This window comes from Hippoglossus hippoglossus, chromosome 13 (genome assembly GCF_009819705.1).
Source record: "Hippoglossus hippoglossus isolate fHipHip1 chromosome 13, fHipHip1.pri, whole genome shotgun sequence".
NCBI lineage: Eukaryota > Metazoa > Chordata > Actinopteri > Pleuronectiformes > Pleuronectidae > Hippoglossus > Hippoglossus hippoglossus.
Genome location: NC_047163.1, coordinates 6,227,772 through 6,433,802, shown reverse-complemented (window position 1 = coordinate 6,433,802; position 206,031 = coordinate 6,227,772). Strand labels below are relative to the sequence as shown.

General features: G+C 40.9%; 19 protein-coding genes and 1 pseudogene across 27 annotated transcripts; 13 read left to right on the top strand and 7 right to left on the bottom strand.

Annotated features, from left to right (window-relative positions):
- Positions 1–5,349: 5,349 nt before the first annotated feature.
- LOC117773378 (protein sel-1 homolog 3) lies at positions 5,350–13,005 on the bottom strand. Its single transcript, XM_034605243.1, has 23 exons — positions 12,840–13,005; positions 12,276–12,753; positions 11,483–11,609; positions 11,277–11,398; positions 10,491–10,606; positions 10,341–10,402; positions 10,133–10,265; positions 9,923–10,055; positions 9,690–9,827; positions 8,902–9,107; positions 8,614–8,793; positions 7,969–8,088; positions 7,734–7,874; positions 7,567–7,629; positions 7,301–7,474; positions 7,083–7,210; positions 6,908–6,991; positions 6,734–6,824; positions 6,557–6,644; positions 6,363–6,472; positions 6,142–6,269; positions 5,942–6,044; positions 5,350–5,680 (listed from the first exon to the last, which is right to left on the bottom strand). The coding sequence occupies exons 1-23, from the start codon at positions 12,894–12,896 to the stop codon at positions 5,585–5,587; spliced, it is 3,078 nt and encodes a 1,025-aa protein (XP_034461134.1). The 5' UTR covers positions 12,897–13,005; the 3' UTR covers positions 5,350–5,584.
- A 1,656-nt stretch (positions 13,006–14,661) lies between these two features.
- On the bottom strand, positions 14,662–39,028 carry stim1a (stromal interaction molecule 1a). Of its 4 annotated transcripts, none has more exons than XM_034605247.1 (13): positions 38,802–39,028; positions 37,962–38,094; positions 32,578–32,708; positions 30,359–30,473; positions 28,944–29,055; positions 28,358–28,473; positions 25,358–25,535; positions 19,998–20,175; positions 19,106–19,273; positions 18,802–18,902; positions 18,416–18,645; positions 17,004–17,067; positions 14,662–16,219 (listed from the first exon to the last, which is right to left on the bottom strand). In XM_034605247.1, exons 2-13 carry the CDS (start codon positions 38,077–38,079, stop codon positions 15,709–15,711), a joined length of 2,022 nt encoding a protein of 673 aa, XP_034461138.1. In that variant the 5' UTR covers positions 38,080–38,094; positions 38,802–39,028; the 3' UTR covers positions 14,662–15,708. The 4 variants fall into 4 exon arrangements, with proteins under 4 accessions (XP_034461138.1, XP_034461135.1, XP_034461137.1 ...); XM_034605244.1 differs by having other exon boundaries at positions 16,650–17,067; positions 38,802–39,012; XM_034605246.1 differs by lacking the exon at positions 38,802–39,028 and adding an exon at positions 38,483–38,534 and having other exon boundaries at positions 15,709–16,219; positions 16,650–17,067.
- Positions 39,029–40,261: 1,233 nt separating this feature from the next.
- Positions 40,262–42,125, bottom strand: LOC117773383 (post-GPI attachment to proteins factor 2-like). The gene is made up of 6 exons (XM_034605252.1): positions 41,988–42,125; positions 41,644–41,817; positions 41,231–41,480; positions 41,026–41,132; positions 40,821–40,929; positions 40,262–40,727 (listed from the first exon to the last, which is right to left on the bottom strand). The coding sequence occupies exons 2-6, from the start codon at positions 41,809–41,811 to the stop codon at positions 40,597–40,599; spliced, it is 765 nt and encodes a 254-aa protein (XP_034461143.1). The 5' UTR covers positions 41,812–41,817; positions 41,988–42,125; the 3' UTR covers positions 40,262–40,596.
- Positions 42,126–43,656: 1,531 nt separating this feature from the next.
- Positions 43,657–47,540, top strand: chrna10a (cholinergic receptor, nicotinic, alpha 10a). Its single transcript, XM_034605249.1, has 4 exons — positions 43,657–44,616; positions 45,071–45,225; positions 45,782–46,314; positions 46,382–47,540. Exons 1-4 carry the CDS (start codon positions 44,170–44,172, stop codon positions 47,071–47,073), a joined length of 1,827 nt encoding a protein of 608 aa, XP_034461140.1. The 5' UTR covers positions 43,657–44,169; the 3' UTR covers positions 47,074–47,540.
- A 157-nt stretch (positions 47,541–47,697) lies between these two features.
- Positions 47,698–48,453, bottom strand: LOC117773076 (olfactory receptor 5B12-like). The gene has a single exon (XM_034604771.1). The coding sequence runs from the start codon at positions 48,451–48,453 to the stop codon at positions 47,698–47,700; it is 756 nt and encodes a 251-aa protein (XP_034460662.1).
- Positions 48,454–52,214: 3,761 nt separating this feature from the next.
- LOC117773381 (olfactory receptor 5B12-like) lies at positions 52,215–53,682 on the bottom strand. The gene is made up of 2 exons (XM_034605250.1): positions 53,653–53,682; positions 52,215–53,436 (listed from the first exon to the last, which is right to left on the bottom strand). Exon 2 carries the CDS (start codon positions 53,410–53,412, stop codon positions 52,477–52,479), a length of 936 nt encoding a protein of 311 aa, XP_034461141.1. The 5' UTR covers positions 53,413–53,436; positions 53,653–53,682; the 3' UTR covers positions 52,215–52,476.
- Positions 53,683–56,340: 2,658 nt separating this feature from the next.
- LOC117773382 (olfactory receptor 52B2-like) lies at positions 56,341–57,276 on the top strand. The gene has a single exon (XM_034605251.1). The coding sequence runs from the start codon at positions 56,341–56,343 to the stop codon at positions 57,274–57,276; it is 936 nt and encodes a 311-aa protein (XP_034461142.1).
- Positions 57,277–59,760: 2,484 nt separating this feature from the next.
- LOC117773075 (putative gustatory receptor clone PTE03) lies at positions 59,761–60,703 on the top strand. Its single transcript, XM_034604769.1, is given in 2 exon segments — positions 59,761–59,985; positions 59,987–60,703. Coding segments are annotated over 2 exon segments (942 nt in total).
- A 2,953-nt stretch (positions 60,704–63,656) lies between these two features.
- On the top strand, positions 63,657–64,648 carry LOC117773074 (putative gustatory receptor clone PTE03). Its single transcript, XM_034604768.1, has one exon. It carries the CDS (start codon positions 63,707–63,709, stop codon positions 64,646–64,648), a length of 942 nt encoding a protein of 313 aa, XP_034460659.1. The 5' UTR covers positions 63,657–63,706.
- A 2,886-nt stretch (positions 64,649–67,534) lies between these two features.
- On the top strand, positions 67,535–68,476 carry LOC117773073 (putative gustatory receptor clone PTE03). Its single transcript, XM_034604767.1, has one exon. The coding sequence runs from the start codon at positions 67,535–67,537 to the stop codon at positions 68,474–68,476; it is 942 nt and encodes a 313-aa protein (XP_034460658.1).
- A 2,995-nt stretch (positions 68,477–71,471) lies between these two features.
- On the top strand, positions 71,472–72,446 carry LOC117773071 (annotated as a pseudogene).
- Positions 72,447–75,578: 3,132 nt separating this feature from the next.
- On the top strand, positions 75,579–76,499 carry LOC117773070 (olfactory receptor 52E4-like). Its single transcript, XM_034604766.1, has one exon. The coding sequence runs from the start codon at positions 75,579–75,581 to the stop codon at positions 76,497–76,499; it is 921 nt and encodes a 306-aa protein (XP_034460657.1).
- Positions 76,500–85,909: 9,410 nt separating this feature from the next.
- On the top strand, positions 85,910–87,848 carry LOC117772780 (olfactory receptor 13C2-like). Its single transcript, XM_034604230.1, has 2 exons — positions 85,910–86,040; positions 86,802–87,848. The coding sequence occupies exon 2, from the start codon at positions 86,819–86,821 to the stop codon at positions 87,791–87,793; it is 975 nt and encodes a 324-aa protein (XP_034460121.1). The 5' UTR covers positions 85,910–86,040; positions 86,802–86,818; the 3' UTR covers positions 87,794–87,848.
- Positions 87,849–89,075: 1,227 nt separating this feature from the next.
- Positions 89,076–90,290, top strand: LOC117772742 (olfactory receptor 52E8-like). The gene has a single exon (XM_034604146.1). The coding sequence runs from the start codon at positions 89,264–89,266 to the stop codon at positions 90,215–90,217; it is 954 nt and encodes a 317-aa protein (XP_034460037.1). The 5' UTR covers positions 89,076–89,263; the 3' UTR covers positions 90,218–90,290.
- A 2,777-nt stretch (positions 90,291–93,067) lies between these two features.
- On the top strand, positions 93,068–94,199 carry LOC117772741 (olfactory receptor 1500-like). Its single transcript, XM_034604145.1, has one exon. The coding sequence runs from the start codon at positions 93,086–93,088 to the stop codon at positions 94,067–94,069; it is 984 nt and encodes a 327-aa protein (XP_034460036.1). The 5' UTR covers positions 93,068–93,085; the 3' UTR covers positions 94,070–94,199.
- A 917-nt stretch (positions 94,200–95,116) lies between these two features.
- Positions 95,117–108,532, bottom strand: LOC117772740 (protocadherin Fat 4). Its single transcript, XM_034604144.1, has 17 exons — positions 108,439–108,532; positions 107,960–108,252; positions 107,605–107,830; positions 107,024–107,365; positions 105,177–106,090; positions 104,915–105,089; positions 104,631–104,811; positions 104,152–104,402; positions 99,736–104,067; positions 99,550–99,651; positions 98,485–98,786; positions 98,282–98,367; positions 98,003–98,182; positions 97,757–97,884; positions 97,268–97,485; positions 96,929–97,187; positions 95,117–96,692 (listed from the first exon to the last, which is right to left on the bottom strand). Exons 2-17 carry the CDS (start codon positions 108,179–108,181, stop codon positions 95,314–95,316), a joined length of 9,297 nt encoding a protein of 3,098 aa, XP_034460035.1. The 5' UTR covers positions 108,182–108,252; positions 108,439–108,532; the 3' UTR covers positions 95,117–95,313.
- Positions 108,533–110,230: 1,698 nt separating this feature from the next.
- hmgb1b (high mobility group box 1b) lies at positions 110,231–113,040 on the bottom strand. Its single transcript, XM_034604147.1, has 5 exons — positions 112,757–113,040; positions 111,484–111,639; positions 111,192–111,337; positions 110,919–111,093; positions 110,231–110,798 (listed from the first exon to the last, which is right to left on the bottom strand). Exons 2-5 carry the CDS (start codon positions 111,628–111,630, stop codon positions 110,664–110,666), a joined length of 603 nt encoding a protein of 200 aa, XP_034460038.1. The 5' UTR covers positions 111,631–111,639; positions 112,757–113,040; the 3' UTR covers positions 110,231–110,663.
- Positions 113,041–113,612: 572 nt separating this feature from the next.
- Positions 113,613–117,045, top strand: LOC117772835 (testis-expressed protein 26-like). Its single transcript, XM_034604354.1, has 7 exons — positions 113,613–114,635; positions 115,497–115,581; positions 115,673–115,823; positions 115,930–116,089; positions 116,240–116,425; positions 116,508–116,669; positions 116,774–117,045. The coding sequence occupies exons 1-7, from the start codon at positions 114,623–114,625 to the stop codon at positions 116,905–116,907; spliced, it is 891 nt and encodes a 296-aa protein (XP_034460245.1). The 5' UTR covers positions 113,613–114,622; the 3' UTR covers positions 116,908–117,045.
- A 504-nt stretch (positions 117,046–117,549) lies between these two features.
- wdr95 (WD40 repeat domain 95) lies at positions 117,550–134,814 on the top strand. Of its 3 annotated transcripts, none has more exons than XM_034605021.1 (30): positions 117,550–117,690; positions 118,057–118,315; positions 119,535–119,588; positions 119,665–119,739; positions 119,913–119,978; positions 120,358–120,588; positions 121,269–121,354; positions 121,478–121,570; positions 121,657–121,702; positions 121,809–121,855; positions 122,657–122,774; positions 122,853–122,922; positions 123,445–123,685; positions 123,777–123,882; positions 124,688–124,839; positions 126,233–126,335; positions 126,490–126,596; positions 126,679–126,758; positions 126,861–126,915; positions 127,005–127,050; positions 127,426–127,485; positions 131,094–131,256; positions 131,349–131,435; positions 131,542–131,600; positions 132,254–132,386; positions 132,486–132,525; positions 133,017–133,105; positions 134,054–134,238; positions 134,378–134,480; positions 134,612–134,814. In XM_034605021.1, the coding sequence occupies exons 1-29, from the start codon at positions 117,629–117,631 to the stop codon at positions 134,444–134,446; spliced, it is 2,982 nt and encodes a 993-aa protein (XP_034460912.1). In that variant the 5' UTR covers positions 117,550–117,628; the 3' UTR covers positions 134,447–134,480; positions 134,612–134,814. The 3 variants fall into 3 exon arrangements, 2 of the variants coding, with proteins under 2 accessions (XP_034460912.1, XP_034460911.1); XM_034605020.1 differs by having other exon boundaries at positions 134,378–134,484; XR_004615886.1 differs by having other exon boundaries at positions 134,054–134,484.
- Positions 134,815–139,775: 4,961 nt separating this feature from the next.
- Positions 139,776–200,980, top strand: b3glcta (beta 3-glucosyltransferase a). Of its 4 annotated transcripts, XR_004615861.1 has the most exons (18): positions 139,777–140,056; positions 147,446–147,489; positions 157,864–157,903; positions 166,197–166,306; positions 171,338–171,414; positions 172,067–172,178; positions 174,200–174,336; positions 174,479–174,542; positions 175,811–175,942; positions 179,605–179,674; positions 181,617–181,730; positions 190,153–190,252; positions 190,622–190,741; positions 191,555–191,699; positions 192,411–192,634; positions 197,912–197,919; positions 198,334–198,339; positions 200,970–200,980. XR_004615861.1 is itself a non-coding variant. In XM_034604657.1 (15 exons), the coding sequence occupies exons 1-15, from the start codon at positions 139,990–139,992 to the stop codon at positions 192,576–192,578; spliced, it is 1,497 nt and encodes a 498-aa protein (XP_034460548.1). In that variant the 5' UTR covers positions 139,776–139,989; the 3' UTR covers positions 192,579–192,973. The 4 variants fall into 4 exon arrangements, 2 of the variants coding, with proteins under 2 accessions (XP_034460548.1, XP_034460547.1); XR_004615862.1 differs by lacking the exons at positions 197,912–197,919; positions 198,334–198,339; XM_034604657.1 differs by lacking the exons at positions 197,912–197,919; positions 198,334–198,339; positions 200,970–200,980 and having other exon boundaries at positions 139,776–140,056; positions 157,864–157,899; positions 166,196–166,306; positions 192,411–192,973.
- Positions 200,981–206,031: the final 5,051 nt, after the last annotated feature.

The following is a 206,031-nucleotide window of genomic DNA, read 5'->3' as shown; positions in this document are numbered from 1 at the left end:
GTGGTCTACAAACTAAGAGCTTTTTAAAATGCTTATATACTGGACCTTTGCACATCACACACCTTCATTTAACTATTATATGTATTTATGAAATGTTTATTTTAAATTCTCTCATTCTGTGTCAGACTGTTGTTGCTTCACTGGATATTCCTGTTTCACAAATCAGACACAGGCTGTAACTAAGAACATTATTTGGTCCAGTATTGACCACGTCTTATACTATGGATCTCCTGGTATTAAACCAGTCCAAACACCAGAGCAGTGAAATTTCATTATCACTTTATCTGTCTTAAAATGTCGGAAAATAGCTAAAAGTAGTCCATCATAATTCCCCATAGCCCACGGAGAAGTCTTCAGAGTTCATAGTTTGTTGGTTAAATTGTCCAAAACCAAAAATATATTCAATATACAATGATCAACAATAATAAATATGCACATTCCTGACATTTGAGAGGCTGGGACCAGCTGTGTCACTGTGGCCAAGAACAACCACAGTGGCCAAACACAGGCTCTTTGTCTCACATCAGGACAAATAGAAGAACAGTAGAAAACCTCTGAATCTTACCTTGACCCCGGGCGTCCAGCAGGAGACCGAAGAGAATCAGAAGGAGCTGGGAGGTGGAGGACGGCACACCCACTGGGACAGCTCTGCTCCCCACAGTGCTCTGGCTCCTCGCAGGCATTGCACCATTGGACACTGGGGAGAAAAAGACAGAAATATATAGTGAGGTACAAGCTATTGAGATACCGACAAGCGTTTCCATTTTACTTACACGTTTGCTGCAAAGACCCATTAAGAACATGATATGAAAAAACATGCAAGACCGCAGAGTTCATGAGGCCAGACAGAAAAGATGCATCATCCAGTGGGTATGTAATTCACCAAATGATCAGCACTAAATATTAGTCTGTGGCCAAAACACCACAGCCATTAGTAGAAATAAGAATTCACTGAACAACAATTTATCAGTGTCTAATGATTGTTGATATGCATTGCAAAAGAAAATGTTTTCTGCCATTATATTTAATGTAATGTTATTTCACTGGCTGCCAAGGACAAAGGAGTTTCTTACAGTTTTCTAAAATGACACATAATGGACAATCTCTTCAGAGAAGCAACTACTAATAATAATAATACTACTACAAGTACTAATAATAATACCTTAGATTTCTATTTCTTGGTTTTAATCAAAACAGTTTAGCAGCGAAAAAATACTGTTGTAGTCAGGAAGTAAACAACCGATGTAATTAGGACAAAGCTCCATCTTCAGTTGTTGATAAATGACGCACACAGTGTGGCAGAGTTCACTAAGTGCTATTATTCACCCTGACATTTCACAACAGGCTTTCAATGGAAGGATAGAATTAGAAGTGATACACTTATATATAATATAAACTAATATTCACATCTTTACTTGAAGAATGAAATGAAGTGTAAACAAACTAACTTGCTGCACTTTCAAAACACAAAACATTAAATCTAATCCACAGTTTCACGATAATGGTAAATAAATAAAGTACTAAAAGCTCAGAGTCACGTAGTTCAATCATCAATCAGAATCGGGATTTATTGCCAAACAGGTTTACACAGGCTTTGCTGTCATTTATGCAGAACATAAATTAAAAAAAATATATATAACAGTATACAAAAATTATAAACACTAGAAAAAGTGATGTATAATATGAACAATAGATAAGTAGTGTGTGACGGAGAATTCAAACTCCACACTCACATGTGGGTTTTTAACATATATGCAATGTAATGTCACTCGGCTCATACTATTTGCACTATTTCTAACTTTTTACACATTTATGTAATCTGCACATCACAATATGTCCTTATACTCATGTACAAATGGTTCTTCTACATTCTACTCTTACAATCATCCTGAGGCATTGAACTTTACTTTATAACATTTCTACACAAACCACCACAGTGAAAAGTGAATATAATCAGCATCTTTTATATATAATTGAATTGTTTTATTCTCTTGTCTGCCTCCTTCTGACCTGCCTGCTGCTGTAACAACTGAATTTCCCCTGTGTGGATCAATAAAGTTTTATGTTATCTTATCTTAATGAGATCGTATTTTCTGGGAATTCATTTGTATTTTTTTACAATGAAAATAATCAGGAAAGTAGTGAACAGCATCATTTTTATTAGCGGATCAAACAGGATGTGAATTCTGCTCTTGAGTTCCATGACGACTGTTGCCATGGTTTCATACAAAGAACAAAGAATGGATGAACTTTCCCACAGCTCTGACTGTAAATGTTGAATTAATAATCACAGAACATTTATCATCATCTAATCACTAGATATAGTTTTTAATTATCTCTGATATGTGTGATACAAACTACGCCCACCAGCGGAAGGTGGCGCTACACTCGGCAAGCTTGTTTGCTAATCCTGAGCAGCAACAGGTTGAAGTTTAGCTTCACCAGAATATCACGCATCACATTTTAAAACGTAACTATATTAATTTATCTATTTATTTATCCCTGAAAGCCACAACACCAGTGTAGCTTCACGTTGAACTACACTGTCTGTCTGAGACTAATTCTGAAGCCCTGAGGGAAGTTAGACAACACAACATTCACTAATATTCACATTTCAATGACACTTAAAGCAGCTTGTCAGTATCTTATATGTCAGTATCTTATACGTCAGTATCTTTTATGTCAGTATCTTATACGTCAGTATCTTTTATGTCAGTATCTTATACGTCAGTATCTTACCTTCCGGTGTCCTGCTCCGTCACGTGGATACACGTGTTTATCCATCGGTACCGAGAGGAGACAGAAAATTTAGAGTGCACGCAGGGGACAGTGCCCCCTACTGGTTATACTGGAGTACTGACCCACTAATGACAGGTCACATGATATCTGCGGCTCCAATCATTGACCAGTTACCTGCGTGATGCGGAAGTCTGTCTCACTTGTTTACCTGAAGCTCTGTTTGTGACTTTATCATTGAATTATCTCAATTAAGTAGTAAATTTGAATTTTTTGTCTGTATATGTTTTATATATTCATGCTCAGTCTGGTTTTATATACTGTTCTTGTGCTGACTAACTGAAATCTGTATTAGCTGGTCTTTATTCTAAATAAAATTTAAAAAATAAACTCTAGCATGGATGATTCAAACCATGATGTCTAATGATATAATGTAATGTCATGAAATATAATAATATATTATATAATATTATATAATACAATGGAATCCATGACCTCAAGTCCCCAGCCAAGATTTTGGCATTGTGGTCTAATAGCCTGTTCCAATGGCCCTTGTAAAATAGAAATACTACATAAAAAACAAAAAATACTACATTTGGAAGTACAACATTTCTGTGTATTGTACATAGTGAGCCATTAGTAGTAGAAGTTGAAAGATTTTACAGTTAGGTTATGTGTTCAGAGGCAGAAAAACTATTTGGCACACTTGGTTCTCAGAAATGAATTTAGCATTTGTTTTTATTTCTTTTGAATCAAATTATTTTGGATTAGTGCAGCAGCATCAGTGTGACTCATTTTCATAGGAGTGTTATTCACTCTATAATATATATAATATGTTGCTGTAGTTTTTCAGATTTCAATCTCTCATTGACCCGGTGACAGGAACAGAAAACTTGTATTTCAAAGTTCTCCCAAGTATCTCTTACCCAACGGAGCCCAAGGTTGTTGATTGTGGTCTTAGAGTTGTGAAGCTATTGACAATGTTTTTGTTTTGTTCATTTTTCAGGGGGAAATTACAGAGGAAAATAACCTTTGGCTTCATGGTTAATCAAAAACATCCAAAATATGAAGATCTTTTATTCGTCGTACACTCAGAAATGAACCAGAGCGGAAAACCATTCAGTCATTCAGCAAATAAAATGAATAGTGAAGAGGAAAAACACTAGTCACAGAACATCTTTAGCCATTAGTACATCCTTTATATAACACAACACTTGCATGAGTCAGAACAGATCATTTCTTCAGAGTTTGTTATTAACTTAAAAAAAAAATGCTGTACAAATAAAGTGGGTTTGAGTGAAAGACAATTTAAAATACACTGCAAGTCTTCAGAGCTGCAGTGAACGGCTCCTGTTTGTCTGACAGAAAATCATGAACAGCTCCTAAATTAGTGATACAATGTAAACTTTGCACCCCCATCCCAGAACACACACACACACACACACACACACACACACACACACACACACACACACACACACACAAAGTACCTGAACTTTGTCTGCACCTCCGTCTTGTGTTTGTGTCGTTTATCCCATGAACGAGTCCAGCTCCCACTGCAGCCTGAGTGACTTTCTTCTCCTTGCCTCCGCTGCACGTTCACAACTGGCACAGCTCTCCTCCCTTTCAGCGGCCAAATGGCCCATCTGCAAAGACGGAGGGAGGGAGAAGAGGGGGGGGAAAGGGGGGGAAAAAGAGAAAAGGAGAGGAAAACCAATGGATGGAAATGAGAAGAAAAAGGAGATAGATTGCTTTGATAATGCAGATAGTCAGGAGCTGCACAGAGGAGAAATCTCAGAGTTCAACTAATTTGATTTCACATTCCCTCGGTGCTGCCGTTTCCTTTTTTCCATTCATTTGTTCACATTTCAGCTTTTGAGGTCGGAATCACAAACCTGGCAGCTGCGCATTTCAAATCACAACATATGCAGGATGTTGTGCAGCGAGGACAACACACGATGCTAAACACAACAACACAAACAGGAGCAAAATAAAGTGATGGGAACAGGGATCAAAGTGGGTCAACGTGTTGGCCTCACAGATACATTATGTTGATATGTGTCGGCCAATAAGTAACAAGATACTACAGAGGATATGACATGTTTCAGATCATTTAACAACAGTGTTTCCTCTGCTTGGTTTGTCTACCGGAAATAAATATCAGAGTTTGTGTCTTCTAGAGTCCCAATGATACGGAGGTGGATTTTAGGGAGTAAAAAAATCTGATATTGATGTATTGATAGATAAGTAAAATGGGGTTAAAGCGCCTAAGACCATTCTCTGAACATTTGACTTTAACCATCTGATCACACAAAGTCAAAGTGTCCAATAAGGGAGGGTGTCACGTTGTTGTTAGCAGTTGTTAGATGAGACAAAAATATCCAGGTTTAAGTTTATAAAAGACCTAAATATAATTTTTTTAATTAAGGACTCACTTTGGAACACTTTGCTCAGATGACCTGTTTAACTCTTGTTTGAGTGGGCAGGTGAAGATCGGTGTCACTGAGGCTGCAGCTGTATATTCATTAGCTGACATTCTGTAAGTCATCCACAGACTGCCACAGGGTGAGGGAATCATTACACCGAGAGACACGAGGACGTCCAAGAACAACATCTGTGACCTACTGGCTCTTCACGAGGCTCTTTATTGTCCACTCACATCAATTTACAGTCTGTACTTTCTTTTAACAACACAAACACACATCAGACATTTCATAAAAACAAGCAGAATTCATAGAGATAATAATCACAGTTCATCTTTGTGGTGTTGCCCCAGTAAACCTACATCATGTAAACTATAAATATTGCTGCGCTGTTGGTTTGACTTTGCTGTTAAACATGATGAGAGTCACGCCTCTCGCTGAGACAGGACACGTCTCCGGAACACACCGAGGGTGATGAAGAATATCGTTGGAGCTGCAACCACGGCAACAGCAGTGGAGAACTGTGGGAGACAACATGACCACAATGTCAAATTAGTATTTTGGCCAGTGATGGGAAATTATTAAGTACATTAAGGTCAGTAATTTTACTTTTACTCAGGTAAAACTCTGAAGGCAGGAACTAAGAGTATGTTTACATTAAAGCATGAAAACCTGGGATTTTAACCCCACATCTCTCACCTCACTACAGGTTTTTAATAACTTAACTCATTTTCTAAATATCCGCAGTGGCTATAAATGTAAATTAAACACATCACACTGACCTTAATAGCAGCACTATAATCCCTTTGAAACATTTGAAGATGAACATTGTAGAGGGCGAGACTGCAAGGCAAGTAGGAATCTGTATCCTCCGAGTCTCTGCATCTTTGGGATGAATACATAGTTTTATACTTTCAAAGATTCATGTTGAAGTCGGTAAACAGCACTTTCTCAAAGCAAGTGCACTCACAATTCAACGCACCTTTTATATAAAGCACTCAGAAGCAGACTGCGATCTGCCAGGTACAGCTCTGAAAGGCCCAGCTCAGTCAATACTGACAGCGGCAGCCTGTAACCCTCCTCAGCAAGGAGGCCAAGGTTGTACCATCCCTGCAGAAGAACAGTAAGACTTACACACACATGGCTTTAAAAAAAAAAAATACATATACACACTGCAGGAGCATTGATTTGGATGAAGCAGACCTGTGGCTCGTTCCTCAGTGCTGCCCGTTTGTACATCTCCGCCGCAGAAAACATATCTTTCTGCCTGTCGAGCTGCCCCTCGTACAACAGGTCGCCCATCCTGATCAAAGCTGGAGAGACGCAGGTCAAATAAATGCCTCTATCCTTGTGCACGAGGCTACAAATGTGTAAGATTCAATAGCTGCTGGATTTACCGTAAGAGTCGGGATGTTGACTTTGGATTGTGAGGTTGTAGTATCTCCACATGCACTGCAACGCAAAGGCAGGATCCAGAAAACGTCCCTATTGACGTACGGAGCAGAAAAACAGTTTCTGTAGAGGGAATAAAACAATAACGTGGCCGTGACACTCGAGCTAAGATGATAACTCACTGCATTTTGTTCGCAGAGATAAGCCACGTTGAATTGTGCAGCCGCGTAGCCACACTCAGCAGCCATCATGTAATGTAACAGTGAGCTGAACCTGTTGAAAAGACAATATTAATTTGCTGTGACTGCGAACAAGTGGAGGAATCGCAGTACGGTGTGAAGAGAGAAACCATTTACATGTCGCCCCTGAGATACGAATCCAAGGCTTTCCTCAAGACACTGCCCAGGTGTCCGTTGTGCTCAGCTGCCCACCTCACCCACCTGCAGGAAGGTTGAAAGACACCTCATCAGTCTTCACCAAAAGAAACATCAAACATGTGAGGTGAGATGAGTAAGAGGATGAGGAGCTAACAAGACGGCGTCTGATGGACGTCTGCTGACGAAGCCGGGCAGCCCAGTGGTCCAGACGTCTGCGAGGAGAAGCGCTCCCCTGATGTGCCCTCTCTCTGCAGACTTCCGATAGTACTTATACGCCATGTACTGTGGGAGAAAGACGTAATTGTTTTGCTTTGATTATTTTCAACTTTAATGTTTCGGTATATGAGGTTTGTGTTTACAGTGGGGCCTCACCTGGTTAGCAGGTTTTCCAGGGTAAAGACCCTGAAAGTGCATAACACCCAGATTCAAAGCCGCGTCTGGACTCTCGAGGAGGTCGGCTTGTTCCCACAGCTGCACGGCTCGTGTGTAGTCCTGTTCAAACTGCTCGTGGTACCAGGCCAGAGCGTTGATCGCAGGGACAAAACCCTGTGGGACGAAGGGCAAGTCGTGAATGTTCTTTTTGCAGGAGAAAGCAGAACCGACGAGAGTAGTGATTCTGATAATTAACCAAACAGAACCTTGTCCATTGCTTTCTTGAGGAACGTGAGAGCTTTGGGAACGTCCTTTTCAACCCCCTGGCCCTGCAGAGAAACATCCACACCAGCTAATGTCAGATAATACACAAACCTAACACCAGAGGAGATGAAATACTCTGTCAGAAGGACCAGAGAGCTGTGATTCTGACCTGCAGCAGGATGATGCCATAGTCATACATTGCCTCCGGGTCCCCCCCCCGCGCAGCTCCTCTTTCGTAGTGTCTCACAGCCTGCTGGATGTCAGGAGTCACTCCCCGCTGACCCCAGAACAGCATGCGGGCAAGAGCTTGCTGCAAGAAAGGTGCTGAATTAGTTTTTGAAAAGTTGCATGATAGAACAGCCACTTCATTTGTTTTCATTTGGAACACTTCTGTCTCTGGGCACCTCGGCTTCAGACGTCCCCCTGCGTGCCTGCAGTTTCAGCCACTGGAAGATATGATGCTTTTCGTTGGTCTGGAGACTCAACGCCTCATCATTGTTCAAGTAAACAGCCTCAACAAACGTCTGAAGAAAAAGAAAGAGAGAAAAAGAGAGAAAACTTGTAAATTGAAATTTCATTTCCTCTTGTTCCTGTCCCTCATAAAACAAACAGTCCAGAAATGTTGCTCTGAGCTTTGAATGAAACAGAGCCCACGTTTGAAAACTGTAATAACACCACACTTATCTTTCTGCTATCTTTTTTTTATACGGAAAGCAAAAGTAAACTTATTCATGATAGAAATCTGCAAACTATACAATAAGGGCAGCATTACCATATCACATATTAGCTTGTATGCTGTAATAAACCCACAGGTACATAAAATGAAAAAAAATCAAATATTTGTGGATTAGGTGTATGAGCTTTTTCCCCCTGGCCTCTGCAGTACAATTACAGGTGTACGTGTCTGAAATAACAGAATATACTCCAAAGAGCTATATTTCATTCATTGCAGTGCTTATTGTGCAAGTAAAGGTTAATTCTGACTCCTATAAGGAGTATATTTGTACATTATATGCAAAATCAGTCTTGTTATAAAGGCATAACTTGACCTGCTCTGGTGTAGGATTCAGATTATCTAAAGTTGTCTGCTTGGCGATGTTGGCATAATACGCATAGGCCAGGTCGGGGTCGGTGGGGAGGCCGTGAAGCCCCCGGTGGTGCCAGTTGCCGAGATGCAGCAGTGCTAATCGATCATCCCTCTGAGCGGCCAGCAGGGCGAGAAGCCAAGCCTGCACCAAAACACAGGGGCACGAGAGAACATTGAGAAAAACACTGGACACTGTCACCACAGGCTTGGTTTTAACTTACGGCTGATCCAGAGGCACACACACACACACCTTAGGGAGCTGCTTCTCGACGCCCAGGCCGCTGCTGTAGAGCACAGACGACATGCGCAGAGCTCTGTTATCAGCCAGGCAGCCGGCTTGGAGCAGCAGTGGCAGGATTGTGCTGACCACTGCGCTGCTGCTCGCTCTGCCCAGCTTCTGAAGTGATAAGGAGTACAGCGCTCGGCCCACAGCTGCCGAGCTCACCCTCTTTCCTCCTGCGAGTCAGCAATTGAACAGATTTCAGTGGTTGCATGATAAATAGCACAAAGGATAGTGAATCAGTGAATGATGAGCAGAGTCACCCTGCACAAGCAAGTGGGTCAGTTACTACAAGCTCAGGCTGTGGAGCCAAACGTTGCTTTAATCCACAGATCTTATTTGAAATTTTACAGGAGAATGCAACGTGGCCAAAGAGTGAATATGTGAAAATGTGCATAAATTGATGCCTGAAACAATTGTTCTGTTTTAGCGGATTGACCTTTTAATTTTGAGCTGGATCAAGCTGAGAGAGAATATTGAATATGTACAGAAATATTCTTAAAGCTCATTAAGGGACAATTATGGAAAAACTGGATATTTAGGTGATGAGAAAATACATAATGAAAAATACACAAATGTCAAAGTTATAATCTTTGTATTTCAGTGTTAATGCTGATGAGGATTTATCATGTTAGTAATGTGATAACTAACTGCAGCTGTCAGATAAATGTGTTGCTGTGGCGTGTTTTGTACTCTGGTACTTCCACATCTGGATATTTGGCGGTAACCAAATTCATTTAGTGCAGTGCATCTCTTACCGCGTTTGAAAGCAAACAACTTGGACAGTTTTGCAGCTTGTCTCCTGCGAGGGACACTTTTCTCCCACGGCTCACACTGGGTATTCAGTGGCAGTTTGTCCTTTATCAGCCACTTATGGAAAGCATCAAAACAGGCCTCTGCAAAAAACCAGCACAGTCAGTTCCCTTTGTTTTCATGCAGGGTTCAGCTGCAGATATTTTAGCACCATCTAGTGGATATATAAGCCCACTACCTGATTCTATCGGTTGGGCCTTCCGAGAATAGCCACTGATTTTCACGTTCACCTCGAAACGAAACTCGTCACACTTCTGCAGCCACCCTGTGAGATCCAGGTCCTGGATAACATCTGGAACGACGGCATCCGTCTGCAGAGGAGAGAACTCATCAGACCCAGGAGCAGGGAACAGTGGGTAATACCTGTGGGGCGGCTGCAGAGCTTTACCAGGCCGTGAGGTGGGACTCGGTTCCGGTAGTAAACCAATGGTCCGAAATACCCTTCCACGCCTTTGACATGTTTCCCTCCTCCGATCACAAAATATCCCTCGGTGTCATCCAGCCTGACATCATGACTCAGCCTTTAGGACACAGGGGGAACATGTTTTATTCCTGTTGTTAACGCAGCTCAATCACTGAGTTACAAGTAGACTCACACATGTTCTGTAGATCGAACCGTTCTCTGCTCCTTCTCCACGCAAACCATGGAGAGGATCACCTGACAGACAGGGACATGACTTTATTCTTAGTCATTACCGTTATTTACACGCTGTATTAATATCATTTGTCAATTAAAGGTCACTCACTCTTCTACCCTGCAACCTCACACTGAGTTGGCACCACTCATGTAAAGGCACTTTGTATGGGGAGAGGAAGGCAGAGGACTCCTCGGACTCTCCGTTCATCTGCATGTGAAGCTGGCCTGCACATGGGAGAGACGCGTGTTAAAGGGATAGTTCACCGAAAAATGACACTTTTGGAGTCGCAGAGGTAAACAGGGTTGTAGCCGAATCCAATACAATTGAAGTAACTGGGGACCAAAGCTTTAGATGTAATAAAACAACAGTAATATGTCTCCATACTGCTCGTGTTGTGTCATCCAAGTTTCTGGAATCCCAGACATTCAAATTCGACTTGAAACGAGGTCATTTACATCATATTTTAACTTAAAAGTCCTCTGTTATCCTCAGGAGCCGCGTTCATGTTTGCACACAGCCACAACACACACAAACACAAACACTCGCCGAAGGATTCCAGTAGCCTAACTCTAACCCATTTAGGCTAACAACCTGGTGTAAACAACGCCATTTCAAGTCGAATTTGAATGTTGGGCCTTCCGGACACAGGAGCAGTATGGACGCATGCTGTGTTTTTTTTCTGTTGTTTTATTACATCTGAAGCTTCAATTGTATTGGGTTTGGCTGAAACAGCTGTTAACCTCTGAAACTCCAAAAAACACCTCCCCTCCATCGGCATAGCGGTGAGTAGATAATGAGGGAATTTTCATTTTTCTGTGAACTATCCCTTTAAGCACTGGTGGCGTTTGCACAGTGAGAAGATCTGAGAGGTGAGAGGATAGGAAAAAAATGAACCTGAATGTGTGAGGTACAGAGAAGGAGAGACGTAGTCGTTCTCAGAGTTTATGTGATGGAACACGCCGCACAGCCCTCCCTGGCAGCGTCTGCTCACAAATATCCAGACGGAGAACAAACACCTGGAAGAAAAGACATCAAATAAACGTTTTTAAAGTCTGAACATTGCCTGCAGGACCAACAGCTCATGGGCGGGACTGTCTCACCAGGGGAAGGAGACAGCTTTGACCCGGAAATGCTCCAGGACCTCGCTGCCGTACGGCTCCAGAGTCTTGGTGATACCAAAGTTTTCTCCGGTTGACGCATAAATTGAGGACAGCAAATGCACCGTTTCTGCACCGAGATGGAGAGAAGTTGATTAAGCTTTGGAAAAACTACAGGTGAAGATGATTTATTCCATAGCTAGTCTCTAAAAACAGACGAATACGGTGTTTACGTTATATAATCTTTAAGTACGTACGCAAATCCGAAGCAAATATCGTGGGTCAAAGGTCCCGAAAGTTGAACTCCAATGCGAAACCACCGGAAACGAGTGTTTTAATCACCCCCCCCCACTTGCTCACACAGATTGGAAGTGAACTGTAGGTGAAGGTTCGCCCTATATTATCTTTGCTTATCTGTGACTGGGCCTTTAATCTGCGTATTGTTGATTACCTTCCACAATGACGTCATGTTTTCGCCCCTGTACATTAGTGTTCATTTTCAGGAGGATTATCCATAAAAACTAGGGAATTGCCATGTGCCAAGAGAGAAGCCATTACATTTTGGACTGGATCCGGACAAAGGGGTATATCTGTTGTATCCAGAAATAATTTTATCACTTTCTTGAAAATGGTCAGGGTTTTTGTTTTGTTTTGGGACATTTTTACTTATTTCCCAGGGAATCATTCGTGGACCTTGAAGAAGACATTTATATATATTTTTTTTTTAAAGCTCCTTTTGAACTATTTCTTATTCAAAATGCATTCATCAATTCAGCCTGAGCAGATTCCAGCTTACCTTCCTCTTTAGGACATTGTTTATTTAAAAACTGCTTCGTCAATTTCAGTATTTCTGAGCTCCAGGGGAAACAGAGCTGATGCCGTTTGAGGGGCCGACTGAAGAAGGCCTTAGGCTGCAGCCTCGCAACATCCTGGGCTGCGACGAACTCCTCCTCGGTGTCGTCAAATCCACCGTATCTGAGCGAGGCTTGGAGGAAGCAGCTCAGCACCCACTGAGAGTCTGTAACAGTCCCATCAGCTTGGTACACCAGCCAGTCGGGCAGGTTCAGCTCCACGCTCCTTGTTCTGTGGTCACCGGGGACGCAGCGCCACTGTCTGAGCAGGAGTGTGGAAGTGATGCCGGTGTCAAAGGAGACGATACAGTCCAGCTGTACGGTGGCAGGTTCATCACAGGAGTAGAGGATGTCCAGAGCGTGGTCCGGTACAGGCTCCTCTGGAGGATTCAGGAGAGTCACCTCGTCTACAGCCCAGGCAACCTTTGGACAGAAGTCACACATGCAGTCGCACTGACACTCCCACAAAGCTGCTAATGGTGTTAAAAGAAGTGAAACCAGCTTCCTACCTGCACACTGAGGCAAAACAGATGACAGACACATGAGCACAGCTTCAGGAAATCCATGGTCCACAGAGAGATTTCATTAATCTCTCTATTAAAGATTTTCCAGCTGAAGAGGAAGAAGAAAGCTCAGGAACCGGACCTCATCCTGCTCCACCTCAGCTCTGCTGCAGCTTGGGTAAATATTTACCTGCTTATCGCTCCACCCAGTGTCTTCTTACACACAGTTAGGCTCCACACCACAAGGTAAACTGACTGAATTCACCTGTTCCACACGTACATTGTATATTTCATGTTTATAGTACATGCCATGTTGGAAAAATGTTATCCAACGAGAAAAGAAGAGAAAGAGAAGAGTCTTAAATAAATCTTTATTTAAAGGAAACAAATTATATATTCAGAGCTCCTAATTGTAATTTGTGTTACTACATGAAAAGGTTTACATGCTGTAATGTTCAGAAAACATCACTTTCCTCAAACTGTCTTTTCAGCCTTTGTCTGAAACACTTTGGATTTAGCTCAGAAAAAGTGTGGAATACACCGATAAACTTGAATTCTCCAGATTTAAAGTGTTGTGCAGGGTGTAATGTGGTGCAACATCTAAACAGAACACCTCGTATTTCATTCAAAATAGTTTATTGCTGTCATGCAGAAGTTCCATAAAAGTCGAGACCATCACAGAAGATGCAAAATGATCATTTTCTCTGTACAAATATACCGTGTATGTTTCCATAAATAGAAGCTCAAGATGAAGACAGAGAAACGGAAAGTGTGGTGGGAAGTAAAGAGCCTAAGCTGATCCACTCTTCTTACCCAATATAGGTTTAGTTATAGCAGTTGACATGCATCAACAATACGGTGCATTGTACTGGGTGCAGACGGACACACACTCACTCATTCAGATGGTATAATCCATTTACAGCTGTCGTGCAAAAGAAGTTTCAATCGACACCTTTAAAAAAAAGTACCATTAGGAAATTGATATTTTTTTTTTCACATGGTTTCTTTAAATAAAATATTTCGTCTTGTACATCCAAACCACCTGTTACATTGTGAGGCTGGGGTAGGCCGACTGTTCTCTGCAGCACTTTTTGGTAGTTTGTTGATCGGGAGCACCCTAAGTCTACTGGTGTCCGCACTACTGAAGTAACTCACCTACGACTACTGATGCATAGTTCTGTGCTCGTATACAAGAAGCTGTCGATATCAAAACTGGCACAATGTTTTCTCACGCTGCCGTAATCTGAGAAGCAGAATTATCCCTGTAACAAATGTAAACATAGCGTCCAAGGGGACACCGTTACAGACAGAATACGCTTGGACATTCAGCGTCTGACCTCAGGAGAAACAGTATACACATACATCAGGTGGTCGTGTGTTCTGTGTACAGGGGGCGCACGTGGCCCGACACACTGCGAAATACAAGGCCACTGACAGAAAGAGATTTGGCACATCGACGTGATTGATCGTCTGCACTGGAGAAGGTGGATTACAGAGAGATACCACGTGAGAATTTCTATCACATACAGAGCAAATCTTATTTTTGTGCCTTGTATTTTAGCCCTTACCAGCGCCCATCCCCCCCCTTTTTATATCTTCCACCTGAATATTCAATAAAACAGAATCAACAAAACAGAGTTACAAAAAAAATTCTAAATTCAAAGGGAAATGTTGGATTCGATTTGGATTTTAAGATTATCCTAAAAACACAAAGACATAATTGCTTTTAATGTTTTAAAAGCAATTATGTTTGCTTGTTTTTAATAGTTGTGGCAAAAAATATGCTTCAAGTATTTTGTGTTAAGGTCTTCGATAAAGATCTTTTTCATGGTCGATTTTCATTTTGGTAATTCTGTTTTATTTTTTGGTAACATTTCTGCCCAGGGACAAAAGGATACCCACATCCAAGCTCGTCATGTGAACCAGGAAATTCAAAACACTTAATATTACGTATACAAAAGTCGGAGACTCCGACTTCTGGACCAAACAATTATCAGGGGTGAACCTTGGCATTGTTTAAAAACTGGACATTTCAGCAAAGCATTTCCCAACCCTGCAACACGATCCTTTTGTAACAGCGCAGGGAGATTAACGTCTTGTCCTACTTTGTTTTGTGGACAACGATGTCCTGCTCTTGGGTGCGATCCAAGAGCTGCAAGTTATTATTATACTGATGTTAATCCAAACGACACTTAACACTTTTTCTGACAGCCAAAAGAGAAATGTGAGAATATATTCTAGTCCGAGACTTCTGTGACCAAACTCCGGCCGTAACAGAAAGCTGAATGAGCCACTTGCTCTGCAGAGAAGACAACAACAAAGGACAGGAAAAGTTGTAACCGTCAATAAGAACAAAGTACTCAGTGAAAATAAAGGAGTGCGCATTCACTTTGGATTCGTAGGCTAGGTGGTTAGGTCTTAATAAAAGAAACATCGAGTGTAGTCAAAGCGGGTTGACGACGAGAACCAAGCAAACACTAAAGAGCATTCGAGTATCAATCAAACAAAAGTGAAGACATGCAAAATGTTATAGATTGTAGAACAAGAAAGAAAAACCCACTGGGAGACCAGTTTTTCTTTGAGGCTGGCACAATTTCCTGCAGAATAAATAATACTTTACATTCCAATGTACAAATCTACCCAATCCCTGCATATCCAACATTGACCAAAGAAGCAGATAAAACTCAACAGCTGCTTGCTCCCACAGTTTCTCACAGTAGGCGGCGTACCTACACAAAGATGCAACGGCAACAAATGGTGAAGACGTTTCACCATTAATGAACCCCAAAAACTTCCAAACCCTTTATTTTTCTCCCAAGAACAGACCAGAGGAATACAGTCCGACAGCTCTGACAGCCTGCAGTTCGTGTAGCCCTTATTTCCTCTGCTTCTTGAAGATCTTGAAGGTGTGTTTCTTGCGGCTGGCAGTGGAATCTGTTTCTTCTCCTGTTGAGCCGCTGTCCTCCTCCAGGGGGCTCTTCTTGGAGGACAGCTGCGGGATGCGGCTGTTAACCTTTGGCCCTGCGGCCCCCAGTTGCCCTCCTGTAGGTGACGGTGTGTCCGGTTCAGTGGAGTTGGGGCTGAAGGAGCGGGACGACTCTGACAGACTGTTGATCTCTCCCATGCTGGGGGACTCCTCCATGCTGTACACCTTCTTCACGAGAACGGGGCTGTCGGTGACGGTCTCGCCGGGACTGCTCTCGTGTACGCGGTTCCCTCCGTTCAGGGTGTGAGCATGCAGTGAGAGGGCATCCTCCGAGCGACTGGACATGCCGTGCATGAGAGAAGTGGGCTTGATTAGGTGGCCTTTGGAGCTGTAGGCTGAGAGCCGATCACCAACTTGGGAGAGTGACAGGGAGGAGTCAGAGTCGGAACGGTTCAGGTCCCTGTGGAGGCGGAACAAAAAGGAAAGGTTAGCGGAAGTGACAAAACAGTGAAAACCAGTTAAAAGTTGAAGCCTTGCATGCTGTGGTGGATCTACGCTACGTCTGCAAAGCCATGGACACGCTGGGCACAGCCTGGACTCTGGAACTCCACACTTGTTAGTTGTGCAAACAAAGAACACCGGGAACAATGAGACCGGTCGGAAGAGAGACAATGCATAGATTATGCAATGCTTTCAGGTGCAATGATGTGAAAGCAAAATGAAAAAAGAAAAGTGAAGAAAGCATGACAACTGAACTCAAAGTTGTTTAAAAAGGAAGAAAAAGTTGCTGAATATGATGCATGTGTTAAAAAAAAAGAAATGAAAGAAATTGGTTAGAAAAAAAAACACGCACATGCGCTGTGTGTGGAAAATGGAGAAGAGATGGGTACCCGAGGCCGTCGCTGCACGAGGAGTGAGCTTTGGAGACATCTGAGAAGGTGAAATCAGGAATGGGGTCCATGGGCTGGAAAGAGGCGTGATATAAATGGGAGGAATGAGGGGCTACGCAACCACCCACAGAGCTGGGTAAACAGGAGGAAGAGAAGGAGGACAGGGACTGGGGGTTTGGGATGCTGGTACAGATGATAGAGGGATGAGACACAGCTGAGGACAGAGGGGGCAGAGGGAGGCAGTCGAGCTGCCCAAACGACTGGCTACGTGCTTGTCTGAGGGCGGCCCGAGACCGGGATGGGTATGGGGATCCCTCGCCCTGCTGCCCCGGCAACAGACAACTCTCTACCAACCTCTGGGAGCCCATGGCCAGCTGGGGGTCAATGTGGCGTTGGCGCAGGGACATCATACTGGGAGCTGTGGGAACAAAACAACAGAATTATCAACAATCACTTCACAGAAATAAGTCGGAGGGAGAAGGGGGGACTGAGCAGGAAGTGGATGATAAAATATATTTGTCTTGATTTTAAGTGGCATTTAACTATGGAAGTGTTACCAGCTAAGATAACTTGCTTACAATGATAAATATTACACAATAATTGGCTCTTTCGTTAAAGGAGGTGCTCATTTACGATATAAAACTATGGGTGAAGGAAGGGCTGCACAGGGTGGTGCCAAGATTAAGAAGAGGGAGTAAAAGCAAGCAACTGAGGAAAGGTCAGGATTGTTTTGGACAAACGCAGCACTGTCTTTTTTTCTTTTGCAGTGTTCTGCCAATTAAAAAGTTTTCCAGCTTTGTGTGAGCATTTGAAGGTCAAGGGGGAGAGACAGGGATGTCGGACTAAAAAACTGAACTGGGGCATGAATAAATGGCCAACCAGGATGTTTCCACACGGACTGAGAGTCTGAACCAACGGACCACAGGTCACTGGCTCGCCGTTCCAACAGCCGGGTGCCGTCTGTAGTTCGGCCAATGAGGCAGCAGTGGGAGGCAAATGCCAGAGAGGTGGTGGAGGGAGAGAGGGGAGTGAGATGGGAGTGCAATTAATTTTGATTGAAGACTTACTCGCTACGGCAGCTGCAAAGGGACCCTGCAGTACAACTTTCGCTCGCTGTTAGTCAAACCTGGTATGTGTCAACTTCTGCAAAACTTTATGGTCACTGGAATTGTGTTGTTTTTTCTGGATTAGATGATGTGTGTTTTGAGGAATTCTTGTGTTTTTGCACATGAGGGTTTGATGAGTAGCTTTAACATATTTTTGAGTCTTACAGTCGACCTGAATAAGAAATGAAATTGGGCACCGACTATGCTCTAACTTGTGTTTGACCCAAAGCGGTAGCACACATCAGAGGACACAACCACTACAAACAGCTCAGCACGGAAACTTGTACTCATGATGAAGTGTATTTTTCATGACAGTAAAATTTCCAGAGGAAAGTCAGAGTCTTCAGTCTCCAGGATCGAGTCCAGTTAACACTTTTATCCAAAAAAAATGTGAACAGTTAACAAATGATATTCAACTGGACAGACATGTGACTTTACATGGTACAAAATATACAAATGTAGAACAACACTCATTGATAGACACAAGTGACCCCACTACCTCCATCACCAGGAAGAACATGAGAATAAATTTGTGTAATTGTAGCATTTAAGGTCCAAATTCTCATGTGGGCTGATATTTGGATTTCGACGACGGGGTCTTGGATTGTGTTCGTTTGCTAATCCCCATTGAATGGCCGAGAGATTCGGATGAACTCTTACATTGCAGAGTTCCGGGCACCATGTCCTCGTCCATGTCGTCCATGTCGTCGGACATGATGAAGTGCAGAGGTGTGGCTCTGCCGCCCATTGAGTTGGAGTCGAGGTTGAGGGCTGAGGCCAGTGAAGGAAGGCCTGGGTTGTTGACGATGGTGAAGCCGGTGAGAATCTCTATCTGCTGCCAACGATGAAGCCTCTCCCGCAACGCAGCCGTCACCTCGCCCAGGGCTTGTCTAAGAAAGAAGAGGAGAAAGTGGTGCAAGTTAAAATAAGTGAGGAGGAGAACTAACTTTTTCGATATACCTGCATCAAGAGATGTTAAATCAAAGTGTGACAAAAGTGAGCAACTTCTAAGTCGCTCAGTCAAGTCTGTGTTTTCCCAGACTCACTTTGCTGACAGTATTTTGTGGTCCACGTCATCCAGGGAGGAGCTGTGAGCCACATGGAAAGTCCCGAAGAGAGTGTTCCTCTTTTTCTTTATCTTCTCTGCCTGTGCAAACAAGTGACCAAACATTTATCTCAGCTGTATTGACATTAAACACGTGTGTGTGTGTGCGTGTGGTTGCATCAGGGAATCGTGTTTGCAGACATACAACAGAACATAATATATATATTTTTTTAGAAAAGAAGTTAAAATCAAGAAAGCCACTATAATTAAAATGGTTTGTCAATAACTGGTTTTCACATGCGTACCCCTTCTTTGGCAATCAGGAGCTGCCGTTCAGCGTTTTGCTTCTTGATGTTGTAGTACTGTACTTCCACCTCATGGGTGAGCTGCAGCCACTTCTGGAGAGAATTCGGAGGCGACCAGCTGCTCCGTGACTCCAGCTCCTTCTCAGCTTTCTTCAATGCCATACGCACCTGCGACACATGTAAAATATTAACTGATAAATTAACACTTTGAATTATTAAATTATACAGTCTTGGCAATGATTATTTTTTCATTGTCATATATATTCTTAATATGAAAGAAGCTAAAAAACTACATTTTGCAGAAAATTTGAAATTTTAGATGAAGGAAAAGTTATGAATATCCTTTATTTAATCTCTTTGCTATTTATTAGCCAACACATAATTCTAATTTCATGATTATTTACACAAAGTACAGACATGACTTGATCTAGACATACTACAGAAGCCTAAAGGATCACATGGACCCGTGTGTATGGTGAAGGACTGGATCTCAACGCCAGTCTCCTGAATGCACTAGGGTAAGCGGTGAACAGGCCTTTCAACAGATCACTGAACACGAACGTCAAAGTGTGTTGTAACAACACAGAGTCTGAAACCTTTACACGTTTCCAGTTTATCACTGTGGGAAAAACAGTGTGTGACACACGTGTTTAAACTGGATCACAGTGATAGCGCATCAGGCAGATACTCATGTGTTTTTCTTACTTGTGTGGGCTGTGCTGTTCCTGCTAAACTCCAAATGGACTTCAGTGGGTGTGTTAATACTATAGCCAGCGCGAGACTCTGATGGACCTAAACATACTGTGTTGTTGCCACGGTAGAATTTTATAAAACCCTATCCATTCATTTATATTCCTTTCCCCCCCCCATGTTTTAATCTCTTTGCCAGTACCTGGTCCAGCTCTTCTTCTGCGTACTTCTGGCGACTCAGTTCGTTCTCTGTGCCCTCGCGCAACTCTCGCAGGCGCTGGGCCTCCTGCTTGGCTGCGTTGATCTCATCCCTCAGCTTCTGCTCCAGGGTCACCTTCTCCACCTCCACCGTGCGGTGCTCTTCCTGGGCGATCTGCAGCCTGAGGACACATAGAGGAACAAAGAGATAACCGTTATTTCTCAACTTCCGTTTCTCTTGAAGGAAAAACATTGAGTGCACGATGAGGCTTAACAAAGAAATGTAGAGTAGTAGGCGCCTGTGTCATTTTCTGTGGACACATGACGTGTAAGCATGTGAGTAGCATGTATGTGCGGAATGCAGAACTTGCATCGGTCATGCCTCACCGGAAACAATGGCTGACACATATAAAACAAAGAGATGGGGTCAGCTGCTCGGCCGCTCACAATGAACTGACATCAGAGGGAGCAGAGCCAAGAAAGGGAACAGCTGTCGTGTAACTTTAGAACAGTACAGTGTGGTACCCAATGCTCCCGCAGTAACCAGAACATACATGTGTTGGTTTAAGTGGAGGATAATTTTAGACCTGCCTCTTGAAACAGTTTACAATGATTGTCACTTATGACATAATTATTTGTGCTTAGACACACACACACCATTTGTATGTACAGTCTTTAAAACTCAGGGAAATTTGAAAATGGAAATTAAGGGCTTATCCAATCAGTCACTACAGTGTAATTTCCAAGTCCCAGTATCACAAGGAAACTCAACAAAACTCATTTCTGTTTTCAGACTGTTAATGTTTTCCTTCGATGTAAAGGGCAGGTCAGTAATACTATCTCTCAGTCATAAGGGAGCAGCACTCGCCTGCTGCCGGGCCGAACAACAGCAGAGGGAGCAGAGAAGGGCAGAGGAATGAAAGTTGATCCCGACATCTCGCTATGGAAAATGTGGCTGGTGGGCAGTCCTGCTAACGCTTTCGACCCTGACCGCTGCCGTTCTCGAGCTAAGATTCAACAGCACTGGCACAGCAACAGAGAGAGAAGACGCCAAGTGATGTTTCAGCTGACCAGTGGTTCAGGGGCTCACAGGTCGCAGACACAGTGTCTGTGTAGACTTTGTGAAGAAGGTGAAGAGGAACAGATTATTTATATTATTATATTTATCTCACTTCTTATTTTAATTTTGTAACATTTTGGAAATCAAGGATTCAAGCAAAATGTCGGCGTCCATGTCTTTTTTCAAAGTGCCTCCCTGCGCGTCACACCCCTGTCCAAATGTGGGTGACTTAGCACTTGAGCTGACAGCAGTCATGCTTAACACCAGTGAGGCAGGGGCAGGGTCAAACAGCGTTGTAAAAGGCACCCAGGAAGTACAGCTCTAGTCAAAGCCTCCTCCCACTGTCTCCCAACAGGGAAGCCATGGCTGGGCCAGGCTACTTGACACCAACACAGGATCTGCTTGAAGGTATGGAAAGAGAGCAGCTGGCAGCAGGGATCAGGAAGACATGCATGGCTAGAGACCGAGGACATACCTCTCTCCCCCTCACCTCCTAAAACACGTACTGTAACAGAGAGTCTTTTCTCGCTAGTCACACCGACCTACAATTACACAACACAATATCCCTTCCACTGCCACAATAGGGATGGCAATCAAAAACTGGTGCCAGACAGTCTGAACCATTTGGAATCACATGTCTCTGAGCTTATCAATTCCTTCGCATCGTGCGCATTGCAAATAACAATGAAGTCAAACTAATGGTCTTTGTTACTGGAAACTTGCAACAAGGAGTAATAGCGGAGAGTAAAACACTTTTCTGAAGCGTAGTTTCATTTCTCCTTATTATGTTGGTAAACTGGTTATTTCAAGTAAGTCATGTTAGTGGAAGAACCAGCAACAATTCCAGGAATGGCAGGAATCAGACACTGATGCTGAAAAACCCATAGCCTATTTTTTTTAACCACAGAAAATTGATCAGTGCATTTCTTAAGAAATGTACTGATATGCAGAAATGATATTGTTCTCAGTCAAATGTAATCAATTCCAAACCTCACATATGAGGAAGTCTAATTAGGAAAGTTTGATGCTCAACACTAACTTTACAAATGACAGATTTCTGCTCAATATCGCCCTTTTGCTTTTGACAACATCGGCTACTGCAAACAGTCAGTGTAATATGCTTAATGGTTCCACTTCATGAGGAACAACAGTTTGTTTGTTCTTCCTCTGAGTTTTTATCCATCACAGATTAGATTTAAATGTGGCTGCACAATACTATTGAACTGTTGACTGGTCCAGGTGCTGTATGTAAAGCAGCACAGTACAACCAGAAACAACCAACAACTAATAAAAGGTGTCACAAAAGTATAGTGAACAACTCTTATTGGCCTTGAACATGTATTAAAACTTCTCTGGTTTGATCTGCGGAGGAGAATTAAGTGTGAGCAATTAGCTTAGCAAGTTAGAAATGTCAGAGCCCACTTCAAAGTTGGCAGTGGCAGGTGTTTTTTCACAACCCATCAAAGTTTAAAGCCACAGAGGCGGCATGTAGTCTGACCTGCCAGTCTCTCAGAGGGACGGAGTTTGTCCCCAGCAGAGCAGTCATTGGCGTTTGTGGTCAGTATTCAACTGGCGAATGCCAGAAAAATACTTTCCATCCTCTTATTGTAATGCTCCAACAAAGAGATACACCTCGTTTGTCTATTATGATGGGATGGATGATGGGATACGGTGGACATAAAGTATCCAAGACTGACACAGACATCTGTCATTTCTGATTCGTTAAGTTTCAAAAACCTATTTTCCCATCATCTGTGTGGGTAATAACAAATCATATAACAACACAGGCTGAAAGTTGCAGCTCTTCTTTCCCCTGTTCGATGTTCCCAAGCATCAAGTCAGGAATGTTATGGAGTCATGAGGCACCGCCTGTCATTGCTCCTTCCTCTGGGCCAATAAATGGGACTGAGCCTCTCCCTGGTTATCAATCTATCTTAACATGACATAACCAGAGATTAAACACGTCCCATTTTGGCCACTCTTTTTCTCTTTTATCTTGCAGCTAGTGGCATCTTTACGTTAAACCAGTAAGCGAACTTAAGAAAAAAATCTAATAATAAAACAACTATTACAAGAATCGTCTAATGTTTCAATTCAATCATAGAAAAGCTGCAACTTCACAGAGTTCATGTTCTCCCAATAAACTACTTCCATCAGAAATACTTACAATGACACAAGAAAACCTTGTGGATTAAAACATTTAATGTCATTTCGTCATGACGTAACAATTTAAATGGCACCATCCATGCACCTCGGCAAGGCCTACTCCTTTAAATAGCTCAAAAACACTGAGCTGTAAATGAGATGAAGCTGTGAATGAGTGTCCTTTAAAGGAATAAGAGGAGACGTGCGAGCTTAAAAGCACATTCCCTGCATTCCTCGAGGTATTAAGAGGATCAATAAGTGAGATTTGACATAGAAACTTTAGTTATTAGTCATGATGCTCTTAACAGCTGTATAAGCATTCTATTTGTGGTGCTTCATTTCAAAACATTTAGTCATTGAGGCAGCAACGAGCTGATGTCTCTTAGGCCAGAATACACCAGGTTTGAGCATTAGGTATGTCGTGCCAGAACAGAACCCTTTCGATAAAAGGATTATCCAAAATCTGTATTTAAAAAGGGGCTAAACTGTAATGTTCACAGAGGTCAGATATTCACTTGTTTTTGGGAATCAGAGACCAAATATCAGAAGTTTAGTGTTTCAAGTCTACTATCATCCTAGAGTGACTTATTTGTTTATTTCCCCCAAATTCTAGTTCTCAAGCCCCAAATAATCTATCCTGAGGACCCTACTGCAGCCACTTCTGCATAATCACCAAAAGCTCTCAGGCTTTTTCCCTCCAGTGTGTCCTGAAGCCGTCTTCTAAACCCATCACCGGAAACATCAGCAAGATTTCGATACGACCACGTTGCCAGCAAATAAACCACCTCTGATGGGTTCCACACTTTACCAGGAAGACAATTGGCTGCTGTACTGAGAATTGAGATATCTCCTCACCACACAGTTTGTGTTAGTACCAAGATTACTCGGCGTTTCACAATATAAAGTGTGCATAATTAATTTAGGAAGCCTAACTCTATGCAGTGATCATATGCGTCTGTGGCCTCTCAGCACGAGAGATAACCACACTGTCCTGTGATCGTATGGTCATTTCTACACTCGACTGAACACGGACATGCTGCAGCACATTTTCTGATATGGTTTAGTAACAAGCTCTGATTTCAGCTTTGTGTTACATGCAAACTGATCACTCAGAGAGAAAGATAGCGACAGAATATCTCTCAGATTTTAGCCATGTGACCACTGGACAACGTCAAGAGAATCCAGTCCTGCCCGTTCACACACGCAGCAAACAACCAGAGATTGTATGAGATGAGCTCTGAAATGAATGATCAACATGCCCCCTGGCTGGCTGTGAATTATCTGAATAACAACCATCTCTATTCACACAGGGGCTCTACTGGACATTACACAGACAACGTAAAAGAGAAGCTGGCAGAGAAAAAGTATATTTCATGTCCGGTTTAACGAATACAGACATTTGCGTTCACACATACAGCTCCTCTGGGTAAAGATAAAAAAAAGTTCAGGGATGCAGTGAATGTGTGAAAGCAGCTTTTGTCTCTCACACAGCCCCCCCCCCCCCCCTCCCCTCCTACTCATGTAACAGAGTAGACACAGAGGTGTGTCTCACAAAGCTTCCTACTAAAATGACACCGAGTTGTGCAGAGTTGTCAGACTGGCTCGAAGAGCATTCCAGCTTTTCGAGCAGCAAACAAACTCAAATCAACAGTCATTTACCTAAAATACTTAAAATGTGCCACAAATGTTTTAATATAATCTAATGGTTAAACTTAATTTCAATAAGACTCATTTAAAGTCAATGTATTTAGACTCATTTGTCTCAAGTTGAGTGTAATGAATCACCTCTGATGACCCAACAGTCTTTCACTTCCAACTTTAAAACAGTGGTGACTCTGTGTCAGTGAAATCCAGTGATAGTTGTAACGGAGTAATGACTGTAGCAAAATACACAGGGTTGAGAACCACTATATGCAAACTCCTAACAATCCGGCACATTTTTCTTTTGCATAGTAAAACTTTGCTCTAAGTAAGTTTAAGGGAGGGCAGAGGTAGTGCGAAATAAATTGTTCATTTGTTTGATATTTAAAAGTTCTCACGTGAAGGCAAATAAATCTGTGCCATATTTGATACTACCCTTTATGGGGGGGTGGGGGGTGGGAGATGTAAAACTGTATGTGTGCACAATACTGTGACTGAGTGGTGGGAAAAACCCTCACTTCTGTTGCAGGTCATGCAGACTCTGCTCAGCTCTCTGTAGCCCCTCCAGGTCTGTCATCATCTTCTTCATGTGGTCCTTGGAGTAGCGCTTCTGGATGTAGGCAAACCAGCAACCACCCATGCCTATGACAATTGACACTACCAGCATGAAGTCCTTCAGGTGGTTATGTCTATTCACTGTGAGAAACAGAAAAATGAAGAACATTTAGTAAAGAAATATACATCAAAATCATACGGTAAATATGCAGAGGAGGACACGTTTTTTTCGGCCAGGAAATGCATCAAGGGCATGAGACAAAGCTGCTTTATGAGCACCTTCACCAGGATGTGGTGTGAAGCCTGCACACGAATGCAGCCCGTCATACCGCAAGTGTTGCGGCGCGACACAAATAGACAAGTCAGTAGCAGTATGGCTGCGGTGAGAGGGGTCTAGAGCAAAAGACCACGATAAAGCCAGCTTAACACGGCCTATTTCAGTCTGCTCACCGATGCGACTAAAGAACATGCACACAAAACCAAACAACGGCAGCTATAACGTTTTAGTACTAATGAGAAGCTAAGATCCTAATCCTAGCTGCAATTACTCTCAACAGCTAGGATTTAGGTGTGAGTACATTGCCATGTTGCCATTGCTAAGAATTCATTGCTATTGAAAGTCACAGCAGCTTAAATGCAGCAATCAAATTTGAAAGAAGCATTAGATTCGACGCAGATTACTGCTCAGGAGAGATTTATTTTTCAAAGGCCATTTTATCATTAAATCCAGTATCATAAAGTAAATTTGATAATTCAGGAGAGAATTGCCATGCAGCAACTGACACAAAGGCTGAATTTCAGCCTTCAAAGCGACAATCGTTTTTTTCTTGCAAAACCTGCAAAGGGATGTGCGGGAAAGAGATGTAGAAAACACGACTTCTACTTCCTGGAGTGAGAGATAGAGGAAGTGAAGTTCCAGTTAAAATACATTAGCAAAGACAAGTTTCCCTTCTTGCATAACATCATGATGACATGGCAGCTGAAATCGTCTTCCTGCCTCACTTCCGTCCCAAAGAGATAAGACAAATCACACATGACACATGAATCCTAATTTAACATGTCTCTCCACATGAGCCCTCTGTATGGAAGAACTGTCACATCACTGAGTCTCCAGCTTGTGGTAAATCATGTTGGTAAAGGAGGCCTGTGTATATTCCTCTAGACTTGCTGATATAGCCCAGAACAAACACAGGTTCATCAGAGCCGAGGATCTCGGACCAGCTCCTACTGCTATTGTGTCATAGCAACAAACCAGAGGTGAGGAACGGAAAAATCTAAAAGGACAGTAAAAAGGCTCCGGTTTCTACAAGTAAGAATAGTGCTCTAAAAACAGGAAACATAGTTTATGCAATTTGCAACGTTCGCTTCCTTTCAAGAATACAGAGAAAGCATGAAGTGACATTTAATTAACCATAAACAGGAAATGGCTGCACTCCAATGCGCTCGGGTTAATTATTACACAACTATCCACGGAATTAGGATCAATCCACTGTGACACGTGTCTAAAAATGCTGCTGCTACACACAGTGGGTCGGTCTGACTATTTGTGGGACTTTGAGAGGCTGTCACAAGCAGGCAGCTTTGGGTGTGATGAACAAAACCTCCACAATGACACATGTCAGACACAGACCACGACACACTGTTCGCCGGTGAGGGGTCGTTTTAAATGCAAATGACCGCTTCTATAAAAGGTTCGTTAAATTTACTCTTTCTGCTTCACAAAATACACACAATACAGCTCTTATCTGCACTCTGCATCTTAATGGGTAAGTTTAAGACGGAGCTCAAAGGCTAGGGAACCCTCTGCACACCATAATAAATATTTTGTAGGAGCAACTAACTATTATTGTCATTATTAATTCATCTACAAGGTATTTTCTCAAATAATCCAGTATCAGCCCCAGGAGACATATTGATATCTTGTTTTATGCGACTATCAGCCCAAAACCCAAAGATAGTCAGGTCACTGTCATATGACAATTAAAATAATGTAATCCTCACATTTATGAAGCTGCTTGACATCACATATTTGGTATTTCTGCTTGAAAAATGCTTTTTAAAAAATAGCAGTTATTCCAGAACACAATTTATCTAAATTCACAGAGACTGCATGAAAAAGTACTGCCGAGAGGTATGACAGCTGAGACACACCCTATCCCCAAGGTGACGTTACAAAAACAACTTAACAGAGAAAGACCTGAAAGATTTCAATGTGTGACAGAGTGATATTGGAGAAGGAGAAGGAGAGGATGATCAGGGTGTGTCTTTGTCTAAGGCCAGACACACACACAGACAGAAGGGTGTGTCTGGAGTACAGAGCTGTGTGGTCTAACACTCGTGTATAAAAACTGGGCCACCTGAAGTAAACCAGTGGGTAAATGAATACGTGAAATAAATATATTAAGCAAACGAAACCTGACCGCAACATATCACAGGGCTGGTGAGAAGTGGCAGCAGTAGGCTGACATAATAGTGACATAATACTGGGAGGTTGTTAATGTTCTTCCAATTCATGGGAATTAAGGCGAGGTGCTGAGCTAGTTGTTAGCCAGATATTTTACGCCTCTCTAATGACCACTTTTATACAAGTGGAGCAATTCATTTTGGAGATTTGGGAAAGCCATAAACTTGATAGAATGATTTTCATTTGAAACGACTAAAAAGCATTCTGGGTGCACAAAACTCAAGGCTACAAAACCTTTAAAAACATTTTTTTTTTTAAACCTAAAAGACCAGTTACCTCCAGACCAGCATAAAAATAAGTAGAAGTTGTAGGTAGCACTGACAAGCTTTTCAGATGTCCTGCCATTCACAAGGACAATAAATGGGCCTAAATTCTAAAACTTCAATAAAAGGTAATGAAACTGAATCTGTTTTATCATCTCTATTCAGGGATTTGAAGTGTCTGGAATAAATCGCTGAGGATATTGCATGGAATTAAAAAAAAGAATGATGTCACATACTCAGGGGAGCTCCAAACAGTACAGTGTCCAGGGCTTTGAGCTGCAACTTTTGCACGTGGCTGCGATCCAATATCTTGAGAATAGAGAGAGTCAGCGTGGTGTTCTTCACGGCAAGCCTGAGAGAGAACAGACACACAGTTATTCTTTAAGAACGAGGGAAGAGCAAAGGGCAAAATCTATTTGGAGCCATTTGTAACATTACCCCATTTCCTAAAAGAAACTGACTAAAAACACTAATAGAGAACTAACTATTCTATTTTTGCTCATGTAAGCAATGGATTCCTGTAATTCCAGCCAAACAAAAACAATTATAATAATATAATAAATACAATAAAAGAACACTGACTTATTTATACAAGGTAAATAATCTCAACCATATTTAATTGCCAGCACGAAAAAAGTTATCTATCGTCATAAATACACTTTGTGGCTTGAGTCTTATCACTTTCATTCAAGTATTAAATATTTATTCCTGAGCAAAAATACCAGTCACATATGAAGTAAACTTTATTAGTGGTTTTAGCTGAAGTCACATTTTTATGATAAATCTTTAAGAAACGTTGATACAAGTCATATCATCACTCACCTTGACATGGCGCTGCCATTAAAACTCATCTTGCGAAATGCTTCCACGTATTGTGGCAGCTCCACATATGTGATGAGCCACTCCACCACCTCATCCACTGTCCAATTGTACACTGAGAAACAAAGAAAAACACAAAAATGTAACAACCATTCAACAATGACAATGTGATTAAAAGCTGACTTCCATCTTAAATTGTGTGAATGGTTTTCTCTTGTATCTTTGGTCTAACAGCTCATTTAAGAAAAAACAAGGATCCTAAACAATTATAAACATTAAGAATGATTTTCTTTCCCTCTGGGTCAAGCAATAAATCCCATTGACTGTATTTCACTTGCTAAGAGTCGACTGAAGGCAAAGAGTCTCTGAAAACAATAACAATGGCTGGAAAACAGACAACACAGGAGATACTAGTGATGTTTATGTGCTCCTAGACATCAGGGAGGAAGAGATAACAAATGAAATCTGCCACCAAATATTAAATATGATGACTGTACCAAAGGTTGTGTCACTTTCCCAAATACTCTCTGGCCCCTAGTGTCGCCTTCCTACTCAGCTCATCTGAAATTGATGACAACGCCTTTGAATGGCATGACGGCTGGCTGAGTCAGGACTAACCTCAACCCAACGTATGGAGCCAAAACAACAACGTGTCACTGTCATAACAATTCCAGACCCATCATGCTCCTATATGACGTACCGCTTGATCACACTAATAAGCTGGGAAGAGAAATCTGCTCCGCAGCTTCTGTCTGAGAGTTAACAGTGTGTTTAACAAAAACCCAGTTTTCTGGCTCTAACCCACCAGAGCCCTGTGCAGAAACTGCAATGCAGGGTAAGCCAGTTCTATAAGCAGAAACAAAAAAGAAAAGGGAGAATGGTAGCCAAAGGAAAGAGGTTGAAAAAACATGAGTGCCAGATACAGCAGAGCTCATGAAAAGTGCTCTCAAGGCAAACAGATGGGCAGGAGGAGGTGAGAGCGATGTGAATTTCCTGCTGACAGACTCGATGATAACTCTGCCACTGGCTGGAGCTGATAAGTACGCAGCACTTTGCTTGACATGGCATCTGGTCAACCGCCTTGCGCCTTTGTCGGGCGAGTGAGGAGGTCAAGCGGGGGCAATGTCTGATTCACACATTCAGTCGCAGGGAAATACATAACCCTTGATTTACTGGCTGTAACTGAAATGCTGTTTTTCTTTGGGGCTGGCACTCGTCACGAGGAGTGTTTCATTCAAACACAAACAGTTATTAGTTCAGGTTCAAACAGTCACTATTGGCAGAGCGATACGGAACACGGTGTGCAGAACAGGATTCACGGTCCCACAATGCATACACATAAATTATAAATGCTGTGAAAGAAAGGCCTGTTTCTGCTTCCACTTAAGGAAAAAAAACACAAAGCCTTAAATATGTACCTTCAGAGCCCTTCCACGCATTCCACAAGTCCTCCACACTGATGAACTGGTCATCCCCATGGAAGGTGTTATGCTTGGCCTTTGGGTCATGATAGTTAAGATCTTCTCTCAGGAACTGCAGGATGACAAGGACATTTGTAGTGGTTATAAATACATTTTAAACTGATTATGTAAACTGGTCATTGTTAAAAAACTGCATTTCTACTTCCACTACTGACAATCTTAGCATACAGAACTTTAGTCTTCTTGGTTTGACCAATGTTTCAACGTAGAATTGTATTTAACCACTTACTTTTTCTCTCTATATCTTCTAATTCAGCAAACGCTCACATATTAAAATAGATTGGATCTCATTAAGGCGCATATCTCTAACAAGACCCAAAGGTCCACTTGTGAAACCACATTTAAACCCATTCAATCCAAATTGTTACATGGATCCACACCAAATTGCACACACTCGTATCAGTCTCCTCAATTTAATCAAGATAAACCAATATCCCATCAAGAAATAAGTGAAAATGTCAAAAAACTTGTTCCTGGATCTGTCCCTTTGTCCGGATCTACATCATTTGGTTCTTTCTCGGCCAATGTCCCATTCTTTCACCAAGTTTTGAGAAAATTTGTTGAGTAGTTTTTGCGTATTCCTGCCGACAAACTATCCAACCAACGAACAAACAACAAAACAGACAGAAAACATGACCTTGTTGGCTGAGGCTGAATAAAACAGATGGAGGGCAAAGACCACATTTTAAAATGTTGTTGGAAAGTTTCTGTTGAGGGTTTCACATCCATTGTGAGCACTGACCTATTTGCTACTGTGGGTTTTATGACCCCAATAACAGGAAGAAATGCAATTCTTGTGGCTTATGTGTTTATTTCTCACACACACACACACACACACACACACACACACACACACACACACACACACACACACACACACACACACACACACACACACACACACACAGCAAGAAAGAGCTTGAAAGACTTAATATCTTAACCATACATGACCTGAAAAATTACAAAAAATTTCCATCAACTATTCACTGGTCTGGAACTTCATCCTAAAAAAAAATACAGTGTAATAAAATGAATGGCCCTCTGGATTCCATTCTCGTCCCCATTGGAGTGATAGTCGTCCACTTCTACTGAGCTAAGGAGCCACACTACTTGTCTCCCACTGTATTGTAGGCTAACACAGTCACTATGTTTTAAAAAAAAGAAAAGAAAAAAAAGACCCTGCACAACATCTTGCACCCCCACAAAAGCCGACTCATGCAACATGTGTGGAAGACAGTAATAGGTCATTGTGCCATTCTTTGCTGATGGATTTGTGTGGGAGGGTTTCACCTGCAGTAGAAATACTGCAGGTGAAATACCAGGCTTCTGAAAATACTGTATACTTCAGGGGAAATTAGCAGGACCTGTATAATGGGAACAAGGCCCAAACATTATCCCTAAAAGCCAGATGGAGACTTTGATCCTGGTTATAAAGAAATCAACAACCTCTTTATTCAATCACTGAATGATAAAAGGAAGCAGGACTACTGTCGTCAAGTGCTCCTAATTGTATTTCTCGGCTCAAAGCCACTTCAGATACGAGTGCGTACTACATTGGGTTCTTTGCCTTGGGGCTATTTGCATAGCAAGTGCCTCTTTCTAAAAGCAGAAAGGGTTGCAGTCATGACTCTGCTTGCTCTGGCCTGGCCTGAACCACATGACACAGACTGAACTAAACCGAATGAAGGCTCCAGAGGAGGCCTCCTCAAGGCCGCAGCGTGTAGTTTAGACTACAGCACAGGACAAAAGCTGCATGGAGTCCACACAGCGACTTTCAAGGAACCAGTGACGTCTGAGAAGCAACAGACCCAACTTATTGACAGCAGTATACAGCTTTTTGAGATTTCTAATACATCAGCCAATATATTCATATTGTTTCTAACTGGTAATTAGTCCTAAGAAATGTAAGTCTGTTTTGCCCACATCAGAATCTACAACATGGAAGCCAGTAGCAACCAGACTTCAGGAAAAAAGGCACCGGAGACAATTTGACCATTACATGGGCAAAACCCATGGCGAGTCATACGCCACAGGCTAACAGTAAAATACCCGTTAGCCTTCTTCTTTGGACCAACTCTATGACCGTTACAACCACAATACACCCTTCATCAAAGCATCAGTCCATGATGATGCCAAATTCTTAGACTGGTACTTACGCCGTCCGTCTCCGACACGTCTACATTGCCGTTTGCGTCATCGTCCATCTGCTTGTGGATACTACGGATAGCCTCAAAGCTGAGAAGGGCGTTCTCATCCTTGCACAGTGAGTCATCGATGCGACAAAAATCTGGTGGAGAAACAGTCATACCAAGAAGGTGTTAAGGGAATTTTGAAAGTGATGGGTCAACAGCATTATCCACATTTGTTAGTGTTTGTCATAAAACGTTCTGTGTTCACCTTGATTGATAATAATGCTGCTACCAAGAATGTCTATTATTACAACTACAACAGCTTCTAAATTCTACAACAACTACTACTACAAAAAGATTAGACATTTAATCTGCATGCCGTTTTTTCAAACGCTGTTATTTGTTAATACTCTAAATTCATTTTTAGTTCCCATGAAAACTTAGAAACACACCTGTTGCACCAGGAAGTTAAAATACAAGTTCTTTTGTTTTTAATGACTCTGTAAAGAAAACACATTTAAAAAAACAAATCAAGTCATTCAAGCACTCGTGTCAGTTCAATGCTACAATAGCTCTCTATAATCCCCCTCGTCATGTGATGGCCAGACAGGTTCATGGCTTTTGACCTTTTGTGCTTTTAGCAGAAAAGTCAGGATGCAAAGTCCCCTGCTGGATTGCTCTTACTCAGCCTCTCTCTCTCTCTCCCAAAGATAACTGAACTGTAAAATTCTGTCGCTGAAGACAAAGCCTTGTTTATAACAGAGACTTTCACTCAATATGGGGATGGTATCGAGAAGCCAGATACCACGAGTAGAACAGAAAGGGGACATGTCCCAAGACCAACTGTTTTTTTAATAATTGTGGGCTTTAAAGTATTTTTCATCAACATAAATATGTCATCAGAAAACCTGTGTTTGTGAGTTTAAATTATATTCAGCATTTTTACAGGATGCCTCAGTAACATGTTAGGATATCAGTGTGTATTAAATGTATTTTGAAGCAATTATGTGATCAAGCCTTCTGTAATTTAACTAGTGCACCCTGTCTGCCCTCTGTGCTCACTCTACTTCCTGAGGGATTACAAATTCTCCGCCACAGATCAGAGATAACATCACCACTCCAACTGAGAGGAAACATGTTTAGCATGTGGTGCAGACAAACTTGCATGCTGTGTGAAAGGGCATGTCAGGAAACCTGTAATAATGACAGTAGGTTTATTGTTGTATTTTGATTTGAAGCTGTGTGGCTGAAGTAAATTCACAAGTAAAGTGCCTCTGAATCTGTCTGAAGCAAATGTTTTATTTAATTCATTTGAAGTCTGTCTTGTACAACCACTTTATTCTGTGTGTCACTGCCACATTACTGTTAAATTAAGTTTTACAAGACGTATGTCAACACAGGTTGCTTGGTTGTGCACTTCGTTGCCCACAAAAGGGGAAGGTAAGGGTTAAGGTGGAGGCTGGCTTTGCTCAACAATATGAAAGAATAGTTTTCACTTCCTAACCGGATGTAAGCTTGGTTTTTTTTTTCTCACCAACAACGAGCAGCTACAAAAGTTTTTTATTGACTATAATGTTTGGTTCTATTTTACTGTAGTCTGCTGGTAGATGGGCACTTTTTGGTTGAACACTTGAACAGGTGAAAATTATTCTCAGAGGAAAAAAAACTTCTTCTCATGTGGTTACATCTTCCTTGTAACAGTATGGTGTAGAAAACTATAACTTTCCCCTTTCCTACACGGCCAAGCTCATGTCGGTGTGTCTCAACTGATACAGCTTTGTCATTAATTATTGTCGCCCACAAATAAGTGTATAATCAGCTGTGGGCATTTGGTTTGCATTGTGCTGGCGTGCTGGCATTTACAGCGTATTTCCCCCCCTCCCACTAATCAACTCATCACATCAACCCTAGCATTCTTTACTCCACATGTTATGACAAGTTGGCTTAGCAGCAGACGAAACAAAGCAGAAAGTAAAACACGACTCGAATTAATCTCTGCACAAGTTCCTGTATCCATGAATGGTTTTATGCCTTTTGTTTCTGGACATGAAACCACTGAAGCGGAACTAGGAAGGATGGATGCACAACCTGAACTTCTGTGTAGTGAAAGGTAAATGAAGGGAGTCGCACAGTGCAAGCCTTCAGGCTTTAGAGAACCTGCGAAACCACATACCTAAAAGGTAATTGGTGTCCCACAAATTCACTCATTCACATCCCCTGTGTCTAACAAGGAACGACATTTAACCCAGAGAAAGCCTGCCCCCTGCAACACTACTACACAAAACTTGGCCCTCTTTCTCATTTGGCTTGCAAACCTCCAGAGACACAAGATAAGATATTTACATACCAGTCAGCCTGCTTTTTTTTTTTAAGAGCAAAAGTTATGCAAGTCACTCTGTGTGCCTGCATGTAGATAAAGAAAACCTCCTTAACTTTGCCAGCTCATAACTGAAGTCGCTAAGTTGTTCTGCCTTTAAAAATACCTGTTACACTTAGAAAATCTCTGTCAAGAACACATTCCTTCACACACTGTGGACTCTTGGGCCTGTTACAACATATGTTTGTAAAACTGCCCTGAGTGCAAAATGTGTACGGACAACTTTGACTATGTCTCACCTGTTTAACCGCACTGTTCAGCAGAACCAACAAAAGATCCCAGTAGTGGCAGTTTAGAGTTTTTACTAACACAGTGGATAATGTGTTTAAATATTTGAAAATGTAAACTTGAGCAGCAGTTAAGACACAAATGATAAAACTCTCTAGGAAAAATACCCTGAGTCATACAGTGCCTTGCATAAGTATTCACCCCCTTTGGACTTTTCTACATTTTGTCATGGTATAACCACAGATTATAATTTATTTCATCGTGAGTTTATGTAATGGACCAACACAAAATAGTGCATCATTTGGAAGTGGGGGGAAATATTACATGGATTTCACAATTATTTACAAATAAAAATCTGAAAAGTGTTGAGTGCATATGTATTCACCCCCTTTACTGTGAAACCCCTAACAAAGATCTGGTGCGACCAATTGCATTCACAAGTCACATTTGCAAGTCACATAATTAGTAAATAGGGTCCACCTGTCTGCAATTTAATCTCAGTATAAATACACCTGTTCTGTGACGGACTCAGAGTTTGTTGGAGATCATTACTGAACAAACAGCATCATGAAGACCAAGGAGCTCACCAAACAGGTCAGGGATAAAGTTGTGGAGAAATATGAAGCAGGGTTAGGTTATAAAAAAATATCCAGAGCTTTGAACATCTCTCTGAGCACCATAAAATCCATCATAAGAAAATGGAAAGAATATGGCACAACCGCAAACCTACCAAGAGGAGGCCGTCCACCCAAACTGAAGAGTCGGACAAGGAGAAAATTAATCAGAGAAGCAACCAGGAGGCCCATGGTTACTCTGGAGGAGTTGCAGAGATCCACAGCTGAGGTGGGAGAATCTGTCCACAGGACAACTATTAGTCGTCTACTCCACAAATCTGGCCTTTATGGAAGAGGGGCAAGAAGAAAGCCATTGTTGAAAGGGATCCATAAAAAATCCCGTTTGGAGTTTGCCAGAAGCCATGTGGGAGACACAGCAAACATGTGGAAGAAGGTGCTCTGGTCAGATGAGACCAAAATTGAACTTTTTGGCCTCAATGCAAAACGCTATGTGTGGCGAAAACCCAACACTGCCCATCACCCTGAGCACACCATCCCAACAGTGAAATATGGTGGTGGTAGCATCATGCTGTGGGGATGCTTCTCTTCAGCAGGTACAGGGAAACTGGTCAGAATAGAGGGAAAGATGGATGGAGCCAAATACAGGGAAATCCTTGAAGAAAATCTGATGCAGTCTGCAAAAGACTTGAGACTGGGGCGGAGGTTCATCTTCCAGCAGGACAATGACCCTAAACATACAGCCAGAGCTACAAAGGAATGGTTTGGATTAAAGAATGTTAATGTCTTAAAATGGCCCAGTCAAAGCCCAGACCTCAATCCAATAGAGAATCTATGGCAAGACTTGAAGATTGCGGTTCACAGACGGTCTCCATCCAATCTGACTGAGCTTCATCTTTTTTGCCAAGAAGAATGGACTAACCTTTCCATCTCTAGATGTGCAAAGCTGGTAGAGACATACCCCAAAAGACTTGCAGCTGTAATTGCAGCGAAAGGGGGTTCTACCAAGTATTGACACAGGGGGGTGAATACTTATGCACCCAACAGATGTCAACTTTTTTGTTCTCATTATTGTTTGTGTCACAATAAAATTTATTTTGCACCTCCAAAGTACTATGCATGTTTTGTTGATCAAACGGGAAAAAGTTTATTTAAGTCTATTTGAATTCCAGTTAGTAACAGTACATAATGGGAAAAAGTCCAAGGGGGGTGAATACTTATGCAAGGCACTGTATCTTGTCATTACTGGCTCATACATTTCGAGGTAAATTCAGGTTCATGGGAAGCTCAGGACCGTGCCAGATGCAACCGCCGTCACACTTTGTGTGAAATCCCTTCATGAATTTCTGCGAGAGATTATCTTTAAACTGCCATCTTTTTAATTTCACTCCAAAATGCTTGTGCCTTAAATTAAACCTTAACTTGCTGTTATGGGAACCCAACACTGGCTTTTACTCTGTAACATTAGGTTGCATAGTTGGGAGACACATGATAAGTTTAGAGGTGTAAATCCAAGTTGTAAGGGTCGACATTCCCATATTAATTAGTCCTCTACAGTACAATGATGTCTGTGGTCAAATGGTTTAGATCAGCTTTTAATTTTAGAAAATATGCAATGAAAACTACAATGTAATATTTGCACTACATAATTAGTATTACTTACATTCTCATATATTCATTCTACTCAGTAATATATTTTATAATTTATATTTAAGGTGTATATATATATATATTTTTTTTAAAAACACTTAGGTTTTATTATATATAGTTTAGTTTAGTTTCAGTAATTCAGTAATGTTATGCACATGACAAATAAAGTCTTGAAGTCATGAAGTCTTGAACAAAATCTTGAAGAATAACAATTTCTGTTGTGTGTTTTACTGCCAAAATCTAGGAGAAATGTTTATGATGCACAGTTTGACTGTTGCTCTCTGATTGTGACACTACCACTTAAGGCACACGTAAGACCATTAGCTCAATTACCTTGTGTCTGACTAGTGGGCTTGATATAAGTTGGAGGACCGGGCTTAACGGAGAATGGCAGCTGGACTATTCTCAGCATGGCTACATTTAGTGGCTGCACAGTCACAAAGATGTCGCACCAACATTAATGCTCCAACTGCCAATCTGTAGCGTGTGTGTGCGCGTGTGCGTGTGTGATCTCAACATTACAGGTGGATAAAAATTGACATGTACAATACAACAGCAGATGGATTCCCTGGCTCATCACTCACCTGGAACCCCACTTTCACCCGGACTGTCCGATGAGGGCGAGCTCGTCTTCTCACTCCAACTTTCTCCAGCGAGACACAAGCAAAATATCCACAAGGACACACATGTGTTGAACTCCATGGCTGGTGGTGCGAGCTGCGGAGAAGACGACAGACAACACGATGGTTGCAGCCTTTAACGAAATGTGCCGCTTCGTGAATAAATTAGACGTGACACACAATGCGAGTGCTTTGTCTCCTGCGAACATATGACACATCGGCGGGGAGAGGGAAGTGCATTCATCTGCTTAAAAAATACGGCTAGTTACATAAAAGATGCCCCTGCAGCAAACACATGCGATCACTCCTCTTCTTCCTGGATGAATCAGTCGTCAGCCGGCTAATACCTGGCTTTAGCTTGAGGAGCATTTAAACCACGGGTTAGCCGAAGGTTTAGGGATCTTGATAACGATCCGGGGGAGAGACATAATACGATTATAGAAAGTAACAGCAGCCTGGTTTGTTTGTTTTTGTCTGCTGCTTACCTGACAAGCCCCAGCTAGCCAGCTAGCTAGCTAACGTCTCGGCTAACTACGGATTTGAGGTGAAATATCAAAAGTAACGTCACAAAAAAAAAACATTTTACGAAAAACATTCACATGAACTCTACCTGTTTTTTTTTTTTACTGTTACTTTATGTCACCGTCGACTTCCATTCACTGCATTCGCGCTAACGTTAGCTCACCGGTGACGTTTTAGCTAATCGAAAACCATGTCAAGTGTCGTCATAAAGCACAGAGTTTTCAGCTAAGCTAACACAAAATGCTAACGTCGCAAGAAGGCGAACGGCGGAATAAAGTTCACCTGTCATGTATCGCAGGCGGCGGACGTGTGGTTTCAGCTGCGTGTCAACATCCCAGCAGCAGATGTTTGGACGATCCTCCGGAGTTGAGGCTTGTGAACTCCACCTCCTGTTTTTTGAAAAAAAAAAAAAGTGTGGGTCTCTTTTTCCTCCGCGATCGAGACTGAAGCGAGAAAAGCCGCAGAATGTGGAGCGACTGTGGGACCGTCTTCTTCTGCAGCCCACCCCCCACCTCCCCGGGCCACTGGTTCCCAGCAGCGAGTATCGCCCCCTAGCGTCCGGAGGGTAACACGGTGGATTGTCAGGGGTTGCTAAAGTGCGTCATCGAGTGGTTGGTTGAAGGCATTACACCACAACGCCAGCAGGGAGGTTCATTTTGTAATTCCAGTGATAATACATGTTATGAATTGTTGTTTTCTTTAACCTAGAATGGACCCTTTATATTTTAATATTTTATATTTACATCCTCTCTACGGAGGCCGCCATGTTTTTTTACAGTAGCCTAAACAGGACAAATTAAACACCTTTTAAGTTTTTATGAAAACAGAAGGCTTGCACAGGTTCTCTTTCATGTTTGAAGTGGAGGGTGAGGTGAGAGGTATTTAGCTGCAACATTAAACTTCACCACTAGATGTCACTACATTCTACACACTGAACCTTTAAAGAAAAAAATTACACAACCTCTCAATTCCTGCAGCAGTAAGATTGTACAACCAGCTCTTAACAAGGGTTTATTTTACTATCTTATTAAAAAGATACGGATACTGCACAGTGGTCTTGGTGTATAAAATAAAACACCACCAATATAATAATGTATATTAATTAAGTGTATTACACACATGCTTTAAGAATTATTAAAGTCACACTACAGTGAGTATGAATCTTCTCTTTGTGTAAAAGTACAGCTGGAGAAAAACCAAAAGTATCATACTCTCCATCTCCCTGACTCAGTGTCAACAAACTCTGAACATTAGAGGCTTCACAAATGGAAGATTCCACTGAGGAAATGCTGTGTGAGATTGTACAGACACATTCAAGAAACTGGTAAATCGGACTATTTGTGTTCTTATTTTTAATTACAGACTTGAATATTGAGTGAATTTAACATGATTTTATGATGTTTTCCAACAAACTTGTAATAATGTGCATAATAATGCCGGTCCTGATTTTTGCATGTGTGGAATACTTGCCTTTTTTGGAGTTTTTTTTCCAGCAGCATTAACATTTGGGTCAAAGTTAGGTAAGAGTGGGGGATTACCTGCTGTGGATTAACAGGGACTAGAGGCCACATGTAATACAAGGAGTTTACAATTTCTGTTCTTAAGTGTCCTCAATACTGTGTTTGGAGTATTACTTTAGTTTTTGGAGATTAAACACTTAAAGGACACATTTCCACTTAAAGGACACATTTTCACCCTAACCCTAGACATTCCTACCGTTTCCAAATAAAGGTCGAGCGCACTTGAAAAACACTTGTCACTTTACTTTGGCACACAAACAGTATGACCACACATATGTTGTGCATTATACAAAAGTTGAAACCTGCAAATTATAATACGTAATGTGCTGTATGTGGGTGAAGGCTTCCATGAATGATACACTGAGGCTAAAAATAGCACTTGTGCAAATCTGTTTCTGCTTGTTGACATTGGCACCTTGTTCAGGACTCGAGAGCAGTCAACACGGAAATATGTGGAAGAGGCCTTCGTCCCACTCGTCCTCTGGAGTGGGATCGGGGCTGTTATCATCAGGGAGTTGAGTGGTTGTGTGCTTAGCACTTAGTCCTTGTGTTTCTAGTCAGAAGGTTTTATCTTCAGAGGACGAAATGACCATGACCTCTCGGCTCTTAAAGTCCCACACCGCCGTGAGGTGGAAGGCCATGTTGGAGAAGACCACGAGATACTCAAACAGGGCGAAAAATGTATAACCTGTAAAAAAAAAAAAGACAAAAGAGAATGTAACAGACGTGTTTTGGGAATTTTGTGGGCATTTCCAAATTTTCCAAAGATTTAAATACTTACTCCCTGATTCACAGTACATGTTGTGTTTATAATAAAAGAATCCAGCAAAAGCACAGAAGGATACGTTGAGAAGTAAACAACGCACTTTCCAGAGGTGAGACTTTGCATCCTGTATGGGAATTTAAAAAAAGTCTGGGTTGGATTGAAATTCTGCAAATGAGGGATTTCCACTTGTAAATCTTAAAGGAGATGAACGCCACCTTACCTCAGGACTCAGAGAATACTTCTTAATAGCCTTCCACAAACGGCAGGTTATCAGCATGTGGACGAGGGAGCTGACAAGGAACAGGACGAAGCCTTCCTTATGTACAACTGAGGGAAAATATACACATAGAAATAAGATTTGATTTGAAATATCTCCTGTAGAAGATACTGGGATTGAAAATGATGTCATTACACGGATCACTCACAGTATGTCTCACTGGACGACACATACGTGAGGAGCAAGAGGCCGAGGTTTTCGGTAAGAGAGAAGGCCAGGTTCAAGCAGCTGAGTGAACTCTCAGGGAACTTGGAGGCGAAACGCGTCTTGTAAAATTTGAAGTAGGTAAACGCCACCAGTAACCTCGGGGCCGAGTGCAGTCCGATGCAGAAGCGCCATATGTGGCACTCGGGGCTTAGGCTTATTGAGGCACTGATGGATGGCAGGTAGTTAGGGACCTGGAAATTTAAAGTCAAATCTCAAACCAAGGACAAGTAAAAGAAAACAAAAACAAAAGGAGAGAACATATTTCTTGTAAATTAAATATATTATAAATTGTACGGATCTGTCTCAGTTTTGTTAACATTGAGCTAAGAAAAATACAGTTTGCAAAGACATTACCTGGCAGTGTGTGCCGGTGGAGTCCTCATAATGAAAAACCGAGGAGATGAAGACACATGTTATTAGTCCGAGCAGTGGCAGACACACAGTCGTCACCACACAGGTTGTGAATGAAATCCTGATGACCAGGGGCCGCTCGTGCCCAAAGATATTTGAGCCCTGAAGCATCTTGGTCTGAAAGTATGGACAAGTCTGATTTATAAACATCTTCAACACAATTCATGCAGTAATGAATGTGGTAATAATAAACGTCTAAATGAGGAGGCTGCTAATAAGGTGCATTTAAAATAAAACGGTCGGTATTTACGTTTGTGATTTGCATGCATTTGCAGAGATGAACCCACCTCTGATGTGTTTACTGTTCACAAATAGCCGCTGTCGCCTCTGGCAGGTGAATAACTACGCTGTAACGGGAGCGTTCATTGAATCAGGCGGCGGGATGAAAATGGATACGGTGCGGATCATCCTCCGACATGTTTCGCATCAGCTGAATTTACGTCAGATGAAAAACAGGCCTGCGGTCGCAGCATCGTCCATGTGCGACAGAAAGTGGGAGGAGAAAAAAACCCAGTTGTGTTTGTAACGGCACGAGCACCCGGAAGAGAAAGCGAGCGGAGGAGAGAGCTGAGGATGCCACGTGAGAATACGTCAAAAAATGACCACAGGCGAGAAATTAAACGTGTCTCGTGCTAATTATTCAATAGTATATACGATGTAAAACGCATAAAGCGAATATCATTGATTATTAGTTATTGATTATCAGAGGATGAGGCTGGGAGCTGTCCGCGGTGCTGAACCACAGGAATCATACACAAAGGCTTTATTGTCATATGCAGAAATAAACAAGTTATCAATGCAATGGAATTCTTAGTTGTCTTGTCTCTGCCTGGTGCCTTCATGTATTAAAATAAAAAATATAAATAAAAAAGCCAGAAAAATCCAAAGAAAAAAATGAAACATTTAAATATGTATACATAAATATAATGGAAACTAAGTTTTAATCATAAATAAAAGGGATAAGAGATAAACAGCTGAGGTAGATTAAGGTGATTTATGTATGCTAAAAAGAGTAAAAGACAGTATAAAAGTCAGTGCAGAATTATAACAGATTGTGCAAAAAGACAAAAAGGTGCATGATGTTCACTGTGTGCAAATTGTTAAAAGTGCAAAAAGTTGCATTAAGTCCTTGTTGGTTATGTGTGGGGGTGGGAGGGGGCGGGGGCAGTGGCTTGGAGATGTTAGTCAGTCTTGTGGCTTGGGGGTAGAAACTGTCCTTGAGCCTTGAAGTCCTTCATTTCACACTCCTATCCCGTCTGCCAGATGGAAGGAGTATTCATCGTTGTTACTGATGTGACCCAGGTATGTTGTGTCATCAGCAGATTTTAGGATTGTGGTGCTTTTATGTGAGGCTGCACAGGTAGCACATGTGTGTGTGTGTGTGTGGCTGGTCCTCACAAATTCAATGGGCTGTTGGAGGGTTAAGGTTAGGGTAAGGGGCTAGGGAATGCATTATGTCAATGAGTGTCCTCACAACTATAGAGAGACGTGCATGTGAGTGAGTGTGTGTGTGTGTGTGTGTGTGTGTGTGTGTGTGTGTGTGTGTGTGTGTGTGTGTGTGTGTGTGTGTGTGTGTGTGTGTGTGTGTGTGTGTGTGTGTGTGTGTGTCTAACATGTTGTATGTTGTACCAGGACTTGTTCATTCCGTCAGTCCCCGCCTCTCACTCTTCTCTGCAGCTCAGACTCTGCACTAGTGCACTAATCACAGCTGGATTCCTCATCGCTGTATTCATCATTATTTTTTATCCTTTTTTTCGTTTCAGTTTTTCATTTTCATTGAATGAAGCCTGTTTGGCGCAGAGCAGCTCAAATGGTCTTTGGATCGAGATGATTTGTTTCTGCAAGATGAAACGATGGAGACTCCGAACTTTATTTCGGTTGCTTCTGTGTATCAGTGTTTTGCCAAGTAAGTTTACATGCATTTTATTGTAAGTTTACCTGATGTGATCCAAAATGTTGCCTATTTGAAACTCTGTGTTATGAAAGACGCTCCAAACTGGAATTCGCACTGGTTGTATTTTTATTTGATTAACACCATTGTTTTTGTATTTTATGGATCATTCATCTCTTCTCATTTGTTCCTTCCTCTTCCATGAAAGCTGTTACACAGAAACTTGCAGGTGGTTGTGAAGGGATTTTGCCGTCATCATAATCCTGTAAACCTTCCTTTGTATCCAGCTCAGCGTTAACATCTGGCCTCCCCAAATCCAACGCTGAGACTGGAAAAGAAGACCCAGTTAGAAGATCTGTTATATGTTGTTTTCATTTTTAAAACCTTTCACAATATCATCTCACAAGTTTCCTGTTCATGTGAAGTTATAAAACTAGAACCTCCCTCATAAAACCTGAAGAATACATTATGTTTCTGGTTGAAACATTTCTAACATCACTCTTTTCACAGGACATGAATGTATAATCTCCCTGTTTAGACTCGTTCTGATACTCACATGTTGTGCGTCCAGTGGATTAATGGTTCAATCAACACATGCTACGCTCCACATGCACAGGCTGAAGGGAGGAAGTCGCTGCTGGTGCATAATGTCAGATTTGCCTGATCTCTTTACAGCTTTAGAGAAGGGCACTCTCACCCGACATCCCATTTGTCCCCTTCCACCATCTGTCACGCAGCCATGTTCTCTAACATGTTCTCCCTTATTTCCCACCTCAGCATCAAGTGCTCCAGACAGAAAATATAAATACATAAAATGTAAAGTAACTGGAATAAAACAGATGCTTTGTGGTGACGTGGCTGTTTCTGTCCCTGTCGTAGCCTGTTGGTGTGCAAACGGGATATATGCTCAGAAGCTCCTGAAAGATTTATTCGCCAACTATACGAGTGCGCTGAGGCCTGTGGAGGACACGAACAACATCCTGAATGTGACCCTGCAGGTTACGCTGTCGCAAATTATCGACATGGTAAAGCACCACAGTGGACACAAGAGTAACTGTTGAGACAACAACTGGTTGATTGATTGATAAGTCAGTCCACAGAATCAAAAAATCATTTCAGTCATATTTAAGCAGCATATACAAATACATTTGATTCTAACGTCTCAAACTACACAATTAGAAGATTTTTTCTTTTTTACATCTTTATGTAATCTGAGTATATTTGAGTTGTAGTCCTATGGTTGAACTAAACAAGTGATTCAAAGTCGTCTCTTTAGGCTCTGGGGAGGTTTTGGGTTTTATTTTGAAGCATTCATCCAAAAAAATAGATTAACTGATAATGACAACAATTGTTAGGCCCCATCCTAGTGCTGATACCCACACACTGGCATCAAACCAGTAATGCCACTTCACATTCTTGTTTAACTAAATACATTTCTCATTCTTTTATTTTTTCCAATTATCAATTGTTGTTTTACAGGATGAGCGAAACCAAATTTTGACTGCATATTTATGGATACGACAAGTGTGGGTTGACGCCCACCTCAAATGGAATAAAGATGATTACGATGGACTCGATACCATCCGCATACCTAGTAGTTATGTATGGAGACCTGATATAGTCCTATATAACAAGTAGGTCGGACTGGTATTGGGTTAATCATGCCAAGACTGTTCTGCTGTGACTCTTATTGGTCAGGATACATGGCACAAGCTGAGCAGTCCTTGAAGTTGTTATTCACCGGAGTGTCCAGGCCTCTGTCTGAATTCTATACACCAGTAATGCAATTAATCTTTATGTCCATGCAGCTCAAAATAAGGCGAATTCAAGCATATTCATAGTTTATTTCAGAGCCAAGAACAAGGCGAGAAGTCATTACATTGTTTATTGTGACCTAAAAACATCATGTGGGGTCAACACAGGCTTAAATATGTAAACACAAACATTTTGCATTACTGAAATGATATAAAATGCAGACACAACACTGAGGAAAGAGTCCAACTTTCCAAAAGGAGTTGATTCTTCCCTCAGTAGGCGTCCTTGTGCCTTTGTATCCTGATCAAGTTTATTTTTCTCCACCTACTCCAGGAAATTAAAATATCTTTTAAAGGTACGCCAAAAAATCTTGGTATGTGAAGATTAGTAGAAGTACAGCTGCTCTAATTTCTTAAAGTTTTCTCTGTGTTTCAGTGCAGACAATCATTTCACTGGCCCCATGGACACCAATGTGGTGATCCGACACAATGGGGAGATCATGTGGGATTCCCCCGCTATCACCAAGAGCTCTTGCAAAGTGGACGTGTCTTTCTTCCCCTTCGACGCTCAGCAGTGCAGGTTCACGTACGGCTCCTGGACCTACAATGGGAACCAGCTGGACATCCTGAACGCCATGGAGAGCGCGGACCTGGCTGACCTGGTGGACAACGTGGAATGGGAGGTGCAGGGCATGCCGGCCAAGAAGAACATTATCCAGTACGGCTGCTGCGCTGACCCCTACCCGGACGTGACCTACACACTGAAACTGAAGAGAAGAGCTGCCTTTTACGTCTTCAACTTGCTCATACCGTGCGTGATGATCTCTTTCCTGGCTCCACTGGGCTTCTACCTGCCGGCTGACTCTGGAGAGAAGGTGTCTTTGGGGGTCACCGTGATGCTGGCCCTCACTGTCTTCCAGCTGCTGGTTGCAGAGATCATGCCGCCATCTGAGAACGTACCTCTTATTGGTAAGTGCAAGGTCAAAGTCACTCAGGTAAAAGTCTGTTGATTCCCTTATCTTATTTTCTTCCACAGGAAAATATTACATCTCAACCATGACCATGATCACGGCCTCCACTGCCCTGACCATCTTCATTATGAACATCCACCACTGTGGCCCCGATGCAAAGCCCGTTCCCAAGTGGGCCAAGACAGTCATCCTGCAGTACATGGCCAGAATGTTCTTTGTTTATGAAGTCGGAGAGAACTGCATGTCGCCACAACCAGAGAAGCAGGAGCTTCCTCTGGGGACAAACACCGACTGCACCATGAACGGTCAGGCAGGAGCAGGCCGAGAGGACTGTGCCTTCAAAATGGAGCGAGCACAAGAGACAGAGAACGCAGAGGAGAGGGAGGACATCGATCAGATGATGAGTCCCATGGGCTCAATGGGGAAGAACCCAACAAACCACTACAGTGCTTGGAAAAACGGTATTTTCATGAGCATGGACTGCGGAGATGCGGCAGGTCCGAGGAGATGCAGGAAACCAGGTGTTAGCGACGGAGAGAGAAACGACAGGGAGACGTCCTGCAGCAGCCAAAGCTATGAGAGGCAGCTGCTGCGTAACATTGAGTACATAGCCAACTGCTACAGGGACCAGAGGGCCACGCAGAAAAGGACTGGGGAGTGGAAGAAGGTGGCCAAAGTTTTAGATCGCTTCTTCATGTGGATTTTTTTCATAATGGTGTTTTTCATGAGCCTGCTCATCATGGGAAAAGCCATCTAACTGCAGAACATTGGTGTGCTCATCATAAATATCCTTACAGAGTAGCAGAGGAGCTATTAGTTTCTATATTTCATCCAGAAACGTAACGAACATTCAGATTTCCAAAGCTCGTAGAAACATCTGGAGGCCGTATCACGACCTGCCCTCCTTGAAGCCTGACTATAATTAAATATTTGATAAACTTCTTATTTATTTGTTGTTGACAACTTGCATTACCTAACTTTCAACCTAATGTTGTGTCAAGTTTTAAAGCTCAGCCCTGTCAAAAACATGTTCAACCGATTCTATTTCCACAATTTTAAGCTTTTATTTGGAAAGTGTTTTTGCTTTATGATTAGTTTCTGTACAGCAACATTTATTTCTTGATATCAGAAGTAATGGGTCAAAGGATTAACACAAGCTGGTGACAAATAAATATGATATCCACTGCTGCTTCACGAGTTCTTTTATTATATTTCATTTGTTCAAGGAGCTTGTTGTGTATTATCCCCGATGGACTATGACTCTTTAATCTGAGCCCAACGGAAAAAACTGACTGAAGGCTAAATCAGCAGAACTGTGTTTTTAATCACATTTGAATATTAAAAACTATTTGGAAAATTCCACATTATTTAAATTCTACAATTAAGGGACAACTTGAACTTGCATTAAGGGACAACTGCACGTCTGCAGGGCTCTGTTGTTCAGCTCCTTGCTCTTCTTGATCCAGCAGATGAGGGCTATTCTGAAGTAGGTGACGGCGATGCCCCCGATTGAGCAGCTGAACAGCAGCACGGTGAAGAAGAGTCCGTAGATGTTGTTGATGGACACGTCCTCGCATGACAGCTTGAACAGCGACGCGTTGTCACAGTACGCGTTTTGGATCACTGACCTACAACGAGACAGCCTCACCGTCAGGCCCATCAGGACGGACACGAGCACCAGCGACGCCCCCCACGCGCTCGCCGACAGGACGATCACGGCTCGGGTCGTCATGATGGAGTGGTACCGGAGCGGGTGGCATATGGCCACGTATCTGTCAATGGCCATGATGACGAGGATCATGTGCGAGGCCGAGCCGAACGTGTGGCTATAAAAGGCCTGGACCACGCACTGGTTGTAGGTCATGAAGCGCTCGGTGGAGATGACGTGAGCCATCAGCCGGGGCAGCATCACGGTGTTACCTATCAGGTCATTGACGGGCAGGTTACAGAAGAGCAGGTACATGGGCTGGTGCAAACTCTTCTCGCTGATGATGAGCGCCAGAACGCCGATGTTGGAGAAAAGCAGGGAGGAGTAAACGAACAGCAGCAGGAAGAACACGGGGTACGTGAACTCCGGAGAAATGTCGAAGCCTTGGATTCGCAGGAGGTCGCTCGCAACTGTCGTGTTTCTTTCCATTCTGTTTAATTTGATGGGAAAAAACTGCAAGAGAAGAAAATGTTAGATGCTTTACACAAAGTTTACTGGGAGAAAAAATAAAATACACGGAAATAACAAATTTATATAAATATTTTGAGTTCCATATTCAGTTCCATTTGCTGCACATTAAATCTTTTTGTCCAAAATGAGTGAATAGTAACAGAAAATTTGTCAGAAAAACACATTCAATAAATTGCAAAATAAATAACTGCTGCATGTAAACACAATACCAACATCACATATTAGTTTTCGTCTTCTTCTGTTCTCCTGTAAAAACACAACTCATCATCAGAGCACCAAGGAAGACACAATTACAGGATAAAAATTAAATTAACCATAAAGATGAATAGTGGTGGCATTAGTGACATTAAATGGGATGAGGACCTTTATCCTATACACATATATAAACCAATAAAACCTATAACCAGACACAGTCCCGGTGTGAAATAACAAACACATACAGTAGGTGACAGTAACTTGCCTTCGAGGAGGGAATCTGGGCTCAGCAGCTACATTTTGATCTCTTTTATCCTCAGCGTGAGAAACATCAACACAATGTCTTCCCCATTAGGACGGCAGAGTTTTTATTCAGCAAGGGTTCGAACCCCCTGCACAATCGATTCCCAGGTGGAGATGTTTAGACATATCTATGTTGGAAAAAACTCCCCTGAGGTCAGAGGTCAGATGCCCCTCCAATGAAAGAGGTATCACATTGCTTTTGTGACTGAAGTCAAAATTTCTTGCAGTAAGTTATTTTAAATACACCTCATCAGTCAAAGATAGTTTTTGCAAATGTATGTTATTGTGTTGGTTTGTTCGATTTTCAGCAGCGTTACACAAAAGCGGGTTTACAGGAAATGCGGTGGCAGGATGAGACACTGGCCAAGACAGACCCCTGGAAATTTGGGGACAAATCAAAGCAGCTGGATCAGGAATCGACTGTGGACGAGAGAGCTCCACGCACTGCAAACAATTTGACAACACATGCTCTGCAAAAAGTCACAACGCATGCAAAAACGGAAACTCGCTGCAAATTGCAAGAAAAACACCGGAAATGTTTCCGGGGGACCCAAAAAAGTGATGAGCCTGACTGTAGGTCAATGCTTTGTGAAGTTCCATCACCACTGACGTGAAGCAGACTTTAATAACTTCATAAAGCAGTATGGTATTTATTTTCAGGTACATAACAACAAGGCCGTTCTCCAATGACAGATGCCTTCACAAAACCGTCTCACGACCACTTCATGGCCTGTGCACATCAACATCCATGAGAGTGAACCTTTGCACCTGATGTCATAGAGGTCACCAGTCTCTATATCTGGATTTATGTGTAGGAGTTTAAAAATCGATCAACTTTAACGTGTTGCGGTTGAGAATAAACTCATAAAATCAAGGGGCCACCGATCACAGATTTACACCATGTTGTAAGTGTACAGGGAAAAGACCACAGAAAATAATCATGTGGTCAAATCAATTAACAAACTCAAGGGTCCATTTCATCCATTTCTCTTGGGTGAGGGGATGAGTGTAATGTCCTAACGTCCTAATGTCCTAACAATGTCCTTGTTCCCAAAGGCCTGATGTGACCACTTCAGTTCCACACTGTTTCAATTAGTGTTTTTCTTCGGGGACACATGGACATAAAAAAGAAAACAAGAAAAAGCTGAAAAACACCATTTTAATGTTATATATTTTAAATTTACAGAGTTATTTCACATATTAATACAAACAAGGAGCCGCTTGTTAGAAAACAATGTACTTTAAAAGAGTAAAAAACACATTTTCAGCAAAGACTATGTCGAGCTGCTTTATGTTGAACTGTGAACTTAATATAAATGTTAACAGGATATCAACAATACTTGAGTTAAATTGAGAAATCAAATGTTGGAAAGATGTTTACTGTATTTCTAACCTCCTGTGGGTGTCATTCAACAACATCAGTCATTAGCTAATAACAAAAGACGTCATTATCACCCTGTGGTTTGCTATTTGTCCAGAGAGTAATTACATCCTGAGACAGTTAATAACACATCATTTAATCAGGTCCCAATGAGGCTCATTAATAAATTAGCTTTGACAATGTAATGAGGCATCTATCTGATGTAATCCTGTCGACCGAATCCAGTTACATGTAAAACATATGAATTAAAGGTTATTGTGTCATATCATTATTTCTGTAATTTAATGAAAAGTAATGATAATAAAATAAGTTTAGAGCCTGATTTCTACGTCTTGATGTCTCAAGAGTTCTACAGCCACAAAATGTGGAATTAAAGAGGATAGTCGGAGAGAGAAACGACAGGGAGACGTCCTGCAGCAGCCAAAGCTATGAGAGGCAGCTGCTGCGGAACATTGAGTACATAGCCAACTGCTACAGGGACCAGAGGGCCACGCAGAAAAGGACTGGGTAGTGGAAGAAGGTGGCCAAAGTTTTAGATCGCTTCTTCATGTGGATATTTTTCATTGTGGTGTTTTTCATGAGCCTGCTCATTATGGGAAAAGCCATCTAACTGCAGAACTTTGGTGTGCTCATCATAAATATCCTCACAGAGCAGCAGAGGAGCTATTAGTTTCTATATTTCATCCAGAAACGTAACCAACATTCAGATTTCCAAAGCTCGTAGAAACATCTGGAGGCCGTATCACGACCTGCCCTCCTCGAAGCCTGACTATAATTAAATATTTGATAAACTTTACCTAACTTTAAACCTGATGTTGTGTCAAGTTTTAAAGCTCAGCCCTGAAATAGCAAATTAAATCAAAAACATGTTCAACCGATTCTATTTCCACAATTTTAAGCTTTTATTTTGAAAGTGTTTTTGCTTTATGATTAGTTTCTGTAAAGCAACATTTATTTCTTGATATCAGAAGTAATGGGTCAAAATATTAACACAAGCTGGTGACAAATAAATATGATATCCACTGCTGCTTCACGAGTTCTTTTATTATATTTCATTTGTTCAAGGAGCTTCAGTGCAGATGCAGTGTAACATATGTAAAGCCAGTAAACAATTCATTACCTCTGTCACGGAGATTGTGTTTTCAAGAATTTATTTGTCTGTTGGTTTATTTGTTTGGAGGATTATGCAAAAACGACTTCATTGTTTTTCACCAAACTTGGCGGAGGATGAGGCCTGAAGAAGAATCATGTGTGGGGATGTTGGGCCTCGGCAGAGGAGTCTGCTCCACTGAATTAAACTCTAGTCATTTAATTAATGGAATTGAAAACTTAATTTTACTAATTTAATAATATGTAGGAAATAAATAGACACAGAAATAAACATTGTGAGGTAAATATGTACATGTGATTCATTCTAGAAATAAACAATCAACCTATTTTAACAGAGAATGTTGAGAAACACAACCAGGCAATGGTTGTGTGTGTGAAAACAAGTCTCAGAGTCACTGACGTGGATTATCTGTTAAATCCCCTGGATCACAACCATTTGCCTCCTTCTTGTTGTGTATTATCCCCGATGGACTATGACTCTTTAATCTGAGCCCAACGGAAAAAAACTGACTGAAGGCTAAATCAGCAGAACTGTGTTTTTAATCACATTTGAATATTAAAAACTATTTGGAAAATTCCACATTATTTAAATTCTACAATTAAGGGACAACTTGATAAGACCTTTCTCACCTTTTATAAATAGATCTTTGTGAACACATGATTGTTACAGCAAAACGTTTTGGAAAGGCAGGAACAGATTTATTTTACATTGCATTAAACGTCCCTTTAACTGAGTGAGAATAAAAACTCAAACATACTCAAATTCTATCTTCACTGATCGTCATTATTATAGCAACGATTTGAGGAAAATGTTTTATTTTATCATCCTGGTGATTTTTTTGACAAAGTGAGTATAACACAACTCAAAATAAACACAATAGGAATCATTGCATGCTATTGAAACAGGCGTCTTTGTATAAAACACATTTTAGTTTAGTCATTATGTTACATATATCTGTCTTTATGTTTTGAGCAGTGTGAAACAGCAGATGTTAGGTCGCAATCACCTTCCTGCGAATTATCTGAATAATTTTATCACGTAATAATCTCGTTTGCATTCCATAAATGATCGGATTCAAGTTAGCAGGGATCACATGGAACAGAATATATGCGATCTTCCTCAAATCCGGGTAATTGGGGAAACGATGCAATATGATGGTTAAGAATCCCGACCAGAGCATAATGAGGTAGAGGACGAGGTGGCTCGCGCACGTCTGCAGGGCTCTGTTGTTCAGCTCCTTGCTCTTCTTGATCCAGCAGATGAGGGCTATTCTGAAGTAGGTGACGGCGATGCCCCCGATTGAGCAGCTGAACAGCAGCACGGTGAAGAAGAGTCCGTAGATGTTGTTGATGGACACGTCCTCGCATGACAGCTTGAACAGCGACGCGTTGTCACAGTACGCGTTTTGGATCACTGACCTACAACGAGACAGCCTCACCGTCAGGCCCATCAGGACGGACACGAGCACCAGCGACGCCCCCCACGCGCTCGCCGACAGGACGATCACGGCTCGGGTCGTCATGATGGAGTGGTACCGGAGCGGGTGGCATATGGCCACGTATCTGTCAATGGCCATGATGACGAGGATCATGTGCGAGGCCGAGCCGAACGTGTGGCTGTGAAAGGCCTGGACCACGCACTGGTTGTAGGTGACGAAGCGCTCGGTGGAGATGACGTGAGCCATCAGCCGGGGCAGCAGCACGGTGTTACCTATCAGGTCATTGACGGGCAGGTTACAGAAGAGCAGGTACATGGGCTGGTGCAAACTCTTCTCGCTGATGATGAGCGCCAGAACGCCGATGTTGGAGAAAAGCAGGGAGGAGTAAACGAACAGCAGCAGGAAGAACACGGGGTACGTGAACTCCGGAGAAATGTCGAAGCCTTGGATTCGCAGGAGGTCGCTCGCAACTGTCGTGTTTCTTTCCATTCTGTTTAATTTGATGGGAAAAAACTGCAAGAGAAGAAAATGTTAGATAGTTTACAGGGAGAACAAATAAAATACACGGAAATAACAAATTTATATAAATATTTTTTGTTCCATATTCTATTTTTGGTCCAAAATGAAATAAAGTGAATCGTTACTGAAAATATTTACATTAACTTGTCAGAAAAACACATTCAATAAATTGCAAAATAAATAACTGCTGCATGTAAACACAATACTTACATCACATATTAGTTTTCGTCTTCTTCTGTTCTCCTGTAAAGACACAACTCATCATCAGAGCACCAAGGAAGACATGATTAGAGGATACAAATAAAATTGACCATAAAGATGCATAGTGGTGGATTTTAGTGACATTAAATGTGATGAGGACCTTTATCCTATGAATATATATATAAACCAACAACAACTATAACCAATCCCGGTGTTGTGTGAAATAACAAACACATACAGTAGGTGACAGTAACTTGCCTTCGAGGAGGGAATCTGGGCTCAGCAGCTACATTTTGATCTCTTTTATCCTCAGTGTGAGAAACATCAACACAATGTCTTCCCCATTAGGACGGCAGAGTTTTTATTCAGCAAGGGTTTGAACCCCCTGCACAATCGATTCCCAGGTGGAGATGTTTAGACATATCTATGTTGGAAAAATGTCCCTGAGGTCAGAGGTCAGATGCCCCTCTAATGAAAGAGATATCACATTGCTTTTGTGACTGAAGTCAAAATTTCTTGCAGTAATTTATTTTAAATACACCTCATCAGTCAAATACAGTTTTTGCAAATGTATGCTATTGTGTTGTGTGATGGAAATCTGGAAATACAAGTGGCTGGAAACACCAAAGTTATCCACGTCTATTTTAATAGGGGCTTTCTGCAGAAAGGATCAACACAGAGAGTCACAAGGATCTCAGAGTGAAGATGCAGGACACTCAAATGCAAGCATCTTATATAGGAGGACTAAGGCTGTCTCTCAGAACCAGTTAAGACTGGTTCTGTAGGTGCAGGAGAGAGAGGAATCTAAACACAAACACTGATTTACATGTGTTTCCTAAGGAGATAAGCAGACATACATTCCGTTCTTTGGAGGGTAAATAAGTGGCAAAAGGGTCTGGCAGTTTTCAGGTCATACACAGTTCAGACCATAAAACAGCTCAGGTCATAAAGCATTTGAACAGTTTGTTTATATATGTAGATACAGGTCATAAAAGTCTTTAGACAAGGCTGTAAAAACTTACTTCTAATTCCAAAATAGTTTGTCAACCATACCTAGTTAATTTTTTCTACTACAGTTGGTTTGTTCGATTTTCAGCAGCGTTACACAAAAGTGGATTTACAGGAAATGCGGTGGCAGGATGAGACACTGGCCAAGACAGACCCCTGGAAATTCGGGGACAAATCAAAGCAGCTGGATCAGGAATCGACTGTGGACGAGAGAGCTCCACGCACTGCAAACCATTTGACGACACATGCTCTGCAAAAAGTCAGAACACATGCAAATACAGAAACTGGCAAAAAAAAACATGGACATAAAAAAGAAAACAAGAAAAAGCTGAAAAACACCATTTTAATGTTATATATTTTAAATTTACTGATTTATTTCACATATTAATACAAACAAGGAGTTTGTATTAACAGGAGCTTGTAAGAAAACAATGTATTTTAAAAGAGAAACACATTTTCAGCAAAGACTCTGTCGTGCTGCTTCATGTTGAACTGTGAACTTAATATAAATGTTAACAGGATATCAACAATACTTGAGTTAAATTGAGAAATCAAATGTTGGAAAGATGTTTACTGTATTTCTAACCTCCTGTGGGTGTCATTCAACAACATCAGTCATTAGCTAATAACAAAAGACGTCATTATCACCCTGTGGTTTGCTAATTGTCCAGAGAGTAATTACATCCTGAGACAGTTAATAACACATCATTTAATCAGGTCCCAATGGGGCTCATTAATAAATTAGCTTTGACAATGTAATGAGGCATCTATCTGGTGTAATCCTGTCGACCGAATCCAGTTACATGTAAAACATCTGAATTAAAGGTTATTGTGTCATATCATTATTTCTGTAATTTAATGAAAAGTAATGATAATAAAATAAGTTTGGAGCCTGATTTCTACGTCTTGATGTCTCAAGAGTTCTACAGCCACAAAATGTGGAATTAAAGAAGATAGTCGGACTTTCATTTCAGTTCATAGTTCTGCTTTTGAGCATAAAAGTGTGATTGTAAAATAAATATAAAAAGTCTGGATGAGACCAAGACACATTCAATAAATTTGATAATTAAGAAAAAAACCAACTATTATAATGAAGGAGTTACAGACGTCTGAATGAAAACATTGATCAGATGCTGGTTTAGGTCCAAACACCCTCTTTAGTGAATTAAAGTACATGTTAGTAAATTATCGTTTTCCTCTTTTGTCTATTTCATATTTTAGGTTGTTCTTTAGCCACTTCCTTCACCATTAGCCTGTTTCCTTCAGAGCACCGTCTCCTCCCATCCACTTGATGGACGGATCAGTACTTTGAGCTCATTGAGACTCGATCTATAACTTCAGTTCCTTCTGCCACAGAAACTTAACTTTATTGTAATGAAGTAGTTTGAGGACACAGTTTAGGGCCTAAAATCCCTTTGGCGAACTGGAATATAAGTTCCTATTGTACCTTGTATTGTCTCTTTTTTTTTTTTACCTTCAGCATCCTGACACTCATCTTCACTGACTCTCCCAGAGGCAAACGCTGACGTAAACAAGTGATGGTGACGTTAGATAAAGGAAGGTGGGCAGGGCAGCTCTCACCTCTGTCAAAGGGACATTTCGTCTTAAACTGTGACTTCCTCAGACCTCCACTCAGTTTCCAACAATGAATTATCACGACTGTTTCTCTCTTCACTAATCGAAGCAGAGATGGACAACAGATCGTTCGGGTTCATGTCTGAGTTGACCCTGGACACCTTTCGCATTCCACATGGAGGGAAGTACCCCATATTCCTGCTGGGTATCATGATTTACTTATTTGGCATCATTTGCAACCTGGTCTTGTTGACTTTGATCGTTACGCAGAGGAACCTTCACAAACCCATGTACTTCATCCTGTTCAGTCTTCCTCTCAATGACCTGATCGGTATCTCTGCAATGCTGCCAAAAGTCCTGTCAGACATCGTCACGGAGACGAACAAGGTGTATTACCCGCTGTGTGTTTTACAAGCGTTCTTGCTCCACATGTACGGTGGAGGGATTTTGTTTATTCTCGCGGCGATGTCATTCGATCGCTACGTTGCCATCTGCATGCCGCTGCGTTACACCTCTGTCATGACCCCCGGGGTTCTTATCTGTATCATCTGTCTCGTGTGGGGTCTCGACTTTGTCTTGAACCTGTCACTGTTCTGTTTGCAGACCCGACTCCCGAGGTGCAGGTCTGTCGTCATGAACGTGTTCTGCGATAATCCGTCTCTGCTGAAGCTCACGTGCGAAAACACCACGGTCAATAACATCATCGGCCTGTTCAACACGGCTGTCATGCAAGCTGTGAGTCTGTCCGTTCAGGCCTTTTCCTACGTGAAGATTCTCATCACGTGCGTGCTCACCAGGAGGTCCGAGGCCAAGTCCAAGGCCGTCAACACGTGCGTCGCACAGATGGTCATCCTGGTCATATTCGAGATCACGGGAACTTTCACAATTTTATCTCACAGATTCAAAAACATCTCGGCCGACTTGCAAAAGATTATGGGCATGCTGATATTCCTTGTGCCCCCACTTCTGAATCCTATCGTGTACGGGCTGTACACCAGTGAAATAAGAAGCACACTCCTGAGAGTCTTAAAGAAAAGAGTTTCCATATAAAACTTCACAGATGATGATTAACAGCGATGAATTATTTCTCTTTAAGCTGCAGTTCCCATTAAACCACTGTGCTCTCCCAGGAGCTCCATCCCAGTGCAAACACTACTGTGGCAACTGTGACCACTTCAACAATAAATCAAACCTCATTCAACAGTTGTGTTTGTTGTAAAAATCATGAACATAGAAATAAAAGTATGAGACTGAAGATGTTTTGCTCTGGATCTTAATTTTATTGTCTGTTATTTTTGTTTGTATAGTTTTAATGTGTATCTTAAAATCGTTTTTCTTCAATACAACTTAACATGTTTTGTCGTCTGTGTTGAACGTATTTACCTCAATACAACTGTGTTCAAACAAATGATGATAATGAGATGAAACAAGCTGCATCTTACAATCAACAGTTTTATATTGTGGTTTTATCTTCTGTGTTTCTGTTGGTGTGTAAATGGATTTGTGTTGTTTAAGTACAACAGTGAATAATCATGATTTACAGTAGAAATTGTCTCATGATTTACACTAATGAATGAAATTTGGAATGATCTTTTAAAAACTTTTGCTTCAAATCTTGATTTTATTCTCTTCATCTATGACTGCATGATTAAATATCACTTGCTTTAAAGGGGAGTGAAACCTGTTTCCTTTATTATCATTTATTTTAATTAATTTGTTGTGTGCAAATTTCCACACTGTAGCTACTGTGTAATGTAAATAACTTGCAATAACACTGCAGTTATCGCTAAAGCAGAATGTGCTGGTGTTTGCAGGGTGGTCAACTAATAAACTCTGACAACGTATTGAAACCTATTAAAAGTTGTTAAATCATTTACTGAAACAAAATCCAACAAATTCACAATTTCATTTTACTATTACCACTCAGTGAATTCAGTCACATGAAAATTGGAAAAGCTGTATCATTATATATTATATAAGCCGAGGAGAAAAGGCCGTGGGTGCACATCAGGTTAAAAAGTGAATACAACAATTGTGTATATAATTATTTGTTCATTAATAGTTAATCAACAGGACAAAACTGAACAGCACACAGAGTTATTATATAGTTTTTTTTACGCCCATCAAGTAAAGTACAACATTATTATACCTAACAAACATGACTCTTTACTGGGGACAGGGACTGCAGGAATCATCATGTTTAGGTGTATGAGGCCTTGAAATAAACAAAATAAAGGCCCTCTGGAAACATGGAAAAGTTAAAAACTCTATCTTAGTGCATGGAAAAATGGACTCACTGATGCATGGCAAAAATAGTAAATGCACCTATGTGTTGAGAAGGTCAGTCAGTCAGTGTCTCGCCTTATTTCTTTTTTATTTCATCAAAAAGTATCACCCCTGCACCAAAGAGCACCTCATGAGGTTTCCTTACTCATTTATTTCCAAAGAGACGCAGTCCTTTTCAACAATGAGGACGGAGTATTGAATATTCATACATTTAAAAACATTTTACAAACCATTTTCATCATTTAGAATTTCTGTTTTTCATATTCATCCATTCAACTGAAAACTTGTCGCCCAAATCACCAGACAGCCCTCGTGGATAAACCTGGAAAACCACAGATCACAGCTCAGCTATGATCTCATGAGTGAAATGTGCTTATATGTTAAAAATGATCCATCACTTTTTTCACTAGTGTGTGTTTCATCTAAATTGTACGAATTGTTGTTTTCTTTACCCTCGAATGAGCCCTTCATATTTAAATACTTTATATTTACATCAGGAGCGGGTCCTCTCTACGGAGGCCGCCATGTTTTTTACAGTAGCCCAAACTGGACAAACTAAACATCTTTTGAGTTTTTATGACAACTGAAGGCTACCACAGGTTCTCTTTCATGTTTGGAAGGGGAGGGTGAGGTGAGGGGTGTTCAGCTGCAACATGCAGTTTCACCACTAGATGTCACTAAATCCTACACACTGAACCTTTAATATTCAGCAAAAATCTGAAAGAAATATTTCTGGAACTTATCAAAAATATGATCACCCTAACCCTTTTCTAAATTTTTTTACAAGTTGGCAAAAATTCATTTTGGCAACAGGGAGCTCTCAATTTGATGTTTGCTTACTTTATGGAATCCTAGTGTAAAGGAGACCACCTGAATAAATCAAGTTTAATTAAATTGAATTAAATTAGGGACAACCGGTGGAGATACAGTTTTAAATATTTCATTCTGACTCTGATATCTAAAAAAAGGCATGAAAGGGTATGAGGTCATACACATGCTGTGCGTCACTTCTCTAGGGTGAAATCCCTTTTTACCCTCGTGCTTAAATACCAATAAAGAGTTTTGGATTCCATCTGACAACACAGATCAACTGTAGATGTGCACAGGGTAATGCAGAGTTATCACAAGTACATCTTAATCTAAGATTGTTTGTTAATGGGGATGTTATTAAAACTGTTATTCTTTTCTTTCAGGGGGAAATTCCTGCATTGACAGAAGAGGCAACAGCGACGACATCCATTTCCAGTCATGCATACAAATAGGTCGTCTTCTGTTTTACTGTCACTGGCACCACTGGGTATATCTGATGCAAGCATATACCCAGCCTTTGTGTTTGGGACTATAACGTATCTGTTAATCATGTTTTTCAACTTGTTGGTGTTAGCAGCTATTGTTGTGAGTAAAAAGCTGCACAAGCCCATGTTCATCCTGCTGTTCAACCTGCCGATTACCGACATGATGGGAGCCACGGCTTTTTTTCCCTCATCTCCTTTACAGCATAGTGACTCAGGACAGACAGATTTCCCAGCCCGCGTGTATAACTCAGGCTTTCCTCATTCACTTCTACGGCGGGGGGAACTTTCTGATCTTGAGCTCCATGGCGTACGACAGGTACGTCGCCATTTGTTGTCCTCTGAGGTACAACGCTGTCATGACTCCACATAACTTAATTAAAATCATCACTTCAATATGGCTCATTACTTTCTCGACCGTCGTCGCGTTGATTTTGTTGCTCGCGCGGTTCAAAATGTGCAAGACGCACGTAGTGGATTTGTTCTGCAACAATCCGTCATTACTGAAACTGGTGTGTGACGACATCAGAGTGAACAACTCCTACGGACTGGTGATCATGTGCTTGATTCAAGGTGGAACTCTGGGAATAATAATATACACATATCTACAGATTTTACGCACGTGTGTCATGACCAATCATCCAGATGCTCGGAGGAAAGCCATCCAGACGTGTGGCTCGCATTTGGTGGTTTTCCTGTTCTTAGAGTTCAACAGTGTTATTACACTCATTGCTCATCGGATTCAGAGCGCATCGCCGTACATGAGAAGGGTCCTCGGCGTGTCGGTCGTTATATTTCCCCCCTTTTTTGACCCCATCATATATGGATTAAAAATCACAGAACTGAAGCAGAGCATAAAAAGGTTCCTCAGGAGAAGTGTAGTTTCAATCAAGGGGTGAGCAGTTTCCTCAATTTTGACTGGACACAGTTAGAGAAATCATGCCGAAGGGTTTTCACCGTCTTGATAATGGAGACGATTTCACAATCCAGTATGATTGCAGGCACGGAGAGTTTCTACAAAAAATGCACTGATTGATTTGACCTGCTTGATGCTTTCCTTGAGCGCATCATCCATGAACTGAGACTGCACCTTCTGGGGTCATCAGCAAACCACAGACAGACAGACTGACAGATTCCTCTATACATAGCTTTATATGCCACGTGTTGTTGCACAGTGGAGATGTGATCTCTGTGTTTGATGGTCACACTGTATATCTTGTGAATAAGTCGAATGTGCCTCTATCCAATGTTCATGTGTGTGTTTGTATCACCATTACTTTAAACCTCTACAGAATAAAGATCAACCAAGCATTCAAAGTAAATGAAGGGAGAAGGAAAAGTGCATCTTTTATTCTGCTCGACCAAAGTGTTGTTTCATTGATGAAGATAAGATAAGGATGCTTTTATGTTTAGAGTGAGGATTTTTCCTTCCTGTCTCGGGTATGGATATAAGATGAAACCTCACCAGATAATGACGATGCTTACATGACTTATAGTGACTGAGACTCATCATCTGTTCCCCATAAGGTATAATACTGAGATGTTTCTGTCTAATAATAAACTCATATATTCAAGTGAGAACAACCGAGACTCTTTAATTCAACCTGTGTATTCACATCTGTGAATGTGACCAATTGTCATCAAACAACCTAAAAGTTTTTTATTTGATCAGAAAACAACAACAGAAAAATGATGAGGAAAAGAGACTAATGGACAAAATGAAAGATAAACTGATGAAAACAACGTCATGTGTAAATAAAAGACAGTTAAAAATTAAAAGTACATCATTCAGTGCACTGGCACCAGATGAATGACACGAGTGATGTGTTGAAATATTCTTCTTTTTGTGCAAATTTAGTTGTGAAATAAATTTAGCTTGTCTCAAAACCAATTTGATCATTTCTAAAATGTGGATTGAGGAAAAAAACACACATGAATAATAATTAACTATTGAAAATACTTTTCGAATATGTGCAGCCCTTTTTATTTCATTAACATTGCAATATATATTGTATATATATATATATATATATATATATATATATATATACTATATATATACTACCCTATATAGTTCAAATCTAAACATCCCCTACAAAATAAACAAATACTAAGATTTAATATACGAGTAAGAAAAACATGAAACATTTGAGAAGCTAGACAAGCAGATACTTTGCATTTTGGCTTTAAAAATAATAAGAAATAATAAAAATATTCTTAAAATGTATTCTTTATTATACTTTTTTGGATAATAAACTGATATTAATAAATAATAAATTTATTGAATAATCATTGCAGCTTTCCTCTCTCCCATTTCCTACAGTGGAAATAGCAGCGTTTCTCAGATTAAATTCATGTGTTTCTCCCTCAGGAAGGTGGAAAAATAAAAGGACACATTTCTCAACTGATATAAAATTGTTAATACAATCTGATAATGATAACAGATTGATTTCAAAGCAATGCTAATTTGAGATGTGCACATATGGAACAGGAAATACAACATGATAGAAGCAAAATGATATCAAGTGTAAAGTGAACGTCACAGAACTGATTAGTAAGCAACTCTGTCTTTTCTGATGCTGCCACCGGGGGGGCCCCAAAAATTGATTTTATTTAATAGTGTAAAACCCTAAAATGAAAATGTCAAAAAGTATCACCCCTGCACCAAAGAGCACCTCATGAGATTTTCTTACTCATTTATTTCCAAAGAGACGCAGTCCTTTTCTACAATAAGGACGGAGTATTGAATATTCATACATTTAAAAACATTTTACAAAACATTTTCATCATTTAGAATTTCTGTTTTTCATATTCATCCATTCAACTAAAAACTTGTCGCCCAAATCACCAGACAGTCCTCATGGATAAACCTGGAAAACCACAGATCACAGCTCAGCTATGATCTCATGAGTTATATGTGCTTATATGTTAAAAATGATCCATCATCAAACACCAAACACTTTGATAAACCCTCATCTTATTAGAACATGACATTGATTTGGACACTTAAAGGTTCAGTGTGTAAGATTTAGGTGAAAGGGATCTATTGGCAGAAATTGAATGTAAAATAATCCCAGTGATGTTTTCACTAGTGTGTGTTTCATCTAAAATGTATGAATTGTTGTTTTATTAACCTAAAATGGATCCTTTATATTCAAATACTTTATTTTTACATCAGGAGCGGGTCCTCTCTACGGAGGCCGCCATGTTTTCTACAGTAGCCCAAACTGGACAAACTAAACATCTTTTGAGTTTTTATGACAACTGAAGGTTTCCACAGCTTCTCTGTCATGTTTGGAAGGGGAGGGTGAGGTGAGGGGTGTTCAGCTGCAATATGCAGTTTCACCACTAGATGTCACTAAATCCTACACACTGAACCTTTAATATTCAGCAAAAATCGGAAAGAAATATTTCTGGAACTTTTCTAAATTTTTTTACAAGTTGGCAAGAATTCATTTTGGCAACAGGGAGCTCTCAATTTGATGTTTGCTTACTTTATGGAATCCTAGTGTAAAGGAGACCACCTGAATAAATCAAGTTTAATTACATTGAATTAAATTAGGGACAACCGGTGGAGATACAGTTTTAAATATTTCATTCTGACTCTGATATCTAAAAAAAGGCATGAAAGGGTATGAGGTCATACACATGCTGTGCGTCACTTCTCTAGGGTGAAATCCCTTTTTACCCTCGTGCTTAAATACCAATAAAGAGTTTTGGATTCCATCTGACAACACAGATCAACTATAGATGTGCACAGGGTAATGCAGAGTTATCACGAGTACATCTTAATCTAAGACTGTTTGTTAATGGGGATGTTATTAAAACTGTTATTCTTTTCTTTCAGGGGGAAATTCCTGCATTGACAGAAGAGGCAACAGCGACGACATTCATTTCCAGTCATGTATACAAATGTGTCGTCTTCTGTTTTACTGTCACTGGCACCACTGGGTATATCTGATGCAAGCATATACCCAGCCTTTGTGTTTGGGACTATAACGTATCTGTTAATCATGTTTTTCAACTTGTTGGTGTTAGCAGCTATTGTTGTGAGTAAAAAGCTGCACAAGCCCATGTTCATCCTGCTGTTCAACCTGCCGATTACCGACATGATTGGAGCCACGGCTTTTTTCCCTCATCTCATTTACAGCATAGTGACTCAGGACAGACAGATTTCCCAGCCCGCGTGTATAACTCAGGCTTTCCTCATTCACTTCTACGGCACGGGGAACTGTCTGATCTTGAGCTCCATGGCGTACGACAGGTACGTCGCCATTTGTTGTCCTCTGAGGTACAACGCTGTCATGACTCCACATAACTTAATTAAAATCATCACTTCAATATGGCTCATTACTTTCTCAATCATCGTCACGTTGATTTTGTTGCTCGCGCGGTTCAAAATGTGCAAGACGCACGTAGTGGATTTGTTCTGCAACAATCCGTCATTAATGAAACTGGTGTGTGACGACATCAGAGTGAACAACTCCTACGGACTGGTGATCATGTGCTTGATTCAAGGTGGAACTCTGGGAATAATAATATACACATATCTACAGATTTTACGCACGTGTGTCATGACCAATCATCCAGATGCTCGGAGGAAAGCCATCCAGACGTGTGGCTCGCATTTGGTGGTTTTCCTGTTCTTAGAGTTCAACAGTGTCATTACACTCATTGCTCATCGGATTGAGAGCGCATCGCCGTACATGAGAAGGGTCCTCGGCGTGTCGGTCGTTATATTTCCCCCCTTTTTTGACCCCATCATATATGGATTAAAAATCACAGAACTGAAGCAGAGCATAAAAAGGTTCCTCAGGAGAAGTGTAGTTTCAATCAAGGGGTGAGCAGTTCCTCAATTTTGACTGGACACAGTTAGAGAAATCATGCCGAAGGGTTTTCACCGTCTTGATAATGGAGACGATTTCACAATCCAGTATGATTGCAGGCACGGAGAGTTTCTCCAAAAAATGCACTGATTGATTTGACCTGCTTGATGCTTTCCTTGAGCGCATCATCCATGAACTGAGACTGCACCTTCTGGGGTCATCAGCAAACCACAGACAGACAGACTGACAGATTCCTCTATACATAGCTTTATATGCCACGTGTTGTTGCACAGTGGAGATGTGATCTCTGTGTTTGATGGTCACACTGTATATCTTGTGAATAAGTCGAATGTGCCTCTATCCAATGTTCATGTGTGTGTTTGTATCACCATTACTTTAAACCTCTACAGAATAAAGATCAACCAAGCATTGTAAGTAAAAGAGCCCGACCAAAGTGTTGTTTCATTGATGAAGATAAGATAAGGATGCTTTATGTTTAGAGTGAGGATTTGTCTTCCTGTCTCTGGTATGGATCTGTTCCCTCATAAGGTATAATACTGAGATCTTTCTGTTTAATAATAAACTCATATATTCAAGTGAGAACAACCGAGGCTCTTTAATTCAACCTGTGTATTCACCTCTGTGAATGTGACCAATTGTCATCAAACAACCTAAAAGTTTTTTATTTGATCAGAAAACAACAACAGAAAAATGATGAGGAAAAGAGACTAACGGACAAAATGAAAGATAAACTGATGAAAACAACGTCATGTGTAAATAAAAGAAAGTTAAAAATTAAAAGTACGTCATTCAGTGCACTGGCACCAGATGAATGACACGAGTGATGTGTTGAAATATTCTTCTTTTTGTGCAAATTTAGTTGTCAAATAAATTTAGCTTGTCTCAAAACCAATTTGATCATTTCTAAAATGTGGATTGAGGAAAAAAACACACATGAATTAATAATTAACTATTGAAAATACTTTTCGAATATGTGCAGCCCTTGTTATTTCATTAACATTGCAATATATATATAGTATATATATATATATACTATATATATACTACCCTATATAGTTCAAATCTAAACATCCCCTACAAAATAAACAAATACTAAGATTTAATATATGAGTAAGAAAAACATGAAACATTTGAGAACCTAGAAAAACAGATACTTTGCATTTTGGCTTTAAAAATAATAAGAAATAATAAAAAAAATATTAAAATGTATTATTTATTATACTTTTTGGGATAATAAACTGATATTAATAAATAATAAATGAATTGAATAATCATTGCAGCTTTCCTCTCTCCCATTTCCTACAGTGGAAATAGCAGCGTTTCTCAGATTTAATTCATGTGTTTCTCCCTCAGGAAGGTGGAAAAATAAAAGGACACATTTCTCAACTGATATAAAATTGTTAATACAATCTGATAATGATAACAGATTGATTTCAAAGCAATGCTAATTTGAGATGTGCACATATGGAACAGGAAATACAACATGATAGAAGCAAAATTATATCAAGTGTAAAGTGAACGTCACAGAACTGATTAGTAAGCAACTCTGTCTTTTCTGATGCTGCCACCGGGGGGCCCCAAAAATTGATTTTATTTAATAGTGTAGAACCCTAAAATGAAAATGTCAAAAAGTATCACCCCTGCACCAAAGAGCACCTCATGAGATTTTCTTACTCATTTATTTCCAAAGAGACGCAGTCCTTTTCAACAATAAGGACTGAGTATTGAGTATTCATACATTTAAAAACATTTTACAAAACATTTTCATCATTTAGAATTTCTGTTTTTCATATTCATCCATTCAACTAAAAACTTGTCGCCCAAATCACCAGACAGCCCTCGTGGATAAACCTGGAAAACCACAGATCACAGCTCAGCTATGATCTCATGAGTTATATGTGCTTATATGTTAAAAATGATCCATCATCAAACACCAAACACTTTGATAAACCCTCATCTTAGTAGAACATGACGTTGATTTGGACACTTAAAGGTTCAGTGTGTAAGATTTAGATGAAAAGGATCTATTGGCAGAAATTGAATGTAAAATAATCCCAGTGATGTTTTCACTAGTGTGTGTTTCATCTAAAATGTATGAATTGTTGTTTTATTAACCTAAAATGGATCCTTTATATTTAAATACTTTATTTTTACATCAGGAGCGGGTCCTCTCTACGGAGGCCGCCATGTTTTCTACAGTAGCCCAAACTGGACAAACTAAACATCTTTTGAGTTTTTATGACAACTGAAGGTTTCCACAGCTTCTCTGTCATGTTTGGAAGGGGAGGGTGAGGTGAGGGGTGTTCAGCTGCAACATGCAGTTTCACCACTAGATGTCACTAAATCCTACACACTGAACCTTTAATATTCAGCAAAAATCTGAAAGAAATATTTCTGGAACTTTTCTACATTTTTTTACAAGTTGGCAAGAATTCATTTTGGCAACAGGGAGCTCTCAATTTGATGTTTGCTTACTTTATGGAATCCTAGTGTAAAGGAGACCACCTGAATAAATCATGTTTCATTAAAGTGAATTAAATTAGGGACAACCGGTGGAGATACAGTTTTAAATATTTCATTCTGACTCTGATATCTAAAAAAAGGCATGAAAGGGTATGAGGTCATACACATGCTGTGCGTCAGTTCCCTAGGGTGAAATCCCTGTTTATCCTCGTGCTTAAATACCAATAAAGAGTTTTGGATTCCATCTGACAACACAGATCAACTGTAGATGTGCACAGGGTAATGCAGAGTTATCACAAGTACATCTTAATCTAAGATTGTTTGTTAATGCGGATGTTATTAAAACTGTTATTCTTTTCTTTCAGGGGGAAATTCCTGCATTGACAGAAGAGGCAACAGCGACGACATCCATTTCCAGTCATGTATACAAATAGGTCGTCTTCTGTTTTACTGTCACTGGCACCACTGGGTATATCTGATGCAAGCATATACCCAGCCTTTGTGTTTGGGACTATAACGTATCTGTTAATCATGTTTTTCAACTTGTTGGTGTTAGCAGCTATTGTTGTGAGTAAAAAGCTGCACAAGCCCATGTTCATCCTGCTGTTCAACCTGCCGATTACCGACATGATTGGAGCCACGGCTTTTTTCCCTCATCTCCTTTACAGCATAGTGACTCAGGACAGACAGATTTCCCAGCCCGCGTGTATAACTCAGGCTTTCCTCATTCACTTCTACGGCACGGGGAACTGTCTGATCTTGAGCTCCATGGCGTACGACAGGTACGTCGCCATTTGTTGTCCTCTGAGGTACAACGCTGTCATGACTCCACATAACTTAATTAAAATCATCACTTCAATATGGCTCATTACTTTCTCGTTCATCGTCGCGTTGATTTTGTTGCTCGCGCGGTTCAAAATGTGCAAGACGCACGTAGTGGATTTGTTCTGCAACAATCCGTCATTACTGAAACTGGTGTGTGACGACATCAGAGTGAACAACTCCTACGGACTGGTGCTCATGTGCTTGATTCAAGGTGGAACTCTGGGATTAATAATATACACATATCTACAGATTTTACGCACGTGTGTCATGACCAATCATCCAGATGCTCGGAGGAAAGCCATCCAGACGTGTGGCTCGCATTTGGTGGTTTTCCTGTTCTTACAGTTCAACACTGTCATTACACTCATTGCTCATCGGATTGAGAGCGCATCGCCGTACATGAGAAGGGTCCTCGGCATGTCGGTCATTATATTTCCCCCCTTTTTTGACCCCATCATATATGGATTAAAAATCACAGAACTGAAGCAGAGCATAAAAAGGTTCCTCAGGAGAAGTGTAGTTTCAATCAAGGGGTGAGCAGTTCCTCAATTTTGATTGGACACGGTTAGAGAAATCATGCCGAAGGTGTTTTCACCGTCTTGGCAATGGAGACGATTTCACAATCCAGTATGATTGCAGGCACGGAGAGTTTCTACAAAAAAGGCACTGATTGATTTGATCTGCTTGATGCTTTCCTTGAGCGCATCATCCATGAACTGAGACTGCACCTTCTGGGGTCATCAGCAAACCACAGACAGACAGACTGACAGATTCCTCTATACATAGCTTTATATGCCACGTGTTGTTGCACAGTGGAGATGTGATCTCTGTGTTTGATGGTCACACTGTATATCTTGTGAATAAGTCGAATGTGCCTCTATCCAATGTTCATGTGTGTGTTTGTATCACCATTACTTTAAACCTCTACAGAATAAAGATCAACCAAGCATTCAAAGTAAATGAAGCAGAAGGAAAAGTGCATCTTTTATTCTGCTCGACCAAAGTGTTGTTTCATTGATGAAGATAAGATAAGGATGCTTTATGTTTAGAGTGAGGATTTGTCTTCCTGCCTCGGGTATGGATATAAGATGAACCTCACCAAGATAATGACGATGCTTACATGACTTATAGTGACTGAGACTCATCATCTGTTCCCTCATAAGGTATAATACTGAGATGTTTCTGTCTAATAATAAACTCATATATTCAAGTGAGAACAACCGAGACTCTTTAATTCAACCTGTGTATTCACATCTGTGAATGTGACCAATTGTCATCAAACAACCTAAAAGTTTTTTATTTGATCAGAAAACAACAACAGAAAAATGATGAGGAAAAGAGACTAACGGACAAAATGAAAGATAAACTGATGAAACAACGTCATGTGTAAATAAAAGAAAGTTAAAAATTTAAAAGTACATCATTCAGTGCACTGGCACCAGATGAATGACACGGAGCGATGTGTTGAAATATTCTTCTTTTGTGCAAATTTAGGTTGTGAAATAAATTTAGCTTGTCTCAAAACCAATTTGATCATTTCTAAAATGTGGATTGAGGAAAAAAACACACATGAATAATAATTAACTATTGAAAATACTTTTCGAATATGTGCAGCCCTTGTTATTTCATTAACATTGCAATATATATGGTATATAGATATATATATATATATATATATATATACTATATATATACTACCCTATATAGTTTCAAATCTAAACATCCCCTACAAAATAAACAAATACTAAGATTTAATATACGAGTAAGAAAAACATGAAACATTTGAGAAGCTAGACAAGCAGATACTTTGCATTTTGGCTTTAAAAATAATAAGAAATAATAAAAATATTCTTAAATGTATTCTTTATTATACTTTTTGGATAATAAACTGATATTAATAATATAATTTATTGAATAATCATTGCAGCTTTCCTCTCTCCCATTTCCTACAGTGGAAATAGCAGCGTTTCTCAGATTAATTCATGTGTTTCTCCCTCAGGAAGGTGGAAAAATAAAAGGACACATTTCTCAACTGATATAAAATTGTTAATACAATCTGATAATGATAACAGATTGATTTCAAAGCAATGCTAATTTGAGATGTGCACATATGGAACAGGAAATACAACATGATAGAAGCAAAATGATATCAAGTGTAAAGTGAACGTCACAGAACTGATTAGTAAGCACTCTGTCTTTTCTGATGCTGCCACCGGGGGGGCCCCAAAAATTGATTTTATTTAATAGTGTAAAACCCTAAAATGAAATGTCAAAAAGTATCACCCCTGCACCAAAGAGCACCTCATGAGATTTTCTTACTCATTTATTTCCAAAGAGACGCAGTCCTTTTCTACAATAAGGGACGGAGTATTGAATATTCATACATTTAAAAACATTTTACAAAACATTTTCATCATTTAGAATTTCTGTTTTTCATATTCATCCATTCAACTAAAAACTTGTCGCCCAAATCACCAGACAGCCCTCGTGGATAAACCTGGAAAACCACAGATCACAGCTCAGCTATGATCTCATGAGTTATATGTGCTTATATGTTAAAAAATGATCCATCATCAAACACCAAACACTTTGATAAACCCTCATCTTATTAGAAACATGACGTTGATTTGGACACTTAAAGGTTCAGTGTGTAAGATTTAGGTGAAAGGGATCTATTGGCAGAAATTGAATGTAAAATAATCCCAGTGATGTTTTCACTAGTGTGTGTTTCATCTAAAATGTATGAATTGTTGTTTTATTAACCTAAAATGGATCCTTTATATTCAAATACTTTATTTTTACATCAGGAGCGGGTCCTCTCTACGGAGGCCGCCATGTTTTCTACAGTAGCCCAAACTGGACAAACTAAACATCTTTTGAGTTTTTATGACAACTGAAGGTTTCCACAGCTTCTCTGTCATGTTTGGAAGGGGAGGGTGAGGTGAGGGTGTTCAGCTGCAACATGCAGTTTCACCACTAGATGTCACTAAATCCTACACACTGAACCTTTAATATTCAGCAAAAATCTGAAAGAAATATTCTGGAACTTTTCTACATTTTTTTACAAGTTGACAAGAATTCATTTTGGCAACAGGGAGCTCTCAATTTGATGTTTGCTTACTTTATGGAATCCTAGTGTAAAGGAGACCACCTGAATAAATCATGTTTCATTAAAGTGAATTAAATTAGGGACAACCGGTGGAGATACAGTTTTAAATATTTCATTCTGACTCTGATATCTAAAAAAAGGCATGAAAGGGTATGAGGTCATACACATGCTGTGCGTCAGTTCTCTAGGGTGAAATCCCTGTTTACCCTCGTGCTTAAATACCAATAAAGAGTTTTGGATTCCATCTGACAACACAGATCAACTGTAGATGTGCACAGGGTAATGCAGAGTTATCACAAGTACATCTTAATCTAAGATTGTTTGTTAATGCGGATGTATTTAAAAACTGTTATTCTTTTCCTTTCAGGGGGAAAATTCCTGCATTGACAGAAGAGGCAACAGCGACGACATTCATTTCCAGTCATGTATACAAATAGGTCGTCTTCTGTTTTACTGTCACTGGCACCACTGGGTATATCTGATGCAAGCATATACCCAGCCTTTGTGTTTGGGACTATAACGTATCTGTTAATTCATGTTTTTCAACTTGTTGGTGTTAGCAGCTATTGTTGTGAGTAAAAAGGCTGCACAAGCCCATGTTCATCCTGCTGTTCAACCTGCCGATTACCGACATGATTGGAGCCACGGCTTTTTTCCCTCATCTCCTTTACAGCATAGTGACTCAGGACAGACAGATTCCCAGCCCGCGTGTATAACTCAGGCTTCCTCATTCACTTCTACGGCACGGGGAACTGTCTGTCTTGAGTCTCCATGGCGTACGACAGGTACGTCGCCATTTGTTGTCCTCTGAGGTACAACGCTGTCATGACTCCACATAACTTAATTAAAATCATCACTTCAATATGGCTCATTACTTTCTCGTTCATCGTCGCGTTGATTTTGTTGCTCGCGCGGTTCAAAATGTGCAAGACGCACGTAGTGGATTTGTTCTGCAACAATCCGTCATTACTGAAACTGGTGTGTGGACGACATCAGAGTGAACAACTCCTACGGACTGGTGCTCATGTGCTTGATTCAAGGTGGAACTCTGGATTAATAATATACACATATCTACAGATTTTACGCACGTGTGTCATGACCAATCATCCAGATGCTCGGAGGAAAGCCATCCAGACGTGTGGCTCGCATTTGGTGGTTTTCCTGTTCTTACAGTTCAACACTGTCATTACACTCATTGCTCATCGGATTGAGAGCGCATCGCCGTACATGAGAAGGGTCCCTCGCATGTCGGTCATTATATTTCCCCCCTTTTTTGACCCCATCATATATGGATTAAAAATCACAGAACTGAAGCAGAGCATAAAAAGGTTCCTCAGGAGAAGTGTAGTTTTCAATCAAGGGGTGAGCAGTTCCTCAATTTTGATTGGACACGGTTAGAGAAATCATGCCGAAGGTGTTTTCACCGTCTTGGTAATGGAGACATTTCACAATCCAGTATGATTGCAGGCACGGAGAGTTTCTACAAAAAAGGCACTGATTGATTTGACCTGCTTGATGCTTTCCTTGAGCGCATCATCCATGAACTGAGACTGCACCTTCTGGGGTCATCAGCAAACCACAGACAGACAGACTGACAGATTCCTCTATACATAGCTTTATATGCCACGTGTTGTTGCACAGTGGAGATGTGATCTCTGTGTTTGATGGTCACACTGTATATCTTGTGAATAAGTCGAATGTGCCTCTATCCAATGTTCATGTGTGTGTTTGTATCACCATTACTTTAAACCTCTACAGAATAAAGGATCAACCAAGCAATTCAAAGTAAATGAAGCAGAAGGAAAAGTGCATCTTTTATTCTGCTCGACCAAAGTGTTGTTTCATTGATGAAGATAAGATAAGGATGCTTTATGTTTAGAGTGAGGATTTGTCTTCCTGCCTCGGGTTATGGATATAAGATGAACCTCACTCAAGATAATGACGATGCTTACATGACTTATAGTGACTGAGACTCATCATCTGTTCCCTCATAAGGTATAATACTGAGATGTTTCTGTCTAATAATAACTCATATATTCAAGTGAGAACAACCGAGGCTCTTTAATTCAACCTGTGTATTCACCTCTGTGAATGAGACCAATTGTCATCAAGCACCCTAAGAGCCAAGTTTTTTATTTGATCAGAAAATAACAACTGGAAGAATGATGAGGAAAAGAGACTAATGGACCAAAACGAAAGATAAACTGGTGAAAACAACGTCATGTGTAAATAAAAGACAGTTAAAAATTAAAAGTACATCATTCAGTGCACTGCACCAGATGATTGACACGGAGCGATGTGTTGAAATATTCTTCTTTTTGTGCAAATTTAGTTGTGAAAATAAATTTAGCTTGTCTCAAAACCAATTTGATCATTTCTAAAATGTGGATTGAGGAAAAAAACACACATGAATTAATAATTAACTATTGAAAATACTTTTCGAATATGTGCAGCCCTTGTTATTTCATTAACATTGCAATATATATATATATACTACCCTATATAGTTCAAATCTAAACATCCCCTACAAAATAAACAATACTAAGATTTAATATATGAGTAAGAAAAACATCAACATTTGAGAAGCTAGAAAAACAGATACTTTGCATTTTGGCTTTAAAAATAATAAGAAATAATCAAAAAATTATTAAAAATGTATTCTTTATTATACTTTTTGGGATAATAAACTGACATTAATCAATAATAAATTAATTGAATAATCATTGCAGCTTTCCTCTCTCCCATTTCCTACAGTTGAAATAGCAACATTTCTCAGATCCAACTTCCTGTGTTTCTCCCTCAGGAAGGTGGAAAAATAACTGATCTCTGAAATCTGATAATGATAACAGATTGATTTCAAAGCAATGCTAATTTGAGATGTGCACACACGGGGACAGGAAATACAACAGCATTTGCTCATGATAGAAGCAAAATGATTTTCAAGTGTAAAGTTAACATCACAGAACTGATTATAAGCAACTCTGTATTTTCTGATGCCGCCACCGGGGGGCCCCAAAAATGTTATTTTATTGAATAGTGTAAAACCCTGAACTGAAAATGTGCTCGGGACCTTAACTGAATTTGAAAAGATGGAATTAGGAGAACACTACTTTTATTTTTTATCATTAATATTATATTTTACTTTTATAATACAGCCCCTAGTCCTACAACAGCACTGCTTCAACAGCCACAGCCTCAACATCCCTGGCTCCTTGAAATTATATTAATTGTTTTTATTTGTTTAAATTAATTGTTTGCATGACCCCTGACCCCACAAACAGCGAGCTGGATTTTGAATCCATGATGTCAGTATTACAAGATTGGATTTTTTGATGGAATGAAAATATGCTGGATATGTTAAAAAAACAACATTTCTTTCATTTAGAATTTCCTGAAAATTAGTTTGCATATAACATTTATTTGTCCTTTGTGCAGCCAATTCTGCTGCTGTAGAAACAAAGAGCAGTTTGAAATGTTTCTACACATTTAAAGGTTATTTCTTCGTCCAGCTGTCTGTTGTCTGCCATAACTGTACGATGGTACCATCAACCTGCTGTTTAAAAGTATGACCTCTATAACTTCAGCTTATTCTGCATATGTTCTGTCTTGATGTGTTTGTGTACACTTTTTTGTTTGTTAATTCCAAGCTCTTTCAATTAAAGCTCATTCACCAGAGAAGAGGGAAACTACTCCTGCATCATTTGTGTCAGTCGAGCCAATAATACATACTTTAAATTGTAAATATCCTGCTGTTCTAAATCCTTTTTGTAGTATTTAGAATATTTTTATATATTTTTCCAATTTTCATATCTATGTCTGCACAAAACACACCACAGCAAATTGTATAATGTAAACCTACTTGGCAATAAACTCTGATTCAGATTCTAAACCACTTACATTTGCTCTTTTAACAATAAAAAAGTACTTAAATTCAGTCATAAATTAATTTATTCATCTTTTTCCTATTTGACTTTCATTAATTTGCCAGACGCTGTGAGGTAATGACATTTCCAATGTCTCTCGTGAGCCAGCGACTGTCATGACAATCAATACAAACTTTATGATAACGTGGAAAACACCGGGGAGCTGCGTGTTCAACCAAAATCACGTGTATATAACTGCTGATCCCTCGCAACATCCCACCAGATGTCACTGTCACTGTCACTGTCAGTATTCTGTGTGGTTTGTTATGATATCTATTTAGCTTTATCTAACTTTCTGCTTTTCACCGTGTGTATTTTGTCCTAGCTCGAAACTGTAAATCCAACACACAGGGTTAATGTGTTAATGTGTATTGGGTGAAACGTGCATGTGAACTGCAGGTGAAGAGGAGTGGATGTCTTCAGGTTTTTAATTTGGTTAGTTCTGTCCTTCGCAGTAACACTTAACTTGCTCATTTCACTTGAATTTAACTGTTATCTTGATGCATGTCTTTTCGTAGTATGTCTTTGCTGAAGCGATGCTGTGTATAACAATAGTTTTGCACTTTATTAATGGCTTTTCCCTCTTCCAGGGACGAAGAGCGTCAGGATGGTCAACTCCTCCTTTGTCATACTGAGTGACTACAACCTCTCCCCTGAAGCCGTCGCTCCTGCCTTTCTCTTCGCAACCCTGAGCTACATGATTATACTTTTCTGCAACCTCATTCTCATCCTCACCATTGTACTGAACAAATCTCTGCACCAGCCCATGTATCTGATCCTGCTGAACCTCCCCATCAACGACCTCATTGGCTCCACAGCCTTCTTTTCACAGGTCATCAAGGAAATCCTGACAAACACCCGGACGATACATTACTCCACTTGTGTCGCCCAAGCGTTCTTTATCCACATCTATGCGGGGGGTGCAGTGTTTTTCCTGAGTGCCATGGCGTACGATAGATACATCGCCATCTGCTGCCCTTTGAAATACAACACTGTCATGACGAACGCTCACATCATGAGAATAATCACAATCGTGTGGCTGAGTTGTTTGTTTTTAATAGCCATGCTTTTCTTTCTGCTTCTGCGTTTACCCCGCTGTCGATCCGAGATCACACAAGCCTACTGTGATAATCCATCGCTGCTGTCTCTGGTCTGCGCCAAAACCACCCTCAACAACATTTATGGGCTTTTCATGGTCGCCATTTCCCAGTTGATAGCTCTTGTCATGATTGTGTACACATATCTCCAGATCCTTGTTGCGTGCTTCAGATCCAAACGCTTGGACACGAGAGCCAAAGCTCTGCAGACCTGTGCCACGCATCTCATAGTCTTTCTGCTGTTGGAGTGCCTGGGGCTCTTCACTATCATATCATACAGGATACCGAACATTTCCCCACATTTGAGGAGGTTCATTGGGGTCTCAACCTTAATTTTCCCCCCGACACTGAATCCCATCATCTATGGACTGAAAACTAAAGAAATTCGAGAAAAAGTGGTGCAATTTTTTAGGAATAAAATCTTTCCATAGAAATGCTCTGTTAATGTCTTTTATGTAGCGCATTACAACTTTTAGCAACTGTGACTTGATTTTTTTCCTCCTCCTTTTCTTGTTTTAGCTACAAACCTTTAAATAAACATACATTATACAAGATAATGCTGAAAATATGCTGCCACATTTGAGCACATAATTCATTACTGTAATATTATTATACTACTGTGTGATGCTGATCATTTTTCTTCTCCAACAGTTACAGCAAATAAAACGATATTTATGTGCTTAAGAACCTGTTTGTTGATTTGTTTTCCACAATCGCTATTTAAATTATACATTTCTCTTGTTGACCAATTCTGTGATAATATGGGATGTAAAACAGCTGAGCCTTTACTTAATTGCAGCCAAACTTGTTGATCCAGTGACTCATCAGAGTTTAATGTGCCCATGTTAATTATTACTATTGTTTGTACTTTCAAAACTGCCAAGACATGACTGGGAATGAGAAAACTTCTCACAGCCTGGATTACCTAGTAACTGAATATTGGATGTGTGAGAATAATCTATAATATTCATAAGAAAGATTAAGAAAATTCAGAAGGTTAAGAGGAATGTCATTTTGCAAAATATAGGAATGTTTATCTGTCCATTCAAGTATTATCAAAGTTTTACTGAATATATTTACATATATTATATATATATATATATATATATATCGCAGAGGGCTCCATTAGTACACAACAAACTCATTCATGCCAACAAATGCACAGAAAGCACATTAGGTTTCTTCCTATTGGTTCAACACAGTACAGAGCGGTGGCATTGTGTGTGATTTGCTGCCCTCTTGTGCTTTCTGACATCAGTAACAGACTTGGGAGGCTGGTACAGTATCAAAGGTACTAACCCCACTGGTACTGTAGGTCACAATATGCCAGTTATTTATACATATTAAAGCATATTATATTTACAGTGAAATAAAATCTGAATTTGAAGTAAATTTAAGAGGAAGAACACCACAGAAATATGGAAAACTATTACAAATAATATGTAGCTGGTGTTTTAAATATTTACTGAATTGACCCCTATTAAACCTTTTCCCTTTTTATATCTATTTACAAATCGATCCTGATTAAGAAGTAATTGCATTATCTAATATATACATCCAAAGAACCCTATTTACATTATGATTAAAAAGTACATATGAATGCCTGCTTGTCTTAGTTAAGCTGTTTTGTCCCTGTTTGTGTGCGTATACTAGTATTTTCCATTAAATTGCTGCGGTGAGATTTGATATTGCAAACCTCAATGTTATGATGTCACAAAATTACCTGCTTATATTCACGTTTCACGTTTCCGTTTGGCTTTTATTTGCACAATATTGACATTTATTCACACACAGAGAAACAAATAATACAATCTATCACTTTACCAATGAATGTGGTTGATTTAAACTAACTACTGCATTTTGTAGAGATTGCACACTGACATACTGCACTTTGTCAGTACAGCAGATAAAATTGAAACTCGAACCAGTCGCTCGTCAAAGTTTGCGGCGTCCATGTTAATATACATGAATAATTGTTATAGTTTGATTTAATGTGAAACTTTTAAAAGTGGTTTCGCTTTTTTTTTATTTGAATGAACTATGTAACATTTTTAGAATTTTAGGATAAATCATGAATTAATTTTGATCAAAACATTTCATTTAAAAAAAGCAGTAATAGTAAGTTATTACTTTACATTTTCAATGATAACTATTTTTACGGTCAATTTCTATAGAATATTTTATGATCTATCACAGTCACATAAGATTAGACATCAAACATATATTAAAAGATTTTGTACAAAAATAAAAAAGAGTCAGTCATAAGAAGATTAAACCCTATTTTTTACCCATCACAGTTAAAAAAGTGTTTACTACCAACACACACTTACTCTCAACACAACATAACAGTGCACTTGTTTGATGATAAATATGATTGATATTAAGTCTTAAAAAATCAAAGCTGACAAAGATAAATAATCACATCAATATGAATTTCAGCATATAAAAACATGTACTTGTTAGTCGAGCATTAAAGTGAATGCATCCACACTGTAACTTGTTAGAGAGGAGAAAACTGGGTGTAAAACTCAAGAGGTGTATTTAAAAATGCTGATACGTTAAAACATCACACTTTATTTGTCTTGTTTGTACTGTTTATTTTTTTTCTTGCAATCTCATGCATCCATATACATGTCGCTAAGACAGTTGTACAGAAATATAATATTTTTCTCGTTTTTTAATAATGTTTTCCAGCATCTGACTAGTTGCCTGTGAATGTCATCACCCTTCAGTTGTTCTAATCTCCAACTGAACTTTGAGGACACATCTATCCAAGCTGTCATATTTACTCAGAAACTGTTTCTCTCTCTAACTTTGCTCATTAGGTTAATGACCTCCTTGTTTACGACGTGTTGATGGGAAAGATGTGTCACCCTCAGCCCTCAGGAGTGATGTGTCCTCAGCACTCAGCTCCTGTAATGAACCTCCGAGGGTTTGGTGAACAGCGGCAGTAAACAGCTACTGTGTTGTTTTCCAACAGTGAGGTTGTGAAAAGTTAAACAGAGGTTTGCTTCTAAGTTTTCATCTATAAAGACAGACTTTAAAAACTGTGCAGCACTTTAATAACCATGTATAGAAATGATACTATAATATCTTACTTTACTTAACAATAGAAATATATCGTCAACAGCAAAACCAACAAGGACCAAAATCCACTATTACATATCCACTTAAGATGAGATAAGGTCATTGTTTAATAGTCCCACAACACAGAAATGTGCCACGTTACAACAGCAAAGGGGAAAGTAAAAATAAATAACACTCGTAAAAAGTAATAAATAAGTAAACATGCAATATAAACACAAGGAATTACAATAAAAGCAATAAAATACACCATGTGAACAGGAAATAAAAATGTTATTGTGATTGCGCATAGAAAGATATTGAGATATATATATAAATTGCACAGATAATTGCAGTGTTACTCAGTTAAAATGAAATTACACAATAGTGAAGTAGTAGTTCAGTCTATTGTCAGAAGTCTGGTTGTAAAGCAGCAGGGTGAACATTTTCAAAAATACAAATTGTAACATTGAAATTAATTTCAATAAGTCAAAATAAGTATAACATATAAAAGAAAACATAAAAAAGAAAAAGAGGGTAACATATATGTTTTGGCCAGCATACTTTTATATCCATAAATGGTGATAAGATTGTCTGAGTCATTGTGCCTTTTCATAATTAACAGCTTTAAGTAACAGTTTTAATGTCGAGTTTAAAATGATTGACTATACTATTAATAAACCAATGTGACATTCACACCCTCATTTACTTAGTGTAAGTGATCCTTATCAAAATTGAAAGTTACGTTATGTTTCTGTTGAAAAAAGCCGTGAACTCTACTCTCAGTTCTGACTCCGATAGAGTTGATCAAAATTTCTTTATGGAATCTTTTACAGCTCTTTTAAATGTCCAGGTTTTGTGTTCGACAGCACACATCTATATAACATTAGATGTCTTACCCACACTTGAGCTCTTCCACTGCTGTTTCTGCTTTTGTCTCTGACTGCTCATCTGTGAGCTCATTGTTTCATAAGCCTTGATCTACTACCTGTCCTCTCAGCTACTGCTTATGTGCACAATGCAGCAGGAATCTCTTTATGTGTCGTGTATATTATATCATATCAGTAGGAATAAATAGTTTTTTAAGGATTCTGTCTTTTTTTTACTCACCACCTAAACATTAGTATTCCAGGTCTAATAGCATGTGATCATCAGTGTTCGCTTAACATGTGGTTTTTAATCCGTAAATTACATTTACACTAATGTTGAAATGTTGTCACAGCAGCTTGTAGCACGTTGCTTCCTCTTTCTTATGATGTATTTTAATAAACTTCATTGGTTCATGCTCGTCTAAAAAGTAAAAGAAAAAAATGTGTATAAGAGTATATTCCCTCATAAACTGTTAAATACCATTAAAATAAAAATCATGTATATTTTTATATACGACTGCTTTAATATGTAGATCTGTTTTCAGGTGTGATGTATTGCAGTAGTGTGTATAATGTAAGTAATGTCATAATATAATTAAATAAAGCACATATTCATAATGAGCTTCTTTCTGATCGTGTGGAGGTTGTGAGATGATGTGCAAAGACATGATCAACCAGCAGGTGGCAGCACCGGCTCAAGTGTGACATGATATTCTAATGTCAGTTTCTTTATGAACACATTCAAAGTTTGTTTAATTCATGTCCTGTGAAAACTTTATCTCTCTGTGATTATGGATATACTGAAATGTTAAAGTTTCATTCATGGGCTGTGATTGAAGCATTGTGAAAAGGCATATTTAACAAAATAAGATAATTCAATAAAAACATCAAGATTAAACTAAAACCGGAAAAACATTTCTCTGAGCAAAAGATAATTCAACATCACGTAGAATAATAACCTGTCATTGCTATTAGATTTTTACAAAAATATATTTGGCAAAGCTCAATCAAACAGCCTCCACCACAACCAACAACAGAGTTTAACCGACAACCTCGAGGATTTAGGGTTTTAATGCTCAGCAGCACTGTAACTTTTCATTGGACAGGCCCTTGGCCCCAGATTTCAGCTGGTAGCGAGTTAGATTTGTAGTTAAGTTAGAAAAATACTAAATTTGGAAATCTGCTGAACTGGTTGATCTCTATCTGTGAATGTCAACAACAAATTGTCCTCAGATTTGAAACTTTCCTGTTAAAAATGTATCACTCAGAATTTATACATTTTCTTGTGTTTTTGAAGACACAAGGCTTTTAGTGTCTTTGTCATTCATGATAGAAAATCTGTATTTTACCCTTTACTATTCCAGTATTAATACTTTGCCCTTAGTGGGAATAGAGGACAAACTTTTGAAGCTTATTCAGCTCAAATCAAGTTCAACAGAAATATTCGATTGAAAACTCACTTTCCAAGACATCTCTGCAAATAAGAGACCGAAAGACACAATCTGAGGCTAATATTGAACAAAACCTTATTCCCAATCATATCATATCATGTGATGTATTTGTCCCCTTTTCCTACTTTCACTGCTGTAAGAAAGAAAACGGACCTGAGCTCCCCACCAAATATTTTAGATCTATTCTTGGTGGTTCTGTCTTGAACAGATTATTCACTAACATCTATAACTGAAGCCCAGAACATCAGAAATGTTAAATCAAAGTTAAGATGTGTTAGCAGGTGTCTTTTTCACGTTGAACAGAAGTAGTTGCTTCCCCATCCTCATCTTTTTGCTAAGCTAAACATGTCCTGACTGGTATATATCTTATTTTGGCGCGTGTTACTCCTCTGAAACTGCGTGACGGCCACTGTGTCGTCCAAATTCTTTATGTCAATACTGATCAAACTACCAATAGAGCTGCTTCTAAACTGACGTCTTTAAATCCCAATCTATTGTCCGCAAATCATACAATTTTTCTGCTGCACATAAGATGAAAAAATACTGTTCGTGCAAGTGATGTAACGTAGTCATACAACTGGTGTTTTCATCAAAATAAACTATAAAAAAGTTTTGTCTTGCAGGAAGTGTGACATGTTTGTTTCAACACTGATGTTACTCAGAAACAAAAACACAAGCGAGTTCCACGAGGACACTAGTTAGTGTCTCGTGCCAGTAATGGTCTCAAGTGTGTGATTAAAGTGTGAATGTGTGACTGTAGCCCCCTGGTGTCGTTGTACCTCAGTGAATTCTCATTACGACATACTTTACAGTGGTGGCATTGCTAACATGTTGTTTAACATTTTGATGAAAAGCACTAACTTGGTAAACTTAGTGTATCTAGAAGAAATCTGGATAATAGGCCAGATTGACATTCTGATAACCGTGTTTAATGGCATTGAAAAGCCCCAAACTGCTTATCTTCATATTTTTAGTGACACAAATATTATTTATATACAAGTTAAAGAGAAAAATATGTTTTGTTAAAATATAAGGGAATAATAAATAAAAGAAAATACTAGAAAATGGTGGGATTGTCTCAAGTGAAAACCACAGGAGTTGCAAATACAGTTATGATTTAACTGTACCTTGGGCCATGTGACAGTTTTCATTAAATGCATTGAAGACAATGACTTATAAGTTGTTTGAATAGACCAGACCATTCTATGAACACATGTTGATTATGTCAACTGTTCAACTTTCCAACAGATTATGGCCTGGCACTGCAATGTGTGAAAAGTGAGAAGCAGAGGGCTGTGAACTGAAGTTCGGCCTTCATGCCCCTGCAGCACGTTTACAGCCGGCCACAAACCCCAGCATGTGGCAGAATTTCAAGGTTTGTTGCAACATCATCACTTCCTTCTGTTTTCACCCACCTCCAGTTAGTTGGTGATAGCAGTGATTACAAGATGACCACGCTGATTTCCTTCCATGTCTAAAAAAGCATGTAACGCGGGAAGGGCACACAACATGGCCGTCGACCACGGGACACGATTATTTGGGGACTAGCAGGTAGCAAAACCTACTTGAAAGTGCCAAGTTGACTTGAGACGAGCAGCTCAGAGTCAACTGTGCAAATGATAATCTGCTGGTGGCCACTCTGTCCAGCGTGTGAAACATGCAGTACTACAGTGCCTTGCATAAGTATTCACCCCCTTTGGACTTTTCTACATTTTGTCATGGTATAACCACAGATTAAAATTATTTCATCGTGAGTTTTAATGTAATGGACCAACACAAAATAGTGCATCATTTGGAAGTGGGGGGGAAATATTACATGGATTTCACAATTATTTACAAATAAAAATCTGAAAAGTGTTGAGTGCATATGTATTCACCCCCTTTACTGTGAAACCCCTAACAAAGATCTGGTGCGACCAATTGCATTCACAAGTCACATTTGCAAGTCACATAATTAGTAATAGGGTCCACCTGTCTGCAATTTAATCTCAGTATAAATACACCTGTTCTGTGACGGACTCAGAGTTTGTTGAGATCATTACTGAACAAACAGCATCATGAAGACCAAGGAGCTCACCAAACAGGTCAGGGATAAAGTTGTGGAGAAATATGAAGCAGGGTTAGGTTATAAAAAAAATATCCAGAGCTTTGAACATCTCTCTGAGCACCATAAAATCCATCATAAGAAAATGGAAAGAATATGGCACAACCGCAAACCTACCAAGAGGAGGCCGTCCACCCAAACTGAAGAGTCGGACAAGGAGAAAATTAATCAGAGAAGCAACCAGGAGGCCCATGGGTTACTCTGGAGGAGTTGGCAGAGATCCACTGCTGAGGATGGAGAATCTGTCCACAGGACAACTATTAGTCGTCTACTCCACAAATCTGGCCTTTATGGAAGAGTGGCAAGAAGAAAGCCATTGTTGAAAGGGATCCATAAAAAATCCCGTTTGGAGTTTGCCAGAAGCCATGTGGGAGACACAAGCAAACATGTGGAAGAAGGTGCTCTGGTCAGATGAGACCAAAATTGAACTTTTTAGCCTCAATGCAAAACGCTATGTGTGGCGAAAACCCAACACTGCCCATCACCCTGAGCACACCATCCCAACAGTGAAAATATGGTGGTGGTAGCATCATGCTGTGGGATGCTTCCTCTTCAGCAGGTACAGGGAAACTGGTCAGAATAGAGGGAAAGATGGATGGAGCCAAATACAGGGAAATCCTTGAAGAAAATCTGATGCAGTCTGCAAAAGACTTGAACTGGGGCGGAGGTTCATCTTCCATGCAGGACAATGACCCTAAACATACAGCCAGAGCTACAAAGGAATGGTTTGGATTAAAGAATGTTAATGTCTTAAAATGGCCCAGTCAAAGCCCAGACCTCAATCCAATAGAGAATCTATGGCAAGACTTGAAGATTGCGGTTCACAGACGGTCCTCCATCCAATCTGACTGAGCTTCATCTTTTTTGCCAAGAAGAATGGACAAACATTTCCATCTCTAGATGTGCAAAGCTGGTAGAGACATACCCCAAAAGACTTGCAGCTGTAATTGCAGCGAAAGGGGGTTCTACCAAGTATTGACACAGGGGGGTGAATACTTATGCACCCAACAGATGTCAACTTTTTGTTCTCATTATTGTTTGTGTCACAATAAAATTTATTTTGCACCTCCAAAGTACTATGCATGTTTTGTTGATCAAACGGGAAAAAGTTTATTTAAGTCTGTTTGAATTCCAGTTAGTAACAGTACATAATGGGAAAAAGTCCAAGGGGGGTGAATACTTATGCAAGGCACTGTATATGACCACCAGCTTCTTCATGGCTGTATGGGGCCAAGGCGTGGAGATCCTGCCAAAAGATGTCCAAAATATCAACATCACTTTTGATTGGTGCCAGCTGCTTTAAGGTCTTTGTGAACTTTCATGAGATACATCATAAATGTACTTGTATTGATATTACTACTACTAGTAGTAGTAGTTCTAGTATTTTTACCAATAAGATGTCAACATTCCACTTGAGAATGTTTGTGTTACTTTTGGGATTCTATGCTTTACTAAATCAAAACAACTGCTCTTGTATTAAATCCACCATCTGACAAAAATAATACTATGAGAATATTTTACTGATTCATGGTTTGGCTTCTTCAATCTCAACAAATACTTGTTATAAAACTAAATAAAAAAACTGTAATTAAAGTATTTCAGGGTCGATGAAACCATATATCTCTCAACTATCTCTTTCACCACTAATCCAACTGCTGCTACAGTCAAACTTTCTATCACTACATCACCCATACAAATACTACAGATACTACTACAGTGATCATAGCAACCACAGACGGTCATTGTCCTTTTCAAGTGCCTCAATGTAACTCAAATGCCAACTGGCGTCACATTCCATGTTTCCTGGCTCGTTGCCTCGATGAACACATGCCATGTGCTGGGAGACCACCATTAAACACTGGGGACATTAACCCTCCTTCCTCAGAGTCAATTTAGGTGCACGTTGGGGTTTTTGTGGTTTTGAAGTTGTTTACCCAAGTGGGACTTATAATTCATTAGCTTTATTAAATTAATGTTTCTTCCAATTAGCCATCATGAGGGGCCTGTCATGCACAACAAGGCATCTCCCCACTGATTAAATTAATAATTACTACATGAATTGCAAGGATATTGAGTTATGATTTGAAATAAGAAAATCATGAAGTTCTTATTATTGATACATGTATGAATGTATTGTATTTTATTTCACAGTGACAAATTATAAAAGCAATCACCAACTCCAGTTGATTATCTGTGTTTTATCCTCAGATAAATACTAAGGATATCATTCTGAAATTGTTGGATAAAAGAAACTTCCAGTCGTGTGATCAGCTGATGGATCGTCTCCACTGAGAATTAAAAAAGGGATGGATATCAATCCCACATCACAAGTCATGACGTGAGAAGTCTTCTTCAGAGGGTGAGTCAGCCGGGGAGTCTGCTGCCAGTCTGTCGATAAGGTCCAGTATGTTTACACTGATCTTCAGGAGCTGACTGACTTCTACTTGCTTCAAGGATTCAAGATTTCTCATTCAAGATTCCTAAGGTTTTTTTGCTTTGTCACATTCATAACGAACATATAGAATATATTTAAAGGCTGTGCTAAAAGAAGAGAAAGAGCTGATTTAAAGGAAATTATAATTTTTTGTGTCACTGTGGTTTAGTTCAAATGTACTGGTTGGTGTCAGAAAATATGATAATATAGCTGCAGGAAGATTCATGTGGAATGAAATGTAATCCTCTATTGCAGAGTAATAACATAGTTTTTAATAGTTTGTGCTCAGTTTGTCAAAGATTATTTAGAAACTAAAGTGTTTTCAGCATCATGGCCTGTTGTATTTTGCAAAAACTTAATTTTTAATTTCTTTTTTAAATTTTAACTCAAATTTTGTGATATTTGAAAATGAATGTATTATTTGTATTAGTACACTTACATACACTTAGGTTGGATAGAATATTCAAAATATCTTATTCTTTAGTTGTTACACCACTTGACATTTTCAGGCACTTTCAGTCTTATATTTAGCAAGAAATTGTACAAATGTTATTTCAAATTACATGAAACCAACATAAATTCAAAATATAAATTTTAACATATCTGATGCATGCTTTAAAAAAGTTTTTATAAGATTTTTGAACTTCTCATGATGTTTATTTGTCAGATAAGATGAATCATTTACTGTAACATAATTTAAAGACAGCATAAAAACTGTTTATCGATAAAATAATAGAATTGCTTGAAATGTTTGATGTTAAATTGTTTAATCTGATGTGTGTGTTAATGTGGTTCTCTGTCATTGTGTTCAGGATATTTCTGCTCCATCATGCCAGAGGGAAATCACAGCACAGTGACTGAGTTCTTCCTCACTGGATTCCCGGGACTTCATCCAGAATACCAAGGTCTCGCCTCCGCAGTGTTGTTCTTGGTTTATTCCTTAACTCTGATAGGCAATGCAACGATTATCTTCCTATTTGCAACAGACAGCTGCCTTCATAAGCCGATGTATTATATCATCCTGAATCTCTGCGCTTGTGACATTCTCTTCAGCACGACCACGTTGCCTAAGATCATCAGTAAGTATTGGTTTCAATCAGGGACCATCCCGTTCACCGCTTGTTTTATCCAAATGTACTTTGTTCACTATCTGGGCACCGTGAATTCCCTTATTCTTTTCCTGATGGCGTTAGATAGGTATTTGGCGATATGTCATCCTCTCAGATATTCCCTCATCCTTAAAAAGTCCACCATCTACATCCTCAGTATTACTGCGTGGATTTTTGCCAAGGCACCCAATTTAATGATAGTTATTAGGGCGTACCCTCTTCCTTACTGTGCCTCAAACATAATCAATCACTGCTACTGCGATCACATTGGTATAACAACACTGGCATGCACGGACAGGGCCCCTTATGGCTTTCCTGCTTTGGTTTTTGCGATGGTTATGCTACTGGGGCCTCTGGCATTTATCATTTTCTCATATTGCAGCATAATTGTCGCAGTGCTTAGGATAGCAAATGTCCAAGGTCGCCTGAAGTCTCTGTCCACATGTAGCACTCAACTGATTATAATTTTACTCTATTATTTACCCAGATGTTTTGTATATCTCGCTAGTAATGTTGGCATTAAATTTAGCCCTGATGTGAGAATAGTAATTATCATGCTGTACAGCCTTGGTCCCCCGATGATTAACCCACTCATTTATTGCTTAAGAGCTAAAGACATGAGGGAGAGTTTGAGGAAACAATTCAAAAAAAGGACCCTTGCACAAAAAACACAAGTTTCTGTTGTTACTGACTGACAAACCCATTTTCAATGTTTTTCTTTTCTTCTAATATTGAAAGCCACATCTTTAAAAAAAAAGAAAATACAAATCCATTTAAGGGAGGGAAATGATTTCGTCTATCTAGTTAAATGAATTGAAAAAACAGCTATACTGTATATTTATTGCAGAATTTTAGTTGTCCAGGACAAAACCTACTAGTACAAAATGATTATCTCCATATGTCAAATAAATCTTCTTATGAAATGTCTCCTAAATAAAGCAAGTGTCTGTGTACTCTTTTGATTTTAAGACATGTTTGAAATGTCCATATGTTCTATGTTCAGAAAAGACTTTCAATAAATAAGACATAGTTGAGAGTAGTAGACGCAAATGTGCGATTATCTTGTGAATTGATGTTTAAGCAGTATTGAGTGATGCCTGGTTACAGAATAAAACTTGTTCAATAAAGGATGTAAAAACATGTTTTTTTCCCATAAACAGTCAAACAGTTTGTGTCTAAATGTACAATATTTACGGATGTTGCTGTTAGTCTTACAATGTGAGGTCGCTTTGCCCACAGCTCTCACCTGACTGGTCCTCTGGTACAGGTGGAGGGGCTCTCCAGCCACCGCCATGCCCACAATATTATTCCAACTTTAGCCACTAATGTCCAGTTAATACATTTTTGAGTCACTGAACCAATTTGCATGTAAACATGTTGTCAAACTTTGAATTATCGTACCTTTATCTTGTTCTATTATTTCATTAAAATACATTTTTGACATTTTTATCCCATGTTGTCAAACATTTAAAATATTTCTTAAAACCCAAGGTAATAAATACATAAACTCATGCAATTGGCTTTCTCTCTTCATTGAGAGCAGATTAAATGTGATTATATCATCAGATTGCCTGTTTTGTGATAACATTATTGACGCTGATCAGACTATTACTGTGTTCTATTTATATATATATAAATACAACATTGTGTTATATATTGTTCATATGTTTGTGTATTTGTCTCAATTTGATGAGTAAAATTAAGAAAAATATGATAAAATTAAGAGAATGATGTTATGGCACATTCTACAGTAATCAACTGCAACTTTATGTTTATCTGTGACTTAATGAAACTTAAAACATGTCTATTTTCCAGTAAGCCACTGATTGGAAACCAAATACAGTTTTAACAAACAAGTAATCTGTCATGTAAAACTTGTGTAACTCTTTAGGGACTGCAGCCCTTTGGGATAGACCTGTGTACATAAACTAAAGTATGGAACATGATGCTAAGCACATATTAGGTGGCATTACAGTGAGATGTTGCAGGAGGCTCGTTAACAACGTTGAATTAAATCGCTATGTTGTGGCTTATTTGCTTTTGCTTGAAAACTTGCCAGATCTGAAGGAGTTACGTTTATTGTCAACAATTTAATTTTTACGTAGTATTCTTTTTATCTCTCTTTTCTATTTGACGTGTGTTTTTTACTGCAAATTTAAGCAAATATGCTCTACACGAACGTGACGAGGATCAAGGACTTCTTCATCATTGGATTCCCCGGACTTTCACTGGACCTGTATAAACCTGTGTCCGCCCTGCTGTTCGTCCTCTACCTGGCTATAGTTGGAGGGAATATTTTCATTTTAGTGTTTGTGAAATGTGAAAGGGCTCTTCACAAACCCACATATCTGATCTTCTGCCACCTCGCACTAACTGACCTAGCATTTGGGACTGTTACTCTACCGAAGATCATATCAAAGTACTGGTTTGATGACGGCATTATTTCCTTTTACAGCTGCTTTGCACAAATGTATTTTGTTCATGCTTTAGGCGCTGCTCATTCCTTCATCCTGATGGTGATGGCTCTCGATCGCTTCATTGCAGTCTGCGCTCCACTGCGTTACACAACTCTCTTGACAAACACCAAGGTTTCTGTTCTCTGTGGGATATCATGGTTGATGCCAGTATCGTGGATGGTGGGTGTAGTTTTCGATGCTCTAACTTTGCCTTTTTGCAACTCAAACATGATAACTCAGTGCTATTGTGACCATATCGCAATAACAATACTCGGATGCGAGAATGTGCGAGAAGTGCAGCTGATTGCGTTCGGTCTTGCCATGTTCAGTTTGTTGGTGCCCCTGGGTTTTATTGTATTCACTTACTTTGTCATCATTGTCGCTGTAGCGCGTATTTCCAGCTCTGAGGGCCGCGTCCGGACTCTGTCCACGTGCACGCCACAGCTCATCATCACGCTTCTGTATTATATGCCAAGATGCTTTGTGTACCTGGCAAATAATGTGGGATTCACGTTCAGTGTTCCCGTTCGCATTGTTGTTGTAATGCTGTACAGTCTTTTACCTGCTGCTGTCAATCCAATGATATACTGTTTCAAAACCAAGGCTATAAAGGAGAACTTGAAAAGGAAATTGTTAAAGAGGAAAATAAATGTTAGCACTTGATGAAATACAATACTGTAGAGCAGTGTGCAGTAAATATTTCAAATGTTTAAATGTGCCACATCGCTATGAGTTTTTATTCATTTTCAGATTGAAGGTGCGGAATATCAAGCTTCTAATTACAGTTTTAAACAGCAAAGCACCCTGAGAACTCGAAATCGAAAGTATTTCTATACCGCAAACATCTGTACACCAGACAATTTTAACTGTACCTTGTATTTTGTACCGTGTATTTTATTTCACTGTTTTATTCTTATTTCCTTGTCTTGTTATGTTTTATTATTCAGCACAGTTGTATTTTTTCTTTTTGAGTTACTGTGATGTTTTATTGTACACTGCTTTGCAGCTTTGTGTAAATAGTGCAAAATAAAATGTATATCAATTCTTTATTATAAATGCATTTTCTATTTGCATCTCGATGAGAAACTTTATTTTTCTTTAAAAGGGTCAAAAGAAAGTTTTTCTCTCACAGACACACAACTCCAGCACACAACAAAATATAAATGCTGTGTGCCTGTGTCCTGTTTTGTGCAGATAAATGCAGATTCCACAAGCATGAAATAAGCTGATGTGTTGAAAAATATATAGATGTGAGATAAATTCATTTCCAGATATGCAGTGTTATTTAATCATGTATATTTATAATCAAAATAAATACATTAATACTTTATCCTAAGATGTATTCAAATCCATGCATATTCATGTGAGCAGTATGGCAACTTTTATTTTTAAATAAGGTAAAATAAAAATAAATTACTGGCTACAAAATGAGCAGTCTAACTCTATGTTGTAGTAATTGCACATTACAGGGAGTATTTCTTTTGTTTTTTTTGTTTGAGTGCCATCCGGTTCTCCAAATAACAAGAAAGAGTTTTATTCTCAGTCGACTGAATGTGTTGGCGTGACCTACTATTTAATTGGCGTGGGGAAAAAACATGGTAGCCTTATTAATCTAAATGTAAAACGAGTAAACATAAAAAGCTACAACTTGCAGTACATTATAAATCAATTTAAACAATCGCTACACCAAACGCATTCAAATATTCTGATATGTTCACGTGTAAAGCCGACAAATTGGCCTGATGTCGTGAAATCGTCAAAGTGCTGTTTATAGATTAGACTCCGCGTTTTTGTGATCTTTAATCAAAATGCAGCCACACAGACGACTTGACGGACACGGTGTCAATTACTTAATTATTAACAATAATCACTTAAATGAATAATAACTTGTTTCTTACCAGGGTCTCTGTGTTTCGTCCTGGTGTTGATTCAAAGCCTCGAAACCCCATTAAGAGACATTAATGTCAATTTTACAAGTGGATAATTTGCCCTAGTCTTTTCTCTTGAATCTCACAGGAAGCAGAACCACATCACTAGAAGTCCACAGCACAGTGAACTGTTTGATAGTTAGCTTAGGCTCAGTGAAGTATGAAAGCACTGCATGTTTTAGCTACAGTAAGTAGCCTAGCATTATCCCTGTGTTAGGCTACCACTGCCTCTGGCTTTTAGACTCTTTCTCACGCAGAAGCTAATGCTAATGGATAATGTACAACTGGAGGCCTTAACTTAGCAAAACAACTTGAAATTATTAACAAAGCAAGCTGGTTGTTTCGGAGTCAAAAGTGCAAAAAGGTTTTTGGGACTGCATGCAAAAGCAGTTTTTTTTGTTTATCTGGTGCGCACAAGATATTTATTTTAAGAAGATGTTTGTGTTTTATTCACTCAGATGCACACAGCCACCAGATTTGCACAATAGTTGGAGAAAAGTCAGCTCACCAAGTTTTATTTTCACCTGGAAATGTCAAACAATGAAATTCTTGAGTCACAGGATTGTCAGGAATCATTTGGGGCGTGTACGTAAGGAAAACAGGCTTAGCCGACAATATTTTAATCATAATACTTCGAAATGTGTAATGAGATTTGTGAATGTGTACATGGATCTGCAAATCTGTATTTAGAATGTGTGTGTGTTTGTGTGTGTGTGTAAACAGATTTGTAAATGTGTAAAAATAAACTCTGCAAATCCGTATTCAGAATCGGATTTGAAAGTGTATTTATATTTAAATGTGTAGACAAATCTGTAAACACATACATGAAGATTAATGGCTGAAAAGAATTTTGCTTCAAGAGCTGAAAATACAGACAAGTCAAGTCAAGTGTGTGGTGTTGATCTTCTCATTCAACTCTTGGCTAAGAAACTAAGTGCATTTTCCAAAAATGCACAACATAGGCTACTAGTTGCAAGGTCTTTTGTCATTGAGTCATTCTGAACTGTGACCTCTCTGGAAAGGTTCTGCATTTTGCTGCCAGTTATTCAAGTGAATCATTTTACACTCGAAGACTCCTCAGGAGGCAAGATTCAAAAAATATATACAGTGGTGTAACAAGGTCAGGAGTCATCGGATGTCACAGTTCATGCAGTTAATTCTCTCTGCGAGAAAAGGAGGCTCGATACACAAACTAGGATAGACCTTAATTTCGAGAAATGTATAATGTAACTTTTTCTCTTTCAACTCAGATCGTTCAGTGTGTTTTCTGTAATGTAAACATTACGTCTGGAACTTGAGGGAGTTTTCTCCTCTGACTCTTCATCTCCACAACACATACATCATCAGACCTCTACTGGGAGCATTTCTATCTATTTAAATAGAGCCTCGGGTGAGAATGAAGCCAGACCTCAGCTAGTTGAAGATACATATGTGACATGCAGGGTCAGATTGTGTTAGGTTGTGTATTATTCTTAGACAAAATAGAGGTTGTGTCCTTTCTTTGATATCGCTGTTTACTAATTCACCCTTTTCTCATTTCCAGGCTTATTTGTGTTATTTAATTTATTTCTGTGTAAAAGCTACTTTTTGTGTACGGGTGACAATGAAATTTACAAACACCACAAATATAAAAGACTTCATTATTGTGGGATTCCCTGGACTTCCACCTGAGTATCACGGACTGGTGTCTGTTCTTCTCCTCCTCCTCTTCCTCGCTATTGTGGTTGGCAACACCTTCATCTTAACAGTTATCATGTACGAGCGGACTCTTCACAAGCCAACATACTTGATTTTCTTTCACCTTGCAATGACAGACATCGCATTTGGCGCTGTGACGCTGCCAAAAATCATTGCCAGGTATTGGTGGAATGACATGATATCGTCATTTGGAACCTGCTTCACACAGATGTTCTTTGTTCATTCTTTGGGGGCCATTCATTCCTTCCTTCTGCTGATCATGGCTTTGGATCGTTTTGTTGCCATATGGTTTCCTTTCCGATATCCTGTTGTGGTGACAAACACAACCATTTGTATTGCCTGTGTCCTGTGCTGGGTTTTAACATTCATACGTATGTTGGGGATCGTGCTCCACGCCTTAACTCTGCCGTACTGCAACCTGAACGTCATCATGCAGTGCTACTGTGACCACATATCAATAACTCGGCTGGGATGTGGCGGAGGCGTTGCCTATGTTAAGGAAGTTTCCATCGCAAATGCCTTGGTCACTCTCCTGGTTCCTTTAGCGTTCATAATTTTTTCGTACTTTTCTATCATCATCGCCGCTCTGAAAATGTCTCAGACCGAGCGGAGCCACAAGGTCATGTCCACCTGTGCTCCTCAGATCTTTACCACGTGTCTGTACTACGTGCCGAGATGCTTCGTTTATCTCTCTTACAACTTAGGATTCACGTTTAGCATTCAAGCTCGTATTGTTATCACAATGATGTACAGCCTCATACCCGCTGCGGTTAATCCAGTGATTTACTGTCTCAAGACGCAGGACATCAAAATGGCTTTGACACAGAGGTTTAGAAAAGGAAGAAGCAGCATCGCACACAGAACCGACCATAAACGCGTTCTCAAGTAAATGTGCATGTTGTGGTTGTAACATGATGTGCTGAGCAGAATCCTCTTGTTATATAATGGTTGTATAAAGAGTCAGTTGAAGATCCAATCCACTGTTTTTCTATGTAAATCCATGTTGCATCTGTATATAGTTTTTGAAATGTAAAATTGTGATTGTTTGCAAAATAAAGCTGTCAAACATGGAGAATAACTGTCTACACATTATTATGTATATTCATTATTTCCTTGTGTTTGCAACTGTATATTTTCAATATTTCCTGAGTATCATAGTATTTGATATCATTTTGACAACTGTTTGATTTAAAAAAAAATTACTCCAAAGGTTTATATCTTAGACTGAGGTTGTATGTATTGTATTTTCCCATGATTTAAAAAACGTGGTTTTGTGCTTATATAGTTTTTATTAGAACGCTTGTGAAACCTCTTCAACTCTTCTTGGGAAACATTGAACTCCTCAACTGAACATGTGCTAAAAAAACAATCTTTGTATCATCTCTGGATTTTAACAAAGCACCTGAGTGTAATCTTACATTTGTCCACTAGGTGGAGCCAAACCATCAGTTTATGAGCTGCTTCCCTACATACTTTGAATTTCAAATTAAAAGATAGAGACATGTTGGTTGTGATGGGTTTTGTAAATTATTTTAAATGTTACACAAGATTCTTTAAAACATTTTTTTTAAAACATAGTCATGACTTTAATATGCAGCCAGACACGAGGGGAACCTGATCCTCCAGTTCAAGAACCTGGTGCAGATCTCTGATGACCTCACCTGGTCAAAGAATGTCACTGGGCCCAGCAGCTGATTTGATTTGATTTTAATTTGTACAATACATAAGAATCCCCACTGACACAGATCTTAATCTTATGAGTGAATTTACTGTTTGTTTGAAAGTTTATGCTTCTTTGTCATAATTGTGAAGCATTTAAATGAACAAAGATCCAGACAGGAGCAGCAGAGTAATAATTTGACACAGTGTGAATCTCAGCTCTGTTTCCCTATCTCTGTACAACAAATACAAGATGCGGTTTCGTCATAGTAAACATTCTCTGGTTGTTATAAAGATACATTTTAATTGGACTTGTCTTGGAAACCAGCACAAATTGACCAATTAAACATGAAAAGGCTGAAAGATCAAATATTTCACTGCTTTTCCAGAGCCTGGTTACAGTCCAAACTAAAACTTCAGGTTTCTATGTTATTAAATTTTGATAAACAAAACTAACACATGTAAAATGACCAATCAAATGATTTCCTCTATGTCGCTTTGCATATCATAACTATGACTGGGTTCCAAGGGTAAACGTGCAACATCCTCAAATACAGGCACATAGCTGCTATAAGGTAGATGCATGTTTAAAACCTTTCCCCAGTGCTCAAACATACTGGAGGGAGCGTTCTCATCTTCAAGCTGACCTGCAGCAGAGGGTTTAAAGAACTTGCTCACAGGGAAAGGTTGTCTGCAGCTATGTGTTGAGAGGTTTGATTGCTCGTGTCCATATTTCCTGGTGCCGATGACAGAAACTTGTCCATACCCCGACTCTGAGAAGGTGGACGTGCTGTCTGTGTCACTGTCGGATGAGACATCTATCGTCGGGGTGCGACTTGGGAATACCTGATTTGACAGCGTCTGCTCAAGAGGAGCATTTAGTTTACTAATTTCCTCAAAAGTGAGGCACTGCACAGGTTCTGGGAGCCCGGGTTGTGGGATCCTCTTCGTGTAACAAGGAGGTGAATGTTGTGACTGCTCTGCATCAATCGTAGTGAGTAACAGTTTGTTTAGGGTGTCCATGTTTTGAGGTTTCCTTGGACTTTTGTCCCTCTCTTCACCAGAGGGTCCTCTCTTAAATCCTGCTGACAGCATCTTCAAATCGCTGCACCGTTGAGGATCAGCGCTCACACGCTTTGTGCCGTGCAGATGCTTGTGCCGGCTGAGTCTGAGCGAGGCAGAGTCTGAGTGAAACGCACTAGAGATGCAGCCGATTTCATAATACTCCGGCTCACTGTTTGGCTCTGGCTGCACACTTGAAGGACAGGCATCACAGTACAACTCCACACTCTGCTGATCAGCCCTCGCTGGGCCATTCTGCCTCTCTCTTTCGGCAGATGCAGCATTTGTGAGTGGACGGTTGTCGTCAAAACAAAAAGCAGCATTTTCTGTCCCTGGCTCTGTCTTCTGCTCCAAGCACTCACTCGAACCCTGGTGCCGCCTCACTCTACGAAAGGCAACAATCATTCCTAGAACAACCAGGATGGAGGTTAGGGGAAGAATCACAGCTATGAGCCACAGAGGCCCACTGCCCCCTGCCGCAGAGCACAGATCCTGGCTGTCTGGAGCAGAGATGCAGATATCACAGGCGTGGTCGGAGACATTATGGAAACAGATGCAGGAGCTGTTCTCCCCGGCCGGTCCACACCTCCACCGGTTCTCACACTGTCCATAGAGACAGCCCCTCCTGGCAGTGTCCTCCTCAGAGCAGGGGGAGGGGAGGCAGACACCGGGAGAGATGCAGCTGGACTGCATGAGGGTCCAGCTCGGCCAGATGTCCACCATCGCACTGCGTCCGCTGACAGGCAGAGTGTGACCGCTCACATTAAGATACTGCACACACCCAGTGAACCCTGCCCCCCCCCAAACAAGAAAAGATAGTCATTCATCTAAAAACAAATCTTAATGAAAAGTTGACCACATGTAAAGTGATCTGTTTAATAAGTGAGGAAGTTCATTACAGCCATAAAGGGAACGGACTGAAGACATTCATCAACAGTGGAAGAATTATTTCTATCATTTCTACTTTTGCTTTCATGATTATTATGATGTGGTGACACTGCTCACGCTTTAAAAAATACAATGTCACCTGACTGCTGGAGCTTTGAATGAAGCGACAGATCAGCACCAAGAACGATCTTTTCCACCCGAACAGGACTGAGATCAACACTCTGGTCGGTGATGTTCCAGACTGGTTTTCCATCCAGAGCGAGGAACGGGATCTGTCCTTTGCCGAACAAGGACACGACATGCCAGACCCCGTCGGCCACCGGGGAGTCCATGGTGAAATCTGACTGGTGTCCTGACACGGCGTCTTCAGATTGGTACACGAGCCTCCTGTCTCTAATCTGAATGAAAGAGAAAAAAACAAACAGTCACATGTCCCAAGAATAAGACGAGTATATATCTAAATGTGCTTCAGACCAACCTTCAGCACGATGTATCCCGTCTGTCCCAGAACAGACATCAACACTCCATTGTTCCTGGTCTTAAACTTGATGTTAATCCCTGTTTGGTTTTGGTCGTTTCCCTCTTTCTTATCATCCAGCAGCTGTTTGAGCAGGAAGTCTCTCTTGAATTTCTCCTTGATGACATATTCCATGTAGTCATTCCCCGTGAATCGCAATACAACTTCCTCTGATGATTCTGTTCATTAAGGGGAAAAATATTTTTACTCAAAAACAGAACAAAAGTCAGATATTATGCAAAAGAGGTGTCTGATATGTCTCAAACCCAAACCACTGCCAGAGTCATGCAGAACTATCGACTATATCCACAACTACTGTATATGGACCGAGGACCTGTCCGCTCCAGCCCCCCCGCCCCTACGTGACCCTCAAAGGATAAGTGCTGTACATAATGGATGGATGAAAAATTATAAAAACTTTTGTTGTGTATAGTAATTTTTTGTTTTTACCTTTGGCACATTTGCGTCCAATAAACGGGCTCTTGCACTCACAGAGATAGTCCGACCAGAGATCGTGGCACACCCCCCCATTTTTACATGGGTCACTGTGACATGGTGACACCGCTGCTCGAGGACATCTTGACAAAAGAAATACAAGATACAAGACGTAAACAAATAACAGATAGAGTTACTGTATTTTCTGTACAAAGATTTCTGAATAATGAGGTACTTAAGAATGTACGTGTTTTAACTTACTTATTAAGAATGTTATATGTTGCGAGGGCCATTGCAGCTCTGAGCAGGAAACCGTTAACACGAATGTTTCGAATACATCCCACAAAGTCGTGGGTTTTTATCTGAGCAGGATGTTGCAGAATAAATTCAACAGTCCTCAGTCCTCCAAATGTCACATTACTGCCGCCGACGTCCAATGTCCTGGTTTCATGTAAAGACACATAGAGGTCGTTAAATACATATAAAACACATGGCGAACAACAGAACCTGTGAATTATGGAGAAGTAGTTTCACTGCTACCTCTCTGAGCTAATGCCATCACTCTGGGAAAAACAAAACCCATTGTTGTCAACATCTGTGCAGTTGTCCACGTGTAAAGAGCCCATCTGTTCAAAAACAAACAGTGTCACATCAGTCTACAGACACGCTTCTCTAACTAATAACTTAAAAACACCTTCTCATTGACTTTGTGTGTTTAAGTGCCGGCGTGTTTTCCGACTCACATTTCCGATCCTCCTGGCTGCGACACTGTGAAAATGTCCATCTGCCACTTGCTTGTGTGTGTGCAGTCTCACAGGCCCTGAGCCCAGGTCATAGGAGAGATGAATGGTGCCGTCTACTATCTCCAGTGCAAAGAACTCCCTGCTGGAGGATCCTCCCGGGTTGTAGAGGAGCAGGGAGTCGCTCTGCACTGTCGCAAACTCTAGAGAGATTAAATTAGTCCTGCGGTCTAATGAGGGAAACTCCATGAAGGACAGATCCTCGAAGCCGTAGCTGTGCTCCTCACAGCGGATTCCACTGACTCCTAAAATAGAGATGAAGATTATTATTTTATGGAATAAATGATTTACTTTCTTACGCAAGAAGATTCAAACCACTCTCATATTCAGTCATTTACTATATTAAATTATAGTTTGCTGTTTTACAAGGGGGTTATGTGCCAGAGAATTTCTTGGCTTGGGGCTTTAAGCAGGTTCCAAGAAATAGTCTGGCACAGACTCATGTCTCCACCAAGGAGGTTATGTTTTCACCCCTGTCTGTTTGTTTGTTGGTTGGTTTGTATGTTTGTTAGCAAGATCTCGCAAAAACACTACCAGACAGATTAGCGGGAAACTTGGTGGAAGGATGTTGTTAGAGTCAGGGTCACTTTCTTTAATTTCTATCTTCCATTCTCACCATTTCCCCCCCCCCTCCAAATTCCTCATGGATCTTGACAAAGGAATTCTGCCATGTGGTTTGTGGTGGCTTGGGATTTTGGTGCAGCTTGATTGAATTTAAGGCGACTGTCGGGTCTTGGCAGGAGGTTTACGCTTGAGCCAACTATTGGCAAATTGTCAGATTAAACAAATGCACATCATTTTTTGAGCAATGAGCTTTAAAATGAGTCATATTTTATTATCTCTGGACAGTTCCCAGCCCCATTAACCGACGTCATGCTAAGCTAAACTAATTTACAGCTTTCTTTAGCCTTCCACATACGAGTGGCATCTTCTCATCTAAATGTCTGCAAGAGAGCAAAGACATAATGTTCCCAAAATGTGAAACTTCTTTTTATGCATTCTTCTTACCAAAGGGACATTGACAAGAGAACCCTGTCTGTGAATTGATGCAGTTGCCCTGAACGCAGGGGGTTGATCTACAGTGGTCTATGAACTGCTCACACATTTCTCCTGGAAAAAAGCAAATAAAGTTTAGACTTTAAAGAGATCCTGGCCAGTGGAATGATTTTTTAAATATATATATACAGCGTCTACCTTCAAATCCAGGCGCACAGTGACAGTAATATCCATCGTCATTTGGCAAACAGGTTCCTCCGTTCTGGCACTTCAGCTTCAGGCATTCATCGACATCAGTGGAGCAGACCGAGCCAGAAAAGCCGCTCTGACAGTGACAGTAGAAGCTTCCCGCCGTGTTCACACATGTGCCGTCGTTCTGACAGAACTTCACCTCACATTCGTCAATGTCATCTTCACACAGCGTCCCGGTGAAGCCGGCTGGACACGTGCAATTAAAAACCTCTTTCTGCGGCGACACGAAGATGACGCCCGGGCTCTCCAGGGCAGCGACGTCCTGGCTGATGTAAATGTTTTTGTTGCACGTGGCTCCGTTCAGACAGGGGCTGGTGAGACATGGGTCGCTGGTGATGTGAGATATCGTCACATTGCTCTGAGACTCCAGTAACTTCCTGTGTCCGGCAGAGACGCCGCTCGCCACCTCTCTGCTGAGATATTCACCGTTGTAGTTTTTGACCGCAGCCAACAGAAGGATTTCACCACCAATGTGTTTGATTCCAAATACATGGGTCTTAGAGGCCTGCAGGTTAAACAGACTGTCCAGAGCTTTCACAAACCTCAGATACTTGTTGGACAGGAACTCTTCCATCGAGGACGATGACACGTAGAATAATATGCAACTGTCTATGGAAGCATTTGTGAAACCTTTGTATGTCACATAGATGCTGTTGTTGACTGGGAAGTGAAGCTGGTCTGTGGCTTCGATTGTGATGTTAAACGTGGCCTCACCTTGAAAAGGAGACGACCACAGCTCACACGTGCCGTTAGGTATCATGAACATGTTCAGCGGCCCGCTTTTTATACCACAGATAAATGTGTCGGACTCATCCTGATCCTCGGGGTGGACGTTACCGATCATGCCTCCTTGGAAAGAGCTGCCAAAATATTTTACCTCGATGAAGATGTTCCTGGGCAGCGACGGGTTATCGTTTTCGTCCAGAATCCTGATGTGGAACATGGTCGTGGTCGACAGCGCAGGGATCCCTGCATCTCTGACAGCGAGAAGAACATGATAGGCAGGGGTTTGTTCCCGATCAGTGGGCCCCGTGGTAAATAGAACTCCATCAGGAGTCAGTGAAAAGGCATCATCAGTAGAAGGGTTTACCAGCCAGTAAGTAAAGGGTCCCTGGTTTGGTGGCAAATCAGAATCAGACGCATTTAATCTGGCTACGATGGTGCCTCCAGGCTGATTTTCCGTCACCTGAGCCTCAGTTATTGTGAGTTTGGGAGAGTTGTCGTTAACGTCACCAACGGTCACAATGACGTTACTGGTCCCAGTGGCTGGTGGAGAGCCGTTATCAGTGGCTGTGACAGTCAGGTTATAAACCGCCCACAGTTCTCTGTCAAGCGGAGAATTTACTGAAACCACCCCACTGAGCGGATCTACGACGAAAGAGAAGTTTGTGTTTCCGCCTTCGATGCTGAAGAAGAAATGGCTCCAGTCCAAGATGGAGTCCTGATCCAGAGCACTCACAGTCATCACAGACGTCCCGACCGGGCTGTCCTCCGTCACGTTTGCCAGATAATGTTCAGACGTGAACACGGGTGCATCGTTCGTGTCGATTACTCTGATGTGGACCAAGGTTTCGTCTACGTCCATGCCTGTAATGACACCAGCGTTCTTTGCCAGAACTTTTAAAACTATTTCACTGTTGCCTTGTTTCCTCAAACTGGCGGTTGTGTAAATTTCACCCGAGAGTTTGTGGATTTTAAAGCCCAGGTTTTTATTTTGGCCAAACATGAAGTAAAACACCTGACCTGCAGAGCCTTGGTCGTCATCTGTGGCCGTTACTTTTCCCATCACAGTTCCCACAGGCACATTTTTAAATACCAAAAAGTTAAACTCTTTTTTGGTAAACGTAGGCGTGAACTCATTGACGTCCAATATGTGAATGACAACATGAGCCAAAGTAAATAAATTGAGACCAGCCATGTTTGAGGCTTTGATCGTCACGTCAAAGATCTGCTCTCGCTCGTAATCAAACACGTCCAAAGTGGTGATTGTGCCATTTCTTGAGTCGATGGCAAATTTATCCACGTGACCAGCAATAAGAGAATAAGATATTAGTGCATTTGGACCTGAATCAGCATCAGTGGCCTTCGTATGTATGGCATTTGTACCAATTTCAGAGTTTTCAGGCACTGAAGTGAGATACTCAGAGGAGGAAAAGACTGGGGGATTGTCGTTCACGTCCATAACCACAACTGTAACATTCAGCCATCCTGTTTTTGTGGCCCAGCCTCCATCCATGGCTTTGATTTTAAGATGATGAATAAGTTCCTCTTCAAAGTCAAGCTCTCTGATGAGTGTTAGCAGCCCGGAGGCTTCTCCTACAGAGAATGGTAACAGTAGACTTTCTGGGTCAATGCAGTACACGATGGCAGCATTGACACCATAATCCCTATCTTCTGCTTGAACCCTTCCGATTACCGATCCAACAGGCAAGTCCTCGGGAACGGAGAAAGTGACGTCTGGCTCTGGAAAACTCGGAGAATATTGATTCCTCCCCGTGATTTCAAAAGTGATTTCAGTCTGCGACGATAAAGGTGGGGTGCCCTGGTCTTCTGCCACAACTATTAAAATCAGAAACAAATGGACGGTCTCTGTCAAACTTCTCTTCAACTTCACTTTCCCACTGTTCGCTTGGATCCAGAAGAAATCAGATGCATTACCTCCATTCAGAGCATACAGAATATAAGCACTGGTATTACTGACATCCACGTCTAGTGCTGTGAACTGGACTACCTCAGTTCCGACAGCCACGTGGTACGGGATCGCAACCTGAGGCTGATGCGGCAGGAACATCGGCGGGTGGTGGTTACAAGGCTCTAATCTTACCGTGACAGTGGCGTTACTGTGCAGGGGATCGCTGCCGCAATCAACAGCCGTCACTGTAAATTGGTAGATTTCAAAAGAAGACATCTGTAGCGCCAATGGCTGCTTGGTATAGATTTCACCGGAGGTAGCGTTAACCCAGAACTCCTCGTTTGGAGGTTCAATGACATATAAAATGTCACTATTCTCCCCGACATCTGCATCTGTGGCAAGAACCTGCGTAACAAACACCTCTTTATCTTTTGTTTCCTGGAGGACAGCGTAGTAAAAAGGATCAGAAAATACTGGTCTATTGTCGTTAGCATCTGTAACGACTATAGTGACATCCGTGCTTATGCTCCACGCGTAATCATTTGCATTTACTTTCAGGACATAATGATCCTGCGTCTCCCTGTCCAGGGGTCTCTCAACTGTGAGGCAGCCGGTGGTAAACTCAATACTAAACGGCAGATCTTCACTTTGATCCGTTATGGAGTAATTAATAACTGCATTGGGGCCCCAGTCATCATCAGTGGAGGTGATTTGTATGATTGTGTGTCCAACAGGGGCGTCCTCGGGTACCTGCGTGAGGAAAACCCGTGGAAAACGAGGTGCGTTGTCATTTCTGTCCAAAACAACGATGACAACCGTTGCTCTGTCTTTGGGGAAATGATTTTCCAGCTCGGAAGCTTCAACTGTCAAGTTAAATTCAGGGATTGTTTCTCTGTCCAAACTTGATGTTGTGCTCAATAAACCACTTTCAGGCTCAATTGTGAAAAAGTCATCAGTGTTTCCGTCGGTTATGTTGTACCGCACGGTGCCGTAACCACCAGAGTCGGCATCGATGGCCAGAACGTCACAAACCCAGGATGGCGGGGAATTCTCGAAGATCTCACACCTGTACTCTGCTTGAGTGAACTGTGGGAAGTTGTCATTGACGTCGCTGATGTTTACATGAATCTCTGCAAATGATGAGAAAGGAGGCGAGCCGGAGTCTCTGGCTTCTACCAACAAGGTAAACTCCTTTTTGTTCTCATAATCCAGAGGGTTCTCCACCGTCAGCGCTCCAGTTAATTGCTCCACATGAAACACGTCTTCAAAGTTTCCAGACGTCAGATAGAAAAAGACGGGCTCCGCTCTGACGCTCACAGCAGAGAGCAGAGCCACTACGGTTCCCACTGGCTCGTCTTCAGAGAGGGAAGAATTCAGAACATCCACATTCATCTCCGGGAACTCAGAGATGTTTTGAAACCTGATACTCACGGTTGCGGTGTCAAATTTAGGATTTTCTCCAGCGTCTTCCACGTGTATGTTGACAATAACATCTTCTGTTCTCCGGAGAGCTCTTGAAGTGAACAAGGTGCCGCTGTGGGGATCAATGGAAAACAGATCTGAACTCGGTCCATATAATGAATAATTCAGTTCCGCATTCATCTCAGTATCGTCGTCTGTTGCTTTCACTGCACAAACAACCGAGCCTGCAAGAAAGAAAACACACATCGACCCTCAGCCTTATTAAGAAAACGTGAAATTTATAAATAAGTGGTTGTCTTATCTCTCACCTGGAGCCATTTCAGTGGGCACGTGAGCCACATAGGGGCTGTTCACAAACTTGGGCCAGTGGTCGTTGATGTCTCCAACGAGCACAGTGACGAGCACGGAGCTGGACAGAGGCTGAGTGGGATGTTTATCGCTGCTAATCACTGTCAACCTGTAAATGGCGACTGTCTCTCGGTCCAGGACATCGGTTGTCAGCAGCTCTCCAGATGTTTCCTCAACGGCAAAAGGTACATCAGGGTTCTCCATGAAATACCTGAAGGAAAATACAGTATACTCTCTTTGTGTATTGCACTAAAATATAAGTAAATGCAAATAATACAGCAACATAGGTGCTACTGTACAAAAGAAACATGGCACAACCAAAAAATAAACCCAGAAGACCACGGGAAAAAAAAAAGTTTAATAATTACAACTTATTCCCAGTTTTAAATTAAAATTCTCAAAGCACCATTGATCTCATATTTGAAGTATTTTGTTTTACCTTATTTCCCCATTGGCTCCCTCATCAATGTCAGATGCCATCATCATGGCAAACACTGTGCCGGGGGGACTGTCCTCATACACTATGGTGTTGTACACTTCCTCACTGAACTCTGGGTGGTTGTCGTTGACGTCATCCACTATGACGTGTACGGTGAGAGTTCCTGTTAGCGGCGGCAGTCCTTCAAATGAAAAGGTCATATTCATTATTGAAATGACTATTCAGACAGAAAATAATAATCGCCGTACAAAATTAGCCTAAATCCCAAGTTCAACTTAAATTACCTGAATCAACAGCAATGATGGTGATGACATATAGTGATTGCGTCTCTCTGTCCAGGCTGTGTAGAATTTGAAAAGTGCCATTGAGAGTGATGGAGAACAAACCATCACTGTTTCCACTCTGTAAGAAATAGGTGAGCTGACTGTTGACCCCTAAATCTTCATCCAAAGCCGAAAGCTGCTCCAAAAAACACACAAAAGTTTAGTAATTAACATGAAAACATTCACGATATTCACTTGACTCTTCAATGAGACCCACGAGCACCTGATGTGTGAGCTGAGCGGGGTCGTCCTCATTCTCCACGACATGTAGGACCAGTGTTTCTGGAGAAAACCGGGGCGCAAAGTCATTGATGTCCAACACTGTGACACTGAGAGCAGCAGTGGCAGACCTGGGTGTGTTACCCTGATCTACAGCTGTTATGATTAAGTTGTAGTTTGAGTCCCTCTCTCTGTCCAGTTTATCCATGACTGTCACGACACCTCGGACCGCGTCCACCACAAACGGACTCGCCTGCGTCAGCGTGTACCGCACTTGTCCGTTTGGCCCGATGTCTTGATCGTGAGCCTGAACCTGAAACAAGATGGTTCCTCTGGGGATATCTTCTCTCACTGTCAGACTGTAAGAACTCTGCAAGAACTCAGGGTCGTTGTCGTTTGCGTCGTCAACGTGCACCGTGAGATTCATAGTGGTTGCCGTGCTGGGCGAGCCTCTGTCAGCAGCTGTAATGGTAATGGTCAGTGTATCTACCTGTTCTCTATCTAAGGTCTCCTCCAGGGAGATTTCCCCACTAGTGGTATTGATGCTAAACATTCCACTGGAGGTGCTGTTTAAATAATATAGAACTTCCCCGTTGGATCCAGCATCTCCATCCTCAGCATGTGCAGTCGTCACCACAGAGTGAAGAGCAGCATCCTCTGGTATACGGACACTTGTGCCTGACACAAACAGAGGAGCGTTGTCGTTGACGTCCTGAACCACCACGATCACGTGTGCTGTGCTGGTGAGCTGCAGAGACTCCGGCTGGACACTGTCACTCGCCGTCACGGTCACATTGTAGGAGGATTGTCTCTCTCGGTCCAACTCCTTGTTCAGGCATAGGCTTCCCGCTGAGTTCATGAAGAACACTGTCTCTTCAGCTCCATCCAGCACTTTCAGTGTCAACTCTCCGTTGTCACCTGGCAGAGAGGAAAAGATCATGAAGGACCTTATTACAAATTGGCTTTGGGTGCTGGCTGCACTTAAGCTTCTAACTGAATCACCAGACTGAACTTCCACCGCTATGCTGACGACACACAAGTTTATCTCAGCACCAAACCATCCACTCAACTCCTCCACAGCCTCTTGTCAACTGCCTGCATGAAATAAAAACACGTCATCAAACCTACTCAAGTTAAACAGCAATAAGACATATATAAATATATCCTATTTATATAATATATAAATCCAAGTTAATGTCATTATAATCATTAATGTCTTATTTTGACTTTCCAAGAAATGTGTGAATAATGATTCTGCATTTTTACACTCGTAACTCAGAAGGACACATTGGACATGCAGAATGAGCTTCGAGGTCAATTTAATTAACTGTGCAATTCTCTCTATTATCTCTATTATTTCTATTGCTGTGACAAATTGAAACATGTGGATGAGGCTGATGCTTTGCACAGAAATTACATCACTTTCATTTAAGGAACAATTGCTATCACACATGCCTATATGGTCTTATTAGCTTTGGCCGAACTGTGAAATGTGGATCTGACCCCCATTACTTGCATTAGACCCATGAATCCCTCTCAGGAGGATATGGGAACAAAGAATAAAGGAGAAATTCCTGTGTTTTCAGTATGTCAGCACTGGTTTAAAGTATGAATAGACTTCCTCAGGCGCTTCATATATTCTGAAAAATAAAAGGTTTATTCCTCTACATGGGGAATTGTCTCAGCACACTAAAACACACAGATGCTTGATGTACCAGATGCAAAGCCAGTGTTATGGTCATGTCCTACGGGGGCCCGTATGTTTTTGTAAATGTGATCAACTGAATATTTAAAAACCTGCAAACTAAAGACAGCCGCTTCACGTCCCACAACTCTTCCCGGTGCACTTACCATCATCTTTATCCGACACATTCAAGGACAGGAAGCATGCTCCGACCCGTGCGTCTTCCAGCAGTGACGCAGAAAAGGCATCCTGACTGAAAACAGGGGGGTTGTCGTTCACGTTCAACACATTGAAGTACACCCTGACACTGGATACCTGTGAATCCCCCTGCTGCACCACCACTGTGAGAATGTAGATACTCTGTGCCTCGAAATCCAGGCTGCGGGATAATAGGAACTCCCCTGAGAGGGGGCTGAGGAGGAACAGGTTCTCTCCGTCATCCTCCTGCACTGAATATGTGATAGGCGTGGGACTCCCAAACCCTGTTTCCAACTTTCCCACAACTCTTCCTGTCAACACATTGGATAAGGCACAATTACTGGGTGAAAACATGTAGAAACATTGTCAAACACACACACAGACCTTCACAACAGTAAAACTGAGGATAGGGCTGATCTTAAATTACAAGTCAAATAACAATATTTCAAAAGCTATAATTCAATAATCAAAATTAAGCATTGTCATCAAACATTATTATGTAGTTGTGCCTAATTTACATGATGAAGGCTTCTCTGCACAAGCGACTGACCTGGTACCGTGTCTTCTTTCACTTCAAATGAATAAACACCTCTGGAGGAAGCCGCCTGTGTTCTCCATCGGTCATGAGAGTGTGAGCTGACTGCGTCTTGCTGGGGCACAACATCAACAGATGAGAATGGAAACTGCTTTAAGACAAAATCTGCAAACTGCTTCTCACTGCTCGTGTTCACTGAGTTTCCAGACGAGGGTCCATGAGAGGAAGCAATATTAAACACCTGAGGGACCAAAGAAACAAGCAAGAAATGCACTTAATGCACTTTAATCTCACTAATGACATTAAATTAGACAGGGATTGATACAAATCCAATCCCTGCTGCAACATATGAACCAACAGAGCAACTCACCGAAAAAGGAAACAGTAAAATCAAAACTTTTCTCTGTCGTCCAGTAGATTCCATCATGAGGTTTACTTCCAAAGTGCTTTGGTCACAATCACACAGGAGAAAAATAAAATATCCCGAGCAAAGACCAAACAGACTTGGCACTGAGGAGCCAAGTCCTGGAAACTGCACAGCATTACCTCCACGCACGAGCAACAAATGGAAAACTATAAAAGCTGTATCCATAGTGACTACTCAGCCTCTTTATCTCGTAATCCTGACTGACACGCCCCCTTTGACATCACTCCATGCAAATCCTGCACCCAAAAAAAAGTTATTTTGAGAACTCCAAAATGCACCAGATGCAAAGTTGTTCTTATACGTATTATTATTATGCCCCGTAATCAATCAATTAATCATTTCAATTAAAACCGCCCTTGTTGTCTTTATAAAAATCAGCCAAATTTCTATAGGAAGTAACAAAAGAGCAAAACCTTACTTACAATGCTTTTGCTGAATCAGTTTGTTTTATATTCTCTTCATGGATTTCTCTAGTGAGGCTCCTCAGTGTCGAGACGAAACCAACTCTTTGGGCAGTCGCCTGCAGTCAGGTAGACGACAGGGAGCCTTTCTCGCTGCAGGTCAGACGGAGGATTCATTCAGAGACTGAAAGGCATTCGTTCAATGACTAAAGGGAGAGGAAAGAAAAAACTGCAGCCCTGGGTCACAGGTCTCAAAAGAGAGCCGACAGTGTTGAAACTGAATTCACATTAACAAGTTGACATGGCAGGACATAAATAAAACCTCATATAATGACACATGGCTAACATTGCAGATGTATTCTAATAGGTTTATCTTTGTTATTCACAATATAATCAATTATAGTATATGGTTAATGCTAACAGCTATGCTAGGGGAACAGACCACCATCATTACTGCTGGTTTCTTTGTGAAACGAGACCCCCACTGAAAGGAGACCACAGTGACTTCACTCATATTTACACACACTACTGAGCGGAGGACAGTTCTTTGTGTGGCAAAGGGCAACGCTGCTGAGAATAGGCTGATAAACAGACATGTAAAACCCCCTTTAAGTGACTGGGAGGCCATGAGTCTCCAATTACAGGCAAAGGGAAATCTATCCGATCTCTGCCTGCACTCACACAGAAAAGGACTTTTCTCTCCACACTTTGGTCAAATAAGTGCACAACACAGACGTTTAAGTCTCGGATGTAGTTAGTGTAACTCAGCCAAAAGCTGGCGTCTATACTCCTTAGGGTCAACTATTTCTGTTACGTTCATATTTGTCCTGCTGTGTGTTACATGCCTTGAATATACTATGTAGTAACATTGAGGGACAAACAACACTGTCTGTTTGGTACAAACTACACTGTAGAGCCTTTAATGTACCTGAAGGGGAGAATTTAAACAAAAATCAGGCAGGTAAATGATCATTCAGACACATTAACATTCAGTACAGAGGCAGACAGGTTTCCTGGTGTCCCCGACGTAAAAGACTTTGTTTTGCTGTGTGATTTGGACAGAAGGCAGAGTTCACCTCATGTTTTGCTGCTCAGCATATGACAATTTAAGGGCAACATTTTTTCAATATTATGTTTTTGTAAAATGTGAAAAGTGTCTGATCACGTCTTCGAGATTCAAGAAACTTGAGCTTAAGGGTTAGTGGCTACGGTTCTATTTGTCGAGAACGGGACAGATGACAATGCTTGTTTTTGTTTTTTTAACAATTACAATTAAAGGTTATGTTCATGCCGCCACTGTTTGGCATTGGGTGTCTTGTCAATGTGGATTTGGCCCAGTAACTATGTAGCTTTGGTTAAACTTTTGAGAACTGATTGTCATGGCGCCACCTTCTGGTTCAAGTTACTGAAACTACCATACAACAATGAACCAGGGAGCACTGATGCTGTTCAAGGTTATTTGGGTACGAACAGAACGAGTGTGGGAGGTTAACATGTGATGATAAACAGTGTTTCACAACATTCATTTCCGCAAATTCAGTAATCTTGCTGGTTAACTCTTTTCAGACCACAGCCTGTTCTTTTGTATTATAATATAAGCATATATATAGTATTTTTCTTGTTTAAGATGTGCAAATAATGAATTGTCACTGGTTATTTTAAATGTTTCCTATACTATTTAAAAATTAATCAGTCATTTCAAGTCTAAAATATAACAAGAAAATTGTCAGAACTAATGAGAACATCCTGTTATCTTGCACCTACTCATCCAGAGTTATTCGTGTGTGTAGTTGATAAAAAACATCACAGCAGCCTTCTTTAAAAAACAACCTTTATTGAGGACATTCTTGAATGTCGACAGCTGCATTTGATATTAGAGAGTGGTATTCAAAGAACAATAAAAAGACATTGGGACAGCACATACATTTTTTTTTTCCAAAATAAAAGAAATACACTACCAACTCAGAAATCTTGTTTTTGAGTTGTAACACCTATAGACTAGTTACTTTCATACCGATTTGTAGTCCTCCTAAATTGTTACAGGGATAAAGAACTACCACTAGAAAATCTCAAACTTAAGATATGTAGTGTTAACTTTACAAAAAAAAGGAGCATAACACTGTACATCTTAAAAACATTAAATATACACATGTTCGCGTTCAGTCTGACTTTGTTTCAAGATGGTGAATTGAGTATAGTAGGGTTATATGGCATAAACAAAACTCCAGGTCCCATCCCTTTACGATCTACTCGTCATCGTCGTCGTCATCATCATCTTCGTCATCATCTCCATCCTCTTCTTCGTCATCGTCATCATCATCCACTGGTGCAGCAGCTGCTGCAACTTCCACTTTGCCCTTTGTACGGTAAGCAATGATTTCCTGTGGGAAAAGCACGTCAAATGGGTTGTTAGAGAAACTTAATTAGAGAAGCCTGATTCACTCAGATAAGTGTTTATTGAATAAAAACAAAAGTCTTGCTTCAATGACATGACAATTCACCTTGTCGTATTTCTCCTTCAGCTTGGCAGCCTTCTTCTCATACGGCTGCTTCTTCTCCGCAGAGGAGCCGTTCCACATCTCTCCCAGCCTCTTCGCTGTGTCACCGATGGTGAGTCCAGGAGTATCAATTTTGACCTTGGGACGAAAGTCTGCACAGAACAGGAAGAATGCAGACCTGTGGGAAGAAAAATATGTCAGTGTTTTAACTTGGAATTTATTATCAGAAAGAAAAAGAAAAAACATTGTAATGATAGTGGAGATCGTGGCACATACGGTGGTCTCTTGGGGGCGTTGGGGTCCTTGAATCGCTTCTTCTTCGTGCCCTTGGGAGGGATGTAACTCGTCATTTCCCTCTCGTAGCGCACCTTGTCTAGTTTGGCCATATCTTCAAACTTGCCCTTCTCCTTCTGTGACATTGTCTATCAGGAAGAAACACAAGCAACGTTAAAAAAAAATCTGATGATTTGCAAGGATTGAAATTTTTTTTTTGTATATATATATATATTTAAAAAAAAAAAAAAAAAAAAAAAAAAAAAAAAAGACATTAAAAGGCCATTTATTTTACCTTCCATCTCTCAGAGCATTTCTTGGAGAAGTCTGAGAAGTTGACACTGACACCGGGATGCTTATGCTTGTGCTCCTCCCGGCAGGTTTGCACAAAGTAAGCATAGGAGGACATTTTGCCCCTCGGCTTCTTCGGGTCCTTCCCCATCTTCCCACACTAAAAACAGACAGGGAGATTTTATTAAATTATTAAAAAATGTATTTGTGTTTTAAGTCCAGACATGCATCTGCAGTGGGAATATCTAAATGTCCCTGCAGCAATCTGCGCCTCCTGCTTTGTCAGCTCCATCCATTGTTTGAATTGGGGGGGGGGGGTGGGTGACTGATGAGCCATTGTATGAAGAGGCCGACATGATGCTTCTTTAAATACAAACACTCAGCTACTCGTTGGTTTACGAGCGTTTCCTTGCCCGCATCGATCCAAACACATGACGCAGAGTCCGTGGAAAAAGCAGCAAATGTCGTCTTTAATTAATTATTTTATTATCTGTAGCTTTCTCGTTAATATAACATGCAGCTAACCGGGCTGGGGGGCTGCAGATGAATACATTAGCATTTCCTTTCATCGTCGTTGATTGTTCGCTAGCCGTTAGCCAGTATGGCCACCACTCCGCTTTGTGTCGTGGGCTAGCTAGCTAGCGGCGAGCTAGCATGCTACGGAGCTCATTTTGATGAGGCGATTATTAAAATGGCTGATTGCGCTGCTAACAATGGCTAACGGGCTTCTATGCGCACGCCCTCCGCATTTTCACACCCCGCTCTCCAGCCTAATGTTTAACCTCACGGGCCTTTTTAGAAACTGCAAATCACTGGATGTTAACTTCCAGTTAAAATAGCGTTGAACTCTGAGGGAAAGATCCCCGATCTGCGTCCCCTGGACCCGGGCTGCCTCCGCAGTTCTTCCCCTTCTAGCTAGCGTTAGCTTCAGCGGTAGCCACACGGCCGGAGCAGCAGCCATTGTCGCGCTAACGGGAATTAGCAGGGGACACAGCGCTGGATGTTACGCGGGTAAATCAGCTCGGTTCACCGGGGGGATTTACCCCATGCTTTTTAGTTTAATGTACGAGCGCAGCTAATGTACGCGTTGTGTAAGTGCGCAGCAGAGTTAGCAAGACGGTGCGGACCGAGAGCGGGAGCTTCCTTAGCATCACCCCCCAGCTCGGCCATGCTGAACTAAAACACACTCGTGTACAGTGAAAACACGGCTCCGGGTTTCTTCCATTAAAACACGCATCAGTCTCTGTGCTAAGCGGGTGAATGGTGGTGGTTCTTACCCCGGCAGCTCTGTACGACGCCAGGGCTGCGTTTGTTCGTCTCAAACAATGGACTGAGTAGCTCCGTCACTGCGCGGTCTTCAGGAGGGAGGCTGCGTCTGTGTTTATCCGTGTGTCGGGCTCCGGCTCACGGATATTGGCTGCCGCCAACTCGCTGGATCATCTCATTGGACGCAGCGGCTCCGTCCTGCTGGTTGTTTGGAGACACGAGGGGGCGACGGCGCTAAACCCGAATAACAAAGCGCCAGAGGCTGAATTTCAGTGAAGAGACGCGTGAAAGTTCAGGGTCGATTGTGTGTTGGTGTAAATAAAAACACAACTTCACTGCGGTTCATGTGATCGAGTGAAATCTGTCCTTAAAAAAACCACACAACAATAAATGGTCTGTGCATGAAGTGTTAGTCTTCTAGCTGAGGTTTAGATTATAGATTCCACTCACTGCTACGTTCAGTTTGTTTGTGAACATTGTGAATTTCAAGGTTGTGCAATGTCATTTATTTGTTTTTTATAAAGTTACGCTTGAAAGCAAAAGATTTTCAAGCATGCAATGTTTTAAAATTCAGAGCCAGAGTCGAGTTTTATTGCCAAGCAGCTGGGGTGCGTTTGTGCAAGTATAGATATACAAATATGTATTAAAAAATATTTTAAAAAAAACAAAGGAAATCAAATATATAATAGTAGCAGGGGAGGGATTGTGCAATAGGTTGTCACGATTAAATATTTTTAAGTGTCTATTTTCTTTAGCATTTTAATATTGTTTGTAGTAATTACAAATGTATCAGAATTTAGAAATACATATAATATCATGTAATCAGATATGTTCATAAAAGTATAATGAAATGACAATGCACCCTTGTAGATTATGGGTGAATGTTGTTATGACAATGGAATAAATGAAAATTAAAAAAATGAAATACAGAGAAAGGGCTGCGCTGACAAAACAAGGCAAGTGAAGCAGAAACTCACTTTATTTGTATTACTTTTCATCCAAAATATCACAGGACATCTTTTCACATATGGAGTTTAGCCTTCCAGATAGATTTGGTTGTATATGATACCCAATGATCTGGGATATCACCTCCATCACAGAACAATTCAAGTAAATGCAGTTTAGTTGTAACTCTCACAGCATTGAAAATGTACATTTTAAACGTTAAACCACAGCATCTCTTTTCAGTATTAATTAATGGCTTATTACTTACAATAGAGAAAAACCTAAAAGAGTCACTTTTATCTATAGGCTAAAAATTCACACCATCAAAAATGCATTAATGGAATGTGGAAAATGTAAAACAGTTTATGTTATTGAAATTTGCCCTCTGACATGAATGAGCTGACAGGGTGCTTACAATGTTTTTATTTAGTTTTCTTTTTTTAATCTAATCTTAGCTTTCAAATAAAGACAGAAATATTACAAATATAGTATTTCTCTTTGAAAAGTTGAATGTTATGGCATAAAATGAAATCACAGAAAGTGCCTAAAAGATGGACTTCAGTACAGTACTTACATAATGTACTTAGTTACTTTCCACCACCAGTAACAGATCTGTGGCAATGTTACATTTTTAATGCAACACCTCCCCTGCTGAGCAGCTCGCATGCAGCGGCCATTCAAATGTTGTAGGTCTCCATAACCACAGCGCCTGCAAACATCCTGCTGGGATCCACTCTGCCTCTGTGTAGATTCAAACTAATACCTGAGAGTGAAACTTTCCATCTATTAATACACACGAGCTCAAATCTAACTCCCACTGTCGTCAAATACGCTTTTCAGCAAGCCACCTATGAAGTGAACTTTCATCTGGCTTTTCATCAAAAGGTTTTTATTACACTGGAATCAACTCTAACACTTTGCAGCCGGCATTAATGGAAGCCAAAGGTAAAGTTAAACCAAGGATGTGTGATCAAGAGAAAGTAATATCTTAATTCTCAGTATAATGTGTACTGAGACTGTGATACTTTAAACTAGTTGGGATAATTCCACAGTATTATTTTGTCCCGTTGCAGTGTCATGTATATTATTACCATTCCTGTAATTGTGCTGTAATTCTCATACAGCATTGTAAATGTAATGATCAAAGTGTTACGTTTAATTCCCCTTTTCATACCTCCTTGTCTGAGGGTAATTCAGGTTCCTACCCACTGTTGTGAGTGTAATGAAGGGTATAATTCCTCAGGTATAAGTATTAACTTCCACCAGCCCGGGGGGGAAGGATGTCCCCTCACTTTCCAAAGCCTTGTTTTTGTAGTTTAAGGTTTCTCAAATCTCTCAGAAAAATGTTCTCTGAATGAAATGTTTATAATAATTTAATGTAAAGTTCATATCGTGCGAAAAACTCCACAATTGACCACTTATAATTAAAAAAATAAGATAGAAACACTCATCTTTGCAGTTCAGATGCAAACACAACAGTTCTCCAACAAACCATATTGGGAGATAAGAGAAAAGAAAACTACAAATTATTTTAAGCATATAAAGCTTTTTGAATTTGTTACACTATCATTAATAAAGAAAACACAAAACATATATTAGCAGTAATTACTTATATGCTTGATTGATTTAAGTTTATTAGCAAAAACATTTTTTGACCCTATTCTGCCCCCATCTCGTGTTTTGCCATGTTGACATTTATCTAAACAGATTCTTGGCTGAAGCGGTGCAGCCTGACCCACAGTGACAGGTGTGTGCTGCACATATTATGAATTCAGAGTTGTGATGTAACAGTGCATTATTTTGTAGAGGTGGAACAGTGGTGGGATCCGTATGAAACGTGTCACAGGAGACAGTTCGTCTTCAGGCCAAACTCAGCTGCAGAGGTGCTTCTGTGAGTATAATGAGCCTCTAGGCTTCTTGTCAAGTTTGAATTTCTCTGTGTGTGTGTGTGTGTGTTATCTTTTGTTGATGCGTTTCTATAGGTGCCCGATGTCAACATCATCTCTAGAGTCTAGTTCACGGTCTGGACCTTTTGGTTCAACCGTGTACCATAAGGAGTTTTGCTGGAAGGCACCCTGTAAACCTGAATGCATTCACACAGGACAGAGGAGAAACAACCCACATCCCAGTCAGGTTGGTATTTGTGTTCGCCTCAGTTTTATGTTTGCAGTTGAATGCCATGCTTGACCTCTCACAGTGTATCACAGTGTAACCTTCAAATCAAGCCCTTTCCCTTAAGTCTTTCATGACGTGGAGGCTGCCTAGGGACGCTACACAAAACCCAGAGTATGTCCGGTTGCCTTGGAAATGTCCCCCATCTGAGGGGGAGATCCACAAGGCCTTGACAGCACTGTACCGCTCCACCTACAGATGTGACTTCACGGGTGGGCCGTGTCAAGGTATAGGACACGTCTGTTTGTTTAGCACGTGAAAGCACACCAGGGCAGAATAACCGGAGCCATCCAAGCACAAATCAAACCATCAGTGTACTCACAATATTTCTCTCAACTGTTTATTTTCCGTTTTTTTTGTGACCTTATTTTCGACAGGATGTGATCTTGTTAATAATGCAGAGAGACGACCTGCACCTCTGCACAGCAGGCGTCACGTGCCACGCTTCCCTGACACAGAGATGAGGGACAATTATCGTCAGCCGAAGCCAAAACCCGAACTGATGGGCAACCGCTCTCGCCTCAGCTGCAACACAGACCCGAACGAGACCCGCCGTGGCATCGGTACCACAAATATTCAAACCCTGATGATGCACATACATGTATTTCTGATCATTTCTATTATTTGATCCTCTGTGTGTTGCAGTTCCAACTGTTGTGCAACGGCATGTCCACACTCAGCAGAGAGGATCAGATCTGACGGCCTACGACAGGTTTTGTGGGAAGAGAGTCACGAATGTTGCATCTGTAGTAAAGTCTCTGTTGCCCCAGGAGCTGCAGCGCTTACACAGAACTTTACCTGCAGGAGGTTAGCGTCGCTTTACGCCTCTGAGTATTGGAGCATTTAAAAAAAAGTTGCTTACTGATTTTGACAGACATCTAACTTGTGATTTGCATCTTTGGATTTCGCAGGAAAGGAAGCTGTCAAAACCGTTATGAGTAAAGATGCTTCTCCGAACAATGGAGAGAAGGAGAATAAACTTCCAGCTGTTGTGCTTGAGTCCTGCTCACCTGAGCGGATATCAAGCTGGCCAGGACCTGTCTAAATGCTCGAGTTTGTGAATCTGGGTTTTGTATTTTTGTGCAACTTATGATATTGTTAAAAAAAACAGAAAAAAGGATAATACATATATATATATGATACAAATCTCACAGAATGAATTTGCTTATTTTTTAGTGTAACTTTGTCTTATCACACCCATACCATATTCTGCAATGTGACATTATGCAGTCTATCTGCAATTTGATAATAAGACAGAATGAAACTTGCATCGATGTAATAAATTCTATCTGCATGAAACATCACCAGCAAAACATTTGTTTGATTCATTATTCTTCTGTTTTGCAGTGATATTAATTGTGTGTGAATTAAAAATAAACTCATTCTCTTGGTAGCAGCAATACAAGCATAGAAATACATAAAAGCTTCATTAAACAAATTAAATTATCATTGCCACAATAGTTGACTGATGTAACAATGTCAATGACATTAGTTTTAACCCTTATTTAACATGAAAACAAAGCTGTTTCTCCCTCTGTACACACGGGGGACTTGTTGTTTTGAGTTTTGAAGTCTCAGTTGTCACTACTGGTTTCTTAGTTACCATGGGGCCACCTGCTCTTCTCAGGTGTAATGCTGGGAGTGAGTGTCAGGTAGACTAATGTTAGATGTGTCTGATTAACGTGGGTTTGGAGCTCTGTCTGAGGAAATGTCAGGTTTTTAAAGTTTTCCACCACATCAACCTTTAAGACGCATCATCTGACTAGATGGAGAAAAGGGTTCGCTCCTCCTCAGCTTGTGGAAGATTAGAAACCCAACACGTGACCAGGTAATCTGCTGATTTGTTGATCTTCTTACAGTAAAGTTGTCAAGTGCCTTTTCAATTTAATGCTGAATATATCTGATCTGAAGTGGTAATGTCTAGAGCAGTGACAATGAGACCATATGCTGGGGCCTTCTCTTGTTGTCGTGCATTAATCTCTGTCTCGTTCAGAAAGTGTTTGCTGTTGTCATGGTGCTGGAGTTGCCTTCTGTAGCAGGACTGAGTTATACAGGAAGTCTGCTCACATGGGACTCACACACTGTTTTCACTTGTGATTATTTCTCAAAGTGTGTTCATGAGTAAATAAATAAAATATTCACTTATGGCAACATGACAATGCATTTCATCAGAATAACATCTCAAATCCTCCAGCATCCTCTCGGAGCAGGAGGATGCGGGGAAGAAGGCGAGGAACCCGTCTGGGCCCAGATGTCAGGGTGAGAAAGTTGCAGATGATTTCGTACCACATAGACGGGTAAACGAGGACGTCAGAGGGCAGCCGGAATGGTTGATCCGAGAGCTGCTGAGGCAAAACAGACGAAGACACTCTGTCACACTTGGAGATAAGGCTTCAGTCATGAGAGGACAACACCGCAGTATCAATTCGATCCGCCGAATCTGCAGCCTCAAGGTACAGTTTCCCAAAAAACATCTGGAAGTGAAATCAGTGGAATAAATGTGACCTATTTAAACTTGTCTGTGCATATCAAACCTTGCCACTTGTCTCTGCCACAGTCGTGCCATGCCTTTAGCTGCTTTCAGCCTCAAGGTGTCACTAGAGTGTCACATTGCCACCACACCAGCCTGCAGACTCAAACTCAACTTTCAGCTCATATCTCACCAGATGCAATGTGAATGTGAGGCAAGGCCAAAGATGTCATTTTAAATCAAATTCATGATCAGTTTCCGTGCAGCCTGACAGCACATCGGGCAGGACAGTGTATATCCCAGAGGCCGGGGGAGGTGGGGGAGGTGGTGGCCACGTTTCAGGCCAAAGTAAAACAAACACAGTTGCTGAGCCAGCTACTTCCTAAGGAACCCCAGCAGATTCAAATCCAAGCTTTCAAGCTGCCAGGAATGATAGAATGATGCAGGGGGGCTGCTGCAAATGCACCGTCTGACGGGAGCGGGATTCAGTCGTGCAGATGTCAGTCACCCTCTCCTGCTTAATGTAATGAATAATGTGCCATAACAGATTAGGCCAAACAGGCTCACGAGTTTCAAAGTTATGCAACTTCCCAATAAAGGAAAATTGGGAAAGCAGTCGAGTTTATGTGAATGCTTTTAGTACTTCCATCACTTTGACTGATTAAACAATTATCTCAACCGTTCAGGAGATCCCGCAGGGAAATGTCGACTCTAGTTACATCCTTGAGGAATTAGGCTGTTTATCCGCGTTATTTATTAATGATAGATCAAAGGGTGTCATGGATCACAGAGCCGTTGCCAGGAAACTGTGTCAGAATGACGAAAGGCCATTAAAGCAAAGAGTGCGGCCTGTCGTCTGGCTGGGTGCTCAGGGACTCGTCATAGTTGTTGTGGCCATTGGACATTGTCATTAATCCTCAGAGGTGGAGCCCTAATTGTGTGTGTTGATAATTACACAGTTTCCAGTTTAAACGTGCAGTATGTTAACGTCTCCTCTCTCACACGTCGGTTTGTGTTTTTAGCACTCAGACTCTGTGAACTGCCTGGTGAGTGGATTTGTGTGAACAGAAAGAAAAAAATGGAAGGAGCAGTTTTTTGCTAATTAAAATTATCATATGATTCATGCTCCTCTAATACAATGTTCAATATCAACTCGGCTTAATGCTTTAATATAAAATCTCTGTTGTTCCTGTCTCCATAAGATCGATGAGACAATATCACTCGACAACCTGCAGAGACTGAAACAAGCATTTGAGGTAGTGTATGAATTCCATCTTTAGAAACACCCTGATGGTGTTTTCACACATTCTTACTGTGTTTTTCTTCTTATAGGACTTTGGTTCGAGATGCGTCGACGCAAAGAATTTTGGACGTATAATGAAGAAGTGCTTGGGTTTGCCTAACACAGTGAGACAGCCTGACATTCTTTTTATCTCACTGCCCCCCATAATTCCCTCGTCCCTCTGTGCCCTCCCTGTCTCGCTCCTTTTGCAATTAAGGACAAGCATTTTGCAATTATATGATCAATTTACAATAAGTGTCACTGTTCTTTTTATTCTTTTGTTCTTTTTATTTCACAGAGCAACGAGCAGATTCAAGCGTTATTTAAGAAGATAGATTATTCAGGCCAAGGGAGAATTTCATGGGTGAGATGAAATTCATATTTGTCTCTCATGGAGCATGCAGCCTTTTTATTTAGTGCAAGGGGAATCGCCTTAGTTCTAACACATTTCCATGCACGCCAACACCACTAACGGAGAAAGTGTAACTGGAACTGACCTGAACACAGTTTTTTGGGCTAATCGGCTTTTCTAGTCGACTACTAACACAATTATCTTGAGTTGACTCAAGGTTGCGTTCATTAAAAAGCTGAAAAATTACGTCCAGCTTCGTACACGTGCAAATAAGATTATCAGACTGTAGATATCTGAGATTTGTTTTTTAAATATGAGTCGAAGAAGTAATGAATATGCAGGATACACAGGCCGAACACGACCATTTGTGACGCTCGGTAATGTGATGCAGGGTCAGTTCTGCGCTCACATGCTGCAGGAGAACAAGGAGAAGGAGGAAAGTGCGAGACGCAGCAAGCAGGTGGCTTTTACTCTGCCTGCCACTATGAAGGCGTTGGGGCAGGGCGCTCCCATCGTCAACATCCACTCCACCCATGAAGGCACCATCGTAACGCTGCTAGAAGACGGCACCGTTTGCTCCTGGAGCCCCGAGCTCAGACCTCAGTGGACCAGACATTTATTTGTATGTAAATTTCACTTAATATTTGTCTTACAGTCGACAAATCCCATGAAAAGACTAAAACCAACAATGTGTTGGTGAATCTCTGGATAATTGAGTCCTCTGTGGCTCTCGGCCTGAAGACACAAGTTCCTTTTAAGAATCCCATTTCCTTAGACACTGCTTTTTAGCTAATGTTACTCAAACAGGGATAAACAATACATTTGCTGGGGGCTATTTTTAGCAGCTGACATTTGCTGTCCTGTTGTGTATTTACTGCAGGACACTGTGAGCCGGATTGACTCAAAACAAACAACACTGCGTGTGTTCATTAAATGGAGGAACACGTCGCACAATGCAATGTGACTCAATGGTGTGTTTTGATGTTTTTTGGGGGGGCGACTATGCAGCTCTATGGGTGAGCAGAAGAAATATATAGTTAAAATGAATAGAGTGGTGGTTTGCTTCTTTTCATGGGATTTAAAGATAATGAGAAAAATAAAGAATATCATAAGATTTAGACTTTGATATTGTCCCTAATGTACAGGTGGTAAAAGGTTCATCTCGGCTTCTCTGACAAACTGACACCATTTAAAATGTACAAGTATTTAATGAAGGTGTCCCCCCCCCCCCCTTTGAGATTTGAACGTACAATCTTTAAAAAGGTTTGTGTTTTCTTCACATTGCTTCTTTATTCCCAACAGAACGGAGACGCTGCCAACAGCAAGTCAAAGTGGGCGAGTGATTTCACTGTGATGACCGAGTACAACAAGCTGATGATTGCAACAGGGTATTAAGAAAGGGAGCAATGAAAATAAATCCCATACAGATTGGATCCCTTATGGAGTAAATGTATTTGGTAAATGATTTTTACCAAAGTGGGTTCACTGTGCATGTCTTTGTAATCTTGCAGGGACAGAGAGATCCAGTTTTACGATCTCACCGCTCTGGAGCCGTATTGCCAGATCAACGCTCTGGACACAGTTCCTCTGACGCTAGACTACGGGTGAGTGACCAAACTACCCGTTAACACACTGTATCTTTAAAATGTCCCGTTAAGTCCCACATCACGGTTTGTGTGTTTTCTCACAGCTCCACTGGTCCTGATAAGTGTTGTATTCTGTATGGAGACACTGAGGTAAGTCATTAAAAAAAATATACAAACATTTTATTATAAGACTAAATCATTTTTTATTTGACTCAGTTGATGCTGTGCAAGGTTAAGTTTTGTCTTTATGTTTCAGGGATGTGTGACTATCATTTTAATATCCTCTGTTGGAGATACACTCAGGTAAATGGGCTTTTTCTAAAGACCTACATATTCCTTTTATAATAGTATTACTACTATATAAAGTATATTTTTTATAGTGTAATCCTATCAGATCTCTTCCAGCAATATTCTGGCAGCTACTCAATTTCGGGGGTTTAGATTCTTGGCTGAGTCCAAAGGAGACGTCCACCATCATCAGCTAATCAGATTGGTTTAGTTTCTTATTTGCCTCCTAGATCATGTTCTTGGCTGATCAAACATAATTTATTATTTTTTTCCTATAATATCATTTGATCATGTCATAAAAATATGAAACATTTAGCTTTGGCAGATATTTAGAACAGTCTAATGAAATATGATTGATGATAACATTTTCAAAGCTCCAATGAATTCATTTGTAAATAATGAATTTTTTGAATAACCGTAAAAACATTATATATACGAGTTGTACCAATGAGTCAGGACTTAGAAATTGGCTGAATTGCACTTTTAAAAAGTTGTACTAAAGGTTTTACTTGTTAAAGGTAGGTCCTTGTAGAGTCTAGTGTCCGCTGCATGTGAACAAGCTGCATGTTTTTCCCAGTAGTGTCACAGTTACTGTTACACTGCAGCAGCGTGCCTGGACCAAATGGACTCGTGAACTAACAGCAGGGTTGTGAGTGAGCGCTTCAAATATGTGTTTGAAAATTATACCTTTGCTTCCCACTATAGGTTACCTGTCAATCAAAGAAACGATTAGTGTACCAGTGTGACGCCTTGTCTCCTGGAAACGTTTCAACAGCTTCTATCCTGACTGTACACCTCATTCTTCTCCTTTCACAGGTTATGGAATAAATTACCAAAGGTGGAAAACGTTCCCAACATAGTGATTGACAACGCGGTGGTTTCTCCCAATGTGACGTTCGTCAGGTGGAAGGTTCATCAGGACTGGGTGACACAGGTGAAGTTACATCTGCACGAACCATGTAAGAATAAACCCTGAATAGACAGAACAACTGACTCTTCCCTATGAATTCAGGTCAGGTATTTTCCAGGTTTCCAAGCTGTTGTCTCCTCATCAAATGAAGAATCCTCTTCTCTTGTTATAGGTAATTTACCTTCAGTTTGTCTCTTTGTTTATTTTTCTTTATTGGCAGCACATGCAGAAGAATAGCAAATAATGCCGAGATTATAATTGCCGTAATTAAAAGACGTGTTGAAGTCTGTTCTTACACCCTTTGTGCTGAAAGAGCCACACAAAAAGAGTCTGCTGCTATGGACGGTAAATAAATATCAAGTCCTCACTATTGTACTCAGTGTTGAACAAGCGGGAGCCTGCAGGAGAGCTGTGAGGGATGACTCATTTATCACAACTTCACTAATCAATGCCAGTGTGTGTGTGTGTGTGTGTGTGTGTGTGTGTGTGTGTGTGTGTGTGTGTGTGTGTGTGTGTGTGTGTGTGTGTGTGTGTGTGTGTGGGCGTCGCCCTTGAATGTGGGCATGTCCACTTACCAGCTCGGTCATTTATTCTGATAACGACTTATCCTGCCTCCGAAAAGCACGTTTTGATTGATGCTCACACAAATGGCCTTGTAATAAAACACTTTTTTTTCTCCCCCCCCCCCTTTGAGGCTGCGTGCTGCCTTTAACAGATGCCGAGCAGCAGCTGAGTGAGATCAGAGAGGCCTGCTACGAAGGGAAGACCAAGAAGGTGCAGATGAGCTGGACCCCACAGCTCCGGGCGTCCTGCGACCAGACGGCTTTCAACATTCACAAAGGTGTCAAGACCTTTGACCTTTGCCGGAAGCACAGCCTGCTGGTCACAGGAGGCATGGACAGACTCATACGAATGTGGAACCCACATTTTTCAGGGTGAGGAGGCAGAATTCAGCGGATTCTTCAAGATCATGAACATTGACCCTAAAAATCACCTCCTCCTCCTGGTTCTGTTTTTTCTTCTCAGGAAACCAACTGGGATTTTGAAAGGCCACTCTGCTCCCATCGTCCACCTCTGCATCTCCTCAGAGGACAGTCACGTCTTCTCTGTCTCCATCGACAGCTCTGTGAAAGTGAGACTTGACTCCTTCTTCTGTTTCAGCATTTGAATTACAGTACCGGTAAAGTAAGATATATAGATATATGGAGAGATATATGTGTAAGAAGAAGTCCCACAGGGTGCTTTATGATGGAGGGGTGATATATTTAGATCCCAAAAAATAAAATAAAACAAGGCGCTCTTGCTGTGGGACACTAAAAAGCCTTTATTATTGTGGCAAAGATAAAAAATGCAACTAGGTGTTCATCATATTTACACTTCACGCTACGTTTTTACTTCCACTCGGCTGTTTCAGAGGCAGATATGGTAATTTTTACTTTACTGTATTTGTATGCAAGCGAAGGTTACTTTACATATTAAGAATCAACTTACAAACATATAAACGATATATAAAATATGAGGCATTTTGACCTCCACTAACAAGGTTATGCAAAAAACTACTGAACTTATTTCGATCTGATTTTATAGAGGGGTTTGGCATGATCCAAAGCAAACAACAATTTGGGAGAGGATCCGAATAAAATACATGGATCAAGGATCCCCCCCACTCACTTTAACAGACACGGTGTCAGCTTTGTCTGAGCATCCTTCTAGATACAGTTAAACCTAATGGTCGTGTAATAGCCCATAATTTAAAGTAACACAGTAACAAGAGCCATTGTGATAAATGATACGTTTGATATTTCAAACCATTGCTTCTGAATTTTGATTTAAGTATCAATTTAAAATGCAGTACTTCTACTTTTTACTTTTACTTACCTTTACTTTAGTAAATGATGCAACCTCATCTTTCATTGGGTGCCCCCCCTCTGTTTCAGATCTGGGATATTCAGGACCAGTGTTGCCTGTTTACGGTCGACCCGAAAGCGAGCGGGATTCACGGAGACATTTCTGCATGTTCGTATTCGCCGGCCATGAAATCTGTCTTCATCGCAGCAGACTGCCTGGCTGTGCTCTCACTCAAGTTAAGGTTGGTTGTTGTGCTTTTGTGCGTTATTCATCATAAGACCCAATGTGTTCTGAAGGTACTTTGAAAATATTCCTCCTCCTTAAGGATAATGGTGTGTGAAAGTCAACTGAGGATTTTGAAGATTAAACCTCCCACTCAAACAAAAACACAGATTTTAAAAGTCATATAAATAATGTTCGACTGTCGGGTGTCCATATTAAACATGATATCAGATTTTCCAAGATTGAGATTAAAGTATGTGAAAGTAATCCCTGCGAGAGAAGATCTCAGGCATCAGGCGGCTCCTTCTCCTTCTGTGTCGAGCTCATTTCTTTATACATTTATCTGCTCCGAGCGCAGCTGGCTCTCCCAGAATAGTCGTCTTGAATCGTACTATATGGCAGTTAATGTACTCCAGCGTACAAGTAAGCAATGGAGCAGGTTTACTAGTCATTCAGCGACTGAGCAAGAACATTTTATTCGCAACATTAGCTTTTTTTATTTCCTCACGGCGCAACGCTTTCCACTCCAGTCAGCATTTTAGCAAAACTTTTAAAATGGGCACGTAGGCTTATAGAATTTGTTTCTTTGGGCAGATTGTGTTTGAGAGTGTGAATCCAGTGTTATGTCTGTCTGTCACAATAAGCAAGAGACGTCCTGCTGTCATCTTTGTGGCTGTGAAAATTCACTCAATTCTTCGGCTCAAACATGTACACGTGGATTTCCAATCATTTATGGTTCTGATACTTATTTTCAGTATCTGCTAGAGTTGCAACAGTTTGCTTTCACAACTGCTGCAGGTGAGAGGATGAAGTGGAAGAGGTGAGAAGATAGCGAGTGAAGTGTTTGAGTCCACCAAACACTTTTGGAGTTTCAGGGGCGAACAGCGTTGCAGCCAAATCCAATACAATTGAAGTAAAATTGTGACTGATGCTTCAAACATAAAAAAAACAACATAAGAAAAACATTAAATGCCTCCATACTGTTTCTAAATGTCACCATGCAAACGTAACTCCAGAGGACAATAACAGAGGTGTGAATAACCTTGTTTCAAGTCAAATCTAAATGTCAGAATGTCTCGGATGACACCACAGGAGCAGTATGGAGGCATTTTATGTTATTTTCTGTTGTTTTATTACGTCTGAAGAAGGAGTCACCAGTCATTTGAATTGTATTGGATCTGGCTGCAACACTGTTTACCCCTGAGACTCCAGAAGTGTTTTGTGGACTCAAACTCTTCACCCACAAACATAGTTTGGGTGAACTATCCCTTAAAGGAGGCCTGAGCTAATAAAGCAACTCCTCATAAAACATAGAGCTGGAAATGAACATTTTTATATATTATCTCCTCAGAGACGACTGCATCTCCATTATATGAACCCGCATGTTATTCAGTTTCTGTTTCCTTTGTCAGGCCACAGATTTGCAGCCGTCTGACGGTTTCACACGACGAGCCCGTGATGTGCTGCGGCTACAGCGAGGAGTTCCGTCAAGTTGTCAGCTGCACTGAAGGATCTGTGAGTGATTTATTACTTTACAGCATCACAGACACAGAAGGTCGGCTTGACCAGAAGAATGAATACAGTTTGTGTCTATTGTCAAAACAGAAACGTGAACATTATATTTAATGATTCAATTTGCACAATGAAGTGACGTTTTCGCTGGTTCCAGTTGGTGAAGGTCTGGGACCTTGACAGCGGCCGCCAGGTGTTTGAGTTCGGTGGCACGCGTGATCTGTCCGCCGTCACGTGCATGACGTTTGACCTCAAAGGGAGGAGGTACAGAGTCTGGAGAACTGACATGTTTCACTTTTCAGACAATATGTTGTTCTCCCACTATGTTATGTCGCTGTGTTTACAGACTCATCACAGGTGGAAGGGACGGATGTTTAAAAATCTGGAACTTCAACAATGGTCAGTGCTTAAAGACGCTAAAGAAGGGTGCGTATTATAAATGTAACTACTAACCGAAAACAAAAAAAAGTTTGAAACACTAGATTATCCAGTTATTATGAGGTAAATACACTTTCACTCTTTGTGTAGACGGTAAATGTCGCGAGGTGTGCGACTGCATCTTTATGAAAGTTCACAGGAACGGGTGAGTCATGATGTGATCTCTGGCAGATGTTCTCGACTCGGTGGAAATTTGAATCCACGTTGAAGCTCGTGCAATTTATTTCTTTCCAGCTATGTGATGTCTGTCGGCCGGGACAGGAAGATTGACATTTACTCAGTGAGTATGAAAGAAGAGACAGAACACGAGGTGTTATTTGACAGTTGTATTTCAGAAATCACATTCCCATTATTTCCCCCAATTCCTCCACCTCTCCATCACATTGTGCCCCATTTGCATTTGTTTACCTTGTCATTTCCAGCTGAACTCCTTTCTGAACAGATTGGTAGTTCATGCCACATATCGGCGGTTTTGAATTTCATTATAAAACCAGACAATTGGGGGGAAATAGTGTGCACATTCTTTTCATATCCTGCTTGGCAAATGAATCTTCTTCTCATTGTCAGGTTGATAATAAGAGTGTGAATGTGCTAAGATGAGGTTCTATACAAGACACTGTTTTCCTTATATGGACGTCTCCTTTTATTTTGCCAGGACATACCCGAGGACCTTCGTCATGTGCAGAGGCCGCAGCCTTCGTGGCAGGACGACCTGGTGATTAACAGAAAAACTGTCTCGACAACAACTTTGTGAAAAGGAAATCACAATATGTTTTTCAACAGGCTCTGAGTTAGTATTCTCCCTGTGACGTGGATTTCAGGGACAATCGATGACAGAGACGTAAACATCGGAGGGATTCAGTCGTTATTCTACCATTTCTAAAAAGCACAAATTGTCTCTTTTTTGTTGTGAGCTGAATGCGTGATCAAAAACACATCAGGCAAATATACAGCAGCAGCTCGCTCTGCAGTTACTCAAAGACCCCCTTACTCCATTTGTCTGATCATTGCAAAAGAACGTGTGGTTTTCATTTTGGTTTTCATTATATCATTAATTCTCCCTTTCAAGAAGTTGAATCAACCTTTAACCAGGTCTTGTACATAGTGTACATAATCAGCTTATAAAATATGATCTATCTATAGCTCCAAATTGAGCCATACACCATTTTAATGCTGTCATACAACATATCTATATTATTATGATACATATAATAATCATATAGGTGATTTATTATAAACTAATATAATATAATATTTTACTAGTTGGCTGTCCTTGGCCAGTTCTGTCCATGCTTTACCTCAGTGACTGTTCCAGCTACAGGACGGTGAGGTTGAAGCCCCCCTGCTGCTTCTATTTTCACATCACAGACACACAGAGGACACAGTGGTCTCGGTCCTAAGAAATTGATTTTGCTGACTGTCTAGAAAAGCTTAGAGAGAAATGGGTAACAAAGCGTCCCTGATCTCTGCCCTGCTCTGTTCAGCATCGCCTGCAGGAAAATGTTTAACTCCAGCAGTGAGTCTCTCCTTTCATCCTTCTTCTTTCCCTGTTCCAAGTCTCCCAGTTTTTAGATTTTCCATTACGTTTTTACATTTTGAAAGGTTTATTTTCATATTTATATCATTGTATATCGTATTTACAGCACTTTATTAATCAATTGATCATATCTAGTCACGTTTTCCCTCACGCACACATTGTTGAACTTTTCCCATCACATGGACTTTGCCAGTGCAGCCAAGCTTTCACCTGTCGTCTGTGCTCTCACTGAAGTGTGAGGAGGGTTTTATCAGTTCAGTACACAGGCTGTGCACTAAAGGCCCTCAGTGCTCCCACCACAGTGTCTCAGGGTGTTACCTCGGTATTTTATCTTTATACTATTTCTTTATACTAATTTGCAGCAAAAGTTTTGTTGCATGACTTCTGTGCATTTAAAAACATGGTGAACACATTCATCACAGAGGCTGCAGGGGAAAAAAGGAGGTTGGAGATGATGAATGGGTCATTAGCCTTAACTGCATGTCTATTACTGTAGCCATTACAGTGCTTATTTTAATCCAGGCCAAGATCTTTTCCTAAACCTTAAAACTTGATCAAACTGTGATCGTTCCACGTCCATAACCACATATTTCGTATTTTTACCGTGACAATAAATGTCCAGCTTACCGCTGGTGAGCTCCTATGGGTTTTATCTGAGGGTCGGCACCTACAGTTCCAAGGTGGAGGACATGTTGACTTTGACGCTAGAATGATGTTCGGTAGATATTATATTTATGTGTCCTGCAAAGTCGGATGTGTCACGGTTGTAATATTGGTTGATAACGGTTGTTAATATAATATTATTAGTTGAACTGGTTTGTCACTGTAATAATTGTCTGCTGAAGACGTAGCGAGTGGTGTCGCAATTCCGAGGGGAAGATTTTCTAGCCCTACCCTTTGTGGCTCTGTATTAAGTGGACACTACCCAGCAAAGGGTTCTTCATATCTAGGGGTGAGGCTGAGGGAGAGGAAATGGCAAAGGCCTTTAGTGTGTGTTACTGTGCATGCTAATTAGCACAAAACATAACGTACAGTTGATGGGAACGTCGTTACTTTTGCAGATTATTTGTACATTAACGTTTAGAAAAGTCTGCAGGTCATCAAAAATAATAATCTCTGCATCATATGAATATTTCACTATATGACACAACCCATAATGCAAAGCTTAAAAGATTTAACAACCACTACAGCTCAAAATCTGGCAAAGCTTCACTGCATTATCATATAGAATCACCCCTAAGCTTCAATAATAAGAACGGGTCACTTCTCTGAAGGTGGTTCGTGATCTCGGCTTCATAATCAGTCCCCAAATAGATCACAGCCCCTTTATCTCATGGCGCCTGTGTAATGTGGCCAGGTTACCTCTCACAGGTAAAGAACTGAAAGCTGATTCTCAGTAATGTTGAGTGGTCCATTGGAAGACGTCCCCTGTCATCTCTTTCATTATGGCTGCTGGTTCCTCTCACTCTCCACCCCCCCAGGGCCCATTAAAAGAGCAGAAAGATTGCATTAGATTTGCCGTGAAGAAGAGAGACCCCTTTGATTATCCACAGAGCCCTCTCTTGAAATTGTTTTTCATTAATGGCCTGCAGAAGGAAGATCAATGGCTTGTCCCATATACTGAATATCGGCCTCCTCCTCTGATCCGCCGAAGCTCGGGTTCACTGTGAATTCCTCTGTTCCTCCAGATGGTCAGTCTTGTGTTGCATCTCATTAATATTTCAAAACGTGGCCCAGTTCAGCTTAATGTTTCTCACTGACATGGAGTATAATGGAGGCTCAAAAATCCCATCTGCTTTTGCTGGTTTGCCTCGTGCTGGCTGCGGCTTCTTGTCGGCGGCCGCGTCGCTCCGAGCGAACGTTCCCGTTGAGCTCAGTGAGAAATAAGGACATAAAGAACAAGATGAATCACGTTGTATCCGTGTGAGTTACGGCAGCAGGAGTAAGGTTTGGCTTGTCAGCTCGCTCACGCGTTTGATATCAACTCGGCTTTACCAGAATGTGTGGCACACTTGGGCACAGTGCTGCTCTGACATTAATATCATCCTTTTCCCTCGCAGCAGTTTAATGAGACTCCTTAGCTCCTCAGAATAACACATATTTGACTGGCAACCTTTCGACGTACAGTTCTCTGAGGCGTGCACCCTGATCATTTATAAACTGACAAGGCAAAAAAAACAGTACAACATCCTGTCTGTCAAACGTCTCATGTCTGTGCAATGTCTGATAAATATAAGCCTCCACCAGCAGGAAACTGAGAAAGTTGACGGCTGGCTCTGGAAAGTAACTTGTTGTTCTCACACCTTGGTTTAAGTACAGATAAAAAAAATCTGAAATTTCAGACGTAATTTGCATGTTTTATATGTCTGTCGGGATGTGTTAAAACTAGTTTAACACATTTCATTTCATGCTGAAGAGATGGAAAAAGTGTGTTCACAAGACCGAAAACCTTTTGAGTATTTTTACTAAATTTGAACTGATTACCTGGAGGTGCTCTGGAGACATCGAATTCACGATTCAAAAAATGTGTTTTATGAGGACACAGCTGACTTTTGACCACCAAAATCTATTCACTACGTCCAGCTGCATGTTTTTACAAAATATCTCAAGGCGTTCTTGAGGTATTTGGCTGTTGCCGGCATAACAAAGGCAGGAATGCTTCATAACATCGGTCATGACTCAAAGGAAAAGAATGTCACATTGTCTGATGTACTGCACATTATTTTTACTTGGCTGGAATAAACTTTTTTTGATGTTCCAGAGACTCACATTTTGTCCCTCTTCAGAAAAACGGCCATAACGATGACATCCTTTGTGTGGCGCAGTGCCCCCCGTCTCTCCTGGCCACCAGCAGCTACGACGGAGAGATTATCGTGTGGAACGTGGTTTCTGGACGGATACAGTGTCGGATCGTCCCCCCTCATGCAGCCGAATACCAAAATGCTGAAGGTGTTTTTTCAAACTGAAAGATGAATGTGCTGCATTCATTAAAAGAAAAACCCCTGTGACCAGCACATTGGGATTTTTACGTGTTTTTGCAGGACTGGACTCAAGTGTTCCAAGCATCATTTTCCTGAAGAACCTCCAGGTTTCCTCTGCCACGCTTCTCTTGTCTTCCGGGGCCGCGGGTGAGTGTTAGGAAATTAATTACTAATTATAACACATGATTTCACTTTACGACCTTCCACAATGTCTTTTAATACAGTGTAAATTATGTATTGTCTCTCGTAAAAGGTTGTATTAATGTCTGGCAAGTGCTCAGCGGAGGAAAGTTCCTGAGCTGCTTCAAAGCCGTAAGATATTTTACTCCACAATGTTCCTCAGTTTGAGTTTTGAATGTCAAGGAATGACGCTCCAGTTTCACTTTGCTTTCTCTCTTCAAATTTGCTGATTAAAGAATAATTCAGTCTCTCTGCTTTGCTCCATAAGCTTTTAAACAACTGGAAGGTACCTTTTCTTGCAGCTGCTGCAAAGCAGAGACCCTGAATAACGGGATGTTAATGAATATTGGAGCACCCTCCCCAAAGCTCAAATAAAATATGTGCTCGTGTAATTCTCCCAAATAAAGCAGAAATCGTGTTTTCAGGCTAAACAGCATAAAAGTGTTAATAATTTTCACAAGAGACACACAAAAATCTACATTTGTGTGACGCTACCCTGTCCCACTTGTGTTTTGTTAACTGGCAACAATGGCTCTTCACAATACGAGCTGCTCTCATTTCCACACATAGACTTACTTTCCTCATGATTAGTTTCTACCATGTGTTGCCTGCCTGATTATTTTATTCGGAGAGGACTATTATCCAGGGGAATGTGCTACATCTTTATTCTGTGTGAGTGAGAGAGAGAGAGAGCCGGTGCCAAACTATGACAAATAGCAGTTGGTGACATTGTGCAGGTACGTGTATATTTTGATGATTTTTCCCCAAACATTTCCATTTCGCAGTCTAGATTCCGGCAAAAAATTACAAAACTGGCTAAAGCAGATGAGGACACGTTGCTCTACGCTGCAGACAGAATTGGTTACATCTACGTTTTCAACATGAGCAAGTTTTCCCCTCAGCAAAAATCACCCAGAGGTTGGCTTCATTCTTTTATTTTATTTTCTTGCCTTTAATATCACATGCAGTCGAAATATGAAGCTGTGCTGACAACTTAATTTCTTTCTATTCATTAAGCTGAAAACTTCTGGCGTGCCCACACCAGCAGAGTGTCTGGGTAGGTGAAAAATACAGACACTTCACACACAACACTTTTTCAAGGACATAAAATCCTCTTGTCATCAGTTTAAAAAAAAAAAGGAAAATCATTGGCTGACTGCAGTCAAAGAGCAATTCGACTTTCAGTTGTGTCCTTAACCTTTAACTTGTTGAACACTTAAAACTCCCCGTGCGTGGAACCAGTCATCCTCAGTCTGGGTTTGACGGTGGCAGCACAAACAACTTAACTTCCTCCTGCTGCAGACAGACAGAGTGTAGAGTTGACTGTGTGTGTGTGTGTGTGTGTGTGTGTGTGTGTGTGTGTGTGTGTGTGTGTGTGTGTGTGTGTGTGTGTGTGTGTGGGAGGGTCTCGAGCAGACGATCATTGCAGGTGAGGTGCTGCCCGGGGCTGCGTTCGCCATCAGACCCGCCAACACCGCGGATGATTTAGAGTGCTCTGCCAGAAATGCCGTCTCCCATTTGGTCTCATGTCTCTTTATTCTGGTCCAGCCTACAGATTGTTGACAATGATCAAGTGGTGCTCACCTCATCCACAGACTACACCGTGCGTCTGTGGAGCTCCCGTGGACAATTCATAGGTGGGTGTCGTTTTTGCATCCGTCAGTCCCCCCCTCGTTCCAGACATCATCAATTTCCATGCAACATTAGCAACATTCATCTTGAGCAAGGTGCAGCGCTCAAGGTAAAAACTGTTCTTTATGCGTATGTTCATTTCAGTGTAAAGGTCCACATGGCTGGCTTAACCCACAAGGGGCCCCTGGGGTGAAAATGAGCTGTTTGGCCCCCTTAATCCTCCCACTCTCTGTGCAGTGTGTATGTGTCCCGACGACTTTAAGTACCCATCAAGTACAGTGCACTCTGAAATCTACATGGCAGTTTAATTATGTTGTGTCTAAGAGCTGGTGAATAATCAGACCTCCTACGCAAGTTTATTACCTTGCCTCGGGTTTACAGTGTATCAATTAGGTTCTGTTGATAACAACACACACACACACACACACACACACACACACACACACACACACACACACACACACACACACACACACGTAATTCTGTATGTTTACTTTTATTAATGCAATAGTTTCACTTGTGAAGTATTTTTACGTGGGCAGGGGGTTGTTTTCAAGTTAATCTGAAAAAACGTGTGTGTGTGTGTGTGTGTGTGTGTGTGTGGTCCAGGTATTACTCAGGTTGTGGCGAGCAAATTCTGTTTGCACAGTCACATATTGAGGACTTTTTTAGGGTTAGTTTAGGTAAGGGTTTGGCAAATAGTAACGATATCAATGTCAGTCAAAGTAATGTCCTCTGAAGTCATGTAGAGACGGTCGTGTGTGTGTGTGTGTGTGTGTGTGTTTGTTTGTTTGTAGGAGGGGTGTGCAGCGCAGTAGGACGTCGCCGTACAAAACTTATTCCAAATGCATCCAGACATTGTGACATTTGAAGAAGCCACAGTTTTTGGTTTGTCACACTCTCTCGCTGCCACAATCTGGTGACACATTAAAATGCAGAGTTTGGATCCACAGGGACCTTTGGGCAGTCTGAGAGCTGGAGCACCCACATCCAGTCCTCCTGGATGCACCCTGCTGTCCCTTACGAGGTTCTGATTCATCCCCTGAGTGTGCCAGCTCATGAAACCTTAACTGTAAAAACACCGCGGCCTGATGAAATCGATCCTGACATGGCCGGGGCTGACGGAGGGGAGCTACAGGTGAGCTGCGTTATTTCACAAATGATTATCTCATTATCTGAGCGACGTGAGGTACTCGCCTCTCTCTCCGTCTCTCTTCACCGCCCCAAATATTGAACTGAAATGAACTCGGCCTGCTCCTCTCGTGGCATAATTGCAGTCGGCGACGCAGAGTGAGTGGAGACTTCCGCCAACATCCATCAGTGACACCGACATCGAGGAAGATTAAAAACACATTTAACCTCAGTGGAACACAAGTCTGGGTGAGTTACACCCATTACAACTGCAAAGCACTACTGTACATATGTGCAAGTCCTATTACAGACAGATTTATATTTAGGGTGTGTGTGTGTGTGTGTGTGTGTGTGTGTGTGTGTCTTCTTTTGCATTTCAGACCCTGTCACGAAATTGCCGAGCATACTAACAAGCTATCGAGCGGCGGCGCTCTGAAAGGCTTTTATACTGTGGAGCCACCACAAGACCTGACCTCCCCCCCGCTGCCTCGTATCGACCCTCTCATAAGCAGCACTGAGGAACTGCAGTCCACTGAATGAGATGAAACTGTATTGATCACACGTGGGAAACTGCAGCATCCGATATAATATACTATACTGAAACAATGGGGAGAATTACAAGTAAAGGTAATCATGGGGGCCTTTTCAACAATAGACCATAAGAAGTAGAAAAAAAGAAATTAAATTAAGATGCTTTCAATGAAGAAATAAATTTTCTTTTCGTTGTAAACTTCAGGCTCTTTTCATTCACATTGTGAAACACACACACACACACAACTGCCCACGTTAATGTTTGCATGAAGGGAACCAGGAAAGCGCGGGGACCTCATTAGCATTAGAATGAAGCAGCAGCGACATTTATGACTTCGGGCTGTGCAGCACATTTTACTGAGACTTAAGTGAATCAATCTAGTGAGTGATTTTCTACCAAAATGCACTAATGTGTGAAGTAATGGAAATTGCTCATGTAGATATTCTCTAATATGATCGAGTCTAATACTTAAAGGTCCCGTGTGTAAGATTTAGGTGAAAGGGATCTATTGGCAGAAATTTTATATAAAATAATCCTAGCGATGTTTTCACTAGTGTGTGTTTCATCTAAATTGTACGAATTGTTGTTTTCTTTACCCTAGAATGAGCCCTTTATATTTAAATACTTTATATTTACATCAGGAGTGGGTCCTCTCTACGGAGGCCGCCATGTTTTTTACAGTAGCCCAAACTGGACAAACTAAACATCTTTGAGTTTTTATGAGAACTGAAGGCTACCACAGGTTCTCTTTCATGTTTGGAAGTGGAGAGTGAGGTGAATGAGTGTTCAGCTGCAACATGCAACTTCACCACTAGAGGTCACTTAATCCTACACACTGAACCTTTAAACTAATGCAGCCTTAATGCAGCTATATACAATAGTTTTATACTAACAATGGATTGTGTTACAACTTGCGTATGAGAGAGGTCCCTCATAGATGAAGTGGTGTGACTCTGAATCTGTTGGCTCATTGTTTTTGGTTTGGTGGCCTCAACTTTAAGCAGACAGATTTGTCTTTAGCTAAAAAGCTATAAAAACAGACTGTACTCTACCTGCTTGGCACCAAACAGACGACAGACAAATCAAGAGTCAACCTGGAGAATTTAACATTACTTTGAATTAGCCCGGTCTCACCAAATAGCGAATGAATATTACACCATGAAGCCAGGTTCCTGCAGTAATATCACATTTTATCACTCTGCATTTCTTGCTTTTCTCATATCATTCCACATCACATCATTCAACCCTTTCTGTCCCTATTCAAGACGTCTTAAATCAGATGCATGGGTGATAAATTTTACACCAAAAGCTTAAAATGCATGAATATGACATGTAATTTGCTGGTTGAGGGTAAAACAGAACTAAAAGGCTTTGGGGTTTAATATTGAACTCTTCAGTTGGAGCCAGAAAGTTTGTTATATCATTTTAAGACTAACTACTGGCTGTTGCACAGAGAATTTAATCTCACAGAGCAAACTGCCTGATGCTGAAAATATGATTATTACAATTTTAGTGATAAAGGCTCTAATTTACATAATTTATTTCTTTATCTTGGAGATATGAGGAATTATCTCTGTAATGAATGTTTCATCTGATCTTGTCGCATTCAAGATATTATCAATAGAAGCCTGCATACTTTCAATTTCCTCACACTTACATTTTAAAAACTATATCATCTGACACATCAGAGTTTAAAGGAAAGCTCTGGCTGTAGGACTTCTTCATAACCTTCATGGATTTAACAAATTGGGAGATGTAATAATGTATCATGGATTTTACCACAATATAAATTGCCTGTTGAGGCTACAATAGAGAAAACAGAGACTCTCCCTGCAGCTAATCAGCGTGAATACTAAAATGTGGCGTCAGTAACATTTTGGAACATGTGACAGTGAAGAATAGAGGGAATAGAGGTACACAGTCATGTTTGTGCAAGCAAAATAAAGTGTGACAAAACAAGATGAGGTGTATTGAACTGTGCGTTAATGCAATTTGACTCAGTCGATCAAGTATTCTCACAATGTTATTAATATTTAGTTGGGCTTCCATTCATTGAAATCATACCCAGGGAGATCTTGAAAAGCTACAATTTATCATCCTTTATACACACACACGCACACACACACAGACATTCACAGACACACACAGTGCAGTGCTCCCCTTCCTGAGGGTGTGTGAGAGCAATTTAATGTTAACAAACGATAACAGTAACCAAAGGCAGGTTCTACTCATGTTTGTTTTTTTAATCTCAGCAAATATTAGCCTCTATAAACTAATTATCCTCACAGCGGCAGAAGCTCTGAATTATTCAGAAATGTTCCTGTGAATTTAAGCACTTACGGAGGGAAAAGGGAAACTGTAATTTAGGAAGTGGAAGTCAGAAATTGTCGGGGTGGAAACTCTTAATTATAGGTCGCAGCTCTTCACAGGTCCGTGTGTTTTGGTTCCAACCAGGCTGAAGTGAAACCCACTGGGATCTTTCCCTCAGAGGATGAAATATGATCATGTTCATACAGTCCTCTGGAGATTTTCAATATTTCAGCTCATGTTAAACTCTCCAAACAAGAAAAAAAAAAACACAGAGCCGAGAATTTCATTAGACAAAAACATGCAGCTGCTTCAGTGACAGTGAACTGGAGACACGTTGCTTCCGGAAGTAAATGTGACTGTTCCTCCGTAGAATCAAATAACAGCCACTGTCCACAAACGTGCTCTTTCATTTACTGTCAGTGGAGACAAACATTCAGGGGGACGCTCTGTTGGTTTTGCTGTTTTTAGCTCTGGGAGAAAGACGTGTTCACTGTCACATATGTGCACTGATCAAAGTTCACCTGGAGGAACGCTGCCTTCACTGGATGTCGGAAATACGGTTTCTACAACTGAAGATATACGATTATGCTGCTGTGAAAGTCGAGCACCCATTCTGCCAAAAACTGTGGGCCTCATAACACAAAGGTTGTCAACAACTCAAGTTAATTATACTCTATTGGGAATATATATAAACAGAATTAGACTAATTTTCAGATATAAATGTGTTTAAAGTAGATTGGAGTAAGTAAAGCATCCAAATCCACATTGTTGCTTTTGATTATTCAGGTACAAAAATACAAAATAAAGTAAAACTGGGTAGATTTTATATATATACACTGCTTTTCACACACATTCATACAGCACTTCTATATAAAGTTTTTTCATATTAAATATGTAATTTTTCTTGCCTGAGGACACTTGGTCATGCAAATTGTAGTCGGCCTTCCACCGACCTTCTGGTCCGTGGTCGTCCCGCTCTTCCTCCTGAGCCACAGTGAAGTGCAGGACTGAACAATCCTCTTAATTTAGATGCTAAATCATGTCAGTTTCAGACAGAGCTGAGACACTTCTCTTTTCTCTGTTGGATTATTCAGCTCTTTACAACCTTCAGCAAAAAAAAAAAACATTATGATTTTCAAAACTCAGCAAATCTCTGAAAGAAACACAATCTTTCTTTTATCCTGACTCTTACTCTTCACACATCTGCAGCAAGAAAACACAAGTGGTAAATATAAATTCCCATGTCATGATGCAGTCGTGTGTGTGTGTGTGTGGTTTTGAGGTGAAAATACAACAAAAGAGAACAAACACAGTATCTCGGTAATGAAACTAGTAAATAAGCATATTTACAAGCCCGGCAAACCCACAGAGGTGATTCCAATTACTGAGGCTTATTAAACTCCCACTCAAGTTGAAGTTCTGCTGGAAGCCAATGATGTGACTAATCTCTGTGTCTAATAACAATGATAAAGGTGTCATCTCCTCAGACTGACGCCACTGAGCCACATAGTGAAGTCACTCGTCAGTGTGGGCGTACTCAAGCTTTGGTTAGAAAAAACAAAATTGACAAAGCAAGAAAAAACAAAGAAAGAGGAGACGGAAAAGAAAGGTTTTGATCAATTGCCCCTTGTTGCTTCTGCAAGTGCGACTATAGCAACCAGCTGAGCAGGAGTCGAACTGGAAGACTGTGAAGTTAAGTCATTAAAACTCGACCATGCACCGGCTCTGCACTTTGTCATGACCTTTTCCACTACAGACGTGTTAACATGACGCGTCTCAAGAAAAAACAAGTTTTCTTCATGACATTTATGACGCCTGCATGGGGGGGGGGGGGGGGGGAACTATTGATTAGCAATTATTGATTCGCACCTAATTAGATAAATAGACCAAACAGGAGGCCAAGCAGCAGGCCAAACATTTGCCGATTCCTGTGAAGATGTGTTAAGTATGTGTTGCCTTGCTCCGGTTAACATCAATATAGAATTTAAATAGGTTTGAATCTTGGACTTTCGCTGGATGAAGCAAGACATGTTCTGGATAATCTACTTCACCCACCAGTCCCTCCTATGACTCACTTCTGAACGAACTTCAAGTGATAGTTCACTAAAAAAATGAAAATTCACTCATTATCTACTCACCACTATGCCGATGGAGGGATGAAGTGTTTGAGTCCACAAAACACTTTTGGAGTTTCTTGCAAGGACATGTGAGTATTGCGAGAACTGGCGATAGCTGCAGTAACTAGGAGAAGGATATCAGAGGACATTTAGACTAAACACATGGTGTAAATGACGCCATTTCATGTCGAATTTGAATATCGGGGTATACGGACACTTGCACGACACCACAGGAGCAGTATGGAGGCATGTTATGTGTTTTTTCTGTAGTTATTTCTACGTTTGAAGAAGTCGTCACCATTTACTTCAATTGAATTGGATTTGGCTGCAATGCTGTTAACCCCTGAGACTCCAAAAGTGTTTTTGGGTGAACTATCCCTTTAACAGCTTGAATTTTTTTAATTCAAAATAAAACATTTTTGTATGTGTCATTATTTCCTTCACAGATGAACCGCTATAATTGAGATCCTATCAGAGTACGTGTGGATATGTAGGAGTTCCTCGGGGGCACGTGAAGGCAACAGTGAACCTTATTTATTTCCCACCATGCGCCGGGGCTGCCTCAGTGAACTCATCCCGCCAGCAGAGCGCGTCCCTGCGCCTCGCACAGAAAGTGGGGGAGTCCTCCTTCCACCGCACAAAACCCACTCCCCGTGAAACTGAGAGAAGGAAAAGCCCCGGTGCTGCTGCTGCTGCTCCTGCTCCTGCTGCTGTGTGTTCTCTGATTGTTACCCTGTCAGAAAGCTCATGCGCCGGGATCTTGTTCTTCCTCCTCCAGCGCGGACAGGACTCTCCCAGGATGCTGTGGAACAAACCTCGGAGCGGCTCCAAAGTGGCAGCGGGCTGCTTGGTCCTCCTCTCCGCATGTAAGTGCTCACTTTACTTTCTAATCCTCGCGTCGGGAGCCTCGGAAGCAGCTGCGAGGGACGAACACTTCAGTCCTGTCCGCGTGTGTGTGTGTTTGCACGAGACGCGCAGATTTCTCTCCCCCCTTTTTTCTCCAGAAACAGGGAAGACGAGCTTTGAGAGAGAGGAAGAGGAGGAGGAAGAAGAAGAAGTGAGGAGCCATGATCCGCCTCAACTTCCTGAGGAGTTGAAAGGCGATCGGCACGAACCATGTGGCTTAATGTCGACAAACCACTGGAAGTTTTACGCACAGGATTTAGTGACAGGGACGCGTGGGAAAGACCCAGATCTTTGCAATGGAGGCGTTTTTCTCTCCAAAATGGTTCTTTCTTTCTCTCTCTCTCTCTCTTTCTCTCTCCCTCCTTCCTCCGCTCGCGTCAAAGCAGCTGCTGCTTCCTGACACATCGACGCTGCGCCGGTGGGAGTCAAGTCGAAGCCCCGAGGATGAATGCGCCTCGGGCTGCAGCTCCTGTAAAGCTCCTCCACCGAGTCTCCCTGCTCTCTGTCGGGCTGCTCCTGCACGTTCAGCTGCACAAAGTTACGTGATCCATGAGGGATTGATTCCTCTTCTTGCTGCCATTAAGGGTGACGAGGCAAACCCACAGTCTCAGCAGCCACGTGAAAGAGTGTTCATGCACTTTTAGCAGAGATTTGCACTCAGATTTGTGGATAAATTAGATTTTTTTACATTCCAAACTTTGACTCAAAGTGAATCAACATGTCAAATATTCCAGGTGCTTTTAATTCCAGCATGTGGAAACCACCCATCCCTGCATGCAGAGATTCATCTGTCAGAATTAAGCACAAAAACGTGCACACTGTATGTCCATGCATGTGTTTCTGCAAACAGAATACAGTCAGTGCTGTGTCCTATCCATTCTGTGCCGTGCAGCTCTCAGTGCGTGGCTGCAGCTGTGCAGGAAATTGCACTGAGTGACCAATCTAGCATTGAACCATTGTACCACATGGATGCCCACCCGAACAGAATGAGATAAATGCTGAGTGCAGGAGAGCCTGCCTGCTTTGTTGGGGCTGGAAATTGTCACAGTGTAGGAGTGCAATATATATTCAGAAAAAAGAAAAATATGTGAGGATCTGCAGGAATCCCAGTGCTGCCTGAAAGTGTAATATCTGTTCGGCTAAATGAAACCGGAAGTGAATGTCAATGCTGCAAGGAATTTCTGCAAACACATTAAATTTTTGATTGGATATAACCAATCATTTCTCAACCTCCTCCTAATTTATGTTTTTTGCCTTCATCTCCTGCATGTGAATATTTTTTTAGCTTTTTCTCGAATTCACGTCTCTTATTTAACTTTCAACATGTTTAGTATCATTCAGCATCACCTGTCACTGTTAATTCTGTATTCCATTTTAAAAAACTGCATCATTTCTCTTTTTATTCCGTCTTTAATAACTAGATATGGGTGAAATGTTGCCTTTAAGCTTAAGCATAAAGTAAGAATGGCATTTCAAGATTGTGGATATGTTAGATATGTTGTTGTGTGTAGTGCACGAGGAGTTACGAGGAGCCACGGTCACTGCTGCAACCCACCATGTTTTATGTGCACAAGCCAAAGCTGTGTTTGTGTGTTTGGCACCAAGTCAAGCTCGTTTAGTCGGGCATCAGACTCTGACAAGGCTTCTTGTCCGCTCCGCCTGGATGTAATATTCATGCGCCCTAACATCAAGGCACCGCCGAGGTATGGAGAGTGTCCAGTAGTGTGGCATTAGGCTGCCACCGCTGCTGTTTTTCAATGATGTCGTCCGTGAGGCTTCAGCAGACTGTCATTTCCGATGTGCAGTGGAGCGCCGTGCACGGCTCGCTGTGGCCCAGTTGGGATGAGGGGCAGCACCTCGCAGGTTTGAGGCTGCAGCGCTCCCGTCCACACAGGCTGCATTTCAATGGTGCCACATGTGAAAGCTCCACAAGGTCTACTTTTAAAGGCGGATATGTGGTTCACAAATGTAGTTTGTCTGAAAACAGTCTGTTTGTTTGCTTTTATTATATAAAAGAGATTTGCATTTGTTGTTGTTGGGGACTGTTTGTCTATGTGCTTGAGCTCTAATACAGATAATGTCATTTCAGATTATTTAAATTACAGCATTAATGCAGTAAATTAATCTTAAGATCAACAGGACGCTGCACAGACCAAGTGTCAGTAGTGTATAAGTATAAGTTAAAAAACCTGTTGGTATCAAGAGGGAGCTCCAGCCAGACGCTCAAACTAAGTGAGGAGTTGCCGGTTTGGGATGTAAGTGGCTGCCGGCAGTGCTTGAGTGGGAATAAAAAGTTTAGATTTAATATGACACAAAGCCATATGAAGCCTGAGCCTTGTGGATGCCGAACAGTTTGCAGAGCAGCTTTCACAAATACACACAAGTGCATTATTACAACTGTATGTGCAGCAGAAACTGTGCCATCTGTGCCAGTCCTTTGAGGAGCTTCTTTTATCATAATAGCGTTTGCTGCCTGTGTTCTCACAGTGTGATATTTCTTCCCCCCCATTAAAAGACCTTTAGTTTTTCAATTTTCTAAGTTCAAAATGTTTTACGACTCTATTCCTTGAACACACGGCGGGGAATAAAACTGAGAGGGGTCTTAACAGAAAGAAGTGGAGCGCTTGATACGTTTTTCAGATCAGTCCCACTCTGAGCCGTCACATTTTCACGGGAATTGAACCCTGTCGCCAGACAAGATTGTTCAAATAGAACAATTCTGCAGAACCTCAGAACACTGTCAATGTGTGTTTTTCGTCCAATGTCTGCGTTTTTGAAGTCTTTCTTGCACAGCATTGTTAAAGTTAGATATGTGGTCAGAATAAAGATTTGTGCCTGATTGCAAATGCTCCTCTAGTGCGCTGAAGTTGGAATCAAGTGTCAACCCATCATGATGCTCATTGGTTTGCGAGCTGCCGCTTTCAGTCTTGAGTTTGGCGTCATCCAGCATCATCTTGGTTTTTCTGAGACCATAATTAACCATATTTGGTGGAGTGGGGGGGTGGAGCCTGACCGAGCGCTTAAAGGTGTGACTTGCACCCATTGGACCGTACTAGCTGCCAATCACAAGCCCCAAAGCTTAAAGCTATTGAAGACGACCTTAAACTTGTGCCCATACGTAATTCTGACCTCAGCAGTATCCTCTCTGCTGCACTACATGTAGGACGAAGTGCTTCCTGCATTGGCACTGAACACGTAAAGGTGCAGAATAATCCCATATGAACATAATACCTAGATATACTGGGCTCTTCACGCACCTACCATCAGTCAGCACTGGGTGTGTGCTGAAGTGAATGAGCACTCTCCAAAAAATAAAATCACCGCCTGTGGATTTCAGTAGAATATTCACGTACCTTTCATCTGTGGTTTTGATTTGCGCCATGTCTCGCTGTCTTCACCAGCCACTCTACGTCATTTAGTTTCACAGTTAGTGTTCTTGTGTGAACTCGAGTGCTGGGAGCGGCTGTCACTGTTTTTTTTTGAAGGGGGTTTGTTAAGAGCTGGATCCAGGTTGAAAGGCCCTCAGCTTGGGGGTGGATGTGGTCTCAGAGGTGGTTTCTGGATGGCAGCCCGGCCACGAATATCAGCGTTGAGCAGCGATCACACAATTTCATGTTTTATTGTCTTTGCCAGATTAAATAAATCGTGTTTTTCAGGAGCGCTGCCGAAGTAGTCTGGCCTTCAGCCTCTTTGGAAGCCTTCAGTTGTCACATTTTGCCTTTAATATTCCACATAGACGTGGTAATTATCAGAGCTCTTTTAAATCTCACCCTGACTGCTAATTAGCATTCAAGTTGATATAATGCACCTGCACAGCCGTCTTTGATAATGTGGTTTTGTAACTTCAAAGTACTTTAATGTAGTGTCTCCATTTCCCCTTCTCCCTCTGCAAGGTTCTATAAGAGGAGTTATTTAGAAAGAAGAACAGCTGTCGAGTATGTACTTGATATACATATATTCACTGTTGCCAGATTCTCGAGTTTCTGCAGAGATGCCCTAAAGCTGTTTTCAGACATGTCCTGAGGAGGAAATCCGGAGATTTGGGTTCGGACTTTCTCTGCAGTTTCGCACATTTGAACAATGCAGCGGGAGATTCTCTGCTCAGACACGTTCACAACAGCAACACGTAATCTGCAGGATTCAGGTGAGGGGTGGTGCAGCAGGCAGAGGCAGGAAGTAACGTATTCATTCCGCTGCAGCGCTCACGTGATATTGCTTACGGCGCATCGACACAAGCGTCAGGTCTCATCACAACAAACTCTCGGCATTTTCATCTTTTCTATTTTCATGTCTGTCGTGTGTTAGAAGCGTCATCAACCCCCTCTCTCCCACGCATGTGCGCTTACATCGACTTTATGCAGACTTTCTACTGGGGGGGGGGGGGTCAGGTGGAAAAAGTCCTCAGAAACTCTGGAGGCTGTCACACGGACATTTGCGTTCACACATACAACTCTTGTGGAGAATCTACGCAGTTCTTGCACTAAAGCAGCTTAAGATGCACTCATACCAACCTGATTCCCCTCAGCTTTTCATTCTCTCATCTAATTGCATCAGACATCTGCTTTTATGTCAATAACGTTGTGTATTGAGCGGCTTGTTGAAAAGGATTCAACCAAATCAGAGCTTTCAGCGCGGAGACCTCCAGACAAATCCAAGCCAGCAAGTTCCCGTCGCTGCCACTCGATTTGAAAACATTCTCGGAAACAACAGACTTGATTATGCAGGTTGAGGAAGCGATGCGCTGCGATGGAGCTGCTCCCATCAGCCCTCATGACATTATGTGTGTATGAGAGTCCCCGACACCCCCCCACCCCACCGCCTCTCCCTCTCCGGGGCGAGCCATGAAAACGTAGCAGAATGCATTGTGAACGTATTCCTGTAGGAAGCTTCATTTCGTGCCAAATGTTGCATTTTTAATACTGACATAAAAACCCGGGATGCTGGATAACGGTGTAGTCGCCCCGCTCGCTCCACGGAGGTCATGATTTGATGGATCGGACTTTATGTATGTGAACTTTACGTGGCCATTAGGATTCAAGGACACTCGATAATAGACCACATAATAATTCGGTTCGGCTGGATTTTTTTTTTTGTTCCTGCCTGAGGAAAAGTTGGCAGTGTCAATGCAAATTACTGTTATCTTTCCCTCATTGTACAATTTAAGTGTCTTTATTTGCTCTTTTAGCAGCAAGTACAGGTTTTTACTCTCTTTAGGAGCCATATGTTGTGGAAGACAGTTGGCTGAGAGTTGGTTTATAGAGACAGTTTATAAATCAGTGCCACCAACTTGCCATTAAAAATATGTAATAGATGTTTTAAAAAGTTTTTTTTACAGTTCTTTTTTTTAAAGGTAGTTTTAGTTAAAGGTCCCCTCACTCAGACATACAAGTTTTGCTTGACTAAGACCAACTGATTTATATGATAAGACTCTGTGTCTGTGTTTATATGTTTGCTGATATGAAAACTTTAATAATTAAAATCTTGTTCTGTCTGCATGTGTCTCGCATAACTTAAGAACCTTTCATCTTATTACCTTCGCAAGTGTCAGATGTGTTGTTAAGCACCAAAGGAAGTGAAATGCAGAACCTTGAATATCTTTTACAGTTTCAGAAAGAAAAGCTGCAACCAGCATCACCAAACAGCCGATTCCACACAGGCAGGTTTAGAAGAGATACTGCACTAGTTTCCATATTTTGTAATTTTATATGTTTGGTTCTTTATGTGTTTTCTTTTTATTCATAGTTATGGATAATAAAGTTTATGGTTAAACTGTAAAATATCAAGCCTCAATTACATGTCATTCTCAGGAAGGTTTGATAACATGAAGAATCATTGCCAAATATCTTTTAATATTGGTTGAGATATCGGTATCAGAATTTTTTTGGGGGTATCTTTCACAAACCATATCAATCAGGTCCTTTAATTATCAATAATAAGATATTTTTTCATATGAATAATATTTAAGTGTTAATGAAAAATAAAATATCTGCCTCAAATCTAGATGGGCTTACCTATTGTTGCAGAAACGTTTCTCTATGGTTTATTATTTCAAAGGGCTCAAGTCGAGGATCATCTGCAGCCCCTTCTTGTTTCCCCCCATATCGTATATTACTTTCTCTTATTGGAGGCACACTCTCAGAAATCCTCATCACAAAAACACTCTATTAACTATAAAGTGCAGTGAAGTGTGTCGGCTCGCAGCAACAAACAAAAGATGCTTTTAATGCCAGGCAACACAGAAAAAAATGGAGATCTGATCTTTCTCCCTTTTGAAAAGCCTGTGCATCGTTGAGTGAAGTTGAAGACCTGAGGTGTAATCACTGCCTTTTCATCTGGGTGTTTTTCTGCTCTTTAAAAGACTCTCTCTCTCTCTCTCTCTCTCTCTCTCTCTCTCTCTCTCTCTCTCTCTCTCTCTCTCTCTCTCTCTCTGTGAGGAACGTGCGAAAACAATGTTTTCTCCGGCTTGGCTGGAAGACTTGGACTGTTTTTGAAAACAGCGCTCGCATCCATTGTTGTTTTCTGGTGCTTTCATGACTGAAATAATTAGGTTCATTACTCTGCACTGAACTGGTGGCATTACTCCAGGCTTTACACACAGCTGTGTTTTGAACTTAACTTGGCTCTTTGAATAATTTAAGAGGAGGCTTCCTTCGCAATAGATGGAGTTAATCTCCTGACCAAATTTCTTCAGATTGGGTCATGAAAGCAAAGTCACAGAGGTTGTATCTATCTTGTGAAAAACAGTATTTACACACAACCATATTGGACTTTTTTTTTTTGCATGTTACTTGTTTATTAGATTTTGCTCGACGGCAGCACTTTCATCTTGCTTGTTCCTGGAAAACAAATCTGCTGCTTTCAGGTTTTAATGGCCGCAACAGCAAAGACAGGAGAGGGAATTTAACTCTTTCTCGGTTGTATCACCTAATTAAAGTCAGGTTTAAAGCTGACTGATGCTGCAGTGTGGGCGGCCTGATTCAATAGAAAACCTCTGTATAAATTCATTCTCAGCGACGCTGCTGTTTTGGGATGTATTGATTTGAAATCCTGGGAATCTTTCGGTGCAGATTTTCTTGCCTCGGAATCGATGGCAATGCAATTGGATGGACGCTCTCAGCGCTCTAATTACAAACTCTGCTCTCAGAGGTTCCAACTTACACTCAGCGCGAAGGAATTAAGCTCTGAGTTATTATATTTCATATTTTGTAATAAATTAGAAGATAAATCAGGTTGTTTTCTCTCCGCTGTGCACGGCAGCTTTGCAGTTATGGAGGTCACCCCGCCTGAGGTAAATAAAGAAGGTTTATGGTTTGAGTTAAAAGGATTAATTTCTGTTTCTGTTCTTGCAGTTCATTTCAACCTGGCGTCTGGCGGCTCAGAAAAAGGCCCACAGGTAAGTGATTCTTCATTTCCTGTGTGCAAATGAGTCTTAAGCCTTGTGCTTCTGCTCATCTCTCGATAATTAATGTTAATCGTTCACTTCCTGTTCCCCCGAATCAAAGCCTTAATTACCTCAACAACTCAACAGCCATGTTTTCTTATGTTGGTCGATTATCAGGCACCAGATCAGACGTTTAATTTTCTCTGCCACGCAAAATCCATTTTTTGCTCCTCTAAAAGTGCGAGACGATTTTCTCTCTCGCTGTTGCATTTTTATAAGTCTGCAGTTGCTGCTCGATAAATAATTAACATGTTGAGTTGCTCCACTTCTTATTGGTGTGAGGAGATGTTGACAGTAAGCCTCCTGGCAGAGGTGCTTAGCATCACAGAAATGGGGAAATTACTGTCTTGCTTTTTACTGATGTCAGCTGATTCCTTTCCTACAGAGAGAAGTTTCCCCGTTTTTCGCTTTGTTGCTTTTTTAATTTAGCTCAGATTTTTTAAAAACCACATTTGTCAGTAATCAACAAAGAATGAAGAAATAACATCCTTTAACAACTGGTCGTCACTTAGATTAAAATTGTGAGAAGCAAACAAAGACACCTGCTTCTAACTCTGAAAAAAAAAAAGGTTTTAAAATGGTTTTAAATTAAGCTTCTTCAGTTAATTGTGCTGCATTATCAACATGCCTTCAGAAGGATCCTCAGTCGGAGCTCTAATCGCACAAAAACACACTTTTTTTTTTTGTGTGTTGAAGAATGATAAAAGACAGCTGCCTGTCAGAATGATAAAGCAGAGATTTAAATGGCATCCATTCAGGAGAAGAAACCCATTAGTGGAGTGGGGGGGGAAAAGGAAGCATTTTCCCGAACAGAGGAAACATAATTATGAATAAAAGTCAAGTCTAATGTGGTGGAAAAGAAATCCATGAGCAACTGGTTTATGGAGTTCAGTTTGTCTACACTGTTCTAATACACAGACATGTCTGCAGGAAGCATCAGATGTTGTCATGCGGGACTGTGATGGGAGGATGTTTCTCAGCCCGAGTAGTTTTACACTGTACATCAGACACGTGTTGTTTTCAGTAATATTTGTCGTCGGATTTTTCGCTACAACTTTCCTGTAAAAGTACACACACACACACACTTTTATTTTTTTCGATCTCCTGAGCTGGAGAACAACATTAACAAATTAGAAAGGAATACAAATTTCTGGGTCAGGGAAGTGCTCCAGTTTAGTTACGGGAAAGTCACTGAATCCTTTGTAACACATGCTTATAAATGAGTGGACTCTAAAGTAAACACACGTGATTTATAATTTCTAAAATAGACCAGTGGCTGGATGATAGTAATTAATTTCTGCTCTTTCCACCGAGGGTTATTGACTTTCTAGCAAAGTTTCAGGCTGTGGGCACTTTGTCAGTGTAGCTTAAAACTGTTAAAGTGGAGAGGTTGGAATATTTATAAGCTCGTATACAAACCAATACATATCTAAGTGTCCAGATAGTGTGTGTTTGAGTTGGACATTCCATATACTATATATATATATATATATATATATATATATACGCCTCTCAAGTTCATGTAAAAAATATATTTTCCAGACAAGTTTTAATTGCACAACGGCCTTGACTCTGATCTTAAACCCCATCAAACTCGACTGATATTTATCTCAGCTATGCAGAGAAGAACAGATTGTTTGATGCCATCGCAGCAACAAATGCTTTAATTTCATGTTAAAGATCATGATATTTTTAATGGTTTTATTTACAACATACCTGTTGTCGGTCTTAAAATTTGATCGCTATCCATTTTCCAAAAGCACTGGTTTGATTTTTTTCAGTCAATATTTCATATCTTTTAGGCAAGAATGAAAATGAAAATTAAGTCGTAGGAGGAAAACTTTCTCGTCACAATTTTGCAGAACCTTTGTGTTCTGCAAAATACTACAATTTACTGTAAAATAGCAATTAATTTTAGCAGGTGCATATAAAGTGCGAATCCATTAGCATCCTAAAAATGTTCCTGATAGTTTCCCAAGGTGTTAATGGACCCAAGACATTATTGACGGCCGCTTTGGAATTGTCAACAATGTAAACTGCATTGTTCGGTGCGTGTGTTGCATTTAATGGAGCCCAACCACCCATACAGGCTTTTAAACCACTGCTCCATCAGAGCTTGGTTCATGTGAACCCAGTGGTCAGTGGAGATGATCTGACTTCTGGGCCCATCCCATCGTGATTCAAATCTGGCTAAACCTGCAGGGGCTCCTGGTGTGTGTGTGTGTGTGTGTGTGTGTGTGTGTGTGTGTGTGTGTGTGTGTGTGTGTGTGTGTGTGTGTGTGTGTGTGTGTGTGTGTGTGTGTGTGTGTGTGTGTGTGTGTGTGTGTGTGTGTGTGTGTGTGTGTGTGTGTGTGTGTGTGTGGTGACGCCAAGTGTGAAACTTACGACAACAGATTTATATGATTGATGATACATTTCACTGTGATGGTGCGAACCCCCATGGAGGGAAATATTTGAAAAGATGCATCCTCTGCTTTTATTGCACATAACCCAACTAAGAGGCATATGATTTGTAAAGTGTAACATGGCAGCAGCTGTAAACATCCCAGTCTTGTTCTCAGTAGTTGTCTTTGAACACAGCCTGTGGTTTGCATGTGGAGCGGCAGATTTACCTCCCGGCTTTGAAGAGCGCCTGGAGCCTCTGATGACTGGCATCGGTTTGAACTTGGTATGACTTGGAGATGTTGACGAGGGGCGAGCATAGGTAGCGAGATAATCTGCCGCTCCCGGGCTCCATAAACAGCTTAAACAACAAGTGTAGTACAAGTTTGCTAATGTAAGCAGACGAGCCTTGATCTTGCGCACCCAGAGGACTCCGCACAGTGAGGGGATGTATGCATGCAGTTCACAATGCGAGGAATTATTCACCGAGTTCTTCCAAGAATTCTGCACAGCCCACGAATAACTTGAACTTTTGAATGTCGGAGTCAATACGGTACTTTTCAATTCTTCTGAAAAGAGCCTGACCGGCTACCTACAGCATCGAGCTCCTTTGTCCTCTTCGTGTGTGTGAGCCTTCACCTCTTTGTGAACTGCACTCAGTCTCGAGTGCAGTTCACTCGCTGACATAACGACCAATCATGAAGGAATAAAAGCTGCTGTCTTCCCTAACACAATCGATTTACCTCCTTATGTCTGATTGGACAATTACATCTTCTCTGTTATTATTTCTAAGTTTTAATGCTCGCTGTCACACATTTTTTCTTTGCAAAGATTTGTGTTTTACATCTGTCTGTGCAGCCGAGGTGGATTTCACCACACACAAAAGGAGCTGTGCTTATTCTCCAGAATCTCAGGCCTCTGGCAGACGCTACAAGAAAACCAAACTTTAGAGGAGAAGTGTGATTCTTTTGCCTGAGATTAAAAAAGCTGAATGAACGCTGCCAACGTGCAGTTGTTTGAGCGTTCTGCAAATGGACAAAAAGTGTGATTACCAACAGCTTGCCAGGCGCAGCTGTCAGAATTATCAAACCACTTCAAGCTTGACGTTTCCTTTTGTTCAATATGTCGTGAAGAAATTGTTGTTAAGTGGATCCGTGGAAATTCAAGACGAGGTCTGGAAGATCAAGAAAAGCTTTCAGATAAAAGTGAGCATCATCGGGGGGGAAAGAAAAACAAAATGGCTGTGTTCCCCCTCCACTGTCCAACAGTCCACATGGAAGAGTCACCAGTGGAAAACCTGCCCTGTGACTTTATCACAAAACTGCAAGAAACTAGTGTTTTGTGACATATGAAGTAAAAAATGTGAGAATAACAGATTATAATGAAATATCAGCATATTCAGGAATGCAAATGTAGAAATCTGTCGGTCATAGAGTCCGATTGATGATATGGATTTTTTACTGGCTGACACTAATATATTTATGAGTGAAATATTTTCAATACCAATTAAATCGGCCAATATATACAGTATATTAAAATATTTGGCAATGATTCCTAAGATTTTGCTTTCAAACCATCATGACAAAGAAATGTAATTGATGCTTGATATTTTATAGTTTAACCATAAACTTCATTATGATCACTATAAATAAAAAGGAAACGCAAATACAAACAAAATATATTAATCATGAATTGGGAAAAAAAAAAACATGATTATTTCTTCTGCATTGTTTATTCTGTTAGATAAAAGTTTAATAAAGGCACGAATCTGCAAACATAGAAAATGATAAAGTTGTCCAACTGATAAATTGATGGGTCTCTATCGTAGGTAGATATTAATCATGCAGTTTGTGAGCAGCCTAGAAATATGGCAGGTTGGAAAGTGTTGTGCAGGAAAAGTGGAATTCAAATTCCTAAATGAACAATGGCAGTAATTTTGTTGGCTATAAAAACTGTGCTCACGCTGCCAAAAATTAACATTTGAATTTTCCACATGTGGACACGGATTGTATTAGATTCTCCTCATCAGAAATCAACAAATCCTGGCTCCGGTCCTTTTTGTCACACAGCATCCGGCTCATGCGACATTCAGAAGCCTGAGATATTATCCAGAAAGTCGAGGGCTTATTGAGCTCGAATAATCTTTTCCTCTATGACCAATCTGCCCCTTTGCAGACTTTCATGGCTGAAATCTGGTCAACATCTATCAGCCATCTCACGCAGAGGGGAGGGAGCTCGGTGTGACCCTGAATAACTCGCACAGCGGGGCCGGACTGTAACGTTTTCCCCGTTGCTCCAGGCAACCAGATTTGGAACCCCGTCAATTTTATGCGGCCGAGTTGCCTCTGTTGGCACCAATTTTTTTCCTGTGCTTAGAAAAACAAAGCTGCGAAACAGTGGAACTAAGTGAGAACATCCCCGTTGAACTGTTTCACTGTGCGAGAGGAGCTGTTCAAGTTATCAGCTGTGGAGAAGAACAGCGTGGAGTGAGACTGAGGCTGAAAGAAGTGGACAAGAGGAAAAAGAGAAGTGGACACTCCATTTGTACCTGAGAGGCAATAAATTACTGTATTTGTTGAAAGAAATGGGGGGGACAAAATAAACCACAGTATCACAAACTCTCTGCAACACAGAGGCTGCAGCCATCGGTGAAAGACAAGTTTGCTCATGGGTTCGATGAGGAAGAAAGTAATAGAACAAGTGCACCTTAACGAATTCATACTTAAGTAATAGAAGCTCAGGGAAATCAAGATCCTCGTCGCAGGAGTTAATTTACCCCGGCTAATTATATCATCTTGCAAATGTGAAATTTAAATGCAGTGACATTGGTCTCTCATTCTCGCCTTTTATTCTTGATTTTTAATGAAACTGAAACTCTTGTTCTTATTTAAATCCATTTTGTGCGTGCGTGCGTCCGTCCGTCCGTCCGTCCGCCCGCCCGCCCGCGCCCGCGTGCGTGTGTTGAACAAAGGAAGGCTAAAATGAACATTTTGTCTTTTTAAGATTGAGACGGGTCACGGTGCCTTTTCTTCAGCTACTTACTTCACTGGGTACAGGATGATGGCCGTTGCTATGGATACGATTCAGCACTGAAGCAGCTGCATCATATAGGCCCCTAGTTCATATCTCGTTAGAACGACCTTAATTGGAGGCCTATACTCTGCATGTATTGTCTGTATTCCCGTGCTTTACACTGCTCTGTCTTACATGACGTGCAGAATGAATCCAATTCAAGTGATCACTGCCTCTGTGTTCTTTACTCCAACTGTTTTCTATTTTAAAGTGTAATTATGTAGCTTGCGTCATCAATTGAAACTTTAAAGTGTTCAACTGGCAATTTTCTATATTTTTCTTAATCATAAAATCCTGTGAAACGACCAACACCAGCAATGTGCTACTTCCTGTCTGCAGCTCTCGGTTTTTCCTCCTGAAGACATAAATCTTGTGTGTTAGTTGGATAAAAATCATTGTTGGTTTTGGTCTCTTTCTTCAGCTGAAGCGATCATTTGATCAATCGACTGTCAACAGAAGGAATCCGCGTCTATTTCGATGAGCGATGCATCGTTTGGATCATTTTTCGAGCCGGTAAATAAAAATGTCGAACGTGTGGTCCCGGCATCTCAAACGTGAGATGCCGGAGCGGGACATGTGAAGATGTCCCCTTGGTCCCTGGGAACCTGTGATGTATTTTATATATTTGACTGACCTTTCATAGACTAAATGGTTAATCAGACATTTGTGTCACACTTGGCAGGTTAGTTAATAATGAAAACAATATTTTCTCTCAACCATAGAGTGGCACTCAGTAGAGCACATACCTCCGCCAAGACCCAATAAAATATTCTAATTCAACCCAGCTACACCAAATGGCACAAACTCATAAATATTAGTTCCCTTAAATGTGCCTGATTTCTTTATTTTTTTTCCATTAAAAGTCCATGAATTATTCCCTGGGAAATGGCTGAAAATGTCAAACAAAACTCTATCTCGTAATGTGATTTAAATAGTAGTTCCTGGACCAAAATGTTACGGGGTCTTTGGAGGTTTTCGTGTAATTCTGCTGAGAAACAAACCAACAAACAAAATCTCAGTTATTGGGCTAATAACACTTTCAAACTAGATGTAAAACCAATTTCTGGCAACTTTTCTTTTCTTGACGTGACTGTTGAGCACATTCTGGAACAAGTTACCAGATCAACCTGTCAGTTTAATCGTCTTAATGCCTTTGCTTTGATGGTAATCAGCAGTTATTTCCACCTAATTTTCAGTTGTCAACCAAATGAGGGGGAAAAAGTGAAAACCTGAAAAAGTAAAGCCTGCTCATGTTCACAGAAATCTGACAAGTCGGCTCATTACATCATCAAGTGTTTAACCCTTCATGTATTTAAGGTGCTCCAAGTCCGTCTTGACAGCCGGCTTCTATAAACATCACATACTTTCATCCAACATGTCAAAATTCAAAAAAAGTCCTGCAACCTTGAATTCCTGCCATCAGTGAACTGAAAGCTAATGCGACCTGACGGGTCACTCACATCAGTGGAGCGTCTCTCCCCTCTGGGACTGAGAGACGAAGCAGGGCGCCATGTATGAATGTGAAGAGCTTCCAATCAAAGGCAGAGATCAAAGGGTTGTCTTTGCTGGTGTCCTTGACTACATAACGTTCACATTAAGTAGGTTGAGGATGATTCTCGAGGAGTTTATGCATGTCCACATAAGCCGAGAACGCCTCCACCGCGGTGCCGCTGCCGTTCCGAGGTTAAGCTACACGAGGCACAATTTTTCTGTCTGTCTGCATCAGTGCGGTGCTGCCACAGATCAAAAGTGCGCAAGCGTCGGGGAATCTAAACCCTTTGGATGGACCGTGTAGACTCATAGCAATTCCTTTTTAACACCTATGGGTGTCTGATTCCTGCTGCAAATGGCTGACAGCCTGCTGTCAGATGGGATAAAGGAGAGCGTTACCTGTGCAGGGAGAAGGCCAAGTGTGAGTGATTTATCTCTCAGTAATGGTGAAAATGATGCCAGACCTGATCTTGGTTCACTCTGCCGCAGAATATTAGATAATTTATGCCACCAGGAGAAGATTTGCTATCCTTGTGTCAGTCGGCTGTGGGGATTTTATGAAATGCAACCAACGAGCAGGATTTACAATGAGGCCCAATGAGTAAATCTTTGATCATAAGCATTTGAGGTAAAGTCACCTTGTTGGAACCTTGTTTTTACATTTGAATTATAAATTGTGTGAAATAACACAAGCAACTACAGAAAGGAAATAAATCAAGGGTTTAATCTGACATTTAATTTATAAATATATCAGAATAAAAACATCAGAATGTAATAAACCCAACCAGCCAAGCCAACAAACAACAAACCAGTCCATTATATCACAAACCAAATCCAAATAAAACCATAACTTCCTTGTTGGAGGTAACTAATTCCTACACCACTTTTATTCTGCATAGTTGTTTTGAGTTGAACCTCCAGTGCTAACAAGCAAAATTCAAGACCTTCAGATCTCATTAGAGGAAAGAGGAAAAAAAATTAGAGGTAAAAAGTCAGTTGTCATCTTGAAAAACCTGATTATAGTGTAAACAGGTGTTCAGACCAAACAAGGTCAAGGTTTAGAATTGAATCCATGAGGTTAAATAAAGTAAAACAGTAAATCGGGACTCTACAGAGCCAGGAATCTGTAACAGTAAGAACGTGCACTTGCATGTACGTGATTGGCCAAAGCAACGTCTTCCTGTACAATGTGGAAAAGGTTGAACTGGGTTCAAGTTATATTTTCCAGAGACGGTCGTGTTGGAACCTCATTGGAGCCGAAATAATGGTGTGAGTGACACGAAGGAGGAGGCTGCATGTTACCCATTAGAGCAGCTCATTAAAAAACAACTCCTCAAACACACGGAACGTTACAAATCGATGTGGAACAGAGGAGGAGGTTCTCCAGTTTGCATAGATTGAGAGATCTCTGATTAAAGCCTCATTAACACCATGTCCGTCAGTCATAAGGTCTTCTTCAGGGCCATATCAAATCATGTAGTGAACACACAACCCCACGTTGGGAACACACACTCTCACAATCAGGATAATTGGTAACGTTTCACTCGTCGCTACATTCATCACTCGGGAGGTCTTGATTTATTTTGTTTGGCAGTGACGATCTAGTGATTTACTGTGAGTCGTGTTGTGCTGGAGGACGCTCGCTGAAAAACCTTGTACCTGACACTCATCAGTCACAGCTTCCTAATTAGAGCCAGACAGATTTATCAGTTGGTTGATTTTATTGGCCGATACCGGTGTCGGAGTTTGTGTTTGCCGAATAAACTAAAACTTTTTATTTTTACAGAATATAACAAACTGCTGAAAAGAGGGGCCATTAAATTTCTACAAATTTAGTTGTATTTGTGTTTTCTTTTTGTTAATAGTTATGTATAATAAAGCTTCTGGTTAAACTTTAAAATATCGAGCCTCACTTTCATTTATTTCTACCTGTTCAATCAAGAATTTGATAACATCCTAGGAATTATTGTCAATTTATATATTTAAATTGGCCATTCTATCGGTATTGGAATTTGTTTTACTGCCTAATTTGGAGTCAGTCCGTCTCTGGTCCTAATGCGGCATCATTTATTTGGGGATTATTTGGCTCATTTGCCTCCATATTAACCTGTGGTTATATAATCTATATTTACAAGTTTACCTGTCGCATCCTCCTGGTTTACAGGATGCATACGTTTCCCTTCTCTCTCCTCGGCTAAGGGAATGATTTCCGAGGAGTCTCGTGCGATAAGATTAGACAGAAACCTTGTGGGCATGACTAATGCTACTGAGTCCAATTAAGCTGATGTCTCGTACCCACTGAATTAAATCACCCTGATATGATCTTGTCTGCCTGTGCATATATTTACCTCTAACTCTGATCATCTGGGAAAAAAAAATACGAGCGGGCGGAGTGAGGCACATGCAGGAATCACCGCCGTGTGTATCAGAGCAGTTCAAACTTTCTACTGTCATTTTGAAAACGTGCCTGCTTGATGCTTGTCAAAACACTCCGTTCCGGGTTTGATAAATAGTCGAGGAAAATGACAGGAAGTGCAGAAAATATGTGCCGTAGAATAATTTAACGATCGGTTGCGCGAAGCTGTTCAAAGGGAAATTGGCCGAATTAATAGGATGTTCTCTATTATGAAAATTGGTCGTCCTCTGAATGTGCTGAGTTGGCGGGTTACACGTACGCCGGCTCGCGCAACTGCCACCAAACTACTGCGATTGTCTGTAACCACGGCACCATACCGGCTCCGGGTGAATTTATGAGTTCGTTAATCTCTCTGAAGGCTGCAACAGCTTGCCAGTGAAATGATTGTTAGTCTAGAGGAAGTCATAAATCAAAACAGGGCCCTCGGTTTGTCATTATCTATTAATACTCGTGCTCTAGAGCTCTGGAAGCCGCCGGAACCCACACGTTCTTGCCTTCTCCCAAGTCTGAGAGATTTTCCTCTGAAAGACGGAGGTAAAAGACGTCTCCTCAAAGTTTGCTCGGCTTGTGATTGATTCACTCATCCCGCCGCGGTCTGCCGCATGGGCTGACAGCTCTGGAGGTGGAACAGTGTTCAAAGCCTTAATTGAGCTCCATGCTCAAAGCCCTAAATGCTGCAGGCACAAAATCCACACAATTAGGAAGGACTAATGATGTCGGGTATCGCTCATTATTTCTCCAAATAACCCATAGAGGTTTCCATATTTAGAATCACTAAGTCTTAATTAGTGATTAGGAAAAGGAAATGGAGTGTTTAGCTGAAACTGAGCATCTTCACACAGCCCATTCTCCGCGTCTTTTGTTGGAGCAAAAAAGTGGATTTATGTAGGTCATTATTTGAAGACGTGTTTGAACAGCTCTTTTCTGATGTCGTAATTATTGAAACGTCTCTCTGTCTTTTTCAGAGCCAAGATGATGCGCATGTCATCCACAACAATCAGCTGGGTGAGTCCTGTTTCCTTTCCAATTAGTTGCAAAAGTATGAGAGTAAGACTGGAAAAGTTTACAATACATAATGCAGTGTTTTACAGCCTGCAAATTACAGTGCAAATATTCCCTACATTTGGGGCATGTGGGGCAGAAATGATTAATTCATTTGTTAACCAAGAGAAAAATAATTGGCATTTTAATAATTGATTTTGTAGCTTTTAAAGAAAAAATGCTAAATGTTTTAATGTGGATTTCTGTTCTCTAATATGATCATTTACCAAATATATACCTTTTTTTTTACTGTAGGCCTTCTTAAAATCAATTATGTGATATTTTATATTTCACGACCAAATGATTTGTTGATTAATTGAGAAAATGATAAAGAAAAATAATTGTTCTGTAGGATGCCAATGAATGACAGAAGCAGAGGGAATCAGGAGGAGCCTCAAATACAAGTTTTTTTTTAACTACACATAGTAAATAATTAGTAATTTACTATTTTACTATATATTCTCTTGTGTTTTTACATATGAACAAATGCAAACATCTTTTTAGAGTGTATAATGTTACAATTATCAGAACTCTTAAGTAAACAATACGATAACTAATGTCTTTGTATTATCAGTAAAGACTTTTCCTGGCGTATTTCCCACTGACAATATTATGGTGCTTTATACTCATTAAGTAGAAGTAAATGTATTTTATTTCTCAATATCTCACAATCACCTAATTCTTCTTATTTGAAAACCCCAGCACATATTATGTACTTTACTCAAACCCTGTATAAACTAGATAATTACCTTGTTATTTGCCGGCTGTAATGTTACCAAAGACTGTTATGTACTTTATATGATTTGATATTTGCGTTTGAACTTTTGTTCAAAGCTGCTTTTCATAGAACAGATCATGTTGTTTGTTCTTCGGATCAATGTTGTTTGACATTTGAAGAGATTATTACTGAGTATTTTTCCGTTTTAGGAGAACAGAACGCTGGAATGGTTTAAATACAACATCACTTCATATAATCATAAATCGTAGGTCGAATTAAAAGATAGAAGAGGCTGTAAAATGAACATAGTTTAGTGATGCCAGACTTTTTCATGAATAAAGTCCCTTGTCTTCATCGATTTGACAGAAACCAGGAATTTCATAAGTAGAACAAATAAAAAAAAGATCTCACGCATGCCTTTCATGCTTCAGGGGGCTCGTACAATCCGTATCTGAGAATGATTTTTTTTTTTCGGGAGCCTGCAGAGGACATTGGAGCCAGTTTTCTGGACCTCTGCCTGTTGTTCATTCAACTGGGTCACCCCCAGACGCACAAGCACACAGAAGCAACTTCGTAATGCTCTCATTTGGCACCTCGGCACAGCGAGGAAATACAAACAGACAGCTATCTGAAAAATAGAGCCGCGCTATCTGCTGCCGCCATAGTAATTCCCTTTGTCACAGAAGAAGAGCCACGCTCACCTGCAGAGAATATTGTTCGTGGGCAGGGATTCAAAACGAGGAAAATAAATGTCGGGAGTTCGATTGTTGCAACGAGGCAGCCGACATCAAACGGCACGAGTGGCTGGTTTATTTTGAAAGGAGCTGCTGACCTCTGAGTTATCACTGTGTTTCTTTATGGGGGGGGGGGCACAGGGATCCAAATCTTAAGAGGATAATGTTCTATTTACATCAGAATAAAACAGGGTGTTGTTTATACAGTCTGTGTGTTTACATTATTACACATCTGTACTACAAAGAGCAGTGTGACTCCCGTGGCCATATTGTGCTGCATATTGTTTTTAGATAAGGGAAAACCCTGGAGGACATCACCTACCCAAGAGCCTGCGGAAGAGAAAACATCCAACTCGGCTCAATGTTGTTCCCGCGCTGTTAAAATAGGACGAGAATTTATACAACCACAGACTGTATATGAAGCTGGACGACATGTCGGCTCATAAAAGTGAAGCTAAAACGTCTTGATCGCCCCCTTGTGGCTGGGTCGGTCATGAATCCTGCCTCCTCCATGTTAGCAAAGACCAAAGTAAAAAGTCAAAGTTCACTTGAAATACAGTTTTCTCAAGGATTATTAGGTGGTTCTTTCAACAGCGATGTTTTTTCGAGTGTCAATGTTTCTGTTTTGGTTTTAATTAGTTAATTAACTTTTGATGAAACCTTGATACAGCGGCTCCACTTCATGATCACTACTGGACGAGCGCTCAATCAGTTCAGTTAAGTCATATTATTCTCACCCGTGTATTCTGAATAATAAAAAGATAAAATAGATAAAATGATGGTTTATAATAACAGTGGCACAGTGGAGGAGTCACGGTAATGAATAATGATGCCTTTCCAATCAACATTCTGAAGAAAAACCTATTGAATTCATAACAAAGAGTTGAGTTGTTTTGATATTTTGAAAGTGAACTTCTTGTCTCTAAAGGAGGAAACAAAATGAAAGGGTGTCCGGTCGCTTATTGATCTCTTGGCTTGGCTGCATTATTTTTAAAGTTCAGTGGTTCTACAGTGGAGCACAAATCACTGTTTCTTGCTCTTCTGCTCTCTTTTCTTAGTCGTGGCCAGTATCCGTGTTTTTTAGTTTGATTGTTGAATATGTTTGCAAATATGGTTTCAAACTTGCTCTTTGGCTTTCACGGCAACGGAACCAGGCCAGATGTTTACTGGTGATGTTGTAGGACGATAAATGAGCTATAGGTCTTGTTCTTTAACCGTGGAAGGAATTAAAATGTTCCAGCAGATGCCAGGTACGTTGCCAAAAGCAGTTTTAAAGGTGGAGTTGTTGTTTTGAATATAAAGTGTTTGATAGTTGAGGCCAACTCTGGACCACAAACAGTAAATGTTTCTGCTACGGAGCAGAGGATGTGTGCCAGATGTGTAAATCACATTATCACTGTAACAATAATAAAGCCAAAGAAAGCAGAACTTCCTCCCCCCCCCCCCCCCCCCCCCCCCCCCCCCCCCCCCACAGTCGGCTTCTTCAGGAGTGTGTATTGTATCTTCAACGGTGTTCACAAGGTGTTGACTGAACTCTGCTTGTTTACCGTCGAACATACTCTGAGTATTTACTTTCCTGGCTGCTTGCCTGTCACCAAACTCTCTTGTCTCTGCCACTGTTTCTTTATTATAACATGGCTGAGGACTTTTATTTTGAAAATTAAAACAACTCCACGCATTCATCCTTAGGTATTGGTATATTGTTATATATAGAATGTGTATACTATGTTATGAAATCATGTGTTTTCCCATAAAGTCCATGTTCAGTAAATTGCAGAAAATCCAAACTTATTTCCAAGCGTCACGCCAGTCTTTAAATATTATAATTGGTAATTAATGGGTTTCGTAAGTAGAACCTGGGATTGGTTTAGCATTAATTATTTCATCTTCCTGAATTATTGATGCTAAGTGAGGTTTAAGGGTTAGGTTCAGCTCTCATTAGTCTTCAGCACAGTTGTCCGTGGAGTCCTGAACTCCAGAGAGCCTCTAATTAGAGTGATTATCACAGGTTGAAGAGCCTCTTTTTTCTCCCCCGACCAGAGCCTATGTTTATCTGCTCTGTGATTGTTACCTCCACCACGGAGGTTATGTTCACACCTGTCTGTTTTTTGTTGGTTGTATTTGTCAGCAGGATTAAATCACGTAGGTTGGAGCACTTTCTTTTTTCTTTCATACTTCTACTAAGAGCCAGTCAGTCGATTGATTGGTGGAGGAATGCGCTCTACTGAGTGTTATTCTAGTTTTCCACTGGTCCAAAAACGCAGACCCAGTAACTGGCTGTTGTCTGCAATGAGAATGGATTAAATCATTCTCTCCACGTCAAAGGACCCTGCAGGAGACACAGGTTTTAAGTGGCTCCAATCGGCAGTAATGGAAACGTGACATTCGGGTGATGTGCTAATTTGTCAGGACTGCAAGGTTCAGACCCCCTCAGTTGTTGGTTTGTTCTTGACGTCAAACATGATGCACCGGGTAAAAGAAACACAAAGGCCAACTCCTTTACTGACAATGGGAAATGAGTCAATCGCCTTTTTGTTGCAGGTTTACCCAGCTTTAAAAAAAACGGTATACCTGTAGCTGTGAAACTCATAGACACAATGCATTCCCTGTCCCTTTACCATCAGCAGAAGCAGAACTCGTCCACACAACCATAGAGAGACATGTACACACACACACACACACACACACACACACACACACACACACACACACACACACACACACACACACACACACACACACACACACACACACACACACACACACCCTATCTCTCTATTGGTTTCCTTCCTCATTTCCCTCCCTCCCTGTCTGCCATTTTCCTCTCTGTTTTCCTGAGATATTTATGACACTGACCTTTTCAGGAGTAAGATGAAAGTTAAATACACCGTGTTCTCTATTGATCCTGTGCAAAGCAATTATAAGTCTGTATTAATATGAGACGGAGGCTGATGGAAAATCGTTGCTTGCTGCATGACAAATAGGCCTTCATCGCGCTAGATGATTGCCTATAGGGAAGGTAAATTATATTTTATGGTCAAATCAAACTATCCACAGCCTAAAAAGTTGGCTATATTGAATTTGGGCTCCCGGATTGAATATCACCAGATGTCTGTGGATTGGCTATTAAATCCTGGAGCTGTCTAGTGTGGCGGTCATGGTTAGTTTGGTCAGGAAACTGCATCCCTATTCTCTGGGCATACGTCTCTCGGTTGCACCGCTTCGGACGTGAGGAGGGAGACAGTTGGAGGGGAATACTTCGTGAAAAGGCTGATTCTGAGCCATCTTGTCTCGGGGAGTCCAATGATGTGAGTCAGTGGAGTGTAGCAGGTTTTACACCAGTGCAATCAGCCACTGGGTGGGGAGTCAGGCCGCGCCGACTATGGAAATGAGCTATTGACATCCTCTGTCATCTCTGAATATGTGCTGGCATTGAAAGCTCTGGATCTGTCATGACGGTTTCATTGTTCCCAGCAAAGCTCCATGGCCCCAGCCGCAGAACCTCATCCCTGTAGGGTTCTGCAGATATGTGTCATTGAAATTACACTATTGATCTGCTTTCCATCGTTTTTCTCCATTTTTCTTTCTAAATTCTGAACTAGATTTAAAATTCCCTGCTCTCTAAATTCAGCCACACGTTCATTGGCTGCCTCTCAATGTATTCCTGTAACCGTGCGGATTGGAGATACTCCTGGCTGAAAAATAAACGTCCCTGCACTTCTGGTGACTACCCACACCTGCCCTGTGACACTGATGGAGATGACAGAGGTGCAGGAGAGCCTAGAGGTCAGTGTGCTCGCAGCCTTTCTGCCACTTGGCAACGTCTGCTATTCTGCTCTGAGGAAGTGTCACAGTTGATTTGTGTCAACGAGGTGCCAGCGCTGCAGGGCCCGGCCACAACGAGAGCACATGATCCACGCTCAGTGTGCACATATTTGCTACACCCTCTTCGTTCAATGCAGGCACACACCTAAGAAGGCAGAGACATTTTCAGTCTGATCCTGCTGCCTCTCATATGCAGGGATGGCGATGAAGTGAGTGCACTCGGAGCTTTCACTCGGAGTTTGCCCGGAGACCAGGTGGTGATGGCCCTTAAAGAGCGGCTCCACGCACTGAGAGAAGCATCAGATCAGAGAGAGGGAGGCAGAATTCTCCTGTGTCTCGTTTCAGCCAATATAATTCAAGGCTGATACAGTCTTTCTTTTTTTTTTATGGAGTGGCCTCCACGGAATACTAAAGGGAAGTGAGGGGAGATAAACGAGGACTAGACTCGGCCTGGCAAAACAAAGTCATCTGTATCTGTGGTGACCATGGATTTGGCTTCATCTCCCCAGGAACCTTCAGTCACTGTCGTTCCGTATTTAGCCATAAAACAAAAAGTGTTGGACAAAGTGAAATTTGCCAATAAATCTGCAGTTTCATTTCATGCAGAGGGGGTGCGTTAAGGTCTGCACCAAAATTAAAAACATTCAATGCATTTATTTTTGACAAACAACCAAGTTGAACCTGATAATGGAGGTGGGGGAAACGTCAGGGCACCTATATTATATTGACAATGAAAAAACGAAGTGACGGCTTTACCTGAAAAACCTTTCACCCTAATAACACTCTGAATCTTCTTGCAGCTTTTAAGCCATCACCCATACAATCTATTATCCTCCAACACCGGAGAAACCACACCACCCATTGTAGTGCACCGCCTCCCAGCATGCAGGCACTTTCAATGCCACTGCAATACAGATTTATCTTCTTCAGGGGAAAAAAATTGCCTTTTCTAGATCAATTTATAATCCTCCCAGCCTGGAGCGATCATCCCATAATCTCACCTATAGCCACTAAAACGTTCTGTGTGGCGTTGTTGACACCTACGACATTTTAAACCTTTGTTGTGTAATTAAACACAGGTAGATGTATTGATTGTACACGTCTGTCCATCATGAGCGCCAAGGGAGTGCACCGAGGTGGTTTTTTTTATCTGAAGGCAGAAGGACACAGGAATGATGAGTTGAGTGAAGAAGGGCACAATAACAGGATTTTTTCTTTCCCCCCCTCTTCTCCCAGTTGTTTGATGATTAATCGAAACCCATTAGTGTGGAGCCAAGGCCAGTGAATTCAGTCTTAATTAGTTTCTTCTTTTACCCCTCATTCTCCTTTGCTGTGACATAAGGGTACGCATTATCTGCACAATGAGGGATTGGCAAACTGCTTATCTGATTTTTCCCGTTCGTCACATGCAGCTGCTATTATTGCTGCACTGTGCAGTATCCGGCATCACCGAGGGCTTAGAAATGCGCTGCTTTATGTGAAAACCGAATGCGCGCACGCACACGTGCAGCAGACGCTGGTTTTGCAGACTCAGCAGAAGGACATTTAGAGGTGGTGTAGTGGTATTCAGTCACTAAACTCTGCTCGAGCTGGAGGTTAGATCTGCAGGGAGATAGACATGCCGAGGTTTAGCAAGCAAATCCACCCCCTCACCAGCGCTGCAAGATCAATGGCATCATTGTTATGAGCCGAGCTTAGCGGCGACACACCCACCAGACACTTAATTAAAAGATGTGACACCGATACTGTACCCTGACACCATGTCTGCCCCTGACCCCGGCGCTAATATCTGAACCCAGGAAGGGAATAAGTTCAAGTGGTGTAATTGAGGAGGAGGCAATTCATCTAATCCTGCCATTGTCAGCACCCGCCCTTCCCCTCTTTCCTCGTATCACCTTTGCACAACGACTCCAAAGGGAAGATTATAGACCTGTCAGCAGGGGCTGTTACTTATTTATGTTTTGAAACACTAAAATACTCTTAGTCAGCTAATTTTGCAAAGCTTCATTACAAATAAATTATGTTGTGGCATGCCCACTATTCTCTCTACAAATAGTTGGGTATCTAATTAAAATGTTTCAAGCCGAAGAGTTGTCTGGCACCGAGCCTGTTAGGTTTGTTTCAGCTCTAATTAAGAGGAGAGTGTACGAACAGGCCTGCGTATCTCATTGGGGGGGGGGCTTGTGAGCTGCCTGTTATAAGCTGCTTTTAGATATGCACTGAACTCCGAAGATCATTCTCCAGAGAGGCTGTATATGTGAACGCAAATGTCAGCGTGAGAGCCTCCGGAAATTTCTCTGCGGCTTACAGGATTCAGGAGTTTTTAACTGTAATTGTAAAAAAGGCTAAAGACAAAATGGCAGATTTTTATTTCCCTCCCCTCAGGTCCATGTGGTTGTAGTGGCCGTGAGAGCCACCGGGGTTTATGTGGTCACGTTTGTGAGCCAATGTCATTCTTCATTGAGCTGTGTCACTATTACTGCCCTGTAAATGGATTTCACATGACGATGAACTACAGCTAGCCGCCTCAATGGCAAGAGATGGTATCTAAACATGTCATCAGCATTGTGCTACAGTTCTTCAACAGACATTATTGAGCTGGCCCTTAACTTTGGCCTTTACATGCAGTAACAATGCAGAGTTCAACTGACGGTGCAGTTGTGTCGCTCAGCCAGATGTGGGCAGCTGGGCCACGTCAACCTTTCGGGTGTTCCGGCATCTCGGAGGAAGGCTCCCGTGACTGCTGATCGTTCATTAAGTAACACAATCTGCGCTGTGACATTTCCACTCTCTCCCCAAGCCAATTAAGCTCTTGATGTGCTGGTTATTATCACCAGACCAATAATGGAGATTAGCAAAAGTCACCGCGGTTATTCAGACCTTGGCTCTTATCTTGTCTTGCTCCCGGAAGGTCATCGATTGGCATGATCCCTTTTCACAGTGTGCGAGTCTCTCATCTCCGTCCTTTGTGTTCTTCCAGACCTGCGGGAGATAGTTTTCATCATCCAGAGTCAGAGCAACTACTTCCACGTGCGGCAGGCAGAGAGACGGAGAGACGATTTACTCAAGCAGGCGCACAGTCTCACAGAGGTAAGATTCACGTCACCTTTCACTCACACCAACATACACTGATGCTTTTATTTTAACACATGAAAGCTTACTCATATTTTAGTAAAAATAAATGTATGTCACGTCATCACTTCCAGCAAAACTGAGTTGTAAACTGTGTCAGAACACATTTTTTAAAACTTATTCCAATATTTGACTTCTCCTTTTTTAATGTGAAAATCCGTTTGGGAGAAAGTACGCGTGGCAAGATCTCACTACAAAGAGCTTTGCCAAGTGTTAAACTATTACAGAGTACTCATCATTTTAAATATTGAATGATGGTATGAAGAATTATTCATGGTACCCTCCAGATTGAATTTAAGGGACATTCAAGTCCTAGAAATTGAAAGCGTGGTTTAAAATATGCAGCCTTCTCAGCTCTTTGCGACATCAATTCGTGTGCTCGCTTGTAATTTTATGGATTTAGGAAATCCAGACATTTGTCCGGCTTTGATGTTTAGAGATGCATCGCTCCACTCGGCAAGTCAATCTTCCATTTCTGGCCTCTTTTCGTTCCATTTTTAATAAGAAGTGATGCTCATCCAAAGACATATGTTCATCCTAATGAATATTATAATTTCCAATATAGAAAAGAACCTGTATACTTTCTCCAAGGAAATAAAAATAAACTATAATAAACAAATGACATTGTGTGCATTTGCATCTGTTCATTAAATCTCCTCGGAGCGAGATGAAATGTGGTTTCATACATTAGTTACTGCATATTTTGCTCGGTTAAATACTGAATGCAGCATCGCTAATGACAGCATTAGAGTAAATCAGATGAAGGAGCTGCTCTGCTCTGTTCTGTTAGTCGTGACTGTAATGTAGATGTAGGTTTGTGTGTCTGCAGAGTTGTGTTGTCAGAAACGTTACATTGCACAGTTGTTGTCTCCTCCACTGCTGGACTTCAAGCACCTTGCTCTACATTATCGATTGACTGTACCAAACTGACAGAGGCAAATATATAAGTAATCAAAGTGACTGTTATTATGGTTTGAAGGTATTAGTAATTTCAAAATGTTAAATTTGGCACGACATTTAACTCTGTGAAAATAACTTGTCACTCTGTTGCTGTTTTATTTCTCGTCTGCAACGGCCCTCGAGTTCTGCTCTCAGCCTCAAGTAATATAAAGCCCCAAATGAAAAGCATCGGCGATGTAATACAGTAACTACATTGACCTGTCTGTCACAGTCAGACTGACCATCTGCAGCAAGTAAGCCCGCCCTCTTTTGTGGCCCAATAAAACATCCATAAAGTTTTTACCGTCCTGAGTAGGCAGTACTTTGTAGATATCACTGTTGCTGTGCGTGTTCACATAACAAGCATGAATACCTCAGTTTAACACCAGCCCTAGTACTGTGTATATTTGTCCTTCCATGTGTCAACTGACGCCCAGATTTTATGATTATTGCTCAAATCTGATAAGTTGAGGACACAGACTTTGATTTTCTGGTTATTCCCACCGGAAAAGATTATGTCATGTTTCATGTAATGAGTAGTGGCATCAATTTGTGCCACAAGATGAGATCTGTCATGAAAGCATTTAGTTACGCTAATGGACATCAAATTTTATAAGATGAGACAGACTTTATGAATACCACATCATGTTGTGTTTGCATTTATGATCTCGGAGATGTCTGGCGTTTTATTATCTGTTGCATGCGATTACACAAACTAACTCCGGGGAGAATTTTAATCAGCAACTTCTCAAAGAGGTGGCAGTAAAGGCTTGACAGCTTTTCAACAAGATTTAAGAGCAGACTCCTGCTCCAGATAAGTTATCTGCACAAATTTAGAGTGAAAATACCTTTACCTCAAGGTGTACCGGGAAAACAGTCAGAGAGTGTTTGCTGTACTCACACCAAGTGCTACAGAGTCCTCAAAGTTTGAGAAAATAGGAGTATAGATAGAAAAAGATTTAAATTAAATCTGGATCTGTATGGAGGATAATTTTACCCACAGCTAAAATAAGAGAACAGCGTAAAGAAAATCAGAATATGAAATGCCAAGTGTAAAAGGTCAAAACTGGAAAAAAATTAAAACTACTACTGAAAATAACTTCATATATGCAAAGGTCATCTTCTCTTTGCAATATTCTTATATGTGTGTGGGTGGTTACATTTTCTGTTGCACATTTGAATCAATGTTTTGCATGACAGCCTTCAGTTGTAGCATTTAATATTCACAGTTTTTCATTTTTAGGACTTAACTGTACTTTTCATTAGGGTCTGCTTGTTCTAAGAAACAGAATAAAGCAATGTTTCCCGTTAGTTAACTAGACTGTGGCAGCCTGCCGTTGTCTGATTTGTCCCACCGCAGTTTCATGTAAAACCAAAATATTTTACACACACACACACACACACACCTGCCTTTCATAGTAAGATTGGCCATTAGGAGATCCAGGAGAAGTACCGGTGCATCATAGCCACACATCCTCTGCAGGCAGGCGGCAGCTGCTGCTTTAGTTCATGACATCCTGTTCGTCCTGGATTTCACACAGTTAAATGCAAGAAAATAGAACGAAAGCAAAAAAAGAAACCCTGATTACTTAAGTTCCCTCAGAGTAAAGTGATAAAATTGCAACTCTCCCATTTATCTTGTGTACTACCACCCCCAGCTTCTTTATCCGCACATGAGTTACAACCAGCCATCCACCACTCCAGTCCCACCTCCAAGGCACGACGCGCAGGAGCTTATTTCTGACATTTAATAGTCTTAAAGGCTGTTCCTGGGATTCTGAAGGAAAATGATCAAAGCCACAATAACAATAGAATTTCTCCGTTTGCAGCTCTTCAGCGTGTCTGGTGTACAGTGTGTGTGTTTTTTTTAATTGAACAAAGCCATGCACAGTGCCGTGAAACGTCTTAAAAATAAAAATATCTTGATCAGGTTTGAGAACTAAAATAACCTTTTGATTTCTAGTCTTACTCACAAAAGACTATTGTCGTCATCCAGTTGTCTTACAGTTGTCTTAAGCTATTCAAAAGCATTTCAAGCAATACATATGAGGGTTTGCAACTTCTTTGAAGATTAAAGGCTGATTCAGGGGCACTACATTTAATATTTCAGGCCAATATCACTGATAATTTAAAAATAAATGACCTGATCACTGCACGTCCAAGACAGGAAACGCGTGTATGATCAGTATTTCTGTGGCAGAGCCTTTTTCCCCCTCGTCTGACTCTAGATGGATTTGTGATACCCACAGACAGGAACTTGTGTATTCAACGTGGCGGCTCACAGCCCGTGTTCCTGCCTTCTGACATTTCTGCCTTCTGGGAGGAATTCACATTACATTTATATAGTATTTTTGTCATTTAGCCAATGCTCATATCCACTGAGACGCACAAGTACAACAGAATGAGATTAAACTCTGAAGCCTTTTCACAGCACGAGTGGAATACACTATGGCTTCCAGTGCTTTCTCATGCATCACATATATTATCTTAACAATTGCATTCGCAGAGCTGCCGTGATGAAAACCTCTAGCATGCCGGCGTGTTCTTCACTTGCAGATTAGTTCTTTATTGGTCATAAATTAAATTTTTGACTGCAGCTCGTGTCTGGAGTAGTTTTGACTTGTGGCTCCAGCCCCCTCCAGCCTCCTCTTAAAGCTTCCTGTCCTTGGTCTCGGTGACCCCCATCTTCTCCCAAGTCACCAGGCAATCGGTGTCCTGTCTGTTGCATGCGTGTCTACACAATTACCTTCTCCTCTCTGTCGATGAGCAGTCTGCAGTTTGCACACCTCATTGCCAGGAGAGGATTCAGTTTCTTCTCTTTTATTGCTTTTTGAAGAAAAAGCTGTTTTTGAGTTTGTGTTATTATCTGACGACGATCCTTCTTTTGTATTACCCTTTCTCCAACTTCTTCTTTTCCTGTAATAGCTGTGATGTGAATATCAAGAAGTTGGGAGCGGTTTAATAAAACATGGGTGTTGTGTTGCCATTAGCTTTCAGATTAAAGTCACATTAGATGAGAGCTAAGAGAAATACTGCCGGCCGACTTGCAGTGTTTATTAGCTGAGGTGTAAACAGTGTCAGACTCGTCGCCTAAATCAAAGGAGCCTGACTTTCTGCATGATGAGTGGACCGTGCTGTAATAAACCACAGGGGCTTACGCTCGGCTGCTTTGTTTTCCTCACAGTGTGAAACTCTCACACGATCCCCGCACGCCTTCCACTCTCCGTCCTCACGACCGAAAATGTTGCTGAAACCGATTGTTCTCATTTGGAAGTGATTGTGTGCACCGTCCGCGTCCTGAAATATCCTGCACTCCTTTCTGATATTTCCGTGGTGTTATGAAAGTTTCTTTATTAGTGTAAGGACAGGCAGGAGCAGACGCTGCCTGATGTTCTCTCCTTTAAGGGTAACACTGGCATTGTTATACATTCTTTGTGTCAACCCGTCACATGGAAACATCTGGGGAAAAAACTAGTAAATTGACCTCATAAATAAAAGTGTCGGCCACAACAGCATCCAAACAGAAATACGCCTTCTCTCTTTAATTGGACAGTTATGCAGTATTATTGTGAGATCATACAGTGCATATGATTTTACATTTAATTACAGTTGAATTATAATGCAGACTTAATGTTCACTGTGATAAATTCAGCTTTAGGAATCTGCTGGTGAAATTGTTATATCTTAGAAACATGAATAGAAAACCTCTAGTCTGCAGAGTGGTGGAATAATATCTTCAGAAAATGTAAAACACACCTGGATAGCACAGTGGTTAGCTCTATTATACAATATCTGCAGTAAATGGAATAAAACATGGAAAAACACTAGTACGGGTGTGATGGTTATCTTACCAGAGCGACTGGGCCATTCTGGCAGTCCGGTTCATTAGTATTGATCAAACCATTGACCCTCTAGTTACCGGAGTTTCTCTCCGTGCACCAAGTTCACCCTCGGGTCCTTCACTGCAGAAAAGCTGCTTTAATTGTCTTTGGCTTTGTGCGGCTATTGTTCAGTTCCTGAAAATGATCTCTCTCTTTTTTTCTCTTTCAGAAACTGCCGTTGGTTTTGCTTCTTCACAGTTTATCAGAAAATGAGGGCGACTGGAGTATCCTTCCTCTGCTGCCTTAGTAAGTATCCCTCAACTCTCGGGATTGGAATGAGCGTCTGATTTAAAAAAAAAAAAGAAAAGGAGTGAAGGTTTCAAGATGTCAGAAATATTGTGTCATGCCAACGTTTCCATTTTTTGTTCTCACATGTAGGTTTTGGGAACATTTTGTGTACCATGATTTTACGGATCGCTCAGACGCCATTACTCACATAATAACTGAGATTGATTGCTTTGCATTATGATAAATGTTTTCCTATTCTGCCCATAACTGTGACAATAAACCTATTACTGCCATTAACCAGTCGTCTTCATGCTCGGGCCTCTCTCAAAAATCCAACGTGTCCACTAATTGTTTAGGGCAATTGAGAAATAAACAGCTTTCCTTTCCCATTATATAGATCTAGGACCCAGATTAACAAAAAAAACACCCAAACCATTGCAGAGCCGCCTCCTGTGTCTGTGTTTGGGATGTTTTTTTGTCCTCCTGCAGAGAAAACTCTTTTTTTGCTGCTTTTATCTGAGTGCCTCAGACAGAAGGTTCCGCAGACTGGACTGAAATGAAAAGACAGGCTTTTGTGGAGTTTGTGTGCACGAAGCAGAGTTCAATTTATTCCTCTTTTATTGTTTAACTCTTGTTTTAATGAGACTTTTACTCTCCTGTGTGCCCTCAGCTTATCGCAATCCTTCGGGAAAAACTCGTCCTGGATTGTATTTCTCGAGGAGGAAACCGATGTGAGGATGACGACGCTCGTTCAAGTCCTCGCGAAATTTGACCAGAATAAAGTGAGTGGGGACTTTTCGCTCCGAACCTTGATCACCGTGTGTCCCTTTGCCGCTCTGCCTCTTTCTGCCAAACCCATCAGTGAGACCAGAGCTTCCTGTTTCATGCTCCAGCTTCGCCGATCATCAGTTCAATTAAGAGATAGAGTATCAGGTCGGCTCCAGCTCCTCTGCAGCTGCTGAGCTGCACTGAGCTCTGCCAGCTCCGACTGTAACCTGTCACACACGTCACTCCACCGTCGACCCAATTTAAACCCCATCTCTCCACTCATAGTTTTATTTTCCATGGGTTGGCGAGGTCGGTTGAAAATACTGTAAATAACGGATAAATGGTGAAGTCAGAAAGTTAAATGTAAAAGTTAAAATTAGCGTATTAGCGTTTGTTTATCTCATTTAAGAAATGAATATCAAGTTTGAGCTGGCTTTTAAACCAAAGGAAACCCCCAAATTATCTTAAAGGCACAATGATGAAAAGCCAACAGAATAATAACACATTTTTATCAGCACATTCTGAAGTTTACTCTTATTCTCTCAGAAAAACTTTGCAAAGCAATTAAACGGAAACCAATTTTATTGTTATCTTAAACTGATATAGACCCTGCGTGGCTTTTTCGGTTCCAGATCAGAGATTTGGAATTCATTATCGTCCACGTTATTGTTATCCGCGACCTTATTCCGAGGAGGAAACGACAACAGATGCAACACCTCATGATTTCTTTCATTTCAACACTGCCCCTGTTGCAAAGACGTTTTCTCTCAGGTGTCACAGCTCAGTGTTTTCAGTCTTGTTTCGGGATGAGCAAGAGTGAAGCCTCCACATAATAATGAGCTGCCACTGTCAAATTAGCTTTCACCAATTAGACACTGAGGCTGTGTCAGGAATCACTCGCCGATCCCTGTGTAGTTCACTGCATAGGGAATTCACCGTTTTGTAGTGCCGTCCAGATGTTTAGGGACATTTTTCAACCCTTTTATAATTGTTTCCCATAATGCATCATGAAAAGTAGTGTACAACCGATAGCAATGTATACCATCATGCATTGCGTTCAGGAGAGAGGGCAGCAAGTCTTCTCTCTCTCCTTATTCTTTTCAAATATTTAAAGGCCGTTCTGAACAAAACAATTCTTAACAGCTCTAATATTTCTGATGGCGTAAAATATGAAATATGAGCAGCGCATCACAGCATAAAGTTTTTTCGTCGTTCAACTTGTTTTTTCTCCTAAAAGTATTAATAATACATTGACTGTGGGGATTTTCCACCTTCTGACTTTGTTGTCGACATTGACGTAATTAACGGTGCAGAGAAAAGGCTGAGAATAGTGTCTGAGGGCGTTTCTATTCTTGGCGATGACACTAAAGCAGGACTGTAGACACAGTGATAGATTTGCGATGTGTTGATTCATTGGTGTTTCTATCAAACTTTGGCATATGGATTAAACAGCAGTAAACAAACACCACATTAATTACTGATACAAATATTTACACTTATTTGCCAAATGTTTAGGTACAACTTACTAAATTGTTCTTCCTATATAAGTGATTGATATAAATCATATGGACAAAATATTAGAAAAAACACATTATAATGCTGTACAATATAACGGTGCTATGTACTGCTAGAATAGTGTTATTGATCTTTTTTTTTTTTATCTAATTCCACCAAAGCCCAGATATATATCGTATGAAAACCCTCAAATAAGTCATTTGAACTAAACCTAGTTTGATTTCTGGAGCATTTTCTCTAAATATCAGAAGACTTTTACTTTAGATCTGTCAAGGATAACGATGGGAGTCCTTTTTGGCTCCAATATCTGGCAGCTTTGAACTTTGTTCTATCAAGAATTCTCATTATTTTCACAGCCAGTAACAAACCTACTCATCTCAAAGTCTTTCTGGCGTGTGTGGTGTGAAAATTCCCAAATTAGACCAGAATCCCACTTTTCTTTTTTCCAATGAAAGTTCACCATCATATGTTTTTCAACCCTTTGACATATTGAGTTATGTTTGTCTTATTTATTTATCAGGAGTGGTTTCTTGGTAAGCCGCTCCACGACCAGGAGTCCACCATCATCCATCACTACGCCTTTGCAGAGAATCCCTCTGTCTTCAAATATCCAGACTTTGCTGCTTCTTGGGCCTTAAGCATCCCCTTAGTTGTGCGGTGAGTATGTAGAGAAAATCCTTTTTATGTCTGTAAAACTAAGTTGTTGTTTTTCTCATTCAGCTTCATATCGTCTCATTTTATATTTTATTTAACTACATACTCCAACGTGTGATTGTCTGTGATTTGTTTTTTTTTATAGGCTTGCAAACAAAGTGAAAGCGGAGCCCCTTAAATCTGACTTCACCATTGATCTGAAACACGAGGTAAGATAATGTGCCAGTCACACGAGCACCGTCGCTTGTTTTGTCAGGAAAATGATGTTGAGGCTCCTGGTTTTCTGCCATTTTGTAACAATTTTCTTGTTCCTCACACTCAAAGCAAAGCCAGCCTAAATTATTTGCACAAAAAGAGCGAGGCATGAAATCCATCTAACCTTGAAGTGAAATCTCATTACTTTGGGAGAATTGTCACGGTGCAGCATTGAGGTTCTTATTTTTATCACAGATATTCAGTCGGGGAGGCATCTAGGGATTTCATTGAGTAAACACGGCATCAGGACTTATCAGGCTCAGTCTGAAAAAGGCGATTTCAGTTAGAGATCGTGTGAGTTCAATCATTGAGTCATTCAAATGCTGTATATTCCTTATATTTAAAAAAAAAGAAAAAATGCAGTGTGATGCTTCAGTGCAACTTTTAATTGAATTAAGACATTTTAATTTATTCAATTTATTTTATATCGCAGATTAATGTGCCTTGAAACACTGATTTAATAAGATCATTTATTAACAGAGCTATAAACAACCTAATGCCTTTCACAGACGGTTTTGGTGTTTGGAATTATTGGCTGATACAGAAAAACCATTCAGTCAAGATGTGCTTTTATTTTTTACATTTTACATGAAAGATGTGTTTATCTTCTGAATTCAAGCTCTATATATTTGGTTTTTATCTGGGTTTTATTTTTATTCCTAGTTATCTATGATAAACTTTATAAAAACTGTAAAATATCAAGCCTGAATTCTATTTTTTTTTTGCTCCATGATATCGTTATCAGCAGAAGCCCCTAAAAATCTATGTCAGTCAGCCGGTAAAACAAACATTGCATGAATCCCCGGTGTCAGGCCAGTTCAGTGTCAGCAGATAAGCTCCAGACTCCAGTCAGCAGATTATCACTTTTTACAGTTTCTGATTCTTTGAGATAGTTGCCAATAGTCAGACAGCGCTGATTGTACCGTCCTCATTACAGATTCTTTTGCTGTAAAGCCTGTCTTCACAGTGAAGAATATGAAAAATGATCTTGCAGTTATACTCTCCATCTCTCCCTATCTGCCATTCCCTTTATTTCTTTTTTTAGTCATCCTCAATATTAAATATGCTTTCTGGAGTCGTGTTGTAAGAACAGAATTGTATAATAAAAAAGACAACAGAAAATACATCCCACATGTTTTCCGCAGTGTTGTAATAAAGAAAATCTGAATCATCCTTTCTTTTTAGCTTAAGACCTTAACAAGATCCATCTGTGCTATTGCAGGTTGCTCTGTATATCTGGGACACTGGGAAGGGTCCACATCTCACCGCTGTGCCCGAGCTGTGCACTGAGCCGTGGGACTCTCCTCAGGCCCGGCACTGTGCCACCACTCTGATCAGCGAGCCTCCACTGTGCGTGAGTGTCTGCTCTGTTTCCAGATCAGTTTGATTGTCCTCAATTCCCAGGAAATGGAGAAGGAACACAATTAAACAACAACAACAAAACATCGGGTGCTTCACTGTCAGACGCCGGCAGTTGTGTGATGATCTACGACATTCAGCTTTGGGCTTTTGTGCCCTCGGCTGCGTCGCAGCATCAAAAATATATCACAGAGCATTACAGCCTTGAACATACACACAGACACAATACAGCAGAACACAGGCATTAACCTAAAAAGACAGAAGTCTTCAGTTTCTTTCGCTAAATCCAATTTAATCATGTGCCAGGAAATAAATACTCTCGGGTTGCTAAGCAACCTCCCTTTGCGTCTTCTCATCTCCCAGTTTCACATCTTTCTGTGGTGGACTTTATCCAAACATGTTCAAGTCTATTCATCTCCAACCTTCACTCAGTGTCAGATAGAACTAAGATTAAAACTAGTTTTCCAGGCTCCTGCATCCCTCCGCCCGGAGGTCGTCTTCTTCTCATAGATTCTTCCTTTTGTCACATCTGGAAGAAAAATCCAAATTCACATGCAAATTCCTGATGTCCACAGCTGGTGACTAACCAGGAGATCTCCTTTATCCTCTTTATCGTAGCCACACACACAGGCTCGTGAGATTCTCATTACATAAGCATAATTCGTGTATTCGTCATACAAACATAAATCATCCCACATGTTTCGTCACGAATTTAAAATAAAGTATAACATTGCCAAAGGATATCTGTGCATTGTGAATAAGCTTGTTAGTTTATCTGTTGCAGCAATATGTGGTTAGTTCAAAGAAACTAAGAGGAGTAACACATCTCATTGTGTATCGGAGGCTTTACTACACGAGTGTTGTCAGCCGCTAAATAAATAACTCAGCCCACGGTTAATCCACTTTTTTTACCAATCACACAGTAAAAAAAGATGTTTTCAGTTTCATGTGCAAAGTCGAAATGTCTCAGAGGCAGCGGGTGTTTTTTTCTGAGAAGAATCCCTGCAGGAAATAATTGGCATTGTCCTAAGGTCAGACTTTCTTGTTGTGCTGAGCGGGAGGCGGTGAGTGGGTGTGGCAGAGGAAAAAATAACATCATATCTGGGTCATGAAGTGAGTAAGGTCAGTGCGTCCGTTGTCATGTAGAGAACAAGCGAAGCCGTGCACTTGCTTTTATTTTTGCACGGTTTACACATTATGTTGGATTTGCAACTTTTTGCTTTGCCACATGACCCCTGGTGTTATCGATTGGTAGCTTATCACTGTGTGTTACCATAAAATGATCAGTACAGTTGGTAGGAGATGATCATGTTGCGTGAATACAGATTTTATGCCAGAATTGCAGTTGGAGATGTCCCAGTTCTTACCACCACCCCCCCCCCCCCCCTTTCCTCCAATTTCTGACAGACAGAAAAATCAAACCCCTTTCGTTTGTGATTCAAATCTCATCCTGCGTGTGCATATGTGGTGGAGAGTCTGATATGTGTTTGCTGCAGTCTCTCAACCGTCAGATTTTATATTCACGCGGTTTTTATCTCCTTCTCCGGAAAAAACACTATCCTCCATAAAAGTGCATTCATTTGTGAAGAAAGCAGGACTCGTGCAGCCAGTGGAGAACATGAAGGTCGCAGGTTTAATAAGTATTCACGGAGAAGTTTCCATTCAGACAAAAACAAAAGGCGACGCGTCTCAATCGACCGGCGTTCAAAAGAGTCTCAAGACAAATTACCGAGTAAGGCCACGGCAGTGCACTCGTCTGTAGTGTCAACAAAGAATCAAGTGCACTCGAGAGGCGGAGGACGGCAATCCACAAAGTGGCGGTGTTGCCAAAATATGTCCTTTTTTATTTCGGGGGGGAAATAACGACACTTGATGTGGTGACGCTCCGCTGTGCGTGTGTGCCGGATATTTCAGGACAGCGGTGTGCTCACATTCATATTAAGACGTTTCCAAAAACAAGTATAACAGAGGAAACAATAAAAACAGTAAAGGTGGAAACTGGAAGTGAGCGGTTGAGTGCTCTTGAGGTTTTTGGGGTCTGAGGGCAACAAAGCATCTGTGCTCACACACTCTGAAATGACACAAGTCAATAATTCATCAATCATGGATTATTGATTAAACCTCAACTTTTGTCTCTATGAGCTCTGAAACAGAAGGAGAAGCGAGGAACTCTCCATTCACTCTAATGTTAAATCTGAGAGGACATTTCTGGAGGGAGCCTCAAAGTCACACTTTTTAAACTCACTCCCATTGTCAGAATTTTTTACTTTAACCACTAAATGTTCTATCTCTGTGTTCGGCAAAGTCTTTGGAAACTCATGGTATTCTTATGGTGTTGTTCATGGGCTGCGTTCAGAGCATCTGTGTCTCTCTCTCTCGCTCTGTCTCTCTCACTCTCTGTCTCTGTCAATCTCTCTCGCTCTCTATCTCTCTGTCTTTTTATGTCTCTTTCTCTCTCTCTCTCGCTGTGTCTCTCTCTGTCTCTTTCTCTCTCTATCTCTCTCTGTCTCGCTCTCTGTCTCGCTTTCTATCTCTGTCTTTCTATGTCTCTGTCTCTCTCTGTCTCTGTCTCTCTCTGTCTCTCTCTCTCTCTCTCTGACTCTGTGTCTCTCTCTCTCTCTGGAGGAATTTTCTAGCTATTATAATTTTTTATATAGAACACAAATCCTTATTTATATAAAAAAAAGTTCCACGTCCTCAAATGTGAAGATTTAAATTTCTTCTCCCCTGTTTGTATGTCTTGATAATTTAGTATTTTAAAAAGTATTGAAATAATCAAATTATTTACAGCCCTAGTTTCTTTATTACAGTTCTGGCTTTTAGCTCTTTGCAACGCTCCTGGCACAAGAGATTGTTACTGTACATCACACCCTGTGGTTTGTGCAGCAGCAACTGATGACACTTTTAATGTAGCGTATGTTTTTAATAAAATCCTGTCAGTTGATTTAAGAGGTTTTTTTCCTAATTGTCCAACAACCCATTGCCATTACATTTAATTTAGTTTTATAGGGTTTCTGTGATTCTGTGTATTGTTCAGGAGGTTTTTCCTGGAAGCTGAGTAGGTCTCCACCTCTCCAAAATAAAGGGACCAGATAATTAAAACAGATAACACATAATGAAGCACGTTCACGTTAAATATCCGTGCTTCTCTAAAGCTCACTGACAGACACGTCGGGAGAAAAACCTGTAAAACAAAGACGCTTCACGTTCAGAATCACTGTTTCTCTGAAGCTCTGAAGTGGACACAGGTCCTCTGGGAGGTGCTGTGTGGTAATCATCACCCCTGTCATGAAAAGCCCCCGTTAAAGGTTACGCTCAGGTATATGAAAAGTGATGGTTAGTTTGGGTTATAGGGTTAAAATGACACCGAATGTTGGCGTGCTGATTACGGCACATCACCTGTCACCCTGCTGACAGTCGGCTCTTATGGAAAAACTCTTTGACATTTTAAAATAAGCTGAATTGTTATTAGCTACATTACGCCTCTGCTTTTCTGATGGAAATTCTTTTGGGGGACAAATGTCAACTTTGTAATTTCACTAAAGATTTCACTTAATACCAGCCTAGCCTAATATCGTGTGTTTTAAGTACACGTTATTTATGCTTTTATGTTCAGGTGAGCCTGTGTTTGATTCCTGTCTCTTCTCTTCACCAAAGGGGGAGCCGGTGAATGAAGCAGACATGTTTGTTGCCGTGAAAACGTGTCAGAAGTTTCACAGTGAACGAGGTGAGTCACACACGTGCCTTTTTTTAAACGGCGTGCGTTTCCCGTTGTGTTGTATCATAATGGATCTATTTTTCCCACCTTTGACACGAGTGACTGTATGAGAGCTGTTCTTTATAATCCTGACAAATTCCTTCACTAAACGATTCCACCATCAGCTCTGAAAGGATTTAATAGTGTTGAGGCAAAGAGAAGAAATGAAATGCCCCGAGCTTCTCGACTGAGTGCCTCCCTCCCTTAATGCCCGGAATTCACAGTCATCCAGCAATCCCGCAGGTGTCAGGAAATCACTTACTAATGTTCCGCAATCCGTCGGGAAGCTCTGATATTTCCACCGTAAATCTGCTGCTTCTGTTACAGGATTTAAAAAAAAAAAAAGCTTCCGTCAATAGATCAAACTGCAGATTAATGTGAGAGCGATCAGACAAATTGTACACGACGTTTCGGAAGGCTGTTATTGCACTTTAGCTTAATTACTGTTTCCTCTGCCGAGCTGCCAGATTTAAACATGGAAAATGAATATTGAATTTATATGTCAAGGTAAGTTCAGATCAGTGAGCAGAGAATGTAAAAGAGCTGCTCTGTTAGTGTTCTAGCTTTTGAATCTCCATGATTATATAGTACAGGAACAATAATGCAAACATTTCAATCTGCTTTAATATATTTTAAAATTAAAGTTAAGATATCAAAAGGGTGATAAATAACAAATGGTTGTGGTGTTTTACTTTCTTTTTGGCTGCATCAGTTGTATTAACTTTCCACAAAGTGAATAGGAAACGCAGGCATGTTCCTTGTGTTGTGAGATTTCTGTAGATTTTGCACATTTGTTCTCAGTCTTTGGTTTGACAGATAAAATGAAATAAAACAATATAAATAACACATGTAACAATGTGTAAAATTGCTGTTCCTCTCCTTTAAATCTGTAATATGTTCCAAGTATCATTTAGGTGAAGTGTTTGCTTTACCTGTAGATATAAGTTTTACATTTACATGATGGTGAATTGTCATTTGATCAAATCTAGTAATTGTGTCCTACAGAAAGGCATTGCTATATTTACGTTTTTTATCAGATATTGGTTTCTAAAATCCTTTAGAGTCAGCGATGGTCCGTCAACTTAAAGTTTTGTGTTTTGGTTCTTCTTTCTTTTTTTTTGTCCAGAGTTGCCACCGTGATTCACTTGTGTTGATTTACGATAGTTGCACACAGACTGGAGCTGCTGCCGCTGCAGATCTCCGTGTGCTCTGTATTCCTCGGCACCCAAACTCTCTGCTTCGACGACTCAGAGACTCATCACAAAAGATCTCCAGAACTCGTCAGTCAGATCCTGATCAATAGGAAAACTTGCCATCAGGAAGTGGGTCAGTGACAGATAGAGCTGAAAGACAGTGTAGAAACACTGAGCTAATTTTGAACAGAGGACAAAAAGTCAAAGGGACGAATGTGACAAAATGTTACAGAGCAACGAGCACAAACTGACAGAAACTAGAACCCACAGAATATTTTATTGATTCTTGGCTCTAAAATCCAACTGCTGAGACTAAAGAATATTCTCTTTTATTTTACACATTATAAATGAAAGATTTTATGATATCATTTGATGCTAATCAATGCCACTAAATCCCAAAGAGTCGATTCATCCATTCCGGAATAAGAGTGTGGAGTTCAATCCTGACATTCAACCCAGTGGAGGGATTAAAGCGAGTCTCACTATCTTCTTTTAAAAATCTGTTCTCCCTCTTGTCTTTTCTCATGAGTTTGATATCTGAAGATGTCTTTAATAGAATATTCGACCAAAACAGACAAACATCAGAAAAGAACACGTGTTGCGATAAATATGAAATAATAATCTGCTCTGAGCGTCTACACCACGAAGAACCTCAAGTCTGTTAGTTGTGAAACTTGGTGAAGGCCTGTATTGATTTTTTTTCTTCCCCTTTGCTCTAGTTCCAGTGATAAAGAAGACTTGGGAGAAGGATGCCTTGTTCTTGGAGTACTACAGTGACCATGCGGATCCTGCAATACCGACCATTAATTTAGGAGTACCGAATACTGAAAGAGGTAAGAGCTGCTGTGGCCGCAGTCGTGCCAAATAGATACAGTGAGGCTCTTTGTAATGGTGCAAGGTCAGCGGCACATACAGAGCCACATGAAAAATGAAATAGCAAACTGAAGGTGAGGTTGTTCTATAACCTAGCACCTTGTGAAGGGGATGTTTCCTGTGATTCGAACGGATATTGCCTGAGTCAGCGATGACTAGAATTGAGTTTTCCTCGGAGATGAGATATTTGTTATTCAGTCCCCTGTTTAAATAATATATTCTTTAGTTTATAATGCTAAGATTTAAAACTTTAACGTGCCCTTTTTTTTCTACTGTGGTGATAAATGGGTCTGTGCCATCTGGTTGTTTATGAATTTAACAAGCTTTCCTCCGAATGAACGCTATAAACTGCAGCACAAGTTTGTCCAATAACCCCCCGCTGACTTCCACAGACTGTCAGGATCTATTAACTGAAACGTTTACTGCACATATTTGTTTTTCTAAGATCTGGTGATAATGTTGCATTATTTCCTTTCGCCATTTGTAGTTGTGGTATTTTTAACCACAGCACACTTCAACATCACCAGACGTACTGTTGAGCCCGTGTTTACAAAGTTTTATTATAGGGCTAAGTGTTGTTTAAAAACTGGAAATACTGTAAATCACAGCAGTTCATACCTGAAAACAGCTCATCTGTGTCAGACCTGTTCACAACTACAGGAAAATGTCCAGAGCGTTACTTTGAGGCTGGCAGGAAAATGTCCGGAGCAACTGACTCGGACATTTGCTCGTCTGGATAATTTTAGGAGAATATGCAGAGTTCAGGGCATGTCTGAAAGCAGCATTATAGACTTTCTCCTTGAGGTTAAATAACTGCATCTGGTCTGTTTGTTACAACAGACCATAGCAACAGCCAGCCGCTGGTTAGCTCAGCTTATTTTAGCATAAAGCCTGGAAACAAGGGGAGCAAAATAGCCTGTCCTGCCCAAAGGTTAGAACATCCACCTAGTGAGACCCCTGAAGCTCACGGGTCTTACGCAGAGGGGATGGATCAGACTATTTCTTGGCAACAGGCAGTGACTTTCTTAAGTCTCGTCCTCACTTCATGGTTGCCAGACAACCAGTGAAGACTCCAGCAAGTCACTGCATGTTGCCAAGAAAAAGTCGAGCGCATAACACCGCAATTTGTCATTTTTGCATGAGGATGTATCTAAAAGAGACGGATACAAGAGGAACATTTATGTGAGAAATCCACAGTCTTTCACAAGATCCCAAATATTGTAAAAGACATGGACATTGGAGATTCATAACTTTCTCAAAATGATGCAGAAATCATCTTTTCTAAATTTAGATTTCATGCAATAGCAAAGACACAAAAATAAGTTGCCATGTGCAACAAGCCGAAACAGACCAAGCGTCATTCAGTTCAAAACATTCCATCGACGCAGCATCAGACGAGTTCAGACGTTATTGAATCCTGCTCCTCTGCATTAAGAGGCTACATCTGGTAACAAAGCACAAACGGTGGCTCCCACCTGGCATGGCTGACCTGGGGCAGACCAGCCGTCTCCAGATGGAAAACATGAGGTCTGAGAGTTTGGTGGTCCCTCGGGAGAAGCTTTAAAACAACAACATCCTCTAGCTCCTCTCCCAGGAGTGTCTGGAAGATATTCTCCCACAGGGGAAGCTGGTGGATGTTGCTGGGTGACAGGATGCTCTGAACCAGATAATAATGAATAGAGTGTTACTGTGCTCAGAAGTTTTATATTGTTATTATTACTACAATATGTTATAGGCATTTGTTTATCACATGCACCTTTCTGTAAATCAGATTTAATATAAGCTGATATTTTGAGTGCGGTTCCTGTCACTTGGGGATGAATGTGTCTGGAGGATCCATTTTTGCTGAGTCACCGTTGGCAAGATTCTCTGACAAGACCCTGTCTGATACATTATGGGGTTTGGATTTCAGAGTCGGAGATTCCTCATCAGAAATTAGCTTGTTGCATCAGTACACTAGAACTACGGCCAGATTTCACACGGGTGCATGTCACGTTGTGTAGTTCGTACAGAATTAGTGGGATTGAGTGATGTTTGTTAATCAGAAACAGGCAGAAGAGCCTGTTAATGGAGCACGAGAATGCTTAAAGCAACCCAGGGTCGTTTTGTAAACATGGCTCAAGCTCTCTGCTCCAGCACCCTCCTAAAGGCCCGAGGCCGGGGGCCATTTGTCCGCAAATTATTTTACACTCTGATGGCTGTCGGCACAAAATGGCACCTAAGACCTCTCATGTTGCACCTTAATGGGATGATGCATTGGTTGTATTCACTCCCGGCTTCCGCTGTGGGAAGGTTGAGGGGTTGTTGTTCAAAGGAGCGATTTGTCTCCGGTCTCCCTGCAGCCGCTGTCTCCAGGCGGCTCAGTTCTTTAACAAAGTGGTGTTTTGCAACCTATTTGCATTGAGGCGGCGAAGGATATAAACTGCCACCGGCTGCTTCCTGAAATGTGAACTAGTCTGTCTGCAGAGCTGAGTCTCGTCGACAATAAATATCGCTCTTTCTGTTAAAGTTACTGTTACCAGTCCAGTTAGTTGTTGGACGTCACATGTGGACATGGGACAGGTCTCAGTGTCTTCTCGCTCTGCTATGAAACCACTACCAGCTCCTTTGCCTTCGTGACACCGGATCACAGATAGCTCTGCTTGTGCCAACTGCCAAAGCTCTCAGGTATTGGACTGTATCCTCACTGGAATCGTCACATTGATTTTTCTTAATCAGATTTGACAAATCAGATTGAAGGAGGTGTGATCAGATTAGTTGAGGATCTGTCCAACCCCAAGGGGCTGAAATCTGATTTCAAACTACTTTTAAAACTTCTGCAGTGGTCAACAAACCTTGATGTCACGCGCAGAACTGGAAGGGCACTTGGAGAGCCCCCCGCCAGGCCTACCGTCCTGTCTCATCATGTTAAAGAAAATGGAAGAAAAAAAAATCTTCAATCTGCCTTCTTATTTGGATCCACTCCAGACTTTAATGGGGTCTTCCTCGGGTCATGTCCCACCCCTCCATAAAATTCCATGGAAATTGGTTCAGTAGTTTCAGTCAGACGGACGGACTGCAATGAGAACACCATGGCACTTAATAGCCTGCATACCTCCTCCAAGGCCCAACATTCCCCATAGATGCAATCAAGCTGCACCAAGATACATGAATTATTCCCTGGGAACTTGGTGAAAAAAATAAAATAAAAGAGTCAGAACAATGTAAAAGGCAGCGATAAAGAAAATCCTCCAGCAGTCCAAAACGGATTTGCTCCTTTGTTCGGATGAAGGGCAAAATTAAATGGGTTATTTCTTGGCTCATCCTTCCAAAAATTTCCTTTAAGTAGTTTTTGCGTAATCTTGTTGACGAACAACCAAAGAAAGAAACAAACTAACAGACACGGGGAGAAAACAAAAGCTCCTCTGCACCACAAATAGCTTTGGTCTACGAAGAGCAAAGACGACACATCTGTTCTTCATCGAACCGGCTGTTTGGTAGTTTCCTACTGTATTATTGAATGTGCCACAAGTGGATGCAAATACGTGCGCAGGTTACATCACTACAACAACTCACTGACACGGAGTCTTCAGGGCAGACATTCTCGTAGTAAAGAATGTAAAAGGAAGGAATGTGACAGTTCCCTGTGCTGCATTCCCTGCAGCACAGAATGCATCCTTAATGTGTGTAAGGTATTTTAAACAAAACACATTGATTTTAAGTATTTACGTGAAAATCCCAGAGAAATCACGAGTCTACCTGATTGTATCTTACAGTAAAGTTTTAAAAGCCTTGTTGAATTTAAACCCTAATTGTGTCCATTAGTTTGTAAGGAATTGAACTTTCTCTGCCTCATTCTCTCATTGATTACCATGTGTTACTGATTGCATTGTAGATTGAATTGCAGTTTAACAAAAGGTGTTTCTATAGCGTCCAGGCCACTTTACATTCCCAAAATATTTGAATATAATAGAATATAAGTGCATTATCACTATATGCGTCTGGGACAGTGACAGAAAAGACACATGATAGTCGTCCTAAGCTTTACTGCAGAGCTTTTCAGGCCGTTTTACTTTTCATTAAAGGGTTTTCCTTTCTGTGTAGAAGCTTTTAAATGTTCAATGTCGATGCCATAAGCTAGAAAAAGGTCGAGGATGCATTTTAAAGCAGAGTTTATTTACTCTCTGAGCGAAGCCGTTGGAGCCCGATAATGAGATAAACACAGAGTCGAGGGTATCATTGTCCACGTCGACTGATTGTGCTCTAAGTGCTGCTTAATGTACGGGGCCTTTTCTGACCTAAAGTTAACGTCAACAACATCAATATTCCATATCTTGAAAAGACGTTGGTTATGTTACTCTCTGTCTATACAGCAGATACCGGTCAGGGCCAAGAGGTGATGTGTGTTTACGTTTCGCAGACATGTCGAGCTGAGAAACGAGCAGCTGGTAAAGCCATGACAACAAATCAAACCGGAAGGCGTACGATGCACGTCTGAGTTTGTCGTTTTATTCTAGAAAAGACCATGGCTCTGCTCCTCTCAACCAATTTACGTTTCTCAAGGACCGTGTCAGCCAATTCTTTCTCAGAGATCATCTCCTTCCCTTTAATTTCACTTTCCAATGCACACCAGTTTTTTTTTAATTTATTTTTTTTACTTTTGGAAGATAACAATTGAATGTTGGAACTTTGGCAGCCGGCCAAAGTCCATCATTAAGGCCCGAGGGGATTTTCTCCAGTTTGGTAAGTGGCCAGATGCTGGAGCTACTGTCAGTTTAATAACTATGCATGATGTCAATCAAACAGAACTCATAATAGCATTTACAATCTGGGTGAGGTACAGTAGATTGGATTTCTGCTGCGGCTCGAGTCTGAGAAAAAAGGCTGGTTTTAAACGTTGCTGGGCCTTCAACACTGTGGAAACTGAAAGTAGAATTAGCGTTGCACTGTGTAAAGACAAATGTGCAATGGAGTCAGCCACTAAGGGGCCTGAAGTCGCTGTGCGCTACATTAATCAGATAAGCACACACTGAAATTATGTATGATTGAAGTCAAGTGAAAAATAAGCTGTTTATCTGCCGCCTCGATGCCAAATATCCAAATGATGCGCAATCAGTTATCAGACTTGGATTCGATTAAGGTCGGGACGAACATAATTTGTTTCCATTTCTTTTGTTTTAATCTGTCTCCTCCGCTCCCCGGCCCTCAGGGTTTATGCTAATGATCGCTGAGAGCAGCCTCGGAGTTCATGAACAGGAAACTAGCATCAATATGTCTGGAATCTGTAGTCACCACCATAGTTCTTTATTTATGTCACCTTCAGATGACTCCACTGAGCCCATTGATTTCCCAACATGCCTTTAGAGCCAACTCTTAAAACCATACATACATTAGCATAAGTGAACTGTAAATATTATGGTGTTTATGTATGTTTGAGGAGAGTGGAGCATTTTTAACCGTCTGTCAATAAAATCAGTAATTATTGAGCACAACTAGCTGCTAACAAGGTGTTGGGGGAGGGGGGGGGGGGGTTATCATATTTATAAAGCTGTGATGATGAGCATGGCTGGATACTGTGGATAGATAGATACGGATGGATAGATACTATAGATGGATAGAAAGATAAATAGATAGATAGATACTATAGATGGATAGAAAGATAGATGGATAGATAGATACTATAGATGGATAGAAAGATAGATGGATAGATAGATACTATAGATGGATAGAAAGATAGATGGATAGATAGATACTATAGATGGATAGATGGATAGATGGATAGATAGATGGATGGCTAGAAACTATAGATGGATATATAGATGGATAAATCCTATGCATGGCTAGATAGATACGAGCGATAGATAGATGGATTAGCTAGATGCTGTAGATGGATAGATTAGATAGATAGATGGATGGATAGATAGATACTATATTGATGCTATAGATAGATAGATACTATAGATGGATAGATTGATAGATATATATACTATATAAATACTATGGATAGATATATACTATAGATAGATAGATTCTAGATACTATGAATAGATTGATAGATGCTATAGAATCAGATGGATGGATACATACTATAGATGGATAGATAGATACTATAGATGGATAGATATATACTACATATATACTATAGATAGATTCTAGATACTATGGATAGATGGATAGATACTATAGGTAGATATATAGATAGATACTAGATACATAGATACATCTGACTGAATAATTCTTGAATCTCCAATGGAAAAGAAGCTTACAGGCCATTTAAACAAAATAAATTCACTTGACTTCCTGTTTTAAAAACACTGAGCCTATTTGTTATGCTGCAACCCAAAGTCACAATGAAACAACACAAACCTTATAAATATTTTGACAATGGGAAAAACAAACTCAACAGTGTCAGGTTTTTCAATTTCTAGTCAGTCTGAGCAAGTGAGGGCAGGAGTGATGCAACGGCCTGAAATGGGAACATGGCATCAAAACTTTATTAAGTAAATACTCACACTACTCACGGTGAAGTTTGTTTTAGTGACGGTATGGTGGTGATATGTTCAAGTACAGGAAGCAGGAGTCGTCCTCTCGTTCTTCAGTGCTGATATTTTTATTATAGATGCAACATGACACATGGACACGGATTCTACTGCGTGTTTCCGAGTCCCTGAACATCACTCGCCAACCTCCTTCAACTGGAAATAAGATTACCTGGTTTTTCTGGAGACCTGCCTCTAAAATGTACATTTTTGGATTTTATTCCTGTCAGCAGTTCAAGGTTTCCTTTCTTACTCTATATTCAGATACAAGGGGGGAAAAAACACCTTGGGTTCCTTATAAATAAAACAGTAGGGCCTCAGTATTCTTTGTGATGCTTGCCACCAGGGATTTCCGTGTCTCCGCTCTCAGCCATGATGGCGTGCGGATATTTGGATTCTGATGGGTATATATTTCTTTAGGTCGCTTGTTGTGCAACTACCACGTCACTGTTTTTGTTTTCGGGGAGTTGGCGGAACATTTTGTTCCATCTGGCAGGATCCTGTCAAACACAGCAGAGTAACGGTTTGATTTCCGCTGGTCAATCATGGCAAACACACATTATTATGTCTTTGAGACGTCAGAATGAAGGTAAACGGCTTTTCCCCACTTTCTCACACTTTCTCACAAGGCTCTGGAGATTTTCTCTCATGCTGTAAAATCTAAACCTAAAAAAAAAATCAAAGTCAATTAAAACGACAGGCCTTTAAACATTCGTCAATCCGTTACCACTTTACGGCTTAGCATTTGCAGGTGGTGCTGGCTGGAGCCAATTCCAGCTGACATTGAGCGAGAGGCGTGGTGCATCATTGGCAAACAAACAACACATCACACTCACAGCTATGGGGGAATTTAAAACCTTTACTTAAGTCAACCTGAGCGGCTGTGGCTCAGGAGGTGGAGAGGGTCGTCCACTATCCGAAGGACAGGCCGGTTTGAGTCCTCCAAAGCGCCCTTGGGCAAGATACTGAAGCTGACAGCTGCGTACAGAAGCGCTGTATGAACGTGTGTGTCAACGGGTGAATGGATTTTGCTCTGTAAAGTGTTCTGAGTGGTCGATAGAGACAGAAGAACGCTGTATAAATGCAGCTCATTTACCAACCTGCATGTCTCAGACTGTGGAACCCAGAGAAAACCCACACAGCCGGGAATCAAACCATGAACCTTCTGCTAGGAGGCCATAGTGCTAACCACTTTACCAACATGAGGTCATTGTAGCCACGCATGTTTTGTGTGGTGTCCTCTAACAGATCCAGAACAGAAGCGTGTTCACACTTTGTCACAATAAAAGTTGCCAATGCAAAGTAGTTCACTCTCATTAGCTCTCGGCACGATGATTTTTCTCGTGTTTATTGCCTCCTCAAAGTCTCCTATCAGGGGAGTAGAAGTCAAATTAGTGAAATGTTTCTTGCAATAGTTTCCATATTATTTAAATAGATGACTATTGGCTGCATTTAGCACGGTATTAACATCGCTCAGGCTGGATTACCACAGGAGCCATTGATGAAAAATTCATTCGCTCACTGAACTGAACGGAGCTGCGGCGTCGAAGGCGTTACCTCAAAACTGAGTCTTCACACTAATGACTTCTGCAAAGTAAAATGCAAATGCTTTTGTAGTTTCTAATTGTTACTGTTGGTCGGCCTGCCACCTTTCAAATGCTTTACTGTGGGTGTTATTTATGACTGTAATTTCTTCTTTCTGTGCCAGAGCTGTGTGTGTGTGTGGATGTAAATACCCAATAACGCCAAGTGGGTTTTCTTCCAGTAACGGGCTCATTTATCTTTGTAAACAAGAATACAGCACATGGGTCAATATGTGATTAAGTCTTACTGGCCAGCATTGACAGTGTGTCTCAATTTACAGGCCACTGCGGGAAAACGTTTGCCATCCTTCAGAGATATCTCAGCAGCACCGTCCCAGACACCAAGTGGCTCCTGGTTGTGGACGACGACACGCTCATCAGGTATATTTACACGTTCATCCACCATTATTCAACATGGTGTTTCTCATCTTTTTCTACCAGGACACTGTGTCTCAATCTTTAAATCCAACAGATTCTGTCTCTCAGCCATAAATAGAGTGCATTAAAAGAGAGGAACACTTGGAGTGAAGTCATTTTGACTTCTAGAGACATTAACATCCTGTCGAACCTCCAGATTAATTCACGTCCAGCCGGCTTCACTTTACATCCGTCAGGTTTCCCCCTTCGTGTGGAGGCTGGTGCCGGAGGGAGAGCCGTTACTTCAGGTCCTAAATGGACAGTGTCACTCGTGCCTAAGCTTAAGACGTTTGACGATGAGTGTGTGATGAGCTCGATCTGTGCTTCCTGCAGCCTCCCCAGACTGCGAGTGCTGCTGAGCTGCTACGACCCCTCGGAACCCGTGTGTCTCGGGGAGAGATACGGCTACGGCCTGAGCCAGGGCGGCTACAGCTACATCACAGGAGGTGGAGGGTGAGTTCCACAGTTCATAAGCTCAGGGAATAATGATGATAGATACAGATGCTGCAGAGGGACTATAAAATATGTAATGGAAAAATCTGTAATCTTCAGATAAACCGTTTCAATTTGGTGTGTTGCCCCCTTAAGGGAAAAATTGCATTACAGTAAATATACGCGATAGAAAAATCTGGAAAAACGCAGTAAACAGTCATCGGTTGATAAGAGAAGACGGGACGTCGATACCTAATACTCACACAGACAGACGCTGTTGGGTACTGCAAGAAAAAATACGACGCAGAAATGACTGCAGTGTCATAACATCCGCGTTTTAAAGGCCTCCTATTTCATGGAAAGTGAAAGTGGACAAGCAGCACGAGTTGTGTGTCGGGCTGTCAGCTGCACTAAAGATAAATGTGGAGCAGTGAGTGAGCTGTGTGAGAACCTCCATTTAGGGACACTTCAGTGGCTCTGACACTTTACAACACTGCAACTGCCAGTTCTCCCAACGGTGATGTCTCCTAAAAACTGCTTTGAGTGGCATTTTTTTCCCCCCAGCGGGCGAAGATTTGTTTGCTCGTGTCTAATTGCTTCTCTTTTCAAAGAGATGTCACATCATTGTTGTGCACAAAAAAAAAAAAAAAACACATCTCGGTTTGATTTGCAGTTTCACTCCCTACCTTCTCACCAAATGAATAAATTAAGCACCGTGAGTGGATAATTGAGTCGTTATTATTATCTTTGTGTGATTTTTGAACTGATTATTTACAGTTCAGCCAAATAGGCTGTGTTGTGTGTTCATGGTTCTGGTGTGTGTCTGTGTTGTAGGATGGTGTTCAGCAGGGAAGCCGTGGTCCAGCTCCTGAAAAGCGGCTGCAAGTGCTACAGCGATGACGCTCCAGATGACATGGTGCTGGGAATGTGCCTCAATGCCCTCGGACTTCCTATCACCCACAGTCCGCTCTTCCATCAGGTACACTCTCTCACAGTACAATTCTTTGTGTGTCTCTCTGTGTGTATTTGTGAAATTCCTTGGTTTAAAAAAAAAAAAAAGAAAAAGAAAAGGCATTGGAAATTTCCCTGGCGTCTGTTCAGTTAAAGGGGAGGTTTTGCGGTGAGATGCAACAGGGAGAGGGTTCACGTCCACATTCGCACCTACGGGCGAATTTAGAGCCTCCAATTAACCTGCGTGTTTTCGGACTGCGGGAGGAAGACTCCACACAGAAAGGCTTCATCAGCCCGGGAGGCGACAGCACTAACCCCTGACCATCAGCCATCTTTCATTTCAATGCTTTACTCCTGTGCTTCTGTCACTGTGACCTGTCAGAATGTCGCGGTGTACTTTGTCCCACCCTGACGAAACCACAGCAGAGCGAGCGAGCTGTCAATCAAATTTGATCTATAACCCCCCCGCACAGTCCCGACAGGAGAGCTACTTAGCAGATGTGCAGGACCTTTAATATAACATCGGTTTTCCATTGAGTTGACAAACAATTAAACTCATTCAATCCAAATTATAGGTCACTCTGTCAGTTTAAAATACACATGCATGATTCCAGGGCTTTGCCGTACCTGCTTGAAAACACAAACTTTCCTGACTTCACTTGCTCTCCACAGCGACGACTGTGCAGCCTCTTGTGACACCTTCCAAATATAAATTGCTGTACTTAATCTTACCTTTCAGGCACGCCCAGAGGACTATGCCAGGGATTTCTTAGCTCACCAGGTGCCCATCTCTTTCCACAAACACTGGAACATCGACCCCGTTGCTGTTTTCGACAAATGGCTGAAGGATGACTTGAGGGCAAAACCTTCAGATGGACTTAATAAGAGCGCTAAAACGGAGTTATAAGGATTTTAAGCACACGACTTGCCTGTCTGAATATGTGTGTGTGTGTGTGTGTGTGTGTGACAGAGAGAGAGAGAGAGAGAGAGAGGAGAGAACGCGTGGAGTCATGGAACTGAAATATTGTCCTTCACAGATGTAAATGTTTTTGTATTGTTAATGTTGAACTGTGATAAAGAGGGACCATGCAAGTGTGTGTCCATGACTTAATCTGTGGGTTTGCATGTCGAGGTTATTGTTATTTTGGAAATCTGAACTTAATATGTGTATATTTATATCTTAAGAACAATCTCAAACCTTACAGAGGAGCGTTGCTTCTTCTCTGGCTGATACTTTATCTTTCAACAAGTATCCTCGATGCTGTACAATGTGCTCTATTTTGACATAAAAGTATAAATATTTGAGAGTGTTTTGCTTTTCTTTTCCGCTGGAGGCCTCTTATAGGATTTAGTTAAAACCACTAATGTATAAATTATGAAGTTATTAAAGGTTAATTGAGGCTATGACTGAGACGGTGAAACTACACACAGTGTTTGATGTGGTTAAAGAGGCAGCATCACAGCTGTCTGAGGCAAAAAGGTTTTTTTAATAACTCTCAAAATGTGCCCAACATGTCGATTTTTGAAAAGGGTCCATTCAGGGAAATAAATGTCCTACGTTTACTTGTCCAAACTTGACCAAACGCAGTTTTTATATTTCAGGCTAAAACCATCTGTTTATCAAGGTTGACTCTGACCTCAAAACTCGGACGTAGTTTCGTGCTCATACTTGTAAAGAATTATCTAATATCCTGAGGCATGAGGTGGAAAATTGGTTTTATCAACATCAATACCAATTTTTTATTCTCCCTCCTTTTTCTGTATAAAATTAACTGTGGCACATAATTAATTGGCCGACTCAATGATTTGCTGACCGTTAACGAAGGTCTTTGAAAGACCTTGAGCCGTGGTTGTAGAATGAAACCCTATTTTCTGGCCGTTTGCCATATTGAAAAGTTAATTTGCAGTTTAAGAAAAAAAAACTGGAAGCAACTGCTGCCTGGTAACGATTGTGAAAGCTCTAGAAAAATCTTTTAGGCTCATGAAAGGCCCGATATTAATAACACTGATCTAAATTTGAAATGTTAATATAACAGTGTGTCTCTTCTCAGTATTTGAGGTGCTAAATTTACACCGGCCTAATGGCCCAGCCGGGCAGCTCCAGTTCATGAAAAGTCTATTAGCCTCAGGCGTTTGCAGTGGTGCAATAAGTCAAGTAGACATCTCCTAACACACCTATGAATTGTAACCTATTTGCAGGAAACAAGTTTTATTCCTAGTGGGACTCACCCACACATGGAGTGATGAGTGGTGGTGAGACAGAGCTTTGCACCGAGGGAAGTCCTCTGCATAATTCAGAAATAAGTCCAAACGCTTGCTTTGCCAGTATTTCCAGTGTGTCAGCAACTACGTCCCAGTCAGGCTGGACTTTGTCTAGTGTTGAATTTTATTCTTTAAACCTCGTCCAAAACAGTGAAGGAGCAGGGTGAGTGTTCTGCAGTTTTTTCTTTCAGATACCCTCTGTCTCCTGTTCAGCTGAGAGTTTAAGTTGTTTTTAAAAGATACTGATATTTGGTGTTTGCCAAATGCACAAAACATTTTCTCCCTCGCGTTTTCAGGTTCTCTGCAGTCAGTTCCTCCAGGTCTTTAGAAATTCTGCTTCCAAGATTCATGCCCCTAGATCTAAGTTAATGCAGGTGAAGCAAATTGTATTTGTGTATCTAAAAAGGTGCTGAAAGATTACACTTAATAAAAATCGACATAAAATCCCTCTCCTGGATTTCTACCAAATCTGCCAAAGCAGTAATTCCTGCTGGACGTCGTCAACCAGCCCTGCAGTGGCCAAGATGGGAGGAGCCTCAGCAAAGAGGCGACACTCTCCACACACTTTACTTGTTCACTAAATCAAATGAACCGTACAGAAAGTTCACGTTCACATACATCTCTGTAAGTAAAGATTTGCATCAAAATGGAATATCGGCTTTATTTGAATGACAGCATGTGAGCCCTGGCTGGAGAGCCTCTGGAAGGTTTTGAAGGTTTTTCTACTGGAGCCTTTTGAATATGAATGTGTTCTCTCCTGTGAGGATCCACTGAGCAGCCTCGCTCCAACACGGAGCGACTGAGGAGACCTGCTGCAGTTGGTGGCGTCCCAAATCTCTTTCACAGCTTTTATCGTCACTCATGTTTCTCACTTGCTGCTAATCTGTCTTCATCCCCTCAGGGCAACAGCAGTGACTGTAAAGATCCGTTAAGCAAAACAATTAAGAGACTAGAGCATCAGAAGCTCCCCCCCCCCAGTTACAGGAAGTGATCTCACTGAGGTAAAGTAACAAGTGGTGAATCATGCACTGTGCTTTACAGTGTTCACATTTCTGCTGTATAGCTTATAAATGATGATTGGCTGTTTGTTGATCCATTACTTTGGTCCAGTCCAGTGTCCTGGCATTCGTTGTCCCCAGAGGATGAACCTTGATGATCTTAAAGGTCCCGTGTGTAGGATTTAGGGACATCTAGTGGTGAAGTTGCATGTTGCAGCTGAACACCCCTCCCCTCACCCTCCCCTTCCGAACATGAAAGAGAACCTGTGGCAGCCTTCAGTTTGTCATAAAAACTCAAAATGTTTAGTTTGTCCAGTTTGGACAACTGTAAAAAACATGGCTGCCTCCGTAGAGAGGACCCACTCCCTGTAAATATAAAATATTTAAATATAAAGGACTCATTCTAAGGTAAAAAAAAAAAAAGAAGCAAATGTTGACAATCTAATCCCCTAAACAAAGAATGAGAACATGTTAAACATTATAATTTACCTGTCAGACTATTTAAAGATGGATGACATGAACACTCCTAAAAGTGAAGCCAAATCGTCAAGATTGCCCCCTGGAGGCCGGCTGCAGTATAGGTCACCTCAACCATGTTAGCAGATGGGAAACATTTAATTACACAGCAAATAAGTTTTTCCCAATGACGGTTTTGTGTCGTTTTATGTAGTTCCCATCACACTGATGTTTAAGTGTGATGGTTTATTTGACAAAAATAGGGTGATTGTTGACAGCTGAGACTGACTCGTGATTGGCTTAGTTTTTATACAATAGGAGGATGTAGAGAGGCGTCGTCCAGGTTTATATGAAGTCATTGGTGCCAGCTAAATGTCTCCAGTTGACCATTTATAACATTTTAGGACATTAATTGTTTTCAAAGTAAGTTGAAATGTAAATAAAAACACACATTTCTATGTTTAAAAAATAAATAAATGACCATGAATAATTAAATTTTCCTCCTCTTTTTATTCCTACCTGCAGATCAGTCATGTTAACAGCGTAAATACTACGTTAGTACTGAATATTTTATAAACACAAAGGAGGCATCTACATAATGTCGGCCGGCTAAGGGTCAAGTACAAAAATGCAAACAGATTTATTCATAACTTGTTGCATTTTAATGTTTTCTCATAAATATGAGACTAGCGGCAATTACATTTGCACCTCTCTGTCACACACACACACACACACACAGGGGCAGAGAGTTTTCTAAATCAGCGTGTGCATGATTTGAAAGTTCACAGTTTAATACAGATGCAGAGTGAGAGCGCTTGTTTTGTCCGTGGGGACTTTCATTGATGCGATCCAGTAAAATTAGAATGCACTGATTTTAAGCATTATGCATTCAAAAGGTGTGCCTCAGCAGGAGTCATCCCTTTGCTCGTCTATCTGGAACAAGAAAATCACGATAATGAAAGTTGGCAGGGCTGGTGAATTAATTATGTTCATGTATATGTGCAGTTCAGTGGGGCTCTGTTAGGGTAATATGACTGTGTCTACACAATTTAGCCCCGTAGAGGAAAACTCAGTGTCAAATTACAATCCTGAGCTTGAGAGTGGATAAAACAAAGGAGGCTCAACTTGTGCATATGTACCGGTAAATGTGCAGGTTGCAGCTAGAGCCAGGCCAAGGACATGTGTTGAAAGTCATGATGCTACTGGCTCTCAACCATCTGTATCGCAAGAATGGTTTTATAGCCGGTTCAATAATAAAATAAATAGTGTGCCGTCATATTGTCAGGCCACTGATAGCGATTAAAATATTCCTGAATACTTATTCTCTGCCAGCTGCTTATTCCAAAAGAAGATTAGATTAGATCAAATAAACTTTATTACCCTTGCAGGGAAATTTATCTTGCACATGGAACTCACTGCAGCAAGGGCAAGAATCAGTGAAAAAAAAAAAAAAATACATCCCCGTAATAACCAGCAGTGCAGACCAGAATCTAATATATAAAACATGCATTGCATTAAATGATGCACACAGAGAAAAATTCTAGTCCAATCACTTGTACATAACCATAAATAATTATAGGGACAAAAGACAAGAGGGCACAGGAATGTGAGGCAGTGTGAGAGTGTGTTAGAGAACCAGACCATCACTCTGACTTAATCAGTTTTATTGGCAGGGGAACAGCAGAGTCTGTATCGTTTCAGGCTGCAGCAGGGGACTTTCTATCATCTGCCTGTTGGGGAGAGGTGTCCAACATGGAAATGGACTTTGCTGATGTATATACATAAATATTGTTAGGACTGGGCTGTGGGAGGAAGCACCTGCAGAGAAAAAAACATGCAGAAACGGGGAGAGCATGCAAACTCCGCACAGCAGATCCACACACGTACAGTCAGTTTGATTTGCCTGAGGGGAGCTTTTAAGTTTTCGTATTTTAACACCTGAATTCCAGGTGTTGGTGTTGTGCAGTGTTTTTACTGCGCCACCATGACCGAGTACACAAAAGCAGTATTTGCTAGTTCCCTTCCAAAGCTGTACATTGATTGGCTGTACTCTGCACTGACCCTGGACGACCTGTTCTGTAGCTGCAGAGCATTAGAGTGTGTTGGTGGTCTTATGAGTACTCCCACAATTGAGTATTGCACGTCCACAAAATTGACGGACTCGCAGAAGTACGATTTTTTTGGGGAAAAGAACAGGCAAAGTCGAAGCTGCAGAGGTTGAGATGTATTGACTTTTTACTCCCTTGTAAAAAATGCTGGAGTCCACAATTCATACAATACAACTCAATAAGATCTTTCATTACACCTTCACCTGCCTGCCTCCTCCAGAACCACAGAATATAATGAAAACTGATGTGTGGGCTTCTCCAGAAATACAAAAAAATGATCTTTTTTGCTTTTTAGTGCAATGGTTGATTCCAACTAAATCAACATTTTTATTAAGGAAATAATAAATACACTCAATATAACTATATGAGCTGCATGTGCTGTATGAGGGTGTGGCCCCGCTGCAGGATCAGAGGAGAGGTTTGTGTCATAGAAGAATTAATGCACACTGCATGCTCCAGGCACAGTGAGGTTTCTCACACTTTGTTAATGCAATGCAAGCTGAGGTGTAACTCCCATTCGAAGGCCACTGTCCTTGACTGAGCCATGGAATATTCAGGTTGAGCATGTCAGAATAATACTGTTCAACTCTGCTTTCAAACGGCACAAGTGAGGATTCCATCATTCTGTCGACGGTGAGCACAGATACAAAGAAGCAAAGCAGCTTAGTGTAAATGATTGGATACTGTAGAGGTGTAATGACACAACATGTTGGGATGAAACTAGTCAGGATTCCTCCCACACGTGTTAACCCTCATTTATTTCTGAGACACAGAAATAAGAGAAAACTGGCCACCTTTTCATTTTTCATCGCTATATGAAATGTAATTATTTTGAGAGGTGTGGGTTGGAGAGGAGAAACCTCCAGAGTCGCAGCCACGTGAGGAGGAAAGTCCGGAAAAAAACGATGGGATCGAAACCATCGAGTAAGAGTAAACTTTATTTTTAATGAATTTGGTAATGGCAATAAAAATATAGCTTATTTTCATAGTCAGCGGTGAATCCAGCTTCCACAGCCCAGAGAGCTCATTCTATGTTATAATTCTATTTGCATTAATCATAGTAGTTGTGTTTCTCTCATGAGGTCAGATTCCCCACTTTCTGTGACCTCGCCTGATTTGTTGCTAAGTGGGTCATTTATAAATCTAACAGCACTTCACCCACATGTTGTTTCATTAAAGAAGTTTTAGCCTGAAACACAAGCGCCACAGATGGAAACACAATGATGACCAGACTGTATCCATTAGTCTGTGAGGCAGCTTTGAACATATTTAAACATTGTGCTTACGTTTTTGCAAAGATATGAAATATCTTTAAATATTCAACATAACTACAACTGTTGTCTTTCCTCATTTCATGTTGAACATCAAAGTTTCGTGCTTTTTGATGCTGCAGGTGAAAATAGAAACTGGGATCATTTCAGTAGAGCTCATAATCCTCTTACTTGTTAGTGATGTTTTTTGGTTTGTTTGTTTGTTTTGTGATGCAGGAAAAAATGTCTTTATCTGAACTGTCTTTACCGAAAAGCTCAAAAACCCGAATCCCCAAACAAAAAGCTCAGTAGTATGGTGCAGTGTGGTGGAGGAGTAGTTTTAAAACAAGGTGCCACATGCAATGTAATGAGGTGCAGAACTAAATTCGAGCAACCAGTGTGACCTGGAAGAATTCAAAAGACAAGATCTTTCTGCAAATTGTGTTTGGCTGCAAGTGAGAACTTCTTATGTTTGTTGTTGGTGTTGTCTGTCAGTTTGCTGTCTTTCTTGTGCATGCTGGCTGTTTTCGCAAAGTGTGCCAGACTACACTCTTTAAGCAGTTGTTGATTTGCTCCGAGATGACGGCGCCACACAGAGAACACAAACCTCACCAGCACTCGCTCCCCTGCTCTGTACGTTGGCAACTATTGGCAAACATCAAGCTGCATGGCAACCAAGACTGAATAGTAAACAGGAGCCGTGATGCACACTTGATCAAAAATGACTCCGCTGCTTTGTCGTCTCGTTCTTGAATCATGATGCAGACGTCCTCTAAACAGAAATAACATGTTTTCAAGATTATTTTGACTTCATTTGGGATTTTCTGGTTTAATTTATGAGAAATTAGCAGTAAGATGCAAAGCAAAGTTTCATATGCATTTTTATGGGCTATAACCAACCTGCTCCTGAGTGCATTTTTTTTTTCTTCTTCCTTTTTTGCATGCATAGCACCTGTGGGAATTAAACCGCTAAATCTTCACTATCAGCATCATGCTCGGTCCACAGAGCTGCGGTATGTGAGCAGATCTTCACAGGATTGTGAGTCGTTTATTGTGAATCCATTAGTGTGCACCTCTGCAAACCGAAAATAGAAAGATACAAATGACAAATTCCACATGGCGGGTTTTAGGGGTCTGATTTTGAAAAACCCAACTTCCCACTAAAGTAATCAACTGTCATGCAGGGCTCTGCAGCTGCAGGTCCAGTTTTCTGTTTTATCCATTCGCTCATCATGTAGGACCGCCCTGCATATGCCTGAGCTGTATTTGTGCTCCTGCAGTGTAGAAGCAGTGAGATCAAGGAGTTCGCCCTCCAGTAGCTGTAGCATGAAACCAGAAATCAGACATGTGGGTCTTGTTCTAGTTTTTTGAGGCCAGGTCCGTTTCTTTTTCAGTCTCTTAAATATAAAGCGATCACAATGAATTGTAGAGGTTGAGATAGTTTGAAGTGAGAACAGTATTTTCCTTTTTTAGCGTTTGCATCTTCTGTTTCACCGTATGATGCATGCGAGAGAATAATTGTGGTGTTTGAAGTTTGAATCAGAGCAATGACACTGTCAGCAGTTGCTGTGAATTTGACTGCGGTGTAATTCTTCTTCTGCAGGCGCACTGCCAACATGTTCGCAGATAAAAACACACACACGTAACGAACACAAACTCACATTCAGACTTTGTGTCCCTTGTCAGTGTCGAGATGAGTCTGGATGCTCGGGTATAAATTTATTCTGTCATTCCCTTTTAAATCTCCTCACATTAGTCCAGTATTTCTCCAGTAATGTCTCTCAATGGTCATTAATATCATTTAAATTCCCGTCAGTATTACATTATCTTTATTGTCTGTAATATCATTGCCCTGGTCTCATGAAAGTCATGCAAATTCACATGGAAGCGATGAAGCCGGGAGCAGGGACTTTTAACAGATGACTAGAAAAAGGGGGGGAATGTTTAATCAAGCGTGACATTTAAAGCAGAATGAAGGTCTGTGGTATCAGCAGCTCTCTCTGTGCTGGGACTTTCAAAGGAACCAGACACAGATTGTTTCCCTTTTTTCTTTTGAGCACCAATCTCTGTGCTCAATCTCAGTTCAGAGCCTCAAAACCTTTCATCACGACGAGTGAACATCCTATAGATCCACTGTAGATTGAATAATATTATATAAATTAAGCAATCGTGCATCTGTGGTGGTCGGTGCACACATAGCCTACACAAGGGGCCGAGCATTCAGGTGTGTGTGAGTCCTGCTGCAATTACACCCTAGAAACACTAGTGGCCGTAAAGTGTTTCTGCTGGTGTTGAGGGTCTTCTGGTTTCCGACCGTCTTATTTACAAATTCTCTGGCGTGTCTGTTCACTTCAGATCAATGGCGAGTGTTACTGAGTGGATTGTGTTGGAGTTGGAGCTGATAGATGTTGAAGAGCAATTACTTTTTCCTCAAAGAACTTCAACGAAGAAAAGAAAGACGTCGTCCGTGTTCGTTCCTTCAACTTAATCGAAAAATGGCGGCAAGTCTGCCGGTAATGCGATGCTACCAAGTTGACCAATCACAGCTCTTGGCGTCTGCAGTTAATATTTTGGAGAGGTGCACGTCAGGGTTCTTTGTAGGGTTCATGTCTACGAGTAGGCTGCGCCGTAACTTCGACGAAGAAGCATGAATTGGGCTTAACCTTCCTCTGCATTATCCAGCTCCTCAACTGTACACTGATCCCCATTAACCCGACAGGTTCATAAAACGATTCCCTCCTCCTAATATGTTTGTTTGTTTCTTCAAACGTTCTCTTCTACTTCTCCTTCTTCGGGGTTTAATAGCAGATTAAAGGCACCATTTGGATTACCGCCACCTACAGTTTACAGCCATTTAATATAATGGGTCTGGCTCTCTCTGCAGCCGAGCTCCTCTCATGCTCGGCGAGTCGAAGTCCTTGCTCCGCCACAAAATCATTGTGATTGGCTGCTCCACTGGAATGTGCGTGGCAGTGATTTGTTGTCGTGGCCGTTTTCCAGGACGAGAACATGTTGAATCCGCCTTATTAGTTTCCTCATTAGCATGTAAAAATCACCATGTGACTCATTCTACATATGTTCTACATATTTGTTTCCCCTGACAGCGGCAGGATGAAGTGGAGAAAAGACAGACAAGTTTACAGAACAATATATTATTCACTTTGATAACAAAAGATTTAATTTGTCAGTTGATTTTCTCTTTATGAACATTGGGTTTCACCTGTTACCCTGACCCATGGACCCATGGACCCATGGACCCATGGACCCATGGACCCATGAACCCATGGACCCATTGACCCTAGAACCTCAGCGTCTGATAGTGGTAGCTACATACAGTGTAGCTAAATCAAATCAGTTCATTCTCTACTCCAAGTGAATGTTTTTGCCAAATAGGCGACCATAAGCTTAACCTTTTACCTTTGACCGCCAAAATTAGTACAGTTTTAAATTACAAGTAAACGTTTGTCCCAAATTTGAAGAAATTCCCTCAAGGCGTTCTTGAGATATCGTGTTTACGAAAATTGGGACGGACAGATGACCTGAAAACATAAAGCCTTCGGCCACTGGCTGTCACTGACGCGGAGGCATAGAAACAGGATGACAGGAGGAAGTCCATCTTTATATACAGTCTATGATCAATCAAAATAATTGATGCTAGCAGTCCTTTATGTGTCAAAATTTCAATTTATCGCAAATTACAAATTTAGAAATCCATTCAAAAAGTTATTTCAGTCTTGATCAGTGTTGAACTTATCAACACAACAACAGTGTCGCCGATCTCAGGGCAACGCTGTGAGAGAACGGCTAAAGATCTCATGCTATTCTAGGCTACTGAACACTTTGCACTTCAAGCTGCGCACAGAGCAGCGAACAGCAAAACCACGTTTATAAGCAAGTAAAGCGTGTCCTTATTGCTTGTGTTAACCTTCTCACCCAGACATGATTGCTTTGCCGAAGTCGTAATGGATCTTTATTGTTCTGCCGTCACCTCCGGACGTCGGGCTTTGTGGTCTGTCGAGTGTTTTCATTACTCATCTGAAGCATCATCAAAAGACGGCCCAGAAGCAATTAGCAATACTCTTAATGAGAAAGGATCGTATGAGACGACCAGTTCCACGTGAAGATGGAGGTCAAACTTATTGTTCAGCTCTTTTTTTTGTGTAGTGTAAGAGAATGTAATAATTTTCATGAGTAATTGCAGCATTACAACCGTTTTAGGAACATTAAGATACATTGCATTTGAAACGGTATAATTTTTCTGCATTTGCTTCCCTGCAAGTGATACAAAATATTAGTTTATGTTAATCTCGGTGTTCACAGTCACTGTTAGAGGCTCTGGTTGAAGTCATTCAATCCGGTTATGTGAGGCAAAGCTGTGGAGAACACACGAGTGATTCTTACATCTAAAGATTTTATATCACTCACTGTCATCCTTCAGATCCGTCCTCAATCTTAAAATCAAGGAACAACAAATTCTAAGCCTTGAACTCGGATGAAAAACATGAGCGGAGCAGATTGCTTCCGTCAAAATGTGCAGATGCTGAGAGATGTCTGCCAGATGTTTGTCAGCTCACTCGGGCTGTCCATCACAAAGTAGGATTACTGATTCCTTTCAATATTACCAGAGGCATCTTCGTAATGTATAATATTGTCTATAACGGCACATTTATTACCAATATGACTTGGAGAAGTATATATATACAGTACATGTGCATCCAGGCAGGCAGGAGTTCCACCGTGCCCAAGAATAACCTCCCTCCAAAATTGATTTGATAAGCCCATCTGGCCAGCCTCTATTTTTACCATGTAATTTTGAGCGATATTTCTTGCAGCAGCCTCATAACTTGGAGCTGAGTCGTCTTGTGGTGTGTTATATTTCCAGAGAAGCAGATTGTTGATAAAATCAAAGATAAACAAGCGGCCCCTTCTGCATGCTTTTGTGCCAGGCCGTGCCGGCGATCCCTCCTGGGGGAGATTAACAGGTAGAGGACAGATTGAAACCAGACAGAGGGGATGATGAATTGGAGCATCGGCTCCAGGAAAATGATCCACAGTGCTCACCTTTGCTTTCCTGTATATTCCTGGCTGTTCGTACACAGCACAGATGTTTCAGCTGTTTTCGAGCTACTCTCAATATTTTTCATTCAGCAATAATTCCATCCATTCCTGTTGCTGCACCGTGAGGCATTCAGCAAGAATCTCTCTAAAAACCTTCACAGCAACAACATCAAGGTCAAAAATGAGCAGATGAAATAATTAATAAGACGTTAATGTCATATTTATTACAAATTATTATCTAATCTTAACAGCAGTGAGGCAGCGGAGCAATGCAAGATGATACAGAACAGACGAGGCTTATCTCCTTTTACAATGTGTGTACTCATCTAATAACAATAAGCTACATTAATAGTTTGACGAGCCGGTTTCATACATTTCTAATAAAAAATCACCAATGTCCAAAGAAGCCCTGAATTTAGGAAATGCAAAGTGAACAGATCCGTTATATATTTACAGATATGAACGTAATTCATTTCTCTCCAGAAGATGATTCCACTGCATCGTTGCAAACTTTGGGGATATTGATCAAATTAAGTATCAACAGTTCTGCTATATCTGCTCTTAAAGTCCTGAGCATGACTTGTGTGTCGTTTTAAGCCTTCATCTAAACTAAACGTGACAACTAGATAGCCAACACGTCCACACATCAGGTAATCACGGCCACTTTAAAGCAAACAGCAGTTTGTAAAGCTACAAGTTCCTCGTATAAATCAGCTTTATGGCTAAATTGTTGTGTGGGTAAATTCTGACCACGCAAAAATGCTCTCAAACAAGACAGGTGCGACTCCGCCGATGTCCCGGCCGACGAGTGGCAGTGGGTTATGTTGCTAAAGCCAAAGTGGAAAGGAAACCCCATTAAAGTCCTCTTAGCTGTGCAGAGCAGTGTGGCTGCAGTGTGCCGTGCACAGTGTGCCAAGTGGCTAGCTGTGCATAAAGGGAAATCGTCGCTGAAGCTGCCAGCTCCTGATTTGCACTTAAGTCAATTGTAACTGGTTTATCTGAAAAAATATGATTTATTGTCTTTTAATTTCATCCCCGACCCCCCCCCCCCACCCACCCAAGTCCGTCCTTGACCTTTCTATGTAAATTGCAGACCCTTAACTGAAAGGGAGGTTAGGTTTGAATGTGAATACATTCATGTGGGTTTCAGCTTCACTAGCTCCCTCGATGTTCATTCATACTTCCATTTATAGAATGTATTGTATATCTTTGCTTGTGTAGGAAGAGTCTTCATATGCACATGAAACTCTGTGGTGGCAGCAGAGCCCAGTGTGACAGAGTCGCATGAACACCACACAAGAGAAGATTGATTGAAAATTCATTAAATCTGTTTTAGCCTGGATCAGAAAATGGGGCTGCGGTGAAAAAAGAGTGTCCCACTCCTGCTGGGAAAGACACTGAGCACATGTTAACTCACATGAATTAAAAAATTAAAAAAGCAAAATGTAATCGCCGAGCAAGTGACTGCTGGAGGTTTGTCTCATCGCATCGTTTGCCTCTCTCATCCCTCTGGTGTCCTTTGGCATCAGGCAATCAGAGCGAGGGTCAGTGCACATGAACACGCTGTGTGCAGGTTACTGATGACACATGTATTCTGGTGTAAAAAGATACTCCCTGAAACAATCAGGGAGTGAATGGCTTGAGTATTTAGCCACAAGAGACGCCCTGTATGCAAATCGTACAGGATCTTATACACTTTACATCTGTCTGAGAACCATTAGTCGCATCCAGCAGCTGTTTATCAGACTTAGAACAAGACAAAAATATCTGGTTTATCCACATCCATCCACTCTCAGCTCAGTTCTCCCCAAGAAATCACTAATCATGCCTCTTGTTCTCTTGGGTAAGAATAACAAATAACTCAAATGTTATAATAATCTATATTTTTTAATACCCAGTCTTGATGGTAATTAGAATTATGGGACCGGGCTTTGTGCAGCTTGACAACAATCTGGTTGAATCTCGATCCTTAAATAACGACAAACCTGACACCTCATCCGTCTGTTCTAACGTCATAAATCCATTTCAGGGCTGCAGCCCCACAATGTTACCCACAGTGTCCTTGCTCAAATGTTTAGCACAGCCCACTGAAGCCGCGCACAACTCGAGTGTGTCCTCATCAATATTGTTTGTGGACTCGGTCATTCCATCGCAGTCAAAGCATCCCTGCAGGACACCACAGCTTTGATCCACACTCTTGACCTGGCTCTTCAGCGGCCTCTCCCTCT

Excerpts from the sequence above, each read along its gene's own strand:
- stim1a (XM_034605244.1), bottom strand. The coding sequence starts at position 38,079 with ATGGAGTTCAACACATGTGTGTCCTTGTGGATATTTTGCTTGTGTCTC. Across the intron at positions 20,176-25,357 it reads CTGCATGACCTGCAACAGAA|GCTGCAGATCGCCCAGGAAG; the intron begins GTGAGGGTTTTT and ends ATGTGTCCTCAG. Across the intron at positions 19,274-19,997 it reads CAGAAGAAGAGCTGGACCAG|GTGCGTATGGCATTGAAGAA; the intron begins GTACTGGCAAAG and ends CATGTGTCGCAG.
- chrna10a (XM_034605249.1), top strand. The coding sequence starts at position 44,170 with ATGGTTCAATCAACACATGCTACGCTCCACATGCACAGGCTGAAGGGA. Across the intron at positions 45,226-45,781 it reads GATATAGTCCTATATAACAA|TGCAGACAATCATTTCACTG; the intron begins GTAGGTCGGACT and ends TCTGTGTTTCAG. Across the intron at positions 46,315-46,381 it reads TGAGAACGTACCTCTTATTG|GAAAATATTACATCTCAACC; the intron begins GTAAGTGCAAGG and ends TTTCTTCCACAG.
- LOC117773076 (XM_034604771.1), bottom strand. The coding sequence starts at position 48,453 with ATGGAAAGAAACACGACAGTTGCGAGCGACCTCCTGCGAATCCAAGGC.
- LOC117772780 (XM_034604230.1), top strand. The coding sequence starts at position 86,819 with ATGCCAGAGGGAAATCACAGCACAGTGACTGAGTTCTTCCTCACTGGA.
- LOC117773382 (XM_034605251.1), top strand. The coding sequence starts at position 56,341 with ATGGACAACAGATCGTTCGGGTTCATGTCTGAGTTGACCCTGGACACC.
- hmgb1b (XM_034604147.1), bottom strand. The coding sequence starts at position 111,630 with ATGGGGAAGGACCCGAAGAAGCCGAGGGGCAAAATGTCCTCCTATGCT. Across the intron at positions 111,094-111,191 it reads AACGCCCCCAAGAGACCACC|GTCTGCATTCTTCCTGTTCT; the intron begins GTATGTGCCACG and ends TTCTTCCCACAG. Across the intron at positions 110,799-110,918 it reads TGAAGGAGAAATACGACAAG|GAAATCATTGCTTACCGTAC; the intron begins GTGAATTGTCAT and ends CTTTTCCCACAG.
- LOC117772741 (XM_034604145.1), top strand. The coding sequence starts at position 93,086 with ATGAAATTTACAAACACCACAAATATAAAAGACTTCATTATTGTGGGA.
- LOC117773073 (XM_034604767.1), top strand. The coding sequence starts at position 67,535 with ATGTATACAAATAGGTCGTCTTCTGTTTTACTGTCACTGGCACCACTG.
- LOC117773381 (XM_034605250.1), bottom strand. The coding sequence starts at position 53,412 with ATGGAAAGAAACACGACAGTTGCGAGCGACCTCCTGCGAATCCAAGGC.
- b3glcta (XM_034604656.1), top strand. The coding sequence starts at position 139,990 with ATGCTGTGGAACAAACCTCGGAGCGGCTCCAAAGTGGCAGCGGGCTGC. Across the intron at positions 175,943-179,604 it reads TCAGCGAGCCTCCACTGTGC|GGGGAGCCGGTGAATGAAGC; the intron begins GTGAGTGTCTGC and ends TCTTCACCAAAG. Across the intron at positions 190,742-191,554 it reads TACATCACAGGAGGTGGAGG|GATGGTGTTCAGCAGGGAAG; the intron begins GTGAGTTCCACA and ends TCTGTGTTGTAG.
- wdr95 (XM_034605021.1), top strand. The coding sequence starts at position 117,629 with ATGGAGAAAAGGGTTCGCTCCTCCTCAGCTTGTGGAAGATTAGAAACC. Across the intron at positions 123,883-124,687 it reads CCATCGACAGCTCTGTGAAA|ATCTGGGATATTCAGGACCA; the intron begins GTGAGACTTGAC and ends CCTCTGTTTCAG. Across the intron at positions 126,336-126,489 it reads TCAGCTGCACTGAAGGATCT|TTGGTGAAGGTCTGGGACCT; the intron begins GTGAGTGATTTA and ends CGCTGGTTCCAG.
- LOC117773383 (XM_034605252.1), bottom strand. The coding sequence starts at position 41,811 with ATGCTTCAGGGCTCAAATATCTTTGGGCACGAGCGGCCCCTGGTCATC. Across the intron at positions 41,133-41,230 it reads GTCGTCCAGTGAGACATACT|TTGTACATAAGGAAGGCTTC; the intron begins GTGAGTGATCCG and ends ATTTTCCCTCAG. Across the intron at positions 40,728-40,820 it reads CATGTACTGTGAATCAGGGA|GTTATACATTTTTCGCCCTG; the intron begins GTAAGTATTTAA and ends TTTTTTTTACAG.
- LOC117773378 (XM_034605243.1), bottom strand. The coding sequence starts at position 12,896 with ATGGATTTCCTGAAGCTGTGCTCATGTGTCTGTCATCTGTTTTGCCTC. Across the intron at positions 8,794-8,901 it reads TCGAGAAGCAGCTCCCTAAG|GCTTGGCTTCTCGCCCTGCT; the intron begins GTGTGTGTGTGT and ends GTTTTGGTGCAG. Across the intron at positions 6,473-6,556 it reads TCAACATCCCGACTCTTACG|CTTTGATCAGGATGGGCGAC; the intron begins GTAAATCCAGCA and ends GCGTCTCTCCAG.
- LOC117772740 (XM_034604144.1), bottom strand. The coding sequence starts at position 108,181 with ATGGATACAGCTTTTATAGTTTTCCATTTGTTGCTCGTGCGTGGAGGT. Across the intron at positions 98,787-99,549 it reads CTCTTGTCAATGTCCCTTTG|GAGTCAGTGGAATCCGCTGT; the intron begins GTAAGAAGAATG and ends TCTCTATTTTAG. Across the intron at positions 96,693-96,928 it reads TTCAAAGCTCCAGCAGTCAG|GGTTCACTGGGTGTGTGCAG; the intron begins GTGACATTGTAT and ends GGGGGGGGGCAG.
- LOC117772835 (XM_034604354.1), top strand. Across the intron at positions 116,090-116,239 it reads CACGGGTGGGCCGTGTCAAG|GATGTGATCTTGTTAATAAT; the intron begins GTATAGGACACG and ends TATTTTCGACAG. Across the intron at positions 116,670-116,773 it reads CAGAACTTTACCTGCAGGAG|GAAAGGAAGCTGTCAAAACC; the intron begins GTTAGCGTCGCT and ends TGGATTTCGCAG.
- LOC117773070 (XM_034604766.1), top strand. The coding sequence starts at position 75,579 with ATGGTCAACTCCTCCTTTGTCATACTGAGTGACTACAACCTCTCCCCT.
- LOC117773074 (XM_034604768.1), top strand. The coding sequence starts at position 63,707 with ATGTATACAAATGTGTCGTCTTCTGTTTTACTGTCACTGGCACCACTG.
- LOC117772742 (XM_034604146.1), top strand. The coding sequence starts at position 89,264 with ATGCTCTACACGAACGTGACGAGGATCAAGGACTTCTTCATCATTGGA.